This window comes from Epinephelus lanceolatus, chromosome 6, assembly GCF_041903045.1.
Source record: "Epinephelus lanceolatus isolate andai-2023 chromosome 6, ASM4190304v1, whole genome shotgun sequence".
Taxonomy (NCBI): domain Eukaryota; kingdom Metazoa; phylum Chordata; class Actinopteri; order Perciformes; family Serranidae; genus Epinephelus; species Epinephelus lanceolatus.
In genome coordinates, this window is record NC_135739.1 from 32,731,665 (window position 1) to 32,972,622 (window position 240,958).

Sequence of the window (240,958 nt, forward strand, 5' to 3'; positions counted from 1 at the left end):
CTCCCAGTTAAAATTCAATCAGTGTTTGTTGTTCAGGAGGTTTTTACTGGGAGCTTAATCATCTGCAGAGGTCTCTCCTTTTATAAAACAAGCGGAGCAGGTGATTAAAACCAGTAAAAACACTGAGTTAAGCAGTTTCATGTTACAAAAGTCAGTGTTTTTCAGAGACTGTCATCACAGAGGGGCTTTTAACCGTGACATGAATGGCCCTTATTTGTCCATTCTGGGCTATTGTAGACACATCTCCATAGATGAGGGCCCGCTCCCTATGTAAATATAAACTGCTCATTCTAAGGTAACAAAAACACAATGGTTCTTATTTTCAGGTGATTATACACTTAACAAAACCTACTTGTCATATTATGTTCCATTTCTTGCAACATATCTCCCTAAATCCTACACACTGAACCTTTAACAACAAAGAGAAACACACACAGATTCAGCTGCCAATGGGGAACACACAAACACATACAGATAAAAATATAACTACAAATTTATAGATTCATATATTGAGAGATGGAACAGAATAGAAAAGTTGTACCTTTGTTAGCTGAGCAGCTGGAGGCAGACAGCAGCACACACAACACAAGGAAAGACAAATACATCCTGAATAAACCAGAACGAGTCGAGTCAACACACCAGGACTGGACCTTCAGCTCCACTGGACCACTGAGAGAAACACACACAGCTCACTCTAATTATGGTCAAAGTTCACAGTCCAGAGGGAGGTTGTCACAATATGAAATATGGCAGTGTGTGTGTTATCTGCTGTGTTACTCATCAGCCAGTTCCTGTATATTACATGCTACATAACATGTAGAAGAACACAAGAAGAGTTCACAAGCTCTGGTGGTCTGATATCTGTTAGAACCTAGAGTGATTAAATTTCCATCAATAACTTGTTCAAACATCCCAGATAGGACGCGTGTTAATTCACACTATCACACATAGCCCAGAAGTTCGCTTGAACTCTGGATCATTGTATCACTACCACAGGTCAGTGTGAGGGGCTGTATAAGCCAGGTAGTGCATATTATTATTTTGGTTACAGTAAGATGGCAGGTGGCAGGTGACATGTGATAAATACAGTCTGCAATGTAGTCTGCAATCATAAAGGCCCTCAAACTGGAAGGCCTTTAACTTAGAGCCACTGCACAACACTGACCTTCAAGATTATGTAGTTAATAATTACGTAATTAGAGGCAGTTGCCCAGTTGGTGATTCAGCCTTGTGTACACTGGTTAAATGCACATATATTCACAACACATTATCTTATAAAGTTCACCATATTTTGTGTATTTATCAGTGAATGAGTGAGAAAAACAAATCATGATCAACCTGGTAATGAGTGAACTGGAGGACTACAGCCAGATAGTCCACAGGAGATAATAATAAGGCCAGATCCTCTGTTAATCATTACATATTGATTAGTTCCTAATGGACATGTTTACCACTTTCTTAATGAACTGTTCCTGATTAGCTCTGAATCATGTTAGGTAACTTTCCATTTACTTACTTAAAAATGACTCACAGCTTTTGTCTCTCCAGCACAATGGTACATATTACAAGGCAAGGTCAGATAACACATTGAGCAAAGCGGTGCATGTGAAGACCTCAGGTTTATTATGTCACAATTTGTGATCATTTGAAACCTTGTGCAGTTGCCTAATGGTTTGTTTGGTAATATGATAACACACAATATAGCCTCAAAAGCCCCTAATCTTTTAGGCTTGCAAAATCTCTTTAACTTTGTCATTCAGATAACACATGTCCATGTTTTTTTATCAGGCTATGCTATTCCCAAAAGAAATCTAATATAACTGAGTAAATATTGAAAGCCACATTTACTTGGCATGTAGCTGATCTGTCTGCTAAACATACACTTTGTGATCTCTTGTGAAATGAGTCATCCTCAACATTTGTTGTGTGATAATTTCAGAATGATGACGAATATTGGAGAACAATTAGATAAAAAAAAATAGGATGTAGGCTACACAGGATGACTTTTTTACTTGGCAATTATCATGTTTTTCCCAGATGATGTCCAGATTTTTGGGCACTCTGTTATCTTAAATTGCTTGAAGTTAGTGCATACAGCTGCTGTTAATGGGGGGAAAAGTATCCCCAGAGGAGCATTTGTCTGGCTCCGCTCCTGCTGGAGGGCCCACAAGTTTTTTTGAACCTCACCATTGTCTACTAATTGTTGCAGCATTAATAGTTACGATATAAAGTTAATCAATCATGTAGTATAATGTAAAGTGCCGCTGTCGTGGAATCTTTGACCAAACCCCGGTTTACTTCTCTCGAAACGCTCGGGTGCACTTCAGAATAAAAGCAGGTAATGCTACTGCTACTAATCTGCCAGAAATAATGTGGGTCGGGAACTGCTTTTTAAGGGTTTCGTGTTTTTTTCTTAAATCGCAACAAATTAGTTGGTGTCGAGTGAAAGTACAGCCCTTGCTAGTTAGGAGTATTTTGTGTAGTTTTGTGGCAAGTCTGATTGTGTTGGAAAGATACTGCTTTTATTCTGAAGGACTCTGGACGGAAGTGTTGCTGTTGTTGCTGCTGGCGGGCGGAAGACAGTTGGGGTGTGGAGGTGGAGGTAAACACTACTCCCAGCAACATTTGACGGACTGTTGGGAGAATGTCTCGGTTTAAAAAAGCGGGTCAGGTGGACTCTCTGGCGGGCTTCAGGACGGAGAAGAAGGAGCCGACCGTCCCTCACGGTCTGCTGAAGGCAGCCAGGAAGAGCGGCCAGCTCAACCTGTCCGGCCGAGGGCTAACAGAAGGTAACTTTACCTCGTTAGCTGTTAGCTACTGGTTACAGTTTCACTCATAGACATATATATGGTTTCACTGACAGTAGAAATGTTCACATTAATTTAGGTCCAAATGGTGCTGAAATATGTAAGCCTAGATATAACGCTTGGAGCGAAATACAAAAAGAAAAAGGACAGTGTTTACAATATAAGGTAGATATATTAATATACATTTCTCATAATATTGCAGCTATTTTTTTTTTTGGTGTAACGTTTTTCACCCTGTTTTTGAGAATGACTGAAAGTTTTTGTCCAATGTAAACTATGCTGGATGAGTATGAACATAAAATTAAAAAAAAAAAAAACTTATGTTCAAGCACGCATAGTAGATATAGAATAGAATACAAAGCTTTTATTATCATTGTATATAGAATATAAATCGAGATTAGGAGTGCTAACGTTATATCTGATTAGGTGCTAACTAGTCATTGAAACAAGTAAGTTAAGTAAAAAATAGACAACATAATCATTCATAAAATAGGAAATTAATAGTGTAAAAATGTGCTGTATCAAGCCATTGTAATGTAAAATCAATAGTGGATTGCACTTGATATTAATGGATTGCACCTGAAGAGGAAAATTATTTAACAGGTAAAATCTTTGAGTTCATTTGTGCGTGACTGTAAGCTCCCATGACTCCTACCAGAGGGCAGGAGAGAGGACAGTTTGTGACCAGGGTAGGAACAGACTTTAATAATTTTCTTGGCTCTGCAGAGGCACCGGGAGCTGGAGATATTCGTCAGAGAAGGCAGAGGGCAGACAATGATTTTTTCTGCCATTTTTATGAACCATAACCCATATGCTCTAGACTAGATGACGTGCAACTACATTGGTGCTTTCACTCTGACTGCAGTTGATGTTCGGCCTTGCAATAGATTAGTGGTAGATCAGATGAATGTAACTTTAACATACTACACCAATCAGCCTAAATATTATAACCATTGACAGGTGAAGTGAATAACACTGATCATCTTGTTACAGTGCAATGTTCTGCTGGGAAACTTTTGGTCCTGGCATTCATGTGGATGCCACTTGACATGCACCACCCACCCAAACACAGCTGCAGACCAAGTATCCCCTCTAATGGGAAAGGCACTCCCTGATGGCAGTGACCATCTAGCAGGAAATGCACCATGCCACACCACAAAAACTGCTCAGTAATGGCACGAGGAACTTGAGGAAGAGGCCATTCTGATCGAGCATCTGTGGGACCTGCCAGTACCCCTCCTCACAACTGGCAGGTCTCAAATGATCTGCTGCCAATGCCCTGGTGCCAGACACCACAGGACACCCCCAGAGGTCCTGTGTCCATGTCTTGGCATGTTAGGGCCTAGTCTGCTCCATGAAATCGGGGTCTGGGGAAGCTGAAGGCCAGGTTGATGTCATGAGGTCTTTGTCATGTTCCTTGGGCCATTCCTGAGCAGTTTTTGCAGTGTGGCTTGGCACATTGTCCTGATGGAGGAGGGCTACTGCCATCAGGGAGTGCCTTTCCCATTAGAGGGGATACTTGGTCTGCAGCTGTGTTTGGGTGGGTGGTGCATGTCAAGTGGCATCCACATGAATGCCAGGACCAAAAGTTTCCCAGCAGAACATTGCACTGTAACAAGATGATCAGTGTTATTCACTTCACCAGCCAGTGGTTTTAATGTTGTGGCTGATCGGTGTTTACAGTGTATATAAGACTTTCAACAATGAGTAATAGTGCCACCCCACTGTGTCTGTTCTCCTGCTGTCACTTTGCCTTTTGTGTGTTTCAAAGGGATAAAAATGGAAAAATATCTGCCTCAGAGATTATAAGGACATTTACATCTGCATTCACTGCAGCATTTATTTTTTATGCTTTCTGACCATCATTGATCCAGATCCTATTTTAGTCTTCCTAATAGCTAAAAGAAGATGAGTGGCAGTAAAGAAAAAAATAATTCTGAATAATGAATTCCCCTTCTGTAACAAATACATAAAGTGGCAGACAGTAATATCACTGCTGGAAACCCAAGCACACTTCTGCGGTTGGGGTCTAGTCAGTGTTGTAAAGCAGCCATGTGACACTTGTGCATAATGTTGATGCTGAAAATCTTGTTTTGTTTTTTTTTCTCTTTAACCAGCTAAACATGTATGAGTGTGTGCGTAATAACCATATTAACACATGCCTCAGTCCCTCAGAACGTTTATCGTCTGAACGTCGACACACCAGAGGAAGCACAGCAGGATGTGTCCTTCGGAGCATCAGATCGCTGGTGGGAACAGACTGACCTCACCAAACTGCTGCTCTCTTCCAATCAGCTCACACAACTGTCTGATGACATCAGACTGCTGCCTGCACTCACTACACTGGATGTAAGTAACTACAGCTCAGTCAGTAAGAAGCAATAAGTAAGTAAGAAGTAGTACACATCGTCATCTCCCACCAGTCATGGGTTTCCGTGAATTTATGCTGGTCGTTGTTATGTCTGCCTCTGAGTAGCTTGAGTAAAAGTCTCTTTCAGGTTACCGCAGCTTCTGTTGGAGGAAAACTGACTTAATCAACTAATTAAGAACAAAACTGAACAACAAAACATTTTTGAAATCGTGTAGAAATGGAAACTCATTTTAACTGGTGGATCCAAAATCACATTTGAAATTAGAAACAGGTTACTGCCAAGTATGTTTCACATACAAGGAATTTGGCTTGGTGTTATGGTGCTTAACAGTAAATACAGTGAGAGAAAACAAAAGATACAAACAAAAAAAATAAAAGTATGTGCAATATATCTGTTTTAAAAATAATTAAGAGCCACGCAATTAATGTAAACAATTTGTGTACAAGATGGGAGGCGTCAGCCACAGTCTTTCCTGGCGGTTCTAGAAGTACAGGTCCTGGTGGGATGGCAAATTGCAGCCAATCATCTTCACTGAAGAGCAAATGATTCGCTGCAGTCTGCCCTTGTCCTTGGCAGTGGCAGTGGCATACCAGATGGTGATGGGGGAGGTGAGGATGGACTCCATGGTGGCGGTGTAGTAGTGCATCAACATTGTCTTTGGCAGATTGAACTTCTTCAGCTGCTGCAGGATGTGCATCCTTTTTTTTTTTTGATGAGGGAGCTGATGTTCAGTTCCCACATTAGGTCCTGGTGATGAGGAGACTCGTTGAATGGGGAGTCACACAGGGCGATGGGGGGCAGTGGGGATGCGTTGTGGATTAAATTGACCCAGAGATAAAGTGGTGTCAAAATGATAAATGTTACTGATGTCTCATAGTAGCATTTATCATTCTAGCTGTTAAAACTAAAATGTTATCATTTGCCCTGGCAGCTCCACGACAACCAGCTGAGCAGTGTACCCAGTGCTTTGGGAGAACTGCAGGAGCTCCAGCAACTGCGACTCAGGTACACACGCAAACACACACACACACACGCACACACACACACACACACACACACAAAACCAAGATCCATCATGACATATAAATAAGGTTTCTATGAATGCGAATCTGCCGAGCGCTTTTATTTGTATTGAAACACTTGCAGCACCCACCACAGGGTGTCACAGCTCTAACTGGTCTAATTATCTGGCAGCAGCATTAAGCTCTTTTTGTGGGACGACATTCTAATGAGTGTTTGTTCTCCTGTGTGGTCAGTCATAACCAGCTGACATCACTGCCAGCGGAGGTGTGTACTCTAAAGAACCTCTGTAGTCTCACTCTCCAGAAGAATCTGCTGGAAAGCCTGCCAGAGGAACTGGGACAACTGGAGAACCTGACCCAGCTGGTAACTAACACATACTGTGTGTAGTGTATTACACTCCCATTCTGTTGTGCTGTGTGATGGGCTGACGGAAGCGTCCTGTCTGTTGTGATCGATTAAAGGACCTGTCCAACAACCATCTGAAGGGCCTGCCCTCCAGCCTGGGAAGTCTCACCTGTCTGCAGACACTGAACCTGTCTCACAACAAGCTCAGCTGTCTGCCTGACAGCGTGGCCCAGCTCACAAGTAAGATCAGCTGTGTTGTGTTTCAGCTTCTCTGCTTCTTTGCATGGCTGCTTTTCACACCTGAAGAGTGGCCTTAATTTATCTTGACATCTTTTTTGAAACAGGTTTAGATTTACGAAAGGGCTTTATTTCTGCTTTATGCTGTTTTTATATGTTATCATACTTTAGTGTGTTTTTTTCTTGCTTTAATTTGCTGGCAAGACTGTTTGCTGTTAATGCGAACTCACAAGGTCTTCAATGTTTACCTGTTGTCTTGAAAATATCAGTATAGTGTCCATTTGCACAGCCCTGATTCAGTCAGAGGTCATGTCGTACTCATCACTCTGGTGCTCTCATTTTAAACCAAATACTGTACATTTCTGTTTTTTTATGCCTTTGCACCACCAACAACCATGGCCAGAGGCATCATGTTTTCAGGTTGTCCATCCGTCAGTTTGTCTATCCTTTTTTTTGTGAAAGCGATACCTCAGGAACCTCTCAAGGGAAGTTCTTCCAGTTTGGCACAAATGTCACTGTGACCATACCAAACAAGTTTTTTGCCATTACTCATCAATTAATGCCCTAATTATGACAAAATGGGATAAAATGAAAAAGTAATGAAATTTTTATCTCAAAGGTCAAAGGTCAACTTCATCACAACATCATAATGTTCTGCAAAAACACTTTGCTGGCAATTATTCATCGTCATATCTTAGGAAGAGAAGAGGTGACATTTAACAGATACTGAACTGGTGACACTAATCCTTGGCGTCCATCTTGAAACTGCTGATTATATAGATCCTTTGTGCTGCTGCTTTGAAGCTGTGTGTGAAGTAGGGCTGGTGATATGGAAAGACTCTCAAATCTACATATTTTTAACCCTTGATGTCAATATTACAGTGATAATGTGGGGTTGACTATTGGTAATTTTGCAGAATATTTACAAAGAGAGATATTTTTATCAATAATCATCAGTAATGTGGATAAAGTGACTAAGTGGGTAAAGGCAAATTATAGAACAGCTAGAACAGTTTAGTAAGTTCAGAAAATTAGATCACTTTACTGTATTGCAGCCTTAAAAAACAATACTTTTGATGTTACAGTGTGTAAGTCTCATATCTCAATATAATATCAACATATTGCCAAGCCCGAGTGTGAAACATCCATGTTTCACCCAAAAATAAACTTAATTTCATTAAATTCCCTCACAGTCCTCACTACTTATATTATACAAGTCTGGACACAAATGGATGCAAACTGCAAATTGACTGGTTGGCAAAAGCACACAAACGCAAGGCTGTTATTCTGTTTGATATTTGAGAAGCTGCTTTTAATGAAACGTAACACTTCCTGTACACATATAACATTAGAAGCCTTTCAATGGCTAAAAGGGCTCAGTCCCTTCTTTTCTTGCCAGGCTTTTAATTTGAAATATGTGCAAACACGGTAAAGTTTCAATGTCAGTACTTTAACAGCAGTTGCAAAAAAGAAAATGAAAGACGAAGTGTTTGGAGATAATTAGTGAGTGTGAAGAGTCTTTGTGTTAAAAACAGAGAAAGCGTGAGCAGCAGAGTGGTGAGAACAACATGGCTTTACACTACACTGAGAGACGGTCATCAGTGTCCATCTGATTGAGGTCTGACTTTACTTGACAGGTGTTAAGCTGTTGGACTGCAGCAACAACCAGCTGACTGACATTCCCGCCAGCATATCAGAGATGATCGCTCTGGAGCAGCTCTACCTTAGACACAACAAGCTCCGCCTCCTCCCAAAGCTCCCTGCACCGGCGCTCAAGGTAACCATAGCAACATGAGAGTTTCCCTAGGTGAAAGGCTCATTTGTGGTGTGGTTAATGCTGACTGAACTTTCTGTGTGTTTCTGAAACATTTATGTCATTATAATGAAGTATGTGTGTGTGTGCGTGTGTGTGCGTAGGACGTGTATGTCGGGAACAACCAGATTGAACAATTGGATGCGGAGAACCTGGCCTGCCTGACAGCCATTTCTTTTCTAGAACTTCGAGACAACAAGATCCAAACCCTCCCTGAACAGATCACCTTACTGAGCACGCTCACACGCCTCGACCTGACCAACAATGATATTGGCACGTAGGTCACCAGCATCATCACACTAGTTAATTGTTTGTGTGCAAACATTCAGTCAGTAACCAGTATAACCACTCTCTTACCAGTCTCTCACGCACTCCTACTTTATTTTGTATTATATACTGGGTGTTTTGTGATTTAATCCTCAATTCTGTCTTTGTTGTGAGTGTGACTGTGTGAGCTAACAGCTGTCACTGACTTTTCCCTGTCAGTCTTCCAGCATCTCTCAGCCTGCTGCCCAATCTGAAGGTGTTACTGTTAGAGGGAAACCCTCTGAGAGGAATCAGGAGAGACCTGCTCACTGTACGTGACACACACAGCACACACACACAGGAAAACGGAAGATAACCCAGTGTTAGTTTAGTCTGTACAAACACCATCTGAAATCACAGTATTAAGGCCCATCTACAATAAGACAGATAACAATAACTGTAAATATAAATTGTTCTAACTCCGGTGGATGGTTTCTAATTTAGAAAACACTTTTTACATCGTCTATTCTAATCACTCAGTCTGGCTGTGAAATGTTATTGTTCATCAGTGTGGGTGCTCACATCATTGTTGTTATAGCCCTTGTTTTAGTTATCTTTCTTGGTTTTCACAATCCTTGAATAGAATACACTGCGAACAGGGTTCCCACGGACATGGAAAACCTGGAAAGGTCATGGAATAAGTAAAATCCTTGAAGTTTTTTAAAAGATATTGAATTTTATTGTGTGTAATGAAACTGTTACAGTAGTCTTCTGTGGATAACCCTCCACATAATGTAAATATGTCAATATGTAACATTTTTGTCTCCCTGTGTTCCGTTATGTTAACTAGCTGGAGTGATGTTTGAAAAGAGTTTGTATCTGATATGTTTGAATAACACCACTAAGTGGGGCATGAAAAATAATGTTGTGACAGTGTAATTTAACATGTTCAGGTCATGAATCCCAAAGTTTCCTTACATTATCTCACTAATATTTTAGGTTGTAGTGCATTGTTTGAGATGGAGCAATTGACAAACGCAGCCTGTTATCACTCAGGGCACCAATCCGCACGTTGGTTTAGTTTTTAACTGCACAGTAATTCAAACAAATTAACCAACAGGCCATCCAAACTGTCGGCTGTCTTTCCCCCACTCTGGGAGCTCCACGCCTCTGTGTCCACAGGCTGCCTTTAATAATATAATTAACATTTGGAGTTAAGTTTACTATACAGTTCTCTTTGTGTTATACACCGGGGTCTCGTAATCTACACAAACTGATCAAAATGAAGTACAAATATAAAACACAATAGACTGTGGAAGTATTTGAACAGCTGGGAAAAAATCTGCTTGTTCCCAAAGCAAAGATTCAGCATGTGAACCAGTAAGGACTGATGTCTTCTAGGATAGGTTCCTTTATATGGAAAGTTTCTATCTGACAGCTTTAATAGGTATTGCTTCCCACCACAGCAGTCATACGTTAATGAGATATCTTTTGTAGATGCGGGTGATGCAGGTGCAGGTGATGGGTTTAGAGATGGTTCTGTATGTATGTGTCAGCTGGTAATGCTTATGTCCAATGTACTTACTTTTCTAACTGCTTGCACTCGTCTGCTGTTGTCCCCATCACAGAAAGGAACCAATGAGCTTCTGAAATATTTAAGAGGAAGAATTAAAGGTACAGTACATTTTTTGTGCTGATTTAAAGCCGTTTTCACCACTGACCTCACCAGGGTTGTTACCAGTGTAACTAATAAATCAACCTGAATAGAAATCTTCAAGATTCTTTACCTTTTTTTTTCTTTTCAATTAATCAAATGTTGGACATTAATAATAGGGACTATCAATAGAATAAACAGAAAGTAAAGAGCTTATATGGCATCCTGAAGTTTGTGTGTGTGTGTGTGCTTGTGCATTTGTGTGTTGCAGAGGAGCCTGAGAAAGCAGATGATGGACAGACAGCCATGACGTTACCCAGCCAAGCCAGGGTCAATGTACACAACATTAAAACTCTCAAGTTAGTGGAATACAGGTCAGTGACACACTCGTGTGGAAAACTTCATAATGAGTTATATGCTTCTCACATACAGCTGCTATCTTGTCACATACTGTGTTGAAGGAGCTGGTTGTTCCAGGTCTCTGCTTTTAAAGGGACAGTTCAACCAAAAATCAAAAATATATATTTTTCCTCTTACCCGTAGTGCTATTTATCAGTCTAGATTGTTTTGGTGTGAGTTGGTGACTGTTGATGATATCAGCTGTAAAGATGTCTGCCTTCTCTCCAATATAATGGAATTAGATGGAACTCAGCTCGTGGTGCTCAAAGTGCCAAAAAATACATTTTTGGTGTGCTTCTTTCCGGCCCATCTGATCATCTGACAATGTTGTGTTGTTGTCGTGACTACAATGTTGTCATGACTGATCAAAAAGAAAATAAAAGCTGCATAGTTGGATATTAATACATTTCAGGGTAACTGTGTGTGTTTGTGTTCAGTGAGAAGCAGGCAGATCATATTCCAGATGAGCTGTTTGATGCTGCAGCAGGTGAAAGTGTTACCACAGTTAACTTCAGCAAGAACCAGCTGACATCCATACCTCCCAGGTACACACACACATTATCATCATCATCATCATCATCACTGTTTGACAGAGATGAAAGATTGTATTGACCACAGTTTATTAACCACATGCATGTTGTGTGTGTGCAGGCTGGTGGAGTTCCTCTCCTCACTCTCAGATATCAATCTGGGTTTCAACAGACTGACCTGCTTTTCTCCTGATGTCTGCAAGTTCCCGAAGCTGACACACATCGACCTCAGGCACACACACACACACACACACACACACACACACACACACACAGGCACACAAATCAACCAACATGCATTTACAGTTCTGCTTCCACAGTATTCACATGGAGGGCTGCAGCTGACAGTCTTGGTCCAATGTGATGTCCTCACATGTCTCGTTTTGTCCAAGAGTCTGATACCCAAAGATACTCAGATTACAAAGCTGCAAACACTCCTATTGCAGAATCAAAAAAACAACAACAACAACACAAATCATCAGACCTTCAGTGTTTTGTTCATGTTTACTGCTTGCAGTCTGAATATGCAGTAAAATACTTCAAATACAGTTTGTTAGCAAATAGGAATGAAATGAGTCCAAACCAAATGTTTGTCTTTTCTAACTGTCACAATGTGTAAAACAGTCCAATTCTATACTTTATCTAAAAAACGACGGTATTGATTTTATGGAATTTAAAAGCCAAAGTTTGCCTAAATGGCACCAGAATGCATAGCACGCCAAAAAATAGCATTAGGTGACAAATACTCACTCAGTGGTCATCTGCCCTCTCGGCCCTGCTAGTCTTGGTTGTCTTCTCCATTTTATCTTCGAGATCTTGAAGAAAGTCTCCAGCACACATCCGTCCAAGTGAGAAGTTTAATTTTCATACATAGTAACACACACATGAGCTCCACCCATGCTAAAATTCATTGCAGCAGAATGATTCCGTTTTCGTTAACATCACAAGGCAATTTAAGCAAAGGCACCACCAGTAGGTGTTTGCTTTTAGCAGCTCAGGGTCTGGAGGGTCCCCGTATCCTCTGCACAGCTCATGCAGCCATAACCTCGGCTTCTCTCTGCTGCATTTCTTTGGCCAAATATTCTAGCTCAAATAAATATGGCTGAATATCTGAGTCAGCCAGCCCTGCAAAATGTATCCTCATCTTCCATTCAGGAAGAACAACAGATTTTGCAGCTGTGATTTCAGCGCTCTCAGTCAATACAACACACAGTGGCCATCAACACTGGTTGGACGTCATATAAAAAGTGGCAGATTTTTACTTTAAGAAGATCTACAGACTCGATTAGATTAGACAACTTAGAAGTGGGACTGATGTGAGTGTGATGATGATCATTAATTGTGTCACAGCTCTGAATATGGTGCAAGCACTGCAGCTCTATCCATAGAGGTCATGTCCTGTTTAAACAAAGAGAATTGAGTACAAAGTCAAAACTTTATAACAGGCACATGAAGCCATGAATGTGAGAGTATTTGATTTAGAACCAACAGTGAAGGGTTCATGTTGCACCAATGTTCTGCTTTCTTTTCTTTCAGGAATAACCAGCTGAGTGATTTACCATCTGATATGAAGAACTTAACTAAATTACGCTCTATTATCCTCAGTTGCAACAGGTAACTCTCTGATCCAAGACGTATGTGCATCAGCATTCACTTAGAGCGATTAATGAATTGTTTTTATTATGGTTATTGATACTATACTTAAACATACTGTGTAGAATCATTCAAATTGTACCAAACAAATCTGTGTGGTCTTTAGCATGATGACTTAAAAAGGCCCTTCAATCCTGTAAAGACTTAGAGCACTGTGTCAAACACTGAGCTCAAACGTGACCTCAGAGGGATCATAGTAATGAGTTTAGTGTCACTGCTGATGTCACATGGAGGTCATGTGTTCCAGTGTAACCTGTGGCTAACATCACTTCCCTCAATTGTCTCCTCCCCTCCTCTCAGCTGAAGGGGATATGAGAGAGACATAAGGAAGAGATACTGATAAAGGACACACAGCATATAAACACTCCATAATGTGTTAAAGAATTCAGTAACTCTGCAGCTCCAATAGCAGATCTATTAGGACACCAATAGATCATTAATATGTTTTATTTATTATTGAAAACAAATCAGTTAGCTGCACTGTCTTCTACAGTTTGTCCACTAAGAGTCTTTGTGCTGATCACAGGTTCAAGTCCTTCCCTGAAGTCCTCTATGAGATAGTTTCCTTGGAGACAGTGTTGCTTGGTAACAACCAGGTGGGCAAGGTGGACCCTCATCGTCTGATTAAGATGGTTAATCTGTCAACGCTGGATCTGTCAAACAATGACCTGCTGAACATCCCCCCTGAACTGGGCCTGTGTACCACCCTCAGGTATGAATTACAGTCTGCCAGATGTCCTGTATGATGTCCCAACTTGTGTTAGGCCGCAGATATACTGGCTTATTAACCACACATTTGTGCTGACAGTTTTCTGGGTTGTGAACAGAATTGGTCACATTCTTGCCTGTGTACTGTGCATGTTACTGGAGAATTCCACTAGAGGGCACTCCAGGAAATTATTTCTAGTTTAGAAATGGTGAAAATAAGATTCAAAAACCATTAACTGTAAAATCTCTATTGTTCCTCAGGTGTCTCAGTCTGGATGGGAATCCTTTCCGCACACCCAGAGCAGCCATCGTGGCCAAAGGAACAGATGCAGTGTTGGAGTACCTCCGCAGCCGCATACCTACGTGACCCCTGACCTCAGCTCAGACAGCTCCATCTCCACCCTCTCAGATATTTTCACCTTTTCTATCAGTGTTGACACTTCAATGCATCAACCAACAGCCTTGTTGTTCTTTGTGATACACAAATCTACACTTCAAATTCCACAATCCGTGTGTAAAACAGGGAGGTCATCACACTTTGCTCTTTGAGAGGCAAACCAGTTGCCAAAGTTTTCCTCTGAACTGGTTTGTGTCAGATGGATGCAATTGAATGTCTGAATAAGATGAATATTTCTGGACAATCATATATTCAATCTGATGCCTGCATGTGTGACTGAAAAGATGCCAAAGGCACTTCTCTTAATAAAGTTATTGCCAAGAATTAGGAGTGGTGTGAGTTTTATGGTAATGTAGCAACAGTTTATGTCTCAGTCCAATTTTCACAGCCTCAGTGACAAAGAGCCTTTTATTAAAATATCATCTGTAAGCAGCAATAAAACCAAAATGAGTTTTCAGAATGAGGCACAACTTTATTTATCCCGAGGGAAGTTGTTGTGCATCACTTGCAATACAAAGTAGGAAAGAGTGCGAATATGAAATATTTTTAAAGGTGCAAGTATGTGCACACAGTTTGTTTATTGGTGAGGATCTTATAGATAAATATGGCTAATATTAAATCTCAAGTACAGATTAAGTGTATTTGGATAATTTGATATGTTTATTCAAATATATTTGATTATGTCCATGATAGTGGCCATTATATCCTATGGATCAAAAAGTTGTAATGATTTGGCTCCAGGGATCTTATTAATTACTTTTAGGGCTCTTCATGGCCTGGCTCCCTACATTTCAGACCTGTTAGTCCCGTATGAACCTTTATGTAGTTTGAGATCCTCAGGCGGGGATCTTCTGTTTGTCTCAGAGTCCAGACTGAAGACCAAAGGGGACAGAGCTTTTGCCATCAGGGCCCCCAGGGTTTGGAACAACCTGCCTGAGGATATAAGGCTGTCTGAGTCACTGGCTTCATTTAAGTCTCTCCTACAAATGTACTTCTATCGGAAAGCATATCCCGACTTTATCTGAGCTGTCTGTCTATTTTATTGATCTTACTGATTTTAATGCCCATTTGTTATCTTGATTTTAACTTTGGCCTTCCTTATTTTATCTTTTACTAGATTACATTTTATGACATGTTATTTGTTTTATTCTTCTTGTGTTTTGTGTTTAGTTTTATCGTGCAGTACCTTGTAACTGTATTTTGAAAGGTGCTATATGAAATAAGTTTATTATCATTATTATTATTCATTCATTCATCTTCTAACTGCTTCATCCTCTTGAGGGTCGCAGGGGGGCTGGAGCCTATCCCAGCTGACATTGGGCGAGAGGCAGGGTACACCCTGGACAGGTCGCCAGACTATTGCAGGGCTGACACATAGAGGCACACAACCATTCACACTCACATTCACACCTATGGACAATTTAGAGTTATCAATTAACCTAATCCCCAATCTGCATGTCTGGACTGTGGGAGGAAGCCGGAGTGCCCGGAGAGAACCCACGCTGACACGGGGAGAACATGCAAACTCCGCACAGAAGGGCTCCCACACCCGGGATCGAACCGGCAACCCTCTTGCTGTGAGGCAACAGCGCTAACCACCATGCCGCCCCCATTATTATTATTATTATTATTATTATTATTATTATTATTATTATTATTATTATTATTATTATTGTTATTATTATTATTGGAGAACTCCTGCAGGTGGCAGTACTTAGAGTTGTATCTGAAGTCTGAGGCATGAAAGGTGAACAGAAATGGTGACATGACCGTGCCCTCTGGGGCCCTGTGTTGCTTGCCACACTGTCGGACATGCCGGCAGTCTAACATACTGTTGCCGACAGTCCACAATCCAAAATCTACCTTCATCACCATCAGCTTAATCCCCAGCAGGGCAGGCCAGATGGTGTTGAACGCACTTGAGAAATTTAAAGAATGTGACTCTCATAGTGCTGCCTGGCCTGTCCAGGTGGGCATGGGCAGGGTGACGCAGGAAGATGATGTTGTCTATCACTCCCACCATCAGCTGGTTACTGAAGGGGGTCCAGTGATGGTTGAACCAGGTGATGGAGATATGACAGGACCACCCTCTCCAGGGACTCCGTCATATGGGAGGTCAGGCCACAGGTCTGTATCATTAAATAATCAGCTAATTAACATTCAGCCAACTGTTGCCAGTTTTTTTTTTTTATTCACTCATTTACAAAATTCAGTTTATACACAATAAGAAATTCCTCATACTTAGTCATCTTTGTCCCTCCTGTTTGGTGAAGTGACTTGTGGTTTGATGGCCTCTTTTCACTCTCATCATCATACCTCACTGTTAAATCAGACTGGAGGATGGACACTGTCCCACAACTTTGTTCAAATGCCAACAGCTCCTATATAACTATATTAACTCTGTGTGCTGCGGCTTTGTGATTTCACCCAAACTGTGAGCTGGAGAGTACCTTACTCTGACAACAGGAGGAAATGATCTCACACATTCTTCTGCTTCTGAAACCTCTTCAATAGTTTGTAGAAATTTCACCAGAATTTTGCAATCCTGAGACCTAAATCAAGAATTTGTAACATCTGTTCTGAATATGTATCAAACTTTCAGCTCATAACACACAAAAATATTTGGCTGATTGTAAATATTTTTTTCATATCTAAGGCCATAGCAACCTAATCTTTGTAAAATGTATCACCCAGAAGATGTGAATGAATATGAATATGAAAATGAATGAATATACAGTAACATGTAGAAATATTAGAACACCTATGCATGATGACAAGACCCAACAGATTAATTCATCCTTGTACTTATGAGAGCTTTAAAGTCAGGCAGAGAGACCAGTTCACATAGTTTCAACTCTTTTGTAGGTTATTCCAAGTGAGAGGAGCAGAGCACACAAAAGCTTTCTTTCCCAGCTCAGTCTGAGCACCAGGAACAGACAACAAAACTTGAGTCTTGAGATCTCAGACTGTAGCTACAGTCAGATCTCTGTTTAATCAAACTACAATGTATGAAGGGAGCTTACCCAGTAGGGCTTTATAAATTAACAAATACCAGTGACTGGGTCTGTGAAAGGTCAAAGATGTCAACCAGCCCTGGAATAAAGCGTACAGTGATGAGTGAGGGCTTTATAGTTTGTAACAAATCTTAGTGCACTATGATAAGAAGTATCTTACACGTGTAAACAATGTGCAGGTGCATTCACGTACAACAGATCACCATCATCCAGAACCGGTAAAAACGTAGCAGCAACCAGTCTTTTTCTGGCCTTAAAGGACAAACATGACTTGTTTCTGAAATAAAATCCTAACTTCAGCCTCAGCTTCTTAAGGAGATTATCAACCTTAAGTTTAAAAGAAAGGGCATCATCAAGTCAAATACAGAGATACTTGTAACAAGTGACAACCTCTAACTTCTTTCCCTGAGCAGTAAGAACATCAGGAGTGTTCACAGGCTACTTCCTAGTGTCTGAGAAAGGCCTAACCTTAGTTTTATCAGCATTTAAAACCAGCTTTAGTTGTGAAAGCTGAATCTGTATAACGTTAAAGACAGCCTGCAGTTTGGCCACAGCCTCTGTTAGTGATGAGCCAGCACAATATATCGCCGTGTCGTACACATATACAGTAAATGAGGACTATTCATATAATTGAAAATAACAGCGGACCTAACACAGAACCCTGGGGTACACCATTGCAAATACTGTATGGTTAGTAAAATAACTTGATTTATGTATGCTTTACATGAACTTTTTACCACAAAACTCTTCATGGATTAGCACCTCCTGACTTGGTATTGCAATGTAATTCGAGCATCTTACCTCCAGAATCAAAATCAGTTTTGTTGGCCAAGTATTTGACAAAAGTATTTGGATAATGTTAAAGACAGCAGAGTTTCTTTCCCTGGACTAACTGTCCTAATTTTCATTTCTAGTCTGGGTGACATTACATTCAATAAGTGCAATAACATCTGCCTATTGTTATTGATTATTATTTATTTCATTCTTATTTATGGGTGACGTGATGATTATTCTGGGTTGTCACTTGTTATTCCTTTTAACTTGCACTGTGTACAGCTGCAGCTTTTTAATGTCATTGTGCTAGTAAAATGACAATAAAGGACTTTTATTCACTGATCAATCTGTTGAAAATTTCCTCAATTAATCTATTAGTTATTCTTTCTATAAGATGCCAGAATATGGGGAACAATGTCAATCAGTGTTTCCAAAAACCCAAGATGACATCCACAAATACCTTGTTTTCTCCACAACCCAGAGATATTAAGTTCTCTGCCAAATCAAAATTGAAAAACTAGAGTGCTAAAACTCCAATTTGTGATGTTGTAGGGAATACAGTCTGGGGCTGCTTCACAGACAATGAATGGTGAAAGATGTTATAGATGACACTGAGAGCACCCAGAGGAATGTTCTGAGTATATGGGTACATTTTCTGTTTCAGAGCTGAGAACACCACAATAGAATAAAACTCATTTGGATATAAAAAAGAAAACAATTGTTCTGTGGGTCCACAAAACCAGGCTCCCATTCATTGTCTCTGGAGCAGCTCCCGACTTCATGCTTTATCCCATTTTCATTTTTATTTATAAAGCCATTACAAACATTACAAACCAGTTTGCCTCGGAGGGCTTACCAACACACGACATCCCTCTGTCCTTGGATAACATCTCTCCTGTGCAGCTACTCACTGCTACACTTGTTTTGGAATGTGCAGAGGATGCCAAGATGGTTTGAAATACATGACCCCCAGTCCACTGTTTTCAACAAACTTTATTGAAACTGTCAACCAGGACAGGTGCAACCCGGCAAGCTGAATATATTTCAAAAGAAAATGTATGAAGAGAGTCTCCAACAGTTAATGTGTCAGTTTGTGTTTTACAGTCCTCAACCACATGGCATAGTAACCAGTTATCTAAAAGAAAAACAAAAAGGTAGATGTGATATCCTGGCTGTCCAAACAGAAACATCAGCTGATCTGATTTCTATTTTGAAACGGGTGAAAAGATCGCACATCACAGATAACTGCTTCCCTTCTTTCTTTTTACACACAACTGACAAGTAGAAACTAACACAGTTACAAACAAAATCAAATGGCTGTTTATTGTTCAACAAAGTAGCACAGACATAAAAAACATTCAGATCTGGCAATGACAGACAGAAGAACAGAGACAGACGGACAGCAGAAACTACAGCCTTGGAATCTCATACAAACTACAACTAATACACACTCAGCACTGTGAGAAGCGCCGAGTCACTGTAACAATCCCATGTGACTACAGGTCAACACACACCTTGTTCCTACTGACCCTAGTATCTTATATTGTAATAAAAGAAAGCCGGGGGTGGGACATCCAGCCTGTGGATGGACTCGTGGGCTGGATGCCTCTGGTCGGTTCATACAGAATGTGGACGGCTGACGACGATGACGAGTCTGGATCTAAAAATCTTCAAAGCACCACTTGATACCCAGAAAGATCACTGTTGCAAGATGGCCGACCTCCTTACAGTATTTACAAAAATATAAAATGTAAATAAAAATACAAACAAATTCTCTTTTTTTTTAAAAGTATTCTTGTTAAGAAGGGAGGACTGAGGTGTTGAAGGTTTGCTGGAAAACTGGCTGTCTCTTGATGGTGGCGTCCTCCAGACACACTCTACTTGTCTGTCTTCTGTTTCTTGGTTTCAACTTCGTCCTGGGAATAAAAGAGAACAAAGTGAGAGGTGCCATCTCAGGTGAATACAGCAATATCTTTAGTGACCACTAGGGGGACAGGGCTGCCGTCATGACTTTAGATTGTGTTTTATTCCTTACTGTGGCAGCAAACAAAGTGGTTACATCAGTATACAAAGTCACAGCTATAAATACCACATGTTAGCCTGTCGCTCTCTGCACCATAGATCTGTGTTTTGGTTCTTTATGTTTCTTGCAGGTCCAAAAGAGGTAAGCAAGCACAGTCTGTGTTGTTTGGTGTCCTCAGCTGCCTGTGACTTTATGTCTATGAGAGCAATCTGTTGTCCTATAAGGCTGTGATTGACAGGGGTACCTCTCCTTCTTTCCTATCTGGAGGTTCTCAAGCGTCTTCATGCTGGCTTTTTCACCAGTTGCAAGATTTCCTAGCCTAGTTTGTTATCATAAAGACAAGCAGCTAGCTTTGAGCCTATGGTTGGTCTTTCACTAGCTGCTGAGATATTGCTGGAGCACTGAAGCACGGAAAGCAGTTGAGCCAGGCTCCAGAGGCCGGGGATCATCAGGGTAGTCGGGCTAACCCTAATCATGATGCATGGGACCAACTGCTCTCACATCATGAACCAGCTAGGGTGCTGCAGGCTGTTGGCTTCAGCCCAGAGACGATGTCCAAGGGTTACGGGTCGCAGCATCTGCACCAGCACCTACCACTCAGCTTTTACCTTCCTATTCACTCAGAAAACAGAGAATTCCTTCTCTTTGCTTCTCCAGATCAGTTATATCAGTTTGTCATCCTTCCATTCAGCCTGCCCCTTATTTAAATGGAGGGGGTATTAGGGCAAAATGTGTAAGTCACCAGTTGCTATCTTGCTGAGTGCATCGAAAACAAGATTGATGAAGGTAATACAATGAGGTTACAGTGTGTTTCCATTAAAGTTGGCTGTGTTTATGTTGACTGAACTAATTTAAAGGTTGCATTCAATTAGAGTATGTTCCTTCTCTACTGCACTCCTGGTGATAGTACTTCAATGTAAAGCTGAATTTGCTGTTGCTGATGTACAGTTGAGCTTTTAGTGATCGTCCTGTACTCAGCCGGCAGCTGTCACTAACTGACTGATGTTCAGTCTCTCCTCTCCTTGATATTGATTTTACATTGAGTCTCCATCAGGTTAGTAAAGACTTTAGTACCTCTGAGCTGTGCAGATGATCCCTGCCATTAGACTAGAGACTTAGAAGGTGAGCTCCCGGGTCTCATGGTCCATACTATGTGTGTTGTTTAAATGGAAACCTGGGATCTGTTTGATGTATCAGGTATTTTCTGTTCATCCAACGCAACAGAAATCTTCAGGGTTAACACTTTACCAATACAGATGACTCCTCAGGGCCCTGAATTAGAGTTGTGTTAACCATATTATCTAAGTTTGGACATTCAAAGGTCACTTTACATAAACCCCAAGCATGATCTCTCCTTTACCCCTGGTGGTAGAGTATCTAGCCATGCTTTGGTCCTAATTACACAAGTTTAGAGACATCTGTCTCTGAGCTGTCTGCCTCCACCAGTACAATGGCTTCATGGAATTTAATTTATGGTGCTCACAGCTGAGGATGACATTTATGTGCAACAGCAACTATTATTTCCAGAAATACTACAACCCCATCTGTGTCCAAAAGCGCTCCCTCGTTAAGTAATTCATTACTCCCTGTTAACACACACTCAGTGGTTAACTCAACGGTGAGCAGCAAATTCAGATTTTAGACACATATTAATCATTTTGCATCATCACCCACAGCTGTAGGGTCATATCACAGTGATTTATGCATCTAAACACAATGTGTGGCGTCGTGGTACAGTTAGCAGAAAGTTCCGTACACACCATAGACCACCATGTTGTATTTTTAGTTCCACTGTTGGCAGTTTTGAGGATGAATGATGGTAAATACAGTGTGCTGTATAGTTAGTGTCAGTGAATGATGAACTGTTTTTATGGGAACTACTTTCTACCAAACAAATACTCCCTACACTATAAAATGTGTTGACCTTGTGTTCTGTAGATTATCAGAAATAACAAGGACACTATTCCAGGAAACTGTTGAATTATTATGGCACTCTTCCTCACCTCTTCATCATCATCATCATCAGCTGCTCTCTTTCCCCTTGGCCCATCGAGGTCATCCTCTTCATCGTCCTCTTCGTCACCTGAACACACACAGATCATCGCAGGCTGTTAGACTGACACAGTGACCATCATGTTACAGAGTTGTTATAAGATGACGCTGACCTAACAGTAACCTTACAGTAAATATTACGGCGGACTCCCCTTATCCATCACTTCTTTTCCTCTTAGTCTGAGACACTTGAACATTTAATGTCGCTGCATTGCACACAAGGATAGACAGCTTTCAGTTGCATCTGTCAGGTGTGGACACTGTAATGCTGCTTGGAACAGAGAAGCAAATGTGTTTTAATCTGCCACTGAAAATAGCTTTGACAAATGCACTATGTTGAGTAACATTAGTTAAAATGGGAAATACGGAGCCTTTTTTTAAGGTAAGAAATTAAAATATATATCTGTGAGCTGTTTTTTAAAGGTTTTTATCTTCCAAAATGCTCAGAATATTTTTTCTAATTTAATGACATTGCAATCAGCTTGCTTGACTATGGGTTTAACTCCTGGAAACTGGTGTCTGTTTGGTTTTGTGTGCATTCTGCAGTTACACAGTCTGGCCACCAGGTGGTACACTAACCCTTCTATTGACTCAATATGGACTACAGTGAATTAGGCGGCTTAGCTGTCTGTTTCTGTAACTGCACAGTGTTAACATGTTTACACCACACGGCACAAAAAGGCTGCATTCTCTGTGCACAAAGATATTAAGTTTATGAATACTTATATTCTGATCGAGAGTTCATCCCCACAGCTCTGCTGCCTGGAGAACAGCTCTGTAAACTCCAAAGATTTTCTGTAAAGGTGGGATCCTTATGATAAAATCACCAATTCTTGCCTGTTTTGCATGTGCAAACTATAGATTAAAGTAGTTAAATCAAAGTTAGGGTTAAGTTAGGGTGACGTTTCCTAAAGAAACGTTCCCTTTGAACCAAAGGTATATTTGCATGCCAGATCATTTTCGCCATCCCTTACAACAGTTAGCTGCTTTGTGATTATAATCCTGTACTGTTAAACATGGTCAAGCTAATTGTTACTCAGAGTGAAAGCTGGACTAGGCTTCTTTATAATACTCCACCTTACACTAGACTCTGTTAACCAAAATGAAATGTGATATAAGTTTTGTCCAAGCTGCTGCAGTGTCACAGTATCTTTGGATTAATATCATCAACATGCATTTGCTTAGTTAAGTCATGTTCTCAAACTCCGGGTATCATGACCTCTACTGTCTTTGTGTTGTTCAGCATGGTACAAAGACACTTACCCTCTCCATCCTCCTCCTCCTCCTCTTCTCCCACGTCCTCCTCGTCCTCCTCTACCTCATTCTCCTGCTCGCCGTTCTCCTCGTCCTGCCAGGGTGAGACACATTTGCACTGGTCACCAGAAGGAAAAGGATCATTCATGTTCCACAAGCTGAGAGAGGAAACAGAGAGGCTTTCCTTACAGTTTTGCCGTTGGCAGCAGCATCCTCTCCATTCTTAGTCTCCTCCGCCTGTCTCTTCTCCTTCAGCTCCTGGAGGCAAACACACACACGTGCACTCTGTTATGAACATAGCATAAATAACACGAGGACAAAAGAAGTTACCTCATGACCTAAGATGACCAGGCGAGGCGGTCTTTTTGTTTTCAGATGAACTTTACTACTGAATGTGAAAGGTCAATATTAAGGTATTTGCCTCAAAATACTGAGCAAATGTTCACACTCTTGTTTGTTTTGTGTATTCTCTCTTGTCTCATGTTCTTGGCACTGTGGCTGCATTCTATTCATTTCCCGTGCACAGCAGGGAGTAATGCATTTTTATTAAGCAGACTCACTTTCCATATGCCGTGCCAAATGTATTTACCAGTCACGACAATGTTGCCATAGCCGGTATCATTTTCACTCTGTGTGTCATCGTGACTCACTGTGGTCGTGGTGACACCTCTTGTAGCGGAAACTACCACAGAAGCAGTTTCAAGTACTTTTTTAGGTGTTTACATGCGATCTGTCTGTGGACAGATTTTTGTTAATGTGATAATGCTGCAGCCGTGCAAGATGCAGTCACGAAACTTTACAGATGCGTGAGATCACAATGAAAGCTGAGTTCGAAGATGGGTGTGGTTTGAGCAAGGGGGGCTGGAAGTAGCAGGGTACGAAGTAGGGAAAGGGCCATGGACACCCACACTTCATGCCACTGGCTGACATTTGCTTTAGGTTGCAGCTGTATCAAGGCTGGAGTGCTCCCATTGCAAGATTGTCCAGTATTTTAGATGTTTTTTTATGATATTGAAATGCAGATGAATAATGAGTTACTTACAAGTGATTATGTGTTGCTCTTATTTAAATATACATAGATTTTTATTAGCCAGTTTGAATAGAAAATCATAATATCTAACTCTCTGCACTATCTGAAAAACTATGTAATGACTACAGGGAGCAGTTGCCACAGAGTGACAACATAGCCACAAAGTATTACATCAATATGCCGTCATGTATCCCTTGCTATAAACCAAACAAACAATGTTTGAAAATGCAGCATGCTCCACTTCCAGTTGGAAAACAGATGTGGTTGTGTATTAGCTCCACTCCTCGAGCTTGATCAAACTGGGCTCTCTGATTGGCCGCAAACTTGAGTGTGTCCTGCCGAAGGAGGAGGAAAACTTTCCCCTCCATCCTCCACACTCCTCACCTTCATGGAGCTGAGCTGCAAGTTGCCTGTTACAGACAGGTGGTGCTTTAAACCCACATCTCCTATTGGTTAAATCCCTCCTAAGTCCCTCCCACCTCCTACTTGCTGGCTGAAACCTGACACCGTCTGTCACTGCTGCAGTTTATTCAGAGCGGAGGCTGGTGGTGGGGAAACCACAGGCACACCAGTGCAAAGACTACAACTCCCAGCAGCGCAGCGGCGGCTTATTCTCTGTCAGATAATCAGAGCAGGCGCCAAGGCAAGCAAATGATTTTGTACTGACGAAGCTCCTCAAACAACCCTGGCTGGACTGGAGTTTAATTCAATATGCTGCCTGAGCAACACGACGTATCTCCATACACTGAAGCCCTAATGCACATTAGTATGACCACATTATACTAATATATGAAGACACGCTTTCAGAGCATCCTTAATGCTGACACCAATGTCTTCTGTGTTCGCTGCAGACACTTTTCTACCTGCACCAGAAGAATGCACACACATATACACGGACCTGCCATCTCGCGATAATTCAATAACAGGTCTCGATAGCTTAATTTAACTATGTGTCTTTATTTTCTACCACATTGGTGAAAACTACCGTGGAGCATACAGTGGTTTGTTACGCTCGAGGCTATCCGTCTGACATCCTGGTGGACGCTGCTCTTTTTTTTTTTTGCGAAGCAGTCTGTTTGTCTCGCGCCCTCCTGCGGCTGCAGTCAAACCGAGCGCTACTGCACGCGCGGCTCAGTGGAATCGGGCACGACCCTGTCCCTCGCGCACAAGCTGCTTGAAGTAAACCGACCGGATGAGAGCGCGGCGGCGGCGGGCTGTACGGTATATATAGATATTGATATAATAGGCTATACTTCCACTCACTTCATTTATCCACTGTGACCCGCAGCCTCGTGCTTAAATGAGACTGACTTTGTTTTACATGACGGCGGCTCACAAACAAAACCGGAGGGGGCTCGCGGGAATCAACAATAACCCGCCTCGGCATCCCTAGAAGCACCAGGTAGCCACTGCAGAGTCCTTGTCCATCTTTTAAAAGACAACAATAAAAGACGCAGGGAGGGAGGGAGAGTCTCGTGCGCGTAGTATCTCCGCGATGTAACACTTATAAACATGGAGCCGTGCGCGCGCGCAACGATTAGCAGAGCTCGAGGTGAATAAACTAAGATTATTGTGCAGTCACGTCAGAGAGAGGAGTTAGAGCCTAAGCTGGATAGTGGAGTTATTTATCCATGTGTAGTAGGATATGTATGGGTCGTCTCATTATACAGCTCTGTCCGCGTCAGAAAACTCCTTTGGAATATTAATTTAATATGCAATGAATGAATATGCATGTCCGCAAGAACAGGGTTTAAACTGTGAGACAAAACCAATAATGAAATATCGGCTGTGGTTTATTATTTAGCCTAGTATTGATCCGATTTTTAATATGAAAAAACAAAACACTTTTTAAAACAAAACCGAGCTGTTTCTTTGTAATTAGCCTGCACATGGTTTGCTTTTATTCCCACAGCATCCAAACACTGACCGGTGGGCGGTAACGTCCGCTACTTAACAAATTATCAAAGTCTTTATTTCATTGAAATCAATGAAAGTAACTTCAGTGAGTTTGGCGACAGATTGCCACCGACTCCTCTCTGTAAAGCAACCTGGATGGAGCAACAATGTTAGTGAGATGACGGACAGGCATGCTATAATGTGAGATTCATGTGTGACTCCGTGTAGATTAAACCGAGAGGCGGTGTAGGTTTAAACCCACAGAGGAAGCTTCTGTGCTTCATGCATTGTACCGTAACCAGCCCGTCCTCACTCCTCATCATTCACACAGCTGCTTCACCTACACACTTCAATGGACTACAATGCACTTTAATGTCACACAATGATGCATTTACACTCCAGTGATGCTGGATAGTGTCTAACAAACTGAGAGTCTTCTGTCTTACACCGACACTGTGCCTAAAATAGGCAAATGAGTAATACAGTTATAAGCGGAGTTAGAAAAAGCATTGTGTCCCTGTCTCCTCTCCTCTTGTCCTTACCTTGGCGCTCAGTTCCCCGCTGCTCTCCACCTTACTGTCCGCCATGTTAGATAGAGAAAAATAAATTAGTATCCAGTCAGAATATTGCAAAATTTTAAAAAAGACGTAGGGGCTTTTATTCCAGACAATGTGGAGCAAATCGTTTTGTCCTGCCAGCGGCGTGTCCACAAGCCGAGCTCGCGCCTTTATACACCAGGAGGCGGGGAAAGGTGTCTGGAAGGACGCGCTGATTGGTCCATTAGCTCTGGAAATATTTAGCCTGCAATTGGCCAGAGGGAAACAATAGACAACCCACCCTTGTGTGTGTGTGTGTGTGTGTGTGTGTGTGTGTGTGTGTGTGTGTGTGTGTGACCTCGATATAGAGCAAATTTTGGCCACTCAAGTTTTCAATGTTTAATCTGTCACTCTTTGTGATAAACATACACAGGCACATGCACACACTGCACTGTAAACTCACATTCCGTGTTGCTAACACACACACACACACACACACACACACACACACATCTACTGTATTAAATTAAGGCGTGCAGCCCAGCACACTGTCACCTCATTTATGTTCTCAATTTAGCTTTCTATTGGCTGAACAGGCCCATGGTAGCCAATAGTCAGCAGTGTAGTGGAGGGTATATGTAGTTATACGGATTATACCCACCTCTTCTTCTGATTGTTTACAGTATACCAAATTATCAGTCAAAAATTAATGGAATATATAAATGAGTATACCCACTACCTCCTTGGTACCCTACCCATCTACCTAGTAGACCTACTACACCCATCTCGTCAACTACCACGACACCACTGCCTATATAGCCTATGTAGTATCACTGCTGTTGCAACTCCTACCACACAGTGATGGAGGAAGTAGTAATGCCATTATAAAATACCCCGTCATAGGTAGTAGTTCTGCATTCACAAATGTTGGTACCTCTAAAAAAAGTACTTAGCAACAAGTTGAAGTTAAGTAAAAGCAGTCGTTACGCACAGTGATTCCTCTCAGACTGAGGAAGCAATAGGCTGCATTTTAACCATGTAGCTGGTCATATTCAAGCAGCTGACCTTATCATACTCTTTAGGCTAAATGTGGAGTCATTGAGTTACCGAAATTAGTTGAGTGGATTTACTCAAACAAAGTACAAGTACTTGAAAAATGACTGTAAACAAGTATTGTAAGTATTGAACTTGACTGAAAAGTATTTTAAGTACAAACCAGTAAGTAGAACCCATAGTAGCCTACCCATTGGTACTGAAATAATTTTAGCTATCATGGTGCTGACATGGTGCAACTATTCCACTACTGCAGTTACTGCTTGTATTGTACTGCACTACACTGCTGCAGCCACACAAGTTGCTTCTTGTGTTACTACTTCTATGACTGCTGCTATTACTTTTATTACAGTAATAATATTGGTTGCCACTATTAGCCACTACTCCTGTTCTACAATCAATGTTTAGAACATGCATTTGCTCCACAGTAAAAACATTAAAGGTCTTTATTTTTACATAATTAAATACGTTGTCCTTATAAACTGATACAGAAAAGGCAAAAATTGTTGTATAAAAAATTCACTAGAATGCAGTTACTTAAGTGTTTTTCTGGCAAAGGACCCCAAACCCCCCTATTTCATATGTATGTCCCCCAGTGTTGAAATAAAATCTACGCCCTTGGAGCACAGGTTAGGCTACAGTCTAATATATCTGGTTAAGTAAATATGTGTCTGCCTTTCTGTTCTTTTTCTTATCGGTCTCATTGTTATTGACTGTTGTTTGTGTTAGTCTGTGTCCACTGGTGTTCTTTTATTACAGCACTTATAGAAAGAGACAGAGTGAAATGGAGGGAGGGAGAAGAAGGGCAGAGAGCACAGGAGATGGATGGAGAGGGAGGGAGGGAGAAGGAAGCAGGGAGGGAGATAGGGGCCGGGTGACGGGCAAAGAGAGGATGGAGAGGGGGGGAAGAAGGGGAGATGGAGTGGCTGAGAAATGAAAGACACAGATGGGAGGGGTCGTGGAGGAGGTGTGTGGACAGATATTTAAATCATATTCATGCTGTTCTTTGTAAAACACATGATGTTCATTCGGCAGTGTTTGATTTATTGGTTTGTTCTTATTAACAACATTCTCAGTATGTATGGTATCCACACTCTTCAATACAAAACTATCTCATAGCCTAAATAATGTCACTAAGACACTGATAACACACAACACACAAATGCATCAACATAATCATCAACATAAAGGCTATGTTTGAAAATGGAACAAAAATTATTCGTATGAATCGATATTTCTACTGTAAAAGTGATTGAGGCTGTTCTTCAGGAAGTCTCTGTGGTCCCGGTGACAGCTGAAGGAGTGCAGACAGCTCTGTGGTCCTTCGTACCTCACCATAATGGCGGCCTGCAGAGGACGTATGGCGTCGCGATTGTTGAACATCTCAACTGATTGGCTGGTGAACTGGAGTGAACATAAAGCTGACGCTTTGCGCCCGGTGAGTGGCTGTCACAGCTGTCAATCATCCGCAGCAGGCTTATGAAAGTGGGTGGGGTGTTTGGTTTTAGGGAAAGGCAGGAGCGACTCGGAGCGGACTGGATGGTTCATGGGGTGGCTGAAACCTGTTACAGTCTATGGCTGAAACAAGAAGTGCCTGGGGAATAAAATAAAAACGAATAAAATAAAATAATAAAAAACCTAATAAAAAAATATATTTTTTTAAAAGTAAAAAATAAAGTTAAGTGTAGCATCATTTGTGTTGGCCAATTAAGTACTTGAAAGCACCATTTCCTGAGAGATTACATTGTAATATGAATTTAACTTCTCGCCTGGCAATTATTGCAACTGGAATAAATTGAATGTAGCATCTGGTACCTGAAACAAAACACCCATTTTTTATCTTAATGAATATAGTATAACTGGATGAGTATGGTTATGGCAAACCTAATTTTTTTCTTTAAATTACTTGCTTTTTTGTTGCTTCCAACGGCATCTCAAAATTGTAAGGAAGGGTGGGGGTGATGCTATCTGTTTTCTCCATTTATTCAGTCCCTTGCCAAGGGTCCTTGCTGTTTCACTGATGTAGTGTAGGAATGCGTGTCCATGTTCCCTCAACCCACTCTTCCCCGGCCTCATGTTCCCTCAGCCCTATGTTCACTCACCCTATGTACCCTTAACCCAATGTTCCCTCATCCTATTTTCCCTCAACCCAGTGTCCCACACACTATGTTCACTCACCGTATGTTCCCCCAGCCCTAAGTTCCCTCACCCTATGTTCCTTCAACATAGCTCAGCCCCAAGTTTCCTTAACCCAAATGTTCCTTCACCCTGTGTTCCCTCATTCCTATGTTCCCTCAGCCCAATGTTCCCTCAACCAAATGTACAATCACCCTTTGTTTCCTCAGCCCTATGTGCTTACCCCCTTTGTTCTCCTAGATCTATGTTCCCTCTGCCTTGAGTTCTTTCCCCAGCCCAATATTCCCTCAGCCCATGTTCCCTAAACCCACTGTTCCCTTAGCCCTATGTTTCCTCTCCATATGTTCTGCAACACTTTGTTCCCTAACCCTATATTTTTTCAGCCCCATGTTCCTTCAACCCAATGAACCCTCACCCTATTTCTTCAGCCCCAAGTTTCCCCGACTCAGGGTTCCCTCAGCCCCATGTTCCATCATTCCTATGTTCCCTCAGCCCCATGTTCCCTCAACCAAATGTTACCTCAGCCCTATGTGCCTACCCCCCTTTTGTTCTCCTAGATCTATGTTATCTCAGCCCTAAGTTCTTCCCCCATGTTCCCTCAACCCAATATTTCCTCAGCCCCATGTTCCCTTAATCCAGTGTTCCTCCAGCCCTATGTTTTCTCGTCATATGTTCTCACCGCACTGTGTTCCCTCACCCTATATCTTCTCAGCCCCATGTTCTCTCAACCCTATGTACCCTTACCCTACATTACCTCACCCTTTGTTCTCCTAGCCCTGTTCCCTCAACGTAATGTTCCCCACCCTGTGTTCCCTCAGCCTTACATACCTTCACCCCATGTTCCCTTAACCCAGTGTTCCCTCTGCCCTATGTTTCCTTGCCATATGTTCTCACAGCATTTTGTTCTCTCACCCTATATTTCCTCAGCCCTGTTCAGTCAATGTAATGTCCCCCACCCTATGTTTCCATACTGCACCTCCTTCACTCTCTCTCATTGTGTAGGAGACCCCTAATCTTTTATGTGGAAGAGGTGAGAGCTCAAATTGAGTTAAAACTGAAATACTCTGTCATGCATGCTGTTCAAACTCAGACTGCTCATTTTAAATGACTGATCAGATCTCATTGATCACATCCACACCTCATCAGGTTTATCACACTTTTCTTCAGGTCTGACTGTTATATTTTATTAAACAATACTAAAAAACAATGGTGCATCTTGGAGATTTGTGAAGAAGCAGAGACATGAGAACAAAGCTGATTGAGTTTTCATGTGAATCAACCACTGCCTGCTCAGACTACTTATGTGCATATGTGTGATAAATATTAGCAATTGCCAAAGTGTCCAATTAGCACACAGTTGACTACAGGGTCACCTCAACTGCACTATGATAGCTGGACAGCAGGGGGCAGCAGTGGACTGACACTTCGAACACACTGTTCTGTACTGATCACCAGCTGTGATGACAAAGTAACCAGTATCTAAGTGACACATGACCAAAACATTTTCCAGTGAAACCATTACTGGAAACTTCTGCTTTTGGTTTAAAACTACACCTGCACTTCAATATTTTCTTCATGCTGCAAACTTAGAGATATGAGGAGAGGCTGTTGAAATCTTTTCCAGCTTTGTGCCACAGCTAATCCACACCAACACTCTCTCCACAAATAAATAGGCCTACTGTGGTACACAGAGTAGTACAGGAGACCATCAAAGGAAACATGAGTTATATTTTTTTTAATATATTAAAGGAATAGTTCAGATCTTTTGAAGTGGGGTTGTATGAGGTACTTATCTATGGTCAGTGTATTACCTACAGTAGATGTCAGTCGGCACACCCCCAGTTTGAAGAAGCAGACAGTAGTACCGACATGGAAACTAATAAATGTACTGCTGTGGATGGGGGCAGCAGCAATATGTATTTCAACCACCTAAAAAGTCTCACATAAATATTAAAAATCAACATTAGTTCAAGTGTATGCTATATTAATAATATTTTCACTGCTTTACCTTGCCATCAGACAGCCATTTCCGACAAAGAACTGAAGCTGTTCTATCGCTCTCTTCAAGCCAGACGTCATTGAGAAAAACAGCAATTTAATCTCCGTAAACACAGGAGCTGCTGGTCTACGGCTGCTTTGATCAGTTTGTTATTTGGTGACTTTAGTGTTTTAAAGGGTTAGTTCGGATTCACAAAAGTCACACAAAAACACAAACAAGATAACTGATCAAGGCGGTGCTAGACCAGCAATCCCCGTGTTTCCCGAGCTAAAATTATTGTTTTTCTTAATGGAGTCTGGTGACTTTGATGAGAGCATATGGGGAACTGAAGCCATGACTTCCCTGTTAGAAAGGGCCTTCTGAGGCAAGGTAAAGTTTTCAAAATATTCAAATTATAGCTTCCCCTCCAACACATATAGATGTTTTTTTAGGTGGGCCTTTGTTTTTTAGTTTGCTACACTATGTTTTGCTGCTGACTCCGTCCACAGCAATACATCTCATAGCTTCGGTGGCGGTACCCCTGTCTACTTCTCCAGACTGTGGGCATGCCAGCTGACAGCTATATGTCATACACTGATCAGAATAAGTAGCCTACATCATAGAATCCCAATTAAAAAAATCAGAACTATCCCTTTAAAGTTGCTTTCCCACTTTCTTAGCCTCATATTTGTGATGATACTAAAGTGATATGTATTTGAAAGACAACTGATAGAAGACTTCTTTTAGAACTTCACTCTTTTATATTTCTGACTTTCCAGCTGATCTCACAATAGCAACAGAGAGCAAAAGCTATATAAAAAAGAAATTTTCCCCACTGATCTGTGATAAACACCACAAACTTGATCTGTTTTTGTTTGACTTCCTGTTTTTCTGTTTGTATTAAAGGAAAATGAAATTACACAAAACTTTGACTGAAAACTAGAGCGGGTCTTTCCTCCTCCTCCTGTCTGATCTCTTTCCACTCCCTCCCTCCTTCCCTTCTTTGCTCCCCTCTTCCTCCATCACAGGGCAGACTGCAGGCGGCTGTTTGAAATGGCGGAGGACAGAGGAGGAGAAGTGGAGAGCAGCAGAGTGGCTGCTGGGAAAACACAGAGCGGAGCTGCAGTGCAAAGTGGAACTGGACTGACGTCCTCTCATGCAGTGAGCAGTGTGTTACAACAAACTCTGATCTGTGTGTCCTTTCCCCATTACTGTCATCTTGTCATACAAATAGTTCAAAGCTACTCAAATTGACAGTTTTTAATGTTTGTATGACACATTTTGTAGTTCATTTAAAAAAATATGAAATGAAATATACGTCCTGAATTTGTCAAATGGTGTGATTCTGTCTTTATGCAGCTTAAAAATACGTACTTAAATTACAAATGGCATGGCCACATTAAATTATTAATGAAGCTGCTGTGATCACAGTGGCCACTAGACGCAACTGTACTGTGTCAGCATGTCAAATCAAAGAGTCAATTACTGTCTCCTCTCATACTCCTCGCTGTGCATCGCAGGCTTACTGTCTGAACTCTCATGTTTGAGACCTCATCTGTGAGGATCAAAAATGATTGCACAGGTTTGATGCAGGAAACATTATTTACTTACACTTTTGTCCCACGTTTATAACAGGCTGCAGTCTGTCTATCATCAGTGATGAACCTGGTTATTACCTGATTCACTTTTTGTAGCTTTTTTTTTTTTTTTTTAAAAGTCCTAATTGTTTGCCTTAATTTTCAATACAAAAAAATTATTTTCGAACTCTTTCTTTGACTCTTTGTGCTCCTTCAAGATGAGTGCGTGATACAAAACAACAGAAAATAGAAATAAGACTTGTTCTTTGGTTTTCTTGTTTGTTAGATTACCCATTATATGCTGAAAACAAGAAAACATACAGCCCTGTCACGAGAATAAAATGTTGGCATTGTGCATTTCTGCAAACCGTAAGTTCATGATGCATTTCAGATTATATGTATATGAGCTGAGTTCTGAGGAGGAGGGGATGGTGGGTGGTGTGAGCTGCACGGCTGCAGGCAGCAGCAGACCACTGTTCAGACCAACAAAAGCAGATTTTTAATGACAGGTTGGGACATTTCCAGCTGTGTTTGCTGACCAGACCGAGTATTTTAAGTCATGATGTCAAGAAACATGATGTCTTTTTTAGCTTTCATAAAAACATATCCACTAAGCATACAATATGCAGCAGATAATATATTTGTGGTTTGTAAAAAAGTAAGTAATGCCAACATTTATTCTGGTGATTGGGTTGAAACATGCAGTCATTTTCTTTTTCAAAGCCTACAAAACCTGGAAACCTGTCCAGTTTGTCTTTTCTCTTTTTTTTTTTAATGAATAAAATAATTGAACAATTGGACGATAAACGACCCTGCAAGATTTGGTGTCATGGTGCATGTACTGTACAGAGACCAAACCAAAACCTGTACTCACCGACTGCATCTGGCAACTATAATGATGATGATGATAATGGAAAAGCATTCGTGATGATGCTGACAAACTTAGCAGGCTAACAGAGTGTGGACACAGAAGATTCCTAATGCAGTGAATTCATTTCCCATCAACACAAAACACTGAGTGAAGGATGATTCACCAGTTTGTAATGAGCGTGCTGCTCTTCATTGAAAGCAGCACATGTGTAACTTAAAGCACAACTATACACAAGTATTTATGGCATCAGATGTTGCTCGTGGTTTGTGTTACATGCTCTATATCTTACAACACAGTCTAGAACCTAGAACTTCCTCAAACAGTCAGACACACCAACACCTGGCAGTAAGCAGAGGAAATGCCTGGACAAATCCAGTTTTCTGTCAGAAATACCAGGAGTGAAGTCTTAAGAATTCAAAGTTTGACTTAGTTTATCTAAACACATACAATATGATTTTATACTAATACAGTCATGTGTCTTATTCAAGGTAAAGAAGCAGATATGTATCACACTGTAGCAGCAGTCATTTAGCTTTGTGTGATCATCTTCCTGCTTCTTCTTTCACTATCAGAACTGTATGAATGTGAGTAGGAAGTGTTTGAAGCTCAGTGAGTGACTCAGACATAGATGTGCAGTGAGACAATGATGTTGTTGCATGTTTCAGCATGTCTGCTGAATTCCTGTGAAGCCCACCCGCTGCAGCCTGTACATAACTCTGTGAATGTGCTGCTGTGGATGCCCTCTTATTCACTGATGCAACTATCGCCCATTTTAAGTCAGTTTTAGTTACAGATCATTTGTAGTTGAAGGACTGGATTCATGTTGCACTCCTCTAGTTGTGTATTTAAAAATCCATTGTCTGCTTACAGTGGACCTGGACTTTAAAAAGTAATGTGTGATTTAAATCCTCAGCTTGCTACCTGCAAAAAAACAAGATTAAAAGCCATCAACAAGTAAGTACTGGACAGGTGAAAAGCATGAAAGTTTCTAAAAGCCTTCTCAGGAGTGGGGCTGAAATATACAGTCTGTCCTCAGGGGGGCACTAGAGCACTTGTTCTTAACCTGTGAATCCAGGGCTCTCTTACATTGTCTTGTGTCTCCATGAAACACCACGTTTACATAAAATGGAGAAGATTCTTTATGTTTGTGGACATGGACTCTTCATAGCTCTGGTGTTGTGGCACTGCGTTTCCTGTACTTCCTGCTGGCTCAAATCTCAGTTGATGCAATCAGTAGGTTTGGGGTTTCATCAGCTGACAGAACTATCCTACTCCACTACTTTCTACTCAACCTTTGCTTCCTGAACAAACAGCTGACTGATTAATATAAAAATATTGATCCACACACCATATGAGGACTCCCTGAATGGGCGTGAATCATGGATTTTATGGTCACCAGATCTTAATCCAGGTGAGCACCTTTCGGGGATTCTTTGAGACAGCACCCTCTGTCAAACATACATTCGAGGTCAAAGAGGAGGCCCCATGTGTGAGGAGCTTTAGTAGTTGTTGCTCTGGGGCCATTGAAGGGGAATCCGTGAGAGTCTGGCAGACTTTGCCACTGAGGATTCCAGCTGAGGCCCAAAAAAAGGCTACCCCTAAGAAAAGTCCCAGTCCCACCAAACACTCCAAGGGCACCAATGGAGAGTCAACCTGAGTAAAACAGACTCCAGTAAAAGATGCCAGACTCTGTTGTATTACAGTCATGGAGGCTCAAAGAAAGCCAGATGTCAACAAGAAGGTGGAGAGCTTTGGCACTGGATGCTCCAGGGCCACTGAGGAGGAAACTGAGAGCAAGAGAAGCCCCCAGCCCTGCCAAATGCTCCAAGGGCACCACTGGAGTAAAAGACTCAGCAGAGGATGCCAGATTCTGGTGTACTACAGTCGTGGGGGTTCAAAGATAGCCAGGGGCAAAACAAAACCTTCATCTAGAAGTAGATGGGAGGTTGTTAATCAAGCTGGTATCAGAAAGTGCATATTGTATCCCTTCCCTTTATTGATTCAAACAAGTTTTAGTCTTTATGCAAAAGGCCAGACAGACTCACAGGCAAAGAGAGTTTGGTGAAGAGCAGGAAGAAGACAGAGGAGAGGCAAAGGCAAGCCTGTACAGGGTGCAAGATACACAGTGCAAATTGTCTAATGGCAACACACAGACCTGGGTTCACTTTGTGTTTTGTTTGTTTTTCCCATTATTTGCCTTTATGACAGGGATTACAGCCTGAATTTAGATTTCACCGTTTGTATTAAAGACACTGACACAGAAAAATGCTCTGTTCCCAATGTGAAAAAGACTCGGAGAGGAAGGAGGCAAAGGGCAAAGCGTGGAGACGCTGACAGACGCAGGTACGTTATTTTATAGCAACACACAAACACTTGGGATTCATTTGTTCATTAATTTCTATCTAGAATAAACTTTTAAGTGTGACAGCTCTGCCATTACCAGGAAGTTACAGTTATTACTCAACTGTTAATGTGTGGTTTGGTTTTGATTTTCAAGCTTAGGAGGAACTTTTCCCACAAGTGTTGTCACGTCCTTGACCTTTGTGGAATAAATATTCCTCATACAGGTCACCCTCTGACAGATGGAGAAAACTGGAGCAAAATAGAGCAGCATGCCAACTTGCTCCAGACCTTCTTGCTGAAGGACGTAAAATGCACCGCATGTCAGAAGACGGCGCAACCAACAGAACATGTCACTGTCAATAATTAAATGACTAAAAGAGATAGTGCCTTAACTTATGTGTCTTTTTATGTTGTAATTCATGTGTGTCTTGCTCATTTATACTTTCTATTGTGTCCACCCTTTAAGGACTCGTCTATTTAATTCAAAGATGCCTCTCTGTAATTTGAAAATACGCAGGAAATGAACCACAAACCTGCTTGCACAAGTTTAACAGGTGCCGTTAACACCAAAGCATAAGCAGACTCTCAGACCTCCACAGTATTAACTGTACCACTTCAATAGTGTGTCTGAGTGTGATATAAAAATATAATGTGACAGTGGGCCAGCATGCACAATACAAGGGCCCCAAAACTGAAGCAGCTGAATAGAATTCAGCCATCAATCATTTTAAGTTTACTCAGGTTTTTCCATTCATTCATCACCTGTCTGTACATCAAATGCGATCAATTAAGAGATTTCACAGTCTCGACTCTAGGGAGGTGTGTCTGTAAAAAAATATATATCTATCATTTCTATAAACATGGATAAACGGACAGCTTGTGTTGCCATCAAGAGACTGGCAGGGTTTCTAAAGGTATCAAAGCACTTACATTTAATGCTTTTAAAGACCTTTACAGGACAATTTTTATTTGGTTATTAGAGTGTGTTAGGTTACAGGTAAGTGGAAGTCTAAAATGCAGGTTCAGAGGTAGGTTTAAAGATTTGTATCATTAAAAATGTGAACTTTTACACAGAAGAGCTTGACTCATTCTGTCAAAATGAAATTAAGGTAGATGAATGAAATTGTGCCAATCAAAACCTCACAAATTCATATTTAAGGTTATTTAATGACTTTTATGACCTAATATTTTTTAATTCCCAGTCATTTTAAGCTTTTTTAAGGACACCCTGTGATTCACGCTGTCTCTGACACCTCATATGGAATGCCAGCTGAGAGTGGTATCTTTTTTTTTAGTCTGTGTAATAATGTGGTGGCTGTAAGTTAAATACAGAAATGACATGAGAAGGTGTACATACAATAAAAGTTTATTACCAGATAAATTAAGTTGTATTAACTTGGTCTGCCAACCCTGGTGGCTGCATTATTAGATGTCCTGCACGAGTCCACAAACATCACCAAACATCTGTGACAGCAGCTCCTGGCTGACATACGGAGCCACGTCACCTGGAAGGACCAGGAGAAGGAAGACTGGCACTGGGGACAGTGCTGCGGTGATGTCACACGCCTCGTTTGACCTATCAGCTCCTACTGAAAGAAGGCACTGATCTGCCAAATATATTGAAGTACAGTTGCATTCATTCTTATTCACAAAAGACCTTTGCAAGACTCACATTCTAGTGAAAATCAGTTGGATATGTGCCTATCCTCACGGTTTGATGTTGTACTTTCTATACAAACACATCTCTTATTGATTCGTTTATTGTGAAGTTGAAATTAGATCAGTTTTGTTCACTACAATAATTCATTGATGAACTTCAGGGATAATACAGGCCAATCCCAAATGTCAGAGCGTAAGTAAAAACAAAAAACAAACAAAAAAAAAAACATAACAAAAATGGCTTCTTGTTGTTGTCCACATTCACACTTGTCCAGAATCATATATGTTCAGATCACGTTGATAACAGAGACGGTTCTGCTGCCGTTCTCTGTGTCCTCTTCATCACTTCTTCATTATCAAACTGAAACACAAAAGGTAAGACAGATGGAAGGTCATCAGGCTGTTTGTTGCTGTAGCTGTACATGCATATATCTACGTATTTCTTTCTTCTTCAGTGCCTCTGAACTGTCATTAGAACAAGATAAGAACAAAGTGTTTGTGTATGAATGAATTTGGAACTTCATAGTAAATATATACCAAAAACAAAGGCAAAATTTATGTTCTTTTCACCATAAAATATCTTTATGCCTTGCCAAATTTACTAAGAATCTTTCTAGATTAACGTTTTTGGGCACAGCTTTTTATTGATTGTATTTATTCATTGATTGATTGACTGTATTAATATCTTGTTTTTAAATTTAGAGGCTTTAATGTGCTCTTGGAACGTATGACTTTGTGTGTTAGTGTAACTATTGAGGCATCATGTATTTCACGTGTCATCTGACCTGTGTATCTTTTGTTACTTTGCATGAGCGACCAAACCACTTTCCTCTTTACGGATTATCATAAAAAACTACTTGATTATTAGCCATTTACCACAAGTTTGTGCAATTCATAAAGTCTTGTTCAAGGTGGAACACTGAAGTATGAGATGTTAGGTATGGGAATACATAAATGTTTTTGCATGAGGCCCATTGAGATGCTGTCATCTCCACAATAACTAAAACCCAAGATATGGTTGGAAGCTCGACACTTTTGATGAGTGTCACTTGACATAAATGACCTACTTTAGACAGAAAAAAAGTGTTTCTCGACACTTTTCTTTCGTGTCCCATGCCTGGAGAATCTTGTTATGTTGCAGACAACATCATATTTTGTCGCGCAATGGGATTGGTGGTGTTTATATCATTGCCATGGAGATCGTACTTTTAAATCCACACCGACTCTGACATGCATTCAGTGTCTCTGTCCACAGATCAGCCGTCTGTCAGCAGCAGCTCCTGCGAAGCTAAGAGGACAGCGGGTGGCCCAATACACATCTATGGGCCAGCCAGACTGCCTTCACCAGGCTGACTGACAGCAGACATTTACTGAACCAAAATTATTTTTCATGTCAGCTCCACGGGAAGAAATCAAAGTGTTCTTATTTATTTATTCATTGATTTTATTGCCCAGCCTGCTGTAGTGAGTGAGGGGAATCTGCAGCTCACAGACTGGAACTGATCAATCAATATACATACATACTGTTAATAAATCAAAAACACATATAAAGCAGGATACATGTGTAATATTTAACAGCTGTCTGTGCAGTTTATGCTTCACTTAACGCGTCAGAAGTCTTGGACCGTTCAAAAACACAGGGGATCTCTGGTTACCACCGAGACAACTCAAACCTTTCATGGAAGCATAAATTGAAAACATCACTCTGCTCTTTAATTTCTGATGAGTGATTCCCTTTAAAATGTCGAGCACCGAACCACAAATCAGCCTTCAGCGAATTTCATCTACTGAATGTAAGACTTGTATTTATGTGCCTAAAATATGCAAAAAGGCTTCATTATGCTTTGAATCAGTGGAGGTGCAGCGTCCATATTTGGCAGATTAGCTTTAACTGACATGACATATTACTTTTTCCTGACAGATTCAAAATAACTTATAAAGAACCAGTGATTACTGTTTTTGTGTGTGCATAGGTGTGTAACAAAAAGTGTGTATGCAAACCTACTTCTTAAAAAATGCCTCGTCTTGTAGGTTCAGGACCAAACTGTCGGCATTTAGGTACACCTTGTTCTGAGATGATGACACCTGGAAGCAGACACAACAGCCATCAGCATTCATCACCACTAATGCTGGGACAAATTACCTTTTTAGCTGCTTATTCTGGGATCATCATATAATATTCAAACAGGGTTTAAATCATTTGTGTTTCAATTAAAATCACATTAAATCAAAGTGTAATAGAGGGATGGAGTTACAGCTACAGGAGATGAGCACAGGTACTGACCGTCTTTGCGATGTTCTGTGCGGCTCTGATTCTCCTCAGCTTCAGGTAACCGGGGTTCTTAGTCACTGCTAGACCCAGCTGACACACACACACACACACACACACACACACACACACACAAAGGTTTTATTTAGTCAACATACTGCCTTTCAAACAACATGACCCGAACATAATGCAAAGCAGACAATGACGTGGATCTATCTATCAATAGTCTTCACAGTCAATAACGCCTGTCTGACGTCAAGTTTACATCAAAACACAAACTTCACTTCATTTCCCAGTAGGACAAAACTCGGAGGTGGAGCACTACTGTTTCCATGGTAACAGTGAAAACCAGGTTACCATTCTGGCAGCTTCCGCCTCTCCCTCAGCCTGGATAATCTTCTGTCTCTGATCCTGTTTCGCTTTCTCCACATAGAACTGGGCTCTCTGGGCCTCTTGCTGGGCTACACACACACACAGACACACACACAGACACACACACACTTACTGATAACGTTCGTCTTAGTACAAATTCAATGAATTTCAAGAGGTCTTCAAAAAGCCTCAGAGTGAAGCATCATAAATAGAAACATTTCTACAAAGAAAACTTTAACAAATATTCTGCCCCTTTTTGTGAGTCACTGGGCACTACTCTTAATTTACCTTTTCGTTTCAGACTTTACATGAGAATCAAAAACTTTCCCTTTTATTGTCTCTGTCTGAGTATTTTGACACTCAGTGCCTTCAGATGGAGCAGTGCTCTTTGGGTTATTCTTTTGCTTACCATTGATATCATGTACTCAGTGTTTCTGGAGAAAAGTTCACCTCAAAGACAAATGTTCATGATGTACCTCACGAGAATCACCAGGTAGCAGCTACATGTGCTGTTGTGCACACAGTGACCAAGACATGTGTATGTGATCATCTTTTGGCTCAATTAGACAGAAGCAGCAATACTGAAGCTGAGTAAGTCATTAAACAGGAACCCTGTGGTACACTGAGCCTTACCAACTTGCTTGGCCTCCACAGCAGCTGTGTACTGGGAACTGAAGCTCAGCTCAGTGATGGCCACGTCATCAAGAATGATGTTGAAGTCTTTGGCTCTCTCAAACAGCTCCCTGCGCACCAACAGGGACACCTAGACCACAACACAGTTCCACCTCTTAACTAACAATATCACACAGGTATGGACCAGACTGGACTGGTATTGTGTTGAAACTGTATATTCGGAGGAGCTTGGGCACCTGACACAGTCTAAAAGAAACTGAACTAACTGCAGCAGGCAGTGCTGAAACAACTGATTATTACATTAGATTTACTAAAATATATTTCAGGATAAAACAAACAGCGCAGACCCTCATCATCACAGCAGAGTATACAGAGATGTGAGGCTGTGGTGGCAACAGTACCTGTGCTCTCTGTGTGATGAGCTGCGAGGCGTTAAACTTTGCCACTACAGACTTGAGGACCTCGTTGACAATGGAGGGCAGCACTCTCTCATCGTAGTCCTTCCCCAGCTGTTGGTACATTGTTGGCAGGTTGGACGCCAGGGGTCTGGACAACACTCGCACTGCTATGTTCACCATCTGCAGATCTACACACAGACATTAGACACAGAGATTAGATATTGTACAGAAATTCAAGTTATATCTGTTATATGATGCAGTTTAACTTGTTTAAATGAAGGCCTGGCTCCACATGCTCCAGCTGTGTCTCATGTGATTAATACGATACCAACTGTTCACCTGTGATCGCTTTCAAATTTACATATCAGTGCCCTCTTCTTCTTTACGCCCAAAACTTTTACATCAAGATGTTGTCTTCATTGTTTTTCATTCTAAACATGCACCAAATCAACAATATCAACAAAACTAAGGGCAAGCTCATAAGGATATGCAAAAATATATTAAATTTATAAACAAACATGCTTCTGTATTGTATTTTTAGGAGTGGGGAAAAAAATGATTGTTAAATGCATCCTGATTCTCTCATGAAAAATTATGTCTCGATGCAGAAAGGAAAATTAAAACACAATTAGACATTATGAAAACAATGTTCCTCAACTTAAAATTGAAAAAAATTTAGTGATTTAACAATTTATGATCCACACTATCATCAAAAGATCCAGGGAATTCAGAGAAATCTCTGCAACCTGATAACCTACAGTGAATGCCTATGACTTTTGACCCCTAAGGCAGCACTGCATTAAAAACCAACATGATTGTATAAAGAATATTACTACACTGGCTCGGGAACATTTTGGAGAAAGACTTTCAGTAAACAGCTTGTTGCTGCATCTACAAATGCATGTAAGACTTTATGTTAAGTGAAAGCCATATATCAAAAACATCCAGAGGTGGCGCCGACTTCTCTGAGCCTGAGCTCATCTGAGATGGACTGACACAAAGTGGAAAAATGTGCTGTGGTCTGACAGGTCCACATTTCAGATTGTTTTTGGAAATCATGGATGTCGTGTCCTCTGGGCTAAAGAGGAAAAGGACCATCCAGACTGTTACCTGTTCAAAGTTAAAAAATCATCATCTGTGATATATGGAGGTGTATTACTGCCCATGGCATCATGGTAACTTCCACATATGTGAAGGCCCCATGAATGCTGAAAGGTACATACAGGTTTTGGAGCAACATGCCATCCAGATGACGTCTGGGACGTCCCTGTTTATTCCAGTATGACAATGCCAAGCCACATGATACACGTGTTATAACAACGTGGCTTCATTGTAAAAGAGTGCAGGTACTAGACTGACCTGCCTGCAGTCCAGACCTGACTCCCATAGAAAATGCGTGGCGCATTATGAAGTGCAAAACATAACAGAGACTCCTGACTGTTGAGCAAGTGAAGTCGTATATTAAGCAATAACGGGAAAGAATTTCACTCTCAAAACTTCAGCAATTAGTGTCCGCAGTTCCTTCACATTTACTGAATGTTGTTAAAAGAAAAGGTGATGTCACACAGTGGTTAATGTGTCCCTGTCAATACTTTTTTGGAACTTGTTAAAAGTGCCAAATTCAGAATGAGTGTATATTTACAAAAAACAATAAAATTTGAACATTAAATATCTTGTCTTTGTACTCCGTGCAACTGAATATAGGACAAAGGGATTTACAAATCATTGCATTCAGTTTTTATTTACATTTAACACAGTGTCCGAACTCTTTTGGAATCAGGGTTGTACTTATACTGAAGTAATCATAAAAATCAAAAGCACCAGCTGAGTGTTTGTGTGTGTGTGTCACCTTTGCTGCCAGTCAAAGAGGAGATCTTCCTTGGTTTGGCTCTGATATCATAGATGATAGGGTACTGGATCCATGGGATCCTGCAACACAGACACTTATGTTATGGCACAGGAAGCACTAGTAAAATGATGTGTTTCAGGTCTGGTCGACTTCAATTTCCCTGAGCCTTACAAATGTACCAGCTACTAACAAGCCGCAATATAACATGAATGCCTAGATTGCAATGATAAAACTTAGGATTAATCCCTGTGAGCTCAACAGTAACTTCACTTGTCCTCCACATATGTTGTGGGGACAGCCCACTCTGGTCCTCTTCTCGGGACGCCATAATGCACTACACTCTGCATTGGTTTCAGTTTACCGATGTCAACAAATAGACGTAGATGGAAACTAAACCATAATACTTCTAGGAGGAATTATTGTCTATTATGGTCTGTGTTTGCAGCACATCACTCTCATACATTAGTCAATCAATCACAAATGACAGCCTGTGAGTGCCTGTGAAACTAAATAAAGCCATGACAGACAACACACTGACCAGTACACATAAAGAAACATCCTACCTGAAATGCAGCCCCTCAGCCAGAACTGTGTCCATCTGCATCCCTCCAATCCTGTTGAAGATGACGGCTCTGTGACCACCCTCCACTGCACGCACACACACACACACACACACACACACACACACACTATGTGATTAAAATGCAAGGGTACACGTTGAGAAAGATTAAACATAGTTTTATGTTTCAACATGCTGCTATTATGAAAAATATAATCAGATTGAACCACATGTAACATCCAGCACATCGTCTAGTCATCCTACATTCCTGGTAGTTTGTGTGGAGTATCGCTGCCACCTGGGGACATGAACCATCTGCCTGGGTCTGTCACATACTGAGAGCTTGGTACAAGTGTGTGTTTACCTGTGAAGGTAGCTTCTTTAACGCCATATACCAGAGCACCAGCTCCAATCAGCAGCTTCAGTCCTAATCCTGCCCCTCTGCCACCAGATGAAGACATCCGACCTGCCAGATCCCTCAGGTGCTGGAGGAAGCGCTACAAGTTTTCAGTATGTGCATGTGTGTGGATGAGAAAGTGACAGACAGACAGTGAGAATAAGATTAGTCTTGTCCTTGCCAAAATGTTTGAATTTTTAAAGTAGTGCTGAAATGATTGGTTAAAACAGATTGATCAATTGTGGGAAAATCAATGGTTTTCAATTTTAATAATCATTTAGTCAAACAAAAACACAGAAAATGATTCTTTAGGTCCAGTTTGTCCAACATGAACATGAACTGATGACATCTGACATCAGCAAAGGCATGCAGTCGCAAGAGGTTCCCACTGCTGAATCAAACGGGATCAGATTCCTTAAGGAGGCTTCAGGATAAGAGAGTATCTCCGGAATCTGAGCCAAGTCCTCAACGAGGGCACGTCTCAAGCCCGTTGTAGACGGGAGGTTGCAGACTTTAAAAAAAACAAAAACGTTTTCCTTCACTTTCCTGTTCCATTTTAACCTACTGCAGTAACTGTTTTGATTAAAGGGGAACTTTACCTATTTTCAAAATTCATACACTTTATACCTATGGCCTAAAATAGTCCAAAAAATATTAGTAAAATATTAGTAAATATTAAAAACTCTCTGCTGTGTGCTAAAACTCAACTGTGTGATGTCCTAGGCTATAAAGTCTGGAGCTGCTCCATAGACAATGAATTGGCAAAGATGTTATAGGTAACATTGAGAGCACCCAGGGGAATGTTCAGAGTGTATGGGTACATTTTCTGTTTAAGAACTGAGAACACTACAACAAAGTAAAGCTCATTTAGGTATATAGAAAAAGAAAACAAACAATCTGTGGGTCCACAAAGTCAGTCTCCCATGCATCGTCCATGGAGCAGCTACAGACTTTATACCCTATGACAGCACAAGTTTGACACTTACTTCTCTGGTTTCTGACTTTGAGAGAGAGAAGCTAATGTTCAAAAATATTGATTGAATTTTCCAAGACCATGAAAATAACATACTGGAATTCTTAATTTAGGTGGTGCTCCATTTTAACTATGGGTGCTTCTCATTTTCTCAGTTAAAAAAAACCCAATCAATCATGTATTCGTGTGTAGGGGACAGGGATTTATGTTTATGCAGTACAGATGTGTATGCATAGATGTCTATGTGTGTATATACTGTATATGCAAGTACTGCTGTTCCTTTAGGGCTAACTTAAACGAATTTAATGTCTTCTTGCTACTCAGGTGACAGAAGCTGGACTGGTCCGCATCATGGCAGATGTCTCTCTTATTTATGTCGCAGAAATGTGGTTCAAATCAGGTAATCATACTACCAAGTTTAGATTTAGATTATATTACTGGATCTGTGGTAACTTTAGCTCTGATTGTTGAAGGAAGCATACGCTTCTTTTCATTGTCCCACTGAACCTAACATGGATAACAATATTATAGTCAGTGAAAGGAAGAGTCTTTAAAAACATCTGAATTAAAGACAGGTTTCTATGAGGCTGAAAATCCTTGTGTGCCAGGAGTATATTTTGATGATATATATTTATACAATTTCCACTTTCAACATAGGTATTACTACATTATTTATACAAAATGACAAGATATACTCATTATAACCTGGGTTACTACATGATGAACTGATCAACAGAATATTGATAAATACAGATAAAACTACTAAACAAATAATAACAGCATTGCTGGCTTTCAGTGTCTAACCAGGAACTTTGCAACCTAAAGGATCTGTTCACAATATAAATACAGAATACATGTTTTTAATGAATGTGCAGATGCTTGTCAAACTGTGTATTTAGACGGAAATATGATGAAATATTTCCCAATCACTCCGCTGTAGTGACAATAGTAATTCTGAACCCTTATTATTATCTGGGCAGTATATCACATCACCTGTACAGATATAAACCGCAGGGCATGTAGAGCTGTTAGCACCTGCAGACTGACTGCTGATCAGCTTTGCCGTCGCTCCAGGGGACTGATTTATCTGATTTATTTATTAGATCCCCATTAGCTGCTGGAACTTAACAGCAGCTACTCTTCCTGGGGTCTCACCAAGTTCATCAACCAAAAATGCATAAGATACATTTACATTCATAGTCACAAACAAACACGACACAAAACACCTGCTCAAACCTAATCCAATAATACGGTTTTTCCTTAAAACTCATAACATTACTTTCTGAGACCAGAAAAAATGGTAATTCATTCCATGCCACCATTGCTCTGTAATGCATTGTTTTCTGTTTTAAATTAGTTCGACATAGGGGTAACAAAAACTGACCCTCAGACGACTGTCGAGTAAAATGATAGTGTGTGTCTGAAAAAAATGCTAAAGTCCTGTACAATATTTCTGGTGTTTTTGTTGTTATTATGTTTTTGATAAGACATATTAGTGAATATTGCACCCTGCATTTTACACTTAACCAAGCTAAACGATCATTCATTGTACTTACATTTGTTTGGTATGGGCATTGAAGGACTAAACGAGCCGCTTTATTTTGGGCTACCTGTAACCTATTCAAATTACTTCCTGATGTACTGGACCAAATTACAGAACAATAGTCTAACACCAGTACCTGCACCACTTGCTTCAATAAACAATTAGACATAAATTTTCTGCAGTGTTTAATCACCGCCATACCTCTACCCATTCTTTGCACTATTTGATCTATTTGGTTGTTCCAGGACATTAGACTATCTACAGTAATTCCTAATAGTTTTACCTCGGTTACTTGTTCTATCTCTGTATCACCCATGGATATGCGAAGCTTAGGTGCTTCTCTTAATGAATGTTTCAAACCTAAAACTATACATTTGGTTTTCCCCCTATTTAGGACCAGTTTATTTCTTATCATCCATTTTTCTGTTAACTCTAATTCCTTATTTAAAATCTTAGTCAATTCATCAGTTGTATATGCTGATGTGTAAATTGTCGAGTCATCAGCATACATCACAACAGTGGTATGATTCAAAATCAGAGGAAAATCATTAATAAATATTGAAAACAAAAGCGGCCCTAAAGAACTTCCTTGTGGCACCCCACAACTCACAGCTCTCAGCTCAGAATAACTACCATTATAGTATACAGTACATTTCCTATCAGTCAAATAACTTTTAACCCACGCGACAGCAGATGGCTCAAAACCATAACAGCGCAGCTTATTCAATAACACATGGTGATCAAGAACATCAAATGCTGCGCTCAGATCTAGTAATACAGAACCAACAATTTTTTTATCATCAATTTCCTTCATCCAGTCGTCTGTCATCTGAGCGAGTGCTGTAGCCGTGGAGTGTCCTTTTTGTATGCATGTTGATATACTGTATTCAACTCATTTTTACAAAAATAACTTTGAATTTGATCATATATTATTCGCTCCATTATTTTACTGAGGGCAGGTAATATACTAATTGGTCTACTATTCTTGCCCGAAAATGATTCTCTACTATTTTTTGGTAATGGTAAAATCTTGGCTACTTTCCATTCAGAAGGACAAACACATGTTTTTAAACTCAAATTAATGACAGCTTAATTGAATGGATGTCTCAGTCCAGGTCCAATGTCTCCCTCACAGGGACAGTGGACATTATAAAAACCCAAGGCTGTGACTCAGGGCTCACCGGTGTAGGCTAACCTTACACCTGTGCCAGCTGAATGAATAACGTTAAGTAAAGGCCTATGAAACCACTTCCATTCAGTCTGTTTATATCAGTTACATGATGTTAGCTAGCTGTTAGCTACCAACAGTCCAGTCAGGTCTGGTCATTAACGGTTTGTGAAGTTTAGCAGTGCAGGAGCTAACTTAGCACAGCAGTCACCTCACGTTACCCTGATGCGACATGCTAACTGTTGTGGTGCTGTCCACTAACCGCAGGCTGGTTAACGTTAACTCACTAACACACCATTAAGTTAGCAGCTTCAGTAACGTTAGCAGATAAACATGTCTCTCAGCACCAGATAAAACTCATTCATTTAAAACATTTAGGACTTAAAACACTTACGTTGGGCTCCTTGTTCGCCATGCTGCTGTACGTCAGACTCCAAGGTCGAGACAGTCCCCCTTCCTCGTGGGCCGCAAAGTCTGCTGGGACATGTAGTTCGACAGTATGGGAACACCTTTTTCAGTAGAATAATAAGTCATCACAATCACAATCTTCTTCAGCTATTATAGGTTCTCTCCATTGGCATATTAAACTTTATTAGGAACACTTGATTAAGATCAGCTTTGACTATATAAAAATATATTTTTAAATTGTATACATCTTGTTTGCCACACTAAAATAAGGTCCAATCTACAGCACAGAGCAGTAACACGGGCTCCCATTGGTCAGCCATAATTTTCAGTGGTGTGAGCATTGTTATATATAAAGGTTTACTGTATATAGAATGTAGGGTATATTAAGGTTTGCCATATATACTTGATATAAAGCTTTACTGTATATACAGTGTGTAAAGGTTTACTGTTTATGATGGTTTATTTTATATATATTCCATAAAGTTTTACTGTACATACTGAATGAGACATTACTGTATATACAGTATATGAGTTTGTATATATAAAAGTTTCTTGTATGTGAAGTTTCACTGTATATATATATATACATATATATACATACACACACACACACACACACATATATATATATGTATATATATGTGTGTACAGTGAAACTTCACATACAAGAAACTTTTATATACACAAACTCATATACTGTGTGTATATATATATACATATATATATATATATATATATATATATATATAATGGTTTTAGTGTATATACTGTATATATGTTAACTGTATATAAAGGCTTACTGTATAACTACCATATAAAGGTTTAGTGTATACACTGTAAAAAAAGGTTTTACTGTATATGTACTGTAGCCTGTACAAACATTTGCTGTGTATAAGGTTTACAGTATAGATATTGTATATAAAGATATAAAAGTATATCTTGTAAAAGGTTTACTGTACTGTTATATATACAGGTTTAGCATATATAAAAGTTTACTGTATAACTACTTTATTTAGGTTTAGGTTTTACCGTATATAAAGATTTACAATATTATATACTCTACTACTCTTGGGTTTACTATATATAAAGGTTTACTGTATATTTATACGTTATATAAAGGTTTATAGTATTATATATACTCTATATAACGAGTTTACTGTATATAAATGTTGTATATGTATATACTGTATATAGGTTTACTATATACAAGGTTTTACTGTATATATATATATGCCATATAAAGGCTTACAGTATTATACATACTCTATATAACAGGCTTACTGTATAAATCAAGGTTTACTGTATAACTACTGTATATAGGTTTACTATATACAAGGTTTTACTGTATATATATATGCCATATAAAGGCTTACAGTATTATATATACTCTATATAACAGGCTTACTGTATAAATCAAGGTTTACTGTATAACTACTGTATATAGGTTTACTATATATAAGGTTTTACTGTATATACATATATATATATATATATATATATATATATATATATATATATATATATATATATGCCATATAAAGGCTTACAGTATATACTCTATATAACAGGCTTACTGTATAAATCAAGGTTTACTGTATAACTACTGTATATAGGTTTACTATATACAAGGTTTTACTGTGTGTGTGTATATATATATATATATATATATATATATATATATATATATATATATATATATATATATGCCATATAAAGGCTTATAGTATTATATATACTCTATATAACAGGCTTACTGTATAAATCAAGGTTTACTGTATAACTACTGTATATAGGTTTACTATATATTTATACGCTATATAAAGGTTTATAGAATTATAAATTTTCTATATAATGGGTTTACTGTATATAAAGGTTTACTGTATAACTACTGCATATAAAGTCTTAGTGTATATACTGTATATAGGTTTACTATATATAAGGTTTTACTGTATATATATATATGCCATATAAAGGTATAGGTATATATAAATCAAGGTTTACTGTATAACTACTGTATATAGGTTTATATATATATAAGGTTTTACTGTATATATATGCCATATAAATGCTTACAGTATTATATATACTCTATATAACAGGCTTACTGTATAAAGCAACGTTTACTGAATTATAAATAGTCTATATAATGGGTTTACTGTATATAAAGGTTCACTGTACAACTACTGCAGTATATATATATATATATATGTATATATATATATATATATATATATACTATATAGAGAGATAAACATAAAACAAAAACTCACTCCAAACTAAACTGAATTAATGACAGTACAGTTTTTATTTATTTATTTATTTGGTATTATTTTTAAATTCATATATTGGGTATTATAATGGTTTTACATTCCCTTTTTAATCCTTGACACTTTACCTTTTTACTGTTATTATGTTACTTTGTCTGACCTGTTTGTCTGTTTTGTGTGGATGAAGCCAAATCACTTAAACTGTAACTTTATTTGTACCCGAAGGTAGATTTGGTTCACATGTGAACCAAATCTACCTTCGGGTACAAATAAAGTTACCTTACCTTACCTTACCTTACTCAAAAGATCAGGTTTACTGTATATTTATATGCTATATAAAGGTTTATAGTATTATACATACTCTATATAACGGGTTTACTCTATATAAAGGTTTTACTGTATATGCCATATAAAGGTTTACAGTATTATATATACTCTATATAACAGGCTTACTGTATATAAAGGTTTAGTGTATATACTGTATATAGATTTACTATATATAAGGTTTTACTGCATATTTATACACTATATAAAGGTTTACAGAATTATATACTCCATATAACAGGCTTACTGTATATAACGGTTTACTGAATATAGGTTTGCTATATATACGGTTTTACTGTATGTACTGTGTATACAGTGTATAGGTTTATGGTATACAAAAGTGTATGTACACACACACACACAATTTAAGTTTTCACTGTGTATATACTATATGTATAAATGTTTATTGTGTAACAGGTTTTGCTGTATATTACCTCTATATGGTTTACTATATACAGTATATACACTATATAAGGGTTTACTGTATATGTTTTTATTGTATATATACTCTATATGTTTATATATATATATATATATATATATATATATATATATATATATATATATATATAAAGGTTTACTGTGTGAATACTGTTGCTTGTATGAAGGTTTACAGTATTTAAGGTTTTACTGTATATACGTGTTATAAAGGATGACTGTTTATACTGTGACTAGGATGGTTAGTCACAGATGTCAGTGGCTAAAGAAGGCTGAGTTATTTACACCATGCAACCATGAGACAAGTGGAACTCAAATGCATGGAAAACAACCAACTCAACAAATAACTTGGCTGAACTGAGGAATACAGAAGTCATATGAAACCTAAGGCAATATCACATGCACACAGCTACACTCTGTCTTCTCTTTTGACTGGCCAAAAGAAAAATAACTCCTTAAATAACTCCTGCAATAATCAGTGCAGGCTAAACTGCAGGGGTGCCTTCTTACTAGTATCAGTTAACATCTTCAGTACAAATAAAATATTCAGCTGAACCTGAACAGCACTACAGTGCCACTGTGTCTAAATTCCTGCAGATGGCAGCTTAGCTCAACTAATTTCATGCTGCTGCTATGTAAAACAAATGTTATGTGACAGACCAGCAGTTCCCTGTGTTCCCAAAGGTGTTCAGAACAAAGCTATTTAGGTCACAGTGTTTAAGGGTTTTGATCAGTCAAACATGATCTACCTACACGTGCATATGATGTAACCTTGCAACACAATAACGACCAAAGACACAAAATGTTATTACAACATTGGATGACTTTAATCCACAACTCGTCATATTAAAACACAAGTCTATTTTACACAGCTCAGTTAGCAGCTAAGAAAAAAAAACAAACCCCAAAACAAACAATGACATTCACGCAGTGAATTAGGTGGGAAGCCAGAATGTACAAAGCAGAGCTGCATTAAACAGCTGTTAACATCTGGGTCTAACTGGGATCAAACTGTAAACAAGTGAACTACTGAGAGTAAATGATGCAGGTCTTGGTCTACACCTGACGATGTTTTAGTTCAAAGTTGATTTTAAGTACAAGCATGTAGGTTGGATGTAATAAAACCCCTCCTGTCTGCTGATAATTGTCCCTCAAACAGTGCTTTTCAAATGTGTCATCCTGACAACAGGGTGCAGCTTTTCATCCCAAGAAGCAATCCAGATTAACCAGCGGCTCTCGTGGTGGACTGGAAAAAAAACAGGCGCTTGGTCCTTCATCACCGAGGTTCTCAACCAGTGGTGTAGGGACCCCCAGGGGTCCTTAAGGGAGTTCCAGTGGGTCCCCATAAAAGTGAAGAATAGTTTATTTTCTATCTAAACTACTAAAATCTTTTCAGACAGAGGTCCCTGAAGCACAATATTAAATATCAAATATGCGTCAGTGAATATGTGTACCAATCTAGAAGTCCTTGACACGAGAAAAGTTGAGAACCACTGCTCCATCACACCCCACTAAAAACAACTCTTCTACACTTGGTCCTGCAGTCAGGAAACAGGAAAGGTTTGGTTGGTAGAAGCTGTGTCCCACTTCAGAGGCTGCCTGCAGAGGACCAGAGCTACATCACAAGTTCCAATACTTGGCCTCACAGAGACCACTGTTAACAATGCATTCAGGCAGTCCTTGTCAGCTCATAAAAGTAGACATTTCAGAGTTGTTGTTAGTCCCAATATATCTGTATTACTTCCATTTCTCTGATAATTGAACAAGTTTCTGACTTTACAAGACAAAAATTGACCAGTGCAAAGGATTTTGGGATACTGAGGTCAACAAACAATGCATCAGATATTTAAAATAGGCTGTATTTAATTCAGAATTTAAAATGGGACACCCTCCTTTACACATGATAACATTCTCTGTCAGGAAATGTGGACTTCACATGAGGCAGCCTCTGGAGTGGGACACAGCTAGAGGAAATATTATCTAGTGTTTTATGATGAGGATCTCTTGAGCGTAGCTCCGGAGAGACGCTGAGCTTCTTCCCTCGACACTGACGACACATGGACAGCAGTGTTTCCAAACAGAAAGGAGAAGATCACATCAGACAGGTTACACGTCTGATGTTCTGTTCCTGAGTAAATGTAACCTTGGAGTGAGAGAGGGCAGAATTTTAAAAAAGCACAAACTGTGTCATTTCATTGTGGCTCCATGGCTGACTGGAGATCAGTGATAATGTATTTACAGTGGAACAGTCTGGAGGGGGGAAATGCAGAGAGAGATGATCTTGGAACGGAGGAAACAGCAGAGTGCTCTCTCCTCCTCTCCCCTCTCCTCCCAAGGTCTAGAAGAAGTTTTCGGGTTGACATAAAACAAGAGAACAACCAAACACAAAGCTCACTTCACTGACTGTGGGACCACAGCTGGGTTTCATCCAAATGTGCTGATCCCAAGTCAGCAATGAGCTGTTTATGCTGCGAATTGTAGCTAACCTTGGTAAATTTTAGACCTTGGCAGGACATCAGCATTTTGGAAGGTAGAGTCAGGGGTCAGAGGTCAGACGTAGAAAAGTCGTACCCTGGAGGTACTGACATGGAGGTCATCGTCGTAGAACTTGGTCTCTATGATCACATTACCACTGGAAAACAAAGACACATGGAAACATTAACTGATGCACTGAATTCCACATGTAATGTAGATTACATCAGCATGAATACATGAATGTGTACTGTTGTAAAGGCAACAATCGACGAAAAATTAAAGGAACATTTCAGCTGATAACAACATGCATCTAATAGGGTAAGGATTTGATGAGTATAGTGCTATCATAACTGTCAGGAATAAAATCTACAGGACTGAAGGGTCAGTTCAATATTTTTCAACCTAGATCCTATCTCCCAATTGTGTGCATCTAAGTGACAAGTGGGAACAAAACTCTTTGGAATGTGTCCAGTATTGAGTGAGACTGCTGCCACTAGCAGCAGTGAAAAAAGCTGCAGTTATCCACTCCAGGCATGTTTGCACTGTCAATTTATGTCCACTAAAAGTGCTTGTTCTTGCCACTGGCGTGCTTAGTTTATGAGAGGATCCCTGAAGAGATAGAGCTTTTCTGTTAAAAAAATAAGATCCTTATTGTTTAACCAGAAACAGAAACAGACTCCATTTAAAATCATTTTAGTGTGTATAGAGCCAGCATATTTTCACATCTGGCCAAGTATATTAAGGGTTTATTTCAACAAAACCAGAGTTGGTAACTGTTTGAACAGGACTTTTTTGTGAGTTTTATTTTGTTTGAATGACTTTGAATGGCGTGTGTTTCACAATGGTAAAATTCCTGTTTATTTAAAGGGATACTTCACCGATTTTCAACCAGCTTTGTATCATAACAATGTGGGTAGTATGTGTAAATGAACTATCATTAACCTCTTCCATCTAATCAGTGCCGAGATATCACTGCTTGCCCCATGGCGAAACCACGTCATCTGGCAGAGTTTTGCTGGCTCTCAGGCTGTTGCTTTAACTACAGGCTGTACTGCCGCCATACATGCAACCACCACGGACACAAAGAGTATAGAAGCAGGTCAAGAGACAGACCTGCCCCTCTCTCTGTCAAACTTGCACCAAAATCCACTAAACAGTAAAACTATGCAGTACAGATCAAATATATATCAAGATTATGCTACTGTACTGCCTATTTCTCCCCAACACTGTTTTTAGAAACATATTTTAGTGCTGTGTTTAGCTGTAACAGCAAGCGTTTGTGAACAGGAAGTGGGCATCTCCTGCACAGTAAAAACAGAGGCCATATAACAGAGAACTAACGGTAAAACTAGGCAGCGCTGGTCAAATTGAAAACAAGATTCTGTTACTGAGTTGCCTATTTCTCACCTCCAATGTTTTCAGAAACATGTTTTATCTTATTGTTTAACTGTAATATAAGACTGTTTCTTACCAGCTGGCCGCCATTGTTTTAAACGGGCATGTTCGCATAACGTCACCCACCAGCAGGAGCATTAAGTGGTCTGGTGCAGTGCATTCTGGTAGTGGTAAGTTTTCTTCCTCTTTAGCAAAGGTGTCCTTTTTCTGTTTTCTCTGGTTCTGTAGCACCAATTTCAAAAGTATTTGTGTCTTTCCACTCCACTGACATCCATTGACATTGACATAGTTTTATTAAAAGGCCATCTTTTCAGCAGTGAAATACTTCTTTAAATGGAGTCTGGTGGGTTTGGGGATGGCGATTCCAGGGTTGTTTTTGGTTAAACAAAAAGGATCTAACTCTTTAACCAAAAGGTATTTCTCTGTATTTCTTTCTCCTTTCCATTATATTATCAGACCCTTATGATAACAATCTGAGTATGTCAGTGGTAAAAGCACTTTTGGTGGATGTCAATTGATGGTGCAAACATGCCCAAATGATTACACTGCAGCCTGTTTCGTGGCAGCCATCTTGCTCAATACTGGACCAATTTCAAAATCTGTTGTTCCTATTTGTTGCTTAGACACAAGAACATGGGCAAAAGGGTCCAGGTTTAAAAATAGAGAGCCTACTCTTAAATCCCGTAGTTTTCATTCCTGCCAGTTATGATAGAACTATTCTCATCAAGTCAATAAAGAGATCTGAGAACACAGTGATATCACTTAAACTAAATCTGACAGACGAAACTCAAGCAGGCAAATGATCGGACAGGTTGTTTGTCCAGATGATCTAAACTACTTTCAGTTTATGGAATGCTGCACATTATACACAAAGAAACACCTTTGTTCACCTTTGTTTTGTCGTCTCTAAACTGTGGGTTTGTGCCTCTGACCTGTCAGCACGCACTGTGGTGATGTCACTGTGTTTCCAGATCTCAGCTATTAACTTGGTGTATACAATGCTATCATAACTGACAGAAAAGATTGATAAAACTACTAAACTAAGACCAACATTGTGATAAAAAACAATCCCTACTGCACAAGTTTGACTATCTTCCAAATATTGACACAATAAATTATCACAATATCAGGTCATTGTAAATCAGGATAAATTGTGGCAAACTGGTACAAAAAGTTTACACTAAACAGCTTATTTATTATTTATGTACACATTTTTACCCTTGTATGCTTTCTGTATCACTGTTTGTTGGTTAGATGTAGCTCAGTCTCACAACTGTATAGAGTTATAGAGAAGAAGTCTACTGCATGTGTCAGCAGATATAAAACATAAAAAAGAGAGATGATGAATAAAAATGATCCAAGTGGAGACTCACGTTAAAACATTAGCTGGCATCATCTGGGACTCTGGAGCTGCTTCTATCAGAGACTGCCATGTGTTGGTGGAGTTGGGGATAACAAAACCAAACTCAAAGAACCATTCTGGACAGAGACACAGACAGAGAGAGTTCAGTGCTGCCTCCATCACAACATATATATCATTATCAGGAATTCTGTTTATATTGTATGTTAAAGTACCGTAACAGTCTACAGACATTTTCAGACCTGGAAACCTGCAACATAAACATGTTGTGTTGGTGTGTGGTCCCCTGGGGCTCTGTAACCTCACCTCTGTACAGCAGGGCCCCAGAGATGGCAGTCCACACACACACACACACACACACACACACACACAGTAACAGGGAAGTGACAACAGCTAACTGAGCTGTCTGTGAAAGGATCAGAGATGACGCTTAAACGCATTCACAGTGAGGTGGGGCAGAAGGTTGAAGACCTGAGGGTCTGTGTGGTTTTGCTCAACAGTGTACATTTCATTTCATCATTGGCGGGGACACATATGAAACAAGGGGTTTGGGGAGAGAGAGAGAACACCTGGACAGGTCGTCAGTCACTCACAGGGCTGACACATAGGGCCTTTCCCAAACCGAGCCCTCTTCACTCACACTCCATCTAAGTTTGTAACTGTTTATGTCTTAAAGGGTAGTTGCATGGAACTTTTGTACGGCGCGTCCTCCATGACAAACACAATAGAGCGTTGTACATGGTCAGTAAGTCGGCATCCCACTTCCACTCCCCACTAGTTGGTTTGGGATGGCACTTAATATCCTTGATCCTCCGCGTAAATACAGAATCGGAGGGAAGTGGGTAAGGAGAGGGTGTAGGGGATTGTTTGGGAAAGGCCCAAAGGGATCAGTGGAATAGTGTAAAACTGTTGGGATCCATAATGCCACGAGTGGTCAAAGCTCACAGGGTACCTTTAATTGACTAACGTTCTAGTTCCTGTGCCTTTAAGCAGTTCAGATTACCTTCTAGACACTGTCCTTTGAAGAAAACTTTCTGCTCCAGCCTGAACTTCTCCAGTTTCTCTGAGGAGGAAAAGTTCAGTTCTCTGGACACTGCTTTACACTTCAAGATCTTCTTCGGGACGCGAGCTGGGGAGACAATGAGAAACTAGAATTAACTGAGAGAAGAGCTATCGATTCAAGACCTGCAACTTGTTCGGCTGCAAAATGTGCATAATAGCAAGTGTATAAGAAGCCGGTGACTGTATCACTGCTAGCCCTACTTAAACCCTGAACAAATGCTTCAAGTCCATAAAAAAGAGCATTACCTGCTTCATTAAAAAAACACCAACAATTCACGTAATCTTGTTTTTGAACACTACTTGTACATCAGATAATTTTGTTAATCTATGAGCATGATTATTTCCATCAACAATTTCACTGATGATAAAGTGCTGATGTACATTAAGAGTCTAATGTTCATAGTTAGTCAGTCAGGATTGCACCCAGTTATGGTACCCAGATATGGTGCCCAGTATTAGATGGTACATTACACATCTTTGTAATGAAGTCTAAAGGTCAACGCTAGAGGAAGCAGCCGGACTAATCCAGTTTAACCCGAATATCTAATCCGAAGCATGTGCATGCCCTAAAAGAGTCAACTGCATTGTACAACCATGTACATGCCCTCAGTGTATCCTCCTTTTGCATATTTGTATTTGAGTACATACACACTGTGAAAACTGTGTTAAAACCATAGTTATTATTCTCATTACATTTTGGGGTTATATAAATTACTCGAGTTAACCATACTAATTTCAGCTGTACAGTACACTGTGATGCATTGGATACAATATCCATTTTGGTTGCTTTCATTAGGTGCACGCTGTCTTGTCATGTTGACCAAAAATTATTCGTAGACTGTTCGAGAATGCTGCCAACCAAGCCAACTGACTGACATAAAAAGCCCCAAAAAACATGTTGTGCCACGATACATAAGGTTAACTCATATCGAAGTGGTGCCTGGATAGCGTGACGTGTGCTGCTGCCGTGGTCCTGCCAGATGCCTCCTGCTGCTGCCATCATTAGTCATTAGTCATACTTCTACTGTTATTTTACACATATGATTATTGTCACACATGTATACTGCCAGATACTAATATATACTTTCAACATATTGTACCACAGTAGCCAGAATTATAACAATAATATTATTACTTTCATTAATGTTGTTGTAAGCTACTGTCATTACCGTCTGTCCTGCATCTCTCTCTCTCTCTCTCTCTCTCTTATACGGATTCTCATACGGATTACTGTTAATTTATTATGCTGATCTGTTCTGTACGACATCTATTGCACGTCTATCCATCCTGGAAGAGGGATCCCTCCTCAGTTGCTCTTCCTGAGGTTTCTACCGTTTTTTTCCCCGTTAAAGGGTTTTTTTTGGGGAGTTTTTCCTTATCCGCTGTGAGGGTCCAAAGGACAGAGGGATGTTGTATGCTGTAAAGCCCTGTGAGGCAAATTGTGATTTGTGATATTGGGCTTTATAAATAAAATTGATTGATATGTGTGTGTATTGTACCTTCATGTTCTACTCCTGGTACGGAGAGGTCCTCAGTTCCCTGCCACAGCACTTTGCCCGTCTCTGCATCTCGAAGATTCATCCAGTTTCTGGCAGGAAAGGGTTAAGTGACAACAACCAAACTAAAGGACAGACTAAATGAAGTGACCTCAAGTATCCGTGAAATATTCTAAATGTCTTTAACGCAATTGAAACTGTCTTTCAACCTCTATTACCACTTGTGTTATCAACCTACAGTATCATTTTAATTTAGTAGAATCAAATGTAATATTTCCAATCAGGAAAGCGGCTTTTATTACTTCTATAGAATGGTTCTATTCAGATATTGACCCTTAAAAAAGGGATACGTAGGGCTGTTTGGGGGAAGCATGGACTAAGCATAGACTGGATAAACACATAGCTGCCTGGTACAGAGGACTGTAGGTGAGTTTTAATAATCAGATCACATTGATTCAGATGGAAGAAGTAAGCAGAGTAAGCAGACGGGTGTTCAGGTTAACAGGGAAATTATAGACAATAGGTTCATTCACAATGAGCTGCCTATGGTAACAATGGCGCAACTATACAAGTGACAGTCAACTACAATACATTGATATCTGCCAGGAAAAACATATAAACAGCCCCTAATTTTTCCACAACAGGAATTCTATATTTCTTACTGCACTATGAAAAGTTATCAGTGTCTGTTTTGAAGCTAACTAAGATAGATCAGTAACACAACTGACACCATTTACATGTCAAACAAAGTCAATCACTGACACATCAACATGACAGCATACTGTGATGTTGCCGTGTGAGGAGGCTCATCAGTTCACTGATACTCATCAGCTGATGGTTATTGGCAAATTTTAGCAAATAAGGTCAGTTAGCTTGTAGGTTCATGAGTAAAACAAGTGTATGGTTTCCCTTCAGCTATCAAAAGTCACCGTCTACCCCCACCAATCCTGACATAACAGCTCAAGTAAACAGGTAATTTATGGAGCTCATTTTGAGCACTACAGGCCTGGGTTGAAACATACATTCAGTCACTGATGACAGTTGAACTTCCTATCTGGCCATCTGCACAGACCACCGGCAAACAGCTCATCATCTGCTGACATGTATCTAATACGGATGCCTTTTACTGGACCTCTGACTGAGTAACTATTTGGTTATTAACCACAAAATCGCAGATGCACTGTAAACACTAAAAAAAACACAAACACAAAAAACAGCCGTCAAACATGGTGGCAGCAGGACCTCAAATGGGAAGTTCGTGCTCCAAAACGCTCTAATGTGGTTGCATTAAATCAACTGTCTCTCTCTCTACACTGAGCCTCGACACAACCAGCCATTAAGTTAATTGGGGACCATGCCATCCAATGATTGGTGATTGATCATGCTATATTTAAACGCAAGGTAGGCCTGTTTCTGTGACCTAAGTCTACTGGCACAATAGTGTATTTACTGCTGCTGAAAGATGTTGCAGATCTTGCCCTGAGGAGGGAATGCATCTACTAGGACCGTGTAGATCTATCTACGTGGATCAATCTGTGTTTACCAATGCTATTTTGGATCAACTGGCATGAGCTTACAAAGACAAGGGGATTCATCATTATAAGAACACAGGGACAAACAATTCTGCTGTTTAAGAACATGCCATGAACCTGACATAGACTTTAATACAGGTCTTTCTCAAGAACAAATTTAAGAAAAAGTTATAAAGATATTGGGAAATTAGGCCCAGTGGCCCCAAACTTCCAGCAAATATCATATTATTCTTTAGAAACCTCTATTCAGCCAAAGATGAATGGAAGGAAATATGTCTGGATTCTCAGTAACCTAGGGACAACAGTGTGTGACTGGGAGAGAGGAAGCTGAAGAAGCCTTTGTTTCAATGATGCTGGCTGTTAGCTGTCCCATCAGTCTGTCAGCTGGTCAGCTGTTCCTGACCCCCACATTCACTATAAACACAATACAGCCGTCAATCACAGAGCCACTGCACGTTACAGCGTCTCCACAATCATTTCAACAGCAGTCAGAAGGGGCATCAATGCATCTGCATCCATCAGAAATCTGCCTCAAAGTGATTAATGTACTTTACACCAAGCAGAGATGCAGCTGCTGTATTAAAGAGTCATGTAAAGGACTTTATCCTCTGTGTGGCCAAATTCGGAGGTGAGCCGATATTGATCAGTACTGGTGGCAAATCCTCATGATGGCGGTGACAAACTCAGTCGATAAAAAAGCTTTTAAATCAATGACAGCCATCAGCGAAGGCATCATCCATCAGTCCAACACTATTAAAGAACCATCTTCACCACCAGCACTGATTTTCCACTCAGCATCCTGTCACACTTGAATACTACTTAGTGTCACACACACTTGACTCCACACCATCTGTGAAGCCCTCCATCCCAACTGCTTCACAACACACAGCTTTTAAAGCTGCCATGTTAGCATACTGTTACACCATTGAGGAGAACAGAGATGCAGATTACTAAAACACACAGTGTTCTGAAAGGACTCTTTGTTGCATTCAGGGACTCTTCCTAAATTCATATTACTGAGTTTGGAAGCCATAAATCCTGTTGGTCTGGATGTTGTAGTGGACATTTTAAAAAGATTCAGGGGGAGGACACAGGATATGTTGAAAGAAAGGTTTGTGTCACTATGCATCGATTTAGGAAGGTAGGGTGGGGTGGAGGGGACATGTCCCCAGCAATATTTAGAAAGTAGTGGGACTTTAAGTAATTAAAATTACAGTAAAGAAGTTTACACTATAAACTGATGCAGAAAAGGCACAAATTGGTGCATGAAAAATCGCCAGAGTGCAGAAAATGAAGCATCTGATGCTCAAACTTTTGTAGCGGTGACCCCCCAAACTCCCCGTTTCATGTGTACCTCTCCAATACTGAAAGGAAGCCTATGTCTGCAATGCCACTGCAATGCTGAACAGCATCTTCACCAACATGTCCAAAAATATACAATAATTAGGCTCTAGATTTTTTTATTTCATTTTGATGCATCTGTCTTACTTTTCACAAGATTTAATTTTTCTTCCATCTGCAGTATTGACAGAAAAAAAAATCTAGTCTTACTTCAATACATCTCTAAAATGTCTTGCTTTCATTTTATCTAAAACAATAAAGACCTTTTATGTCTTTAATGAAATGCATTTATTAAAATGTTTTCATAAAGCCTTCAGAGTGGGGCAGGTATAAAAGTCCCAAAAATCTGAAACAGCCTGGAGCCATGGATCATAAATGGTGATATTAAACATCATTTATGTTATATTTTCCTCAATAATAAAAGGCTAAACTAGGATTCAATAAACAAAATCTTGATTCCCTAAACCCCTAAAATACTCAACTCCAGTCAAATTTCTTGCAGTTCAGCTAATGTTACGACAATCTCAAATCACTGTCTCCATTAGCTTCACGTGTATGTTATCAAATACCAAATTCTGCTTGTAGTAGTATTCATGAAGCTGCAAACTCTGAAATAATGTATTAGTTAGTAATTAGCAAAGTGCTCAATGACATCTCCAATCCATGTCTGTTAGTGTTGTACTTCACTGGCCAGATCCCAGTGACAGCAGAGCTCCACCACCTCCACCATCCCCCACCTCTTCCTCTGGCTTTCTAGTAAAGTGTGCTGACTTGAATGGTCTCTCTAATCCTCTCAAGTCTAACTAAATCCAACCTCCCACATCAAACTCATCATTCTCCACACCTTCCAGAAGAATCCAGGCCACACAGCAATGTCCCTCTCACCCTCCCACTAGGTCAGGTCGCACCACTCTCATTTTTTAATACATCACTGTCAACAAAAGACAGCACATGTATCATTTTAGCAGGTTGTCAATAATGGCTGTGATGCCATTGAAAGAAGGAAAGGACATCACCAGCATATGCTAATAACTGTCCTTTTCCTTCAATCCCTCTTAAATCACTTCCTCATAAACTAAAGAAACTCTCGTACAGCGATTGATTTTACCTCAAACAACATCATTCGAGAACGTACCTTAGCCTCCCGCAGGGCTGGCTGCAAGTCGTGTGTGTATGTAAATCACGAGGGTGCCAGCACAAATCTGTCAGCACACGCACACACAGACACACATACACACGTTAATGAGCCCCCAGTGAACAGCTGCTGTCACTGTTTAGTCTGCATTTATTTTTAAAGACATGTTAATGGTTCAAGTATAGGCAGCTTCCTAATCCCAACCTCTGCAACAACAGCCCCAACACAATCCTACTGAACAGATATAGGCTTGCACTTCAGTCAATTCATAATTGAACAACTCAGCAACACTCAAGTCTATGAACACAAGTATAACTACAGCAACTTCAGAATATAATCGTCCAATTATTTCAACATCAACCATTTCAATATTGTAGAAAAGGGTGTTTTATGCCGCTATACAAATAACAATAAAGCATACCTACTATAGAGCAAACTGAGCCCAGCGCTGCCACACTACACAGACACACACAGTATCCACCTGTCCAAAGGCATCACCTTTAGAGGTATGTGATGGGTCATTATTATTTTATCTCCTGTTAGGGTGCAACAACAAAAAAACTAACCAGTAAATCAGAGTGTGGAGTTCAGAGCCAGATAAGGGACCTGTTTCACCAGGAAGTTTTACAGGGCATCATCATCATCATCACAACTGTGCACATCATTACTGTGCACTCTGCTTATCTGGAAACTGGGAAAGAGGTCATACTGAAGTTACATGTTGTTTGCTAAAGACTGGAGTCATATGCTCTGCTGACACAACATGTTTTTGAGTCGTATGTATTTATCGAGAATTCAGATGCTGCTCAGCTGACAGGCAGTCTATGTTTCTTAGACAATCAAATCTTGCTCTTGAGAGAACTATATAAAAAATGCATTTCTGCCTCCCTCATCAGAGACCTGCTTTTTCCCTTCTGACCTGTGTTTGGCTGTAATTTCTGTCTTATTGTACAAATGTTACTTAGTGAACCTGCCTCTTGGAGCAGGCAGCAGGTGAAGTCTGTACACAACACAATATATACAGTATAAAACACAAATATAAAACTACCAATATCTTAGTCTGACTCAGTGGGAATGGCAAAGTCAGATTGGTATCCTATGGTGCAACTCTTGCATTCTGATTCATCCTTTTTTTAAAAAAAAGCAACGTGCTAATAGGGGAAAACTTTGCTTCAAACTATGTTAAGGTTCATCAGCAGCCCTCTGATTGACTAATAACCGACTACAACAGGTGCGACTGCTTGTGTGAGCATCTTAGTTTATGCTCTGCTGTTGAGAAATGCTAACCAACAAAGTCAGAGATTTTCACAGCTAAACGGTCTGCTACCTTTGCTGTGTTTTGTATTCCTATTTATGCTCTTCATAAGGATTTTGGTATGGCAGCAATGTTGCCTTTACAGTCTAGAAAAGAACGAAAATGATGTACTGTTTTGTCTCTGCGTTGGCTTTAACAGAGCACTACGGACAGAAGGTAGTAAATCCCTGCTCCACTAAATCATGGATTTAGGCATTACCACACTGCAAAAGGCCTGATCTTCCTTGGAAACATGCACAAAGTCACACCTCCTTCCTCTCTAGAGACTGGGATAGGTGTTATATAATAAGGGGGACACCTTACCTATACATTGAAATAACTAAACTAAGTTAAGTTGTATAGCTGGAGAGCATTAGGTCTGCGCTGCAGTAAAGCATAGCATGCTGCAGTGCTCTGCTGCTTATTCTAGAAGGTATTACTGGAGCTAATTCGGTCCTACATCGTCACATGAAGACACAGCCCGGTCAGTAATATGGAGAGCATCGATTTGCCATGTTGACTACACACACACACACACACACACACACACACACACACACACACACTAACCTCCTAAAGACAAAGCTACAGTTTGCTTTTGTTGAAAAAAGAAAGAAAAAAAAAAACACAAAATTTTTTAACCTGGGATTTACTGTGGTACACAAATTAATGGGCCTCCATACAATCATTCCTAACACAACAAACTAATTTTTAACAGACCATAGTGACTTCAAAGAATGCTGTTGATGAGCTGCGCTCTTTCAAATGCTTTTTGCCTTGGCATTATATTTTCCAGCAAAGGTTCTAGTTTATGCAGTGGACTGAAACCTTAACTGATGTAAAATACAATGTTATGGAGTGATGAAGGTCAGCCTACACTCTGTATCATTGTCCTGCTTTTCTGTTCAGCTCATGTGGATCAGCTTAAATACTCCAAAATGGATGTGCACATGCTTCTGTTTATACTACATTAGGTGTCTGCACACGCTAACATGATCATGTTTGTCACCACATATGGTTTGTGTATTCATAAACTTTGGACTTGGACAGATGATCAAAACATATGTCACGCAGACCCTTTGTGGATCCATGCAGCCATGCAGATGTGAAAAGTATAATTTTGGCTGAAATGTGTTCAAGGTGTGGAACCTAAGTTCTCAAGGCCACTGATTCACTGACAGGTAGGATTCTGCTGCTAACTCTGACAGTATACACTAAACACCACTGAGAGGATTTGTTGCTCCAAACTTAATTTAGGAAATCTTGGCAGTAAATTCTGCCATTTTGGGTTGCATGCACCTAATTTTTTTGCAGAGAGAGAGGAAAGGCCCAGTCACTCCTTCACACCTCACAAAAAATATACTGATGACTAAGTAAGAAATAAGTTGCCCAAAAAGTGGCATCGGCCTACACCTTTTATTTATTCATTCAAATTTTAGCTGAGTAGCTGCTATTGAGCTGGCAGCTTGTGTTTGGAAACCCGTGACTAACACTGTGAGAATACATGTTTGTTCATATCATCTGATCTGACAGATGAACAACCTTTGAAAAGTAAATCTATAATTTCTGAATGAAACAAAGAAACACTCACTTATCTTGAATAGAGAATAAAATTGTTGGACAAAGTTTAAGTGCATACACAATTTAGGTATACTGTAGATCAGGGTTGTCAAACATACAGCCTGGCGGCCAGAACTGGCCTGCAAAAGGGTACAATCCGGCCCACTGGATAACATTGCACACCTAATAGGGATGCACTTGTAAAGGGTAAGAGGTGCCAAGTTTCAGGAGCAAGTGAAACACTGAGTGGCTTTGTTCATGTAAAATGCTTCTTCAGGGGCTTTTCCACCCCGACCAGAATACAGTTATTTTGGTTCACTTTAGTTTGGTGTGGTGATGTTGTATAGAAAAATGCTCATGTAATGACAGCAAGTAGACACCACAAGCTGTTTGTCATCTGTTATGTAAATGGATTAGCGCTTTTAAAAATGTACTTCTTCAAACAAAAAAAAAGGGAAAAATTTGGAGGTGTTTATTATTTATAGGACATTATGCAATGGTTTTACTGGTCCTGCCCACCTGCAATCAAATCGGATTGTATGCAGCCTGTGAGCTGAGTGAGCTAAAATGAGTTTGACACCCCTGCTGGAGATGATCTTAGCATACACAAGGAATTGTGAGTCAAACACAACCAGACAAAAGACAAGGTACTACAACCACGTCTTGTACTACAATAATAAAAACAGTAAAGGGGAAGAATATCAGCAATAAACAGCATAGTAAAAACAAGTGCCAGAGCACCCTTGACACAAACTATAGCCTGTAAATACAACACCTCAGGCTTGATTCCATCTGGGACCTTTGTTGTAGATCATACCCCACTTTGTTTCTTACCATGTTTTCTCTTTGGATCTCCTCAATATAGTCTACAAAAAAGGCACATGCTTAAATATATTAAAAATTGCCTATTGCCCTTGTTTTCAAAGTCTTGAAACAAGTGACTGCTCAATTTGGCTCCAGTCTGATGCTCCATCAGCACACATCAGTAAGACAACTGTGACACATTCAATGTCTTACAACACTGTTGTGAAATTGTAGTAAGTAATATTAAGTACGAGTGGCTTTTGGGGAAAGGGATAATACATTCAAAATAAAGTGGTATGACTATAAACAGTGCAGCTTCATGCTTGAAATTGACTGAGTGGTACTGAAGTTCAGCATCACTTCCATACATGACAGGGACCCACCTGGGTTTGACAACTTCCCATAGTCCTGTCTAATGTTAGCTATCATGCAGCAAACAATCTATATATTTGACGCCAGCAACATTTCGGCTAAGAGCTTAAGTTACTAGTGAGTTAGTCAGTGAAAGTTTGACAAAGCTATATCAGTATCCATCCCCTGCGCCAGGCTGAACACCGTCTCCATCGCATGTCACCTCTGCTTCAGTGCTCAGGGCATTTAACGGTACAGCGCACTGAGCAGTTAGCCGGGCTATTAGCCACAGCTCAAGGCCACTCACTTTAGCTGGCGGGACGTCATTCAGACGTGAACTAGCTGCTTCTTAACTACAACAACATTTACATTTTGTCACATCATATTAAAACAAATATCGGCTGTGTAGCTGGCGTTATGAAACGAGAGGTGACAGTCACAGGTTAGCCCCAGCAGCTAGCAGCTTACTCTACCATCAGTCACGAGATGTTACTAACGTTACCATTTTGCTAACGTTAGATAACGCTTTCTATTTGTAATTAACAGGAAAGACATTACGCATATTGCTACGTGTCTAACCTTCGCAGAGCAGCAGCAGAAAGGATACAGTTTGAAGCCCTTCAAAATTTCCTTGGCCCTGTCTTCGTCTGAAGACATTTCTGAAATCGTCTGTTTTCGTTCCTTACTGAAAATCCAGGATCCCCTGAAACCACAGAGCTGCTGCTGGTGTTAGCTTCAGTTAGCTAACCACTGTGCCGGCTAATGTTCGCCTGAAAACAGCATAAACTATGTGTGCTTAACTCTGTATTGTTGGACTGCAGGTTAGTCTGATCCGATAATACAATCAGCTAAATATACCCAACTAACTGACAGACAGCTAGCCTAGCCAGTGAAAGGCGCAGGGTAGCTCCTAACAGCCAATCACAGTCCGGGAATGGGAAGTGTGGGCGGGACTACATGGGATAGAGACGCGTCACCAGGGGCAACGCCGCGCACACTGTGAAGACTGATTGGGGCCACACGGTGACACGATCCGTGCGGGTACCGTACCACTTTTACATCTCATTTAATATGTTCACATGAATACTACACTAGACTGAAGATATTACACTTCAGGGAAAAAACTTAAGTGATTTAAAACTGATAATTTCAATAAAAGAAAATATGGGATGAAAGTTAATATGACGTATAAAACCACAAAGATTACTGGTGAAATATCATTGTATTGTTACTACTATTACAAACAATAATAATAATAATAATAATAATAATAATAATAATAATAATGATAATATACTAACAGTTGCAGTCATGTCATGTATGTATCTCATCATGTCATGTATCTTTAGTTTTAAAAATAAATATTCCTGTATGAACACACGGGTGGTTCCTACAGGATGAACAACTTTAAAATCAATTGCATCTATTTTTTTTGACCACAAACATTTGAGGTTCAATGCCTTTATGTTTTAGTTTTACAACACAGTGAATGCAGGGGCGGAGCCAGATGCTGTAAACATTTGGGGCAGCCATGTGAGCTCTTTTTCAAACCATTTCTCATAACAGAATGCCTAAAAATCTGCACAACAATTGAGAAAAACATGATAGTCACCAAGGGAAAAAACATCCTGTGGAGCCTACATCCTAGTTTGTTTCCAGTTGTTCTCCAACTGTCTCCATCATTCTGAAACCATAACACAACAAATGTTGAGGATGACTAATGCTCACTCCTGCCACCTATGAAAATGCAACATTTTTCTGATGTTACTAATTTTAAGTTACATAACAGGTAGAGTAATGATTTGGCAGAAACAGCATTTCTAATCTTGAAACCTATTTTTGTCATACTATGCTGGAGTTAGGTTCACAGAAGGAATGTTTAGCAGACAAATCTGCTACATTTAATTCCGTACCTGATTGCAAATATGGGATCTTCAAAAATACAATGTGCTCTTCAACACTCTGAATATATACTGAATGATACTGAATATCAGACCAACAGAAAACCAATTACTCAATCATCTTAGATTTCTTTAATGAGCATAGCTGTGGGTCTGGAGCCTCACTTTATTAGGGTTTATCTATATTTATTTTTTGTCTGTCACAGTTTGATAGCTGATTTCTTCAATATTTAATGTCTACAATGAAGAATCATCCCTACAGATGACCAAGACAATTGCATGTTCCTGACCTCAAGATAGGAAGGGGAACTTTCAGTCTTTACTGAGGCAGAAACCAACTGCACACCATAATTAACACAATTACGTAACTTTCCCACCAGGCTGTTTGTGAAGGAGTGATCTGGATAGTCAGTGCTGTAATTGTTACAATGTTCATGTTATTTGTCTAAAAAACCTCAACATTTCAGTAGCATTGTTTTGAATTAATCCCTCCAGTGTCTAACAGACAATAGTCAGTCTTTATGGCAGCTTGTGTGTGTTGGTGGAGGCCAAAGTTTGAATTGGACCCAGAAGTTAGATGTTTAATGATTTAATAATGCTCAACTGAGCAGATTGCACACAGCAGATTGAGCTTCTTTTTGTACAAACACTTCTGGGAGGCAGAGATGCTCACAGAACAGATTTAATATTCACCAAACTCAGTTTTGATGGGCAAAGCTGGGGACTACAGTTTATGATGTCACTAACTGGCTAATATGAATGTCAAAGAAGTCAAGCTGATCTTAAAATAATGGTACCATGATTAAGTCATTCATTCAACATATATATGCTATTAGGATTAGTCTAATGAAGGTCAGCAAGATAGCATGCCCATTTTTAAAACATGTATTTTTACACCAATTTAATGAGTCATATTTTAATGTCAACAGTAATCTGATTGATTAATCTGCTTTGGCTCGGCTTCCCTCACCTGTTACAGTAGGCTGAACTACATGGAAAATCCACACTGTAATTTCTGTAACACCACCTGTGAACTGCAGTGTGCTTTATTGGTATTCTGACAACATAGAACAGAGGTGAAGTGGAACTCATTACATCAGGGATCAAAGCATGTGCTGGACATGAACCATCAGAAGAACCAGATCTGATGACTGCTAACAAAAGCAAAGCAGATGACAAATGGACCACCAGTCTGGATTCTGTAGTTTAGCAAATGTTTATTGAGTGACATATTAGTCCTTCTTGGCGGCAGCTTTCCTCATGGCAGCCAGCACGTTGCTCAGCTCCTCTCTCTTTCTCTTGGCGCGAATGTGAGTGCCAATCTGTGGAGGAAACACAGCAACATTAGACTGATCCAACACTGCTAAACCCCACTACTCACAGGACAGATTCAGAGTGAGGCTGCACCCTTTCGTCTTATACAGTGCAGCGAGCTGGTGCCTCACTGCTTCTGTACGGGCCTGATCAAATATACATACTGTGCATTAGATTTGTAAAGCTGTGTGTTAATGTTGTGATATTAAGATCAATCACTGAACATCTGTTTAACTCCAACAGAGAAGAAATTGATGGGAAAATGCTGCTGTGGCTGTTCAGTGGGTGTCATGCTCCTTAAAGTATCCTGACATAACAAATGCAAACTCACCCTCTTCTTGATAAACTTGAGGGCTCTCTTGTCCTTAGACACCTTCAGCAGCTCCATGGCTCGCCTCTCATATGGAGCGAAACCGCACACTTCGCGGATCATGTCGCGAACAAACTTGCTGTGTTTGGTGAGACGCTGCAGAGGAAACACAAGGTGTACAAAGACAACGCTTTTAAACATGATCTGCTTTATCTGAACTGTGTGATCACTTTTAAACTCTTCATGGCAGAAATTCTGGATCATAGAGATGGACATTGTTATGCATCACATCTTCAGCAGCAAATCTACAGCATGTTACCACTGAAAAAATATCCAAGTCTTATGACAATGTGATAATCACATGCTTGTAAAAAAAAAAAAAAAGAAAAAGAAAAAAAAGAGGGGTGCTATGAGGTTTGTAAACCACCAGATGTCACTGTGCTTGCAGAGTTTAAAGCCCTAAAGCTTCACAAGGCTTCATCTGCTCATCAACAGATCTTTAATAGCACAAATCACATTCATACATTGTAAATATACATAATCTTTTCAAGGCTCAGTACTTTCTTAAAATGACTGGTCATAGTAGTTGTTTGTAAACTTAACAGCAGGAGGAGGTGCATTTGTTGGCAACCAGTTTTCAACAGAGGATTAAGATTCCGTCAGCAGGTTTGAGTGTATGTGGGATTAGGTTTGGGCTGCTACTAAAAATTATTTTGATTATAATTTCATGTTAGTTATTTTTCTTTTTTGACTGATTAATCCTCTGGGGCTGAAATGTTCTTCAGAAAACCTCATCACATCAGCCAAGGCTGACAGATTCAAATGCACTTTCCAACCAACAGTCTGAAACCCTACAGCATTTTGTTTGATATCACGAAGACAACCAGCAAATATTCACATGTGGGAAGCTAAAACCTGAAATTTTTGCTATTTTGCTGACATGATTTAAACAAATAATTACCGAAATAGTGAATCGACTAATCATTTCAGCTGTAAAGTATGTTTCATTTAAGAATTTGTTATCCAGTGCAACAGTGTGGCTCATTGTGTTTGTACTAGTTTTGTGGAGCTCTATGGCACAGAAGAAAAACATATCAGGTTCATAATAACAATTCCTCAGTTTTAGTCTTTTCAAAGGATTTGTTGATGGAAAATATTAATATCACCAGACCTCTCTGCAGGCTGCAAACTGTTTCTATGGTGCGTACTTCAATGATCTGATGTTAAAGCTGTGAACCATTCAATGTAAAGTCATTAGGGCTGTCAAACAATTAAGTTTTAAAATAACGATTAATCGCATCTTTATGATTCCAATATTTTGCTATTTTGCTTTTCAAAACAGTTTTGAAGTCCATAAACAAGGTCAAACAACTTTCACCAGAGTGTCTTAACTGAGAATCAAATGAATGCAAAGAAATTTACTGTCTGAACTTTAACATTTGTTTCTTTCAAATTGGCGCCACTCTGCTACAACAGTCTGGTCTTAAAACCATGACTTAGAGATAGGAGAAGCCCTCAAGGTGCTTATTCTGTGAAATACAGTGTTGTTTTCTTCTGTACGCCAAACCATTAAAACACAGGAGTGCAATGTCCAATCAGTGTCAATATGATTTGCAGTTACAAGATCATTTCGATTACTAACTGACGTCCAATGATCCCCAGTTGACGGGAAAACATTTGCACTTCTCAGGAGTTCCAGTATAGTTGTATTCTCTGATTCATACAGGTACAGTTTGCGTGAAACTACTGTTCCCCACGACAGGAAGGCATATGACCGGTCACAACGTGCCAACCAGAGGATGTCCCTTAGACCTGAGTCTATCACGATGGTCTGCAGTCAGTGGCAGACTGCAATAGTGCTTTGCCAGCTTTGGTGATGTGGTTGCCCGCTGACATCAGTCTGACTGCACCTATGTGTTTAGCTCACAGGTGGCAGCTCAAACTCAAAGTACTTAGGTGATATTTTAATTCCGATTATTACAAGGTGCATATTACTTCTGACTTGTTAACTAAGCCATCTGGGGGTTTTATAAAGTGAAATGACCCATTCAAAAGCAAAGTGGTTTTCATCACTGAGGCAGGAGACTGCTGTGGCAAATTGACTACAGTGCATCGAAGAGACAAAATAGCAGCCCCGGATTAACACGATTGCAAAAGAAAGTGTTATGTTTAGGCCTTAATTGCACTGCGATTACATGTTCACGCTGCTATAATCAAACACTGATCACTTTAAAGTTGATTTCAGTTTCACACATCTGCACCCAAACTACAAAACACTAGTGGAATGACAAGGTGTAATGTGTAGTTGCAATAAACATCTGTATACCAACTCCTCTCAAACCCGCTCTCTGCAATAATGAAATAAAAACGGTATGACCAGGACTGACAACTAGAGTCACTCAACAGCAGATACTCACCCCACGTCGGCGGCTGTGTTTGGGAGCAGTCACATTTTTGGTAACTGGATGGCCTTTGTTAAGGCCCACAGCCATAGGGTAGCGTATAGCCATGTCTGCAGAAGAAGGCACACAAACATCAGTTACATACAAACAACAGTCTTACATGAGCTGCTTGGGGACATCACATCCCATGTCAAGCTATCACACACTGTAGTAGCAGCACCCAACAGCACCCACATTTCCAACTGTCAACAACAGCACACTATTGATAGCAGAACAGAGCAGGTTTAACTTCAGTTGAAAAGTCCTCAATACACTGAAATAGGGCATTACTTTTCATTCGACTACTTCAATGTGTGGGTTACTCAGTAGTATACAATAGTGATACAGTAGCAAGTGTAACGTTATAGCTTTCACACATGTACAAGATCAATTTCTATACAGTTTATCCAACAGAGGCCTGCCAACATAAGAACAGACTTCGTACTAACAGTCTGTGTCTGTGTACAGCACGTATCACGACTGTAACTCTTATAAAACAGTCAGTTGTGCGGAATAATTAGCTGCAGCATAGCCCTGAACACAGAAACATGGATGCCGCTTAGTGTCTGAGGCGGCTTCAACTTTTCGTCCGTTTTACATGTTATCGTGCGACAATACTGGAGACAGACGTTAGGTGAAGTCTGTAGTCTGATATAGTTTAATTTTATTCGGTAAAAATGGACGGATGGCGGAGATTATGCGTGGCTTTTAGTTGATAGCTGTCAACATTAAAGTCTTACCTGCTGTCTATGATGGCGGTCAAGCCGGAAGGACTGCCGGATGAGCGAGGCGGGGTAATGAGAGGTTTGACCCGGAAAACGACTTTGAGTCGTCGGCAGAGAGGCGCCCCTACCGGCCCGGAGGAGGTACTGTTTCAGTTTGGTTTATTTTGGTCATTTTGCAACCTTGAAATCTCAAATACACTGGAAGATAGACAATAAATAAACATTAAGTTAATGCTTTTCTAGCAAAAAAGACAAGAAAAGAAAAGGTTAAAAGAAACAAACAAAACAAAACGAGGTTTCTTCCCAATTTCCTTCTGGCCTCAGGATTTTGGGGAGTTTTTCCTTGTCTTCGTAGAGAGCTCAGGCTGGGTCAGGAGCTGCTGCTCATATGGGCCTATAAAACCCAATTAGCAATGCATGATGTAGGCTAAATGTAATACTGAGCCATTCAAATAAACTTTAATTCAATTTAAATCCAGTGAATTCACCTTGTCTTTAGACCACAGAACATCATCATACCCTCTTTCTGATTGCATTTTGAGTTAAGTAATGGTTTGAATCTACCTCCAGGCTTTTGTCTCCATTAAGGTGACAAGATGCACAATAAATAATAGTGACAGCAGAGAACTGAAAAAATCAGCAGTTAGACGCTGTAATATAAGTGAATCAGGGTTTGTAAATAAAATACACGTGGAGTTTGGATTACTTCTCAGGCCTGATTAAAAATATTTACTCTCTGTCATTAAGAAATTTGTTTTTTAATTCATTTGTTCACTTGAAAATATTGATAATAGGTAATAATAATGAGAAGAAGAAGAAGAAGCGCTTCTTTCACAGCAATGATACTTTTAATGGGAAATTGAATAAAATGCCTTTCAAAAGAGTGACATATAAGCAAATAAAAAAGAATAAGAGACTCTTAAACAGGCAAATATAAAATGTGGGCATATGGTAAGAAACGTGTATTTCAGAGGTTTTGAAAAGTGATTTAAAAGACAGCAAACATAAGATCCTCTGGCAGGGAGCTCGGGAGCTGAAGGACCCTCTCTGAAAAGTGCTTTGAGTCTTAAAGCCAGCATTGGAGAAAGCATTTATATCCTTTGCTTAAGTTAAAGTTCCAGTACCACACTGTAAAAATACTCTGTCACAACTAAACAATTTAAGTGGTGCTTTACCCTCTGAGCCAAAGCTGCCCCATTCATTTGTAGCCTCCTCTAACTTTGAAAGTTTAGATAGGGGCTTAGAATATTATGATGAAGATGGTATATGATGGCCATCCTCACGCTCTGTTACTTCTCATAAGTCATATGTTGCAGCAATTTTCATAGATTGAATGCAAAATGTAACCATTTTGACCACTCAAGAATTGATAACAAATTGCCAAAACTCCCTTTAAAATACCACATTAAGATGTCAAGACCCTGAGGAGAGGAGCACCGCAGAGAAATCCATGCTGTGATTTGGCATCAAAAACTGTTTTTGTAAGAATTGCATTTTTCGGTAATCAAGTGGTTAGCACTTTCTGGAACCTGCTGAGTAACCCCCTTATTGTTAATATACATATGAATGCCATACTGTACATCCTCTAAATGCCATTGAGGTCTCTTGTTTGTGTTTGTAAAATTTTATGAGGCTCCGATTATCCGAGAGGTCACTATAGGTCATTTTTTACAGTGAGGTAGAGCTTCAAAACATGGTCAGTGGTCACTGTAGCTCCAGGGGCTACAGTGGGGACTAACATTCATGAGATCATCTTTATTTTGTTGCAAGTGGTCCCATTTGTTGCCTGTGTTGTAAAATTGTAATTAGCCACGAAAATCAGAGGTGAATTGGATTTATTACGAGGGATCCAGCTAGAAACAAATTATGGGTGGGCACCATTTCAAAAGTCCAAGATGTCCACCGCAGACAATTTGAAAACAAAATGAAAATATTGATTTTGGGGTTCATCGCACTCTAAACTTTCCAAAAATGTATGGTTAAGCAACTCCCCTAAGATTTTAGGGAAAGTTACAATCAGGCAATAATGAACCTGACAAATAAAATGTAAAGGGTATTATTATGATGATGATGATGATTATTATTATTATTATTATTATTATTAGAATCATTTGAAAAATATACTATAAAAAAAACAATTGGTGCATAAAAAATAGCCAGAATGCAGGAATGTCTGACACTCAAAATCTTAAGGGGAAGGACCCGTAGACTGTCCTCTTGATTTCTTTCCTCCATTAACATACTATATTTATAGATCATTATGGAATGATTAATTCATAGATATTTGGGAATTGATATACGGACCACTTTCTTCATGTGTTGGTTAGTGTGGTTAAATTGGATTGCATTATTAGACATTCCTGATGAGACACCGCTAAATGTTGCACAGAAGACAGATCAAGCACAGCAGCTGATCAGTCACTGGACCAAATACCAGTCCAGTACATCAGTCTATCCTCACTGATAACACCTCATTAGGCAAAGTATCCCCAGAGAAACACATTAACAGCCAGTAGTAGCAAGGCATTTATATTGCAGACTCTTCTCCAGAGCGGCTCCTCGTGCAGGGAGGTCAGTTCACTGGTCTCAGTCGCTGGGGATACAGAGCCAGAGCTCGGACTCGTCAAACCACAGAGCCACAGAGCTGCTCTCCGCCACCAGGATTGTGGCAAGTGGTCAGAGTCAGGGCTGACATCAGAGATCGCTGGGTCAGAGGTCATGGGGGGACCTGTGAGGTCGATACGAGGCTCCTGGCTGTGTCTGGACCACCAGGTCAGCCTATACAGCTGGAAAAGAGAGATGAGGCTGAGCACATCAGTCCCTTAGCTTTGAAGCAAAACTATCGAACTGTTGACTGTAGTTCAGAGGAATTTTACAACTTAATACTTGTGTTTATGAATGTATGACAGGTTTCTTACATGTTCCTTAGGTATTGGGGCAGTGGCCAAGCTGACAGCAACAATGATGATGCAGGTGAGAGCCAACAGGATGAGAGCAAAGTACAGGTAGTGGACATCAGCCAGGATTGCAGGCCGATGATCAGGCTGTCCACAGGAGGGAGCTGCATAGGAGAATTCCAGAACCATGCGGATCAGTCCCACTACGAGTCCAATCATCAGACCCCAGAATGCACCCTGAGTAACACACACAAACACACGTGCGAAATATTTAATGTAGAGTAATATGGAATCAGCAAAGTAAAAAGCCAACATTGAAATGAAAAGGAGCCCTGCGATAGTCTGGCGACCTGTCCAGGGTGTACCCTGCCTCTCGGCCGATGTCAGCTGGGATAGGCTCCAGCCCCCCCGTGACCCTCAAGAAGATGAAGCGGTTAGAAGATGAATGAATGAATGAATGAAATGAAAAGGGCCTTAAGGGTCTGTACGTTGGCCTGTCTTGTAGAGTTGCCCAGTGTCAAAATCTAATTTTCATACTTTTATTTACCTGGATTTATAGCTGTATGTTGAGAGCTTACAGCTTGAATATGTAACTACGTGCTCAGGCTACAGCGGCTATGGAGATACGAAATGGAGATCACATGAACTGTAATGGGCTGCTTGTGTTTACTCTCCTACAAGTTTGCGATGCAGGTAGATCATGTTGATTGTGTATATGTGTGCGTGTGAGACAGAGACCTGCTCGTTGGCACGTGGCCAGAAGATAGCCATTAGGAACACAGCGGTAATGGGAGGAGCGAGGAAGCTGGTCACTGACTGGATGTAATCAAACAGCTGTCCACTGTTGGCTGTTTGGATGACTGGAATCCACAACAGACTAAGACACACCAAGACCAGGATGAACAATCTGAAAATACACAAAATATTATTATGCCAGCTTTGGATGAGGTCAAAATAGTCTTCAGTCATTATCAATAATATCTCGTAGAAGTAGACGTAAGGTATCCATTGGTACCAACCATGTTGGCAAAGCTTTTCAGGATGGAGGTTACATTACGCTAGGTTACAAATGCAGGGTAGATTTTGGTGAGGGAACAACTGGCATGGCCATTGTCAAAGGGGTGCCTTAAGCTCTTACCTCAAGATATCTGAATGAAAATGGGTTCTATGGGTATCCACGAGTCTCTCCTAAACTTGAGAAGGCTTGTTGCCAGCAAATGTTTTGTTCCTTATAGTCAATGTTCATTAGAGCTGTATATTTGTCTTTTTAAGGAAAAGGACAATCAGCCTATTTGAAGAAAGATGAATCTCCTAACACGTTTAAAGATACATGACACATTAAAACAGGATTGTTAACGATACCAGTGTTCATCCATGCACATCATATAATTAGTAATATTAACTGTAAAATAAGAAGCCAAAGTGTATCAGTATACGATTCTGTAACTCTCAATATTGACATCGTTTTCAACTAGCCTATTCCAGAAATTAAGTTATGGCTCATGGTTTTGTTGTACTACCCCCAAGTTTTTCAGCGGCCCCATCTGGCCCAAAAAAATAAATAAATTCCTGGGGCACCACTGCAACCGAAAGAGCAATGACTTGTCTTCAAGCTGGGTTTGTCTGAAAACAGATCTTTTGGTTTCAGGAAATTCTTTGGAAAAATGTCTGGAGGCTATGAAGTAAAGTCCGTTTTAATTGTGTAGCCCAGTATCACAAAACACAAATTCGCATCAGTGGGCCTTTTCTGATATGTACCACTGAGTCTTCACACCCCTACCTTCCAACTATCATGAGCTCCCTCTCTGAGGCTTTGGGCCTGGCTTTGTGGTAGAGGTCCAGTGTAAACAGAGTGGAGCTGCTATTAAAGATGGAGGTCAGAGACGACATCAGAGCAGCTAACATCACTGCTAGCATCAGACCACGGAGACCTGCACAGAGAGAAGGATCAAACCCCACACAATGACAACTAAACGTCTATCTGCTGATGAAGACACTGTCATACACTTGTTTAAGTCTAACACAAATATTTCATTTTAAAACAAGCTTTGCATGGGTTTGTGTGTGACTCACCAACAGGCATTAGCTCCACCACTAGTTTAGGGTAGGCGATGTTGGAGCAACCAACTGAAGCGCCACAAACACTGTTACACACTGTTGGATCCACACAACCTACTTCATCTACAAACACACACAAACACAGAGAGTAAAGACACAGTTAGTTATGGGAATTTGCTTAGCTTCCACAGTTTGTAGGCTTCTGTCTTTCTCTTAAATGTTTCAGAACAAACAACAACTTTCTGTATTAGCCACACTTCAAAATATCATACTAGGTTTGTTTATGTTGTACAGGTTGCACAGGCACTTTACATTACTGATAACCATTTAAAAATGCTGTAGTATTTTAGATTTTGGAAATCTTTCCACATCTCAGACAGTTAACCTCCAGAGACGCCACAGTGAACATTATGTCTGCTGTAAATGTATTACATGTGACTGCCTGAATGATAATGCATCGAGTTTAACATTGGATTTTTCTTCTCAAATTCAAGTTAGGGTGAGTAAATTATATACAAATAATCATTTTGGGTGTGAAGTATTCCTTGAAAAAAAACCCCCACTGAATTTCATGCTTCCATGAATACAATTTACGTGGCAGTCCGACATGGAGGGGCAGACTGACTGACCTGGGAACAGTGCTCGGCTGATCATGCCTGGCATGACGATGAAGAACATGGGCAGCACTTTGAGGTAGCCTCCCAACACGCTGCCTGCTTTGGCATGAGACAAAGACTTGGCTGACAGAGACCTCTGGACTATAACCTGTACACACAAATGTACATAATAGTATTTGCCTTTCTATACTTATGAGGACTCTCAACTTGCTGTACTTTTTGCAAACTGTTACTTGGACTTGTGGTTTGGATTCTTATCAGTGCACATGACATTTGATTACAACAGACAAATATTTTGGTCTCACTGATTTCTAATCATGGCCTTGTTTAAAGAACTCACGAAACAGTAGCTAAATCAACTCAAGAGTGTTTATGATGTCATAAAGAAAGCACACTTTATCCATCAATTATCCAGTTATTTTACTGTTCGTCTGATCGAATGCAACTAATAAACCCTAAAAAAACAAAGACTTTGAAATGACTGATAACTTAAACCAAATATCTTCGAGTCATTAGTGTGGGTAAAGTTACCTGATCTGTGCACCAGACCCATGTAGCCAGTACAGTGAGCCCAAACACCAGACCTGGCCACGGTATATCACCTGACACAGGGTCTCTGAACAGGTGGAAGGCGTCACTACGAGGCAGGTGGCAGGTGGTGTTGGGGACTATCACCGAGGGAACAGCTGACATATAATGATCCATAAGACCCTCATACCAGCCAACTTTGGAAAACGCTGGAAAATGTACACACACACACACACACACACACACACACACACACACACACACACACAAACTTAATTTTAGAACTGAACAATTTTATACCTTGCCCATGAAGTACCCTCTAGTATTAATGTGAATGTGACAGGAAAAGAAAAGTGGGTAGAATCGATGTTTATTTCTTTCACAGGTATTTGACATAAAAATGTTCACTCAATGATATTCATTATTGGTACAAAATATCAGTTACCATCAGTTATTGAAAAACAAAAAGTTTTAATCAGCATCAATTCAGTCATCACAGGCACAATTTGTATTTTCAGTTTCCAAAAATGTCCACACAGACTTGAGTAGACTGCTACTGTGCTACTGTTTCCGCAAAGCTGGTCTCCAGCATGTTGAAGCCTTTCTTGACTGTGTGTGTGTGTGTGTGTGTGTGTGTGTGTGTGTGTGTGTGTGTCCTACCTATGAACATTAGTGCGAAGGCTCCCCCAACCATAATCACAGTCTGGAGCGCATCAGTGTAGATCACTGCTGCCAAACCACCTACAGACACACACATGTACATTTGTGTCAGAGTATTAGGACAATAAAACTGGGCTTCATGAAGAGTTTGTTTTAGAAAAGGCATAAGCAAGATGGGATCAAATCATTGTTTTAAATCACTGACTTTTACGTGAGAAAAAAATCTTGACTCAAAGTCAACTTTTCAAGAGCTTTCAAACACATCTTCTGTAGAAGTTGCCACCACAAGCATCCCAGTGGGACTCTTTATTAGTGCGGTCAATATTCTAAAATATTCTGTAATATTCTAAATTTGATTATAACACCAAATTGTAAACACAAATCAAAACAAGCAAACAAATAAAAATACATTTGATTGTGAAAATTAATATTTGGTTGTGAAAAAACAGCAGCACTACCCCTGCTGTCTGCCTTGCAAGTTCTCTTGTGGGCCACTGCACTGAATGCACTGCATGATGAGAGTCACACTTTCATTGATTGATAATGAAAAGTAGGTCAAGCTGAACAAGCAAATAATTTAACAACACTGAATAACACATTAGCGACTACTAGTGACTATGACTTTGTCATTCTGGGGACTTCTGTTCCGGAGAGCTGAGAAGTTGAAAGTGATGTAAAATAATATTATATTCAGCTGTTATTTATCTTCCTGTTCAACTCAGGTGTGTCGCAAAAGCTGTCCAACCTGGTAGTCTGCCTCCAGACTTCTGACTCACCACCTGCATTTATCTCTGGTTTGTTGTGTGATTTAGTTCACTCATGTGTTGTGGTCACTGGCTGTTTATGACAAGCAGTCAGCCGGTGAGGGCATTATAGTAGTGACAGAGTTGGTGACAATCATGAATGAGATGAACTTGACTTACAAAAATAACAACTCTTATGTAAACTGACATATCAACAGAATAACAGCAGCATGACAGATAACTCATTCTGATTGGGCAAAACAACAACCCCTGGCAAGTAGGCTGAATCAGACTGAATGAACAAAGTTAAAACAAATGGACATTCTCTATTTTCCATTTATTAATGTTTACAATAATAGATTATAATTAGTTTTTGTGTGTGTGTGTGTGTGTGTGTGTGTACCTGCCACAGTGTAAGCAGCAGTGACCAGCAGCAGTATACCAGTGGACAGGTAGAGATCCCAGCCCATTGACACCTGGATGAACATTGCCCCCGAAAATATATCTGTCTGGGTAACACACACACACACACACACACACACATATAGACAAATTATTCTGCTGTGTCTCGGATTGTACCTCATTTGTGTGTAGCTTTGGACAAAACAGTCTGCCAAATAAATAAATGTGTGAGTGTGTGTGCGTGTGTGTGTGTGCCTTACAGATATTTTGGTGAAGATGTAGAGGATGAGTGACAGAACAGACATGTATATGCGTATCCTCTGGCCTCCAAAGCGTTTGGCCAGGTATTCAGGCATGGTCACCACACCAGCAGAGATATAGACAGGGATGAAGATCCACCCCAGAGCCACCAGGACCCACGCTGCCTACACAAACACACACACACAGGCTCAACAACACATTGTCAGCATTGTCTGCTAATGTACTTTATTGTCAATATAACTTCAGTAGACAAGGTCGATATTATGAGTCATGTCAAGCTGGTCTGAAGAATGCAAATGGTTTTTACATCTGGCCTCACCTCTCTCAATTCTATATACATATATATATATATATATATATAAAGAAGAGATGAACAACAGGTCGCCCCATTTCTCTTCCATAATCACACATATAGTGTCAGACTGTGTTCCTTACATTCCATTCAAATCCCCCAACAGCGATTCCTCCGGCTGCTCCTGTTCCCGCCAGACCAATAAACAAACCGCTGCCAACATTACTGGACATCAGAGACGCTCCAATCTGTAAACATATTGATAATACTCAATAACAACAAAAGCTTGTATTTACTTTCACAAATAAGATGCTAGTTCAAAAATTCAAAAAGTGTATTTATAGATGATATGAAGTAACTGTTCTGTAACGTTACGGCAGGTGTAAGAGCAGCAAAATGTAACTGTTCACTACAAAACAGACCAAAAATTCAGGCAAAAGAACAGCACACTATGTTGACAAAGCCTTATTGTATACAGTACAATATAGCACATTAACATGGAACTGAGGACCAAACATCACTTCAGTCAGAAGTTTGGTACTCACAGGCCACCAAGTCATTGAACGGCCAGCCAAGAAGTACCCCCTCACAGTGGTGCGATTAGCTCGCATTGATGACTGTAGAAGGGACAGAGGTACAGGTTAGGCCAGCAGTACACTTAAAACTGAAACTAATGTGTTCTAATGTGTAATATCACACATCTGATACTGATACTATCCAGGGATAGCACCTGATTGTGTTTTAGGATGCTATATCAACATTTGTGGAATCCAAAAACCAGTTAATAGTGAAATTTGACCAAGTACACTGTTAGCACACTGGGGTTTAACAAACTATCACCAACACCTGTCCACCTGAGATAGGTCTTCAGGTATTTTAAAGATATTATGAAGAGTGATGGTGATGGTGTGAGTGTGAAATGAGTTGAGCCGTTTACCCAGATTCCAACCACCATGACAAAGACAAAGTAGACGACAACCACAGCGATGTCTGCAGCATCCACACTGATACCTGGGCGGGGTGGTGCTGCAGTGGTCAACCCAGAGGAGCTGCTACCTGCAAGCCAAGTATAGAGTATCATGTCACAATGATAGCATATTCTTCTCTTAGACAGAAACACTACATGCAGCAGCTATGTAAAAAAAATCAAAGCAAACAGAAGAAATATAAGAACAATACATAAAAGACAAACTGTCACTCAACAAGACCATAGAGGATGCCAGGATGTCAGCTGTGACAGCAATGGGGTTAAATTTCAGACTAGCGTGTGGGAAAGATTTGTCTTCTGCAATGTAATATTACAAGTACAATATAATATTTTATTCCTAACGACTTAATTTGCCATCTAAAGATTTGCTCTACAGAACATGTAGTCCTGTCTTTGAGCACAAAAATTATATATATATATATAATTATACTTTATGTTATTTATTGTAGAATTTTGGTGTTTTTTCTGTTGGAAAGGGGCTTTATCTTGTGTAGTTTTGGTTATACACATAATTTACTTCCTGTGCATCTTTAAACTTTCTTCTCCAGGTGGGCCTAAACATTTTTAGACTGCAAAAAGATTAATATGTTTCTAAATCATAATGTCATATCGATAACGTCACAACAGAGAAATATGACATGAACATTATGGACAGCTGTTAAAAGATGCTTGACTCATCTCTTCTCTTGACTTGTCTGAAATACTGGTTACCTTCTCTTTTACTCTCTGAAATCCGTTGTCTTTTCCTCATGCAGGGTCTTTTCTTAATGTGCAAAATGTGGACACACTAATATTTATAACTTGTACGCAGGAAATGGCAATAAAATTGAAAATAATCATACTCTTCTGGAAAGTGGAAGTCCGTCCAGTTACTCAGAGCTCTATGATGATCATGTTAAGTCCAGTCAGAGCTCTGAGGAAATGTTAGGTGCAAAAACAAATACTCCAAAAGTGCACAGAAATTAAAGATATGAGTTTTATTCCTGTAGCCTTGATCATGGAGGGGCAGTTTGTTATTTGAAGGTGTTGTGGTGTGTTGTTATTGAACTAAAAGATATGTTGCTGGCATTAACAGTGAGTACCTACAGCACCTTGCATCAACAGGGACCAAAGATACATCTCTCAGCTGCTTCTTCCTCATTATACCCCTCAGCCAAGGTGTCCAAAGCAAAGGTTTTTGTCTTCCTGGGGCTGAAGGTAACATAGTAATACTGCTGTTGTTCCTGTTAAGAGCTGCTGAATCAGCTGTTTTAACACAACCCTGTTTGGTTTGTATCTCAGCTTCCACCTGTGTCCCTGTCTTACTCTGGAGAACTATCTATAAAATCTGCTTTTCACATGCCATAAAAACAAAGCTTGTTGTCGTATAAGCAGTCGTCCACAGAGCCAACAACATGAGTTAAAGAAGGTTCAGACCTGTAGTCGGACTGGCAGACATGTTGATTCCAATCTTCCAGATCGTGTTGACTTCTCACAGACACTCAGTGTTTCTCCAGTGTTTGAGTTCCTGTGACTCTGTGACAGAATTAGTCGATCCTGCTGGTAACCCTGACAGAGGTGTGTGAATCTGTGCAGTCGACCTGAGGCTTAATTATTAATCAGTTTGTTATCGAAACAGGCAAACTGCACTGGTTAGCTATAATTAGTGAAGACTGACCAACATGACAGTACATGTTCTGTATGTGTAGCCTATAGTATTTAGTTTGATTCCATATTTAATTGGTCAGTGCTACACAGGTCACTGACAGCTGGAAAAAGAAAGTAATATGTTCCTACTTAATACTTAAGTCATTCAAAGTGTGTAAACCTGTCATTAAGTTGTATATTAACACTTAGTCATTCAATAAAGAAGCTTCCAAAGTCCCTTAGCAAAGAAATAAAAAGAAGGGAAGCATGTTGTCCAGGATGTTTTGCTACATGGTGATGCATTTAATTAGCGCTGGATCTACACAGAAGGCTTAAACATTTACACATCATCCATTACATCAGACATGTTTTCATGCATATTGAGTACATAACCACCTACTTTATGTATAAAAGCTAATTTATTACCCATTTAATGTTCCTTTGCACTGTTGGTCTTAGTTTACAATCTATAGATTTTACAGAAACACCTGAATTGTATAGATATTGTATGTTGGTCAGTTGCTTTTCATACCCAGTACTGGTATGTATATAAACTTACTTTTTCTCCAAATTGTATGTGTAGTACATAATAGTTGTGTGTGTGTGTGTGTGTGTGTTTTTTTTTTTTTACCTATCTTTGTTCAGCACATACTTGGCCTATAAAGCTGACTCTGATAAAGGTGATCAGCACATCAGCAGCAACTTCAGCTATTTGTCTACATGAGATGCGTTCAGGCACAGTATTGAGTGTAGGTCACCCACATAAAATGAAGAAAAAGATATCTTTCCCAAACTGTTTTCTTTATGCTCCCCAAACTATGACCCTCTTGGAATTAAACTGCTTTCAAAAAAACAACTCAGTGTATTTTGTCATTTTCACAGAAGTTTATTACATGAATTCTTTATACAGCATAAAGTTACATTTACAGCCAACTCGACTTCATCATCATCATCATCATCATCCTTAGAGGGAACCACCTTTGCTTCTCCTCATAGTTTAGGGGGTCCATACAGCTTCCATCCCTCCATCTTGCCGATTTTTGTGAAGAAGGCCAGTGTACCCAGACCCAGACACGCTGACGTACCGGTCATAGCACTGTGGGCTGGACACACAAACACAGCAGGTGATATGGCTGCAGTTAGGTAAACTTTTGACATATTTTTTCACCTTCACCGCCATAAAACAGCTAGCTAAGTTACCGCAGAGTGACTGTTGAACACCAACAACCACATCATCGTCATTATTGCAGAGATTTTTCAACCAGGTCATAGGATAAATCTGTGCTCTTCTGTCAGCTTTAGCTTTATGTCTATTACATGTGACCTTTCCAGAAAGTACATTAATTTCACAGCTTTTTCCTTTGTTTAATGCATTCTCTGTCGACACAATCTTCAAGTGCACAACCTTAGATTATGGTTGTAATGCTTGTGTGTATTCGTGTTTGAAATGTTCCTTATGTTTATAATGAAAATAGTTTACCAAAGTTGGCTGTGGGTAAAATGATACCTCAGTCCCCAGCAAGACAACTTAGCATATGACTGGACAGAGCTACACGCCCACTCATTACTGTATCAACATCATTATCTTAAAAGGTCAGTTTTGTCTGAATGAACATCTCAGTGCTCCATGTCTCCACTGAAAAACATTTTAGTGATCGGAGCAACCTCAATATTGGCGGACCTGAATCGATTTCTAGGTCACCGGCTGGGGGACGGAGGAGTGAAATCGGGAGGAAGCAGAATTAGCTGAAAGGAAAGCACCTCGTGTCTCCTCTGCCAGGACTGATACTTACTTCTTGCTCCCAGAAAGATCCCAGAGGCACAGCCCCCGATGAAGTAATTCAGCGGGTCATCCGGGGCACCGCGAGCCTGAGCACTGAGACAAGTCGCCATGCCGAAAATGGCTCCCACGGAGGCTGGTACAACAAAGACAGACACCCATAATCAGCATTACACAATTTGATACAATTTGTTGAATCCATTGAACAGTACGTCAACACATTTAGACCAAAAGGTCTGACTGGGATTTTAACTATAGGATAATGCAGAAGAACATCTGCAAGGTTTTCATGACTTATCTGGCAGGAGAAATGTTTCCCTTGATTATCGTGTTTTTAAGCAGTGGAATTTGGGACATAAACTGCGTGAACTAAAATAATGATGAATGATGACATGAATATTTACCCATGGTTACAGTTGTGTTGGTCACCCTCTGTACTGCGGCCAATGCAGATTCAGGCTGGAATGCCACTAAGTGATAGGCTGACCCAACCAGGCCTGAAAGCACACACAGACACCCGCACACATTACAAACTTGTAATATAGTCCCACTTCTAATGTTGATTTACCATGAATTCTCAGATAGAGTCAAACTGTGTCTGCAGTAGCATGAGACACTGTAAGACCTGAAAATTGGCTCTGAATTCTTAGCCAGACCAAATCCTGATTGCTTACTTATTTTTTTTCTGGTTTATTATCATTTTGTGAATTTTTTATTGTATTGTGGTCAGGAAAACATGATTTTGCTTGTGTTAAGACAACATCAAACACTAGTGCACCGTAAATCTAAAACGATACATTGTTTGATGTCACAATATCGATATAATATCAATATATGGCCCAGCCCTGATGTGTGTGTCATCAAACCAGTCTAAATGTCGAAGTGTTTACAGGTGTTTTAAATGGCCTTCTTATATTATATCTATAAAATGGCACACATAAAATGACTATCATCACCTTTATTAATGTGCAGCCCAAATCTAACTCCCTGAGCTTTTCTGCAAAACTATCTGTTAATCAGCCAGATGTCAGATATCAGATCAGTCAAACAATAAAACTTCAGACTGCGTGACTCTTCACAACACCTGCGTTAATGTGTGTTGTTAGCTCCCTGCTGGCAGCGACAAACTCACCAGACTCAGGTTACATTCATTAACTGTTAAAGATTTTAGAAAACCCTGACTGAAAAAAAACCGCGGTCAACTTCACCCTTAAAAAGGCAAAACAAAATGTGTTTATCTAAACACTGCTAACTGTCAGTCTGTGGCTAACCTGCTAGCATAAAAGCGTTAGCATTAGCTACAACACATAGCTATCTTTCATGGTCCAGAGCAGCAGCCTGCATCTATGCCCGGCACCGTTCACAGTAGTTTAAACAATGCTGATATTTACCCACAGCTGTGGCCACTTTTGTAGTGATCCATGTCTTTTCCACACAGCCAGTGCCCTCTGGTATATCCCAGTACCCCATCTTGTACTTAGCAAGGACACAAGCCAGGATGTAAGTCTCGCGAGAAACGGTTTCCTCGTATATTTTGTGGCGGCTGGCTACCCAGTGTTCAGTGCATTACCGCCACCTACTGGAAGGGAGTGTGAATCTGTGAACCGGCACCATCACATACCGTGTAAAGTACTCACCAACCGATGTCTCGGCCTTTCTATGCCTACCTGCCAGTAAAAGCAGCCGCCGAAGGCGTTTTGTTTTCAGGGTGTCCGTCCATACAATGTGATATCTCAAAAAGGCCTTGAGGGAATTACTTCAAATTTGGCACAAACGCCCACTCGGACTCAACAAGGAACTATTTAGAGTTTGGTGGTCATAGGTCAAAGGTCAAGGTCACTGTGACCATGTCTGTTTCATTCTCATGACCGCAGTATCTCAAGAACACCTTCAGGGAATTTCTTCAAATTTAGCAAAAACATTCACTTGGTCTCAGTGATGAAAATATTTGATGTTGGTGGTCAGAGGTAAAGGTCATTGTGACGTTGCATCCGACATGAAATCCTAAGAACACCTTGAGATAATTTCTTCAAATTTGGTACAAATGTCTGTTTGCACTCAACAATGACCTGATTAGAATCTGGTGGTCAAAGGTCACTTTGACCTTGCGTCCGTGTCATACTCGTGAACGCAATATCTTAAGAGGTCCTTGAGAGAGTTTTCTCAAATTTGGCACAAATATCACCTTAATTTCAAGAATGAACTGATTAAAATTTGGTGGTCAGAGGCCAAAAGGTAAAGGTCACTGTGACCTCACAAAACATATTTTTGGCTGTAACTCAAGAATTAATTCGCTACTCATGATGAAATTTCACACAAAGGCCTGATAGGATAAAATTATGTCATTATATGTCCAAAAGGTCAAAGGACCCCCAAATCCCCCCTTTTACACCCTTGTCTGCTCCCAACATTCATTTGTATTGTGTAAAAAGGTTTCCTTTTTAGTAGTACTGTATTTACACAACAGTATTTTGGATTTCAGCAGAGTACAGACAATCTGTATTCCATCTGTGAAGTCAATGCTCTGAGTAGCCTTTAAAAGCATGTTTGTGATTAGAGGATTTATTAAACCTGTCACCGTAGAGTACAGAGATGACAAGCTGCTGCTTACTGCAACACATCAAGGTCAGTTTCTTGCCTCTGTCATATCTAATGACCTATAAACTATGGGCATTTGCAGCCCAAAGAGCCATCAACATTTTTCAACAGCAGAAATTAAAGAGCGTAAAACTTTAAATCAGTTTATTAAGTCAACATGGTGCCTGGTTCCAGCTTTAGCAGGGTATTTACAAAGAGCTCCGCCCGCTTCATCAGTCATCCTGCCATTCAAATGTCGATGGTCTGGGTTTCATTGTCCCACAATTCAGGCTTCTGGAGGAATCACTTCTTTTGCCAAGAAAACAATTCCAATCAGACCAGACTGTACATGGACAAACGGAAGCTTCAAGTGAGAGTCTGATGTTTATGGTCATTGCCCTCGTGTCACGTCAGTCATGCTTTACAGTAAATCATTTCTTTTTCCAGAACTGGCTGTATTTGTCAGCTTGGAAGTCGTCTTCAAATTGGACTGTTGTCTGTTTTGTCATCTTCTTCACTCCTCTCTTCTTCTGTCGAGCTCGACGCTCCTCTTCAGACAGAGTGGACAGATTGATCGGCATCTTTCAAAACACAACGAAACACCAATAAACTTACAAAACATCAACTATGAATGAACACACTCATGGTCTAATATGCTACAGTATTAGTGCACCCTGTTCTCTATAACAAGGGTGAGGGTTGTGATGGAACAGGATGTTGCCTTAAATGAAGAGATTTTAATAAATATAAATCTGAGTTTATTCATCATTGGGAGTGCCAATCAAGTGAAAATAATGTTTGCGGCTCTGGCTGAGCTCTGTCAAGTCTGAGAAAATAACCCTAATGAGGTCATAGTGATGTTGTTAGGGTTAACACAGCTCTGGCTCGGAGACTACAAATTCATAAAAGAACTCAAGTTGAGGGACTAAAAGTCACGACATCTCTGCCTCAGCTGTTTTAAGTTTAACCATTGTTTATAAATTTAGAAACGCCAGGATCGAAAAGTGATTGATGATATGTCAGTCTTATTCTATTGATATATGTCACTGTTGGTTTGTGGTATGTTTTTATCCTATTCCTGGCATATGGGACTTAAAAACAGTATATCACATCCAGTGTCATTTATCAATTCTCACACGGATACACAGATTCCTACTGACATATGAGACATGACATGACACTCCTGCTTCACTGGTATATACCACTGTCCACCGGTGTGCTGGTGTCTGGCATCTACTCGTGGAAGAACAGTGGCAGACTGTTGTCATGTGGCACACAGCAGCGACAGGCCATTGGCCAACAGTGGCATATGCAAGTAAAGATTCGCTATGGGCCACTGGGGAGCACACAGCAGCAGAGAAGGACTGACATGCTGTTTTCATGTGCCATATTCAGGTACTGGGTCAAAACTTGCACCCAGCCCAGGGGTCTGAAACCTTAACTATTAAAACAGACATTTTTTGACCATAAATAATTAAAAATAAAATCTGCCTGGAGGCACAAAACATATTTAAGCTTCACGGTAACACTCCGTATTGAGTCTAAATTAGCTTATTGACATTAAAAATAGATCTAGATAAGCATTTAAAAATATGTTTTCCCACAATATGGCTCATCTGCAGTGGGCTATATATGAATATTTGGTACTTTAACTTTGAAGCATTGGCACTGAAAGCAAACAAATCTGTCCACCCATGATCAAATTCTGTGTTTTCCTCCTCTGAGACTTTTACTTGTATGGATTTGGAATCAATTTCTAGCGTTGCTTGGGAGGCTTGAGACTAGCCACTGCCGTTGAGGTTTGGCAACATTAGAGCAAACGGTGCCAGGCTATAGACATATGATGCACAGAGTATGTAAGACTTTCTTTAGGCCTACAACCATGATCAATAAAAATCTAAATGCTAATGCTGTTATTCAATTTCATGTGATTTTTTTTTATTTTTTTGTCAAAGCCACAGAGAGCCACTGGAGAGGGGCTAAAGAGCTCTGCAGCTGCTGGTTGCCTACCTCTGACCCAGCCGATTCAAACCTAAACCACAGAATTGGCATATCTTTATAAACAGTGGCATGTGTCAACAAGGATCAGAAGGTATACTGCAGTGGAACATACTGTTTGATCTCTGCGCTGCTGCAAAAGTATGGAAGCAATACTAAAATCACTAGCATTGCCCTGTAAAGGTCGTCTTAACATGGTGACAGTCAGTTTGCTGCATCTGCATAAATGAAGTAAGCTATAAGATTTATATCTTGATTGTAGATCCTGATGATTTCCTATTAATGAAGCTGTCTGGTCAGTCATGTTAACATAAGCAAGAAGAAAGGAGCCCATGTTGTTTGAGATGAGATGGAGCACTGACCATGAGGATGCGTTTGGGTTCTTTGTATCTGATGCTGACAGTGGATCCATCAGGTCGCACCAGCATCACAGGGTACAGCCTCTCATACTTCTGCCGACCACAGCGCACCACCGACGTCCTGTTGGAGTTGAGCTGAGGGGGGTGTGTGTGGAGCAGTGACGCCTGGCCGAGCCCTGCAGTGTGTGCTGGTGGAAACACTGACTGGACACCTGTCCGGGTGAACACAGAGCAAACATACCTGCCCGAACACACACACACACACACACACACACACACACACACGCACACACACACACACACACACACACACACATATTATAAGTACAGAGCACATGAACCTTAATGTAGCCAGTTCGCTCCTCTGTCATTTGACAAGCATCTGATCAGTGTTAAACATGACGAGCTTCTTCTTCTGAGGTCATTTTACACAAGGTCTGACAACAGCACGAGCTCTGACTACGTGTCACACCTCTAACATACATGTCCACACATTATTCAGAGGGTCTTACCGTGATAACAGACTCTGAGGTGTACTAAGCTTCATTAACAACATGTTCACGACGAGCTAACTCTGACAGGAAGCACTCAACCAGAAGGTCACACTGGAGTTCACGGAATAAATGTCCGACTGAAACAGTAAGGCGCAGGTTCGTTCCGGCACAATTCACACTGGAAAGAAAGGGCGGTTTCTTCTCCTTCTTCAGATGATTTTTTTCTTTGTAAAATCTATTAATTACCAAATAAAATGAAAACATACATGAACAGATAGGGTCAGGGGATCACAGTACTTAAAAAAACATATATCAGCTCACCTGGAGACTGTGGAAACTGAATAAAAAAAAATTAAAAACGTTGGTGGAATATTGATAAATTGTCATTATGCTCAAATAAAACCAAATTCACAATATTTGGATATCTAAAAATCTATAATTCAGTACAAATTATTATGGATAATGTTGAAAAAGAACGAATTAATGAAATTCAACTTTTCATTGAGTTGTAATACATCAAAAACTAGGCGGGAAACCACCTCTAAATCATATAAAGACAAAAATGGAAACGTTTATTGCAATAATATATTAATATTACATATTACATGCACTTGTTTATTGCTCCATACATTACACACTGTATAGAGGTTTGGAGAAATACACACAAAACAATCACAAATCCCATTTTTATGCTACAAAAGAGAGCTATAAGAATTACAAACAGAACTGATTATCAAGAATCAAGCAACAAATTATTTATAAACTCACATGCTCTCAAATTTAGAGGTTTGGTGGACTTTGAAAGTGCTCAAGTAAGAAATAAAATGCTTCCACGCTGTATGCAGGGGTTGTTTAAAATTAGAGCAAGTCAGTAGCAGCTAAGAGGAATTTATGTGTTCATCAAAACAAAGATTAAAACAAACACAAGACAAATAAATTAGGCCTAAATTGTGGAATAATTTTTGAAAAGGAAACGAAATTGTGTAAAACACTTGATTTAATGCCATGAATGCCAGTGTGTGTATATGGGATTTTGTTCTGCACTTTCTGTTGTCTAGAATATGTTTTGTTTTGCCTGTTTCTTTCATTTTCATTGTATAAATCTAAAGAGAACAAAAGTATGAATGAAAAAAGGGTAGGTATAATATGCTAAGGCTTCAACAAAAACCTGCTTTGGTTTGTCACTGCTTCAAAAGTAGTGACTTAAATTGTTTTTTTTTCTTGTCTGTATTTGAGATGTATAAGTTGGGAAAATACTAAACTAAAATAAACTAAACTAAGCTAAAGTAAACAAAAATGTCATACAGGGCACACAGATTCAAGGCTTTAGTAGTTGTCCTATTTTTCAAATACAGAATTGATGTAGGTTAAGTATTCTTTGAGTTTTTTTAATGAGGTTCAGAAAAGAGTAGAAGAGTAAAAAAAAAGAAACAACAACAACAACAACAACAACAACAACAACAAAACATTTTTATAAGAAGGGAAAATTCAAAATCAGTATATTTGGAAATAAAGTTACAGACATCTTGCCAAAAATACGAGAGTGGGGACAAGACCAAAATAGATTTTTTAAGAAGTTCTTTATTAAACAATCAAATACAAAACACGTTTAGGTGAAACCAATCAATCCCAATACAATAATTAATCAGAAACAGAAATGCCAGGGGACAATATACACAAAGTCAGAAAACAATATTCATTCATAGAAATACATAGGAAGGTGCACATTGTCCAGTAGCCCTCTTGGTTTTGGAGGAGAAAATGGTTTTCATGTGTTGCTTGGTTTTATTTTTAAATGTAAAAAATGAAGGTTTAGAGTTATTAAACTCGAATTTGTAGATATGAGATTTTGACAAAATAATAATTAGTGTAATAATATAATGTTTTTGATTTTACTGCCACTATATTTAGTGAAACCAGACAAAACATTCTCCAGGCATAAAGTAAAGTCAGAACCATTATTATCAATAATACATCTCTTTCATAGCCTTTGCACAGTGCCATAACAGGTGAAGAAGTGTTTCTGGGAATTTGGACAAAATGAACTATTTATATTGATATCTTTTTTTCTACTTGACAAGATAATGATTAGCTGGGTAATATCTGTATAATTTTAAAGGACACTTCACTTATTATATCAGTCAAAAAATACTTATAAATTCCAGATATTTTTCCAATTAAAGTCTTTTGTAAAGCTGTTCTAGTAAGTAAACACATAAGGAACAGAGACTACAGCTCTCTAAAATAAATCACGTATACCTCTGTTGTCAAAGACCCAAACAGATTTCATAAATCTTTTGGAACCAGCTGACAAAATGAGCAAACACCTTGGTGGCGTAATGTTGTCCTCCTTAGGTCAAATGCAGACTCATATCATCTCTGTTTGTCAAAAAAAAAAAGACAGACAGGAACGAGCTAAACGTAAAGAGAATAAAGACATGAGCAGTAAACAGCTGTGGAAATTCGCTTTTTAAACCAGCCTTCACCATGTTACCTACAAACCCAGGGCTGAGGACAGGGCTGCAGTTCAGTGACTCTACAGCAGGTGGCGGTAAAGATCCGCCCCGCTACAATTCACCGAGAGAAGAAGGAGGAACATACACAAATATGTCTTGTGACTTGTTAATGAGAATGAGGAAGCGGCTCAGGGACAGCTCAGCACATCAGCTGGAGTAAGTTTCATTTTGTTTAACGGGTTCAGGCAAAGTTAATGCGCAGTTTGGGGCTCGTTAAGTCGACAACTTCCTGTTTTTACCGAGACGCCAAAGAATGAGCTGATTATTTAGTTAAAGTTTTGCAGACGACTAAAGGTGAGTTTGGCTCTCTGGAGATGCTCTTATCACACATCACATCTCCAAAATGAGTCTGCTGTTAGCCTTACTTGTTTTACTACAGAGAAGCTGCATGTTATTGAGCACAGAGACTAGGGATATTCTGATGTAAATAGGGAATATGTTAATAATGTGAATATGTATTTATATGATGTATGTATGTGTGCAAAGTCAGAATAGTTGGACTGAGATCAGTTTGACAGCTGCTCACTCTGTAAATGACCCAAATAAAGATGAAATACAGTTAAAGATCTCAAAAACCTAAACACCCACAGATCAGCTTGGTCCTGTGTCACCACTGCAGCTCTGAATATCATAACATATATGACTTAAATGTTGTAATGAAATGACTGTGATGCCTTGTGTCCCTTAGGTTTACAGGATCCATCATTTTACAGAGATGGCTTGTGTGGGCTTGGTGAAGAGATGGCTCCCTGCTCAGCTGCTGCTCCTGTTGACGCTGGCCAACATTTCTGGTGACAGACTGTTATGGATAGTTTGTCTATTTACAGTTTACAGTTACGTGTTCATCCCCATCCAGTGGGGATTGGGGATGGAAATGTACAGGTTGCATGTTGTTACCTCATGATGAGTATGGTTACGATAAAATCGCAAATAAATCCAAAATCTAAATCTAATGCCAACCTGTTGTTTGTGTCTGTAAGCATCTTGGTTTGATTGTCTAGTTATTTTATTTCTGTCTGTCCTCCAGAGTCTACAGCATACCTGTCCGTTCCAGAAGAGGTCACACTTGTGGAACACTCAGGAGTCAACGTCACCATTACCTCCAGGTAACCACAGAGACGGCCTGCAGCAAACAGCACTTTTCCATAATGTCAGCTGTGTCAGCTTATGCAACACCCACACTGGATACACAGTGCTGAAGCTGCTGACATGCTGCTTTTGCTTTGGAGTAAAGGTGTAAAAATGAAGCAGTAAAAAGCAAATAATGTCAGCCACTTGAAGTAAGCTCTCAGTGCTCCTATGGTTTATAAAGCAGCTGTAAGGATCAGTGTTCTGACTGCATTTTTGTGTCTTTCTCCAGTTCTGCTGTCAACCAGTCAGCTTTGATTCACCTAAATGTGACCTACAGCTCCAAGTTGAACTACTCGTCTGTAATCATACTACCAGAGCAGGTAAGGATAATCAAAAAACAAGTTGTGCTGCATGTCCCAGGAGTGCACCATTCTTTGTTTGTTTTCTTTTCTCATTTAACTGCCTCAAGCAGCATCCTCAGGCTAAAATAAGTTGTACACATTCATGTAACCAGATTAGGAATTAGGGCTCCAACTAAAGATTATTTTCAGTGCTGATTAATCTGTTGACACTTTTCTCAATAATCAATTGGTTGTTTGGTCTATAAAATGCCAGAAAACGGTAAAAAAAAGCCGATTAGTGTTGCTGAAAGCCCAGGGTGATGTCCTGAAATGACTTGTTTTGTTCACAGCCCAAAGATATTCAGTTTGCTGTCATAGAAAATAAAAAAAAGAACAGAGAATATTCACATTTAAGGAGCTGAAATCAGAGAATTTAGACTTCTTTTTCCCATAAAACATTACTCAAACTGATTAATCTATTATCGGATTAGTTGGCTATTGATTTAATAGCTGACACCTACTTGATTTTTCATAGCAGCTCTAGCATCTATGCCTCATTAATATATGAAATACACTCATTAATATATGAAATACACTGGAGTTACAGTAATACAGTTACAGATTATAAGTATAATCTATCTTATTTCTCTGGGCCATAGAGCTCCATTGTTGTACAATAAAAGATATTAATGTGCCTCAAATACAAAGAACAGAGCTCAGATCTGTGAGCTGGACATGTGACCTTCAGTATTACTCAACATTGTGTTTGCTGACATGCAAATGAATGGCGTGAATCAGCCACAGCAAACGTCAGCTGACAAGTGTGTAGGATGTTAGGGGGATACACTGGCAGAAATGGAATCTAACATTCATAACTAGGTTTTCATTATTTTAATTTTACCTGAAAGTAAGAATTGTTGTATTTTCATTACCTTAAAATGAGCTGTTTATATCTACATACAGTGCAGGACCTCTCCCACAGAGTCCACCATGTTGTTTGTACAGTAGCTCAGAACGAACAAACCAAACACTGGCTCTAGATAGGGCCCCCACTGTCGCATCCTACACACTCGGCACACAGGAGAAGCTGTTGACTAAAAGCTCTTGTTGTTTGTTTTTGTTTAGGTGTTGCTGCCAGCAGCGGCAACCAACGTCAGTTTCAATGTGACAGCCCGCGATGTCGGTCAGGTGACCGCATGCCTCCTTAGCAACAACACAGACCTCAGCAGGTGGGTATCTGCACAGAAGCAGCGTGCAGTGACGTGAGAATGAATTTCCCCTCTTTCTCATGTATTCCTGCATCAGTCTGTTTATCGAATCACATTATTCACTGAGACAGAAACTTGAGACTGTGCTCAGAATAAGACGCCAGGGTGGAAAACACCTGAGGGTGGGTAGGGCTGTCACAATCCTGAATTTAAGGTGATGATCTATTGACATGCAGATAATTGTGATTAACAACATAATTGTCTTTTGGGGATCATTTTATGCTGCACAGTGGTGCTGTTGTGTTTGGCTTTGCAGCTAGACCTAAATAAACCACACACTCCCCACCCTCACAGTACCCACTGAGCTTTTCCCACACTCCAGCGACACCTCCAGCATATCTCTCCTCAGAGCTGTCAGACGCAGCTGCAGCTGTAGGGCAGAGACTCTACTATAAATAGAATAGCTGAAGCTGAAGAACCCGTCCAACAGCAGCAAGATCGATAAGCTCTTTTTTCCATGTTTAATTCCTGACATTGGAACTATGCGCTCATGTCAACACTGTATTTACCCGGTTGATGAACATGCACCCATATCACGGACTCTTTGTGGCCACATTTGTAACACTGGCTTTAAATTTCCTTGATTCTGGTATAAAATGATAGAGCAAAATGACTGCAGTCAGCTCGTCAGGCGAGGTGCGGGTGATGGTCTTTTACCGATATTGTTTGTATACTGTATGCTGAAGAGTTCACATGATGGTACATTGCCACTATTCAGTCTCTGTGTCTAAGCCTGATTCTCTCTCCACTAGTTCGTCTGTCAGGATCCACTTCAAGGTCATCCACAGCAACGTCCTGTCAGTAATCAATCAGGTGATTGGCTGGATTTACTTTCTGGCCTGGTCAGTGTCCTTCTACCCACAAGCCTGGGAAAACTGGAGGAGGAAGAGGTAGTTTTCTGTCTGTCTGTCCTCTGCCTTTCTCTTCATTCATCTAAGTGGTCTGGGGTGTTTTCCTCGTGCAGTTTTCTCAAGTGTACGAAATTGGATGTTTTTGTACTGGCAGATATCAGCATCATGATCTTTGATTAAATAGCATGGACACACAATGAACCAGTCCAGTATACTCATGCTAAATCAGACTTTCAGCTCAAAGGCACGTCCCTGAATTTTCAAACTCTAACAACATGATGGCTGCACTGGGAATGTGAGAGTTAGATTTTACATACACCGTCCACAAGTCCACACAGTTTCCAAGTAATTTTAAGCCTAAAAATAGGCCATATATACAGTTGCAATCAAAATTATTCAACCCCCATTGCATATTAGGCCTACTGGAAAAATATACAATTTCTCTGCTGTTTGCAATAAACAGATTACACAAGAACTGTTTAAGTAGTTCAATGAAACCAATATTACAAGGGTTTTGATCCAAATTCAACACAAAATGCTACTTTTAATGACTACTGCAGTCTCAAAATTATTCAACCTCTTCATGACAAGCATCTTCAGTACTTAGTAGAGCACCCTTTTGCTGTTATGACCTGCTGCAAACGTGATGCATAGCCAGACACCAGCTTCAGACAGTGTTCCTGAGGAATCTCAGCCCATTCCTCATGGGCAATGGCCTCCAGTTCAGTAATATTCTTGGGTGTACATTTTGCAACCGCCTTCTTCAAATCCCACCAGAGATTTTCTATGGGGTTCAAGTCAGGCGACTGTGACGGCCACTCTAGAATCTTCTGAGACCAAGCCTTGGTGGACTTTGAGGTATTCTTTGGATCATTATCCTGTTGGAAGGTCCAATGATGCTCAAGCTTCAGCTTCCTCACAGACGTTTTTACCTAAGATTTCCTGATACTTGACTGAATCCATCGTGCCCTCCACACGCTGCAGGTTTCCAGTGCCAGAGGCAGCAAAGCAGCCCCAGAGCATCACTGAGCCACCACCATGCTTCACTGTAGGCAGGGTGTTCTTTTCAGCATATGGCCCGAAGAGTTCCAGTTTTGTTTCATCACTCCACAGAACAGAATTCCAAAACTTCTGTGGCTTATCTATATGGTTTTGAGTATAATGGAGCCGACTTTTCTTGTGCTTTTGGGTCAGTAGTGGTGTACGTCTTGGAGTCCGGGCATGGAGCCCTTCAGTGTTTAGTATGCGCCTTATTGTACAAACCGAAACCTCAGTGCCTGCTGCCACCAAGTCTTGCTGCAGGTGTTTTGCAGTCACTCGAGGGTTTTTGACCACTTGCCTCCTCAGGAATCTGCTGGCAGCCCCTGACAGTTTCCTCTTTCTGCCACGTCCAGGTAGTGTAGCCAGTGTTCCTTTAACTTTGAACTTGCGAACTATGCTTCCAACTGTATCTCTAGGAGCATTCAGAGCTTTTGCTATCTTTTTGTATCCTTTTCCTTGTTTGTGCAAGGCAATGATTTCTTCTCTGAACTTTCTGGACAGTTCTTTTGACTTAGCCATATTTCTAACATGCAGTCAAACGTCACTCTCAACAAACCCCCTAGCCAGTCCAAGTATTTATGTGTTCTATCTCAAGCACACCTGAACTAATGAAGCCCTTGATTAGTTGCACCAGGTGTGCTTGAAACAGGGGGTTGAATAATTTTGAGACTGCAGTAGTGATTAAAAGTAGCATTTTATGTTGAATTTGGATAAAAACCATGGTAATATTAGTTTTATTAAACTATTTCAACTGTTCTTGTCTACTTTGTTTATTGCAAACAGCTGAAAAATTGTACATTTTGCCAATAAGCCTAATATGCAATGGGGGTTGAATAATTTTGATTGCAACTGTATGTATACGCAGAATTGTGCTTCATATTATATGTTGTCCATGAGTTGTATCATCATCATGTAAACACTCACTGTAGTTTGGTAATTCATTTGACAAGCATCTCAGAATTTTCTCCTCATTAACTAAGAAGTTCCCCGGAGGAAACTCTGTTATTTGGCACAAATCATAGATAAACTAGAGACAGAATTCAATCTGTATCCTGATAGTAAATTAATTCCATTTACGTGCCAAGCTAGTGTAACTGCCTCGTTGTCAGTAAAGAGCAGGTCAGCTAAATATATGTGATGTGTGTATAAAAGTACTCGGACAAATAATACCAGCCTGTTTCTTTTCAGTGTTGTAGGTCTCAACTTTGACTTCCTGGCTCTGAACCTAACTGGCTTCATCGCTTACAGTGTCTTCAACATTGGATTGTTCTGGGTGCCTTATATACAGGTAAGAGCATCCTTACCTGTAGGAAGGTAAGGAGGGCCGTTCCACTGTCATGTTTAGTACCACTGAGTCTGAAGAAACCTTTCAGAAGTCCATCCATTAATTTTCATCCGCTCATCCGAAGCTGGGTCGTGGGGGGGCAGCAGGCTGAGCAAAGTATTCCAGACGCTCTCCCTCGCTTCCCAATCTACTGCAGACAGCCCCTGTGCATGCTGGAGGTCACAGTGTGATGAAGCCAACCGAAGTAAAGAAGAAGAAGTGAATTGCTAAATCATTTGGTGCCACTTTACAAAACTCACAAACACAGCTCTACGTGTTTACAGTGTAAACATAACTGATTTATAATCTTTGAGCCTGAAGACAGTGTAGGCACAGAATAGAGAAAAGGTATGCGTGTGAGTCAGGTGTGCAAAAACTCCACTGTTTAGCCATTTTCTTAGTCAAAGAAAAACCTGATATTTACCCTCAGGGAAAGAGGCGCTGCTTGTTTGTGAAGCAGTGGCCCAGCAAGTGTCAAATACAAAGCATTCCTAGAATTTAAGTGGAAAGATGTTTCAACATGTTACTGATGTTTCCACACTTTTTCTTGAAATGATCATTTTACAGATGTTACAGGTCATTTTTCTTCATGTAATGAAGCCACCACATTGGACCGTTCTTTGGTCTTCGCCATGACTGCTTCTTGTTGCACATTTCCGTAGTGTAGACATGTGACTTTGACGTCGTTTTGCAACTGTAGGAAAAACATGCCAGCATTGAAAGCTTGGAGGCATACGATTCTGATGGTTCAGACAATTTGAAACCAGTTCTCAAATCTCAGCCCTAATGGTAAATAACTTAGCCACATTCATGTTTTTGTAGTAAGTTAACAGCAGCATCTGTCTGTACATCTTAATGAACACAACAGAATTCTTGTTCATGTATTCATATTCATGTGAAGAGTTCCTCAATGGCTGAACTGTAACTACAGTAGGTTTGGATTGAAGCATGTGCAGTGTGTATATATAATGTCTCCTCTGTGTGTGCTCTGTAGGAAGAGTTTCTGAAGAAAAACCCAAATGGAATCAACCCCGTCAACGCTAATGATGTCTTCTTCAGTCTCCATGCTGTACTGCTCTGTTTGGTCTACATCTGCCAGGCTGCTGTGTATGAGGTGTGTGTCTGTAATGTAGAGAAGCTGGTGACGGAGAGGCTGTTAGAAATATATCTCAGGTCTCAGTATTCACAAGGTGAAAATGTGTTTCGATGCATCTCTGGAATTATTTTAAGTATTTGATTCTGCCATATGTGTGTTTGTGTGTGGACCTGCAGTTTGTCTGACTCTGTATCAGTGTGTAATCCAGTGTGTCCTCTCTCTGCCAGAGGGGGGGTCAGAGGGTCTCCTGGATAGCCATGTTCTTGTTGGCAGTCGGCTGGACATTTGCCTTGGTCAGCTTGATTCTTGCTGCAGTGAGACAGATCACCTGGTTGGATTACCTCTACTATTTCTCCTACATTAAACTAGCTGTCACTCTGATCAAATATGTGCCGCAGGTAAGCTTTACACACACACACACACACACACACACACACACACACACATATATATGTGAATCACCTCTCTGACAGTGTCACTTCCAGAAAGGTGGGAGCTGTTACAGGACTGTTGTACTGCATTACAATGTACACTCGCTGGCCACTTTATTAGGTACACCTGTTCAACTGCTTGTTAATGCAAATAGCAAATCAGCCAATCATGTGGCAGTAACTCAATGCATTTAGGCAGGTAGACATAGTCAAGATGACCTGCTGAATTTCAGACCGAGCATCAGAATGGGGAAGAAAGGTGATTTAGGTGACTTTGAACATGGCATGGTTGTTGGTGCCAGAAGTGCTGGTCTGAGTATTTCAGAAACTGCTGATCTACTGGGATTTTCACACACAACCATCTCTAGGGTTTACAGAGGATGGTCTGAAAAAGAGAAAACATCTAGTGAGCAGCAGTTCTCTGGGTGAAAATGCCTTGTTGATGTCAGAGGTCAGAGGAGAATGGCCAGACTGGTTCAGGATGATTACAAGGCAATAGTAACTCAAATAACCACTCGTTACAACCAAGGTCTGCAGAAGACCATCTCTGAACAAACAACACGTTGAACTTGGAAGCAGATGGGATACAGCAGCAGAAGACCACACCAGGTGCCACTCCTGTCAGCTAACAACAGGAAACTGAGGCTACAATTCACACAGGCTCACCAAAAGTGGACAATAGAAGATTGGGAAAACGTTGCCTGGTCTGATGAGTCTCGAATTTTGCTGCAACATTCAGATGGTAGGGTCAGAATTTAAAATAGACAACTTGAAAGCATGGATCCATCCTGCCTTGTATCAACGGTTCAGGCTGGTGGTGGTGTAATGGTGTGGAGGATATTATCTTGGCACACTTTGGGCCCCTTAGTACCAACTGAGCATCCTTTAAACACCACAGCCTACCTGAGTATTGTTGCTGACCGTGTCCATCCCTTTATGACCACAGTGTACCCATCTTCTGATGGCTACTTCCAGCAGGATAACGCACCATGTCACAAAGCTCAAATCATCTCAAACTGTTTTTTTGAACATGACAATGAGTTCGCTGTACTCCAATGGCCTCCACAGTCACCAGATCTCAATCCAATAGAGCACCTTTGGGATGTGGTGGAACAGGAGATTCGCACCATGGATGTGCAGCTGAAAAATCTGCAGCAACTGTGTGATGCTGTCATGTCAATATGGACCAAAATCTCTGAATATTGTTGAATCTGTGCCACAAAGAATTAAGGCAGTCCTGAAGGCTGGTACTAGCAAGGTGTACCTAATAAAATGGCCAGTGGATGTACATATGTTCCTATATTTTTGTATTCACACTGTGTGTAGAAAATATTGTAATGAAAAATATACCATGCATTTTTTTCCAGGCGTACATGAACTACAAAAAACAGAGCACTGAGGGTTGGAGTATTGGCAACGTGTTGCTGGACTTCACTGGAGGAACCCTCAGTATTCTACAGATGATCTTACAGTCTTACAACAATGGTAACTATTCGTTTTATTCATTCATTTTATTATTCATTTTAGCTTACAGCTGCAACGTAGTGTCACAAAACTGAAGGGGTCAGAATTCTTTTAGCACCCGCTGGTGATAACGCGCACACACACATTTGTCACTACAGATACTGTATATCTGACTGACAGAGCATGCCATCTGTACTAACTGTGATGTGTCTCTCCTCAGACGAGTGGAGGCTGATATTTGGTGATCCCACAAAGTTTGGTCTGGGTCTGTTCTCCGTGGTGTTTGACATCCTCTTCATGACTCAGCACTACTGCCTGTACAGATGGCCACCACAGTACGTACCTGTTACAGGGGAAGAAGAAGAGTGATGTGGACAGACTGTGGATTAACTGTTTAAAAGGACACGATCACAAGGGAGCACAGGACTGATTTCTTTCAGTCCACAAGAATTAGCACATCTGATGAACCAATAAATGACTCAGACTGCTAAAGAGAAGTCATGGTGGTTGTCATGGTTGACCTCCATCATGATATGTTGCAGAGTTCTCTCGAGCAGGTTTTACTTGTCTGATCTGTACCCACCTACGCTGAGCTTAGCGTGCTTCCGCCTTAAATATCTCAGGATCTTCACTTGCCTTTTTTTTGTACCACGGTGTGAAAGTAGTTGAAGGTATAAGAATAATGGGTGTTTTGATTTCTATGTGAACAATTTTTTATTTAAATGCAGTATCACAACTAAAATCATAGTGAGTTAATTGCTGTAGCTTGATCGATAAACTGGCAGGCCAATATTATCAGATGATTTTAGCTCATCACAGACACACTGGTGTGCATTTCGGTTGATAAGAAACTAGAAATATCAGAGATAAGTTTGAGGTCATTTATAGAGAGTGTCCACCAGAGGACACTGTGTAAAGAGTTATTCTGGGTGATCACTTTTTGTCCTGTGATGAAACATTTTGTCCAGATGGAGGTGGTCTCTTCCAGGATGACAGAGTTCACTTCCACGGCACACGAGGGCTCACTGACTGTTTTGATGAGTATGAAAATGTGAATCACACATTGGGGCCTTTACTGTCACTGTCACTTTAAGCCAACTCAACACTTGTGAGGAATTTTGGGGCATTGTGTTAGAAAGCACGCTCCACCACCTTTATCCAAACACACAATAGGGAATAAATTCTTACATTATCCTTTAGGTTCTGCACAAAAGGGTCATTTATCTCTCACGCTAACCTGACTTATTGGCTTGGCTGGACAAAATACCATTAGAAGGTAAACACTCTGGAAAACTGTGCCTTTATTGACTGTATTCAAATGGGAAACATTTGATCTGAATGATCGTCGCATATAGGTCAGATACACTGAGCCTTTCTCAGTGTGTGTTCTTGTCTCTACTCATGGACAATGGCCAGTCACCTGCAGTTATTTAGTTGTGATACACAAAATAAAAATAAAATATTTTATACTATTAGTCTGTTTTCAGCTCTTTGTATATGAACAGTATGTATGCATGTATTTGTGTATGTGTTGTGTATACATGTATAAACACACACACACATCAGTGTGTCCGATTGCTTGTATGGGTCAACATGCTATTTCAGTTCTCTTCTGAGTTTATAATGGGCATGTATTGCACTGCACAGTTTGTCACACGACCCATTCTCATACAATTTATACATCAAAATGTAGACAATGACGTCTCTTTTACACAATGTCAGTGTTAATTTTTTGGATTTTCTGCCTCAAAGCACCGAGAGACATGATTTTTGGGTCTGACACTTTTGGAAAACTAGAATTACCACCCTGCGGTTGTATGGTTCTGCACAGCTGTCAAGTTTCTCTTACAGTTTACATCCATGTCTGTAAAACATGGATGCTTCACACACTTCTTCCCTCAGCAGTACAGAGGATCTATGCAATCAGCACAGTTGAAGTGTCACAAGAAGTATCTTCTCTTCTGTTCCTGAGCTATAACACTAAGTAATGGCCAGAAGTGTTTCATGCAGAAAAGTATGATGTCACAGTGAGGTTGACCTTTGACCTTTTAGATATAAAATGTCATTATCATCATGTCCTACTAGACATTTGTGTGAAGTTTTGTCATAATTAGCGTATGAATTCTTGAGTTATGGTCAAAAACATGTTTTGTAAGGTCACAATGACAGTGACCTTGACCACCAAATTCCGATCAGTGTATTCTTCAGTCTACGGCCCAATTCCAATCCGATCCCTTACAGACTCACTGACTTAGAGGCGCGTTCATGTGAAGTGTGTGAGGGCTGTCCCATTGTCAAATCGTCAAGTCAGTGAGTCAGTGAGTGAGCCCTTTATGCCCCCTTACCGTAGGTCAGCATCAATGCGGACTTAAGGTAAGGAAATTACCCACAGTTCATAGCGTTGTGACGCCAAATACAGGGGTTGCCCTCGGAACACCGGAAGTGTTATTTAAAAAAAAAAAACGAAAACACGGTCGGCAGATATGCAAATGGTAATGTTATGGAAGGAGAGTGAAAAAACAGATTAACAATGAAACATTACATTAACAAGGATTTAAGATGGTACATAAACACACATGAAGTCAGAGGAATACCAGTGGTTATATTCCACACACAAAGAATATATATCCTGCACATATCTATATATCACATATATATCTATCTATCTATCTATATATATATGTATATATCTATCTATATATACATATATATATAGATAGATATATAGATATATATGTGATATATAGATATGTGCAGGATATAGATAGATATATATTCTTTGTGTGTGGAATATATGCTGAGTGCTGTCCCATTCCTATTTGTAGCATCCGGAGCCCTTTCAGACTCTCACACTCAATCACTTAAAGCTGACGTCAGTTAAGTCAGTGAGGGTTCAGGGCTTGAGTCTTTAGGGGCCAGATTGGAACTGGGCCAAAGTGAACGTTTGTCCTTAATTTAAAGGAATTCTCTTAAGCTGCTCTTGAGGTATCGCTTTCACAAGACTGAGTTAGACAAGGTCACAGTGACCTTGATCTTTGACCACCAAAATCTAATCAGTTCATTGTTGAGTCCAAGTGGATTTTTTTGCTTAATTTGAAGAAAAGCTCTCAAAGTGTTCTTCAGATATCACGTTCACGACAATGAGACAGATGCGAGGTCACTCTGACCTTGACTTCTGGTCATCAAAAACTAAAAGCACAAATATGAGGACTTTTCAAAACTGGCATCCTGACAGGCCGACTGATGGAGCTGGATCAGTGTTGTATGTTTTCACCATGAGAGGGCAATAAAGTCTGAGTACACACAGACACACTGTAAAAGGACTCAAAAAGAAAATAAGGATATTGAATTCTTGAATTTTCCACCTTGATGTGTCATTTTATGGAGCATACTGCATACTAGTAGTAAAATACTGATTAATACTGTTGTGATGCATTCATGAGGATATATCATGCTGTCCTTTAACAAAGTATTTCTCTCTTTTTGTGCTGTTGTTTGATCAGTTTCCTGAAGTGCTGCACCCAGAGGATAACGTTGACCTCTGGGAGCTCATTGTAGAGTGATGCTTCTAAGTCATCTGCTGTCTTTGATTAACTGTAATTAATGACAGGGGGTAAATGTTTTTAGGCCCTTTTGGGTGAAGAGGATAATATATATATAATATAAGTATACTTTAGTTTTGAAAAACCCCCAAATCACACACTACACAGACACAGAGGACCTGTGTGGAGCTCTGGCCCTGGTTGTGACTTATCAGTTTCAGCACCCAGTGAAGCATCCAGATGTGTCATGATGTGACCTCAGAAAATAAATATCATTTATCCACAGCAGAATTTTGTCTATTTTATATACTTTATAAGACCTGGAACAACAACACAATACTCTGTATCTATAAATGTCAATTGTTCCCTGGCCAGATATCAGACAGTCTCTCACAGTACATACAGTATCATTAGTTACATTTTTATTTTCTATTTACAACCAATTTGTTATATAAATATAATACATAATTTTCAGAAAAGCTGTCAAGTCAATGCATACAAGAGCTCGATCACAATATGGTGAGGTTAAATACACAGGTTAGGAGGGGTGTTCTGATTGGATTGGCTGACTCTAGAAAATCAACTGCGTGCACATGAAGACATGGTCGTCTGTTTTACTGATGGAGTTAAAATCACACACAGAATGGGCAGTGAGACGGGGGTCTGTCGTCAGCCTCTCGCCAAGGACTCAATGAGAAGACGTCTAGGTGCTGAGGCGTACAATATTCAGGATGTAAACAGCTCTTGTTAGAATGTCACAGTCACTGACATTTTAAAACTACTGCTCGGTCCAGTCAGGAATTTTACACATCTGGTTCCTCCAGAGTTCAGTATATTTGCAGGTTTAAGTTTTTGCATCAGTCCACAGAGTCTGGAGCTGAAGGCCAGTCCAGCTGAACTGAACCACACGCACAGAAACTGATATCCCAGTGATGTGAGCACTCATGTGACGGGGCTCCACGTGGGCGCACACCCTGTTTAAAAGAAGTGCAACAGTTTGATCTAAAGCCTTAAAGCAAAGTCAGAGACAAAGTCAGTGTTCTGGTCTAACACCAGCACGTGTCTGCCAGATGACCAAGCTTTCCTTAGCTTCCAAACACAAGTGGGTGTTTGAGATGCTGGTGGCAGGTGTGTGAAACAGGGCGGGTGGAGACAGTGGAGCCATGGAGGGCTGGATGGTAGGAGGGTAAAACTGTGTGTTGATGAGAGGACCTTGTACAGAAAAAAAATAACATGCAAGTGAAACTCTTTGATGCCTGGATGATGAAAATTAACAGTTCTGAGGCCCATGAACTCATCATTTGTTTTAAATACACCTTTATCTATTTAAGTAATTGGTACAAACATCTGCACTTCCTGTTGCCCTGTAGCAATTAAGAAATATGCTCATGTGGGAAGAGGAGCATCTGGTCCTCCCGTCAGCAGCCATGATGCTCCACTCAGGCGTTGTTGATGATAATGAGAGCAGGACTAGCTGTCTGCTGACTCGTCTCACACATGACGCCCTGCTCGGCCGGCTTGGCGAAAACTCGCGGCGTGTTTAGGTTGTAGACTCCCGCCTGGAGGAAACAGGCTCGCAGAGTCAGGCACAGCACCTCCTGAGGCTTCAGCTGCAGCTTGTACTGGCTCTGACCCACCCAGGTGAATGAGCTGTGGACCTCCAGAGACTCTGGGCTGAAAGAGGAATCAATGGATGGAGAGTTTAGTAAATATATTTACTTTAAACTGGACTATTGAAAGTTAAAGTTATTTAGGTCAGCTGCAAATCTATTTGAACAGGAAGGGGGACCAGATGCATCTGCCAGAGCAAATAAAACATGAGCTTGCAGATTTGTCAGGTCCCCAGGCTAACTTAAGGTAATTTTCTCCCTCAGCTAACCACACTCAGTGCCCCACAATGACAATGCAAAAACAGGATTGAAGAATTTTTTTTTTTTGCAAATTTATTAAAACAAAAACTGAAATATCACAACCTCTGAAAAAAAGTGAGGGGCTCAATTTCCTGTATACACAGACAGCCAAACACACATCATCTGTTGAGAAACTTACCTGCTGCTTTTGTGTCTTAGGTCAATGACGACATCCACTTGAGCCAAAGAGCAGTTGGACAGAGTCAGAGTGACCGGCACCACACAGAGACTGCAGACAGAGAGGAAAGCAGCTTAACTAACCAGTTCTTCAAAGAGCTTACTGAGGTTATCTTTATCTCTGCTAATAACTTCATTCAGATGCAAGTCAGGAGCAGACAAAATGGTGGTTTAGAAAGTAGCTGGGATTTAATAGGAGAAACACACTAATATTCTTCAGGTATGAAACTTTTGGCAGGAGAAGCTGCAGTGCATGAGAGAACTGCTCCACATAATCATTTCAGATCTGCTGCATGTACCTCTATATATGTCTGAGTGACGTAATAACTGAGTGTCTATCTCTGATATCAAGGTGTTCACACACGTCTACCTGCCAGAGCTTCACCTGCCTGAACGCTGAGAGCTCAAATGGTCCAGAGAGCTTCATGCTGCCAGTTAACCAGCTGAGCTGCACAATACTGTGTACCCCTGGTTATAATACACGTTCACAGACACAGCTTAGACTTCACATCCCACGTATGAAAAGTGAACTAGGAAAGACTGCCTTCAGTTTTTATGCCCCTGACAGATGGAATAGACACCAGGAGTCACTTAAATTAGATAATCTGGTTTCCATCGAGTCCTTCAAGGTGCTACTTGATGAGGCTTTACTTAGAGATCAGTCTTGCTCCTGTTATTTTTAGTCTTGTCTGTATCTACTATGTTTAGTTTTTTTTCACTTTTACGTTGTAAAGACTGTATTTTTTTTGTATTCTGTACTCTCATGTTTATGTACCTTGTAATTTTGTAATTGTGTGTGTTATGTATTGCATGCAAGGCGTCCTTGAAAAAGAGAGCTCGCTCTCAATGGACCTCCCTGTTGAAATAAAGGTTAAATGAAAAATAGACCTCTGGCAAAGCTATGGAGGACAGTCCTCATTCTTGACCCCACACTACAATAGGTACTGTCCATTCATCCTATAGATTTCGTGGGATGTTCTTAAGTCCTCTTCACAGAAAAAGTCTAACTTGAACCTCTGAACGTAGCATCCCTATAACCAGTCATGCCAGGTTTAAAAGTTCTGGCACACATGTGTAAAGAAATGTACCACCTAACCTGTGGTGGCGTTACCCATCAGGTCAGCCGGAAGGTGTGCGAGCATCAGTAGCAATATTATGTCTAAGAAAGTGTTGAGAATCTCTATCACAATCTCTATCTCTATTTTCCCCCTTTACTGTGTGTGTGTGTTTGTGTGTCTCACCTATTCTGGACAAAGGGATGTGTGTAGGTCTCGGGGTAGTGCAGGTTGGTTTTGATGAGTTGCGACAGCTCTGCGGAGGGCAGGGCGACTGGAGTAGGTAGTTCTGATTTAAACTTGAGCAGCACCATCTCCTGAGATTCCTGCACAAAAGTGCACAGACACACACACAGTTAGAGCACACAGCAGCTCTTTTTATGGCCTCATCCAATCAGTTTTCAAAATGAAATTCTACTGAGACATGAAGCATCACATTAGAGAAAGACAGTAAGACAGTAAAATTATATTATCTTACCATTAAAGCATGTTCACTGAGTTACAGAGAGGGTGGGGTTGATTGTGTGTGTGTGTGTGTGTGTGTGTGTGTGTGTGTGTGTTTACTGTACCTCTTTGGGAGTCAGAGAACTGGCCTCTTTGCCGATGGTCTGCAGCGCCACATGGAGCTGGCCCTCTAGGATCAGCTGTTTGTTGTCCTCCACCACATAGGCCTGTAACGACACACACATTACATACTAGAAACTCAAGCACTGATGGTCAGTTTAGAGTTTTATTAAAGTTTTTATAGCTGTGAACAAATTAAAAAAACCTAGTTGATCTGTGAAATAGTCACAGCGGCCCTATTTCTGTGATGTCACACACTGGTTGGCAGGATGTTCACGGAAATTAATTTCAGATTTGACATCGTGGATAAATTCCTCATAGACCATGATTTTGAAAATCACCACCTTTGCTTGGTTTACCAAATATGAACAGAATGATAAATATGACAGTATTTAGAGGTGTTGGCATGACTCAGGGGTGAATATTAAGAAGGCGTTGGTGCCACTCTATGACAAAACTCTTCACATTGTGTTCCTGGTGATGTTACAGTGTTAGCATACTCAAAACATATCAGTGCTAATTATGAAAATGGGAATAGGAGCAGCTAAAACTTCCACTGTTGCTTGTATGAACACTGTAAATAAAACATTCTGTTTTGATAAATTATGAGTCATATTCATTTTTATGGGTTGATCCACCTGTCTTGTTCGTGGTCTATACCACAACGTCTACGATAAGGAAGGAAGTCCATTATCATCAGGCTCTCTTTAACTTATCTGGCTTCACTAAACCTGACACTGTGTCATCTGGCTCTGCCATACGTACCTTCCAGATGACGATTATGTTGAGGTCCAGCTCATTACACTTCTTGACGATGTCAGTGATGTCAGAGGCTCTGTCCTCAGTGGGGACAGAGCCCTGACTCTTGTTGCTGGATGATGTCCTGGACGAGGCCCCATCCCCTCGCTGATACTCCGAGGTCCGACAGCCACGGAAGAAGAAATCTCCACAAGGGGTGGAGGAACTGATGATCTGTACGGATACAAGAGTGAGAGGTGAGGGGAAGACACGGAACATGGAGAAAACTCAGAGATGTCAAGTGAATGCAACCACTATGACTTCTATACCAGCTATCATCCCCTACCTGGCGAACACAGTGAAGCATTTAGCAGCTAAAGAGAGAGAATATTGGACTAACATTCAGGTAAACATAAACATGAATGCAATGATAGCTAATGTTGCTCCATGTCTAGTTGATGTGTTTATAAACAGCTGTTTGCTAACATACAAAGTAGCCAAAAAATCTGTTACTAGGTACAGTACACCACATGTATATCTACAGAGACGTGAAGGAAACACTACACTAAACTGAATTACATGTAACTTTAATTTTCTTTGGTTAAGTATCAAACACCAGAGGTATCCACAGAGACAAAGTGAAATCGGCCCTGTGTCCAATAACTGAGCTCCAAAGGACCAGATGACAAATTGCAACAAACTGTAACTAAGTATCAACATGAGAGCACACATTCAGTCTGACAAATTAAACAGACATCTGCATTTTGCTTTTAATTTACCCTTTCATTTCCCAGATTCAGGTCTGCAAAGGTGAATTTCTCTACAGCAGCCGAGGTAGCTAGACACAGATAAAACAGGCAAGTCAGTGTTAATTCAAACCGTAAATCTAATCAAAACAGATTGATGGTATTTGGTTTCTTATATGAAATACCTTGGGGGGGCTTGCATCGTGTGGCCCTGAAACACAGCTTGGCTCTTTCTCTGCTGGTGAGTTTACAGTCTGGAGGGAAGAGGGCAGACAGAGAGAAGCTGTGATGACACGGACATCAAACAGGCGCTGTGCTTTTAGGAGTAAGTCCATGTTTTGTTTGTAAATGTGCACGCATGAGGACATGCACACAGACTGCCTGTGTTACACTTTATTTTACCATAATCACTGAACAGCTCCACTGCAGCATCCTGGGGGTAAAGTGCCTCGCTCATGGGGAGTTCACTCACAGTATATACAAAGTAAAGAATAAAAGCACAAACTGAAGCACAGATGACACACACCTTTATCCTTGGCTGGGTTGATACACTTGTGGAGGCGCCAGTGTTGACTGCTGCTGGACACCTGGACGATGTGGAACTCACGCACGCCAGCTTCACTCTGAAAGCACAGACGCAAAAAGTTTGAGCAGCGATATGCTGTTTGACATGACAGCTAAAAGCTGCATACTGTAAATGTGTACTGCAGGCATGCTGTGTATCTCACCGTATTAATGTTCTCCACATCAATAAAGACCAGCGTCCCACCGCTGCCTTTGTCATCCATACTGTGATGTGGAGGAACACTGCTGCGGCAGGCTGATGCCTGCACACTCAGGGAGCGACTGGCACAGATAAACACTGTGTGACGCAACACCCGGTGACTTCACATGAAGAGAGAAGAGGAGAAGAAAGAGATGATAAAGACTGGCTGTCTACACATTAAGGTTAGTGCAGTGTCTGTGAGGAGACCTCAGTTTACAGCCATTATATCAATAATACACTGATACCAGCAGCACCCAGTTCTTTGACTGTGTGAATGAATCTGAGCACAAGATGAGACACAGATTAAGTTCCTTTATGTTGTTAATCAGTGCTTTGCACCTATAAATATTATTCAAGCCAATCAACTTTCCCTCAGTTTTACCTGATTTTGAGTCCTTTCTCTGTGCTCTCATAGTAGAACAGGAAGTTGATTTCATGGACTCCCTCCTGGTCTGGTCCTCTGAGCCAGAGAGGCAGCTGAGTGGACTCCCCGGGTTGCAATGTGCTGCCATTTATCGGGATCTCTATCACACCGGACGGCTGGCTGAAATCCTCCGCTGACACCAACATCTCAGTTGCCACCGAGCCTGGCTGCCGGGGTGTGGCCAAGGTTTTATAGGCCGAGCAATTTTCAGCTGAGGTCGGGCTGAGCGGCGTGAGGGGAGTGGTGGTCTGGCTGCCAAAGGTGAAGAAGTGTGGGTGTGTGGACGCCACTCGAAGCCCACACAAAGCAACACCACTGACGTTACAGAACTCAACGTAGGCTTTCCTGATCTCTCCGCATAGCAGAGCGGTGGGAAACTGCAGGAAGAAGACCTGACACACACACACACACACACACATATTAATAAACAGGCAGCATTGGCATAACTACATAGATTTATTTTTAGCATTTTGTTTTGGTGGCGTCACAGAAGAATCTGTGAGCCATCCAGAGGATTGAGTGGATGAGGATGTGACAAAATGGGAAAAACAAAATCTTGCTTTTAGAGCTAAAATGTCTTCATTTGCCATCATCTGCACACACTGGCAGGTTTCCCATCAAATTTAGATCCAGTTCAAGACTCTTGCGATCCCTTTCAAAGCTCTGCATGGTCAGGTAGCTGTCTACATTAAAGATATACTGCAGCCCGACATCACCAGCAGGTCTCTGAAGTTTGTTGTTTGCTCTTCACTCCAGGCTTTGAACTACATAAGACGGAGCCTTTGAAGTTGTGTCTCCTAAACTTCAGAACCTTCTCACTGATTCGTGGACACATTTTAAAAAGCATCCAGGCTGTTTAGACTTTCCTCTGTGTAGTTTTTACTTATTTCATGTATTTCATTTTTTTTTCTTATTATCATATATATTTACTCTGCTTATGTCTGTATTGTATGTCTACTGCTTTGTCTTTTGCTGTGAAGCACTTTGTGACATCTGTTATACAGCATACTACCTCCATACCTGCCATATTTCCTGTGGTTGGGCTTGTGCTGCTCATCAGCCAGACGACCGGCTTGCTGCATTTCTGGCTGACATTTAACTCACTTCAAGGTAGGGAAGGTAGGAAGTGATACATTTTGTGACATGCAGTGGTAGTTTTAATAGCAAACTATGATAGCTTGGTATTTTCATTTACATTGATAAAAGGAAAAATAATAATTATAGTTAAAAGAATAGTTCATAACAGACATCATGGAAAACATGCTCATTCGCACTCCTGCCAAGAGTTGGATGAGAAGATGGATTCCACTCAAATCTGTGTGCTGAATATGAAACTGGAGCCAGGAGATGACTGGCTTTTACATGAGATCATTCTGGCTCGTCTTTCTTTGAGTCAACTGGCGTCACATCATCTCCCTTTCGTTTCCCAGGAACATTTAATGCCTCCTACCACATTAATATTTAGACATTATTTCTGTATTCTGAACACTTTTATGAGTAACATTTTGCATAGCCTAATAGTCAGTACTAAATAAATGTTTTTGAATAGTGATTACTAGATTAGTATTTCTTTTCTGATCTTGATGATCTCATAGATATCCCACTGCTGAACTGCACCTGTGAGAGATGCCATTAAAGGATGCATGTTTTAGTTTCTTCCAGCAGAACTAATCAGCAGTCAGATAAGTGAAACAGATTTCCTTGTTGTAACGTAGGTGAAGTGTGTACTGTCCAGTTGTATAATGTAGGACAACATTAGCAGTAAAGTGCAGTAATGACAGTATCAGTGCATACTAAATATTAAATGACTCAGACTGATAAGATCATGCTCAGGTCATTAGATGTGCCAGACTCTGTTCACATTGCAGAATGAGAGGAGATGAGTGTCTCTACAGTCAGTGAGTCTGGTACCTCCATTAGCGGCATGGGTGGTGTTATGATGGGATCCAGACGTCGATCCAGACCATGTCGAATCACCATCTTGTCCTCTTTGGTCTGGTTGAGTCGTGGGCCCCGGATCTTCAGGTCCTGTTTGCCACGGACCTCCATGAAATCCAACGTCTGCTGGCCTGTAGACAAGAGCAAATCCAAACATCAATGTTTGATCTGGATCCATGTAGGAAGCAAAACTACACATAAAGGACATATAAAACATATCTACTGACACTTAAATGAGTATGAACTGATACTAAAGCAGCCGACAATAATTAAAGCAAATATCAGCTGACGAGTCTGTGTGCCTGACCTTCAGTGCTGGGAGCCATCTCTCCAGAGGAGGCTGCAGCCAGGTTGTACACCACACCCACAATGTTCAGCTGGCCTGTTCTGTGTGGCAGCAGGCGGAGTCGAGCCTGAGGTCAGAGGTAACAGAGACTGTTAGCAGCACAATACGAGATGGTTGTACAGCCTGAAGTATCCCATGAGCCAAACAAGAAGCAGTCCAAGTTAACATTTGCTGGAGATTTTCACAGTAATTTTAATGATCTTTATGCATTTTTACTGCCAATGTGCCATATGTACACTGATGTATCAGTGCATGCACTAGATTTAATCCAGTTTTGCAGTGGCTTTCTGTAACTACACATTCCTACATGTCATGTTTACAAGAAACCTAGATCAGGGTAAGGGATTTAAGAAACCCGAATTGTCCTGCTTGATTTCTTCTCAAAAGCAAATGTTTTGGCTAGGTTATATGTATACATAATTTGGATTTTATGTGGCTTTTTACATGTGAACATGTGCAGGTCAAAGACTTCAGACAGGGAAAGTATTGCTGAAAACAGAGCAAAAGGGAGATCATTACATTTAGCGAGATGTTCTTATAATCAAAATAATTCCAAGGTCTTAAAATGGTCCTAAATCAGTCAGTTTCTACTGCTGAATGTTTGAATGCTGACACATTTGCTTTGTACTGACAAACTGTGCTGCCAAAACACGGCCTGTCCTCTCACTGCACCTTCAGCCCTTATAGTCCCAGTAAGACAGAAGTTGAAGCATCTTTGGCTTCTGTGCTGTGGCGAATTTCCCAGTGAAACAGAATATTTGAGCGGTGTACAGTTACAAGAGGGCTTTAAATCAAATCATTTGCATTTAATTGGAAAGCTGAGAAGTGGCTCATCACACGCACACCTCCCCCACTGTTGGATCAGGAGGAAGACGAGGGAGAGATGAATGAATTAGAGCTCAGCCGCATTGTTTTGAAAATGTATACAAAGGTTTGCCTACTGACATCCAAACACAAGTCTCATCCTATCTTTCTCCATATTGCTCTCTGCTAGTCTGCTTGTGGCTGCTATTCGCCCAAAGTCTTAATTTCATTGGATAAACTTTTGTTAATGTCCCTGAGTGCAGGATGAGTCATCAAACAGGCGGCAGTGCACTGTACCACTCCCATTAAAATCAGTAAGCTGTGCTTCCAGAATAAGTTTAGCGTAGAAATGAAATCTGATTACTGACCTGCTGCATGTGAATAACTCAAACATATTCAGACATGGATGGACAAAATGACTGAACAGCATATCAGCTTATTTGACATGAAACTAATAAGATGGTTTCAGCGCTTACCGTTTTTGTCTCCTCTAAACCCATAAGAAACTCCGGGATGATCTCAGTGGTGACGATATCATCTTTCTGTGCCTTCTGTAGAAGGAAAGAGATATTGAGGAGCTCATGGAATGCTTAGCTTTGATTTTTATAGCATTCATGCATTAATCTGTGGCCATGTTGCCCACCCCTTGAGCCGGAGTCTCCTCATTGGTGATGACCTGTCCTGCCTTCTCTTCAGTCGTCTTCTCCTTCGATTGAGACGCACCATCAGCAGTAAACCTCCAGAGGAGTGAGAGGTTGGTCAGAGCCAGAGGAACCTTCAGAGGGTTCCTGAATGTCACCTCCACTATGATTGGCTCTGCAGAGACAGAAAGAGGGCTGTTAACTGACCCAGTAGCAGATAGTAATGGGATTGCTCATGATCTGATGATTTATACTATGGCAAAAGATATAAAATCTGTATGTTCAAACACCTTCGGGGTAGAGTAGTACTAAGTAATAGTCCATAGTACCATTTTAAATACAGTTCCACTGTCTGCCAAGGAGCTCTTACCCTCTGCCACAGCCAGTGGGTGGCGCAGGTTGTCTGTCTGGCTGTTCAAACAGCTCTGGGTGGGCTGGAAGTTTGCTGGGACCGTCCCTCTGTTGGCAGCAGCCACAAGCTGTTCCTCCAGTTGGCACCACATGGCTGCCAAATCCTGGTCATACTCCTGGTCCAGGGACACATGAGTGGCTGCCTGCTTTTCCCCTGCACACATCATGTAATTCATCAAACATTGTGATTTAGTTGTTCAATATAATATAAATGAAGGACTTCAGAACTGATTTTACATTGGAGCCTTCATAAACGATCAATTAACATGAGCAGGACAAACATAAAGGGGTGCATGTTTGAAAGAGGCTTAAGATAAACCATTACAGCTGGGACTTGGTGGTGCGAGTGTGTACCCAAACATTGTCATCGAAGATGATAAGGACAAATCACAACTCTCTTTAGATTTAGTCAAGCTGCGAAGAGATTACAAATGACTCATCTGTGTGTGTTACCTTCTGCAAGGCGGCGTTCATGTCCAAAGTAGACCCTCGTGGCTGAGCTGTGGATGCAGGGCAGAGGCAGCTGGGGGAGGCTGTCTTCATTTCCCCCTACCACACTCTAAAAACAAACACACACACAACTTGATTATTTGTGTGTCAACTTGCTTTTTCCAACTCTGAACCTATTTGAATTTCATTAATTAATTTAAGAGGTTTGAGAAGGGAGCCTTGAGGAACTCCACGTCATAGTTATTCACTTGGGTATGTAGTAACCTAAATACCCAATTAGTCTCTCTCCTGTAAAGTCAGTGATATGAGCATACAGACATGGCTACCAACTGCAGTTACCTTATAAACATAGAGATATTCTCTGAGAAAGGCGCCCTGCTGTGTGGCCGTCTGCCTGCTGTCATTGGTCAGGATCTGTCTGAAGGCTGTTACAGCGTTTTCAGGTTGTCGAAGTGTGAAAGACTGACGACCAATTGTGAAGTTGATATGGTCTTCTGCCAAAGACCACCCCCTCTCCTTGTACACCTGCATGGCTTGGCAGTAACAGCGCAGTGCATGCCTCCTCTATACGAAGACACAGTAGAGAGGGAGAGGGACAGGAGAAAGAGGAGGTTGTGAGGTATGAAAGGAAACCAACGAGGGGCAGGACATGAAGAGAAATAGGAGTGTAAGGAGTGTGAGGACAAGGAAAGACAAAGACAGGTGATGATTAACTCAAGAACTTTGAATTGAACACAAACAAATCTGGGAAAGTTAGTGTTTACAGTGCTACAGATCACATGTATTAATGCAGTGTTTATAAGATCAGACCACATTCAGTAGATCAGTGATGGCTGAAAGGCTCACCTGTCCTGCTTTGCTGAAACGATGACCAGCCAGGATCATATGGAAGGCAAACTTGCGCACCATAGGGTTACGCATATTAATGAAGCAATGGGCAGCCTGTTCTAACAGCAGAGCACTGCGAAGGTCAGAGTCCTGCACAAAAAAAAAAAAAGAAATAAAAAGGTCTGAGCACAATTAATCCACTGCAACTTGATAATTCTACTTGTAGGAAGGATTTTATTCACCAGCCTAAAAAGGTAAATTGTGTACAGAGATGCTCAGCCCTCTGGATTCACCACTACAAGCTGATGGGAACAGCTGTTTCAACAGTACTCAGGTGATTACGCTCATCTGGAAGTTGCATGTATGTTTTTTCTGTCTTGCAATGCATGATGGCATTTATCTCTTTGATGGCAACTACTGATTTTACACAGCAAAACTGATTTTACAGTTGCATCGTGGGATCACTTGTGTCCACGTTTTCAGGTATAGCAATTCTCATTTGAACAACACTATGAACTATGCAGCGAAAAGTTAACAACTTGTTATTAAGACGTCACAATTCAACGCTACATTTATCACAGTTTTTCCTGTGTATAAGGGAATACTGGAGTATGGTGTACATGTGGCCCTATTTTCATAAGGATTAGTCAAATGTACAGTGCACCTGGGGGTATAACTAGACGTACAACAGGACAGATAACGATGTGGGTTTCCTCACCTCACTGGTCATCTTAATGAGGAGAGTTGCCGCCTCTGAGTATTTGGCCTGACTCTTGAGTATCTCAGCACTGAGTAATGCACAGCGCTCAGCCAGCACCATGTTCCTGTAGAGGGCAGAAGATGTGTTTACATGCTGGATCAAAGCTACTGACAGATAAAATGATGAGTTAAACCATGAGAGAACCATCTATTGTGCATATTAATCTGGCAGCCTAACTTCACAAGCATTTGGAGCAATTTTGTTTCAAACTAGCACCTAATGGGGTCTCCTAAGGTAAATTGGACTCAGATGAGAAGGCACCCCATTAAGGTATAGTTCATTAATGACAAACATGATTGTGTCAGAATTATCAGACCTTGTATGGCATAAGAGCACTAGTGGCCACATTTGAACTAAGTCTGGAAGTGGTCTAGATATCCTCAGAGTCTCTAATAGGATTTATGAACCCAAACCCCTGAAAATAATTGTAGCTGTACTGAGGGCCTGAAAACTGTAAAATTAAGTTTGCACTCATGAAACCATGAAAATAGACGTATTAAGCACCTGACTTTCATTAGGGTGCATAAAGAAAGATTCATTTTGGTGAGCCTCTAAGTTACACTGCATTAGCACAATGGCCTGTTACCAAAAACTGACAAAACATCAGACAGAAAAACATTTAGTAATTAGGTCATACTTGCAGACATCTCTGTACGTCTGTATTGCAGTGTCCATGTAGTGTGCTGGATATGGTCTGGGAGCTCCAGCCTGCAGGAAGGCTGACACTGCAGCCATTTCCTACAGGAGATGTCGGGATGAATGGGCAGAACATGAGGAAAGATGGAGTGATCAAGAAAGGGAGAGAGAGGGAGGGAACAGAGGGATTGAGGAAAGTAAACGTCATAATTAATATGCATACAAGATAAGATGACAAGCTTCAAACACAACGAAACACCTGGTGTATATTACAGACAGAGCTTTCCTCTGAAGTTGAACCCGCTGTTAGAGAGGCCTGTTTGAGGGAATACTTCTTTAATGCAGCTTTAACATTTGGATTAGGGAGTTAATGCTGTTAATACATGGTCCTCATTAGGACAGAAAGAGAGGTGTGTGAAAGGTGTGTCTTCTCACCAGTGCTCCTGCAGCATATAGCATGGCCTGGTCCGACAGGAAGTCCTTCTTGGCAGTGTGGTAACAGCTGTAGGCCAGCTCATAGTGCTGAACCAGGAAGCACAGGTCAGCCATCTTCCTGATCTGCAGCTCCGGGGCTTCTGGGGGATATCTGTCATCACAGAAGCAAACGAGCAATGTATATGGTGCTCATGGTGTAACGTGGTGTTAATATATAAATATACAGGAGCTCTGCTTAGGTAGAGGAAGTGTGATGCTTACAGAAGGCCAAATGTGCTCTTTGGTTCACTGATGCTCTTCTCGGGAACTTTCCCTCCACCAAACCACTTCTTGGTTGCAGTGAACAGAGACCGACTCAGACCTTTTCTGGAGACCAGCTGCCGACAGAGAGGCAGATCATGTGTCTGAGTGCTGGGAGAATGTTGGAGGCTCTCAGGCTAAACAGCACCGGTCCAACTGCGTTGACAATTAGCAATAGCTATCAACTCTCTGTGCCTTCCTTTAGGCAGATACTCGAATGTCCTTATCGATGACGCATTCGGTTCTGGTCCAACCAGTCACAGAGTAGTACTGTATGTGTTTCAGGACAACAGAGACACATACATGGATGCGGACATAGACTACATCAGCAAATGCATCAGTGACGTTGTTCTATACAGACATTCCCAAATCAGAAGCTCTGTTAATGGAGAAATCTGTGCCAAACCTAAAGTATGGACTAACGCCTATGTCTGAGGTGACGTGGTCCATTTTGGAAGTGGTAGGGAAGCTGTAATTGAATACGTTTCTAAAGTTTTGCAAAGAAGTTTTGGTGATTCAGCCAAAACGTTCATTTATCAGAATTAGAATGGGTTTAAAAAGGTCAAGGGTAAAGGCTCTGAGCTGTACCTGGTCGTTGAGCTGTCTGATGTTCTTCTCTATGTGTGGCAGCAGGCCTCTGAAAGTGAACTCTTGAATGAATTGTCTGATGTGGTCATGGTCATTCAGGGTCAGACACGCCCCGTGGCTCCCTGCTCCCCCCGCCTGGCTCTCTGAATCTCTCGCACCTTTTTTCAGGTCGGCATTAACAGTGCTGAGGGCATGCAGGCTCCCCGAGCTGCTCGCTGTGTCCAGCTGGAGAGGATGGCTGTCCAGGCTGTTGGATGCTCCTTCTGGCAGGAGACGAAGAGGAGTGTCGAAACTAAGCTCACTTACAACATGGATACCTTTGGTGTTCACTCACACACTGAGATTTATCCTTGACTAAAACTTCAGTTCGTTAAGATATCTTTCTGTTGTCTTGACATCAAACTTGAGTTAGTATATTAAGGAGCTGTTGACTTGACTGACCTTTCTCTGTTGAGTGCTGGCAGTCCACTTCAGCTGCACTAATGTTGTTCTCAACAGCAGCACTGTTCACTGCTGCAGCTACGTCATCAAGCGTTTCCTGCAATAACAGTTGTCTTGTTAACACAAGGCTCGTCCTTGACAGAACACAACATGCCATGCCATCGCTGCTGTGATAGAGTTGCCTGTATGTGGAGGAAGCTATGGTGCTAACCTGGCTCTGCAGATTATTCCTGTGCAGGTATTGACTCCAGGGATCTGGAATCTGTTCGTCTTCTTCGGCTGAGATGGTGCGAGAGTTCATTTTTAACAGATAGCAGCCCTGATGACCATACCTCTGTTTCATATCCTCATACACCGAATCTGCCCTGGAAAGAGGACAAAGAAACACTGATTAAACACAGAGCAGCTTCATCTCATATTGCACAGACGCCCAGAAAATAAAGCTCATGTTACACAACTTTAGATGGCGTAATGTATCCGGTGCAGTACTATAACACAAATCTACACATGCACATAGTGAAGCTCTTCTCAGTACCTCTGTTCACCCCCCTCGCTCATGTCGTGCAGTAAGACGTAGTACTTGAGTGTGTTGGGGATAAACCACTTGGGGTTAGTGTATTCTCCACTGTGCTGAATCCTGTGCTGTTCCTGAGAAAGCTTGAGGAACTGATCCACAGGGACTGCCTCAGTGGAGGACACCACCAGCAGGCCTGTTAGGACAGAGCGTCAAGGACACACAACCACGTGGATCCATCATAGACGAGCAGGCAGATAGACTCAAGCAGGAGGGTCTATGGGAGCCAAAGACGTCTACTACTACTACTACTACTACTACTGGCAACACCACTACCACTAATTAAAATAATAATATCTTTAGTCAACAGGAAATACATCACATTATGCAATTAAAGTTATTTAAATAGATACTCGAAATTTAGATTTGCATATGAAATGTACCAAGCAGGATCATGAGATTTATCATAAGTTTGTCTGTGAGATTCTGACGAGTGTTTACTATTTTTACTACGAGCATGCCGTAAAATGTCTTACTTCCATTTCCCCTCACATTCCTCTTACAGTAGGCTTTTCAGATTTCACTAAAACTGTACAGAGTTCTGCTGGAGTGAATAAACAGCACACACTCAATGTTGTATATTAACAGAACCCGTGATATGGCAGAGATCACACCGCTGAACCAGGAACCTGCTTTACATAACTGCGATCTTTAAAACGGAACCTGACCAAAGCATGTTGATTCTTCATGATTAGCTTTTTCAAGCTGTGGGAAGGATACAGGCGAGGTAGTGATTGAGAAACTCGTGGTCGGAAGCAGGCATGGACTGCAGGAAGTTCTCCCTGTAGGTTTCAAACCAGGGCGTGGTTGCTAGAAACACAAAGACAAAATGAGGTGGAGGATTTCCTTAAACTAACAACAATCAGCCATTGTCTCTTGCCATATGTTTTTCTTTGTTTAACGGATCATTATTCAACTTTGATTGCTTAGAGATCAACATGCACATCTTGGCTACAACTTCAATTAAATCACAAAGACGCAGGTGGACTGATTGCCTCTACTGTCAACCCTGCTATTTATCTATTCTACAGTCTGTATGGTTTGATTTTGAATCTTACAATGTCTTGATACAGCTCACTTTTTATTTTAACAGTTAAGGCCTATATTTAAATTTGTACAATATGATAACTTCTCCCATTCAGTGAGCCTGATGAGCCTTTTGACCTGAAAACTCTGATCCTTCACCAGTGCAACATAGCTGTCATGTTTAAACAGGATCGACTTCTCCACCACACTGAGGCGGTTACAGCTCAGCTGCCAGTCAGACCGCCCTGTGTTGCACTACCTAATGTATACTGAGATCCTATTGTGAGATCTAGCACTGCACACCAGAATTTAACAGTGGAAGCAAACCCTTGCACACAAAACAATAATTGCTAACCAACACTGACTTCTTCATAGTTTTGTTACTGTCCCACCTGACGTCTAACGAGCTGCAGACATAGGGTGGTGAGAAAAGGGAATTAAACATGTGTGACACCAATACTGCACCTGCATGGTTTTGCACATCTGGACATGGTGAGCTAGTGAGCTACCCCCCTTCACAGAGCTTTCAAACCAAAAGCACAAGTTTGACACTGACAGACTAAGGCCATTAATCCCAATGGAGAGAGTGGCTGTGCTCTCCTGAGGCATATCACCATCATTTTCTGCTCGACTGAGCAGCAAAGGTTTAACCAAATTGAACTTTGCCAAATATGCTGACCTTTATGATGCACATCCAATGGGATTCTGGGATTAACAGGAGGTGGAAGTTATTATACTGATCATTTTACAGAACAGAAGAATGACAGAACGGTTGATTTTTGTGTCTGAATTCACAGCTCTGTAACTCTACTCTCCGATCCTACAGGATCTTCAAGGATCTCAAGCCTGGCAGAACATGCAAACTATTTGCTCTTGTACTTTTGGTCTGAAACCCCTGCCTGGTGAACCCTAGAGCACCATCATGTCACTAAGAGCACAGTGACAGGTGTGTGATACAGAGACCCACTCATTACAGGTGATGAGTGCGCACAGTGCAGTACAGACATCCTAACCACATGTAAAGACAGCATTGCATCAGACCTTTGGATATGTACTCATTGGAACTAAAGGTATAGAGCACTCTACAGTGAAGTGATGAATAGGGGAAAAAACTGGGAAAACTAGTTTGAGGGGCCAGATGCATAAAACTCTGTGTCGACCCACAACTAAAACTCTGCGTACAGAGAAAGACAGGAATATGAATACCTATTCTTTTCATCAGATTTATAAAGCTGCATCTGATTCTTTTCTATAAATCTTGATCATTGAGGAACCGGGCGCACGTGCAGGGGCCTCATATCCCTCCAACATGTATAAATGGATGTAGAAACACCCTTAAACATCTGTTAGCATAGTGATACTTCTGCCTGCTCAACCACTCATCAGACCTATCAGTAATGAGGAAGAAGAAGTGCAGTTTTACTGACTATGCCAAATCGGTGAGGTTCTCCAACAGAGCAGCTGACGTTACACACGGCTATGGCTTTTTGTAGCGTCTGTACCATTAACTCATCTCATGTACCTGTAAACCATCAATGCGGTATCACAAAACATCTCAGTCACAATTTTTTAACGTCAGAAATAGGTTACTAGGAATAATTTGAAGAGCATATATTGAAACAGACTTTACAAAGTGCCTCACAATTTGAGATAAAATCAAAATTTCATGCACTAAAGCAGTGGTTCTCAACTGGTCTATCCTCAGGACCCACATTTTTCCTCAGTCATTAATAGCGACCCAAATTTTTGATTCTCCACTCAAATCTATTTAACAGACACTTCCTTGAAAGTTTAGGACTTTTTTCATGAAATATAATAGTCTTTTGGCACGTATTCATGTTTATTCATCATCTTTGCATTGACTATTGTATGTAATATACAGACTAACATTTTGAGAATTTCTAGAAAATATTTCTAGAAAAAAAGTTATAAAATTACATGAACAAAGTTGCAATATTTTTGCAAAAAAGTTGTAAATTTTTTTAGAAAATAAAAAGTCAAGAATTTTTTTTAGAAAAAAGTCATAAAATTTTGAGAAAGAAATCATAAAATTTTGAGAAAAATGTAAGATTTCAAGGAAAAATCATAAAATTCTGGGGAAAAAAAGTCAAAATATTGAGGAAAAAATCATTACATTTTTCAGACAAAAATTGTAAAACTTTAAGAAAAGGTCATACATTTTTTAGAAAAAGGTCGTAAAATTTTGAGGGAAAAAGTTACAATATTTCACAAAAGATTTGTGAATCCGCGACCCAGTCAAAATGACCCCACGACCCACTTTTGGGTCCCGACCCACCAGTTAAGAACCACTGCACTAAAGGATATGATGGCTCAAAAGTAAATTTAGAAAATGATAATATTAATCACTCATTAATAATTTAAAATTAAGTTATACATGCTCCTTTGATTGACATTTAAGACATTGACATTCATCTTAAGATAAGATCACCTTACATTCCATGTCCACCTTATTCCACTTCATCCATTTTTGTGCATACACATTATTTACACATCTGGCCCCCAGGTCAAGAATAACCAATTATTTCATACTTCTGGTGATCTCAGTACATACAAGAGAGCACCCACCACACTGTGACAGACAGCAGAGAGATGGTGCAGCTACTGGAAAAACTAGAAGGAGAGAAGCAGGGCAGGTGTGGCAGAGCTGAGAGGACTAATAGCTATCCACACATCAGCCAGGAGATAGTGATACCTGTGTAGTGCTTGGAGGTGCTGATTTCCAACAGTGTTTCTCTCCAGGCACTGTACCAAGGGGTGCTAGCTTTAAGAGAGTTATCTGATAGGTGGAAGCAGACAGCCAGGGCCAGTGTTAGCAACATCCCATTACCTTCAAGGTCTCCTCAGATTTACAGATGATCAAGGAAACACCAGGGAGCAGAAGCATAATTGAGGTGTGACTTATCAATTCAGCCTAAGCTTTTTTTTTTTAGCTTATTGCACATTTATACTGGTATCTGCGTTTCTGTCGGCTGATAGGTAACATGAAATTGAAGTTTTGGTAAGCCAAAGAAATGTGCTTGAGCTGTTTTATAAACAGTGTTGTGGTTGTAAATTTGTCCAGTAGAGAGCACTGTTACTCTAAACCATGTGAGGTGCCTGAAAACATCACAGCTGAGCTGACCACTGACAGAGCAGAACAGACTCTTACTGACTTTGTGGTGAGCTGCTTGTGTGTGTGTGGGTGTGTAAAATACAGTAGCTGAATGATAAGCTAATCAGTACGGTCAGTCCCTCCTCTCATACATTCAACTTACTGTAGTTGATTGGTGTATAACCTGCTGACAGACTAATTTTACACTGATTTGTGACACTATTATAATAAGTGATCATCACATTCCAAAACTGAGGACAAGAACTGTTGATGTTGGAGGGATTACTGGGCCAGCAGAATAACACTGGTCACAACGCTGACTCAGACACTCCCTATGATAAACTGATAAAATATAATGCATACAGCTGTTAAAACTAGAACACTCATGGGGCCTTTTAATGAAATGACAGATATTTTAAGGACATTTTTTTAACAATTTCAATGCATGACTCTTCAGTAGCTAAACATAAGAGACCCTTATGCTCAGACTACATGATATCAGCCTGATTAAAGCCCAGTCTCCAGACATGGGGTGGAGAAAGACAATGGGCCTTTTATCATATGTAGTGAGTCAACAACAAGCAACGTCCCGACAGAAAGACTAGCATGTTAGTATTTGTTTTCACTATCCACAATGAATTTTATGATGAAAAATAAAAATCCTGTATCGGTCCAGCTTTAGTCCTTACCACTAAAATTGAGGTCATAGTCTCCTGCCGTGATCACATTGTTCGCAGCGCCCTCTTGTGGCTGGCAGGATAACACCACTTCATTGAGCAGTCTGCGCTGGGCGGGGCTGAAGGCAGCAGATGCTGTATTTGGGCTTGTCACCACATTGTTGACACAGATTCGCAGGTTTTTCACAACCTGCACCTGGTTGTTGGGGTCCCGGATGTGACCTAGTGAAGAAGGAGACAAGACATTTATTTAGTGCTGTTAGCCTGCTTATGGCTGCAGTAAAAGAGCAAACAGTTTTTAGGGTGTGTATTTGTTGTGTGTATTTCTGTTAGAATAAAAAAATACTTTCAACATGCCTCCCCTTTATTTACAAAACTATGGAGTACCACTTAGAGTGTGAGATGTGGTTGAAAACTCAGGAAAAAAGCTAGCAGGCGGACCTTGAGTTAATCATTTTTTTAATATTATTTCAAAGGTCAAGAAAAAACATTCACACCTCATTGATTAATGCGTCAGTCAAGGAAGATCTCAGCTACTTCAAGTTTTAAACAAAACGAGCAATATGAAAACGTCACAGTGGGAAATTGTGATGGCTGCTCTTTACTTTTTATTACTCTGACAGTAACATTTGTTTAAACTGGGGTGTGAGTGTTTGGGATTGCCTGCAGCAGTCTGTCGTTGGCCCTTACTGCCAGCCTGGGTTCTGTTCTTGAAATGTGGCTAAACAATCCTGTTTATTCTAAACCAGCTAATTTCTTTTAAAACAGTTTGAGGACTGATTTGTTAACCCTGATTGAAGTGATCTTGCATAGCACTGCACTCCTATTTTGAAATGCAGGCCAAATGAGTAAAGAGCTGAAAACTTTACATTCATATGATTGGCTGATTGCTGATCATGTGTTAACAATTACATAAGGTAGGTGTGTAGAGAATCTTCCCAGCGTGCACTGGGGCAATGGATTCCTGGGTAAGACTCGTGTGAACCTGCATTGTTACTGGTGTCATTTTGTTCTACACTGTGCTCCACCATGTGTCCAGGCTGTTAAACATCAGATATTACCAGTGAGTGTGGTGACATGACAAGTGATGCATGATAAGGTGAGGATCTCCTCAATGGACATGCAAGACACTTTTGAGTGATATTCATGAGCTTACTAGAAAATTGAACCCGACTTAAACAACTTAAAAAGCAATCAAACACTGCAAAGCAAAGTGAGTTTTGCAAGTTCATAATTTAATACATTTTGGTGCTAAAATGACAAAGTTTCATTTCAAATTAAATGCTGTTCTGTCCTGATTGGTCTTTCAAGACAGAATCTTTTGTTGAACTATTTTTACTCACAGTATCTCAAACTAAATTTGGATTGCTACTTTTGCCTGTAGACCTGTATTTTGTTTATAATTTATTCACATATAATTACAGGTAACTCTGTTTTGGGGAAGCTATTTGGAAAGCATTGTTTTGCAAGCTACCAATTACTTCACACTGGAAGGAGTTGAACAACATCAAAGCTACCCTAGGAGGAAATCTAGTTGGGTTAACTAGAGCTACGTTCAAACTACTTTGAAGAAAAAAAAAAAGATTAAATTGACAATGTTAAGTGTGATATGAAATCATAACAAAATATAATACCAAAAAGTCACATGCCAGCAAATAAAATGCCTCTCAACTGAGCTTATTGCAAAAAGTGCCCACTTTTTCACAGGTCATACAGAAACCAAAAATAAGTATATAAATTAATAAATAAATAAAATGCCCCACTATTCATGAGAAAGTGCAAAGAATGTGAGCTTTGGTTTTGTATACAATGTCAATCAGTTGGACACCTGCCTTCCAGAAACTAGTGTCCAGGTGGGGTTATTTTACAGTTGGCCAAAACACTTCTTAAATATCATGCAATAACTTCTCTGGACATTCGTAACAAATAGCAATAATTAACAATTATGACTAACTGACACCAAATATTTTCAAGCTTAATTTAACAAATTCTGATTCAAAACATTAAAGACTGTAGCCAAATACTTTTCACAGGAAAGCTGACAATCCAGCTTCCTGCAACAGCCCCGAGAATGGGCGTGGTAGGTCAAAGGGGGTTCAACTACAGTAGAGAAGGTAAAATAAAATGTGAGAAAATCATTCATTTCCTTTTATGTTCCAAAATTGTTTGTAGTTTTAGAAGTTAACTCAGAAAAATGTCCAAAAAAAAAAGGTAACTTAACTACTAGAGTCACTATGCAAATATGAATGTAATTGAACTACCAGCAAGCTACTGCAAAATGTAGGTAAACTACCAGTTTAACTACACATAGTTCACTACTCCCCAACATTGGTAACTCTTCATTATAAACATTTTGTTGTGATACTTAAATCAACAGGTTATAATGATTTCTCAATAACCTGCATGTTTGCTTCAGTGAAGTCATGTAATTTGGGACAAATTTTTGGTTGACTACAAAGAAAACCACCTAAAACTCTGAATTCTACCTTGAGTGGTACTTTTAGAACTTGTTATGGATCTCTGCTGTATTTCTATAAAGAAAATATCTTGCCAAGTAAAATAATTTAGAAAACTTTGGACCTTTAAACACATCACAAACCCCTGCCTCAATTCGATGACCTGTTCAGATAAAATGGGACATTTAATCGTTGCAACCTGACGCTATTCATTTTAAATTGTCCAAATTCTCTGTTGTGCTTTCCCTGTTGTTTTGTTGCCTGTTTCCTTGGTACCATATTGTCTACAATGGACATGCCTGTGTGCTGGCGTGTGTGTAACGATAATGGCTAATTCTGGACTGTTGTGGCTGACATGGTCTCACTACATTGTCTTTACTATTTTATGAGTAACAAAAATACAAAAGATGTCTGTAATATGGCAGGGTGGCACACAATTGCACAAGTCATGATTTTATGGCGCCTGGTCGCCGAAAAACATGATGGTTTCACTTCAGAAAAATTTTCCATTTTAGCTATTTTTTTGTCCAGTTCTAACTGAATGCAATAAGTACTCATTTAAAACCTTTTCTCATTCTAAGAAAAGAGTATTGTGAAAATATTTTTATTACAAGTCAAACATTTAATAAAATGCAACATCCTATAACAATTTTTGTTGTTATACTCTTATTATTTTAGCTGCAGAGCTCTTATGACTAAAAGAGTATATCAGCATGCCACATGGTTTACTTTGTAAGTTATGGGACCTGTGATTGTTGAACCTTTGCTCTGCCCATACTGGTTAAATCAGACCAATACAAATGATTGTTTCGTGTAAAGCACATTGTAGTAACAATGCAATAACCTGTATGGTGACTGGCTGCTATTTGATGAGCCCAGGATGTAAAACCTTATTTGTCCCATTTTACCTGATGTCCCACATCACCTGACATCACCTTTCTAAAATCATATCAACACTTTAATTACAAATCTGAGTAAGTGAGCCAGTTGTTTGTGAAAATGACTTCATGTCTGTGGTGTGTAGGGCTGCAACTACCGATTATTTTCATTAACGACTAATCTGTCAATTATTTCTTCGATTAGTCGACTAATCATTTTATCGAAAAATGTTAGTCTGTCTCTCTCAAACCCCCAAATTATGTCATCTTGTCTCGTACTCATGTCAAAGGGGTTTAGCTCACTGTCATGGGAGAGTGTGTAAAGCTACCAATATTTGAACATAAGAAGTTGCAATAAGAGTATTTTAGGGTACTTTTATAGTACTTTTCTATGAAAAATGACTCAAACCGAGTAGTCGCCTACTTAAATAGTCACTGATTATTCTAATAGTCGATTAGTCATTGATTAGTCGACTAATCGCTGCAACCCTAGTGGTGTGCAATAAAATGTCTTGGTCCTGATCAAATGTCAATGGGCCTGCCCTTTTGCAGGTTTGGGCGTATGGACTTGTTGCACAACAGTCAGTGTATAAATTCAATCAGCTTCAAGTAACCAAAATATCCAGACTCATGCCAAGATTATAATCTGGATAACTCGATTATATATGTAGGAAGGACAGGGCACAGCTCTCGCCCTCCTTCAGCCGAGCTGATCTCAGAGCAGTCTGTTGTTGACAAAGCTCTGTGACACAGCTTTCATCTTGGTTTCACTTGGCTCTGTGCAGTTAGCCTTCTTGTTTGGACTGCACCTAAAGCCTAATTGCCAATTAACTTATTTACTACTCGAGCTATTTCTTGATAACTGAGCACCAGAATCATTAACTACATGTCTGAAAGTTATCCCTGGGAGCTGCTGTCAGGAGCAGAGTGCTCAGGTGTCATTGGGCCCTCTCAGGTGTCAGTCTGGACTTCATCTCCCCTCCGATCAACAACACACAGCTGCTTCAACACAACCCGGTCTGCTAGCAGCCTGTTAGCTCTGAGCTAATGTCAACTAACGTTAGAGCCCGTTACAAGCTAACGATGCTAGCTCCCTCGCTACAGTTCCGTCTGTGACAGCTGTGGGACTGGCAGTCAGGAGACATGGTGGCTTGTGAAGAGTTTATCTCACCTTCGGACGTTAGTCTGCAGAAAGGCCGCAGCAGCTCGGCGAAATTCAGGTTGTTCTTGCGAGTCACTCTCTCCGCTTCTTCACTACACAAGACGGCCACCATCGGGACAAACGAGTCCTGGACGAACTCCTGCACAGACTGAACACACTGGGCCATGTCGGACCAGCGTCAACACCAGATAGCACACTGAACCGAGTCAACTGTCCTGGAGACTGAGAAAGACTCAGTATTTCATAGCTTAGACTACTCCTCCTCTATTAGCACACAGCGGCCATGTTGAATTCGCCAACCGACTTCCTGTGTGGAGCTGAGACGGTCAGGTGATGCCTGACACCACCGACTCACTTCCTTTTCCTCTCCTGATGTTTGTATTCAACAGTTTCTCTTGTACAAACATCATGGCTTTAGGTTATTTGTATTGTATAAATATATATTTTAAAAAAATTAAAGGCTAGCACTTTTTTTAAATGTGTTATTCTATTGCACTAAAAAGTTCCGCTGCATTTTTATTTTTCATGACTTAGACTTTCATATAATGAAGAAACTCCTCTGAAAGTCACTTAACCTCGGTTTTTACTTTTGTGTAGGCCTACTGCTCCTTTGCTGTTCGATAACCGTGCATCAGTCTCATCAGGAGCTCAGGAAAAAAGCAAAAATAAAGTTAGCAAAATATAAACCATGTACACAGGTTATTATCATGTGACATGAGCCTGAACTTCAGCAGACAAAGTAAATGTAATATATTGCTATATTATTCCTTTTAGTATTTATAGGCAAAAAATATCTGCTGTAAAAGTAGCCTATATGTGGGGTTGTAGCATTATTTAAGTAACTAAATACAAATACTTAAACTGCAGTCTGTGATATCTGTTCATTTTGGTCTTAATATGCCTTTTTGCATATTTGGTCTTTATATTTTAAAAGTACTGTTTCACAAAGGAGTCTGTATTGTTTAAAAGAGGCACGGGTAAAAAGCAACGTGTATGAAATCTTTATGCACAACTGACACGGCGTCCAGTTTCACTTAAATTCTTCTCTTAATTCTTTCCCACAACAGGTACCATACAGAAAAGATCACTCATTACCCACAGAGGAAAAGAAAAGTGGAAGAAAAAAGGAAAGGACTTTAGTTTCGGTCCAACCTATATGTGGTATTTGTTATGGGGGTTGTAATGTCATCTAAGTGATGTCAGATTTACATTGACAAATGACTTTTTCACCTTTCTGTTACTTTTTAAGGACATCAATTGTCCTAAAGTGAGTGAGGCTAATCTGCAGCACCCACAGAGCACTCTCAGTCAAGCCGGGGTGTATTGAGCATATGACTGGATACATAATAATCTAATTATACTGAACGAGTTGTGTGAGAGGTTGTAAATGGATGTTTTGATATAGTTCTGCTGTTGTTAAAGGTGGCCCCCAATGACTTTAATTCATCAAGAATTTCCTCCATTTTTGGATCCTTCGTTCACCATGGAGGCATGCAAGAAAAGCACATTTCCGTCACAAATTCAACGTAACACGGGGTGAGTAGCTGATGTACAACTGATCATTTTGTGGGTGTACTATTCCTTTAAAAACTCATGTTCCGTTCCAGTCAAATGTTGACACAGAAAAAGCCAAGGCCTTTCTACCTTTATCCTGTTGGCTTTTACAAACCACAAGAACAGTGTTTCATCTCCATTTTACACTTTAATACAATATCAGCAGTACTGTAGAAACATTATATACAATATAGTCAATACCATCCGGCACGTATTGTGACTCTGTGTGGTAAAAAAGTGATGACGATTTGCCAGACAGATGGGCAAAAACCTAGTTTTTGATCCAGGACCAGATCAACACTGCACTGCAGAGCAGAGAGACACTGCTTATTGTATCCAGGTATGGAGGCAGTGATGTGATGTTCCACAGGTGGCAGGAGGCACACGTTACACAGAAAGTGACCTGGGGGGTTATTTGATGTTGCGACATATGCGGCGAGCATGACTGGTTTTCATGGCAGCCAGAGCGGCCTCCAGTGTGGAGATGAGGTGCAGCAGGGTGCTGGGGTCTGTCTGGAGAACCATTCTGCTGTGGTCATCACGGCTGTCACAACCTCCCGTCAGGAGCAGACGTATCGTCAGCATGGGAATGACCTGCTGACGGAGTGAACGACTTGCCAACTGACAGGAAGGAGTGGGGGGAAACCAAAATAAATGTGAGAAGTTAAAATCTGAACATTGATAAGCAGGTCATTTATAACTCCAAGTGCCAGTTTACAGACTGTTTCAAACTTGACAACAAACACATTGTGAATAGGTCCAAGTGTATTTCCTGTTGGAATGTTTGTTAATGCAGTAGCTGACAGGAGGTAAACAGAAACCAAAGCTGTTGCTGTAGCAACAGAATATCAATAAAACAGTCTATAAATGTACCTATGCTGTTCTTTTACTTTGTAGGGTACTCTGACCTCCTCCTTTGCTTATTTCATACCTGCAGGCTCACATGATGATACACACACACACACACACACACACGCACACACACACACGCACACACACACACCTGTACATCCAGTCTCCATTCCAGGTTTTGGTAGGCGGGCAGGTTGGAGGGCAGCTGACTCAAGATGCTGCGGATCTGTTTGTGGTGTTGCAGGTAGAGCTGCAACATAAACCCTCACACATTCAGCTGGAGATCAAGGAACTGATATTCAAAGAGTAACTGCAAATCAACTCAGATCAATAAAACAGATTCAAAAGTCACCTGTAAGAGGATCTGGTTAAGCTCTTCACCAAACCCCAAAACCAACACTGAGTCCAGAAAGTCCACTTCAGAGATCTACACCCACACAAACACACACACACACACACACACACACACACACACACACACACACAAAACAGGGACACTGAAAAGTTAGTCGACACCACACCTAGTGAAACATCTGGCTCACTAGTTTTTGGGTGTTTTAGTGTTTCACAATGGTACAAAGCACGCTGAAAAAATACCACACATGCTTAAATGTTACACACAGACGGTGACATGTCATATCTCACAATTCCAGTTATTACATTCCAGACCCTGATAATGTGCATGCTGACATGATCACAGGGACTAAACAGAAGCTCAGATCATGTTTGAATTTCTTTATGTGGTCATCTGTTTTAGACACACTACTGCAAGTGTTTACATTACGTAGCCTACTCTGCTACAAGTAGCTACATGCAAACGTCAGGGAAACATGTAACATTGGTTGCCCATGTTGTTAATTTCTACCTAATTTTGGATCATACTCCTGCTGGAACATGTCGAGTTGTGTTCACAAGCTTTCATTGGGAATATTCATTGCAGAGAGTGCTCCTATACACAGTCATTCCACGGCTGCAAGTACACTGCTACATGTAGCTACATGCTAACATTGCTGATGTTGTTAATTTTGGATTATATTACAACTGGAACATACAAGCATTTAATGGCAATTTAAACAGGACAAAGTGTCGCTTTACACAGTCATTACCCTGCTGCAATGACAGTGCGGAGACACCTGTATTATTTTTTCCCAAGCGTGTTTTAATTAGTTCCACCCTACTGTGCTGTGATTGGTTGGTGCTAATTCTTAAGTGGTCAATGTGGTGTGTACTTGTCAATCACAGCACAGCAGGACAGGAGCAGGCAAAAAATTTGTGTGAGATGATACGAACCCGGAAACGCTGAATAATCAGAACAGACTGGGGTTCTTTTGTGGAGGGGGGGTCTAGACAATGTGAAGCTGTCTTCATGTTAAACACAGAGAGCAGTTACAATGTGTGTGTGTGTGTGTGTGTGTGTGTGTGTGTGTGTGTGTTAGTCACCATGTGTTTGGAGCTCTCTGTCATCAGGAACATCAGGCCTTCCACTCCATGCTGCACCATTTCCACAGGAACAGATAGTTTTCCTGCAAGCAGAGGGTCATTATGCATTTACTCTGACGTCCTGGCAGCTTGCGTGTCAAAGCTGCATGATATGAAAAAATGTCCTACTGATTTATTGAGCTGGGTTTATCAACATAAATAATGAACTTTAAACTTGTTTGAATCATTGTATTTATTGGTTAATGAACCAGCTCACAGGAGCACCTTTTCTCTTTTAGCAATTAATAAATCAAGCTGTACCAAATGATTTAAATCATTATGTATAATTATGTTTTCTTTCATTATTAACTGCAGATCTGACACTGTATGAGTTGTGGTGGATGTAGTCTGTGCTGCTGTTGAACTCTATGATGTTAAACTGCCCAGTGTAATATCACCTCACCTATAACAAATAAAGGTAGACTAAATATTAGAAACACATTATTATTGTGGGGCTATTGTGTCACGCTGCATTTACTTAGCAAGGTACACCTAATGATCACGACTAAATACATTTCTAAAGCAACATAACCTAACAGAATACTACATAAAGTAGTTTAAACCTTAATAAATACCCTATATGAGCAGAAATGATTTACAGTATATATTGCCCGTGACTGGTCCACTACTGCCCACAGTGTCATCTAGCACTTTGAGCAGCAGTTTCAATGGCCCAGTCAGCTGCTTGGTAAGGAAGATGTAATGAAAGCTGTATTCTTACTTGCTGCTCCCTCATAGATCTTGGGACTGGTTCCTCTCCTTAAGAACTCCAACGCTATCCGACCAAACTCTCCAACAACTGTGGACAAAAAATGCATGGACACATTAAGCTCAGTGGAGTTTACTACATCAGTGTGTTCAGTTTTTATTCATATAAACAGAGGGGATGTCACTATTCTCCCGAGGAACTATTCTTATATTTATGAAATCATAAATGTATTTATTTATCCAGTTATTCAGCTGTTATAGAGAAACAGCACCTGTCAAACTGAGAACCACAGAGAGCAGTTGTTCCCATCCTTTCTCCTTATGGGACCCATTTTCTATTATTAAGTACACTGACAACCCCTGATTAGTGGATATTTCATATTATATTCAATGCATAGCAATAACACTGCACAATTGTACAACAACACAAACATTAAATGCAACAATAGCAGAATGTTTCTGTAAAATAAGCGATGCAGATGAATTTTGAGCAGATTATTTCCTGTGAGTATCACACAAGAGATGAGTTTTCCTGATATTTTAGAAACGTTTTATATGATTCTCTGTCTGTGTTATGTAGTTTTTTATTTTTAACAATCATACAAACTTCATATGCTTCTTTTTTTGACAGTTTTAGAGTCTTCTTCTACCTGACACTTTGCCATTGTTCTATTAGCTCTTTGGCTGTTTTAACTGCATACTTTCTAACCAAAGATGAAGCTGTTTATCAGAGTGTGAAGGCTCCATGAATATAGCTTGTATTCAGGGCTTCATGGTGCCCTCATCATGTGAGATGTACTTCAAGTTTATATGTTAAATAATGACGTTAAATTTAAAAACAACAATTTCATTCATTTTTCTTCACAGAAACAAATGAATGCCGAAAAAGGCCAACTAATACTTTTGAAAAAAATCCCCCTTTCTTGTGTGGAGCTTTGCCGTGCTCTGTCCCTTAACAAGAGACGGGTGCCTGTTATAATCAAACACAAATTCTCCTATGGTGTCAGCCAGATGCAGAGGGCTGCTTTGTTATGAGAAATGGTTTGATTGGTATTGCATATCACAAAGTTTCCAATGTCTATGTTGCAAATCCTGACTCTTTCTCTTGTTGCCTTTCATCAAATTGTCCACGCTCTTCATCAGTTGTAGTATTACACTCCCATGGATCCCACACTAGGTGTACTAAGTAAGAAACTGGACTGTTTACAGTGGCATATTACAGCTGTAAATCACAGAACTGTGCTAACTGGCTTCTAAGAAACATATGCACTAATATAATATAGTATATTTCTATAAATTGAGCTGGGAAAATGTGCATGAAATCCTAATTGTCCAAAACAATCCTTCTCTTGCTGTTACCCTTTCTCCATTACTTGATAGAACTTTCCCTGATAGGTATACACATATAAAAAAAATATTAAATGGTCAGAGTGTAAGGAATTTCACAGACAATTATTTCTTTGCTTTACAACATTTTGTAGCTTTGATAAACATTAGCACAGTCACTAATGTGCTCAGATCAGAAGTGTGTGAGGTTATGCTGGGGCCAACACACTAATATGATTAACAGATATACTTAGATACATTTAGTTTTAGTGACACACTATGCAACTCCCTTTAGCTCCTGTTAACTGTGAGGAGCTGATATGGCTGAGCTATATGGAGAAAGTCGAATATCTTAGAATATCAGAATATTCTTAGACCAAGTACCTCGATATATTGATATTGTGACGATATTGTAGGGTTGACTATGGGTGCTTTCACAAAACATTTATACAATGAGATTTCTGATAAGTAATCATCAGCAATGTGGATGTAATGACTAAGGGGGTAAAGGCAAATCAGTTCAGAAAATTACAACACTTTACTGTAATGCAACAAGGAGAGGCAACACTTGCAATATCCAAGATCTAAGACAGTATCTTGTCTCATATCACGATATCAATGAAATCAATTTATTGACAAACTCCTGTCTCTCATGCTGTGGTCATGTAGTCTGGTGTTGCATTATAAACATCACTGAGTCTAACTAGGTAAATGTCTCTTTTTGAATTTACAATCTTTTCTGTCACAACACAAGTTTAACTTTAAGTCAAATGTTCAGTCATTTTCTCCCTGTATACTTGATAAAACTGAATTGCTATTGCTGTTGTCATAACTTCTGATGTTGGTGTAATAGTAATCTATAACTGTTGGTTTCACACTGTATCACCTTGTTAGTGCTGTGATTATAAACCAGCTCCTAACTCAACAGTGGATAAACATTTTCTTTAAAGCTATCGCCTCATTTTAAACAGTTGTGTGTGTAGTTAACACTAATGCTGCATAGCCCGTTTAATACTTTAAAACTGTTCAATAGTGAACATTGTCACTGTTTTAAGATCAGCTGACAGTCACGATGTACCGTTACAGCAGCCAACATGTAGTCATAGACCTGATCCAGGAGCAGTTACTGACCTGCGGTATCAACCTTCGGCAGGAAGGAGAGATGCTCTTTATGGTCCTCTGACAAAACCAGCAGCATCCTGAAGAACAGTCCTAGATAACTACAGTTCAACAGTCAGAAACCAACACATCCATCAACCCGGAAAACCATTTGGGCCGTTTCCTCTTCTTCTATGGTGTTTAACTGCAGCTGCTGTCTTCACTGCATTACTGCCATCTAGTGGACGTAATCAGCTCCTACATGTTCCTGCTGAGTGTGCTCCTGTGACTGTGAGGTGTGGAGTGAGACAAGTAAAAGTGTTCAGTATCAAATAAATAAGACTATACTACTAGAATATATATTTATAAAATATTTAGTGTTACGTTATGACATTTGTGCTTCTTTATTGGAGCTTATTTCTATTTTTTCTCTACTGGTCTGTTTCATTTCTTAAGGAGTTTCCATTACAGTACCTTCTCTGCGATTCAAGACAAACAGGGTGGAGCCACTTTGTTCCAACAAAAGTGAAAGAAATTCACTTGTGCTATGCCTTTGGATTATTTGATCAATACATTTCCCATGGTGCGATGAGATATGTAATCCCTTCAGTGTGTTCTAGGTCCACCTCAAGGCCTCCTTCCAGTTGGAGCTCCTTTGCTCCTTTCGATGCAAAGGACTGAACTCCCTCCGGATGTCCGAGCTCCTTACCCTATCTCTAAGGCTGAGCCCAGCCACCCCACGGAGGAAACTCATTTCGGCTGCTTGTATCTTATTCTTTTGGTCACTACCAAGAGCATGTGACCATAGGTGAGGGTTGGGGCATAAATGGACCAGTAAATAGAAAGCTTTGCCTTCCGGCTCAGCTCCCTCTTCACCACGATGGTTCAGCACAGTCAGTGCCTGCATCTCTGCAGACGCCGCAACAAACTGCCGATCCATTTCACACTCAATTCTACCCTCACTCATGAACAAGACCCAGAGATACCTGAACTTCCTCGCTTGAGACACTAAGTCTCTTCCAACCCCGAGGGGGCAATCCACCAGTTTCCAGCAGAGAACCATGGCCTCAGATTTGGAGGTGATGACTCTCATCCCAACCTCTTCACACTCAGCTGCAAACTGCCCCAGTGCATGCTGGAGGTCATGATGTGATGAAGCCAAGAGAACCACATCTGCAAAAAGCAGAGATGCAATTCTGAGGTTCCAAAACCAGACCCCTTCATCCCCTCTGCTGCACCTTGAGAGCCTGTCCATAAATATCACAATCAGTATCGGTGACAAGGGACAACTCTGGCCAAGACCAACATCCACCGAGAACGCATTTCACTTTAAGCCAAGTATGCGGATGCAGCTCTCACTTTGGTCACATAGGGACCTGCAGCAGGTCAAGAGCTGGTCCCCTGTTTCACAGCCAGGATGGAATCCACATTGCTCCGACTGAAGCAGGGTCAACAATTACTCGGAGCCTCCTTTCCAGCAACTGGAGTTAACTCTTTCTAGAATGCTTTCTATAATAATGGTATTAATACCCAAAAATAGAAGGTCTTTGTCACTTGCTTAACTTCTAATATTTTTCTTCCTTGATATTTTATGACAAATATTTACTCCAAGGAACACCACAAATAACCACCCCTGATATCAGATGTGTTTATGTAAAACATTTATTGTGTGTATACAAAAAGTAGTTCAACATCAGTTAATCATGAATGAAAACTCACATTTGGCATGCCCCGCCCCTCCCCCCTCCCCCTATATTATCACAAACAATCACATCTATATTGTAGGACAACTGGGCAGAACCAAGTCATGTAACAGTCCCTCCAGGAACAGAGGTTTGTCAGTTAGTGCATGTGCAGCAGAACAAACTGATGTGCATGCATACTAATATGCAACAATAACTCCACATGTAGTTCCAAAGAAATATTTTTGATTATCCGACTTTGGAAAAGTGTTCTATTAACTTTTATTCTGTATCAAAATTGCACCGATTGGTAAAATTAGCATCTTCAGCTTGACCAGTTCTTGTGAAAAAAGAGTAAAAGTAAAAAAGTTAGGATAGGTGATTAGAAAATATTTATATTGCAGGGATTAGTTAAATAAACATTCATTCTTGTGGTTGACCCAAGAGACTTCCTGGAGGGACCGAATTACCATCGTATTTCAGAGCCTTGTAACAATCAAAATCAGATCTGTATTAACTTAATAGTCAGTTTCGTCTAAATATGTCAGACTTCAAAGTTGGTCACTTATCAATTATCAGACAAAGTGTTGCTTTTGCCAATGTCAAAGTCACTGACCAGGTGACGCCTTTTAACTCAAAGCAGAACACTGCAGGAGTAGTGTTCGGTATCGTTTCCTCAGAATACTGAAATATATTTAAGGTAATTAACACCCAACCTTAATCATCCCAGAAATCCATAACGCTAAATAAAAATGAAATATCATGTGTAAACAAATTGATTATACATAGACAAGCACTCTATTTAAAAAAAAAAAAAAAAACTAGCGATGAAAAGCACAGCATACAGACACACTAGAAAAATGGGGCTTCCCAAAATGACACAAGGTGTGAGAGCAACGCTCGTACGGTGTGGTATCACCTCATACACTGTAGCATGTTGCTTTCACTCTTTATCTTGTGTGTACAATGCCAGTCACAAGGCTATTCAGTGGCCCACAACCCCCATCCACCAGATAGAGCAGTCATGCTGCTTTGCACGGTCCAAGGAGAAACAAGTCTGTCCCATCACGATCCCAGCAGAGAGAACCTGGCGACTATAATTCTGACAGAGCTGACACGAACACAAAACCACGAGTTAAACTAGTTTTATGGCTGTAAACCTACTTCCTAACACAACACTCCTTTCATACAGGAGATGCTGTCCCTGGGTGTCACTGTTGGGCTGCTCATTAAAGACTGTTAAACATTAGCCAAGAGACCTGTTCCTGAGGCAGGTCACCACTCCTCTTCACATTTTAGTGTGCACTAAAGGTTTTCATTCAAATATATCTTTAAGAAGTTTGATTTTAACTGACCACTGCTACTGACTTGGCCCCTCTGCACAACAGATCTTTGAGCAGTTCACAACAACTGCTTCTCAAAGATGTGTGTTGAGCTGCCTGGAGGAGTCGGTAGGCTTTTTAAACAGATTTTGCAATACTGCCATTAAAAAAGATTCGCCATTACGTTGGTTTTGCTTTTTTACACTAAAGCAAAAAAAATGCTACCACGATGCTGCCCCAGTGTGAGACTTAAGATAGCATGCTGGCGTCCTGGAAGCAAAATAGGCTTGACATGTAACAGCAGTGTCGGCAACTACTGTGACGGCTCCTTTATTTTATACAGACATTGATTTGGCTCTATTACTACCTCTGCTGCTAGGTTAGCAGCTTAACAACAATGCCCCCCATTATACGTTCACACGTTTTATACAGTACGGCGAAAAAAACAAAACAAAACAAAAAAAAAACAAAAACAAAAAACAAATGGCGAGTGAGTCAACAGCCTGCTCTCCATGACGCAGCATATTTTCTTTCCACTACAGACCACACAAAGGCAGCACAGATAACTGACAACAGAAATCAAAGGGTTGTCAGTCAAAATTAACCTGTAGTGTTTTTTTTTTCCAGGATGAGTTGGCCCTGCTGCAGGGAGCTCCAACAGGTACTCACAACAGCTCTTGCTACGAACAAGTGTGTCCCAAAGGTTTGACATTCAGTTTTGAGTCTAAGCTTCAGTCCAACACCTGCCAGTTAACCACAAACCAGCAGTGTATTCAAAAGGTTGTTTTGGATTCGGGAAATCAGTTCCTGATCTGAATTGAGGATCTAAGGACAGAGGGTGTCGTACGCTGGACAGACTGTAAAGCCTCTTGAGGCAAATTTGTGATTTATGATATTTGGCTATTTAGATACAAAGAAAATGGACTAGACTTTTCAGCGGAAGACATAAATAAAATATTCAGAAAAAATCTATCTATCCACACAAATTTGTTATAAATGGGAAACACTTAAAAGTCCTGATTTTGGAGAAAAACACTGTTCTCCAAAATCCAATTAAGACTTGCTCGATATTTTGTTTGCTATGAATTTATCATATTTCTATGGCTATACAGCGGAGGTCCTTTATCTTGAGAACTCAAACAACAGGATACAGATTGTGTTCTACTGTGTATGAAGAATGAATGAACCGCAGAAGAACAAAAGACAGCCAGTGGTAAAAAAAAATCATCGACATGTAGAGTACTGTTAGTAGTAAGGGAGGGGAAAATTCAGCTGCAAGACCACAGTCTGACAGAATATTTGGATCCATCATCATCATTGTCATCATCATCATGATCCACACACTTTGCTAGTAATATTTGAAAAAGGACTCATTAAAGCAGGTCCAGAGAGGTGGAGGGCAGTAAAAAGAGTCCATTAGTCCAAAAATTCTTATATTGTCTTGAAGAATAAAAAACACATAACGATGAGGCAATGGATAAGATCATAACTGAGTGGCTCTAGAGAAAAAAATATATAATGGGGAAGTGAAAGCCAGCCGAAGGGGAAGGCTTCACATGATGGCACACTCTCTGGATGACACTTTGCCCTGTAGGGGAAACAGAAAACTTCACATTAGTGATAATAAAATATGTATGTATATGAACATTTTTGGAGCATTTATATAACTTAAAAACAAAAAGGGTTAATATAAAGAGGAACTACTAAAAGCCTATTTTCTTATTTAGATGCAATAAAACGTCTGACAGTAACACAGTATTTACCACTATTTGTTAACAACTGCCTTGAAAGGGTTGGTGTTGTGATATTTGCGCATATCCAAAAACCTGTTGCTATGTTTGAAAGTAGCTGGGTTTCCCCTTCTGACCACAGATGTCGACTCTTCTTTTTACCATGAACCATTACTCAGCCTTGCAAACCGTTAGCGAGTTGATTTGTGTGCAACGTATCCATGACAACGCACAGAGGCAACCATAAACAGACAGGGGGCCGTGTTTCACAAAGTGCTGTAAAAACTGCAGTTGAGACACATATGCAGAATGTGCTGTATATGCGCTAAAAAAATACGCCTAAAACCTAAATCATATCTACATATCCCACATGTCTTAGTGAAAAAAAGTTAATTTGGAGGAAGGCCTATTCTAGAAAATCCAAACTGAATATGCTGTTTACATGACCCGTATCAAATTCAGAATAATGTCATATTAGGAATCATGGTGGAATATTAGTGTGCATGTAAACATACTCACTGCTATAAATAGGGTGGACAAAATAAAAGAAACACCTGTTATTGACATTCAGTTTTCACATGCTTTTCTCACAGGTTAATCTGGCAGGAAAAACAAGTCCACTCACCGTCTGTGCCTCTTCCTCCTCTTCCTCTCCATTCTCTACCTCCACCTCAGTCTTGGTTACGCTCCTTGTGGCCACCTCCTGTAGGACAATCAGTCAACACGTTTCAAAACAGAAACACCATACTACCAAGCTCAACAGCCCTCACCAAAAATAACACATGAGAACAACATTCAAAATGTAACATGAGGAAGTCTGCGCTCCAAATCAATATAAATCAGTACAATCAGCCATGCATGGATATCTTTACCTCGCCATCAGCGTTGATCAAAGTGGTAACTATGTCATTTCCTGTGCCCCAGGAAGTCTGACTCTTCCACAACAGGTCAGTTGGTGGACTGTGGGCCACACCAGCATCAGCAGACCACACCTGTATACACAGTGCAGGTAAATAAACATGTTTCGACTCAGCAGCTAGATGGCACTCAAACATACACACAGAGAAATAACGTCAGCTGAAACACTAAGAGCTTTTCAGCTGGCTTCTACCCCATGGAAAGGTATGAAATGGTTGTTTGATCTCTGACTCAACCTTAGATCTCAAATAGATCCCATTCACCCCCAGCTCTCAGACATTCTCTTATACATGATATTACTCACTGTGACTGTCTGTCCAGCCTTGAGGACAAACTTTGGGGAGAACTTGTAGATGATCTCTTCCCCGTTGTCAACCTGTCTCTTCAACCTCCAGTTGCCCAGCGGCTGGTCCTGCAAAACATAGGAAAGCTTAACATACAGGATATACTGACACCAAACCTCAGAAGGCTGCTCTCTGCTGACTTTATCACAGTTTTTATTCAACCCTACATGACGATGATTCAATAAATCCAACCTTGATAATGTCATTTTCAGTGTTTGTTGCAACTATGTGACTGCTGGTGATCGGCACCCTGTCTTACACACCTGCTCAGTGTCATTGGCCAGTGTGACTGCGTTTCCATCCATGTCAGTGGGCGATATGGTGACGGCTCCGCTAGCGGTGGCTTCTTCAGACACCAGCAGCTGCCCTTCTCCTCTTGCCACCTCTGCCGCATCCTTAGCCTCTGCTTCCACCCTCTTCCTCTTGGAGGAGCGGGAGGAGGAAGAGCCTGTTATCCTGGAAACAGTGACTCGAGGTGATGGGCTGGGGGACAGCTTCAGCCTGAAAGAAGCACAACAGAAGGGGTCTGAATACGAACAGACGCATTATGTATTCCATAGTCTGGCATGCACCTCCCCAGAAATCTAACTACACATCGCAGCAAACCTCCCATTTAGTTTTTTTCTTTTGTGAAGACTATAAATCCTGGCTTTATATGAGTAGAGGAGGTCTGCTAGGCACTAGGCTAATTTATGCAACAGAATATGTCATAGGCTTGTACTAACAATGTTAACAATTTGTGTATGTGGAGAAAATGTGTCTAATAAAAGACAATTGATTTGTGGATGAACCTTGTGAGTTATAATGGAGCCGAATTTTGTAATGTACCTTTGTTAAATGTTGCTGTTGTTCCTGGCTTCACTTGAGTTGAGAAAAACTCCGCTAGCCACTAGGCTAATTTATGCAGTGTAAAATGTCATAGGTTTATGCTAATACCGTTAGCATGTTGTATTTGTGGGGAAACCCCCCGGCAAAAGACAGGAGTTTTGTTCTTGAATCTTGTGAGTTATAATGGAGCCGTGTCTTTAAGGGTTTGTTGGTTGAATCAATCAAACTTAACTACACTTCACATGAACTTAACACAGTGGCATAGAAACCCAATCACGAACTAGTGTTTTGGAGGTGTAATACCACAGAGACACAGACACACCACCATCTAAGCATAGATGCTCACAACAGCATAGGCCACTTACATTGGCTATGGTGTAAGCTCTGCATAGCCTACACACAACTATAAATCAGCCTTAAGTCAAAGAGGTGTAATGACTGTTATCCAAATAACAATGACTGACAACCTGGGAGAGACTCTGGCATGATCAAACTGTCTGTCTTGAGCTCCCTTTCACCTACAACAATTAGCAGTTTCACATAGTGTATGTGTGTATCCAAGGTGTGTGTGTGTGTGTGTGTGTTGTACCTATGCTCCTCTCCCTCCAGCAGTTTCCTGTATGCATTAATCTCCATATCTAGGGCAAGCTTCACGTCCAGCAGCTCCTGGTATTCACTGAGCTGAGCGTTCATCCTTTCTCTCAGGTCACTCATCTCTTGTTCTTTTCCTTCCATGGCACGGCGGTGCTTGTCTCTCTCTGCAGACAGAATTTCCTCCAGCTCTCTGATGCGATCCTCTGAGTTGGCCAACTGCACATACAAACACACACATCAGACCAGCATAACCTACAATTCATAAAGCTAATTAGCATTCAGTTCCTGAAGTTGACGATAGGCGAACTGTGAGATGTGTGTGTACAGGTGGTCTTAAAGGTGTACCTGTTTCTGCAGGGCGCTCAGCTGATACCCAAGACCCTCTATTCTCACACGGGACTCCTGCAGCTCCTCCCTGGCTGTGCTCATTGCCTTGTCATTAATCTCTGAGGACACCTTGGCGTTATCCAACTAGAATGAGAACAAGACAGACTTTGTGTGAGTGTCAGAGCATTGAAAGATAAAGAGGTGGAAAAAAGAAAAAGATTTGTTTCTCACCTTGGCCTGGAAGGTTTGTTCCAGTTCTCCCTTATAGAGAGAGACTTGCTCATCATGTTGCCTCCTTAGGTCCTAGTGGGAAAACACAAACAAAATTAACGCCAAGTGTCAAATAAAGAATTTATGTAATTATGTAAAATCTATGCAACATTTAAGACTCATGTAATGGAAACTTTAAGGCCTCTGTACTATGTGCCACCAAGCAGGAAAAATGTGAAGTAATCTTGCATTTTATGTCTTGTCAGGATATCACAAGCACAAGTGCCTCACATGACGTTAACTCTTTGCCAGTGTGTAACAAGCTGTGAGTACTTCACTTGATGTCCAAGGACATGACTAGATTAGATGGCCCAGACTGCTTTGTCAATCTTCTGATGATGCTAGTCAAAGATCCCTGACCTCGGCTGTTGTCTGTGACTATAGGTATCTGACATCTCTTGTGTTCAGGGCTCACTTTTCGCACACAGCTCAATCTTGACTGTTATGAGTCCGTGTGCGGGTGCTAAATTAAACTTACAGAGAGACAAGTTTCTGACTCAATGTGTTTTGTCTAGTAGAAACTGCCACCACAATTCCTTTTTACTGATATTACAGTGTACATAGATATATATTGTTTATATTTCCCAGTCTTTCCACAGATATGACAACAGCTACTATAAATGAATTCCCCAACATACCTGTAAAGCTTGTGCCAGTTTGAACTCAAAGTCCTGTCGGACTCCAGAATCCACCTCCACTATCCTCTGCTCCTGGCGACGCCGAGACTCACGCACCTCCTAAACACAAGGAGGAAGAGGAAGAGTGCGACTGTGAGATGCCTCAGAAATCCACATGAATTCTTACTTCTGTCAGATAAACTTAAGAGAAAAAATTGCCAATATTTGCTACATGAATCATTGCTGCCATGTTAGTTGATAATGGAAATAATGAATTGTGGCTGAGCACATGTCAATGCCCTCACACACTATACACACACCCCTTACCTCTTCAAACATGCTCTTCCTGAACTCCAGCTCCTCACTCAGGGATTGACAGCGGTTCTCCAAGTCTACGCGCATCAGGGTCTCTGCCTCCAGCTGCCGCTTAGCAACAGCATGGCTGTCCTCTGCCTGCAGGAAATATTAGCACATGGAAACTCAACACATGTTTGACTGACCCATCATGAACAGACTGTGGTAGAAGACCTGAAAAGATTTAAATATCAGTCTGGATTCTGGTCTCATTTTGGGCCAAGATTTGAGTTCATTAGATTCCTAACCTCTCTGGAGGGTACTGAAGCACTATCTCTCATTAAAAGAGTTTTTTCTTCAGACTAGTTAACCCTTTTTAGTTTCTTTCTACCCTCCTTTCTTCCCAACAGAAAACCTTGCAGTACACACCTTAGCCAGCAGGACCTTGACATCAGCCAGCTCAGAAGTCAGAGCAGCGTTCTGACTTAAAGCTGTAGCAAGAGATGCTTCACTCTTGTTCAGCTGGCTTTCCAAACCACTGGCCCTGGACAACGCCGCGGCAAGATCGCTGTCCTTCTTCTTGGCACTGGAACACATGGACAGAATGAGAAGAAGACAGATGTTAATATTCCAAGTGGCCTTCTCAAACAATGTGACCTGCGCGATAATAAGTTGTACTGTATCATATCACCTGCGTGTGGCTTCTTCCAGGTCAGCCTGAGCCTTGCCCAGGTCTATCTGCAGCCGGGCTCGCTCTTTCGCAGTTTCATCCAAAACCCGTCGAGCATCAGCTAACTCTGCCTCATACAGAGACTTCAGGCCTGTCACCTAAAGAGATGGACACACAAATTCATTATAGGATGATTTGGCTTGCTGGAAAAAGAAAAATTACAATTCACTTTGCTTTATTTCACAAGTATAAGCCACTCAGAATCAATCCTGCTTTCCCATGAGTCCTGGGTACATATTAAACAGTTCATATAATTTGTTCAAGAGTTCTGATGTCCAGATTTCAGTTTACAGCTGAATTAGGGCTGCATGGTATATGTGATAGACGGTAGAAATTATATAAATTTGGCCCATGGTAGAGATTTGCGCTCTACCATCCTATCGTCGATGATGTCACCGCACCTGCCTCAGTGTGAAAATGGCTGCAAGTACAGAGACAGCGGAGCAAGAGGAGCTGGTTCACGTCCGTGATTTAGCGTAGCACGTGCAACATGTGTTGCTGGAGAACTTGTGAGTGAGTGAGTTAACGTTTTATGAACAGCCCCGGACTTCTCAGACTCTTTTAGCGACTTACCGCTCAGAGGGAACTCATTCAGCGTCTCCTCTGGCAGCAGCACAGCGTCTCTCTCTCTCCTCTCTTGCCGTGCGCACATGGGAGTTGGTTTTCGGAAAGAGATTTTGTCATAAACCTTTGGTAATGTAAACCTATGTGACGCTAGGGGCTCCACAAAAAACTCCATATGTGAATGTGTGATAGTTGTGGTATCATAACAGCCTGTCACAGGTTACAGCCTGATGATTAGAGGAGAAATGGCAGAGCATAAAGGTCCAGGTGGAAAAAACACAACTCAGTCATTTAGGATTTTGCTAAAAGAAGGAAATCACCTTTTGATATAGATCCCAGGGGACATTTTGTACCATAGAGTGCTGGGTTTTAATTTTGAGTTTTGAGATCTGCATTCTGCACAATAAATGCTCTAAAAAATACATTATATCTTTGCTTTTGTTGTTTTTTTTTTTTATCAATTTAGCTTTGCTAAGGGACTACAAAACCCATTCAGAAACACTTCTATTATAACTTTTACACTTAAATTTATACCGCGATATATACTGTTACTGTGAAGGGATTCGATTTATACCGTGATATGAATTTTAGGTCATACCGCCCAGCCCTAAGCTGAATGCCTATAGACTAATTTTCTCCCTTGTAGACCCTGCTAGTTCCAGATAGAGGCTTTACAATACTGCAGGCTGCTTCTGAACGCAGCCTTTTTGGTGGCAGGGATTTCCAAGAGATGCAGATCCCACCTCTCCAGATGCTTTGCCACTGAGCTAACTTTATGCAGTCATTAGTGGCTGGTGGTAGAGCTAACAGTTCTGTTAGGTACAGGAGGGCAGGGGGCAACGTGCTGCACAGACTTAAATACCACAGTCAGCAAAGGTACTTCAATTCTGTCCACTATGCTGTCTATACCAGCCATTTATAGAAGTTTGTCAGTCTTTATATAGCCTTTCAGAGTGTGGCCTATACTGAGACATGCAGCCCTGCTGATCACTTGCTCAATCTGGTCTAACCCTGTTCTGTGCATAGGGCACTGTGCATAGTGATGAGGACTTCTCAAATGTCTTCAACATCTACAAATGCCTTTGCTTTCTTTATTACTCCCTGACCAGCAACAATTTCTTTTTTAATAAACTTAGTTTTATGCAGCTTCCACTATGGGCAAGGATCCAGTGTCAGGATTAACAGATTGCAAACTATTTTCTAAACCGAGGGCCTAAATTCTAATTACTTGCAGTAATTTGACTGAACTTCCAGTATAGTTTTCAACAATATATTAGCTATACACACGGTCATTTAAGCCCAGTTTGCCTGCCGTTTGCTCTCAGACACAGCGCAGCACTTGTGCTGAACCATAAGAGCCACATGTGCTTTCAGGCAGCTGCCAGCAAACGTCCTCAGGATGGCGCGGAGAAGGACCGTTAGTCCGGATCTGTGTTTCGACTTAAAAATGTCAGAGAATAGCTTCTCACAAAAGAATGTGCTTCAAAACAGACACAAGACCTGCTTGATAAATTTGGGCAGCTGTGGGGCGGGGGAAGAACACTCCCTCACATCTTGTTTACACACGCAAACTCACAGTTACAGCCTTCCCAAGAGCCTGAAGCATACGGGTGTGTTTAGTTTTGAGCGTGTAATTTACATACTCAGCTCTGATTGGACAGTTACTTTCTACTATTGCCTTTGTACTGGTGCACAACAAAGTACTTTATGTCCTGTTGTTCATACCTAGCCAAACTGTTTGGTTGAGAAGTTGCACAGTTAGATGCAGCTTACTAAATGTTAAATGTTAAAGGAAAAGAAAAAAAAAGTCAAATTTTAAGTGTGTATGTGAGTGTGTGTTTTAGGGGCGGGGGTGGTGTGGCCTTTATTGAACAGTTCAGTTGAGGCTAGGAGGCAGACAGGAAAGTGGGGGAGACAGAGGGAGTGTGACGTGCAACAAAGGCTGGAGTTGAACCAGCAACTTGGCACTTATGTGGCATGAACCGAAACTATTCGGAAACCAAGGCTCTCTAGCCTGCTTCATTTATTTTTCAAGACCTGTGCTGGGACAGCATTGTAGATAATGATAGATATCTCTGGTGCAAGTACTGCAGCGGGGAGGAGATCATGAGACATACCATTAGTAACAGCTCACTGGAGCACTCAGTGTATAGTCAGACCAAAAGACATTCCACCTACACATGACCAGCAAACACAACTTTGTTCCTACACAGGCAGAAGACGGTAAAAAATAAATCACATATACACGATAAGGCGGTGGTGGGGGGGACTGTACTTTGTAACATCTGCTGTACCACAATCCATGTGACAAAAGACAAAGTAATTACTTCTGCAATAACCAGAATTGTAAAACCCTGTCTCACAGCATTATACACCACTGTTCAGTGATTTGGCCTATCTGGATCGTACTTATTGAGCCTGTTTATACCTGGGTTTCTCAGGTGATGCGATCACAAGTGGACAGCTCTAAACACAAGTGTACGTGGCCACAAAGACACATTGTGATCCCACCACTCAAACCACATTTAGAGGTGGTCTGGGCCAAATATGGCCACATTCTTTCAGCAGCGTGAACACCAATGCAGCTCTACAATTAAATTAAATTTGACTAATTTTAAGTAATAAAGGTTTTGAGTGTGCATATAGCACTGCAAACCTCCCGCCGGTTGTAAGAACCACAACACATTTAATCTCTGCAAACGGAAATGATTCACACGTTTATTTGCATACTGAGCGGGGAAATCAGATCTGACCACAAATGTTCACTAGAAACACACGTGGAAAAGCATTTTTATGTCAGGTGTGAAGAGGCAGACATAGAGCTGTCTGCCTGTGGTCGGCTCACACGAGACGCGTGATAATACCAGGTATTAACAGACTCATTGTCTCATCAGTGCTGGAAACAAGCCTCCACCATATCAACCCCTTGGATTATTCTCTATTTTTTAGAACCAGGAATCAATTTCAATTTCAGCAAGAGTCCAAACAGCATTGAATATTGATTTTATTCCCACCCATGTTAAAATAAAAATAATATGATCATTTAAATCACAATACGCAGTAACAAGCAGGTTAACTGGTAGCTCCTTAAAAGTTGAAGTTTTTTGCTGGTACACACGCTTGTTTAATAACTACTATGTTCTCTGGGCCTGTAAGTGGAAGCACGGGATCCCTCCGCTTTAATGAACTTACTGATAAACACAATTCTCAGGAGGTCACAGCTTCAACCGGATGGGCCTGAATCTTCACCACCAACAATGACAAACCAAAGCTTGATATTATCGTGATATTTGCTATATCCAGACTCCATTATTCTGCTACAGAATTTTGGGGAAAAGGCATTAATATAAATTCTGCACCCTTGTCACGGAATATGTTGCAGAATGACTTGAAACTCAAGGCAATAATCTCATTAAAGGATTTTAAATCCTGAATGAACGCATTAGAGGTAGATTCCTTCAGATGTCAATGTTTTTAATTTACCTGATTGCGAAACTAATTTAATTTCATCTTTTGATCTGTGAGTTTATTTTGCTTTATGTTTTATTTTGTCTCTTTTTGTTTTGTTTTTGTTTTCTGTCCATAACTATGTGTTTTATTTATGCTGCTGCCTGGGCCAGATCCCCCTTTAAAGAGAGATTCTTAATCTCAATGGGATGCTCCTGTTTAAATAAAATCAAAATATTATTATGCATAAAGGAAGGGCTACCATGAATTTGAGGGACAAGCTGCAATCACAGATATGAGTGCCTCAGTATGACTTTGGTTCAGTTTAATATATTTTAAATCTGAAACATGATCTGCTTCAAGATACTGCAGGTTATGATGTCAAGTGAATGAACGTTACACATCAGTCAATGAGGACTCGTGAGGTCATATTTATATATTGGCGCGCAGAACCACCCGCTCAATCTTCCCGGTCCCGTTACATTTGAATGCAGATTAGGAAATGCATGTGTATTGCTACCGTTAACGAGGTCAGGTTACCGTAACGGTCATCTGTGCCGGTAAACCAGTGTAGTGCACTGATAAACTAGTGCACTTGGTTGTGAACACATTATCCAAGCAACTCGTTAGTCGGTTCACGTTTTAACGGCCAGCAGGCAGCCATAACTACAACTAACGTGAGTTCGTTATAGATAAACATCGGTATTTGTTTGTAATACTTTGCGTCGACTCCGTCTTAATCACACACAGTCGTTTTCTTTAGTTATATTCACCGGAGCTGAGAGTGGACGTTTACGTAAGGTTACGCGGAGTGGTCGGCTGCTGTGCGGCTACATGTGGATGAGTGAATGAATAAGAGAGAATAGTTGAAGCTGGTGTTGGGCTCACCTCTCTAGTGGTCACCTCCTCTTTCTCAGACACTTTGACCATCAACCGGTCGTTCTCCAGCTCCAAAGACCGGACACGGTCGATATAAACGGCCAACCTGTCGTTCAGGTGCTGCAAATCTTGTTTCTCTTGTAAGCGGGAGATCCTGGTCGGGGAGAGAGGTGTAGAGGCCGCCGACCGGCCAGCTTCACGGCTCGGGGTAACGCTAGCTGTCGCCATGACGGTTTTCTTTTAAAATCCTGAGTTTGCTTCTCCGCTCCGTGAGCAATAAAACACAAGTGTATCCGCTGTCGCCGATAAATGGGGACGCAAATAACTTTATTTTCAATTAACGATAGCAGGTCAATCAATGAGTCGCGTGCTCATGCAGGGTCTCAGAGAGTAACCTGAAACACTAATGTGATTCCAAGATGGCCGACGCCGCTATCAAGACCGCGCCAAAAGCAGAGAGCGCTTCCTGTGTCGCAATGGACGATGGGAGAAGGGGAATCGCTCTCTCTCTCTCTCTCTCTCTCTCTCTCTCTCTCTCTCTCTCTCTCTCACACACACACACATTGTTGCACTTCTATCCTTGTGAGGACCATAGTTGACACTGGCCTAATGCATTCCATACGTCCTTAAGCCAAGGGATTGTTCGTTATTTATGAGGGGGGAGGGAGTGGTGAAAAAAGGGGGAGGCTTGTGGAGAAGGACTTAGATTTTTAATTTTGGCTTAGAGGAAGAGTATACACATTTTAAAGGTTGTTTTTTGTATTTATTTTACTGCAGATTTTTAATAAAACATGCTTTCCAAACCCCAGTCATGTTTTCTCAAAAAAATGCCAAAATTACACCATTTACCATAGTCAGAAATTGTTCTGGATTTTTAAGATTTCCGATAGTCCTCGGACAAGTTGTGTGACAAATGCTTCTGTCAGATAAAACAAACAAACAAACAAACAAAAACAAAACAAAAATCTGAGCTTAAAATAATTATATTTCATCACAATCACTTTACTCTATGCACCATTTAAAATTTGGCCAAAAATAAATGGTTTGCATGAACTAACCAGCATGCACGACAAGAGCAACAAACAGAGGCTTCTTTCAACTCTAAGAAATTGCCTTTAACTTTTAAGTTTCGAACATCAAAGGGTACGTTTTAAAAATATAATAACTAATTTGTGGTAGATGGAGGGTCATGCATTTTCCACCAGCCACTCAGTGATGCTCAAGGAAAAATATGTAGTTTTGGGGAGAGTCAAAATAATGAAAAACAAAACAGAACAAAACAAAAAACAAACAAGTTAAGTCAAGAACAGTCCCTAACCTTAACCAACCCAACCACAACCCTTGCCCTGAGCTAAACATGGCTGTAACCTGAACCCTATAACCTCAGACAGGCATATGAAGACGCGACGACTAGCCAGAGTGTCCTCACATTAAAAAAATGTCCTCACTCTTGCTAAAATACTTTTTCTGGTCCTCACTATATCATGTATGCACACAAAGACACACATTCTTGTTTCACAGGGAGCATGTTATTTTAGAACCTACAACCACCAATTTATACCACATAGATCTCTTATGCAATTATACAGAGTGAAGTGTTTAAGAAATAAAATAGTCCTGGAATTACTCAAAGCAAAAGCCTTGGATCTAGGCAGTTATTATAATAGCCTATCTTTTTTATCTAGAAGCCAGAGATCCTGAGTTGCACAGCTGGGAGCTGGTTTTCTTCCTCTGACCACTGAGGTTGGGTGATTCAACAATATTCAGGAGGAAAACAAAATGTGTGAGTTGTGTAATTTAGGTGAAGTGGGAAGTGAGTCCCCTTTTCTTTTATACTGTAAAAACTATAATGACTCAAGAGAGTTAATGTGTCATGAAACGGCTCATCTACACTCTGACATTCTCTGGTGCTCAGATGACCAAAAGCTAGAATGGCTGTTTATGTTTGTTGTGTGTAATTTTGCCTATTTTGTCGTAAAGCCTGGAAAAGAAGGCAAGACAGTTTGTTTGATTAGTACTTATTGTGATTTTTTTTCAGTGCTACACGGTAAATGTCTCTGTGAGTAATCCATGAACTCATCTTACACAATGTTGATGTGATTATACAGGATACTTTTGTTGCTTTGCCCCATTTTTCTATTTTCTTTCTTTTTTATGTTGTCTGAAAATATGAACATTGGACTCTGGTCATGGCTTGTTTTGATGTTATGATGAATTTTATGGTGAATAAATTAATTAATTCATTCATATGATATACAATGAGAGGGGCAAATCCACCCCAGTACTCAAATATGCTCCAAATGCCCCCCTCCAGTATACTGATAAAAATACAAAGAAAAAAATGACTAGGCTACAACAGGCAGTAATAATCATTAGCAAATGTAACCATAATCAAAAGTAAATCAACCTGGTCTCACTACCAACACATCAAATACCAACGCTTGGGCAGTGGGCCTAGGTGTCAGATACCAATGCACTGAGGCACTGTTTAGTAGTGACCACCACCAATCTCATGCTGGCTCCCTAAAATGACACTCCACTATCAAAACTATGAGAACCCCAGCTTTAAACAGGTGATTACGGCCCTGCCTCATATTGTACACAACTTATAGGAAACGCCAAAGGCAACAATGCATCCCTGTGGAAACACTTAAACAGTTTTACCAGCAAGTTATACAGTCAAAGAGGGATTACAGATCATGCCATGGCACATGAATTTAACACGTAGCCTACTTTATAAAATCAGTAGAACTGACACAAAATGTTGATTTTCCAACTCTAAGTAATAATACAGTGGCTATCTGATCACCAGATTCCTTTTGAATCCAAGGGGTCAACGAAGCAAAAATTGCAGAAGTTTCTAAGAAATCATCAAATTCTACGGCGAAATACATACTTGTTTTATTACTAAGATATACAGCTGTATATTGATATTGGGCTTTACTCATTTTTGTATTCTCAAATTAATGTTGGAGTGTATTAACAGTCCAGCGCTGGAGCCTCTTTCCAGATATATCCAAAGACATAATAGTAACAGAGTAACTCGGAGCATGGTGCATGGCAACTTTAAAATACCACATTGTAGATCTAAATTTGGACAATCATCTCCTCCATAAAGGGCTGTCAACTTGTTACCACATTACAAACTGAAATCAGATTAATTAATTCCAGATATAAAATCCTTTACAACAAAGATTAAATGCTGGCTAAAAGCAAACCAGAGCTGCACCTATTTATAGTGACTTGTACTGTGCATTTCCAAGGTCTATTGCTTAATGGTGTATTGTGTGATGTTTATATATTTCCATATTTGTAGTGTATTGTGGTTGAATGATGTTGAAAGCTGTATATTTTAATTACATTGGAGATGTAATAGCCCAATAGGGACAAGCAGGACTGGACTAGGGCAAATATTAAGCCCTGGCATTCTGGCCCAAATTGGTCCACGGCAATTGATCATACAAATATAAGTCCATAGACTGATTACTGAACTGGCTTACGGGGCATGCCCAGGGGAACCTATATTAGGGGTCCCCCTGGCCTTCAGCTGCAAAATGTTCCTTGAATTAAAGGGCCAGTGTGTAATATTTGGCATGGTTTATTGTCAATCTGAATCTGAATCTGAATATTCTACCCATTAATATGTTTATACAAGTGTATGATTGCTATAAAATAAAATTCGTTTGGTTTTCGTAGCCTTATAATTATGCTTTTATATATATACAGTACAGGCCAAAAGTTTGGACACACCTTCTCATTCAATGCGTTTTCTTTATTTTCATGACTATTTACATTGTAGATTCTCACTGAAGGCATCAAAACTATGAATGAACACATGTGGAGTTATGTACTTAACAAAAAAAGGTGAAATAACTGAAAACATGTTTTATATTCTAGTTTCTTCAAAATAGCCACCCTTTGCTCTGATTACTGCTTTGCACACTCTTGGCATTCTCTCCATGAGCTTCAAGAGGTAGTCACCTGAAATGGTTTTCCAACAGTCTTGAAGGAGTTCCCAGAGGTGTTTAGCACTTGTTGGCCCCTTTGCCTTCACTCTGCGGTCCAGCTCACCCCAAACCATCTCGATTGGGTTCAGGTCCGGTGACTGTGGAGGCCAGGTCATCTGCCGCAGCACTCCATCACTCTCCTTCTTGGTCAAATAGCCCTTACACAGCCTGGAGGTGTGTTTGGGGTCATTGTCCTGTTGAAAAATAAATGATCGTCCAAATAAACGCAAACCGGATGGGATGGCATGTCGCTGCAGGATGCTGTGGTAGCCATGCTGGTTCAGTGTGCCTTCAATTTTGAATAAATCCCCAACAGTGTCACCAGCAAAACACACCCACACCATCACACCTCCTCCTCCATGCTTCACAGTGGGAACCAGGCATGTGGAATCCATCCGTTCACCTTTTCTGCGTCTCACAAAGACACGGCGGTTGGAACCAAAGATCTCAGATTTGGACTCATCAGACCAAAGCACAGATTTCCACTGGTCTAATGTCCATTCCTTGTGTTTCTTGGCCCAAACAAATCTCTTCTGCTTGTTGCCTCTCCTTAGCAGTGGTTTCCTAGCAGCTATTTGACCATGAAGGCCTGATTGGCGCAGTCTCCTCTTAACAGTTGTTCTAGAGATGGGTCTGCTGCTAGAACTCTGTGTGGCATTCATCTGGTCTCTGATCTGAGCTGCTGTTAACTTGCCATTTCTGAGGCTGGTGACTCGGATGAACTTATCCTCAGAAGCAGAGGTGACTCTTGGTCTTCCTTTCCTGGGTCGGTCCTCATGTGTGCCAGTTTCGTTGTAGCGCTTGATGGTTTTTGCGACTCCACTTGGGGACACGTTTAAAGTTTTTGCAATTTTCCGGACTGACTGACCTTCATTTCTTAAAGTAATGATGGCCACTCGTTTTTCTTTAGTTAGCTGATTGGTTCTTGCCATAATATGAATTTTAACAGTTGTCCAATAGGGCTGTCGGCTGTGTATTAACCTGACTCCAGCACAACACAACTGATGGTCCCAACCCCATTGATAAAGCAAGAAATTCCACTAATTAACCCTGATAAGGCACACCTGTGAAGTGGAAACCATTTCAGGTGACTACCTCTTGAAGCTCATGGAGAGAATGCCAAGAGTGTGCAAAGCAGTAATCAGAGCAAAGGGTGGCTATTTTGAAGAAACTAGAATATAAAACATGTTTTCAGTTATTTCACCTTTTTTTGTTAAGTACATAACTCCACATGTGTTCATTCATAGTTTTGATGCCTTCAGTGAGAATCTACAATGAAAATAAAGAAAACGCATTGAATGAGAAGGTGTGTCCAAACTTTTGGCCTGTGCTGTATATATCAAGGGCCTTGCTTTAGAGAGATCGCCATCTTGTGCCGCCATGTATGTACGGCAGACCGAGCAGACAATCCAGCCAGCCAGAGAACGCATTTCGCGTGTATAAATGAACCAACGAAGACAGCGGATGGAAGGAAGAAGGAGGAGGAAACATCAGAGTGTTAGTAGTTCGTCAATAGAGAGTAGTGAAAAGTTTTTTTAGTTATAAAGTTTGCGAATGGACCACACTTACCACGCAACAGGAGAGAATGAACCTGAACCGTCATCTGCGAGGAAAAGAAGATGCAACTTCACTCCTTGTGATGCACTCTCTGCGGCGCTTTTCCTCCTGATGATATATCTCCCCAGCGATGGCAGCATCGAATCCCATTCTGTGCATTCAGCCTCTCTTCTCGCCCGCTCAGCATCAAACACATGGAGTTCCTCATCTGTATGCTCCGGCTCAAACAGGTATGGCTCTGGGTCTGTGTCCGCTACAAGAAACTCTTCAAAATCGTGTTCAAAGTCATCCATTGCAGCTACTATAGTCCAGAGATATCGCTAGGCTAAATAAACAGCTGAGCTCTGTTTACCGGCTACACTGTCAGTCAGTGTGCGGGCTGGAGATTGGCGGAGCAGAGAGGGGAGGGCGGTCCCCACTCGGTATGGTAAACGAGTTTGTGTGTAAAGTTATGAAGTGTGTCTGTTACGCTAGAAGAGTCAGAGTTTGGGACAGAGTCTTTTACCCCCTGGAGTGTTACCGGAGTTTCTGGAGTGCTCAAATAAACTGGCCTTTTTCCCGAACGCTACTCTGGTCTCCTGCTCATGAGGGATTCATTACAATATCATAACATGGCTTACATTTCTAAATAAACATAAACAACTTGTCGCTAGATAGACCTACTCCTGAAAAACTCGTGCGCAAGACTTTTTGTCCCTACGAGGCCGCCGTCATTTACCCAATGGGAGGGGTGAGCGAGTGAGCCCTGCAATCTAGAATTTGACCACTGATGTCACTGTTTTCAACCCATTTTACACACTGGCCCTTTAAAATGTACCGACTGTGAGGAGACTCAAAATGACACAAAACAACCACAACATTTCACAAAACGACAACAGAGAGACACGAAACAGCAAAAGAGGCAAAATCACCACAAAGTCTGTGTCCTGTTCTTATACAGGAGAGGCTGTGGGGCCTTTTGTAGCTTAGAGGCCTATCTGTGGCCAGGGGTCCCATTGTCTCATAATCCACCGATGTATGTTTTGAGCGTCGGAAACTCCATTTCCTGGAAGGGAAATAGTTGTTTTTTCCCACCTGGACCTGTATGCTCTGCTTATTGTATGCTCTGTGTTGTGGCTGCAGCATGGGTGAACGGCCCAGAACAAATTTCTCACTTTGTGAGACAATAAAGTTAATCTTGAATCTTGAATCTGTGAAGACATCTGCTCATTGATCTGCGCACACCTTGCGAGCTCGGCAAGAGATGCCATCAGGTCCAGATGCCTCGTGTGGGTTAATCCATTTTTAATGGTGTGATCTGGTTGGATTTGCTGATGAGGGAACAAGGAAAGGCCTTATATCCTCTTCAGAAGAGTGTAAACAAGATCAAGTGTGTTACCACCACACATTATAGGTGTTGGTGATACCTTGGCAGGACAGGTTGGCATTGTTAAAATCCCTTGCTTCAATTAAGGTAGCCTCTGGCCATGCAGTTCTGGTCCTGTGCAGATGAATGCATATGATATCTTTTGAGGATGTTTGGATTTGTTCAACCTTTTGGATGTCCCAGAAACACTTTACCCTGGTCCAATAAGTGATTGTGTGTCAGCATGAGGTGCATTTAAACACGTTGAATAAACACCTTTAATAATGAAGAATCAACTTGTGGCCTTATATCTCATTCTTTATCGGATTACAGATAAAAAAGAATCTCCATTTCGAGTACAGTTCATTAAGCCCCAGCCTGGTTGCAACCACACCTCTCACACCTCCTGCACAGTCAGTGAATGCATACATGTAGAACATACATGTTACTGAGAGTCAGCAGAGTGCAGTGTCACCTCTCTGTTGCTCTGCCCTCCTGTGGCCACCGACACACCTGCAGCTTCTCCTTTGTTGCAGCTGCTGATTCACCACCCTATGTCTGTCCCATTCAACAATTTACCAGGACTTTCTCGTGTGACTTTTGTTTTTTACTCTACTGTATAACACATGCGATCTGAAATGTAGTATCATCACTGGCGGATTATGAGACAAGGGGCCCCTGGACACATATGCAAAAGGCCCCAGCATCTCTTCAAGAAACAAGACGCATAGACTTAGTGGTGGTTTTGCATGTCTTTGTAGTCGTTATGCGTCTTTTTGTGTCTGTGGTTATCTTGTTTGTGGTATTCTTGCGTCTCCTTGTGGTAGTTTTGTATCTCTTTTAGGTATTTGTTTCTTTTGTTGTTCTTTTTGGTTATTTTGTGTCTCCATAGAGGTCCTTTGCATCTCTTTATGGTCTTTTTTGTTTCTCTGTGTGGTCATTTTGAGTCTCTTCCTGGTTGGTACATGTTATTTTGAGGGAGATTTTTGAAGGTAAAGGTGAGAGGGGGGGCCCCCTGACACTTTGGGCCCCTAGGCATGTGTCCGGTAGACCTGTTCAGTTATCCATCCATGAGCAGAATACAATACTTTTAATAAAAAGTTCTTAAAAGTAAAATGACGTGTTTTTAAAAACAAACAAAAGACTTTGTTACAAGGATAAATGTAATTTGTTGCTTCCCCCCAGTTTTTAACAAATGTATTGTCATATAAAACTGTAAAAAAAAAAATGAGACAAACAAGTCTGTTTTCCAGAATATGGCAATGAAGTGTTTATTTTGTCTTCTGTTGACAAAGAAAAAAAACTTTACAAAGTAACAATTCAACACCAGACTCAAACTGTTTATACTGTCTGTTACCAAAGACTGCAGAAATCTGACAATGGAGCTAACTTCACCATGTAAAGAAGTTCAGTGATTGATGTCTGGAGGGGGGGTGGGGTGGGAAAGGGGGTGGTTGGGCGGGGAGGTTGTGGGGTCAGGGTGCTACATTAAAATGTTCACAGGGTTGGCTCAGTGTGGGACTCAGCTTCGTTCTTCAATGCGGACTCGTGGAAACAAAGAAGTTGGTGATCAGACGATCAGGACATACAGAGGATCAAAGAACTTCAAAGAAAAGATGTTGGACCGTCCAAATCATGTGTGTGACGTGGTCAAACACCCAGACTGATTAAAAACAATATCTGATGACAATATATCAACTGTGTAGTTGCGCCAGAGGGTTCAATACTGACCAAAGAAACAGCAGTCTGACAAAAACATAACTCTTAACACAAGGTCCGCTTACTGGAAACTTTCAGCCACATCTTGTGGTCTTCATCGGAGGATGGTGTTTGTCTACTTATAATGAAAATGGTTCAGTTCTCATTTGGGGCCCGACAATACTGGAATCTGAGGCAGATACTGATATTTATATTGGATGAATACAAAAACTTGATAACATTACGACCAATTCTCATTTTACATAAGCACAAACATTTTGGGTAAGGATCCCGTGAGTTTGTTCTTTTGTTGTTTCCAAGACTAGTCAGCACTCTCTGGTGGACAAATGATGTAAAGACAACACTATGCTGAAATAAATTCAAACATTTTGAGACAACCCATTCTTGGTTTCTCACATAAAAGTCCATCGGTAGCTTTTCAGGCGCTTTAAACTGCATCACATGATCTTCCTCAGCAGATGAATGTCGCCCTTTTGGGATGAATTCAAAATACGTTTTTGAACATTTAGTATTTTCAAGGACCTGCCGTCAATGTTGGCTTAAAAGTTGAGACAGAGAGTCTGCTGCAGAAGATTAATTGATAAAAATTCAGAGCTCCAGAAGCTACTAACAGACCCTTTGGTGCATTTCTTAAGACAAGTTCTTCTTACTTGATGGCTGCCATATACAGCGATACCATCTGCAATACACCAACATCAGAAGATTTCAGCTCTACTCTTATCATAGTTATGAGCAATTTCCATTTGCAGATGGAGGCCACAAAACTCCGGAAAATTTCCAGTGCGTAAACCTTGTAATAAATATTTTACAAATGATTCTTTAAGAATGTGATCCAAACGTGTTTAGAGCATTTTGCAGTCGATAAATAAACTTGTCAGCTCTCTCTGGTGGACAAATTATGCAACAGAAACACTGTTAACGACTTCAAGCATATATTTGGTATTTGTGGATGCACATTGTTCTCTATCTACTGGCATATGCGCCAATACTGATATATCTGTGAAGTGGCCGGTATGAATCGATTTATCAGTCAGGTTCTTATTATTAATAATCAGTAAAATAAAAAAAAAAAATTTTAAACAATGTCACAATAATGAAATGTAAAACACTGGAACCAAGATTAATTAGCACGGGGATGAATGTTTCGAATCACCAACATGGACACATCACAACATCATGCTGTTCAGTAACTGCTCATCAGTGGAAAGCTGCCCGCAGCGCTGTTCACAAAAGCAAAGCCGCTGTGTACCTGCTCTGGTCATCATGCACATGGGAACTAGATGGGAATTACATTACTTCGTCCACATATGTATTTGTAGGCTAGGCCATGCAGATTGAAGGCTATATAAACGAGGATTCTGGATTGGTGGATTAGCCTTACAGCTTCAGCAAGTTGTGCTTGAAATCATTGATGACAGAAGGATATGTGCTTGTTCTTTTGGAGGACAGCTAAGTTTGATTTGTATGAATTTCTTAGGGAAATGAGACTAAATCTAGATTGCGAGGACATGCACATGTGCAGAGAGCCCTTGCAGTTCAGTCGCTTAGTGCATATGGGCAAAGCTTTTGTTGAACATGACCCACTGGCAGTCACAGTGGATTATTACACGATGTCAAGGCAGCCATGAACATCATCAGATCTTTTGGATTCTTATTGTAGACATATTTCACACATGTTGATATGATTGATATGAAGGGGACCAAAAGTTGACAAATTCAGGAAAAACAAAAACATTTGTAATCTCTTCATTTACAATGTAAAGTAAAAAAGAAAGAAATAAGGAAGAACTCAAGGCACAAATAAATACTGCAAAATGGAATACAGCATCTGAACGGTCTTACATACTTTTAGATTTCAGATGTGTGATAAACAGGGCTACAGGGGCAGGTGGGGTCAACCTCAGCTTATACTGGGACCCACTGACCCGACGCCCAGCACTTATCAGCGCTGCGGATGAATACAAACAATTTAGAAAACTGATTCAAGACAAGTTTCTACCCAGTTTAGCATTTGGCATCTGGAGAGTTTTGGCTTCGGCCATGCAAACGACGCACTAAGCAGATCCATGAGCGTAATGGAATGTAGCCTGATCTAAAGCGCTACATGCTGACTGCCTTGTCAACAGCTCTTCATACTGGGAAACACTCGCTTTTCTTACATTAAGTCATTGTGATGCTGCACTCTGAATTAAACAGAGAAGAGAAAAATAATGCACAACAATTCGTAAAAAGAAATCTTTGTTTTTAGATAGTTTGGGATATTCAATAATTTGTGATGGAGACATTTTTGGTTAACCCTCAAAGAAAAACTCCAACAGCTTCACATGTACTGTATTAACTACTGTACCAGATGATTCAGTCCAGGCTTGTGGAAGTGGGTTCACAGATATTGAATATGTTTACAAACTAAATCTTGACACTGCTTCTCAGATATTTCACTACAAACAGTAATTCATAATTAAGGCATTACTGCTGCTTTAGACACTGTAACAACAGGAGGGGCAGATCAACAAGGTGTGTGTGTGTCTAGCGGGGGTGGGGGTAGTGTTTATGCCCTAACCAGCTGATCACCAAGAGTCACAAATATGTTGTGATGAAGTAAGCATCCACTTCTAAAGAATACTCCAGCTTACTGCTACACGGTCTGATCGCAGTCAGTTACCTATAAACAGGGCTGATTTCTCCTCTTATGCAAAAATGTGGTTCTAAGCTAAGAAAGGCGTAGCACAAGAGAATCATCTGCTAAACCAGCACTTCTCAAAGTCCCCCAGTTCTCCCGACAGGAAGGAGCACGGCTAAAAGAGGTGCACTTCAGCACAACATCAGACTGACTGGTGACTCTGCACTTCTCTCTCATCTGATCCACATGCAATTTTGTGTTAGCTCTGTAGCTAAACACCAACCAGATTGTATTGTAGCGTGAGGCTCAGCTGTGTCTGCCTTTGAGGAAAAACAAACAATCAAACAAACAAAAACTGTAAACATATACGGGCTGCTCTGACGATTGCTGCTGCAAGGGCTTTTGGGAAAAGGGTGGGGGGCAGGTGAGGTCAGGATATATCCACCGTGGCTTAAAGACTGCCTTTCCCAGAAGGCCTTGCAGCGTTTGTGTGGAGGAAAACTATAGAAAATAAATTAGAAACATTACTCTGGCCATTTTATACCTGAGACCTATTTTCCGTTATCTCGCCTGTCCACCTATTGTCGACAAAATCTCATCACCTGTTTTGCTAAATGTGCACCTGTGTCAGGCTTTCAGGTGTGTGCCACTCCAAATATTAAACAGCACGCAAAGAATCAACACAGCACGAGTCATTAAAGCACCACTGAAGCACCCCGGTGAAAAGTGGTACAAAATTACTGAAACACTAGCATGTCTTATTGCACAGTGAGTGTCACCACTTTGAAATAAGCCATGCTGTTATTAGCCTGCTTGTACTGACAGGAGAGACACACCAAGAAAACATGACTGCAGACCCTGGACACTGTGTGTTACCATGATGACACAAGACACAAGATGGGTGTCATACAGTTTTGGTCGACATTAGTGTGACTGTATCATATCAGTGTCGAGGCATGTCAGAGTGTGGTCAACCGCAGCACTACTGTACATCCAAAATAGAAAACAATTTTACGGCTGTGACCAGGGTACAAGACTAACACTGCCCACCAGCCAAATGCTGTCAAAATATGTGAGTAGCTGGTAGATTTGCTTCACTCACCAGCCAAAAAACATAATGGTCATCTGTAGAGTGGCTGGTAAAATCTGAAGATTCACTAGCCATTTAGCTGGTGGACAAAAAACAGTTAAGCACCCTGCAACTAATTATTGTTATCCTCAACTAATCTGCAAATTACAGAGTCCTTGGTGATGCTTTTATTTGCTTGTTCTGTCTAAAAAATGACTGAAACAACTAATCAATTTTCAAAATAATTGCAGATCAACTTTTTCTATCATCGACTAATTGATTAATCAACAAACTGTTTCATCTCTAAAAAGAAATGATGCATAATCCATCTGCTGCCACTCATGTTTTAAAAATGCATGTTGGGTTTAATGCTCAGTCCTTACCAAAACAGTCTCACAACAAGGACCATTTAGTAGCTCCCCTGGAGCTTTCAATCATTTCACATGATCTTCATCAGCAGCCAGATTTTCCCAAGTTGTCTATCTGCTACTATCTATCCATCTATGTCTCCGTGACAACAGGGCAATCTCCATCTTGTGATGAGGATTATGTGATATGATCAAGAGTTCCAGAATAGGTATTAAATGTACCTCATGGCAAGTTGTTTTTTTTTACAATAAAAAATGACTTTTATGACACCAAAGATAGATACAGCACACAGCTAATGTGGTATGTGTATGTGCTTATCTGTCAGGTTGGACAGTTCGATTGGTGGGTTTGTAGATGTGGGTCTCAGCAGCAGTCACATAGAGACTATTTGGTTCTAAAGTTCTTACATGTCTTTGGTCACCACAGCTCTAAATTGGCCACTGGAGGACGAGTCTCCCAGTGAGACGTAGGACCACAGCTTGGACTAACAAAGACCACAATTGCACAGTGTATAGGGGCCTCTAAGGGAGTCATCATGAAGCAAGTAACAAGATTAAATAGTCTGACAGGACAGGAAGTAAGGTCCGGGTCAAAAAATGGCCAGAGTTCTGATTTAACGTCTCAGGACAACGTCCAAACATACAACTATTCATGTTCAAATTCAAAAACCTAGAAATGTAGAGGATAATCTTAACAGTGAACATCTGGTCAAAAATAATCTGCCTACACGTTTCTCTCCATCTTTATAGTGCTCAAAGCTTTAAGAAATTAAACTTTTCACAGCGTGTGCCATTCAAGAACAGCAGTAGCTTCAGCCGTAAGGAGCCAACGCTAAGGTTCTCTCATTCTGGCCCTTCTGACTGCCTGACAAGCTTAAAAAAATAATAACACCACAGTCCAGACACACAGCATCCAGCCCAAATCCCCATGCTTCAGCGCATGGTACAGTACAATGAAGAGCTTTATCACATGGTCCAGCACTAAATCATCTGAATAAAAATCATAAAAAAATCTAAAAAATAAAAACACATCTCAGACAAAAAAAATATACACTCACATGAGACCATGAACCTGCACTAAAGCATGTTGTGTGGACACACTCCTGCTATAATGGCCGACCCTGCTCCCTGTACAAAGTCATGGAGGAGAGACTCAGTAAGGCCTCCCTCCTTCTGAGGAGCAGCTCTACTCTTTTCACACAGTGCACCTCAAAAGGGAAAAAAAAAAGCACAACAAAAGGCAAAATTAAAAATGTACACATCTCTAACTGATGAAATAATTTATGCTTGAAAAGAAAAAAAATCTGGTAAACAAAATAAATTAAGGCATGCAAAAGATAAATCTTAAGATTTGGATACTTCAGTTTTTTTAAGCCAAACATCCTATATTGTTAGAAGATCTTCCTGATAGGAAGAAACCACTCACTCTTATTAAATCCTTAGAACGAAGGTAGCTGCCAAAATAAAATTCAAACCTCACTGGAATATCACTGTAATATGCCCGAGCATTTAAAGGCCCATATTTACATATTTGTGTTCTGTGTTCGAGCTTTAAGAGGCCGATATTTACATACATGTTCATGCGGATTCAGCGGCAGTGCAGCAAAACAAACAGCGAACACTTGAGTGACACAGACAGGAGTGCTTCTTTAAACATCCTGAATCAGAGAAAAATAAATACCACGTATCAAAATTAAAAAAAAAGAAAAGAAAAAGTACATCACAAACATTAAAGTCAACCTCGCTCAGATCCCTCCTTATAAAGGAATACTGTGGCCGAACAGAATGATATGTATAAAACAAATGATAGTAGAAAGTGAGACAAGAACTTGTCTGTTGGCTTGTAAGGTGACGGTGATACATCAGAAGTGAAGCAGTGCGGAGCCGAGCAGAGGGAGCTGTGGTTCTGCCACATTAAGGCTTTGCAGTAAACATCAGAGCTGAGATGCTGCTGCTCCCTCCAACCTAAACCAACTCATGTCAACTCGTAGTAGTTAAGCCGGCACGGACAAAAAGACATGCAGCAATTCATCCATCTCACACACGCACACACACTCACGCGCACACACACAGATTCACAGACACACACACAATCAACAGTTCACTGTGAGAGACTTGCCACTGCCTCTTCATTTTTTCCTCTTTTTTTTCGGTTTGGATTTTCTTTTTTTTTTTCCCCTCACTAAGATTTCTTGGCAGCATTACATGGTGCGCCTCTTCACCCCTCCCGGCCTGTGCCCCCCTCCTCTCCTCAGCTGCACCACTGCTCTGCCTCGGGCTGAACAGGGCACTAGGAGGCCAGGCCGGAGGGGAGCTGGGTGAGCTGGGGGTGTGGAGGAGGGGTTGGGTGGGGGGTTGGTGGGGGCAGTTCAGTAGTCTGCGATAGGGGCGAGCTCGGGGTACAGGTCCACCGTGATGTTCTTATAGAGGCTGCTTAAGGAGATCTGGGGGCTGTAATGGAGGTTGTTGAGGCCGTCCAAGTGTTGCCGCTCTTTGGAATACCTCAGCAGTTTATACCTACAAACACAGTCACACAGTACTTATATCAATATCAATATACATAAAAGAAAGGCAGGAACGCTGTGCTGTTATGGAACTGAGACTAGCTTAATTGTCTCATTACTCAACAACCCTTCGTTTAAACTTGACAGAAACAAAATAAAACTCATGGTCCTGTACTGCAGAAAAAACAAACGAGGTCCTGTGATGACGCTGCTCACGCAGCCTTTGTGGCACGGGCATTATTCCTTCACCACTCAGTGTCATGGTGTCTTTTAGCTCAGCTACCGGCTCAGCTACCGGTTTCATCAGCAGATACCAGAGACTGACCTCTGGTGGCACAAGCTATGCACTACATGAGTTAAATAAAATGAGGAGCGCCTCTCAGCACAGAAAATTATATCGTCGGTATACCGTAATACCATGATGCCGCCCAAGGCTAGTAAATATTTAAAAGTCATTTCTAACAATTTTTCAACATTTATTCTTCAGAACAGAGACCTTACTGTAGATGTGAGACAGAAAGTTGTCTTACCTCCCAAGGAACTGTACCTCTCCTCTGTGGTGGTGAGGAATTGACTTGTACTTGCCGATCTCTCCCTCTGGTCGAGTGACATTCAGACTAGCATAGTGAACCCTGTGGAGAAACCAGGCTCCATTACTATTTACAGGATTAAACCCACATGACTCTATAGTCAGCCTAAACCAATATGTTTGATGTGCTTCAGTTAAACTGAAGCTACGAACACTGTAAACAGTCTACTGACAATCTGCTGATACAAACACAACAAATATCTACTTACAGGTGTGTTTATAATTTGCTCGCAGTCAGGTGACAGCATAAAGCAGTGTGTTAATTAATTCAGAGTCAACAATTAACCTGCATGTCTTTGGACTGTGGGAAGGAGCCGGAGCACCCAGAGAACACCCACACGAAAATGGGAAGAACATGCAAAGTCCACAGAGAAGGGTCCAAACCAGTCAATGAGTCCTGACCCGATCCTCTCTTGCTGTGAGGGGTCAGTGAGAACCCCCATGTCACAAAATCAAACTGCATCATAGTTAATGTGGGGAATCATAAAATATCAGGGCAAATATTAAGTGGTTCTTAGAGTGACACAGTTTATATCCAACTTTGAGGACTAGAAAATAATTTTATGAACTTTCCTAACAGGAAATCACTTCCATCAGTGCTGATATTTATCAGAGCTGCAGAGCAGTCTGGACCTGTTAGGAACTCCAGGAGATGAAGGTCTGACAGAGGGACTCTGAGGGAGGAGTGATGTTTCAGGAACACATAATAAGATTGTGGAGGTTTTCACAATAGGAGTACAGTTCATGTATTTTTAACCAGTTATGAAACAAACAGTATAAATTTAATACTGATGCCTCGATATCAGACAGCCACACAGCTGACCATGAACAGACCCAGGTAAGGCCTTGCTGTCGCCTTCAACCTGCAGTCTGAGCTCCCATTAGGTGGGAGGCAGAGAGCTCCACGCCCGACAGCAGCGACTCCTCCTCAGCCAGGAGCAGAGCTGTGCCTCACTGCTCCGCCAATTCCGACAAATGATGGTACCCCCCTCAGCAGTGTCTGTATGCAGCACCTTTTTCTATACTGTAGCACAACAAAAATGTCATGTAGATGATGATGCAAGTGTACTTGGGTATGGGACGACATTACTAATGTGAAAGCTGAGCAGCGGGGGAGTGGAGGGTGGGGGCAATCATACACGTGCATGGTACAAATCATCCGTACCCAACACCCTGAGCTTATTAAAAGATTGTTTTGACAAAATCAGTCCTTGTCCTTGTGAAGTACCACTTTTTTATTCTGTCAGATGATCCAGCAACTTCAGCAGTCATGAATCAAACTTGAATTGCATTTTACTTAAAGGCTTACTCTCAGCATGAATCCTACGAATGATCCTAAGATGTTTGATAAACATGACCCAGGTCATGGAGAAAAGACATTCATTTATGCCTAAAAGGATGAATTAAATCAAAACTAGAATCTAAAATTAGAATATGTCCTCCCCTGTTGACATCTATGGTTCACTATGATACTGTCACTAACTGTCCAGAAACACCTTGTGCAGATACCTTCAGCAGGTTACCATGGACACCACAGGGAGCCTGTGTAGTGGTCTGCTGTTGTTCTACATTCAGAAGAAAAGTAGAGAATGTTATGTGTCTTGACACTGGTTAGAAACTGGACCCCACATTTGTATCATGATGTGAACCTTCATAAAGTGAGCTGGCCCAAGTCACCTGATGTCCTACGTTCATCTACTAAGGGCTGCCTCACACACACTGTAGCAAACATTTTGTCTTTAATCGTTAGGAGACCACTCTATAGATTTAAAATGACACTCCTATAACTCTGTCTGACGCATTAAAAACTGATAAATAAGGATCACGGTAGACGCAGCAGAACCAGAGATATAGGGTGTTTCTCAAAGTCAAAGAAGGACCCTCAGACGGCCCAATTTCAAGGAGGCTACGTCACTGAACCCTGCCGAAGGACTGATCCAATGTCAAGGATCTTTCCGAATTTCCTTCTTTCAGAGAAATTCCAAGGATGCATGTGTGTATCCTCAGTGGGTATAAAATCTCCACTATGCTTTGCACACGATTTGCTGGAAGTGAAGGCGGGGCCTCAGAGCTCGGCAGGATTTAGATAAGTATGTCATTTGTTTGGTTGAATGTCTCCACGAGTTTTTATCATACAAGACAGACACCTCCTGATTTACTCTTTCCAATGTGTTCACTGCCGAATAATGAGATATTTAAAATAACATTATTTAGATAAACATAAAAGTTTTTAAATGAATAATTTACACATTCTTCTTCCTCGTCAAATCCTGGCACCTACATTTCCCACAATTCAACTCCTCTGCCGACAGTTTGTCTGGAGATTGTGGTGTATTATACTAGTGGCAGCTAATGTAGCCTGGAGCCTGTAGATTGCAGCAGTGATGAGGAGTGGGCTGTCGAGGTTTGGTAAACTCATGTCTTTTTGATCTAAACACCTCTGGGTTTCTTTCATTTTCAAACTTCCCCACCTTAAAATTATAAGGTTCTATGTGCGTTCTCAGCTGTTTTGAGATATTGAGTTTCAAAATTTTGCATTCCAAATAGCATAAATCATAGTAAGACTGTGAAAACTTACTAGTCATAAGTCATAGTAAGTGGTCACAGAAAATATGAATAACTCAATTTTGACAAAGATGTCAGATAGAACCCTATAATTCTAAGGTGGAGGGTTCTTAATACTTTATGAATCCACTTTAAACCCCTCTTCAAAACACTTACCTGTTCCACAAGTCATCGTCCTCTCCTCCCCAGCCCCAGAATGCATTGGGAAAGCCATTAATCTTACGGAACTGCTCCACAGTGAGTCCACTCACACCACCAAAGAACTCGCTGTATGGAAGGCTGGAAACAACAACAAACACAAGTTAAACATAGATCTACACCATCTAGATCGCTCACTACATGCCCAAATATTGCATGTCAACTCTTCAGTCTATTTGTCATCGCCACAGAAGAAAACCTGCACTTGTTTCAATATTACTTCTAAAGTTCATTTTGCTTTGGGCATTTACATTATATATGTTTCAAAAAAAATCTACATTTTAATGACACTCACATGTACATGTATTTGTCCAGCTTGGCAGCGAAGTGGCGTGGCATCTGACCGCAGCCGTAGTAGTTGCGGTCATTCTCGGGGATGTGGTCAACATCATGGAAGATCAAGCAGTCCCAGTCCAAGTCCTTCATGGCCTCCAGGAATCCCACGTTAAACAGCATGGCTCTGTTGAAGGGCTGGCTCCCACTCTGAACACACACATATTAATGTCAGGGACTTCCTTCACCATCCAAAATGCTTTTCACACTTTTTTTTTCTTCTTCCGCAGATCCACACAGCATGAGTTTAGAACAGTTTGATTCAGCTGAATGTTAGACTTGTAGGTGGGCAGAGATAAACACACACACACACACAGTCCAACACCATACACTGCAGTACACACACACACATACACCAACAAACTGTACCTGTTCGATGACGTAGAAGGCAAACTGCAGCCGCTGTCTCTGCAGCATAGGGATGAGGTGTTGGAAGAGGATGGGGAGGTGTTCATGGCGGTTTCTAAATGGAATCAGGATGGCCACCTAAAGCACAAATATTACAGTAAGAACAGACATACACCCACTAAATCCACCTGGTTTCTAGGTTTGTTCTTTTCATCCATTCTGCATCACTGACATTATAATTTAAAATGTACTTTGTTGATAGGATATTTAATTACTAAACCCACCTTCCAGCGAGGTCTGCAGTCCTTTGGTTTCCAATGGCCTCCAAACTCAATGTCGTAAAACTTGGAGAACTTCAGCTCTATCTCCTCCATGGGGATCTCTGTCATGTTCACCTCCATAAGGCCCTCTGTGGAGAGTTTAAGGGGAAGATTAGATTATGCCACTGGTACACCAGCAACCAAAGGGGGGAGGGGGATGGACATCTTGTAAGTAGACACTTTCACCGCTGCACACATTGTAATGAGAAAACAAGTGAGTGACTGGTTCTTTGAACAGAATTAAGCCAGCTTAAGAGACAGTGCTCAGCTATGTGAAGCCTGAGACCTGCTTATTGCTAACTGCCTGCAGCTTTGATTCCAGGTAATCATAACTACTCTCTTCTGATGACCACAAAATAGGTTTGAATCTTAGGAGTGTGTCACGAAGCAAGATCAGGGGATTTTCTGTTGTACGAAGGTGGCTCTCGTTACCAGGCTAGATCACCATAGTAACTTATGCTGCAGACCTGACCTGGTCAGGACAAGTTTTGTTCAGAGTTTCAGCTTAAAACCATCTAAAAGGCTCCATTCACAGCTTCTTTCAGTACTCTATAATCAATCAAATATATGAGTGATACAGATTCTCAACTGAGGAAAAAAAACAAAATTAACTGCACTTTATCCAACTTATTGAGCTGCAATGTTACATAAATGCCACCGAACAAAGCTGTGCAAGTACAGTAGTGTTACTTTCTGCACTGGCCCTTAAGTATCAGTGATGCAGAAAATATGAGCAAGAATATTGTTTTGTTTTATTCGCAAGGTTGTTGTTGATCTCACTGAACTACTGAATGTGTTTGTAGTGTTCTCTGGTCCATCTGCACACACTGGCTCTAAAACAAGCCTTCTATAAAATACTTTTAATCAGGATGACTTTTACTCGCATAGGAAATATGCTACAATTTCCTTAAATCATACCATACAGTTATCACTTTGGGTTCTGCACTTATTCTTGGATCTGATTTGCTGAAGTCCATTTTACACTGCTGCTATATTACAGCTAATAGATTAGTCTATTGGTATTTATCACAGATAATATTCAATCAGTAAAATTAATTTCACTGCGATCTGTCCAAACAAAAGTGATTTCCACATATACGTCATTTTGGGACAGCGTCAGAACTAAATGAAGTTCTTGAGTGTGACGTTTAAATCAGCTGCATCAAGTTTAAAGTTCAAGAGCTGCAGAATGTACAGCTGTCACGCTAGAAGTAAATGAAGGGGTAAAATAAGTTCACACAACTAGTAATTTTGGCCAGCATTCCTCTCTTGTGTTACTTTTAATTGTAATACTTTTAAAACATAATATTCAAAAGTGGAAGTAAGCAGCACACTATCGATCATTTTTAAGTGTCATATGACGCGCTTCACGTGTCATTTGACTCGTTTTATGTGAGCTCGCACAGAGCCTGAAGCAGAAAGCCTGGGTTGACAGAGAAAGTTAATAAACACCCTTGTGGTACCAGTTATCTCAGACTGAGGCTTTACGGTTTGTAGAGGCAAACCATAAAGCCTCAGTCTGGTTCTGTTGAACTTACTTTGTGGTACAGGCCTCTGGAACTGCCACTTGTGGCTTTATCTACTCACAATAATAATAATAATAATAATAATAATAAGCATAAAGACTGCTAAGTCTTGTAAGGCACTGTAATTAAGGTTGAGGTTTGACAGTGTTTCATCCAATCTGAGTCCATCATCATCATCATCATCATCATTAAATCCACTTCATGAGTCTAATTTCAGTATTTAATCTGCTCATCGTATCTGGATCCACTCAGTCCTCTTATAAATCTGTTTAGTTTTAGTGTTTAACTTTTAAATAAACTTAAGTTAGAAATAACTATGACTTAATATTCAGCTGAAACCTGCAGAGCCAGAGGTCAGAGGACTTTCTAAGTGGCAGCCTAATCAATATTCACAGCCTGTAGCTGCTACTGGCAAATTAAATAAGAGGGAAAAGACATTTTTGGGCCACAGATTGTCAGTGTACCTTATATAATACGTACATTTTCGCAGCAGGAGAAGGTACAAAATGTAGATTAAATATGTATTTGGCACATTAAAACAACAGCAACCTAGTGACTTTGGCTCGCTTTATTTGTATTCATTTATTTTTTTCCAAATGCTGAAAGTCCTGAACCACAACTATTAAACCGATAACTTTAAAGTCAAATTACTGATCTGATATTAATTAAAGTTTAACTGGTAAAATGCAACTCCTGAAACTGACATGACTGTGACCAGCTACATTGTGTTGCTGGAGAAGATGCATCACTTTGCTTGTGTTGTGAGAACCGCAAAAACACCCACTCCACTTGTGACTGTACAGTGGTGTTACTCGGGTGCTCTTTGGCTGTGTAGATAAACTACTGCAGAGAGAGGACACAAATCAACATCTACAAGGCCTAATTTTTGTTCCGTCATCTAGTTTTTTACAGAATTAACGTTCATCAGAAAAAATGTTGCACTGTGGAGCCCTTTATGAGGAACACTGCACAACATGATTAGCATCTGTCTTGAAATACAGCACCTATAACTGAGCCCCTGTATCAACACCAGTCTACTCACTCATAGAAGGTAATCGCTCTGGACAGGGGAGGTTCTGGGCGTAGGTGAAGTTTTCAGGGAGGTACGTGGTTGGCTGCACCAGGTATTCACTGGAGTTACTGCCATCAGGATAGTCTGCAGTAAAAACAACTAACATCAGGTATAACAGTAGAATACTCCACATCACATCACCTACATCAAATGACAGAGCTCTGCGTCTCCGTGTTGGTGATCATTCCCACATTTCAATTCACTTTCTTAGTTTTTCTTGGCCGTAAATATCAGTGTTTTCCTCGAGAGACTGTAAACTGGTAGTGTAGCCTTTATGATCAACTGCAGCCTATTACTGCACTTCCAAAATAGTTATATGTACGTGGATATCAAATGCATATTATGATGTATTATGAGTATTAGCAGCATACATCTAAATAATTTAGTGTGTACATTTACTTATAATCTGTACCTAAGTAGAGATCTGAGGCACTTGAACATTTCATTTGATACTACTTTATACTTTACTTCAGGGGGATGTAATTTACTTTTAACTGCACTCCATTTATCTGACTCGTATAGATATGTGTTACTGTGCAGGATCAGAGCTCCATGACTTTGAGAGTTCAATTTAAATCAACAATATACAGTAGCAGGCAGCTGTGGCCGTGCTGCGGCCTGCTCTCTCCGGTTTTACGCCAGGCTCGGCTCCTTCCAAAGACTCCTTGCGAAGCACTCCTCCGGGGTTTTTTCGGACCTAATTGTATTGTGGAGTTTTGCACAGTGGCGACTGGATCTTTGCTCTCAAACCACAAAAAAATGTGATGGCACAACAGTCTCCTTCAGTACATTATTCTATGCGTTCTTTTGATTTTCACATTGGCTAGTCATCCTGTTTAATTTGTCTTCTGATTAAATCGGAACCATTGAAACAAGTTGTAGGAAGCCTCTGCAAGTAATTGGTTGCTGGCAGACACTCTGTGCTGCAATAAAATAGTTAATCAGCAGTGCCGTGCACTGTAGAGCCGATGCGCTGCTGGTTCTGCCGGCCTGAATAGAATATAATGTCTATAGCCTTACTGTTGTGTACAGCATTTATAGACTAAGCTGAGTAGTGATGCGCGGGTCGACCCCTAACCCGCGGGACCCGCAAATGGACCAGCGGGTCGGGCAGCGGTGATCGTCTGTTAAATCGGTCTGTAAATGATATTTTGACATTATTGGCTATTATTGTCATGGCATCCGAAGGTACTGATGCGTTGAGCAGGTGACAGTCCGCGGTTGTTTTCAAAAACACACGTGTGTCACGCACTCCAAAAGAAACTTGTTGAAACTTTAAACAATAATTTATTTTACAAAATGGGGGAAACAAACGTTGACAAAAACGGTTCCATAATTCATATTAAATTCAAAAGATAACGAAAAAACAGCTACAAGTTAGAGAGAATAGTGATAAAGTGGTAAAACTTGGCATTGATCCACAGCCTTAGACGGATGCTCAGTTGGTAGGTGATACTATATTTTCACATTTATAACAATGGAATTTAAAAGTTTTGATTTTTATTGATAACCTACATTCACCAACAACAAAAAGACTACATTTAGCACCACAAAATATGTAAAAAAAAAAAAAAAAGTAAATGAAAAACGAATATCGAATACCAAATTTTCATAACGAATACCTACCCATAGAAACGAATATTCAAATATCTGAATATCTGGGTACAGCCCTGCCTGTTTTTACTTTCGATATCTGGTTTATTTTACTGTTTCATGTTCACTGGATCAGAAGCTGTGTGAAGTCACTGCTCAAAACCTCAAAACGTCCTTATTTTGGTGCTTTACAACAAACAGACAACAGGCTCTTACTGCACCTCTGCCAACAGCTCACCTCCAACAGGTAAACATCTTTTACCTGCCCTGCTATGTGATGGAAAAACACATGCAGTAAAAATAACAGGCGACATTAGCCGTGGATCAGCTTGCAACTGAACATGTAGCCCATTTTGTAGGAAATACCAAGATATATATTGTGTATCGCCATTCAGCCTGATAATACTGAGATATGAATTTTCGTCCATATCACCCAGCCCTACTTGTCACTGTCCTACTAGAATAACCAGGGACATCACAGAAAAAGGCGTCGTCTGGATAGCAGCATATGTTGCTCTCTCACCTCTGTGTTCCTTTCAGCATTCATGGTGCCTTTACAGATGTTACCCATGATGCCATGGGCACTAACACACCACCACACCATCACAGATGTTGGCTTTGAACTTTAAACAGGTAACAATCTGGATGGTCTTTGTTTCTCTTTAGCCTGGACAACACAGAGTCCATGAATTCTGAAAGCAATTTGAAATGTGGACTCGTCAGACCACAGCCCACTTTTCTACTCTGTGTCAGTCCATTTCAGATGAGCTTGGGACCAGCTAAGTCAGGCTAGAACAAGGATGAACTTCACTATATCCATTACTCTGCTGCTCGTCTCCAGCACCACCACACTCCATCCTGCAGCTGCTTGTTTTCTTTAACTAACTTGAATATCTAGAAGAGTGCCATGTAAAGACAATGCATTCCTGTGGTCACTGTTAATGCAGCTGGCATTGCCACTGACTTTAAAGTGTTACCATTTGCACACGCTTTGGTCATTGTGGTTGCATATTTGAAAGGAAAGACGAAACAGGATATAATGGCAAAGGAAACACTGATGTGTGCATTACTCACCCGTCCCGTTGAGTGTACTGTTCTTGTTGGTGTACAATCGAATCATTTGGCCTATGGTCCTCACGTTGTCCCTCAACATGATGCCCTGAGCCTGCACCATGAAGAAGTATGTGTTGGCTGACAGAAAGACAGAAAAGAGAGATTTTAATTTCACTTCTTGTACAACAAAACATAAACATGTAGATATTACTGTTTCAGTCACAACAACAAATTTGATTCTCGAGCTCCAGCTGCAGCTAGAAACACCGAAAAACAGTGAATGTCCTTTAAATCACAGCAACATCACTGGACACTGGAACAACACTTAAACAGTTAACACGACAATTAAATAAATATTACACATGTAATGCTGTTCAAAGGTGACAGGTGTGCTGACTTTCAAGTTTAAAATTCTGGCAGGACCGTAAAGCTGTAGCATCTCAGCTGTCTAGAAAATAACCACTGCAGGTGTAAATGACTCAGAGGAGGGAAACATGAAACAGTCACTTTGCAACAACACAAACGGTTTGTTTTAGCCTGCTTATTCACTGTAATTAATATCTGCTCTTCACAATTAAGGTTTCTGCAGTATGTCCATTTGGTTTTTGCATCTATGTTTTGATAGTCCTATAACAATCTCAATGTTCTGTCTACTAGAATTTTTTTTATGTTTATTTATTTCCCATACTTTCAAACTGTTAACATTTAGCGAGTATGAGATATGAGAAGTATAAACTGGCTTAAGAAGCTGGAATCAGTACCATTGCTGGGGTTATCTATCTGCTAAAGTGATGGCTTTCTTATAGCTTTATCCAGACATGAATGGGGACTTAAGGAAGAGCCACATGAAGCGTGCTGCATAACTGATGGGATTTTAAACTTATTTTATCGCTGAACCTTTAATTAAAGACCACAATGAGCTCAAAGAACCCCTCCTTCTCACTGATGTCAATTAATCTACCAATACATTTTCTCATTATTTCATCATTAATTAGATAAAGAGCACTGCCGCATACTTTTTAAAGTTCAACATTGTGCACGTATAGAATAACAAGATGTAACGTTGGGACTCTCATTGATGTCTGACATGCTCACAGGCCCTGTGTAAAGCATTTTGCTGGACGTTGATTATTTCCGTCGTGCAGCTGGCCTAAATAAAAGTTGATCATATAAGGTGGGTGACATCTCTTTTGCCGCGGCATGTGTGGAGAAAACTAAATCTGGCTTGATCTGACATGTCAGACTGGGGATCATGCTGTTAAATTGCATGACTTGTGTGGTGTTTCAGACCTCTGAGAAACTTAAACGTCACACCTTAGCCAGCTTCTTCTCCCATTTGGAAGACTGAATCACAAACACTTGCAGATTAAACAGTCAAATGTATAAAACTGCACACGAAGAACAAACAGGTGACAAAATGAACTTATTAATGACGGTTCTAAAACCCCATGAGTAGCTGAAATCCCTCCCATAGAGAGTCTAACAATTGTGTCATTCCTCTGAGCCAGACTTGGTGTAAATCACTCGTTTCACCTCGGTAAATGCCACCTCCTCACGAGTGGCTGCATGTTCCTGAGATTTGATCATCAGCATAACCGACAGCAGCTAACTGCTATATGGGAGATTTGGTGGCTGAGTCGACGTGAAATTTACAGAGACAGACAACAAAAATCACTCCATCTTAGGTGATGTTAACCTGTCAGGTGTCATAACAGAGGATGAGGAGTTGCCAGTTAAAATATCAAGATATAACACAATGCTCAGCTCTCTGTAAATTAATGAACAGAATGTAAGTTGTATGTTGGTAACATATCAAATCTCTAAATTAATTCAGATGACGGCATTAATCGATTGTGTGTGTACAAGAGGTTCCTGCATGAGACCCAAATAAAGCAGAGACTGCAGGGCTTTGATCAATTCAGGGTGTGTGTCAGTGCTTTAGGATTGGCTGGTTCTCTCTGTCCTACCAAACAGGTCCGCACTAATGTATAAGCAGGATACATTTAAGAAAAGCTTCATAAAGCAAAGCCTAACCATACAAACTATACAGCTAAGTTATAAATACATCCATGTCACTTGGGGGTATGTAATAGGTACAAAAACATTTTTTTTAGCATCATATGAATTTATGATTTAGAAAATGTAATATTCTAAACATTCTAATGAAATCAAATGAGAAACTAATAATAATAAAACAAACATGTTTGCTTTGGCAATTAAAACAAAGTAAATATATGACAAGTCAATGTACGTCATTAAGGTAATGTCATAAAACATTTTAATATTTGTATAAAGCTGCCCTGAACATTGATCTATAACATCAGCTACAGCAGTCTAAAACACCCACAGAGTGCAGAGGCATAGCCACCACGGTACAAACAGTATGGCAAAAGGTCTCTTAAGGTTAACTAATTTACACAGTTCCATGTTGTATATCGTCATATTACACAACCCGAGTATCAGTCCTTCTATTGGCCAGAACATTAGTTTCAGTGTGCGTGTGAACGGTTAAACAGGAGAGTGTTTGGGAATGATAAGCGTCTTATCACGGAGCAGCCAGGCCGCCTGGTTGGTGAGCAGGTGATGGGGTTAAGAAAACACGCAGGTCAACACAGACTGGACAGCAAATGATGCTGCTCCATTTGGCCTGACAAGACGGACAATTAGCTGGTAGACACAGCAAAAATGTTTTCTACAATCCCTGGAACCAAAATAGTGTCATCCTCAGTCCAGGATTTCAAAAAAAGACTTTTTAATGATACTTTTTAAAGATAACTACTTCCCTCTACATCTCCTGCCAGGCTAACACACTTATCAATATGTACACCAGTTCCCAACTGCACACATGCTTGAAAAGTCAAATTTGTTACAGGGCAGGCAGAACAAGCAAAGCATGAAATGAATGTCCTGAGTTCTCAAATTAAATTCTCAGCTGGATGTTGAATAGAGCGTGGAATACAGCAATCGCAGACTGCCTGAGAATCCACACAAGCTTGTCAGCCTGCACAGCAATATACTGTACAGAAGGCAGCACACAAATGCAGCATACACGTCGGCAACATACAGTAGGATGCATCACGTCTGAGCTCTGCAACAAGCTCACATTCAGAGGAGATCTGCATCCAAACATATTCACACCACCAGCTGTTTCACACAGCTCAGGCAAAAGAATTAGAAAAATGTTCTCCTCCTAGCTGTGTAATTTGCACGCATTACCTGCACCATAACTAGCTACAGCAATGCACAGATGGATGACAAAAAGAAACCAATAGTTTGAATAATGTGTCAGGCCAACACGAGCCTTCAGCATTAGTGTCCCTGTCACAGATTCTTCACATTCTCCTGCATTCGTTATGCTCCTTCATTTATTCAGCCTGCATGTCTCTACATTACACTGAAGACAGCATGGATGCGGTCAATTATTTATATCTGTAGAGTCATGCGTTCAGTCATGCTAACTTCAGTCTAGTACTCTATCATGCGGTCATAAACAGAGTCATTATAAATAAATCCATGGCTAAATATTGTCAGTGAAACACATTTTTCTGAGCCTTCCGGGTGGAAAACAGGCTGAAAACACTTGACTAGAGATCACTGCCCTTTTGTAACTTTGAAAAAGATATGGCATGTGGCCGCTACAAAAGCCATAGCTCAAATGTCAATTCTTAATATCAAAATTAAGCGTACTATGAGGGCAAATGTGCAAGAATGCATACACAAAATAAGTAATAATTATGTCTTTATAAGATCCCTATTTAGATATCAGTGAAAATGGCTGTGAGTACATATTATATATTAATTCCTTGACTAATAAGGGACAAGTAGATTTTTCAGTGCTTCCAACTTTGGTAATAAACACCAGGACCATACTGGGTAAATTCCTCCTTTCTTCAGTATGACAAAACAACCATGATTTCCCATTCCCACAAAAACTAACACACTGTACATCCAGAATATAAAAACATCCTGTCTTGGCCGTTTTATTTCTTCACATCAACAGTCATCCTGCTAGACCTCAGGCAAACTTAAGTCTTGAGTGAAATTTCCCAGAACTGCCTCTCCTCCCAAGTATGACTACATCTGATTGCCAGTAAAAGCCTGCACTCTCAGCATATAATTCCTGTCCACACATAACCACTTTCCTCAAACATGTGATCACCACAGAAATTACCCAGTAAAACATCAAATCAACTAGAGCAACATGGCCTCACAACAACAAGCGCGGAAGAAAGACAAAGATAGAAACCTGCCCAGACCACCAAGTTTCATTGTGGCATTGCCATTCAAGAGAAAGAGGATGTAAACATTCACACTTACAGAAAGTCATTCCTAAATATTGTTTATGGGAAATGCAGCTGTGGATCTGCCAGGAGGCACATCTGATTGGTCAAACATCATTAAGTAGCAGCATTAAGTATTATATTGCAGTATATTAATAATATTATAATGCAATTATACATATATTATGTTTGTCAGAGATGCGGTACAATCAATTATCATATAATATTACATCATGGAGTTTACTTACATACAACCAGTATATTCTGTTAAAATCATGATACACACTGAGGCAGGTTGACCAGAGTTCAGTGTCCTATAATCATGCTGTTTCAGAGACTTGTTCATCAACACGACAGAACTCTGGGGTTAATGCTCACTCATTTTACCTGGGAATCCAACATGAGTGGACATATGGAGATGGTAAATACATTTTGGTTCACTCGTACAAATAGATGCAGTGGCTCAACCTGCCTGTGTTGCTGTGTGGATCCTGGTCGCCTCAGTAGAAACCCCGAAATTAACATTAGCAGTGATGCCACCAGTTCATTCATTCACAAGTCAGCTGAACAACGCCAGCAAAAGCGCATAGCATCCATAAATCTAACACAGACAGACAATACTTGGGTAATATTTCCATCCACTTCCCATCGGGAAACGCACTTTGCTCTTTAACATGGCAAAATAGCGAGGGTTAGCTGGACATCATGGCCTGGGGTGGACCTTTTAGCTGTGGGCTAGTTAGCCTGTTAGCTAGCGGTTCTAGCATTAGCATGGACTGTGACAGCAGTTAGAGCTGGTGGGGCTGCAGAGGATAATCCAGACATAATCACGTTAACTGTTACCTTGTGGAGGGGTTAGTGTTAATCTCTGTTAACTAACCTATTCCAGGAGCCACATAAATGAAGTAGAGACAAGTGGTGGACATGGAGAAGAAGAATATGAAGGCCAGAAACGATCGGTTGGACATTCGCAGCAGCCGCCTCCAGTTCACCATTTTGGCTTAGGCCCGCTTCTCATTCGCCGATATGAATCCCATAAAATACTTTTTTGGAGTTAAAAAGTCCTCGAATTGTTGGACGACAGTGTCAATGGTGTGGTCATGGAAAAATCTGCACCGTCAAAGCCCAGGGATGCAGCGCGGAGAAGGCAAAGGCTAGCGGTGCTAGCTGGCCTGCTTTCCCCTGCCAAGAAATTTCCAGATGGAAAAAGCAGGCCTGTAACGTTAATATCAGGCAACTGAGAGCCTCATGGAGCACTGCCGGTCGGGCATACTGAAACTGTTATACTTCGGGCACAGAGCTCTGCAGCAGGACTACTTAAGGATACTCATGGTAGCCTTCCATGGTTGCGGTGTCGCCAGCGAAGCTTTTATCGCTAGCACTGAAGGTTGGTCATTGAAGGGGGCAGGACCGCTCTGCCTTCACCCACACAGTCTACTCTCGGCCGGTGCGGTGTTCCCAACACAGTCGGCGCACTACTTCGTCAAACCGCGCACACGGGAGTCCAGTCATGCCACCGGGTGTCTCCACACTGTCCCCGCACGACTGCGGCATTCAAAACACATATGTGAAGGATGTTATGTGAGAAATAAACTCAATAGAAGAGATGTCAGGTCCGCCTTCTTTTCATTTTCTGCTGGCACTGCAGAGACCGTTTCCGGTGGGTGTAACAACCCGTTCCCCTCCTCCGCGTCGCCATGGAAACCTGTGTGCGCTGTACGTGTGGGGTGTTTTCTTGTAGCGCCCTTTTAGCGCCTTTTACCAGTCGTCCATTTGAAAATGAAAGACAGAAGAGCAAACATTCAAAGTCAAAAAAATAAATGTAAAAGTCAAAGTGCAAAATTGCAGCTAAAACTTAAAAATATAGAATTTAAAGTAAATTAAAACATTAACAACACATAAAGAAAATGACCCTATGGCTAGGCTATTCCTATCTATTTATTTATTTCACTGGTAGAGAAAACAGTAAATGATGATCCCACAAGTCAAAAGGCAAAGTAAATCTATGTACAAACCAAACGTTTGGTTTGCAACTACCAGTCACAGGGGCTCACAGAGTGGCCCCCAATCATCAGGAAGGCTGGCCCATGCTTCTCCGGGCTACACATACACGAAAATGCACGTGGATTGGTCACATGGCAACTTTACATACCTATGCAAAGAATGTTTATTGTTTTCCCGCTTTGTATCAAAGCCGCCATATGACAGGCGTTGGATTAACCAATCAGCTTGCTTGGTCAGCAGGTTTGGGAGTGGTACATGTCAGACACTTTAAAACACCAATTTTTATCCATTTACCTATTTTACTCAGCCACCTTGAGTCCAGTCATAGCAGCTCAGCAAAACATTTGTCACCCCTGGGTGTTGGTGAGATGTTCCTCTTAGTAGTCTTGTCTGAGTTTCTCGTTGTTTTGAGTCTGCTCACTTCCTCCACATCTGCATAGCGCTGAGGAGGGACATGGCATTGGCTAACTAGCTCTTTGCATGCTATGTCATCTACTGATGGTTGCCATAGGTGTGACTGGCGGATACCTCTTGCTGAGGCTGCAGCCGAGTCACAACAAACACCTGCACAACACCTCACATGTCACCTGCTTGTGAGATGTCTCCTATAGGGGTCAGTGACTGTGACCCCTCACACTTCGCCATGTTCCCAGGTGGAAACTTGGTCCTGCATGGTCTCTCAGGCTTGCCCTTTGAAGATGGTGCTCCTTTGCACCCTTGGCTCTGAGGGTGAAGTGTCTTTGTACTATATCTGTGCACCCCTCTTGGATATCTATCAGTGAGGATGGGGACACAGTGGAGTTGCAACCAAACTTGTGTTTTCAACTCATCACTTCTTTCAGGTCTAGGGTTATTCACCTGAGCTCCATCATGGTCATTTTGCCACTTTATAAATGTCTGACTCATGTTTTGACCAGCTGCTTCTTTCATTTTCACCAGCCGTGACAATGTTGTGACAGCTGGTATTATTTTCACCTTGTGAGTCTGTGTGTGTCATCATGGCACAATGTGATCCTTGTGACACCTACTGTAGCAGGAGCTATTTTGAGTGCTTTGCCAGGTGTTTAGATGTCTGTCTGTGGAGAGATTTTTGTCACGTCGCAACCGTGCAAGATGCGATCACAAACCTACACAGGTGCGTAGCTGGCATCAAAATGAAGGCAGAATTTCAAGGGAAAGGGCATGTTGTTCCCGTACAGCTTTAAGTTGCAATTCGCTGTAAATATGCAAGATGGTCTCTAGTCCTTATTGAAAGTGATGGCTCGATAACATTGGCCAGGTAAAAGTGTGTCTTTCTCAACAGCAAACAGGCTCACACTTCTTGTCCACACCTTGAACATTACCTAGTCCATGCTTCACTAAAAAGTCAAAAACATGATACAAACTACCACACACTCCAGACTCCAGCTTCACACTGTGTAACAAAACAAGTAGTTCATATTAGCTAACTTTACTTCTAACTTCTGTTTTTCCTGTTGCTGTTTACTACTCAATAAGAGTATAGAATATTGTTTTTTCTATCAAAGCTGAAGGAATTAAAAAATGAAAACCAGCTAAGCACCTGAGCTCATCTGAGTCATGTGCTATATTTTGTGCAGGGCAAAGGTGTAACCAGGAGATGAAATTCTGGTTTGAACCTTGCAAAATATCTTGTTGTAAACCATTCTCAAAGGCAAAGCTGAAGACATATCATTGCAATTTGACAGTGAAAAGACAGACTGAGAAATGTAATAATTGTTGGCAGAGGACAGAGAGGTCCTAGGTCTTTGCAGCATGAAGAAAAGTTGGAGAGCTAGGGTAGAGTTATGAAGTATGCAGCTTCAATTAATTCTCTCTCTCCCTGTATGTGCATGTGTGTGTGTGTGTGTGTGGGTCCTGGAGGAAGAATGTAGTAGTATGTACTTTTAAAGTAGGTCTAAAACTACCAATACCACACACAATACCAAAATACTGACCTAGGACAGTTTGATCAATTACCTTCATGGTAATTGATCAAACTGTCAAAACAACAAAATACTGTTCCATCAATTGGTTTCATCTTGGCACCAGGACACTTTTGGTTGAGGCAGGTCAAAAATACTGATATATTATAACGTCAGAGCTAGGACATATTTAATTTGTTATGCAAAACCACATTTATTTAATAAAAATAACAAGAGCCTTCCCTTTACCAGTGCAATAATAGCTTGTTTGTTAAATTGAGTATACATTTAAACTTACTCAATGTAAAACACAACTGAAAATATTTTTGTGTTCGTAATACTGAATCTCTTTGTGTAATGATCTGTTTTGATATGTAGAATGAACACATTATTCTTCTTACTGAACATGAACACAATATCTTTCATTTCAAACAACTACCAAATTTTGTGGTAAGAGCACAAAATATTTATTAAAGATCCACTCCAAACATGTTTTGATTCTAATATGTTTTTCCCCAACAAAAAAGAGCTCAAGAGCTACCTTATTAAAATTCTTAAAATGTCGTCTACTCCCTCTCCCTCATTGAAAAAAACTGAATCTATGAATAATTTCAATAGTTTACCTGCTGGATGCAAAACATGTCCATGTACTTCACCATTTTCAGTGTGAATGACCTGGAGCCAAGTTTCAACATCAGACTTTTGTAAGTTTAATAATGAACTACGATTTATTGGCTCCAAACTTATTGTGGTGTCAAAAACCATGCTCGTAGAAACTTTCCAGTTTTGGCTAATAAATGTGAAAACAGCCTCCCAGTGTCAAACACTTAATAAACATCATTCTGTGCAGAATGAAGTGAGTGAAATAACAATGAGCAAGACAGATCGGACTGGAGGGGGACTAACAAACGAGTCTGCAGCCTTCTGGCTTTAAGAGTTTTGCAGAATCATCTCCAAAATCAAAATTGGATCTGTATAGAAGCGCTTCTGAGTAACAGCTCCTTGGGTAGGATCGGAGAAAAAACAGTTTGCTTTGCCTCAGCTTTTGTAGGAAAACAAATACTGCAGGGGAGAGCAGAGTCACTTGGGGACAGGGGGACAGTTGAGATAGTGCCTCAGTGCGTCAGTTAGACAGTAACTACGCTTGTGTAATTCACCATGCTCATACTCAGCCACACCCTCTTCACTTTCACTTTCAAAGTGGAGATGTTCTGACTTTTCCTCACATTTTATTCACAGTTTTTAAATCTACAGCGTGGAAGTGAATGTTTGACCCTTGTTATTTTTGGTTCTACCATACTGTATTTAGTTATGCTACATACAAAAAACACTGGACGTTGGAAAGCTGATTGTCTGGCCTATCAGTTTGTGCTGGTTTTAGCAGTCTAAATTTTTGTTAGTAGCCTACAGCACAGGAGTCTGGAGTGTGTTTGCTCACTCTGGGACAGTTGGGACAGTTACCCAGGGGCGGTTGGGACAGTATTGTTTATATTTCCTAGGCTTTTACAAATTCACAAAAAGTTGACAAAAACAAGGCGAAGGCTTAAACTAATTGAATAAGACCCACTGTTAAGTCACTGAGTAAATATTTACTGCATCATACAGGCCCAACCCCTGAGCATATTTTTAACATGCAGAGTTTAACCACCTAACTTTTTTTTAAACTCTCAGGTTGTTGTTATTGTTTTTTTTTTTTTTTAAATTTGTCCTTTAACAAACTCAGTAGCTGACATAAACCTATAGGCTATTTGTAGCTTATGGTACCACATAGAGCTGATTTTACATTTTTTTTTCTTTTTCTGAAAGAAATATCTGAACAAGTAAAATTGTAAATAGGCTACAAAGTGTTCAAATTTAGACAGCATTTTTTAAACAAGTTGTCCTAGCCAACTTTATTTAAGCTCCAAAAAAACTTAATAAATTGTTAGAAGACACCTCTATTTGTTCAGGGATCAAATTATTTTCATTACTGTTCAAGTAGTCTCTGAATAATGAAAGGTTATTTCATGTCAATGCAACAATGTGTCAACTGACCCGGCCCTGCCCCACACAGCTGTTAATAATATGAAATACGGATTAATATGCATGTTATAAACATAGGCTATCTACATTAAATGGTAAGGCTGACATTAACATGTGTCAACACATTCCATAGAAAACACCCAAATCAACAACGTGTTGGTCCATAGCTGCGTTCTGTTCCAGACAGTACTCCCTTGTACTCCCTGTTTAAGGAATGTTTCTGGAATGTTTCTTCCCTGGATAAATTGCAACACACTGCAACATCACCAACGCACACATCACTTCCTCCATGCGTTAATCTGGTCATGTAAACACCTCGGATACCTGGTGCTGTAGCTACTGCTGTGGAAATTTGACACCACTGAAATAAATGACTGAATACATAGTGAAACAAAAACTGATATCATTACAAAGCTAATTCTATTGAAATGTATGTAACTTGTTAATAGATAAGAATTGATTAGTTTACAAAACATTGAACAGTGTCATTTCTAAAGAGACTGATATTATACAGATAATTACAGATTATTATAATGTAATATCTATATTATGTTATCCTTGATAAATATGAACAGTGCACTGAACTGATGTCAGGCCCTGTGCACCCTCTTGTTGTCACCACAGCTTCAACTCCTCCTCACTGCATTTAGTTTGGCATACTTTTTTAGATGATGTCAACAATATGGGAAAACCTGTCAAAGGTAACAATGCCTAAAAGAAGACTAATAGCAATGATTACCTTGACCCTAAACAATATGATTTAACCTACAGTATGTTTTTGCTGCTAGCTAGCTCCCCCAAGTGGTAATGTTTGGTACTAACACAAGGGTTTCTCATCTTAAGTCCTCAGATCCCACCATCTAGGAGGTTTTGCTGTAACCAGGAAGTTACATAGCTTGCTTGATTCAACTTATCATGAGCCCTCAGCAGTAAAATCCGAGTTTCCAGCTGCAAATCCAACCTGTCAGGTGGGTCCAGGGGACCGGAGTTGATTACCACTTTGCAGCATGTATGCACACAAATCGTTTTAATCACGGGGGACTCAATTTGTCACACTTGATTATTTAAAAGTAGAACAAATGAGCACTTTTCCTGCATGTAAACTGCTAATCAGAGAACTGGTTTTATAAAAATAAAAATATAGATGTATATCTATCTTACTATATAATGACGAAAAATGTGTGTGTCTGTGTGTCTGTTCCACGTTTTTCTCCTCACTGACTTGGTCAATCCATGTGAAATTTGGCACAGTGGTAGAGGGTCATGAGAGGATGCGAATGAAGCAATATTACATCAATTGGCCAACAGGGGGCGCTATAGCAACCGATTGAAATTACAAACTTTGACTGGGCATATCTCATGCCCCGTATGTTGTAGAGACATGAAACTTTGCACAGAGATGCCTCTGCTCATGAGGAACAAATTTGCCTCAAGAACCCATAACTTCCGGTTATATAGATTTTCCACCCTTTTGAATTTTTTGAAAAACACTTAAAATGGATCTCTTCCTAGGAAGTTTGACCGATCTGCATGAAACTCGGTGAACATAATCTAGGGACCAATATCTAAAGTTCCCTCTTGGCAAAAGTTGGAAAACTTACTAAAACTGAGCTTCTATAAGGCAATGAATATTGTGGAGGGCGTGGCTCATCACATAAAGGTGTATAACATCTCAAGGGTTTCACCGATCACCACGCAACTTTGTAGGCATATGACCACACATAATCTGAGGGGAGCCCTCCATTATTCAATTTTCAATTCAATTTTATTTATAAAGCCCAATATCACAAATCACAATTTGCCTCACAGGGCTTTACAGCATACGACATCCCTCTGTCCTTAAGACCCTCACAGCGGATAAGGAAAAACTCCCCAAAAAAAAACCCTTTAACAGGGAAAAAAAACGGTAGAAACCTCAGGAAGAGCAACTGAGGAGGGATCCCTCTTCCAGGACGGACAGACGTGCAATAGATGTCGTACAGAACATTATTGACCCCATCAAACAAAATGGGGGCGCTAGAGAGCTAATTTCTTATCTAGGCCTAACCACCACATCGATTTTTACTAAACCTGGTAGATATGTAGAACAGGACGCCTCAAGGTGACTGGAGAAATGTAACTCTAATTGGCAACTGGGTGGCGCTATAACAACAGAAAATAGCTAAAATGCAACAGATCGCTGTGGCTGCAATCGTACTATCAAATTCACAAAAACTCTGAATACATTGCTCTTCTTAATGGGATCAGTTGACTATTTAATCTGCAATTTCCTATGACTTGTATCCCAAACACCCACCATATGTGAAACTGTACGTGGGCAACTGTGCACTCAATGGGTATGGACTAGTAAATTTTTAATTTCAAAACTTTCCATTCATTTTTTTGATGTGAATCCCAGAGCCTACACCTAAATTAATCCAACTGTGCCAGTCCGCCAACTTTTTTACCATGGAAATCTAACACCAAACTTGACTTTAGCGTCTTCCATGAATCCTGGAACGTCCTCCTGAGGATGCTGCATAAGGACTGACACCATGGCTGGCTTCAGACTATTGAGGTGCTTGTCGTCATCTTTGGGTTGTGGAACATTACATTGGGTTGTCTGCAGAGTTTTCTCCATGCACCAAACAACTGTGTTTCGTTCCACCAGGAAGATTATGAAGTTCTTCCTGTATTACTGTGCCCATATCATAAGATTCACAGCAGTGAAAGTCGTTGCCACGTTGGCAAACCACAGAGCTTCCCAGAGGGCTAACAACGCTAGCTGCAGCATGCACAATGAGTGCTGTACTCTACTGTTGATGAGGTTACTAATGTTTCTAACTATAACATTAGCACTGACAATTAATGTTAAAGGGAAAATTTGCAGAATTTCAGCCAGCCCTGTGTCATCGCAGTGTGTGCAGTGTGTACAGATGACCAGTGTTTGCCTGGGAGTATACCTTGTCCCCAGGGTCCTATGTTCCCCAGTCCAATATTCTGTTAACACACATCAACACTCCTATTGTGTTCATTCCACTTTCTTGTCACTCTCTTGTCCTAAATTAGCTTTGGTTTACTCTGCATATCAATTCACGAGACATATTAGACAAAGAGCCATAAAAAGATTAAAATTGATGAGGAAGATTGCGTGCTTACAATGGAAATGTTTAGTTCTTATGAATATTACATGTTAACCTTATCTTTGATCACTTTCCTCCTAACATGACCTTTGACCTCAATAATTCCTGGGTTTTCTGTAGCTCTAGGCACCATTGGTTTGTTCTGAAGATGTTCAAAAATGTACAAATCTATACTATTTCAAAAAAAAAAAAAAAAAACAGCCGGTCACTGTAGTTTTATCAAACATTACTCAAACAAGACAAAGAGACTTTGTTGGGGATTATTTTCAGCTGTGGAGTAATCAACATTTGGTGCTCAGTGTGTATTTGGGGCGGCAGGATGGTTTATGTGGGCTTAGGTCAAAATAAAATACATTGTGTGTGTTCATGGTAATGAAAAATGTAATTTTAATGGAGCTCTGTAGCACAAAGGAAAAAGAAATCAAACTTTGGATACACACACAATATGTGTTAATAGATACATTACATTCACTGTTGGTTTGGATCAACACATGAGATTTGTTGATAAGAAGAAAAAACTAATGATCTCCAGCATTATGCAGCTCACTGTCCTGATACCTTCACCAGCCTATAAAGAGCTGCCCACACCAAGAACAATGACCATAAATATATTGTTTTTATAATTGTTCTTACTCAAGCAGAGTCCACATGACAACTATAATGACAACAACAATGGATTAACAACAGAAACACTGACAGCCAATCAAAATCCATCTGAACTGACAGGGTGTCACATACTCACATTGTTATTGTTATAGTTATCATTATAGTTATCGTAATAGTTCTTGGGGTGGACAGCCCTTAAATATCACATGGTGTATCAATGATGTGCATCGATGGTAACGGCTGTGGTGGTGAAGGAGAATGGACTGAGCAGCAAAGCCAAGGTGTAGTGACGATGACCTCCAGCATGGGCTTCGAACACCACCTGCGCACGCACACACACACACACACACACACACAAATCAGAGATGGTTTTAGTTTGTTTGCCACAAACTGAATGTGATTATGTGATAAAATGGACAATTGTGAATAAAGAGGGGATAGAGGCTATTGGGTAATGATAACAGATGACTTTTGGCCATGCTCTTCTGAGAAGTGTTAGATAAACAGCAGGATAGCAAATAGCTGTTTGAACATACTAATGTAAACTGTCCTGGTGTACTGCTGTCAGGCTACAAGATAACATCAGATAACAGAAGATAAGCCTTTACACAGGTTATAGAGTGTGTTCTACTGTGTCTTATAAGGACAGTGTACTACATCAGAACAGGGTGGGTTGGGATTCTGACCATGATTTTTGATGTGGTCAGACAGCACGTCGAAAGTTGTTCTGGCCCTTATGCTCCAAAAGATCAAGCAAATTAAAGCATGAACTGAGTAAAAATGCCTCTGAAGCCTGGACCATAAAATGTACCAGCATTATTGTCTGAGTCAGAAAGGCAAGCAAGGTGTTAGAGCCAAACTATATTTTTTGGTATTCTGGTTATGGAAATTTCGTAAACATGTAATGTGATTTAAAGGTCCAGTGTGTAGGATTTAGGGGGAGATACTGGCAGAAATGGAATATAATATCATAAGTATGTGTTTTTTAAGTGTTTTATCACCTTAAAATAAAAACTGTCATTTGCGTTACCTCAGATTGAGCTGTTTATATCTATGTAGTGATTAGTTCTTTGTCCACGCAGTCCACCATGCTGTGCTACCACGTTTCTGCAGTAGCTCAGAATGGACTAACCAAACACTGGCTCTAAATAGGGGACATTTAGCAGCCCCTCTGTCATGAGCCGAACAGTGTTGGAAAAACACAGACTTTTAAGTGGAAACTGCTTTATTTAGTGATTTTACCGGTTTAAATTACTAGGTCCATTTGTTTTGGAAAGGAGCAGACTTCTGTGGATAATTCGGCTCCTGGTTAAAACCTCCTAAAAGTCTGGATCTTAAATTATCAGAGATAAAAGGTGAGCACACATTAGCAGGTGTTAGTCTAGCGACCCAATGGCGACAAGCTAAACAGTCAGACATTGCGCTAGACTTTTTCCTCGCCAGTCATTTTGACTGACAGGGTCATAAAAATCCGGTCATAATCTATTTTTACCGGTCATTTTAATTTTTGTTTTTAAATGATAATAAAGATATTCAAAGACATTTAGTTGTCATTTGTTCGTTTTTAATAAATCCAACAAGCAAGTTATAAAGTGTGCATTAATAAGGACATGAACGAAAAGATGAACAGATATCCACACACCCGTGCTATTAGGCTTCGTCCTGGACACACCAGACGGCACTAACGCGTCACTAACACGTCAGGTGTGTCCAGGGCGTTATGTAGTTATGCCTGTAGGCTCGGTGACACAAAATTAAAATTGTAATGAAGTGATTACAGTATTGAAAAATGTGTTCGGTTATGCACTGTTGTGTTATTTTAAATTATAAAGACGGTATTTTCTCCTCACATTCCACAGTGCGTGCTGTTGTTATTTTATTTTGAAAATTGGCCGGATTCTCTCGTCTTTTCTGTGTCCAACTTCCTGTTTGGTACGATCCGCTCGATCCAGCTTGACAGAAGTGCTCGCGGCTCCCTTGAAAAATAGACCAGACGCCGAACTGAAGCGCTGCCTCCACGGGCGCTCCGCTCCGCCTGTGTGGACAGTCAGATAGGTTAACATGGGCGCTGACTGAAAACTGCCTCTGCTGCTGGGCGCCGTGCTTCGGTTCCGCGCCCGGTGTTACCAGGGCGTTATGTCAACAACGCTACATGAAGCAGATGAATGACTTTTTCTCTGCAGACAGTGTGATAAGGGTAGCTACTTAAACCACTGACTGTGCACTCCGCCGCCACGTGGGCAGGGGTGGTAATTGCAACCGGTTAAAATGACCGACGGCCTTCAGATTTTCCGGTCATTGTTGTAAAAATCTGGTCAATGACCGAGAATATCCAGATAACGCGACCCCTGTAACCAGTGTATATTTTTACTGGTTTAAATCACTACTACTGTTTTTGTTGGAGAAAGAGAGACCTCTGTGGTTAATCTGGCCCCAGGAAAAAACATCATGGACAATGAAAACTTCAGGAATTCCAACCGAGAGTTCACACTTGGCACATGGGAGAAGATTCAGCTGGTTGCAATCTGCAATCCTCACTGCCAGATAACACTGCTCCTTTAATTTAGTTAGTTTGTGTTTTTTTAAGTTTTTTTTTTAAGTGTTGTATTTTGTTTCATTATTAATCGAATGGTATAAATAATGTGCAATATGTTCTCTTTCTGTTTGTCTGTCTGCTCGTCTGTGTGTCTGTCAGTCTCTGTGACGGAGTTGTAATGACTGGTTTACACTCACCTCAGCTACTTCATGGAATGGTGTGCTCCCCTCATTCTTCCAGTAAGTTTTGGTATCAAACTCAACACGATACACTCCTGCTGGGAACTGCTGCTCTGTGATGAGGTTGTGGATCTCTCCGGTGGCATCTGTCACTCTGCAATGAGGAACAGGGATATCTGACTGCATGCTTTGTACATATTGAACAGATACTGAGAAAAGACATACTTGACCTTATGGTTCATATTGTACACACCCATTAGCGATCTGTGTCCATCCCCCATCAGCTGTCTTCTGAGACACCTTGAGGGCCACTGATCCGGCTGGAGTCCCTTTCACGGCATCAAGGATTTTCACCATCAGAGGACACTTGGTGTCTGAGTCTCCATGTTTCTCCTGCAGCACAGACACAAGCCACAACTACACCTCATTCTGTGTTGCTCATTGTCACACTTACAGCATCCATCCTCACACATCCACATGTTGTTACCATATTACCAGGGCAGTGTTTATTACACTTTGTTATTTCTATGACTGTAATTTAGCGTGTCTCATACATTGTGCATTAAATAAAGTGAGAGCTTTAAAAACCACACAATGCTCTTAATTATCATTAGTAGTAGTAATACTTGATATTAACTGTATTATCCATAACCACTTATCTTGTTAAGGGTCACAGGGGCTGGAGCCTGTGGAGCTGACATTGGGTGAGAATTGGGGTACACCCTGTACAAGCCGCTAGACTAGCACAGGGCCGACACATTGAGACAGACAACCATTCATGCTCACATTCACACCTACGGAAAATTTAAGTCACCAGGTAACCTGCATGTTGCTGGACTGTGTGAGGAAGCTGGAGAACCCAGGAAAAAACCCACACTGACAGAGGGAGAGCATGCAAACTGCACAGGGGCCCCAGCTGGGTACGAACCCAAAACCCTGTAGCTATGAGGCAACAGTGCAGCACTGCAGCATTTTGCTGCTCTAACTTAATGTTGCTTGATTGGCTGATATCATTGTTTCTATTTGTTTCACACTAAATTCATTCAGAGTGAGTCAGCATGAAAATGTGGAATGTGTGGGATGTTTTTATTCTGCAAGTCAAGAGTTCAAAGTGCAGGGACGAATGAGTCAGCATAGATCAATATCTTCTGTCTAATTTATTAAGTTGGCTGATGAATGAAAACTAAGAACATTCAGTGCTGTCTTCTAAACAGCAGTGAATGAGCGGTCCTCAAAAACACAAAACCATTTCATCTCTGTATAAGAAAACAATACAAAAATACCACAGGACAGTAATTAACAGCAATCATGGCAACAATAGACAACGAAAGTATTCAGCTTCAAAGAATAATAAAAGGCTGTTTTTATCCTGAGAAATATGAAGCTTAAAGTTGATGAAAATAATTTTCAAACACAGTGAGATCACTTGTTACAGTTTATATCATGGTAAGATTCATGAGGAGTAGTAATGTAATTGACTTTTGGTTCAGATGGAATAAACCTGTAAAACCCTTGGATAGAGATACATGATTTATAAGTTTAGCTTGACCTGAACAAGCTAAATGTGACTTTTAACTGTGATTAACAGATATTTCACCACATGAGTCTCACTTTGAGCTTTCTAATACCTAGGTCTTAGACAGAGGGTCACAAAAATTAGAATATGTCTGAAATACAAATTAACGTCCAACATTATTCACATTTAATTAGCAAAGCTAAACTGGCCTTTTCTTAAAAAATGAATACATTAACAGTACACAACACTGATGATATGCCAGCTGTTACCCATGAATCCTTATGCAATCATGTTAGCAAGCTATCAGTAAATCACTATGTGGCACACGTCCATAATGGCAAGGCGAACTTGTTAGCTAACAGTTACGTAGTACTGAAACATATTGGCCAATTAGCTGCAATACTGTTTCAAGTGTACGAAGATTGTTGTGAGCCACAGTGGATCATTTTGTGCTTTTCGAGCAAGAGACACTGTCCACCTCAGAAACAAACATAATGAATAAATGTATCATTTTAATGGCTATGCACCATCAAAGCGTATGTTTATACATGGCATTTTAGGTCAAGTTTAATATGTAACTCAATTTTATACAGTATATGTAGTAGAGGGTCCCTGCACTGTCTCTCTTTCAGCTAAGGGGTCCTTGGCCTGAAAAAAACTGAGGAGCGCTGTTCTCATACAAATTCAGGCTTAGCCTCGTTTGTTCATCAGTACTCAATAAATGTTCCATTTCAAGCAAAAGCATTCAAATCCAGATTCTGCCTTTAAATGCTGTGTAATTTATTCATTGTTTATTCAGCTCAGTGAGTTCTGTGAACATAATCTGTGCTGCCACTCATTGTAAAGAGCTGTTATCTCTCGTGTTTGCAGTACAGCGGCAGATGAACAGAGCAGCATGTACATTATGAGAGAGAGTAAACCAGGTAAAGGCAGGTCACTGAACCACATACTGATTTATTCTACTTGCCTGGGCTGTGTGTTCATCAAAGTTTATCTTTTAGCAGTTTAGACAGTAATACTCAGTGTGTTAATGTTGCTAAGATTGTACTTAAAAGGGGCTGCAGGGCAGTACTTAGTTTCTGGTGTGTTCAGATTGTATTTCCTTGAATATTCAACTCTTGCACAGACATCTGAGGAGAAACTCTGGGTTTTTTATTTATTTTATTTAATGTTTATTTGTATAGGGACAAGTATATAGCATACATAAATGCCACACACCACAGCATTTATAGCCTGAGCTAATTTGCAAAAAGACCTTCAAATAAGGAGGTAGAACTAAGCAATATACTGGTAAGAAATATTAAATACTGACTTTGAAAGGAGTTCTAGGTTACTTATTTGTCATGTGTTATGATGCTGAAGCTTGGTCTAATATTCCTGCAGGGACCATGTGGTGAAGGATCATGACTTTGAAGTGAGCCTCTGCCATCAGAGAACATCATGTTACGTTAAATCTGGATTAAAATGTGAGACAACCTGATGAAAACTTCATAGCTCACCTGACATTTCATAACAATTTCACTTAAATACAAAAAATACCTTTGGAGGATGAAAATTGTGTTTTTCTTGAACCTCACACTCCACTCTTAGGTCCATTTTAAAAGGTAACACATATGCAAAATCTGCAATTGCAGACTGAATATGAGATGTACAGTTTGTACCTCAGGAACAAAACTTTCTCATGACATAGATCTTTAAAGGTACTGATGTAATTGCACTCACAATTATTCAGAAGCACAAACTCACACTGACACATAAATGTACACAGTCACACAGACACTGACCGTAGGGACGGGGCTGGTGTTGCAGAGCAGCACAGTAGAGGCTAGAAGCAGACAGTGCAGTGGTTGAAGCATGGTTGGCTGATGGACAGACAGACTGACAGGAGTAACTGGTGCTCACACATGACCCCCAGTGCCTCAGGTCTCTTATAGCAGCAGCTGTCCTCCCCCCCTCCCTCCATCACTCCCTCCCTCACCCACCCTGCCGCCAGCACTGCGGACTATGTCAATACCTGGACAATGAATAACTAAATCAGCTTTGGACCAAACTAGCATAGATGCCTCAGTAGCCTGTCCTCACATTATAAAAGTGGACAACACAGAGATGTATAAACAGTACAACTGGGCTAGAACAGAGGTCAGCAACCTTCAGCACATTTGCCACCATGGGATGCAGTAGCTAAACACTGACTCACTAGCAATAAGTGTGCCAGAGAGTTTTTTGGAAATGTGAAAGTGCCCTCTCATCTGCATGCCAAGTGACCTCTTTCACAGCCAGTGTTATCACATTCCACGAAGACCTCCTCTGCCTTTGACTGGTTAGTACTCATTGCCATCTTCGCAGAATGCGGGTGGGATAAACAATAACGCTACCGTAGCAGGTTTGGTAGATGATAGCAGGCCTGCAGGACACGGCTTCACCTAGATTTTATATAAGAGGACACAACTACTGCTTATATTGTTATGTTGTTATTTTATTTTCCCATACTGTTATAATGTTATTTTAATACTGTTACAGTGTTATTTTTATTCTTACTAGTTTTTTTTGTACTACTGCCAAATAGGAGCTGCTAAACAGATTTTCACAGTGATATTGTCTGAAAAAGTTAACGGTGACAATAAAGTATTCTTATTCTTATTCTTAACTACACCCTGATTTAATGTAAGAAGACACAGCTACACCCTGGTTTTATATAAGAGGACACAACTACACCCTAATTTTATTTAAGAGGACACAACTACACCCTGATTTTATATAAGAGGACACGACTTCACCTTGATTTTATATAAGAGGACATGACTTCACCTTGATTTTATATAAGATGGCACAACTACACCCTGATTTTATATAAGAGGACACAACTACACCCTGATTTTATATAAGATGGCACAACTACACTCTGATTTTATATAAGAGGACACAACTACATACTACATACATTTTATATAAGATGACACATACAAGCGGGCACAACTACACCCTGGTTTTAAATAAGAGGACACATATAAGATGACACAACTACACCTTGATTTTATATAAGAGGACACGACTTCACCTTGATTTTATATAAGAGGACACAACTATACTCTGATTTTATATAAGAGGACACAACTTCACCTTGATTTCATATAAGGGGACACAACTACACTCTGATTTTATATAAGAGGACACAACCACACTCTGATTTTTATATAAGAGGACACAACTACACTCTGATTTTATATAAGAGGACACAACCACACTCTGATTTTTATATAAGAGGACACAACTACAATCTGATTTTATATAAGAGAACACAACCACACTCTGATTTTTATATAAGAGGACACAACTACACTCTGATTTTATATAAGAGGACACAACTTCACCTTGATTTTTATATAAGAGGACACAACTTCACCTTGACTTTATATGAGGACACGACCTCACCTTGATTTTATATAAGAGAACACAACTACACAGTGACTTCATATAAGAGGACACAACTACACCCTGATTTTATATAATAGGTCAAAACTGCACACTGATTTTATACAACGGGACACAACTACACTCTGATTTGATATAAGAGGACAAGGCTACATCCTGATTTTATATAAGAGGACACAACTACACTCTGATTTTATATAAGTAAGTAAGTAAGTAAGTAAGTAAGTAAATTTATTTATATAGCACTACTCACAGAGAGGACTCACAAAGTGCTTCACAAGATAAAATACAAAAAATACAATAACAGAAACAATGCAAAATACACAAAAACAAATAAAAAGTAAAGTGCAGCGAAATACAGAGATGATACAATGGACATTTAATGGAACGCAAGCCTAAACAGATGTGTTTTTAACTGCTTTTTAAAAATGTCCACGGAAGAGGCCGCTTTCAGCTCATGAGGTAGTGCATTCCACCATTTCGGTGCAAGAGCCTTAAAGGCTCTATCACCTTTCGTCTTTAATCTTGTGTGAGGGACAGTAAGTAGGTGGCCTTCAGCGGACCGCAGTGACCTGACAGGACAGTGAAAGGACACCAGATCCGTCAAGTATGCAGGTGCTTGACCATGGAGAGCTCTGTAAGTGATGGTTAGAATCTTGTGCTGGATCCTGAAATTAACAGGGAGCCAGTGCAGGGATGCCAGGACTGGAGTGATGTGAGTGAACTTATGAGATCTGGACAGAAGCCTGGCGGCAGCGTTCTGGACCAGATGGAAGCGGTCTAATGAAGTTTTATTTAGACAGGTGAACTGCGGCCACTGATAAGAGGACACGCTACGCCCTGGTTTTATATAAGATGACAAATATAAGAGGACACAGCTACACACTGATTTTTTATAACAGTACACAACTACACTCTGGGCCGAATTCACAAAAGGATTGCGTGGCTTTTGCAGCCGCTAAACCGGTAAACTGCAGCCTAATTATGCATGCTGACAGGGGCGTAGTCACCATATACATTGAGGGGGACACGTGCCCCCCTAATTTTTTTTTTACGGCAATCAAAGTGGCAAATATTATTTTGGAGGAGATCTTTGCACTTGGTTGACTATTTTTCTGTTATTTTAGATGTAAATATTGCATGTTTCTTTCAGATAAAACACATTTTGACTTGTGAATGAGTCAATGGAATTTCTTGCAATAATGAAAAAATACTGGCAATCATGTCCGCCTGGCACAAACCACATGTTTTGGACAGCTGTGAAGTGACAGAATGTCCCACCATCATGGTCCTTATATTACCAGATTCCACAGAGTCTCCCCTCTTCATATATGGCAGAATATGTCAACTTCCAACTTGCTATGGTGAGATACATGTAAAAATGTAAGAATTTAGTAACACAGATTTGTTTTTTTCATTGATATAAAAATTAATATAAAATACAGGCACATAGAAGGACATGAAATGATGGCAAATCTGGTCTCCTATGTCCGAATTTCATGTTCATTGGTCAGTCTGAACTGGTAATAATGGCCGAGCCCTCCGCCTCAAACATTTGGTCGAGTGTCCCTTTTTTTCACAAATCCAAGGTGGCAACCCTACTTTAGAAAGCTGGTGCAAACTGGGCGCTCCTCTGTGGAAGCCTCTCGCCCAGACTTTCCAGTGATCGTGGCAGCAGTGATCGTCTGTTAAATCAGTCTGTAAATAATATTTTGACATTATTATTATAATCATTATTACTTTAATGGCATCTGAAGATATTGATGCGTTGAACAGGTGACAGTCTGCGGTCATTCTCAAAATGCACTTCTGTCACACACTTCAAAAGCAACTTTCAGTAATTTATTTTACGAAACGGGGGAAACAAACGTGAACAAAAACGGTTCCATAATTCATATTAAATTCAAAAGATAACGAAAAAACAGCTACACGTGAGAGGGAATAGTGATAAAGTGGTCAAACTTGGTCAAATCCACAGCCTCAACCCATCCGACACTGTTAGACTGACTCACCAGCAGACATCACTACATGAGGGTATACAGTATTCAGTACTTTGCCAGACAAGTCTGCCATTGTTCTGCCACAGTGTTCTTGGCGCAAAGCCAGCATTTATACTTTGCCATGTGGCTAATTGCAATCAGGGGCAAATCAGGGGCAAACTGCACTCAGTTGCCAAACTTTGTGGGCGTGTTTGCGCTGGTATATCATTAGCGCAATATCCTTTGTGAATAGGACGTTAAGACGGAGCAAACTGCGGGTGCAAATGAAGTGCAATTCAAGGTGCTATCAGCGGCCGCAGTTCATTCTTTGTGAATTCAGCCCTCTGATTTTATATAAAAGGACAAGGCTACACCCTGATTTTATATAAGAGGAAATGACTACACCCTGATTTTATATAAGAGAACACAACTACACTCTGATTTTATATAAGAGGACACAACTACACCCTGATTCTATATAAGATGACACAGCTACACTCTGATTTTATATAATAGGTCAAAACTACACACTGATTCTATATAAGAGGACACAACTACATACTACATACATGTTATATATGATGATACAATGACACACTGATTTTATTTACAAGGGAACATCTGCATACTGATTTTCCATAAAAGGTCAAAACTGCACACTGACTTGAAATAACAGGATAATAAAATGATAGGACACAACTACACCCTGATGTTATATAAGAGGACACAACTACACACGGATTTTATTTACACCACTGCTGTTTACTCTTAAATAGTTGGAACTGGGACACAGCTTTTGGTTTTCAATCCTATGTACTTTATACAATTCACCATAAGGTGGAGTACCAACCCCAGGAACTGGATGCACTGACCCCTGTATTACTTACACTGCACAAACTTTGGCCTTGGGGAGCATTTGAAGAATACATTTGTTGATTCAGGTTTGTTTTTTTTCATTCAAAAAAGTTTGTTCTGGCACTCCATTTCTTACGATACATGATGACCTCATCTGCAAACATTACAAGAGTAAATACCAGATAAAATACCCTGCAATGTGTACTTTGTAGCATTGTGCTAAGTCAACTCACTGCACTCAAATGGAAAAAAGAAGTTTCAGTCTTACTGCTGTCATTCGCATTACAGACCTGTAATTTGGCCTCAAAGGAATGTAATCTGTCATGATGTGATATCTAACATTTAATAAGCCCTCATGGACTGCACTGTAAAATATCAAATGTGCGCTTTTGTATTACCAAGCTAGTGTTGTTGCTGGTGTGTATGCCCTTTTAGTATTACGTGAATATATGGTTGACATTGTTCAGATGGAAACACAAGCAGGACATGTAGCTACATGATCTCCTGATGTAAGGTGCTTTATTTATTTGTCACGGTTGCATCATTGTCAGTGCAGAAGATCCATGTGTTCACATTTAGAAAGTAAAAACTGTGTTTTTAAAACATTTAGTAGCCTAAATCTGGAAAACATCATCACTTTCAATTAATTACTTCATATTGTGGTGTTTTGGCATCTTAACGATTTGCTGCTTTCTCTAAAGTAAGAATGTAGAGTGGGTACATAAGAATGTACTGAACTGTGTTTTTGTTGAGACTTAAAACCATGTTGCAAAGCACAGCAGAACCAGACTTCATTGTCTGTAAAGCTACAGTATGTGATGGAATATGTAAAGTTTGCATTGGATGGGAAAATGAATGGCAGTGGTCTTCAGATTTTAATGGTTAGGAGAACTCATGGACGAAGACAATTCAAGTGAAGTCAGTTTTATATAGCTCGATATAACAAATCACATATCTCTCAAACTTTGCCTCAAGGGACTTTTAAATCTGAACAGCATTATGACACCCTCTGTCCTTTGACCCTCACAGAGACAATGAAATTTTGATAAATTGTTTTGACAGGGGCACAGTGGTGCGGTGGTTAGCACTATCGCCTCACAGCAAGAGGGTTCCTGGTTCGATCCCAGGAGGAAGCCCTTCTGTGTGGAGTTTGCATGTTCTCCCCATGTCAGGGGAGGTGGGTTCTTTCCAGGTACTCCGGCTGTGGGGATAGGTTAATTGGTGACTCTAAATTGTCCGTAGGTGTGAATGCGTGCGCGAATGGTTGTCTGTCACTATGTGTCAGCCCTGCGATAGTCTGGTGACCTGTCCAGGGTGTACCCCACCTCTCACCCAGTGTCAGCTCTTGATTTTGCTGACTTCAAGTGGTTAAACTTTTTCCTTGTTGCAGTGATGTACAGGTGTACTCCAGTACCCAGTACTCCAGTACCATACATACCAACATACCAGCTGGCTTTCCCAAACCACACCCACCAATATAGCAGGCTATAGGCTACAGGTAGGAATTCATTATTGTAACGCTCTTGATATCATGCCAAAGTTTACACTGCAGTGTGAGCGTTCACATCCTGCGGCCTTTACGGTGAAAGAGATTTGATTCCTTGTATTATTATAATTACTCCTGTTATTATATTTTCATTATCAGATAGTTTGCAGTAAATATGTTGACAGGAAACATAAAGAGAGAAAGGGGTATTGTGACCTTGGAATTATTAAGTTCTATCTTTGATCTATGAGGGTTAAGATGTTAAGATAAAACCTTATTAATCCCCCAAAGGAGAAATTCACACAAGGTTCAAGGTTTTAAGATTTTAGAGTCGTAGAACTGACATGCAAAGCTCTCTTGTATCCCACTCTAAATATGTAAAATTAAAGTTCAATCACATTTTTAGACAAACAATAGAAAAAATGTTTCTCTAGCCTGCATGTTTTCACTGATGCTTTCTGTCATTGTTCTATATTTATATTTCAGTTCTCAACCTTTGTGTTTTTCAGCATCCCTCTGGTCTCTCTTTTTTGCCCCCAAACTTATTTTTTAGCCTGGATAAACCACTGTCATCTTTATCAGTGTCTTAGATCTAAATATATTCACTATCATCACTGCGTCAACTGCAGTGCATATAATTTAAAAGGGGTGGCAGTAGCTCAGTTCACAGGGACTTGGCTTGGGAACCAGAGGATTGCCAGCTCAAGTCCCTGTCTGGACCAAATATTGAGTGTGGACTGGTGGCTGGACAGGTGCCAGTTTGCCTTTGCTTGTGATGCCTGTCCATGGGCAGCCTCCTCACTCTGACGTGTCTCTATTTAATGCATGTATAGGTCCTGTTTGTGCACGAGTGTGTATTTCGGGCCTGTGTGTATACGACAACAGAGTGAAAAATTTTTTAATTTCCCCGGGATTAATAAAGTTTATCTTCTTCTTAACAGACAGGCAGTATCAGATCACTAAAATGTTTAGCATAACAGCAACAAACCTAAATTAACTCAGTACAAACTTTCCCTTGTTGCTGCCATCTCTAAAGTAGTAACAGTAACTTCAATTATACTATATTAATTCTTGCTAGTAAACATTAGCATTAGCTAGCATCTGTATCAGTTACAATAGATGAGATCATTGCTATTAGTGGCTTTCAGACTTTTTCTCAGGGCTGTAGACAAAAGAGCACTGTGGAGGTTTGGCAGCATTCTACATCTACAAATGATTCAATATATTTAAAATTGAATTATTTAAAAAAAATGAAATGAAAAACAGAGTTTAGATGCTGACAAGACATTTTAAAAAAAACTATAGTTGAATGGGCAGCATGGTGGTGCAGTGGTTAGCACTGTCGCCTCACGGCAAGAGGATTCAGGGACCCTTCTGTGTGGAGTTTGCATGTTCTCCTTGTGTCAGTGTAGAGTTTCTACAGGTTCTTGGCCTCCTCCCAACAACATGCAGGCTCAGTTAATTGAGGACTGTAAATTACCCATAGGTGTGAATGTGTGCATGAATATTTGTCTGACTTAATGCGTCAGCCCTTGGTCTCGAGTGGGTGCACCCTGCCCCTCATTCAGAGTCAGCTAGGATAGGCTCCTGTGACCATGAATAGGATAAGCGGTTACAGAAAATGAATGAAAGGTTAATATCGCTGAATGAATAAAAAATTAAAAATAGAAACGATTAAAGAAAGTTCCTGCTACTCTAGTCAAAATGTTTCTTGGAGTAGGGTTGCATTAGGGGGCTTGGACTCATAACCTCAACCTTTCAAAAATCCTGGCTATGGCCCTGCTTTCAGTTATCATAGAAGTTGTATGGAGTTGCCGGGTTGTGATGACCTAGATTTGATAAGTTGCTGCAGGTGACTGTGGACACAGCTCCTACACAGCTGTGAACCATCATTCAGTTGTGAGCTGTTAGAGCACTGTGTCATTCGTGAGTGTTATGTCTTGATAAAGGTCTTTGAGACTGAAATGTCAACCTACTTTAAATGAATAAAAGCAAGGCTAAAGAACCGTTTGCGGGAATCACACTTTTTTATTGAGTTAACTTTTCTGGGGGACCTAATTCCCTGCGCCACTAAGCAGGTATGCGTGTTGTCTGTGACTTGTCCTGCTTTCATGGGAAACAATCTTTTCATATCACAAACTGCCTGAACATGATATAAGTACATGTTAAATAAGGAGACACTGATCCGAGACACTGGATCTGTGTCAGTGATGATACTGTGTCAGCGACTCAGCTTTAGGTTAGGGATAATTTATTACCAGCTGTGACAACTTCTCAACTGCTTGTAATGTTTTTCACTTTGTGAGTCTGTGTGTGTGTCATCATGGCAAAATGTCATCTGGTGACACCTAATATAGCAGGAACTACCACAGGAGCTGTTCTGAGTATTTTGCCAGGTGTTTATATGCCTGTGTTGACAGGTTTTGTCAATGCATTTGCATCACAATTGTGCAAGATGCAGTCACAAAACTTTACAGGTGTTTAGTTGAAATTAAAATAAAGGTCGAGTTCTAAAATGGGTGTGGTCCGAGCAAGAAGGGGGTGGGAAGTAGGGAAGGGAGGCGTCTTTTTATATTTATATTTATATATTGTCTGTCCTTTTTATTGTGTTGTTATCTTGCCAAGGGTACTACACGTAATTTTGTTGTGCAATGTACAATGACAATAAAGTCTTCTGTTCTATTCTATTCTATTCTATTCTATTCTAGGCATTTCTTTCATCAAAGCACTTGAGAATAATCATATGTGCAACAAAGAAACTGATTCACATCCAAGATAAACATTCTGCTCTGAGAGCACTCGGTTCAATTTCTAACTTCTAAGACCTGTACACCACTCCTTCATCATATTGGCTTTGAAAGGAAAACTAAAGAAAATGAAACAAACTCTTGCAGCACTAAACAAAGAGCATACCTATGTACACAACACACAGTGTACTGTAGGTCAGATTGACCAAGTGAAAGGAAATAATGACAATATTCAGCAATTCCAAATTGTATTTTAATTAAAAAAAAAAGTGATTTCTCTTGAGTAAAGTATGAGTAATATTTCCACTGAAAAGAAGATAAAATGACCAAACTACTTCTTTAACACACTTGTTCCCACATACAGGTGCAGACAGATATATATTTTTTCTATTCATTTATTTTATACTTTATTAATGCCCCTGAGAGGAAATTCAGTTTTATATCATTACAAATCCAGCATGTTTTAACCAGTTAAACATGTTACATTTCAGCTTAGGGCAAGGAAGAAGAGAGGCCTCAAGCACAAACATGGTTATATAATAAAAAAAAAAAGTTATGCATTAAAGGTGCAGTCTGTAATTCGAATACACTTTTTATCAAATGCAGTGAATATCTCGTCACAGTCCACTATCTGTCCATTCTGTGTGTGCTGAAAAAAAAATCCAGTGTTCATACATAGCACTGGCTCTGTTAATGGGAAGAAAACTTTGTGGCTCGGACCAAGCTACACAACACTATGCTAGCTACTCTGCCATTTTCACATCCTTGCCCATGAGGAGTAGAGCTAGACCATGATTGTAATGACACACCAATAACACAGAAGATATTACCTCGCTTCTGAAGGAGTGCTGACGGGAGGGGTGTATTTGTTTTGGCATTGAATTCAAATGTCAGTTCTCCAGAATTGCAGACTCCACCCTTAATATATTTAAGGCTCAACATGCAAATAATTGTAAGCAAAAGGGTTAACCCAACACCAAAATTCTTAACACATTATTGGAACTTGACAGATCTTTTATGACAGACAACACTTCTAATGAATTTCTAAATATTTTCGGATTATGTAAAAGCTATTTTTTCATCAGAGATGTTTGCAGTCAAAACTGCAAAACAATTACGTTGTTAATTATGACTCAATTATTAATGAATTTACAAGACACGAAACATGAGAATTTACCCCAAATGTACGTGGTCCTAAATTTGTGATTTGTCCTTGAAAGTAAGACCAGAGACATTTTGACACCAGAGATGACATCTTCATTCTCTTGCAAATCAGAAGTTGAAATCATAACAATGATAAGATCCATTGCTGCTCACTTGAACACACTCAGGGATTTTGCTGTTATAGCCTTTCTTGGTCTGGTTTGACCAGCAGGTTACAGTGGATCAAGTTAGCCTATGTCAGCAGACATAAGATACTGCTGCGTAATCGACATCACTGAGTTGGTTCAATGACTTTGAGCCTCTTGTTTACTTATACTGCTGTTACTCTACAGGATGTGGTGATTTAGCATTTACCCTTTTCCTGTAATTGTCAGTTGCTGTCAAAGAGGTCCGCTGTTTAGCAAAAGTTACATAAGCTCGCTCTAATGAAAAAATATAACTACTCTCACTAAAGAAGACTGTGGAATAACCCTGACCACCCAAAAGATATTCTGCTGTTGAGAAATTTTCTGTGTGCTGAACTCAGCTTTGTTCGGTCCTCTGCCACTCTTGTCTGTTTGGTATCCTGTGGCATAGACCGCGGAACCGGGGGGGCCAGGGGGGCCATGGCCTGGGTAACTTTTGTACTCTGACATAGAGGGCTGCATTGGGATTGGGTCCCGCCGGGTCCCGCGGGTCCCCATTAAACAGTAGAAGAAGAAAAAAAAGAAGAAGAAGAAGAAGATGTAGCCTAACGACAGGATGTCAACACAGGACTTTGGTGCACATGCATGAGCGTTTCCACTCCATATTTATTCATAAATGGACGAATATGCCCTGAACCAGCTTTCATACCAATTTGCCGCTTGCTCCTCCTGTCTGTCTGTCTGTCTGTCTGTCAGCTACATCTGTCATGAGACAAACATGAAAGAAGACGTGCAGTTTATTGTGTTTCACTGGTGATGAGCTGTCATTACGCGCGACAATTACGCACGTCTGCGTGCTCGTTATAACTCACTCTGTGAACCTATGTTGCATAATAAAGATATGCCCCCTCGTAATTTTTAACCGTCCCCTCAGTAACTTCATCCTGGTGCCGGGCCTGCCTTAACTTCAGTCACTGCGTGATTATATAAAGGTAGAAATTTAAATAAATACAGAGGAGGAGAATAGAATATGAAACAACCTTTATTTCATTAAAAACTAAATGAAAACAACGAAACAGGAGCGCTATTCCTGACCGGTGCGTCAAAAGACATGCAGACCAGGGAAATGAAACAAACAACCCCATGAATCTCTTTATTAATAGCCTATAAAATGACATGTTTTCTCCTGCGGGACGGGAGAAGACACAAAATCAATGCATCTCTATTATTGTGCGAGTTTTGCGGGAGCGGGCGGGAGTGGACATACACAGAGCGGTTGCGGGCGGTAATGGTCAGAAATTCAGCGTTCTGGTTACTTTTCGGTAACCGCGCAGCTGCGCTTGTTTTGTTGTTGGGTGTGTGTGTGTGTGGGGGGCTCTGCACATCAGTCTGATATGAGTGCTGACTTGTGATGATAATGAATATGATGTTGATTTAGATTCAAGGCAGCAAGATGAGTTTTGGTTGTGGTTGTGGACTGGATGTACTTTGTTGTTTGTGCGTGAATGTTAGAGTGGGATCAGAGGGGTTAATCTGAGCAAGCATGTGTTCGTGTTCATGCATGTACTGTAGATGTGACTGTGAGGCGTCGGAATAAAAAAAGTGCTCCGCAACGTTATTTAATACATCAGTAATATTGTCTGTTTCAATGCATATGCCCCCCCACCCCCTCCGCGTGGCTTGAAATTATGGCCCCCCCTTGTTCAGATGCGTTCCGCGGTCCATGTCCTGTGGAGTACAGTATCAACAGACCTGTTTGACATAAAAGTTGTGGGTGCAGTCAGCCAGCTTTAACTTAATGATTCCTGGGCATTGATGTTCAGAAGCTCTTTGTGTTATTTGGAGTGTTCAGTATGCTTAGTCCATGGTTTGACCCTGGAAAGTTAGTGGCACAAAACCCTCAAGTGCAAAACACTGGTCGCAGATTCAAGGTACAGGAGCTGAATTGCACCAATCCAAGGAGATACTGTGACAAACTAGTGCTTTCCTGCAACTTTGACACACATCAACATTGGGAACTACAACAGAGTGGTATCCTGCTCCACTGCTCCAATCTGTCTAGGTCAGGATGTCTGAGATTATAGATAACTTACATATGGGGTGAGTGTTTTGAGTGTGTGTTGCCCTTCACATGTGACTTGCGTTTCTCTCTGCCTGTCTGCCCCACACAGCATCAACACCGCAACACAAAGCAATCATCTGATGTAAAGGCCTTACTGATCAATCAGCTCAGCAATCAGTGCATCCAGTACATACAAGACAAAGGTCTAAACAGAAGCCTCACATATTGCGGGTGCAATATCTTCTAACAGCCCTCTTGCCATTTTTGGAAAATTTACTTTCACAAAACCCATGTAATTCATATGATCTTTGATGCAGAAAGTTGCCAATTCAACTGGGAGCATACCACTTCCACATTTAACGCTATGGGTAACTGTATAGTTGTTCATGCGGCTTCAAACTGAAAGCAATCACTGTTGCTTACACTTTCCAGAGGGGCTTTTTGGACTTTGAGGTTTCTTGCTGGAGTCCTTTTTACTCCTTCTGAATTTGTTCCGAGTTTGGCTAATGACTGTTTGATCAGGACTCACTTCACCCCCACTTGCCTCAGCCCCATGCAAGTAATCGGAAGCTTTTGACTCAACATCTATCAAACCAGCATTTCCCACGGTATTTGGGCCTATTTCTGCTGCTCCAGTTATGTGCACACTCTCATTCTGAGCAAGGTCACCAGCTTCCTCAGCTACCTCACTTGTTGCAATAAAACTTGCAGTTCCTATCTCTGCAGAGCCTGGGTCTGTTTCCAGCATCGAAGATATGGTCTTGCCCACCACTTCAATCTCTGAAGAAGATATTGGTAATACCTGACCAGATGCATGAGTTGTACTTCCATCTAACCCCTCTGTAATTTCTGGGTCAAAAGTGGCCTCTACATTGCCTTTTTCCAAAGTGAGATCTCCACCGGCACTCTGTCCTGATGCCAGTATGCTACCACTGACCCCTTTATCTTCACTGGACATATAAACCTGTCCTGTTGCCACCCTGGATGATATCAGTTCCCCTGAAGATGTGACCACATCATCCAAACCCTCCATGTTAGCATCCCTCACCAATATGTGCCTCTCAGCAATATCCAGAGGTATCTCACCTGTCTGAGAAGAGACTAACCCTTGCCTTACTTGATGTGTAGTAATTTCACTAGGCATTTCTTGAGTATCAGTCACCTTCGACATTGCTGATAGACATTCAGTGTCTAATGGCTGAGATTCCTCCTCTGAAAGCTGGTTAGACTTGATGCCTTCTTCCTGTATGTGAGAACTTGTGCCTGGCGCACCTTCTTCTTCACTGTCTTCATCTTGGTCACCTGAAATGCAAATGTTTTGATGTATGGATGCAGCCTCTATCTCCTCTTTCTCTCCATCAACATCTGAGATTAGTTTTGTCTCCACTTGAGATACTGTGTGGGATGCATATTCTCTTTCACTGTCTTCATCTGAGCTCAAAGGGGTTTGCTCTACAGGTGACACCTCTTGCACTCCATCTCCTGCGTTATCTTCTGAGGTGAGCTGATCCTCCACTGTGGAAGTCGCATGTCCTGCATCTAGTCTTCCAATCTCTTCATCTTGATCATTCGTGATACTGAGAAGGGGCTGTATGGGTGATGTCACTTTCTCCGCAATATGATCCTCTGTCTCAACAGTATCTATGTCGTCACCTGCGACAAGCTCATCCTGCAATGAAGAACTTCTTCCTGATACATCTTCTCCTTCAATCTCTTCATCTTGGGAGTGTGTGATGCTAACATTTTGCTGTATGGGTAATGTCACATCCTCCAGAGTCTCTCCCTCCTCTTTTTCTGAACCATTTATGTTATCATCTGACATTACTGTATCATCAACTTGAGAACTAGTGCTTGATGCATTCTCTTTTGCACTCTTTTCATCTTGGTCATCTGAAGAGCTTATATTTTGCTGTACCGGTGGCACAGTTTCCTCCACAGCATCTTCATCTTTCTCTTCATTACTGGTGTTGTCATCTGAGATGAAATTTTCCTCCAATTGAGAACTTGTGCTCAATCCATCTTGTCTTTCAATGTCTTCATCTTGGTCATCAGAGGTACTGAAACTTTGCTGTGAGACTCCTTCCTCCACAATGCTCCCTTCTTTTTCTCCATCACTTACACTGTCTGTATCTGCACTGACTTGATCCTTGTCTTCTCCCGATTCTGACGTTATATGCTGTTGATCATCATCATCTTTATCTTCTGCTATCTGCAGATGCTGCTCTAATGTTGAAATGGTTGGCACAGTAGAGGCCTCTGCTTGTACTTGAGTGGTAATTTCCTCTGATGCGGATATCAAATTTGAATCGCCCAGATCTCCTTCTTCTTGGTTGGCTAAAATGATGCTCCCAGTTTGCAATGATGTTCTTGCTTCAGCATCAACGAAATCTCTTTGTGCATGACCTTCACCTATCTGAAACCCTTCACTACGATCTGCCTCTAGTTCTGGCATTGCTTCCTGATCAGGAATGGACCTCTCTTCAGACACAATTAAAGTGTCCATTGAAATCTCATTTGGAGCAGTTGCTAACAGTTGAGCATCCACAGTATCAAGCTCCACATCAGAATCTAACATTTGATCCTGCTTAGCCTTAACATCCTCATGTGTATCACTGGTGACAGTTGTTCTTTCCTCCATAATCTCTTCTGCCTGGATACTATCAGAGGTGGCAACGACCTGATTTGTTTCTAAGACTGAAACAACTTCCTCTGCTGGACTGACATCTTGCTCCAGGTCCCTGTCACTTTGATCCTCTGAGACTTGATTTGATTGAGATTCTGACTCAACTTCAGCACTCCTGACTTCTGGAGCTGCAACTGTGCTGAGCTGAACGGGTTCTCCTTCTTCTTCCACTTCTTCCTCTTTCAGAGGTGCTGCTTCCTGGCTGCACACATTTTCTTCTGTGCTATCGTGTATTTGATCATCTACAATTTTGAGGTGGTCTGATGTAGAAGTGGCTTCCTCTCCTTGATGAAATGCTGATGTCTCTTCATCCTTTACATCTGTATTATCTAAATCAGAGACATCTGATCCACGTTGCAAAGCCTCTGTGGAGGACATTTCTGTGACCATAAATACATCTTCCTTGGAATAACCTTCAGTGGGACCAAGATTTTCCTGCTGTCCTGCCTGTGGAGCCTCAGCTTCTTCCTCTATGTTCTGTTGAGGGTCATTGGCTTCTGTTGTTTGACTTTCAACATCTGTAAATGTGTTTGTTGGAGCTTCTGTGATTTTATTCAACTGATCGGGCACAATTTCATCTTTTGTATCTCCTAGTTTCTCTACCACTGTATCAGACTGCTCAAATGATGTCTGCAGTACATCTGACCCGGGTAATGATTTAACAATGTCTTCTTCAAGATTTGCAATTGAAGATTTTTCTGATGTTTGTGTTTGATACTCTTGGACCACCTCACTTGGCTCCTCATCATTTAGTGCTGGGTCGTGCTCTGATGCTTTACTGATCACATCTTGCTGTTCTTCAACTGTATCAGTATGCGTGTTCTGAGTTGGATCACTGTCATCCATAAACAGTTTTTTTGTCATAACCTCTTCCTTTGGAGATTGATTAGTTTTAACAGCTTCAGCAGTAATTATGTCTGTGGTAATGACGGTATTTACAACACTAGTGGTCTTGTCCTCCTTTGGTGATTCTATTCTATATCCTTTTGGAATACCACTGGGATCCCTTGTTTGCTCCATAGGTGGTATTCCTTGGGACTGGTTTACACTGATCTGCCTAATCCCAATTGAATTAATCCCAGGTGGCCATATTCCAGTATGTCTGCCTTCTGGCTTTGCTGTCACCACATGTCCCATTCTCAGCTGCCCAGCACCAACTCCCAAAATATTGACTGGCCTTAACCCCATCTGCCCTGGCTGCCTAACCCATGTTTGCCCCAAATTGTTGTTAACTGCAACAACACCCCCATTTTTAACAACAGTGTGTCCTGGCAGAATGCCATACACACTGCCCTGGGCTGCTGGGCCTAACACCCCCTGAGGGGGAGCAGCCTCTTTTACCAGGATAGCACCTCTGGGCAAAGTGCCCTGAGATGAGCCTGGGTCCACCCCCTCTGCCTCACCTGGACTGCTTTTATCCATAACTAACATGTAACTACCATCAGGATTTGGCCCTACCATTTTCCAGCCCTTCCCAGGGACTGTGCCCTGAGACACACCTGGGCTACCAGGTAGCAACAGGGTGGGGCTTACTGGACTGGCGGGGCTGGCAGGGCTTTTGGGGCTTCCAGTGCCCTGAATAACTAGCCCAGAAGGAGAGCGTGGGGATCCACTGATTACGAGTTCAGAAGAAGGATTCTGGGGCCCACTGACAACATAAAAGCCTGGTACATTTACTCCCTGGGCCCCATTAGCCAGCAGTACGGTATTCTGAAGCTGTGGTTGAACTACATAGTGCATAGGCTGTAGAACAGGGCTGGTGGCGTAGTAAACTGGCTGCCGCTGTAGTATGACTGTCTGAGCTTGACGGGGCAGAGTAGCAGAATGACTGATGTTAGAGGAATGACTGATGTTAGAAGACTGACTGATGTTAGTAACGTTAGTGCGAGGAAGTGTCATGGATTGCGGGGCAGTGCTCACGGTACTGACAGATGATTTGGAGATGTTAGTAGACGACATGACTTTCTCTGTCTTTATATCGGTATGCTTTGTCTCAACATTGTGCTCAATTTTGGGCCTCACAACTGGTTCAACAATATCAACTGAGGCTTTGACACCACCTGTTACTTTGTGTGTCAGGGAGGGTTTCGGTGTTGGTGTAGGAGGGGAACAGATCTCAGCCAGGGTCTTGAACTTTGATCCAAGGTCATTGAGGAACTGCAGGTCGTTGTCAGACTCCAAGAGGCTGCAGCAGCCCACTGATCCAGTAGGGGAGCCCTGGCCCTCAAAGCCATAATCCAAAAGACTGTCCTTCACTGGCACAACACAATCTGCTTTCTGTTTAGGGCAAAGAAATAGCACAAACACTGGTGTCAAAAACTCTGAGCATGTGTATGTAAAAGATCTAGTGGAAAAAACAGTTGCATGCAAAGCTAACACAGTACCTGCGAGTAGTACGCATTGAGGAAAGCATCAGGTAAGGCTATATTGTCATACAGAGCTGTTGTCGAGCGTTGGATACCAAGTTTTGGCCTGCCATACACAACACTGCTGTTGTTGAACGATTTCCCTGAAAACCCATAGACATTGTCCACCTCCATCAAACTTTGTCCGGTGTCCTGAAGCCACTGCACAGACTCATCATAGAATGCACTGGTCTGATGAGTCTCTGTGATTTTAGAAGCAGCGGAGTTGAAGTTTGCTGCTGCTGCAGCAGCCTCAACCTTCTTTTGGGTACCCATCATGATAGGGACACTTTGGAGCGGAACTTCCTAAAAAAAGAATGAAAGAATTAAAATGTTACCTCTCAACACATTTTTGTATGGCTTTGACTCTAAAATCAGTGAGTGGTGTCCAACTAAAAACAAAATGACAAAGCACTTTTTAGAATGGGTTTAGACAGATTGAATCTTCCTTTTTGTCCTTATGTGGACCCAATTTAAATGACTGGCGACATGAGTAGCCCTTATGATTTCCCAGTGACCCACCATACGGACTTCTACCACCTTTCCCCTCTATGTTGCGCTTTAGTTTCTCAATAATAATATTATTTTCAGTAATAATAGCATAATATCTGGTTCTGTCTTTTGGTAAACTAAAATAACTTATTTTTTTCTTCCTGTAAAAGGGAGACAAAAATATTGACCAACCTTATCCTCGCCTCTTCCTTCAGTGTGATAAGATATGAGGTGTTCTTTGGCGTCAAATGGTATATCACTGAATTGGTCAGGAAAGATGGTGTCTGCTCCTCCGCACTGACAGAACAGCAGGAGAAGAGGAATGACTGCGGAGAGAAGCAAAATATTAAGAGCAATATCAATATTAAATATTAGCAATGTGATTTTATACAACAGTGCCGAGAATAAATCCAACTTTTGAGAAACTTTTAGTATTAAATTTACGTTGCGTCAGTGAAGTGATTACTCAATGCTACGGCTTTTTTTGAAGCCATAGTTATTAGAAGCATGATTTTAACATAATTCAGTTCAATACAACACTATCACTGATGTTCTATCTTCCTCATATGTGTAAATCATGATGTCAGTCGCTTTTCTAAGTAATGCTGTAATGCAGTACACAATAGTTTAGCTAACTAGCACTATGTTTAAACATTATGCACAAATGGAATAATGCTTTGCTGAATTCAATCAAAACTGTCATGAATGTTTATTAAGTTAAAGTATCTAGCCTCTTTGTTGCCTCTTCCACTGAACACCTGTTATTACTTGCCCGATGCAAAGATGTCTATGATATTCACAGCATATTGGATATGCAGTATCACCTAAGCAATGTTTGAGTTGGTCAGCAGCTACATCTTAGAAATTAATCAGTTAAAAACATAGTGGTAGTAATGATGTGGATGATGTGGTAATAATGTGTACTAGAAAGTTTGTTAAAGCTCAACTCACGCAGCAGCAAGCACAATGCCATTAGCAGCAAGCCGATGGCTGAGGCAGAGAGCTCAGATGAAGGAGCTCCTCGTTTGGCTGTCCTTGCACCGCAGCCCTCTCTTTCCACACAGTCACAAACTTCCACAGTAAAAGGTTCACTGGCCGAGCAAGACAGACCCTTAGCATCCGTCACTTCCACCTGAAGCTTATATTCGCCGGGCCACAGCATCTCGTGAGAGTGAAGAGCAGCACTCGTCTCTAGAGACAATAAAGGAAAGAGGACTGTCAAACTCACACTGTATTGTCATTATTACTATCATGGCTTTAGTAGTAACACGAGTAGTACTGTAATACTACTGCTAGTTATACTATATTATTATACTATTGATACTATTGCAATACTAATATATCTACTAATTTGTGCTACCATTACAGGCACATCAGATAGATTGTAGTTTTTATTTTAGATTTGTGTGTCAGGTTTTAAGCTAAATTGAGTTTTGTAGAAAAAACTCAGACCTTATGTAAGCTATGTGTTCTCGTCAAGTCTTCATGTGAGCAGTAACGGTCACCTCTTACAGCCCAAGACAAATTTCCCCCACGTGGGACAATAAAGTTAATCTTATCTTAATTAAAAAAAACCTACAAACAAATAGCCCTGATGATTAAAACTGGTAAAAACACCAAATAAAACAGTTTCATATGAAAAAAAAAAAAATCAGTGTTTTTCCAATGCTCTCGTAACTATGGTGGTGGAGGCGAAAACGTGAATGGCCCTATCTACAGCCAGTGTTTGGTTTGTCTGTTCTGGGCTGCCGTAGAAACATTGAGGTGCAACATGCCAATCTCTGAAGAAGAGGCAGATATAAATGGTTCATCCTTAGGTAACAAAAACACAATGATTCTTATTTTCAGGCAATTATACACTAAAGAAAACATACTTATTATATTATGTTCTATTTCTGCCAATGCATATCCCACACACCGGATCTTAAAACAATACAACACAATTAAAAATCAGGGCCAAATATCCCTCATTTGTTCTTTAAATTCTGGACATTCACAAATCTTCTTATTTAGACTCTGATTTAAGGCATGGACATAATTGTACTTAAGAAAATATTCCTCTGAATTTGAATATCTGAATTAGAAAATGGCTACACTATTTTTAGCTTTACACCTTATCATGGTGTACTTGAGTTTTACAGCACTTCACTGAATAATTTCCATTATATACCTTGATCAATTACACTTTGGCAAGCTCTTGCTAAAAAGGAACTGATCAAAACAATCACAACTAGAAAGAAAGCGAATAGTATCTAAGAACCACATTTCTCACCATTGATGATTTCTACGTCCCATTTGCCTCGTGTCCCATCAGGGATGACTGTGAATTTAAATGGAGCAGCATTGGGACTAACATCCTCATCGATGCCAGTAACATACACAGTTTTTGAATCAGAGCACAGACTGCTGCGGGAGGTGGTCAGGCTGGGACAGTGGTCATTGAAGTCATTGACTTGAATGGCTATTGTTCCCGTGACTGTCTTTGATGGCATGTCTGAGGATGACAGCAGTTAGAAAGTCAGTGAGCACACAGACTGCAAGGACACAACACCATTAACCATTCTGTAGCATAAAGGTCAGGCCAGTAGTGAACATCCATTTCTTGCTGTAGCTTTACACAAAATGAATGATTCTAATATAAGTCTTGAGCTTACATTCAAAAACTGTTGAAACTACCTGCACAGTACAATAATGAAGCAAATACATATGACAGCCAAAATTATATTGCAGTTATATAGTTATTGCAGTTGTATTATAGTTTTTGATATCAGTGTTTTTATGGAGGTCTGATCAACTGGCAGCAGGTGTAAGTCATTTGGCCCCTGGCCTTCTCCTTATCCTATGGCTGACACACCTTGAGTCACAAAGTGGTTTGACAGGTTCTGTCAAAGATCTTTGTGCTTAATTTATTAAATTACCTCTAGCAACTACACTTTACTTTATGAACTGCTCATCCAACTCATAAACATATAGTTGATAAATCATTTCAGTAAAGGTGAACGTTGAATTAATTAGAGAGTCTTTCTGTAGGGAGGGCAGAGCAGGCTAAAACAGAATGTATCAAGACGCCTGAAATGAAGCCTTCTCGTTGATAATAATCTTACAGGCTTATAAAGCATGAAGGGGATTACCTTTGGTTATGGCCAGAATCTTGGCAATGTAGGTGCCATTCACCAAGAATGGTGACTCTCTATCTGGTGCCTTGTTGAGTTTAATCTCAGCTGTTTCTTCATCGATGGTAAACCAGTTGTCAGGATCGTGGGCTTTGGCATAACTGGAGGGTAACAAATATGCAAGAAAGGGAACAAAACCTTTTTAATTGCAGTAGTGATTTGGTTAAAGTAACAGTTCAACATTTGGTGAAAAAAGTTAAGTGAGACTCTCATGTCTAAGTTTGTAGCCTAAGCCAAGAAATGATTGGCTGAACATCACATTAAGACTGGAAGCAGGGCGAAACAGCTCGTCTGCCTCCATCCAAAGTTAAAAAATACACCTACCAAAAATATAGTTATTTCCCTCTTGCCACTGTCTACCCTAAGCTATCCACTTCCTGGCTCAAAGTACATATTTAGTAACCTGACACCCAAAATGATTTGTTACACGGAACCATCTGAGAAGCCTTCAATGGAAACTGTTCACGAAAAGGGCAGGCACTTTCAAAAAATATGTGGCAGGTGATTGAAGGCGGATGAACCATCTGTCTATCACCAGCCAGCTCGGGGAAGAACGAAAGCATCTTTTCCATTGAGAAACCACCCTCAGTGCCATTTTTGGCTCCTCTTACAATGAAGAAATACTCTCCAGCTCTGATATAACTGGTAGGCCTATATCGTAGCATCTACGCTAACCCGTTTAGGAGCCGCTGTTGTGGTATTCTGAAGAAACAGTTGCCTCTTGTGTCATCACTCACACCTACACCACGCCTGTAACTGCCAGTAGTTCCTTATAAGATGCTAATTAATCCGAGCCTGAGTGGATCAAACAGCAACGCATTACTTGAGGCCTGAAAAGATGGATTTTTGTTTGATCTCATTATGTTGTGAGAATCCAGCTGTTGTGAAAGCTACACACTTAGTAGACAGACAGAGAGTGATATTGACCGTTTTATCTAACTCAAAGCACAACTCAAAAAATAAACATATTTTCCAAATTGTTGAACTTTTCCTTTCAATATTTCATTGTTTCCATTTTTGCCACACCGCTGGCATAACTCTAGGTATGGCAACATCAGAAGGTTGGTTAAACACTTTGGTCCACACCAACATATCTTAGCAACTATTAAATAAAGTGTCATGCAATTTGGTTGAGACATTTTTCTCTCTCTAACTCTGGTGAACCCCTGAATTGCCATAGTTTTGAGTGAAATGTCTTAAAAACATAAGAAGTGGATGTAGCCTCTGGCTCTGAAATGTTTAGCCATTTGGAAGTGCCTTTAACCTGCATTCTTTCTAATGGCCACCAGGGGTGACTCCACTAGTTGGAAGAAGGTGTCTGAATGAAAAATGATCCTACATCATGAGTTTATAGGCTCAATCACTAGTTTCAAGTCTTCTTTAATACAGTACAATGTTCATTTTGTAAATTATGGTCCCAATTACACTAAGACAACAACGCAGGGTATGCATTGGGGTGTGGCTACCATGGCAACCTGTCAATCAGAATAGAGGTGTTGCAATGCATCACTGACAATGTGGCAGTCAGCTGTACCCTCTTGTCCAAATATGGTCACCTTTGGTTCCGGAAAACCAAGATGGTGACTGCCACAATGCCAAACTTGAGGCTTCAGAATGATAGTCAATAAACCAATGAGCGATGTCACTGTGTCGCTACGTCTACTTCTTTTATACCGTCTGTGCTAGTGGGTCATCATCACTATCATCATCAGGTCAAAATGTCAGTGTATCCAATACTTTGGTTTAAACCCAAATATATACCTTTGTAACACCTGCACACCAAAGGACATTCCCACCAGCCTCAGCTGTACTTTTTGTTTAGTGCTAGTCAATAAATGTTAGCATAGCATGCTAAACTGAGATGGTGAACATGGTCAACATTACAAACATCAGTACGTCAACTATCAGTGCCTAAGAGCAGCTTCACTGCTCCTAGCTTGGCTGTAGACTGCTTTTCTATTAACTGCAGCTTGACTGACCTGACGTCTTCAGCTTGTTTTCCTGTGTCTGGATCGATAGCAGGGAACGATGTGAGCACACCATCCTTAGGTAATTCATTTGGATCTTCTGATACAGGAACAATCTTGGTGTCAGGTCTGAACGCTGGACCCTCTGGCATATTATTCACTGATATCAGAATGGCATAGGTTTTTTCAGGTGCATCTTGCTTTGGTTTTGTTCCTGGTTTAGTAGTTCCAACCCCGACTCCAGGCGTAAGTCCTGTATCCAACCCTAACCCTACCCCTGTTTCAGCTCCAGCATCTCCGCCCACGCCTACACCTGTATCCAAATTTACTCCTATGTCTACCCCTGCATCAGCACCAGCTCCAGCACCGGTAGCCACAGGACCACCCTCTCCAACTTGGACGTCCACATCCATCTCCACAGCACCACCCTCCACAAAAGGAGCTACATTCTCAATGGACAGGCCAAGCGCAAGTTTCTGGACTTCTTCAAAATCCAAAGGCTGTTTGGACAGTAAGAAGACAATAAGAGATAGTAAGTGGTAAACAAATGTGAGGGACCCAACAAAAGTTACAGTAAATTAAAAAGATTATAAGAAAATATAATATTTAGAGTCACATAAATACCTTGATCAACTTAAGGATGCCTTCATTGGTTTTTTCATCTGTCTCAATGGTGAAGAGATTATCCTCATTTCCTTTGACAATTTTAAAGACAGTCTTCCAGTTGTCTGTGGGTTCAAGGTCTGCGTCCAGAGCTTTGATTCTCATCACGATTACATCAGCAACATTTTCATCCACTGAGCCCGTGTGCTGCAAACAGAACATGATTCAAAACATGTAGTCTGTAGTGAAAACTGTTCATTTGCTAAAATATTAAAGTCTTTAGGCCACTTCTGAGTTTGTGTCAGTTCTGGTCTTTTCTGTGCACAACTCAACACTAGAAACAGATGACATCAGCGGTCTCTAAACACCTAACCAAAACCATCAACAGCATTCACTCTGAAGACACCATCGACCAGGAGGCAGGGGGAGAAAGTTTAAGGAGGCCAGATATTGGTTATGATCTCTCCCCATGTGTAACCCACAGCCTCATTTGCTGAACAATGACCTTGAGAGGCAGTTGAAAGCTCAGACAGCCTAATGGACCTTTGAGGTTTGATTTTTGATATATATGTTATTCCCAGTTAAAACTTTCATTCTCAAATATTTGAAGCAGTTCCACATGGAGATATCGCTCTTTTCACATCAGTTCATGCTGAAAGGTTCTAGTCCAAACTTGTTGGTTTCACAGCAACACACATTGAATCACAGAAAGAAACATGTATTAGAATATATGTTTTACTGTTAATTAAAAAAAGTGATTTCAACAATCATTTAGCAAACACTTTGAAGTGGGGTGGGGAAAAAACAGTGGTGGCACCAATGTAAGATGACATGATGCTCCCATTATAAACTGAGACAGAATCTTTTCAAGTACGCTGCAGTGAAAAGGTGTGTACGCCACATAAAAGCCTGCTGACTTTGTTTTGCTACAAAGTTATTAAAATAACTTTAGGGCCTTTATCTTAATTAAGCTCCAACAGCCAGCACAAGCAGCGTTCTGACAGTTGGGTATTTTTCCAACCTTGACACTGTCTTTGTGTGCGTGAGTGTGTGTGAGTTAATTAAAAAAATGGGGAAATACAAAGACAAATTGACTCTAAATATGGAAATATAAAGACAAATAACAAAATATAAAATGAAAATGATAAGAATTTTATTCATTTTCACAATTATTTGTTCATTTATTTCTGTATATATTTATTTATATTTTTGAATATATATTTATTTTTGCATATAAAATGCTCAATTTTTTATCCTGTGTTTCTTTTTTATATAATATAATTTATTTAATTGTATCCCTTTATTTTAGCTTATTCTGCTCCTTGAAGGGCAAAGCTGCCCATCAGCTGGCTTTGGGAGGGCCCTCCTGTCCACATTGAGTAGTCTATTAGTGCATACATGAGCCCTGCTTTGGTGGGAACTTTTTAGCATGGACAACAGGAAGAGGACATGACACAGACTTGGACATGCCCAGCGTGAATGTGGTAGCAGTTTGAAACAGGGAAAGGAAACATCATGGCAGAAGTGAAACAAAGGTTAAGGAAAGGTATTGAAATTGAAATAAACATATCTATGCAGATGACTGGATAATAGACAGTGCGCACATTTTTCGAATTCCAGCTTTCACAGTTGATAACTCTCTTATGATTCTGTCTGAATAAACCTTATTCATAGCAGACATTTTGACTCGTCATAGCAAATAAAGTGCAACTGATAGTATAGCTAAGTGATGACTACATGCCATTAAGGTGGTCCATTTCTAGGACCCATTATTGATAATAGAACAGAGTCATGGTCAATGTTAGTAGTTCCACCTGTGCAAAGAGTCTATTAAACAAACACCCTGGTGCTCTTTTGATGTACCACACACCCAGAAACTAACAAGAGCTAATGAAAAATTAGAAAAGGGAATAAAGGGAAAAACAGGGTTGATTTATGTTGATTTATATTGCACATGATATCACACTTTCTCCTGTCATCCATTTCCCGTGTGTACTGGATATGCCATATGCCTCACCTCAGATTTTTCCAGAATGGGTTTATTATCATTGATGTCCAGCACCTTGATCTCCACAGTTCCTGTCCCTGTCAGCCCCCCTACTGCCCCTCCCAAATCAGTCCCCTGTACAACCAGTTTGTAGTAGTCACAAGTCTGTTGGAGAAAAAAAAAAAAATACATCCTTCTGTTATTGGATGAAATGTGATTGTATTATGTGGGTGTTGCCAAAAGTCACTTAAGTTCAACAACAGTATCTTTACAGGGTGAGAAAGTCGCTCAGGGCAAAATAGTGCTATTGTAAAACTGTCATTGATTCTACCTTAATGTTGAATTTCAGAGAAAATTTTACTCTGTCGTAAGTTTTCTTATCATGCCACAATTTTAGTTGCGTGATTAGCTGATAGCTGACTGTCGTCTAATGGAGGAGACCATAAATTAAGGGAGTGGGTTGACTCAGTTTTCCTATAAGTTGGATGCTGTCAATGGTTCAAATGGTGGGAGAGCAGAGTTTACTAACCATCAAACTGAATGACTGGGAGAATTCAAGACGAATTATCTGTCTTTCATCTCCCTTGTCAGATGGCTCTGAAAAAATATTTTATGAAGAACAAAAAGACTGCAGCATATGTGGTCTGTGTTTAATGTGCAGTGAGCGGCAGCCTCACCTCTCTGTCCAGCCTGGCATCTTTGACGTATAGTTTGCCTGTTTTGCTGTCAAGATCAAACATGCGAGCTGGACCCTCTGGCACCTGACTGATAATTTTGTAGGAGATCTCTGAATTAATTGTTCCCTCTTGGTCATCATCTTTCCCCACGATCTGCATAACAAAGGATCCTGCAGTGGACCACAACAGTACAGAACCATCTCAGTAGAAGTCATCAAAGCTCAAAGGGCCTGTTCACAGTGAGTAACCACATACAGTACATCCAGACTGTGTTTGGAGCTGATAAAACTCATGTATTATGAATGTTGTGTGAGTCTTGCATGCATTTAAATGGGATCATACATGAGGAGTTGAGCAGTTAATAGTTTATATGTTCATTTCCAAATGCAACCTTGTCCATGGCGGCAATTTGATCAGCTAAAATTTAGATGACCCATAACTTATTTTTTGCCAAAATGTGAAGGCTGGCCTGACAGTGGTGTGACTATCCCCCTTATTTTTTTACTAGATTAAATATTCATGACTAATGTCTCTCACCCTTCATTCTACCCCTCTACTTCTGGCACCCTTCTTTGAACCACACCCACCTTCGAACCTGGCCCTCATTTTGATCTCAACTACACACCTGTGAAGTTTCCTGACTGCATGATTTCACAGACAGACACAGAACACTTGGCAAAGCACTCAAATCAGCTTCTCAGCACACACACACACACACACACACACACACACACACACACACACACACACGCACACACACACCAGCTGACCTGATGCTGTTACAACTGGTAACAAACACATTTTGAGTTTAATGTAGCTAAACTGTGATTGTACCCATCACTTATTTGGCAGGCTAATGTAGACAAAATTTGGCCATACCTTTTTTGCTTGACTCTGTGACATTGCCGGTATGCAGCTCAAAATAAGGAGCATTGTCATTCTCGTCCAGGACTATGACAGTCAGTGGAATGTCTTCCTCTGCTTTATTCCCATCCATGTATCTAGCCTTTCCTGTTAGCTGCATGGATTACATGAAGAGATGGGACAAGCTCAGATGGTTTACTATTGACTTTTTCAATGTCCCCTTATTTGATTTATACCTAAACTTTTAGCCACATCCCACACAGAATGGCTGTGGACATCAGGAGCAATGTAAGGTTCAGTGAATGCGTGGTTCAGTGGTTGCGTGTGAATGTTTGAATATTGAGTAGCATGTGGTGTAAAAGTGCTTTGAGAGGTTGGAAGACAAGAAAGAAACTATACAAGTGCAATTCCATATACCATATTATTATCTGAATGACACAAAGCTGAAAGTATTTCAAAAACCTAAAAGCCTAAAAGGGCTTTTGAGAAAACATCTTGGACTGGAGTGTTGTAAAGTGACTGACTCACGTGAGTAAGCATTATAACAATGGAATTTACCTGTTGCCAAACATCATATAGCATACAGTGTGAGGCTTGAAGTCAGTTATAAACAACAAAACAGTTATAACAAACTTTAAATCAGTCGAAACACCGTATGACTACGAAATACAACTGTTTTCTCAGTGTGCAGCAACATTTTGTCACAGAGCTCTACCTAGACCCTCTCACTGGACAGTTTAAACCCATGCTTGGTTTGGATACCCAAGGCAGAACACATTAACAACAGATTTCATTCCATGCAGTACAGTACAAGGCCTGGAAGTTATTCCAAGAAAGACTTACATTGTAGAATGCTTTTTTCTCCCGGTCCAGGAGACCAGTAATTCGTACAAACCCAGTTTCATGGTCCACCACAAAGAGGTTGAAGGGTGGTTTGTCAGCTCCTGGTCCAGAGAGAAAATACTCCACCCTTTCACTTGTGTCTTTATCAGAGCGGATCTGACAGCAAAACAGACAGATAATTCCAGGACTTGTAAACACTGTTATGATTATTGCTATTTTAGTGTTAGGTTAAAGTTACATGTTTTAATGTATCATGGTTAATGTTGAATGGCACCATAAGAACCTCTTCAGCCATTTGCAACAGCACACATTACAAGAATCCATTATAACCTGTTGCTAAACCAAGCTAACCAGAGCTGGTTTTGATCTTCTCAGCTCACCTGGATGTGATGTCTTGACTTTGGCTCTCAATAACATTAAGGTGGAACATTGCCCCACATAAATTTAGGGACAGATTATGAGATAATGGGTCTGAGGGCTAAACCTTAATTTCATTCTGGTATATTAAACGGGCACTGTGTAGGAATTTCTCCCATCTAGTGTTGAGATTGTATATTGCATTCAAACGGATAGCACACTCTAGCGCCTCACTGTTTCAAACGCGTATTGCAACAACGGTGGTGTGTCTTTAACTGATGACTTCTTGTCTTGAGTTAACGATAACTTTAGTTGTTCTTTGATCTCAGACATGTGTTGGGATGTTACATACCTTGACATGTTTCGGCGGAAAGTTTCGCCTTCCTCAGAATTGGCTGATCTGACTTGACAGACAAAGACACATCACAACCACCACCAAGTGAGGAAGGCGGAACTTTCCACAGAAACATGTCAAGGTGCCAACACGCATGAATTATCCCTGAATGATGACAAAGCCTATCTGTATCTGTCACAGTAACCTGCTTGGAGGTGGTCAAGCGTGCTTTGACCTAACTCTGGAGGTGATCTATCTCGGGTGCAACTCAACACATTTAAACTGATAATGGGAACACAAACCAATGCAGCATGGTTTGATTTGGTGCTGCCAAAAGTGCTAGTGAAAAAGCTCTATTACATTTAAATACCTAGATTACATTTAAAATGTCTCACACTCAGACCTTTAACTCTGACAAAATGGATGTTCATGGTACACTTTGTTCAGCTCTACCCCGCTTCGTATCGGGTCAGGTGAAGAACAAACAAACAATGAGCTGGTTGTTAACAGTCTAAAAAGAGTTTTGTTTGGCACTTTCACACAGTTAAAACAATGCTTCTCTTGGAGTATACTGTATATCAGCCATTAGCCCAGGGCCAGTTTATGTATAGTGGTACAGCAGAGGACTGGAACTGACTCAAACAACAAGTGGAAACAGGTTTATTCACTGCAGGATTTTTTTTGGCAGATCAGCAAATAGCATAACAGAAACCAGTTTTTTGTTTGGTGTGTTTTCAAAACTTGGAAACTTATCTATCCTGGCACTTAGCCAGGTTACTTGACAAATTATGGTGCCACCAAATACTAATTCATTGTGGGAAATTACCTTGGCAATGAATGGCTTTTGAGTGTAGTCTTGGTTCTCCTTCATCTTGGCAGGAGGAAGGACCCACTCTCTCTTCTTCCTTCTAAGTGTCTTCAGCCTCTTCTCACTTGCTTCAGCACTGAGCACCTAAGAGCAAACAGCAGACATACACTTGAGTTTGCCTTGATGGAGACTGCAGAGGAGAACAGTGTGCACTGCTGTATGGTTTAGGTACTCTGAGTATACTTTATGGACCAAATGCCAGCCTTGTCTCTGCAAGACATTTACATACTCCTAGAGGGGAAACTAAACTAGTAGCTCCTTGAAAGACAAAACAAACCCCTTTATATCAATATTAGTGAATTCGAGTTAACTGACAAAATAATCCTATGGATTGTAATGCATGCTGTGGTGTTACTGATCATGCTGTCCTCATGCACTGTTTATATGTTTTCCTATGAAAAGTAATACACCAAAATTCCTACATGTTTCAAGTAATCATGAGCCAGTAATTTATTTGTAACCCACGTAACTTGGAAGGCTGCGATCATGTTGCCAATATGTTGACAGGAGTAAAGAAAGAAGTGGTCAATAAACATGGGACTTTCCCCAAGAGACTGGTATTCAGAATCATGTCAACTTGAAGTAATTTTGAGGTATGTCACCACCATATTTCTTTTTCTAAACCTCTGTGACTTTATGTTAATTACATTACTTTCCATGTAGACGTAAATGCATTTGCGGGTGCTACTTCGTATAAATGAAAAAATACGAACTGTCGTATGAAGATACACTGTATTTGAACTATAAAAGAACAGACAAGTAGAAAGCATTGGTGCTATTATGCTAAAGTATATAGACTATTTGCAACAGTGTCGATATGACACTTTGGTATTTATATACTTAAATTTCTTATTTCACAGTTAATATTAGAAATCACATGATGTATATAGACTAACACTGGTCCAGTTATTATAAAAACATTATGTACAGTATTAGTGGCTCAAAAATAGCACACATTACAGAGAATGATCATGAGTGTACATGGAAGTTTGCGTGATCTTGCTGAAGAGTGTGTGTGGGAAGAGAGAACGAGGTGAGTCTGAGGTGTGGCTCAGCTCCTGAACATGAGCAGGGAGCACGCCAGCACTGAATGTGAATAATGTTTGGCATGTGGCACCTGTTCACACCGTTTGAAGATGAACAATGCACCTGTGCCAGCATGGAGTGGTGACTGTGCGTGCGTGTGTGTGTGTGTGTGTGTGTGTGTGTGTGTGGCAGACAGCAGGTCTGCTGATATCACCAAGAGACTGGCATCATGTTGGAAGCTGTGGCTGTTGTTGCTGGAGCTGTTGGTGCTGTCATGTTCAACACCTCTCTGATGTTTGACAGCAGTAAATTGGTGCAATCAGTGGATAGTGGATAATAGGCCAGCACAATGTGCTTAGCCTTGCAGCAAATGCTCTATTAGCTACTTCATTTAACACTGCATGGGTGGGGTGATGGGGATGTGGATGTAACTGGTAGTGTGGAAGCTTGACTTGTGCATTCCCACCCATAATACCAAGTAGCATGTGAACCTCTTTACGTGGAGAAACTCTGAACAGGACAACCACACAAAGTTAGCCAAATGAACTACAGGTATTTCTATGTTGGTACTTTCTGAACAGAGTTAGTTGAAGTCATTTGCAGGGTCACACATCTACACAGAAAAGATTTTAGGTGAAAACTGTGATAATAGAACTGTAATGCATAAAGTTTTTTTGGAATCAGATAAGAAATGAATAAGCATTCATGAAGGGTGTGGGGTATAGGCCTTTTTCACAGCAGACATGTTGACATGTGACAGTAGGAAAATCACTAGTTTAAATAATAAAATGACATGCACATCTTCTGCGTGCTTCTATGACAAGTCCAAATGTCTGCTGAGTATTTGTTCTTCTCAGAATTGCTTTTTTGTTTGTTTAAAACATCTACATTGATTTGTTTACCTCAGTCACATTTCAGTCACTGAATTATGAAAGAATAGAGCTGCATGAGGTTAGACGTTGCTGACTGTTTTATCAGTTTATCCTATTTGTTTTAGTGTCCACATTTTGTCTGATGAGTTATACGGAGATTTTAAAACAACATTAGAAATTATCCAAAATAAATTCCTATTTTAGATCACTGTTTGACCATTTTTCCAATTTTTAAATACCGGTTAATAGCATTTCAAGAACAATGCTGTCTCTAACACTCAAACAACACCAGCAGACTAAAAAGACTATTTACCAAGTGCACCTGATGATTTTGTTTTCCACGGAAAATATTTTCTCTACATCAATCAATCAATCAATCTTGATTTATAAAGCACTTTTCATACAAAAAATGTGGCACAAAGTGCTTTACATGATTAGAAGAAATGCCCCTCCTATCCACCCCCCAGCCACCCACACCCCCACACACACACCCACCCACCCACAAACACAGTCATGATGTAGACATAAAAACATGTGGCAGAGTGCAGAGCAACCAGGTGAGGAAACAATACCGCAGGGAGCCGTCTGCACCGGGAACTGATCACAGACCGTGGCCACCAGGACACCAACACGGAGTCCACCTCAACATGGGCAGATAGAGGGGCCCACACCACCGCCAAGAAGGCAGAGTGCAGCCCCCCCCCCCCCCCCCCCCAAACCCAGTCGAAGCAACCCACGAGGCAGCGCCAACGCAGCCAGGGCCAATCACAGCCCCCAGTGCAGAGGGCCCCCACTGAGGAAACAAATGCTCTTTTTAAAAATATCCTAAATAGTAGATGTCTGAATACTGGACAGCAGGCTGCCTACTTCATACGTTATTTAATGTACAGTTTTCACACCTGTGTTAGACTTCTCATCCTCAAACTTCAAGGCACGTGAGAGGTTATTTACGTTCAAGTTGTTCACTGTTGAAATGGGATGGCGTATTTAAATTTGCTGGCACGTTTAACCTGAAAGACTTGTATCTTTATGTTTATGGTTGTTGTAAATCTTTTGTCACTGTCATGAAAGAAAAACTAAATATTGCTTCAATTTCCATCCCTTTAAACATAGTAATTATTTCACTAAACGTCTTCCCGCAGGTGCATTAAAATAGCTTGTTGATAAATGTAATGAAAATCTTTAGATTAATAATAAGAGAGTGACTTTGACCTCTAGCTGAGAAAACAGAACGGAACTGTCAGTTTCATTGAGAATTTTGCAGAAATTCTGACATAATGATTTGTCATAATGAATTGTGTCTTTCAAAAATACCCAAAATAGCTTAACAAGAGACTCTAGCAAGTCTAAATGAGAGACAGCAAATCATATCAACTTCTGAGTTGGATCAAGTGTGCCACAAATCTGAAAAGCCAATAGCCTTAAAAAGTCAGCAGAAATTTCAGTGTTATGAGGTTTCAATATATATGAACGCCCTTCAGAAAAGTTCACCTTTAATCAGTTTAAAACAAAACAAAACAAAAGACAAGACAAAACAAAAAAGAAAAGAAAAGAATGTAAAACAAAACAAAACAAAACAAAACAAAAAACAATCTGGATAAAGAATAATTCCTTTTATATTTACTTTTGGTTGTCACACCCAATCATGATGCATGCTTGTGTGTCAAACACAGCATGCCGTGTGCAAGCATGGTCGCTGAGAGGACACAACTTGCTCTGAGGCTCAGTCTATTCAAAAAGATGTAATAATAATAATAATAATAATAATAATAATAATAATAATAATAATAATGATGAAATTAAATTAAATCATCATCATCATCATGCATCTCTTTCTGAAGGGCAAAATAAAAAACATGATGTTCTGCTATGACTGCATGAAAGGACACTGTATTAGCTCAAAAGCCCACCAACAAAAGTTGAGTACACGCTGTACCCACACTTTCTGATACTTTTCTGAAGACTTTATTCTTACACCACCAACCAGTATTTTGATATCTTACTTTACTGTGACTGTTGTGAATTTTGCATGAAGTATTTGAACACAAATAGATGCTAAACTCTGTTCAGTACATCCCAAGATGTAACACTGTATTACAGTAGGTTTTATAAGCCAGACAGACAGACTACATTTCTTAATCTTTCCAGCACATTATTGTTGAGACATGTCTCAGAATAGCAGCATGCCTCATTAAGGCAGCCGATATAAAACAAGTGGACATGAAGTAATCGTGCAGCTCTGCATTCATCTCTGATCATCGCACACTGTAGTTTCAGCACAGACGGAGATGATAAATAATAATAATAAAACTGTCCACTGTTTCAGTTTACAAATACATTATTCAGAGATGCAGCATTTTATTTTTTAGGAGTATTTGAGTGCTGTAAATGTTCTCTGACGTGCATGATTTACAGCCCTTGCATGCCCTTTAAAAACAATTAAAGCAGCGTGTCATTATCTGTCATTAATGAACTGCAATCTAGTCCACTTGAAGAACAAATCACTTTGCTGAAACAACATGTTTTAGCATGGCCTGCAGCATGCCCTGATGTGTCAAAGCCAAAGTTATAAGTAGCTTCAGGGTGAATACTCACCAAGGCCAGCACTAACAGAAGCAGCAGGCCCACTTCTGCAAGGGAGAGCCGAGCCATGAGTGCAGGGAAGCCACAGTGTGCGCCAGCCTGTGGTTTGAACAGAATAAACCGATGAACATTAAATAATTTATGGCAAAGACACACGTGTGCTAGTCTCACCCTCCTCCTGCCACACCTACAACCAGTTCTGGATGTGCAGCCCCCTCCTCCTCCGCCCTCCCCTCGGATGCTTTTATAACTTCAACTGTCACATGCATGCATGTTTCTCAAAGGTGTGTCTGCTCCCTGCTGTACAATTTGAAAGGTTACAGTAAAGCCTCGGGGTTGAACACTTGATCTAGCTGATGCATACAGACAGGTAGAACACACTATAAAAACACCTTCCTGAAACTATTTAAGCAAATATGCTTTTTACTTTTTTCTGAAAATACGTTTTTTTTTTATGCTTTTACAGTTGTTTGTTTTACAGAAGTGAATCAACCAGTAGTCTATGCAGAACACCACACTGCAGTAATATTAAGTTATGATGATAACTTTGTTCAGGGATGAATCCCACACCTCACTGTGCAATATTTCGTTTTGAATGTGAGTTTAATACTAGGCAATATCTGTATACTGTGCAATATCAGTACTCTCATGGTCCAATATTGGCCACTCACTGCTTTGATCACTTATACTGTGCAATATTCAATATGTGCAATAACCCATACCCATACTGTATACAAAATCCTTATTTATTCTTTTTATAAATATGTATATATATAGCGCCGCTGAACTGTGCACCTTACCACCCCCCTTCTTTTTTGCACTATTTATTAATTTTTATATCTTATTTTTATATTTTACATACATGTCTGCACTGGGTAGGAGCTGCTTTTACTCTCATTGTACATGTGTATAGTGACAGTAAAAGGCATTCTGATTCTGATTCTGACTTTGATCCAGTTTACTGTGCAATATCCTCTCCAATTTGTGTTTGCCACCTTCAGGATACTGAATTATATTGTTTTTAACATGAGCCCCTCATCATGTCTATATTTCATTGTGTTTATTCTGTGCCATGTGTAACTGTCTAACACTATAATTTACCAAAATTGTCACTCTTAATGGAACCTGTAGATGTATGAAGTGAGACTATGACATACAAGCATACAGCAAGGGTATAAAATATACAACCCGTGGACCAGAACCAGCTGGCAAAGGGTCTAATCTGGCCCACTGATGACTTTGCACACCCAATATTGATGCACTTGTGAACTAAGGTTTAACAGTTAATATCATATCTAAATTTCTACTCCAGGCTTTTCCACCCTGACCAGCATACAATTCCCTGAAAGAACAATGAATACTTATTATGGTCATGTTTAAAGATATTGACCATTGTGCAAAATATTGTCACTCAAGCCGCATTTACACCAAGCAGTACGGTACAGTATGGTTCAGTTCAGTATGCTTTTTTTCTGTTTCCACTGTGAAAAGTTGTGGATGGCACCAATGGAACTGTTCCGTACCATCTCCATTTTGGTCCCCCCTCTGTTGGGGTACCTAGCACACAGATCTAGTACTAAAAGGTGGAGCTGTGAACACTGCAGTCCACTGATTGGTCAGTAGCGGACGGTCACCCTGTTTAGGGCCGACTTGTAGCTGGTTTTGAAGCTTATGCAACCACTGTTCATACCATGAAAAGTTTTATCAGTAGGCTGTAACTATAAGATGAAAGGATGTTTTGCTGCCTCTTGCAGCAGCTGTAGACTGAGAAAAAAATAACTTCATTCCCTGGGCTTACTGCTGGCAACTTTTATGGTTTACTTGTAATGTTGCTAAATGCATGAGGTGATGATGTGAATCCATCAGCACACCTTAAATTTCACTGTGACAACTTTGACCATTCCTTTAGTTTTTATATGACATACATTTTTAGCAATGAGTGGATCTTCAAGTGTTTATATATATGTTAATCTCAACCGGGACGGCATATATCCCAATCCTCATGTGAAGAAAAGAAAGTTGTTCCTGTGGGCTCCGGTAACAATAAATCCCTGAGCTTGCCTGAGAAGGACTAAATGCACAGACCCGCTATTTTTAAATATCTAATTGAGAGAGACTCTCACTGCAGCCAATTTTGTTCTGAAAATGTCGGTGTGCAACCTCGTTCTGTGGATGATAAACGAGGTGCAGACTGACATTTGTGTCACAGATAATGAGGAAATACGGTGAGTGCTGGACGGAGCAGTGAGTGACAACAACCCCGCCCACATTTAAGGGTACTGTTTGCGATGGAAACGCTGGGGTCTAAGTGCCATGTCTGAAGGGTTACTTTTGGTTCCAAAGGTACCATACCGAAAGTAGTTGGTGGAAACGGGGTTTTGGCAGCTGCATTAGACTTCTATCTTTATACTATATAGATGGCACTCTATTGCTAAGGCACTGACAAAACATTTGATTTATGAATGGTTTGTAAGACAGGAGATAACTTAACCTGCTTCCTCAATAGTTTCAGCTTTAGTTTTGTGTTGATGCCAGCATTACTGCACAGGAGTGTAAATGTAAGGAGGAATGCACATGTAATGATCTTGAGAGGTAGGCCGACTGAATGTGGGACAACTGAGACGTATTGTTGAAATTGCAAATATTTTTCTTACGACAGGCTCAAGTTGTTTATTATCTGTAGAATGGATGAGTGTTTTCAGAATGTACTTCTTTACACTTAAAGAAAGGGGAAAAAAACTGAGGTGTTGTTATGTTTAGGTTGTTATGCAGTGGTTTTACTGGTCCGGCCCACTTGAGATCAAAATGGGCTGCATGTGACACATGAACTAGAGTGAGTCTGAAACCCCTGCTTTACAGTGTGTGTGCTTCAGCTTCATGTTCCCACAGCAAAAACTGAGCTTAAACAGATCAGCTGCTCTGCATTCATGGAAACAACACATCTTGATGCTTTTCAGTCACACTTACAACTGATATGTTTATTATTTTGATCAGTTTTGCTCATTATTATCTTTCCTTTCTTTTATTAATGGTTATTTATAATAATGTTGCTTTGGTTTTAAAACATACATTCAACACACATATAACAGAAGGCTCTTCTTTCTCAATAGGAACTTTCCAAGTGTTAAATGAATGTCATATCATTAGCAAAAAAAAAACATTTCTTGAGCCTTAATATTAAAAGCTGAGATACTTCAGGTTTCCACAAAAGTCTGAGAAAAAGTCAATTTTAACTCTTTAATTTGTGTCAAATATGAAAATACTATTAAAGGAGTGTGGAGTTTGTTTTGTTCATCAAATTAAATTGTGACAATTACAGGCACTTTAGAGAAAAGTTACAACAAACCATAAAAGAAGATAGAAAATATGTTCGACTTAGCATTGTAATTTAAATGTCTTCTGACAGTTTATGACTTCTATGACTTCTGTCTCTGTCTTCACTGAAAGACATCTGTTATTATATGACCCGGTACAGAACTGGTTCTCCTGAAAATATCTTAGTCTTTAAGACACATTGACAAAGAATTCCTCTTTTATATTCTTGTAGCTGCAACACACAAAACACGTACTTCATGTTCAGGGTTTTCCAGTCTCACAGTAATCTGTCTTACAGGTATAGTGTTAAAATTCTTACCTGCCTGCTGCCTGCTGCCTGTACTCTTCAGACCCTTTGATGCACACACAGAATGTATGTTTTCAAGTCAAGAAAATTTATTATCTGCAGCCAGCAGTTCTGTAGTTTGCTCTGTAAGTTGGTCGATAGGTTGGTTGGTTGGTCCACAAAAATTTCCCCACCCTTTGGCAGCCAGAGTTTTTGCTCTAGGAGACTGAAATTTGGCATAGAGGTCAAGTGTGTGTGTATGTGAGAAGGTGTGTTTTTTGTTAATGCCAGTTGGCTAAAGTGGGGTCAGCAATGGGAGTGGCCAATGGCAAAAAGCTGGATAACTTCCGAATGGACTCAGACTTGCCCAAGATATTGTGGAAAGATCAGTCATGAGCCAAAGGACAGATGATTAACCCGACTGACAAAAGTGGGCGATGCATGAATGCATGTGCTCCGTGGTTGCAGCTATTGCGATTTTGTGCTTGATTTATTATGAAAGTGTAACACTGTGCACTGTGCATTACTTGTCTTAAATTCCCCCGCTGGTATGTACACTTTTAAGGCAAGGACACAAATGTCACTGTTTGTTTTGATGTTTTTGTGTCTTTAGTTTTTACAGCACCTTAACAGATGAAATGCCATCTTACCCACACATGTGCATTAAGCTAACCCTCTTTAATTAATTTGCTCTGGGGCATTCTCATGAAAAATACAAGTCAATATTACTGGCAGCTTTATTAGAAACTGCCTGGCACTAACCACTGGTTATACCTGTAATTTGTACGACCAGTAAAACATGAAAGCAGCTGACTTCATGTGACGCTTGACTGAGTCAGGACCAAAACTCAGGCATCACAGGGATTCACAAGTCATTTTATAAACCTGGTGTGACTCATATGTTTGGTATTTACCATTTCATAATCATATTCAGTATCTGTAAACAACAGGAGATGAAGTTTTCTGCTGTGCTCATATACAGGTGGGTTGTGTGGATTTTCTTCCCAACACACTGTGGGTGTGGATGTTGATTGACATGCCTATTCAAACATCTGGCAGCAAGTTGCCAAAAAATCACTCTGTGTTTTATAAGGAATCCTCCAGCAATGTCCTCTAAAAAGATCTTTGTCGACACAAGTCGTAGGTACATTTGTGTCTATAATTTCACTTCTTAGCTGACATTGAAGATGTTTAAGGGTGAAGAGAGATGTAGATCTATGCAGTGATGGAAAGAGTACTTGACTATTAAACTTCAGTAAAAGTCCTGTTACTGTAAAACATTATTTTAAAAGAAAAAGTAAAAGGGCATGTCAAAAATGTGAAAAGTTAGTCAATTAAAATGTGCTCTGAGTAAATGTAACTGTGTTAAATGTTTTATTTCATCCGTACAGTGAGTTACAACAATAAGAGTGTTTGTTATTGTAGGCTACTCACCTGTTTGAACGGCTTTCTGGGAGTCTTAAACACCACGAAGACTCAATCAATCAATCTCCCCTTGGTTCAACTTATCTTCCTATTCATTCTAAAAACAAGATATAACCAACCAGTCCACTCAGCCTCTCTGTCCCACTATTATCAGTGCACTTGGTCTCTCTGTCTGAATGAGGCTCTGCAGACACATCAGGGATTATGGTCACACACCTCATTGAAGGTAAAAGTTCATGCTAACGAGACCAAACATGCACCTAGTGGTTTATGCAATATTGTGGGTGTGTTTGGTTTGGGTCACTTAGTGTGTTCACCAGATGGTGCATTAAATCGAAGAGTCCAGCTCAACTCCTCCTCCAATCATAGATCCAGCCTTTGTAACTAGCCTGTTGAGCTTGTTAGTGTCTCTCACCCTCACACTTTGCCCCCAGCACACAGCAGCACAGAAGGTTGTGTCAACCACCATAAAAGCATCTGCAGCGACCTGTTGCCGATGTTGTAGCTTCCGAGGCTTTGCAGGGAGTAGAGCTGGCTCTGGCCCGTCTTGTAGAGGACCATAGTGTTTTCGGCACGCTCCAGCATGTCATCCCGTGCACTCCAGGGAATTTAAGGAGTGAACCAGCTCGACATCCTTCCCCTGGACGGATACAAAGGTCAGAGCAGTATTCACCTGCACGGCCCTGAGCTTGTCTTCTCACAGGAGAGGCTGTATGGTGTTAAAGCCACTGGAGAAACCAAAGAACATGATCCTTACTGTGCTTCCAGCCTTGTCCAGGTGGGAATAAGCCCAGTATGGCAGAAACATGATCCAATCATCCACTCCAGTGTTCTCCTGGTAGGCAGCCTGCAAGGGGTCCAGTGTTGATCTGACCCACTATTCACTCTTAAAAAATGATACGAAAATATCCAGCAGCTGCCATTTTGCGCTGGTCATCTGATACCAATTGGAGCTCATGTCTGCACAGTAGGGATCAAAAAAGTGGAGCCATGGTAGCAAGTTCTTGCCCATACACCCATCTGACCCAATTGCGAGTGCCACCAATCATGAGTACCCTGATTACATATGCAGCTGAAATATGAGCAATTAAACTTTCTGTAAATCAGTGATATAGGAAAATGACAGAAACAGAGACACATAGACCAATCTGCTAACATGGAGGGGGTAGGGTTAATGACCTGTACTGTAGCCAGTGACCAGGCAGCAATCAAGATGTTTTGGCTTCATTTTTGGGGAGCTGTCTTGTAATTCATCTTTATATACACTCTATGTTGTGACCAGGGGCCTGAGGTGGGAGAGTATCTGAGTATTTGAAGAAAAAGAAGCACCACCTGTCTTTTAACCACAATGTGATGATGATGGAGCAAAACCCAGAAGAAGAGGCATCTTCAAGCAACAGTCCCTGGTTACATCTTGCCACACCTTTGAATCAATAGTAATTCCTAAATATTAACATGTGACACAGTCTGGATCCTGTCTCCTTTTACCACAATATCTGACTGATTTCCATTTTTCCTAATATGAAAATACATGCAAGCAGTTTTACTTACATTGAGTGTCAGGCAAGACTCGGAGAGCCAGCTGGACATGTTGGCCATAGCTACTGTTGATTTAGCTGTCACTTCACATCTGTCTGGCAGATCAGGTCCTAAGATTGAGCCTTGTGGAACACCAACAAAGCAATCAACAAACGATGAAGTCCTACTCCCAACTCTAGTACATTGTCTTCTCATAGTGAGATAGGACTCCATCCATTTGATTGCATCAACAGAGAAATTAAAAGTGGATAATTTAGAAAGAGGAACATGATTTACAGTATCAAACGCTTTTCTCAAGTCCAAAAATACAGCACTACCACTGTCCAACTTTAGTATGCTATGAAATAGCAAGCAGCCATTTCAGTTAATTTTTTTTTCTGAAGCCAAATTGCATGGGATGAAGTACAGCTTGTCCTGAGTTTAAAAAGTCAGTTAATCGTTACGTTACCACCTTTTCTGTGATCTTAGATACAACAAGATAACCATACAAACCATACAAATTAAAACAAGCAGTTTCAGAAATAAGTTTGTGACTCCATAACAGTTTTTCTTTATTGCCATTTTGGGCGTAAAAAGGCCGTAAAAAAGGCATCTGTACAAGTCATTCAGTAGAAAATGATTAAGCAGTTAATCTGTTTAATATGGTTCTGCCTGTCAAAAGAGTTTAAAATGAGTTTTCAAGACAACATGAGGCAACAGGTCGGAGGCAAAAGGCCAGAGCTGCTGCCCAAATAGCTGTCAGAAACACGGCAAAGAGACAAGTTTGAACCAAACACAGAAAGAGTTCATCAGCAAAAGGAGATGCAATTACAACAAAACCCTTATCGGAAATGACTGAAGCTGAATATTTCACAACGGCACCACAGATCACAGCCTAAAAAATGACAATCAACTTAACTATATTCAATGAGTTTTAGAAATAACAGCACAGCTTCATAAATTGCTATTCATAAAATGCTCCTTTTTATGCAACATGTATTTTAATGTTGAAATACACAAACCTACCACCTACAACAACCTAATACATACTGTATGTGTTATGATGTGTTATTATCTTTTTTTTTTTCCTCCACCAGACCCTGTGAGTGCTAACGTGACTGTTAACAATGAGCCTTTAAAGAGCAAAATGTCTCCAGTGTGTCCTCCATATCATCGAATGCATTAACTTATGTTAATCAGTGTCACTATTTCAGCATGTCAGAAACAGTATCACATGACAGTTGACAAGGTGAAAAGCTTTATCCTGCTGTCATCTAGTCTGTCTGAGTTTGAGTTTATTACTCTGCTGCACCACATCCATGATAAACAACAGCGGCGCTCTACTGCCATCGACTTTTTAAGAAAAATAAACTGGCACCAGATGGTTGGAAATCTGAGGATAACCCTTTCGTGCTCAATCCCCTCCACCACAAACAAGTACATCTCCAATCTGTGAAAACAGGTTGAGAGGGTGAGCTACTGAACTGACTTGTAACTGAACAAAACCTTTTAAAACTTCAATTTAAAAATGACTTTTGATATCAATAACAAACAACTACAGTAATTAATGAAGCATTAAAAGAGTTTGTTAAGGTCATGCTCCTTGTTCAGTAGTTAAGTCAGATTTCAGATTAAAATCCTGTTGTCTGAAGTACATAACAAGATCTTTGTTGTTGGACGCTTTAATAACCTAATGATACATTATTATAGTAGTGTGCGTCTGGTCTATTCTTGGACTTAAATGTACATAAC

The 240,958-nt window shown here is 40.5% G+C and overlaps 16 protein-coding genes and 1 long non-coding RNA gene across 20 annotated transcripts in view; 3 read left to right on the forward strand and 14 right to left on the reverse strand.

Annotated features, from left to right (window-relative positions):
- smim24 (small integral membrane protein 24) overlaps nucleotides 1-700 on the reverse strand; it is a 2,289-nt gene extending 1,589 nt beyond the window's left edge. Inside the window, exon 1 of the mRNA XM_033621283.2 lies at nucleotides 542-700. Coding sequence (XP_033477174.1) covers nucleotides 542-605 — 64 coding nt within the window. The 5' untranslated portion in view covers nucleotides 606-700. The remainder of the gene's footprint in view (nucleotides 1-541) is intronic.
- Nucleotides 701-2,560: 1,860 nt separating this feature from the next.
- Nucleotides 2,561-14,508, forward strand: lrrc40 (leucine rich repeat containing 40). Its single transcript, XM_033622382.2, has 15 exons — nucleotides 2,561-2,789; nucleotides 4,975-5,156; nucleotides 6,111-6,184; nucleotides 6,436-6,565; nucleotides 6,664-6,787; nucleotides 8,422-8,561; nucleotides 8,702-8,874; nucleotides 9,084-9,174; nucleotides 10,472-10,517; nucleotides 10,769-10,871; nucleotides 11,334-11,441; nucleotides 11,548-11,658; nucleotides 12,963-13,040; nucleotides 13,606-13,791; nucleotides 14,049-14,508. Exons 1-15 carry the CDS (start codon nucleotides 2,645-2,647, stop codon nucleotides 14,152-14,154), a joined length of 1,797 nt encoding a protein of 598 aa, XP_033478273.1. The 5' UTR covers nucleotides 2,561-2,644; the 3' UTR covers nucleotides 14,155-14,508.
- Nucleotides 14,509-18,947: 4,439 nt separating this feature from the next.
- Nucleotides 18,948-26,948, reverse strand: ptmaa (prothymosin alpha a). Its single transcript, XM_033620724.2, has 5 exons — nucleotides 26,770-26,948; nucleotides 23,491-23,559; nucleotides 23,311-23,395; nucleotides 21,999-22,078; nucleotides 18,948-19,888 (listed from the first exon to the last, which is right to left on the reverse strand). Exons 1-5 carry the CDS (start codon nucleotides 26,812-26,814, stop codon nucleotides 19,850-19,852), a joined length of 318 nt encoding a protein of 105 aa, XP_033476615.1. The 5' UTR covers nucleotides 26,815-26,948; the 3' UTR covers nucleotides 18,948-19,849.
- A 1,615-nt stretch (nucleotides 26,949-28,563) lies between these two features.
- LOC144463748 (uncharacterized) lies at nucleotides 28,564-33,627 on the forward strand. The gene is made up of 3 exons (XR_013491762.1): nucleotides 28,564-28,783; nucleotides 29,086-29,254; nucleotides 32,959-33,627. It is a non-coding gene; the product is annotated as an uncharacterized LOC144463748 (long non-coding RNA).
- A 4,444-nt stretch (nucleotides 33,628-38,071) lies between these two features.
- LOC117253318 (prohibitin-2) lies at nucleotides 38,072-49,014 on the reverse strand. The gene is made up of 10 exons (XM_033620673.2): nucleotides 48,936-49,014; nucleotides 44,825-44,957; nucleotides 44,465-44,549; nucleotides 43,902-43,981; nucleotides 42,056-42,240; nucleotides 41,655-41,784; nucleotides 41,007-41,110; nucleotides 40,665-40,742; nucleotides 40,386-40,465; nucleotides 38,072-38,741 (listed from the first exon to the last, which is right to left on the reverse strand). Exons 1-10 carry the CDS (start codon nucleotides 48,954-48,956, stop codon nucleotides 38,723-38,725), a joined length of 915 nt encoding a protein of 304 aa, XP_033476564.1. The 5' UTR covers nucleotides 48,957-49,014; the 3' UTR covers nucleotides 38,072-38,722.
- Nucleotides 49,015-52,781: 3,767 nt separating this feature from the next.
- Nucleotides 52,782-68,640, reverse strand: pde6d (phosphodiesterase 6D, cGMP-specific, rod, delta). The gene is made up of 5 exons (XM_033620701.2): nucleotides 68,391-68,640; nucleotides 59,770-59,858; nucleotides 58,212-58,337; nucleotides 57,222-57,327; nucleotides 52,782-54,610 (listed from the first exon to the last, which is right to left on the reverse strand). Exons 1-5 carry the CDS (start codon nucleotides 68,438-68,440, stop codon nucleotides 54,529-54,531), a joined length of 453 nt encoding a protein of 150 aa, XP_033476592.1. The 5' UTR covers nucleotides 68,441-68,640; the 3' UTR covers nucleotides 52,782-54,528.
- A 2,241-nt stretch (nucleotides 68,641-70,881) lies between these two features.
- Nucleotides 70,882-74,584, reverse strand: rpl36 (ribosomal protein L36). The gene is made up of 4 exons (XM_033620682.2): nucleotides 74,490-74,584; nucleotides 73,726-73,820; nucleotides 71,330-71,464; nucleotides 70,882-71,006 (listed from the first exon to the last, which is right to left on the reverse strand). The coding sequence occupies exons 2-4, from the start codon at nucleotides 73,816-73,818 to the stop codon at nucleotides 70,917-70,919; spliced, it is 318 nt and encodes a 105-aa protein (XP_033476573.1). The 5' UTR covers nucleotides 73,819-73,820; nucleotides 74,490-74,584; the 3' UTR covers nucleotides 70,882-70,916.
- Nucleotides 74,585-75,308: 724 nt separating this feature from the next.
- On the reverse strand, nucleotides 75,309-85,658 carry slc5a9 (solute carrier family 5 member 9). The gene is made up of 14 exons (XM_033621082.2): nucleotides 85,337-85,658; nucleotides 83,870-83,988; nucleotides 83,478-83,549; nucleotides 83,076-83,180; nucleotides 82,640-82,804; nucleotides 82,381-82,486; nucleotides 81,235-81,315; nucleotides 80,578-80,783; nucleotides 80,059-80,194; nucleotides 79,445-79,552; nucleotides 79,152-79,302; nucleotides 78,110-78,278; nucleotides 77,393-77,608; nucleotides 75,309-77,260 (listed from the first exon to the last, which is right to left on the reverse strand). Exons 1-14 carry the CDS (start codon nucleotides 85,356-85,358, stop codon nucleotides 76,949-76,951), a joined length of 1,968 nt encoding a protein of 655 aa, XP_033476973.1. The 5' UTR covers nucleotides 85,359-85,658; the 3' UTR covers nucleotides 75,309-76,948.
- Nucleotides 85,659-86,411: 753 nt separating this feature from the next.
- ndufa11 (NADH:ubiquinone oxidoreductase subunit A11) lies at nucleotides 86,412-88,873 on the reverse strand. The gene is made up of 4 exons (XM_033621206.2): nucleotides 88,718-88,873; nucleotides 87,731-87,823; nucleotides 87,340-87,462; nucleotides 86,412-86,649 (listed from the first exon to the last, which is right to left on the reverse strand). The coding sequence occupies exons 1-4, from the start codon at nucleotides 88,794-88,796 to the stop codon at nucleotides 86,537-86,539; spliced, it is 408 nt and encodes a 135-aa protein (XP_033477097.2). The 5' UTR covers nucleotides 88,797-88,873; the 3' UTR covers nucleotides 86,412-86,536.
- A 1,180-nt stretch (nucleotides 88,874-90,053) lies between these two features.
- mrpl55 (mitochondrial ribosomal protein L55) lies at nucleotides 90,054-92,890 on the reverse strand. Its single transcript, XM_033622365.2, has 3 exons — nucleotides 92,773-92,890; nucleotides 92,264-92,501; nucleotides 90,054-90,484 (listed from the first exon to the last, which is right to left on the reverse strand). Exons 1-3 carry the CDS (start codon nucleotides 92,814-92,816, stop codon nucleotides 90,335-90,337), a joined length of 432 nt encoding a protein of 143 aa, XP_033478256.1. The 5' UTR covers nucleotides 92,817-92,890; the 3' UTR covers nucleotides 90,054-90,334.
- Nucleotides 92,891-95,375: 2,485 nt separating this feature from the next.
- On the forward strand, nucleotides 95,376-105,632 carry ctns (cystinosin, lysosomal cystine transporter). 2 transcript variants are annotated; one of them, XM_033622364.2, is made up of 11 exons: nucleotides 95,376-95,426; nucleotides 95,959-96,061; nucleotides 96,298-96,376; nucleotides 96,631-96,721; nucleotides 97,808-97,911; nucleotides 98,703-98,840; nucleotides 101,031-101,130; nucleotides 102,161-102,280; nucleotides 102,490-102,660; nucleotides 104,061-104,178; nucleotides 104,378-105,632. In XM_033622364.2, the coding sequence occupies exons 2-11, from the start codon at nucleotides 95,986-95,988 to the stop codon at nucleotides 104,524-104,526; spliced, it is 1,146 nt and encodes a 381-aa protein (XP_033478255.1). In that variant the 5' UTR covers nucleotides 95,376-95,426; nucleotides 95,959-95,985; the 3' UTR covers nucleotides 104,527-105,632. The 2 variants fall into 2 exon arrangements, with proteins under 2 accessions (XP_033478255.1, XP_033478254.1); XM_033622363.2 differs by having other exon boundaries at nucleotides 95,388-95,564.
- A 2,467-nt stretch (nucleotides 105,633-108,099) lies between these two features.
- Nucleotides 108,100-132,854, reverse strand: trappc8 (trafficking protein particle complex subunit 8). Of its 3 annotated transcripts, none has more exons than XM_033622071.2 (30): nucleotides 132,552-132,854; nucleotides 128,059-128,268; nucleotides 126,971-127,054; nucleotides 123,952-124,041; nucleotides 123,193-123,367; nucleotides 122,869-123,022; nucleotides 122,658-122,754; nucleotides 122,217-122,476; nucleotides 121,590-121,705; nucleotides 121,329-121,479; nucleotides 120,895-120,995; nucleotides 120,216-120,321; nucleotides 119,516-119,647; nucleotides 119,009-119,233; nucleotides 118,673-118,778; nucleotides 118,179-118,373; nucleotides 117,811-117,983; nucleotides 117,644-117,718; nucleotides 116,325-116,430; nucleotides 115,991-116,148; nucleotides 114,038-114,471; nucleotides 113,618-113,774; nucleotides 113,416-113,512; nucleotides 113,075-113,143; nucleotides 112,923-112,981; nucleotides 112,171-112,377; nucleotides 111,411-111,512; nucleotides 111,028-111,167; nucleotides 109,749-109,838; nucleotides 108,100-109,373 (listed from the first exon to the last, which is right to left on the reverse strand). In XM_033622071.2, exons 1-30 carry the CDS (start codon nucleotides 132,706-132,708, stop codon nucleotides 109,139-109,141), a joined length of 4,461 nt encoding a protein of 1,486 aa, XP_033477962.1. In that variant the 5' UTR covers nucleotides 132,709-132,854; the 3' UTR covers nucleotides 108,100-109,138. The 3 variants fall into 3 exon arrangements, with proteins under 3 accessions (XP_033477962.1, XP_033477961.1, XP_033477963.1); XM_033622070.2 differs by having other exon boundaries at nucleotides 122,217-122,479; XM_033622072.2 differs by lacking the exon at nucleotides 126,971-127,054 and having other exon boundaries at nucleotides 122,217-122,479.
- A 1,370-nt stretch (nucleotides 132,855-134,224) lies between these two features.
- Nucleotides 134,225-139,744, reverse strand: commd2 (COMM domain containing 2). The gene is made up of 6 exons (XM_033621795.2): nucleotides 139,593-139,744; nucleotides 137,149-137,226; nucleotides 136,389-136,471; nucleotides 135,301-135,375; nucleotides 135,100-135,198; nucleotides 134,225-134,717 (listed from the first exon to the last, which is right to left on the reverse strand). Exons 1-6 carry the CDS (start codon nucleotides 139,657-139,659, stop codon nucleotides 134,508-134,510), a joined length of 612 nt encoding a protein of 203 aa, XP_033477686.1. The 5' UTR covers nucleotides 139,660-139,744; the 3' UTR covers nucleotides 134,225-134,507.
- A 4,163-nt stretch (nucleotides 139,745-143,907) lies between these two features.
- lmnb2 (lamin B2) lies at nucleotides 143,908-154,536 on the reverse strand. Its single transcript, XM_033621793.2, has 13 exons — nucleotides 154,115-154,536; nucleotides 149,177-149,313; nucleotides 148,915-149,071; nucleotides 148,519-148,644; nucleotides 148,213-148,311; nucleotides 147,536-147,607; nucleotides 147,323-147,448; nucleotides 146,973-147,193; nucleotides 145,819-146,056; nucleotides 145,516-145,623; nucleotides 145,166-145,285; nucleotides 144,919-144,996; nucleotides 143,908-144,151 (listed from the first exon to the last, which is right to left on the reverse strand). Exons 1-13 carry the CDS (start codon nucleotides 154,331-154,333, stop codon nucleotides 144,116-144,118), a joined length of 1,737 nt encoding a protein of 578 aa, XP_033477684.1. The 5' UTR covers nucleotides 154,334-154,536; the 3' UTR covers nucleotides 143,908-144,115.
- A 13,166-nt stretch (nucleotides 154,537-167,702) lies between these two features.
- b4galt6 (UDP-Gal:betaGlcNAc beta 1,4- galactosyltransferase, polypeptide 6) lies at nucleotides 167,703-184,884 on the reverse strand. The gene is made up of 9 exons (XM_033621460.2): nucleotides 184,052-184,884; nucleotides 178,913-179,029; nucleotides 176,216-176,329; nucleotides 173,612-173,736; nucleotides 173,349-173,465; nucleotides 172,942-173,129; nucleotides 172,605-172,727; nucleotides 169,825-169,926; nucleotides 167,703-169,307 (listed from the first exon to the last, which is right to left on the reverse strand). Exons 1-9 carry the CDS (start codon nucleotides 184,164-184,166, stop codon nucleotides 169,160-169,162), a joined length of 1,149 nt encoding a protein of 382 aa, XP_033477351.1. The 5' UTR covers nucleotides 184,167-184,884; the 3' UTR covers nucleotides 167,703-169,159.
- Nucleotides 184,885-192,604: 7,720 nt separating this feature from the next.
- On the reverse strand, nucleotides 192,605-199,018 carry ttr (transthyretin (prealbumin, amyloidosis type I)). Its single transcript, XM_033620996.2, has 4 exons — nucleotides 198,863-199,018; nucleotides 195,816-195,955; nucleotides 195,581-195,716; nucleotides 192,605-193,169 (listed from the first exon to the last, which is right to left on the reverse strand). Exons 1-4 carry the CDS (start codon nucleotides 198,932-198,934, stop codon nucleotides 193,062-193,064), a joined length of 456 nt encoding a protein of 151 aa, XP_033476887.1. The 5' UTR covers nucleotides 198,935-199,018; the 3' UTR covers nucleotides 192,605-193,061.
- Nucleotides 199,019-207,812: 8,794 nt separating this feature from the next.
- Nucleotides 207,813-232,828, reverse strand: LOC117253347 (uncharacterized). The gene is made up of 14 exons (XM_033620722.2): nucleotides 232,675-232,828; nucleotides 228,140-228,265; nucleotides 226,623-226,778; nucleotides 225,795-225,933; nucleotides 224,916-225,085; nucleotides 224,269-224,403; nucleotides 222,273-222,458; nucleotides 221,661-222,148; nucleotides 219,640-219,782; nucleotides 218,781-219,002; nucleotides 217,460-217,699; nucleotides 216,701-216,834; nucleotides 215,996-216,322; nucleotides 207,813-215,888 (listed from the first exon to the last, which is right to left on the reverse strand). Exons 1-14 carry the CDS (start codon nucleotides 232,729-232,731, stop codon nucleotides 211,338-211,340), a joined length of 7,074 nt encoding a protein of 2,357 aa, XP_033476613.2. The 5' UTR covers nucleotides 232,732-232,828; the 3' UTR covers nucleotides 207,813-211,337.
- Between the last annotated feature and the right edge of the window lie 8,130 nt (nucleotides 232,829-240,958).

What these genes read in the sequence shown, in the direction of transcription:
- lrrc40 (XM_033622382.2), top strand. Translation starts at nt 2,645, where the DNA reads ATGTCTCGGTTTAAAAAAGCGGGTCAGGTGGACTCTCTGGCGGGCTTC. An exon ending in TCAGGAGAGACCTGCTCACT is followed by an intron (nt 9,175 to 10,471) that starts GTACGTGACACA and finishes TCCCCATCACAG; the next exon opens with AAAGGAACCAATGAGCTTCT. An exon ending in TTTAAGAGGAAGAATTAAAG is followed by an intron (nt 10,518 to 10,768) that starts GTACAGTACATT and finishes TGTGTGTTGCAG; the next exon opens with AGGAGCCTGAGAAAGCAGAT.
- ptmaa (XM_033620724.2), bottom strand. Translation starts at nt 26,814, where the DNA reads ATGGCGGACAGTAAGGTGGAGAGCAGCGGGGAACTGAGCGCCAAG. An exon ending in GCGGGGAACTGAGCGCCAAG is followed by an intron (nt 23,560 to 26,769) that starts GTAAGGACAAGA and finishes GTTTGCCTCCAG; the next exon opens with GAGCTGAAGGAGAAGAGACA. An exon ending in CTGCTGCCAACGGCAAAACT is followed by an intron (nt 23,396 to 23,490) that starts GTAAGGAAAGCC and finishes TCACCCTGGCAG; the next exon opens with GACGAGGAGAACGGCGAGCA.
- LOC117253318 (XM_033620673.2), bottom strand. Translation starts at nt 48,956, where the DNA reads ATGGCGAACAAGGAGCCCAAC. An exon ending in GCTGAGGGGCTGCATTTCAG is followed by an intron (nt 43,982 to 44,464) that starts GTAGGATGTTTC and finishes TCTGTGTTGCAG; the next exon opens with GATCCCATGGATCCAGTACC. An exon ending in TGTGGAGGCCAAGCAAGTTG is followed by an intron (nt 41,111 to 41,654) that starts GTAAGGCTCAGT and finishes GTGTGTGTGTAG; the next exon opens with CCCAGCAAGAGGCCCAGAGA.
- pde6d (XM_033620701.2), bottom strand. Translation starts at nt 68,440, where the DNA reads ATGTCTTCAGACGAAGACAGGGCCAAGGAAATTTTGAAGGGCTTCAAA. An exon ending in ATTTTGAAGGGCTTCAAACT is followed by an intron (nt 59,859 to 68,390) that starts GTATCCTTTCTG and finishes CTTTCCTGCCAG; the next exon opens with AAACTGGATGAATCTTCGAG. An exon ending in CAAAGGACAGTGTCTAGAAG is followed by an intron (nt 57,328 to 58,211) that starts GTAATCTGAACT and finishes GTCTCTGTCCAG; the next exon opens with AATGGTTCTTTGAGTTTGGT.
- rpl36 (XM_033620682.2), bottom strand. Translation starts at nt 73,818, where the DNA reads ATGGCTATACGCTACCCTATGGCTGTGGGCCTTAACAAAGGCCATCCA. An exon ending in AACACAGCCGCCGACGTGGG is followed by an intron (nt 71,465 to 73,725) that starts GTGAGTATCTGC and finishes TTTCCTCTGCAG; the next exon opens with CGTCTCACCAAACACAGCAA. An exon ending in TCAAGTTTATCAAGAAGAGG is followed by an intron (nt 71,007 to 71,329) that starts GTGAGTTTGCAT and finishes TTTCCTCCACAG; the next exon opens with ATTGGCACTCACATTCGCGC.
- slc5a9 (XM_033621082.2), bottom strand. Translation starts at nt 85,358, where the DNA reads ATGTCTGCCAGTCCGACTACAG. An exon ending in GTTCAATGACTTGGTGGCCT is followed by an intron (nt 83,181 to 83,477) that starts GTGAGTACCAAA and finishes ATATGTTTACAG; the next exon opens with ATTGGAGCGTCTCTGATGTC. An exon ending in GAGCTCATGATAGTTGGAAG is followed by an intron (nt 78,279 to 79,151) that starts GTAGGGGTGTGA and finishes GTGTATTTTCAG; the next exon opens with ATTGTTCATCCTGGTCTTGG.
- ndufa11 (XM_033621206.2), bottom strand. Translation starts at nt 88,796, where the DNA reads ATGGGGTACTGGGATATACCAGAGGGCACTGGCTGTGTGGAAAAGACA. An exon ending in AAAAGTGGCCACAGCTGTGG is followed by an intron (nt 87,824 to 88,717) that starts GTAAATATCAGC and finishes GTGTGCTTTCAG; the next exon opens with GCCTGGTTGGGTCAGCCTAT. An exon ending in GATCTTTCTGGGAGCAAGAA is followed by an intron (nt 86,650 to 87,339) that starts GTAAGTATCAGT and finishes TTGTGTGTCCAG; the next exon opens with CCCACAGTGCTATGACCGGT.
- mrpl55 (XM_033622365.2), bottom strand. Translation starts at nt 92,816, where the DNA reads ATGTTGTTAATGAAGCTTAGTACACCTCAGAGTCTGTTATCACG. An exon ending in CCTCAGAGTCTGTTATCACG is followed by an intron (nt 92,502 to 92,772) that starts GTAAGACCCTCT and finishes GTGTTCGGGCAG; the next exon opens with GTATGTTTGCTCTGTGTTCA. An exon ending in AACCCAAACGCATCCTCATG is followed by an intron (nt 90,485 to 92,263) that starts GTCAGTGCTCCA and finishes GTGTTTTGAAAG; the next exon opens with ATGCCGATCAATCTGTCCAC.
- ctns (XM_033622364.2), top strand. Translation starts at nt 95,986, where the DNA reads ATGGCTTGTGTGGGCTTGGTGAAGAGATGGCTCCCTGCTCAGCTGCTG. An exon ending in AACAACACAGACCTCAGCAG is followed by an intron (nt 97,912 to 98,702) that starts GTGGGTATCTGC and finishes TCTCTCCACTAG; the next exon opens with TTCGTCTGTCAGGATCCACT. An exon ending in TGATCAAATATGTGCCGCAG is followed by an intron (nt 102,661 to 104,060) that starts GTAAGCTTTACA and finishes ATTTTTTTCCAG; the next exon opens with GCGTACATGAACTACAAAAA.
- trappc8 (XM_033622070.2), bottom strand. Translation starts at nt 132,708, where the DNA reads ATGGCCCAGTGTGTTCAGTCTGTGCAGGAGTTCGTCCAGGACTCGTTT. An exon ending in AGCGAGGGGGGTGAACAGAG is followed by an intron (nt 123,023 to 123,192) that starts GTACTGAGAAGA and finishes TCCTCTTTCCAG; the next exon opens with GGCAGATTCGGTGTATGAGG. An exon ending in GGAATAATCTGCAGAGCCAG is followed by an intron (nt 122,755 to 122,868) that starts GTTAGCACCATA and finishes CTGTTATTGCAG; the next exon opens with GAAACGCTTGATGACGTAGC.
- commd2 (XM_033621795.2), bottom strand. Translation starts at nt 139,659, where the DNA reads ATGCTGCTGGTTTTGTCAGAGGACCATAAAGAGCATCTCTCCTTCCTG. An exon ending in CAGAGAGCTCCAAACACATG is followed by an intron (nt 135,376 to 136,388) that starts GTGACTAACACA and finishes GTGTGGGTGTAG; the next exon opens with ATCTCTGAAGTGGACTTTCT. An exon ending in AATGGAGACTGGATGTACAG is followed by an intron (nt 134,718 to 135,099) that starts GTGTGTGTGTGT and finishes CCTTCCTGTCAG; the next exon opens with TTGGCAAGTCGTTCACTCCG.
- lmnb2 (XM_033621793.2), bottom strand. Translation starts at nt 154,333, where the DNA reads ATGGCGACAGCTAGCGTTACCCCGAGCCGTGAAGCTGGCCGGTCGGCG. An exon ending in AGGCTGGACAGACAGTCACA is followed by an intron (nt 145,286 to 145,515) that starts GTGAGTAATATC and finishes CTGTGTATACAG; the next exon opens with GTGTGGTCTGCTGATGCTGG. An exon ending in AGGAGGAAGAGGCACAGACG is followed by an intron (nt 144,152 to 144,918) that starts GTGAGTGGACTT and finishes TTTCCCCTACAG; the next exon opens with GGCAAAGTGTCATCCAGAGA.
- b4galt6 (XM_033621460.2), bottom strand. Translation starts at nt 184,166, where the DNA reads ATGGTGAACTGGAGGCGGCTGCTGCGAATGTCCAACCGATCGTTTCTG. An exon ending in CAGTACACTCAACGGGACGG is followed by an intron (nt 176,330 to 178,912) that starts GTGAGTAATGCA and finishes TTTTTACTGCAG; the next exon opens with ACTATCCTGATGGCAGTAAC. An exon ending in CTGGACAAATACATGTACAT is followed by an intron (nt 172,728 to 172,941) that starts GTGAGTGTCATT and finishes TGTTGTTTCCAG; the next exon opens with CCTTCCATACAGCGAGTTCT.
- ttr (XM_033620996.2), bottom strand. Translation starts at nt 198,934, where the DNA reads ATGCTTCAACCACTGCACTGTCTGCTTCTAGCCTCTACTGTGCTGCTC. An exon ending in ACACCAGCCCCGTCCCTACG is followed by an intron (nt 195,956 to 198,862) that starts GTCAGTGTCTGT and finishes TCTGTGCTGCAG; the next exon opens with GAGAAACATGGAGACTCAGA. An exon ending in CATTCCATGAAGTAGCTGAG is followed by an intron (nt 193,170 to 195,580) that starts GTGAGTGTAAAC and finishes GTGCGTGCGCAG; the next exon opens with GTGGTGTTCGAAGCCCATGC.
- LOC117253347 (XM_033620722.2), bottom strand. Translation starts at nt 232,731, where the DNA reads ATGGCTCGGCTCTCCCTTGCAGAAGTGGGCCTGCTGCTTCTGTTAGTG. An exon ending in AAAAGCCATTCATTGCCAAG is followed by an intron (nt 226,779 to 228,139) that starts GTAATTTCCCAC and finishes TTTTGCTGTCAG; the next exon opens with ATCCGCTCTGATAAAGACAC. An exon ending in AAGGAAGAGGCGAGGATAAG is followed by an intron (nt 216,323 to 216,700) that starts GTTGGTCAATAT and finishes TTCTTTTTTTAG; the next exon opens with GAAGTTCCGCTCCAAAGTGT.